Source organism: Amblyraja radiata, chromosome 24 (assembly GCF_010909765.2).
Source record: "Amblyraja radiata isolate CabotCenter1 chromosome 24, sAmbRad1.1.pri, whole genome shotgun sequence".
Taxonomy (NCBI): Eukaryota; Metazoa; Chordata; class Chondrichthyes; order Rajiformes; family Rajidae; genus Amblyraja; species Amblyraja radiata.
In genome coordinates, this window is record NC_045979.1 from 33,360,407 (window position 1) to 33,648,764 (window position 288,358).

General features: G+C 45.6%; 5 protein-coding genes across 5 annotated transcripts; all 5 read right to left on the bottom strand.

The window, feature by feature from the left end:
- Positions 1–17,252: 17,252 nt before the first annotated feature.
- Positions 17,253–46,146, bottom strand: LOC116986628 (polymeric immunoglobulin receptor-like). The gene is made up of 7 exons (XM_033042206.1): positions 46,064–46,146; positions 41,054–41,166; positions 39,416–39,736; positions 21,230–21,550; positions 18,940–19,260; positions 18,319–18,409; positions 17,253–17,661 (listed from the first exon to the last, which is right to left on the bottom strand). Exons 1-6 carry the CDS (start codon positions 46,144–46,146, stop codon positions 18,360–18,362), a joined length of 1,209 nt encoding a protein of 402 aa, XP_032898097.1. The 3' UTR covers positions 17,253–17,661; positions 18,319–18,359.
- Positions 46,147–48,753: 2,607 nt separating this feature from the next.
- Positions 48,754–74,131, bottom strand: LOC116986629 (polymeric immunoglobulin receptor-like). The gene is made up of 11 exons (XM_033042208.1): positions 74,065–74,131; positions 70,226–70,429; positions 68,295–68,615; positions 65,164–65,484; positions 60,768–61,088; positions 59,201–59,518; positions 56,541–56,861; positions 55,229–55,277; positions 51,807–51,895; positions 49,443–49,489; positions 48,754–49,020 (listed from the first exon to the last, which is right to left on the bottom strand). The coding sequence occupies exons 1-11, from the start codon at positions 74,129–74,131 to the stop codon at positions 48,754–48,756; spliced, it is 2,325 nt and encodes a 774-aa protein (XP_032898099.1).
- Positions 74,132–74,215: 84 nt separating this feature from the next.
- Positions 74,216–109,647, bottom strand: LOC116986630. Its single transcript, XM_033042209.1, is given in 14 exon segments — positions 74,216–74,367; positions 79,986–80,008; positions 83,649–83,710; positions 86,031–86,303; positions 86,736–86,782; positions 88,904–88,992; positions 91,465–91,513; positions 92,789–93,109; positions 97,266–97,583; positions 98,822–99,142; positions 102,708–103,028; positions 105,854–106,174; positions 107,761–107,852; positions 109,586–109,647. Coding segments are annotated over 14 exon segments (2,451 nt in total).
- A 1,896-nt stretch (positions 109,648–111,543) lies between these two features.
- Positions 111,544–225,873, bottom strand: LOC116986997. Its single transcript, XM_033042880.1, has 22 exons — positions 225,825–225,873; positions 223,215–223,535; positions 219,601–219,921; positions 196,070–196,390; positions 194,326–194,646; positions 192,652–192,969; positions 190,532–190,852; positions 172,437–172,757; positions 169,741–170,061; positions 168,060–168,377; positions 165,707–166,027; positions 147,347–147,667; positions 144,673–144,993; positions 142,993–143,310; positions 140,885–141,205; positions 121,915–122,235; positions 119,189–119,509; positions 117,521–117,838; positions 115,411–115,731; positions 114,068–114,116; positions 112,400–112,490; positions 111,544–111,755 (listed from the first exon to the last, which is right to left on the bottom strand). Exons 1-22 carry the CDS (start codon positions 225,871–225,873, stop codon positions 111,708–111,710), a joined length of 6,003 nt encoding a protein of 2,000 aa, XP_032898771.1. The 3' UTR covers positions 111,544–111,707.
- Positions 225,874–235,754: 9,881 nt separating this feature from the next.
- On the bottom strand, positions 235,755–286,592 carry LOC116986631 (polymeric immunoglobulin receptor-like). The gene is made up of 11 exons (XM_033042210.1): positions 286,526–286,592; positions 283,341–283,451; positions 281,424–281,744; positions 249,199–249,519; positions 246,514–246,834; positions 244,833–245,150; positions 241,429–241,749; positions 240,330–240,378; positions 239,357–239,445; positions 236,444–236,490; positions 235,755–236,021 (listed from the first exon to the last, which is right to left on the bottom strand). Exons 1-11 carry the CDS (start codon positions 286,590–286,592, stop codon positions 235,755–235,757), a joined length of 2,232 nt encoding a protein of 743 aa, XP_032898101.1.
- Between the last annotated feature and the right edge of the window lie 1,766 nt (positions 286,593–288,358).

A 288,358-nucleotide genomic window follows, 5' to 3' on the forward strand; every position in this document is an offset into this window, starting at 1 on the left:
GAGCTGCAAGGCTTATGAGCAAAACCAACTCAGCAGGATCATCGGTGCCCCACTCCCTTTCCTGTTGGAGATCTTTAAGAAGCGGAGCATCAGCAGAGCCATCTCCATTATCAAGGACCCCCATCATCCATCACACCACATCTTCTCTATTCTGCCATCTGGGAAGAGGTACAGGAGCATCAGCTGCAAAACCAACAGGATGCTCCACAGCTTCTTCCCACAGGCAATAAGACTGGTTAACGGACTGTGTCCCCTCCCCATACATCATACACCAACACATCTAACCTCGCCCATACTTTGACAGCTAGGCACCTGTCAAAGTAAAGCCACTGTTTGGTCTGAATGTCTGTTTTTATTTCAATTTTTAGGCCTATTTTTAGATATGGTAATTTTAATTTTTTTAAAGCTATATGTGTTTATTCTGTTTTTATTAACCGCACTGATGGTAACTGATCAAGAAACATTTTTTTCGATTCATCTGTGTATGTAAGTACTCAGTTAAAATGACATTAAAGTAAATACTGAAATACTGAAATCTAGTGCTATGCTATCCCACTTTCCCATCCACTATGGGCAATTTACAAAGGCCAGTTAACCTACAGCCCCACATTCTCTGCGATGTGGGAGGAAACCGGAGCATCTGGTGAAGACCCACGCAGTCACAGGGAGAAGGTGCAAATTCCCTACACAGACAGCATCCGAGGTCAGGATTGAATCTGGGTCTCCAGCATTGTGAGGCAGCAGCTGAACCGCGCTCACTCCTGTGCCGCCCTATAAAGGTAGAAATATCAGAACAACATAGAAAAAAACCCACACACGGTCACAGGGAGAACGTATAAACTCCGTACAGAGAGCACTCATGGTCAGGATCAAACCCAGGTCTCTGGTGTCTCCTATTTGATTATTTCTAAGAGATAAGGTTTTTTCGCTACCACACATAAATGGTTAGCTATTTAGGTAAGATTCATAACAATAGACTCGGTCATAACCTGATAAGAGTGTGTATTTTTCCATCCTGCAAAGACTGTTGATAGCTCATGTCAATATATTAATCTGATAAAGATAATAATAGCTCTGTCAAGCTATTGTTCAAATAAAGACACATTCTAGTTTGTCAGGAATACATTGGGCTAAAGAAAGGGTAGCAGATGAGTAAAGTCTAAGACTTTTCACAAATCGATACTGCTGAAGGAGACTCTCAATTTGCAAAACTAAATTGGACAAAGGAGATCCTGCCATGAAATGTCATGTTATTGGGTGAATTAGGAAAGGGGCCGGTCAAGGGGGAATTAGGAGAATTCACCAGTAAATTAGGAATTAGGAGATGGCACTAGTAAATGGGAAATTAGGAGATGGCAGCAGTCAATGGGGAATTAGGAGATTAAACCACACAAGGGGGAATTAGGAGAGGGCACTACTAAATGGGGAATTAGGAGCGGATCAGCCAATGGGAATTAGAACACTAGTAAATAGGGAATTTGAAGAGGGCACCGGTAAATGGAGATGGTCCAGTTATTGGGTTTTAGAGTCAGCTTTATTATTTGGGGAAAAGATTGCATGGTTAACAGGAACCAAGGAATCATTTTTTTGTTGTTGGCAAGATGTGATGTGCTAATGGGATCCATGCTGAGGACCCAGCTTTGTACAAATGTTTTGGGTATAAGCACCATACGGTTGCTAAATTTAATGTTACAGAAATATGTTAGGGAATTAAGTTGTGAAGAGGACACTCAAAAGCTATGAAGAGATATGGATAAGATGGTGAAGAGCAAATAGTGAATTATATGGCATATGATGTGAGAAAAAGTTATCAATTTTGGCCCAAAAAAATGTGATATAATTAATAATTGACCTCTGAGATGTAGAGGTATCTGGGTGTTTCAGTGTACGACTCACAAAAGGCAAGTGCATACATCGCCCTCCAGAGTGTTTGGGACAAAGACACATCATTTATTTATTTGCCCCTGTACTCCACAATTTGAGATTTGTAATAGAAATAAATTAACATGTGGTTAACGTGCACATTGTCAGATTTTATTAAAGGCAATTTTTATACATTTTACAGCTGTATTTATACATAATCCCCCCCCCCCCCCCCCCCCCCATCCCCCCATTTCAGGGCACCATAATGTGAGATACAAAATCAATCACAAACTCTTCAGAGACAAGGTCAAGAAACAAGTTTTCCTTTATCACTTGTTTCTCGTGTCTCTCTGTGTGGTCCTGGATACTACTGCTCAAACAGCTGGCGGCAAGCAAGGAGTCTGAGACTGCTGAACTAAGCAGGGTGCACCTTCCCTTCGTCCGTCTACTCCCGTCAGCTGGTTGGAGTAATTGATCCCGGAACCGAGCCCCCATTTGTGAGATACAAATTCAATCACAAACTCTTCAGAGACAAAATCAAAGAAACAAGTTTTCCTCAGTATCTCGTTCTATTACAGAATTAAAAACCAAGGGGCTGCTGGCACTGAGACCCCATCTCGACTTGCCAATCCATTCTGTGAAAGCAGAGAACTGGGATCTTGTAAAATCATGGAAGGAAGAAAAGCTGCAACCTAGGTGGACTGGACCCTACCTTGTGTTATTAATCACCGAGACAGCAGTACGAACAAAAGAAAAAGGGTGGACACACGCAAGCCGATTTAAGGGTCCTGTGGAGGCCCCACCAGACAATATCAGCCCGTGGACTGTGCGTGAAGGGAAGGAACCATTGACTTTGTGCCTATTCGGATGTTGTATCATTCCCTGCGCACGGGGGCTGGCTCAGCAATTGATAGAGACAGCCCTGACAAAGAACAGCACCGTCATGATGGCCTTCAGAACACAGTATGACTAGCGAGGGGAGGATAGGGAGGCGAAGAATCTGCTGCTAGCACTAGTAAAGGAAGATATTGTATAAATCAAAAGTTGCGTAGCAAAAAGAAAAATGGTGGATTGTGAGAAAAGGGTTAATAGGAATGGTTGATTTATACTAGAACTATGAAAAATATAACTTAGAAAGAAATGAGCTGTCAGCAGAAGCCAGACTGCTGGTAGAATAAAGTAACAATATACAGGACAGAGGGTAATTCTAGATAAAGAAAGTAACAAAGATAAAAACTCCAGCAGAAGCCTTTGACGTCAGGAGATGTTCCGAGACGCTCCCGGACATTCTCGTGGGAATCAGGACTTTATGTTATGATGGACGAAGCTCGATGGGGAGACATGAGGTAGTGACCATAGTGAAGAAAGGTATAAAAGATAGATACAATCTCTATTTTTGTGTGTCTCTAGAGGATGATAGAGGAGAGACACCCTTTTCTGCGCAGAAATGTAATAAAGGAAAACAAACACCAGGATTGTGGGACCAAAATGCAACCAGAACTTAATGAGCAGCCCCTTCAGATATTGGTGCAGGGACAGCAACCTCGTTAATGTTGGCAACGTCCCATTGTGATGTCATTGTGGCAGTCGGCAGCCAGCTTGAGAGCCCATTGTTACCATTGGCAATGTCCCATTGTGATGTCATGCTGGCAGTCGGCAGCCAGCTTGAGAGCCCATTGTGATTGGTGCACTGTGAGAGGCATTGTGACATCACTGTGAGAAGGCTGGAAGCTGTCTTTGAGAAGGCGGTTTTGGCTGTTTTTTCAAATTTCAACGATTAATAACTTCGGAAATATAGGTGGAAATGCGACGGGAAGATGTTTATCGCCTCCGTGGGAAAAATGTGAGTAGGATGTGTGAAAATGGGTAGGCTGCGGCCTAGCATTTGGAAGAAAATAAGAATTAACCAGACTGACACACACACAGACACAAACAAGATGAAGAGCCCATTGTGGACAGGACTAAGTGGGACCCGTTGGGTCCCAGCATCACAGGGGAGGGCTGGTCCACTAACGCAATATTCCACCTCTCCACCAATTCCAATATTGGTGGCCAGTGGGAGGGGGGCAGTGGTTTTCTAAAATCAATATACAGAACAACAGTAAGTGGTCAAGATCAGACTTTTAGTGATAAAGATATATATATATACACATAAAAAACAAACAAACAATAATAGTGCTATAATAACAATAATAGTCTATGCAGGTTGGTGTTTAATAGCCTAATGGCAGTGGGAAAGAAGCTGCTCCTGAACCTGGACGTTACAGTTTTCATGCTCCTGTACCTTCTTCCCGATGGCAGGAGTGAAATCGGAGCATAGCCAGGGTGGTGTGAGTCTCTGATAATGTTGGCTGTCTTTTTGAGGCAGCAACTCCGGTGAATCCTTTTTATGATGGGGACGTCAGAACCCATGACGGGCTGGTCAGTTTTCACAACTTTTCGCAGTCTTCTTCACTCCTGGGCATTCATGTTGCCAAACCAGGCCGTGATGCACCAGTCAATAAGCTCTCTATTGTACACCTGTAGAAGTGCACAAGAATCCTCTCGGACATACTGAATCTCTGCAATCTGCGCCGGAAGTAGAGGCATTGATGGGCTTTCTTTACATCAGTGTGCTGGGTCCAGGAAAGATCTTCAGAATATGCACGCCCAGGAATTCGAAGCTTTTGACTCTCTCCACGATCGTCCCATAGATATAGGCAGGTTTGTGGGTCCTCACCTTCCTCTTCCAAAGTTGTTTATTTACATTTTAGGAAGAGGTAAATAGATATTTGATTTTAAAAAATGAGCGAAAGGTTGCGACAAGAATGCTGAGTTGAATTTACAATCAGAGCAGCCATGACTTGAACACTGTTCCGTTATCACAGCTGAGGAATTTAAGTGCTTTGACATTGACACTTCTGCCCTAAATAAGTCACAATGGACATTAAGGAAGAAGATGATAGGTACATCTGGAGGTGTAATCTTGAAAAGAACATGACAAAATGGTGTTGAACTATCAGGCTTGAGATCTGCTACCACAGTGAAAGATAGACCATCCAGCCCACTGCCCGAGGTGGCAGCTGTGCAGTAAAATACTATGAAGTCTTGATGCCCGAGAAGAAAAATATGACTGGAAGACGAACAGATGCTCTTTATGTTAGGACTGGAGACACAAGAGACTGGAGATGCCAGAACCTGGAGCAAAAAACGAACAAGCTGCTGGAGGAACTTAGCGGGTCAGGCAGCATTTGTGGAGCTAAAAGGATAGATTGAAAAGACTAGGCTTGTATAATATGAGGAAAGATTGAAAAGACTAGGCTTGTATTCACTGGAGTTTAGAAGGATGAGGGGAGATCTTATAGAAACATATAAAATTATAAAAGGACTGGACAAGCTAGATGCAGGAAAAATGTTCCCAATGTTGGGCGAGTCCAGAACCAGGGGCCACAGTCTAAGAATAAAGGGGAGGTCATTTAAGACTGAGGTGAGAAAAAACCTTTTCACCCAGAGAGTTGTGAATTTATGGAATTCCCTGCCACAGAGGGCAGTGGAGGCCAAGTCACTGCATGGATTTAGGAGGGAGTTAGATAGAACTCTAGGGGCTAGTGGAGTCAAGGGATATGGGGAGAAGGCAGGCACGGGTTATTGATAGGGGACGATCAGCCATGATCACAATGAATGGCGGTGCTGGCTCGAAGGACTGAATAGCCTTCTCCTGCACCTAGTTTCTATGTTTCTTTGTTTCTATGATAGTGGTTTCAGCTAGAGATTCTGTATCAGGATATGGGTCAAGCTTTAGAAGTGTGAATGCAGATGAATAGAATGCAGAGACAAGGCTTATTCTTGTGATTTAGGGAACGTTTAGAAACTTTTTTGTGCTTTAGTGTCCAACAACTGATCATTCTGGTGCAGAGGCTGATAACTAACCCAAATTCCAAAGCCCTTGTGTATAACTAAAGATCAACATTAAAAATAACGCAGAATATTTTTTTCACTATTAAGCATACAATCTTGGTCAATGGTCTAAACTTCCAGATCACAATCAGAAGATCTCACTTCATTATTGATCTCCTTGACTACTTTCTGTACATGGAATTACATTCATCGATCTGTATAAGGCACCTTTTGAAGATTAATTGAAACTGTTGACTTGATTGTGTTGGTTGCTGTTACTTGAAGACCCATTTTTAGCTTGAATAGTCCTTATTTTACCTTGTGTTACAAATTTGTTAAGAATTATAAATGACATGAAAATTAAGGTTTCACTTGCTGGACTGTTAAAAGACGATCAGTTTGTGTCTTTGTTAGTGATGCTTTTGGTGTGCTATTACAATGAGATAGCATGGTTACAATCTAAAGTACATACTCCAACTAATTAAAGGTTACCAACTCTCTTGTGAAATTATATATAACAATATTTGTGTACCCAAGAACTAAGAATTCGCACTTGTGGTGACAGTTAGCTCTGACTCACCATGTCAGAGTGGGCTTAGGTGCCCAGGAAATAGTCCTTCGTGATTCTGCATTAATTTCCATATATAACTTCCTACCTCATGTGGCATGCCATTTTCAGTATTTTCTACCACCATTATTTATAACCACATATAATTTCATCAACCATCTGCTGTGATGAGTCAAAATTCTGCCCAGTTTTCAAAAGCAACAGATTTCAAAACATGGTCTGAACTGGCTCTGCCGCGCTGGTACACAACTCTGTCTCAACATGGTTTTCCTCCAGTTTCAGCAAGGAACATTTATTTTTAGGTTAGTTATTAATTTTGCAATTGATTGATCTTTTTAATTGACGACTTGATTTTAATGGAATGGAAATGTGGTCAAAATCAACCATGACCTCAGTAAATGGGCGTACCTCAATTCCTTACCCCTGTTCCTACCTTAGAGAAAACCACTTTATTTAGCTTTAGCTAGGTCACAGACTGAGTAAGCAAACTTGCAGTTTAACTCTAAAAAGTGTTCAATTCATGCCCTCCAAATGGGTGGCACAGTGGCACAACTGGTAGACCTGCACCTCACAATGCCAGAGATCTTGACATCTGGTGATGTCTGTGTGGAGTTTGCGCATTCTCCTTGTGACTGTGTAGGTTTCCTCTGGTTGACCCTGATCTCAGGTGCTGTCTGTGTGGAGTTATGTGCTGTCTGTGTGGAGTTTGCGTGTTCTCCCTGTGACTGCAGGTTTTCTCTGGCGGATCCCGATCTCAGGTGCCGTCTGTGTGGTGGCCATGTGGGTTTCCTCTGGCTGAATTCACATCATCTTTGCAAACTGGGTGCAACAGTGATTCCCAACACAAGCTTCAGTACTTCTCTCCTTCCTGAGATAACAAAATAGCAAATACTTCCATGCTCAGCTTTAAATCATTTCTGATCTATTCCATGTAGCTTTTATTTTCACTGTCTTTCATCTGGCACTTTGCCAAATCTCCTTGGCATTCTCAGTATATAACAAACACATTACCATCTTGCACTCAAGCTAAAGTTTGCACATTGAAAAGCACAAAGCATATTCACTGTTTGTGTGAAAAACTACATCTAATTATCTGAGGGTTTTTTTTAACATTGTCGTCGTACTTCTTTTATTTGACATGATGGAGATATCTACTCTCCATCTCCATCATGGAGATGCAGATGTCACTGGCCAGGGGAGTATTCAATACTGTCAATAATTGCTCATTAGAAATGGCGAGTCACCTGTAAGCAGTATTCTAAAAGGGATTTAGCCAAAGCACTTCAAAGACCAGTGCTGCAAGTACGATAGTCCTGGTGTTTCCAGGAATTTGCCCCATTGACAATGAAGGCAGTGACTTGAAAGGGAACATGGAGCTGATGCCTTAACCAGATGCCCACTGCCCTTAACTTTTAGCTCTAGTTTTAGTTTTAGAGATACAGTGCAGAAACATGCCCTTCGGCCCACCGAGTCTACGCCGACCAGCGATCCCCCGTACATTAACACTGTCCTACACACGCTAGGGTCAATTTATATTTTTACCAAGCCAATTAACCTACAAACCTGTGCGTCTTTGGAGTGTGGGAGGAAACCGAAGTTCTCGGAGAAAACCCAGGCAAGTCACGGGGAGAACGTACAGACTCTGTACAGACCGCACTCGTAGTCAGGATCAAATCCGGGTCTCCAGCGCTGCAAGCTCTGTAAGGCAGCAGCTCTACCGCTGCGCCACCATTGTCTTTGTCATCAGCACCTTGCCACCATTATCATTCTATAATCAGTAGAGGCAGCAGATTTAGAATCATAGTTACACAGCATGGAAACAAGTCCTTCAACCCAACTGACCAAGATGTCTATCTGAGCTAGTCCCATTTACCTGCGTTTAGCCTCTAAATCTTTTCTATTCATGTTCCTGTTCAAAAGTCTTTAAAAATTGTAATTGTAACAATCTTTACAGCTTCCTCTGGCTGTTCATTAATGTACCCACCATCCTCAGAGTGTAAAAGGTTGTCCCTCAGGTCCTTTCTAAATCTTTCCCCTCCCACCTTAAATATACAGTGGCTTGCAAAAGTATTCATACCCCTTGAACTTTTCCACATTTTGTCACGTTACAACCACAAACGTAAATGTACATTATTGGGATTTTATGTGATAGACCAACACAAAGTGGCGCATAATTGTGAAGTGGACGGAAAATGATACATGGTTTTCAATTTTTTTTACAAATAAAAAACTGAAAAGTGTGGCGTGCAAAAGTATTCAGCCCCCTTTACTCTGATACCCCTAAATAAAATCCAGTGCAACCAATTGCCTTCAGAAGTCACCAAATTAGTAAATAGAGTCCACTTGTGTGTAATCTAATCTCAATATAAATACAGCTGTTCTGTGAAGGCCTCAGAGGTTTGTTAGAGAACATTAGTGAACAAAGAGCATCATGAAGCACAAGGAACACACCAGACAGGTCAGGGATAAAGTTGTGGAGAAGTTTAAAGCAGGGTTAGGTTATAATAATAATAATAATAATAATAATAATAACTTTATTTATAAAGCACTTTAAACAACTGCAGTTGCCACAAAGTGCTGTACATGAGAACTCATGGACAAAAAGCTATTACAAACCATTAAAAACCGTAAAACGAAGGACTATAAAAAACACACTAAAAATTAAAAGACATTAAAAGCACTAAGAACAAGAGCAATGCCTCAGCCAGTGTCGAAAGCCAAAGAATAAAAATGTGTTTTTAGGGAGGATTTGAAGATGGACAGTGAGGGGGCCTGTCTGATGTGCAACGGCAAGGTGTTCCAGAGTGCCGGAGCAGCAACAGAAAAGGCTCTATCCCCTCTGAGCTTCCGCTTAGACCTTGGTACCTCAAGGAGCAGCTGATCAGCTGACCTGAGGCACCGGGCAGGAGCATATAGGTGGAGCAGCTCAGAAAGGTAAGGCGGGGCGAGCCCATTCAACGATTTAAAAACAAATAAAATAATTTTGAAATGAACTCGAAAGTGCACTGGGAGCCAGTGAAGGGAGGCCAAAATTGGCGTAATGTGCTCCCTCTTTCGAGTTCCGGTCAAAAGGCGAGCGGCAGCATTTTGAACAAGCTGGAGACGAGCCAATGAAGCTCGTGCGACTCCAGAGTAGAGTGCGTTACAGTAATCCAGCCTAGATGTAATAAAGGCATGGATTACTATTTCAAAATGCTGCCGCTCGAGAATGGGCTTCACCTTTGCCAGCTTCCTTAGGTGAAAGAAGCTGGACTTAACCACCGCGCCTATTTGTTTATCTAGTTTAAAATCACCGTCCATCCTAAAACCCAGGTTCAAAACGGTTGGCTTTACAGACAATGTCAGTGGACCCAAGTCAACAAAGGGAGGTTCACGACAGCCATTGGGGCCAAACAAAATCACCTCTGTCTTCTCTTCATTAAGTCCCAGAAAGTTTAAGGCCATCCAGGACTTAATGTCCTCAAGACAAGACAGAAGTGATTTTAGAGAATAGTCGTCTTCTTTCCTGAGTGGCATATATAACTGGCTATCATCTGCCATATTTATAAAAAAATATCCCAAGCTTTGAACATCTCACGGAGCACTGTTCAATCCATCATCCGAAAATGGAAAGAGTATGGCACAACTGCAAACCTACCAAGACATGGCCGTCCACCTAAACTGACAGGCCGGGCAAGGAGAGCATTGATCAGAGAAGCAGCCCATGGTAACTCTGGAGGAGCTGCAGAGATCCACAGCTCAGGTGGGAGAATCTGTCCACAGGACAACTATTAGTCGCGCACTCCACAAATCGGGCCTTTATGGAAGAGTGGCAAGAAAAAAGCCATTGTTGAATAATAGCTATAAGAAGTCCCGTTTGCAGTTTGCCACAAGCCATGTGGGGGACACAGCAAACATATGGAGGAAGGTGCTCTGGTCAGATGAGACCAAAATTGAAGTTTTTGGCCTAAATGCAAAACGCTATGTGTGGCGGAACACTAACACTGCACATCACCCTGAACACACCATCCCCACTGTGAAACATGGTGGTGGCAGCATCATGCTGTGGGGATGCTTTTCTTCAGCAGGGACAGGGAAGCTGGTCATAGTTGATGGGAAGATGGATGGAGCCAAATACAGGGCAATCTTGGAAGAAAACCTGTTAGAGTCTGCAAAAGACTTGAGACTGGGGCAGAGGTTCACCTTCCAGCAGGACAACGACCCTAAACATACAGCCAGAGCTACAATGGAATGGTTTAGATCAAAGCATATTCATGTGTTAGAATGGCCCAGTCAAAGTCCAGACCTAAATCCAATTGAGAATCTCTGGCAAGACTTGAAAATTGTTGTTCACAGACCCTCTCCATCCAATCTGACTGAGCTTGAGCTATTTTGCGAAGAAGAATGGGCAAATATGTCAGTCTCTAGATGTGCAAAGCTGGTAGAGACATACCCCAAAAGACTTGCAGCTGTAATTGCAGCGAAAGTTGGTTCTACAAAGTATTGACTCAGGGGGCTGAATACATTTGCACACCACACTTTTCAGTTTTTTATTTGTAAAAAAATTTGAAAACCATGTATCATTTTCCTTCCACTTCACAATTATGCACCACTTTGTGTTGGTCTATCACATAAAATCCCAATAAAATACATTTACGTTTGTGGTTGTAACGTGACAAAATATGGAAAAGTTCAAGGGGTATGAATAATTTTGCAAGCCACTGTATGTCCTCTACACTCCAATAACCTCACAAAACAGTATGATAAAATCACTTTAACTAGGCCCTTCATGTTTTGAAAGGAGGGACTGCCAAATATATATTTTGATTTACTGCAACGCCTTTTGTAGATAATGTATTCTATAGCGTTAGAGTATTGGCAATGGGGCGAATTAATGTCGAAAATAATATTTTCACTGATTTTGAAGTGGGTTGTTTTATCCTCAAGACTACCTGAATAGCAGAGTAGTTTTGCTTCTTGCAATTCTATGAAATTGTGTAGGATAAATGGCATAGACAATGCTAGTAAGCCCACCCGTCCATGCCAGCGTAACACACTATACTAATGAACCTGGACATGGCAGATGGTATACAGTGTGGAAAAAATTGAGGTCATACACCTTGGCAGGAAAAAGATTTGCTTTTTGTAATAGCGAGGGACAACAAGGTGTTTATTTCCAGAGGACTGGGTGATCCTCTACACAAATCATAAAGTTAATGTGCAGGTATAGGAAGCAATTAGGAAGGTAAATTGTACGTTGGTTTTTATCGAAAGAGAATATGGGTACAAGAGTAAAGTAGAGAGAATATGATAGAACAAGAGTAGATTGTTCAACTGCAAACATAGAGGGAGCCAGTGAAGCCGCTCTATAGTGCTATAGTGTAGAGGCTAAAAGGACACAAACTGCTGAGGAAACCTGAATGGAAACCTCTGGAGACTTTGCGCCCCACCCAAGGTTTCCACGCGGTTCCCGGAGGTTGCAGGTGGTTGCCGGAGGTTGCAGGGAGTGGAAGCAGGTAGGGAGACAGACAAAAAACCTCCGGGAACTGCACGGAAACCTTGGGTGGGGTGCAAAGTCTCCAGAGGTTTCCATTCAGCTTTCCTAAGTGAGACAGGGGCATAACTGATTTGGTGGGGGGGGGAAGCTGGAAGAGAGGAGGGCGGAACAAAGCCTGACAGGTTGTAGGTGTAACAGTGATTATAGGTTCAGCAAGTGTAAGCCCTGTGTGAAAACTCACTCCTTCATTGTAAGTTTTGTGTGGTGTGTGGTGGTTCATGTGGCTTGTAAAAATGCTGAGGCATTGTTAACAGTATCGTGGTGTACTTTACAGCCGGCAGTGGCATCTGCGGTCAGTGCATTTATATTTCCCTGGGCCTTGCAGCAATCAAAGAGTTCTTCTCTGTGTACAGAAAGTCAGTTTTTGATCGGATCACATAGCTTGAAGAAATATTACACCTTGTTGCTTATTAGTATAGATGGGATTTGTAATACAGATTATACAGACGTCTGTAATCTCCAAATACCTTCACTTTAGTGTCATGGTCACCTGGAAAATATTACTAAAGCAACATTGGCTTCGGAATTTTTTAATGTATATCACATTATTTTTACCTGTAATGTGTACGATGGAACTATTGTAAGGAGATAGCTGATCGCCGCATACTCATTGGGCTAAAGGACCTGTTTCCAGACTGTATCTCTAAGGTCTAAAGTCTTGAGAAGATTCCTAGATCGGAGGATACAGTAATAAGCAAAGATTCAGCGAGGTTTCAACCATTTGTCTGAAAGCAGCTGTGAATATTGTTTCTGATGGATTTGTTGCATAGACTGAGCAACTGGGTCATTTGGGCCATCTTTTTATTTTTATTGAAAATAAAATAAAATTAATGCATAACCAAGTTTGTTAACCAGGTATAAGTACAAATATAGGTGTTAGTTGATATTGTAATGAAGCTCAAGTGCATTAAACCAACCTAATTGCAAGCTTATAATCATTTATTGGTTGATTAACTCCATCTATTGAATGTAGTGAGGATTACATTCAAATACATTTCAAACTCAATGATTCTTCATCTTCCAGGTGCTTTTGAAAGATATTGAATATTTTTCTCTTTTGTTTAAATATTTGATTTAGATTAGATTCAGTGCAGGAGTAAAATATATCAGTGCGTGTCTGATTTTTCTCCATGGAACCTGTGTCCTTTCCAGTGTCTGGATTTCTGTCACCACCAACTCTCTCGTCTTGGGGATTCCATCATTGTCCTGTGAATCTATCCTCCCACTCTATATATATGCCATGAAAACACTCTCTCTAATTCAGTCTAGATTGGATCTAGTGAATACATAAGAGTTAATGTTTGATCCTTCTCTCTAGAAAACCTGTGTCCATCCCTGTGCCTGGATTTCTGTCATCACCAGATCTCTTATCTTCAATGTTCCATGACTCTTCTGGTGCTCTTGCCATTCTATATATATATATACAGTATATATATATATGGCAATAATTTCTGACAATGAATTAACATCATCAGTCATTCAAGCAACACGGCAATCAGCCTCAAATAAACTAGGACGTACATCAAGTGAAGTATGGGTGTGTCAATCTTCAACAGAGCAAGGAACTGTGGTTCTCTGGTACAATTCATCGGCTTTGGTAAGTTTTACTTCATAAGTTGATGATCATGTTGTAGGAGCAGGTTAGGCCATTCGACCCATCAAGTCTACTCTGCCATTCAATCATGGCTGATCTATCTTTCCCTCTCAACTCCATTCTCCTATGTTCTCCCCATAACCCCTGACACCCTTATGCCCCTGTCCCACTTAGGAAACCTGAACAGAAACCTCTGGAGACTTTGCGCCCCATCCAAGGTTTCCGTGCGTTTCCCGGAGGTCGCAGGTGGTTGCCGGAGGTTGCAGGTAGTGGAAGCAGGTAGGGAGACAGACAAAAACCTCCGGGAACTGCACGGAAACCTTGGGTGGGGCGCAAAGTCTCCAGAGGTTTCCGTTCAGGTTTCCTTAAAGTGGGACAGGGGCATTACTAATTAAGAACCTGTCAATCTATGCCTTTAAAATATCAATTCACCTGGCCTCCACAACCATATGTGGCAATTAATCCCACAGCTGCACCAACCTCTGACTAAAGAAATTCTTCTTCATATCCTTTCTAAAGGTACGTCCTTTTATTCTGAGGCTATGGCCTCTGGTCCGAGAATCTCCCACTAGTGGAAACATCCTCTCCATTATTCACGTTATCCAGGCCTTTCAATATTCGGTAAGTTTCATGGAGGAAATTTGATAAAAAATAATATGGTCCATATATTTTCGATACCATTCATCTCTTTTTGTGAACTTGCCTGGGCTGTGCAATAACCACTCCCGACTCATAGAAGGTGAGATGTAAAACTCATTTTAGGCTCACATAAAATGCTGGAGAAACTCAGCGGGTGAGACAGCAGCTATGGTTTAGTTTGTGGATGTTTAGTTTTAGGTTGTTAGTTCTGAGGAACAAAATTTGAGCAATTGACCAAAACTGAGCGGCCGACCTGGTCTCTGCTACGTAAACAATATGGATTCGGTTGCTTCTCATTTGTTCCCTGCCCGGTGAGTGAAAGCCGGACCTAGTCGTTCTGATAATCAGTTTGAGACTCGAATATTGTTTTCACAGCAGAAATTGTTAGATATGTGTGGATGCAAGGAACGGCAGATGCAGGGGTTTTCAAAAGAAAAACACAAAGTGCTGGAGTAACGAAAGAGGGTCAAGTAGCAGCTATGTACAATAGGGATATGTGACATTTTGGTTCGGGATGCTGCTACAATGCGTAGACGTGTAAAGGCAGAAAATCAAACTCAGGTGCATTATGGCGTAGACTTCTCATGTCTCCTTGATCTGCACCATTCTGCTAGATAAATAATCGCCAGTACGTCTGAGATTCCACCATAAATTATGGATATTTAAATAGGCTCCGAACTATACAGACTCGGGGGCGATATTTGTGACTTTGCAATATTATTGTTTGTTGATTTGTCTGTTTGTGTTTTTATAAATATACTGGACTTTTTGTTGTTGTTTATTATGGATTTTACAGAACACTGTGTTTTACAGCGTACTGTAAAAATATTAAGTAAGGATATAATTGTGAGGTTTCAAAACATATGACAATAAAATACTCTTGACTGTTGACTTGATTCATACGCCAGTGGCATAAATCCAAGGTGAAAACTGTCTTCCTAAAAAGGAGTTATTGCAATGTTCTCCAGGTTTCACTGAAGGCAGCGGTGGAACTAATCGCTCAAATATTTTTTTCTCTAGTTCTTAATTGTTTATGTTCTTTAAAATACAGTCGATGAAATGTTTTATGATCTTATTCCCTTCACCATCTTTGTCTCTAACTGTGAACTCTGGTCTAGGGTTCAAGTCCCTGTTCGGGCTTTCACTTTTACACAAGGTTTTGTTATAGACATGTTTTGATTAAGAATAGACAGCATGGTTTCCTACGTAGGATATCATGTCTGGAGTATCTCAGTGAGTCACGCAGCATCTCTGGAGGACATGGACAGGTGACTTTTCCGGCTGGGACCCTTCTTCAAACTGATGGTGAGGGGATGGATGCTGGAAGAGAGGGGGGGGGAGGGGGGGGGGGGGGGGCAAGACAAAGCCTGGCAAGTAATACGTGGATAGAGGTGAGGGGTGGGGGAAATGAATAAGTGGTGTGAATTAGAGATTTGGACAGGTAGCCACCCAGCCACGGCCGCCGGTCAACAAATTGCCGTCTGGAATTTGTCCCTTATTTTGACCTCTTGTCCCTTATTTGGGAGTGAGAAAGTTGGCAACCCTAGTTGCGCCGAAATATCCTATTGCTATAGGATCTTTGGTTGCGACTCTGTGGCGGTGTTGTACATCACCTGGTATGGGTGTGGCACACGGATGTGTCTGCCACTGATGTAATCTGAGCGTTGGCGATTCTCGGTAAAGGATCTTTGCTGAGATGCTATTTCCTATTTACTTGCTCTACGTTGCAGAGTGGAACCGATGGGCGCTGCAAAACAATTTATTTTCAGCATTTTGACCCATGATTTCGCGAAACACCATTCCAACGAGCTGCTCACAGGATGCGGTCCAGAGATACGAATGTAAGACATCCTCGTTTCAACAGCTCGATCAAAGTGTCAGCACTGCAGAACTATTCAGTGTAAAGAAAGAAATGACTGTTTGAACATATTAGATTAAAGTACATTCCAAGCCAGTACCCACCTCTAAAAACAACTTTGGTGTCTGAAGAATGGTCTCGACCCGAAACCTCACCCATTATTTCTCTCCAGGGTTACTGCCCGGTCCGCCGAGTTACTCCAGCGTTTTGTGTCTGTTTCTCTGTGGCATCTCAGACCGTTTATCTCTCACTATCTGTGAGGCACTGTGGGATGTCTTGCAGTGGGGAAAGGCTCTAATTCAAGATCATTCCTCCCATTAGATCATTAATAAGCTCGCGTTGAACAGGCCAGGCAGCATCAGTATGACCACAGACTCCGCAAGTATCTCTGGCTATTCAGCACCCCTCGGATATCCCTGACCTGGGAGTTTGTAAGTGCAAAGCAAAGATCCCATAGCAAACTGTGGACCCGCTATGGGATCGTTGGTTCAAAGCAGCCCCTGGTCTCATTTCCTCGTGTTCCCGCTTATTGTGTGAAGAACATTGGCCATTGTATGTGAGGCTTTTACCCGAAACTTTCTTTGACTCTTTCCTAACTTTATGGTCGTGACTCCATTTATTGACAGGTCACCATTTCCAAATTTTCAAATAACATCCTTCACAGTTCTTTCATGGGCGGGGTTACAGTCACAAGTCAGACTGAGGAAAGCAACACAATGTATTTGCAGTTTCACACCCCGCGCTTTGCAAGCTGCAACTTAACCATTTTGTTCTGCACAAGAAAAGACTTGCACTATTTATAGACCTTTAACTACTTTGCACGGTGGACAAATTGAATTTCAGCTCGTTTCAGCATTAAAATGTTTTTCAATATTACTGAACTCAAAGGACGCAAACGTGGGCATATATACAACTAGTGTGAAAGAGTTGATTGCTGGTTGATGTGGACTCGTTGGGCCGAATGGTCTGTATCCATGCTGCATATTTCAAGCACTCAATCAAAATAAAGTTACATTTCAGGAAATGAAATCTGCGGATGTTGGATGCGCTCAGCGTGTCAGGCAGTATCTGTGGATATTTAAATAACGCTAATATTCAGAAAAATGTTGTTGCCTCATTTTGTTCTCATGGGATAGCATGGTTTGAAAGATTAATTGATTGCCTTTCCTTAACGTCCCGAACCATTGGCTACAGGTGGAATATCAGCACTCTGAATGCAATCGGTTCCACATCACTAACGTTTCAGTCAAAATAAAACAAACGAGACAAACTTTCATTGACAGCAACAGTTTATTATGAAGCATTCATATCATCTGCATTATTATTCATTTCATTGATAAAAAGCTATTCCAGTAAATTGAATGCACAGAACAGAGTTTAACAGGGTTAGTTAACTAGAGCAGTTGGAAACTATGCTACGGTTAGATCATTGCACTAACTTGACGATAAAAACTTTGGCGGAGGTGAGGAAAAATAAGATCAGAGCGGGGACCTGGTTTTGGAAACAGACCTGGTCTTGACTTCTGGCAACCTTGCTTTGAAGTCACTTTCATGAAATCAATGGTTTATTGACAAAGAGACATATATTCTGATCAATTGATAGCAATTGACAACGCTGGGTGATATATATTTGATTGCTGTGCAGAATTCCTTCAATGTTGGTGCAAGCTAGGAGTCTCCATTGTAATTGGTGGGCCGTGTGGCGAGGTTCTGAATTCATCGCGTTTCTGCAAAAGACAATGTGAAGTCATCAGACTAATTGACGCTGGGAACCAAAGATCCACAGGGTCTTTGCTGGGAGCCACGGTTTGTTTCACCTGACCGCTCGCAACACAATGCTGCCTGGAAGATCGATCCCAGACAACCCACCTCAAGCACAGAAATCCACCCTGAAGGCATACAACCTGACAAAACCGTGTGATATAATCTGCAGAGAGCTTTGGTTTGACTTCAGGATATGAAAAGGAGCACTGTTTTTGTTTCTGTCATTGGACAGGGCAATTGAGATCATTAATTAATTAAACCGTTTTCCGATACATTCGGCGGCGAGGAGCAATCTCTTTGGTCAGAGTGTGGCGATTCTGTGGAATTCATTGCCACAGAAGGCCGAGGAGGCCAAGTCAATTATCTCCAGAAATGCTGCTTGTCCCCCTGAGTCACTCCAGCATTTTGTTTCTGTCCAAGTCAATGGATATTTTTAAGGCAGAGATTGAGATTCTTTTGATAAGTACGGGTGTCTGGGGTTATGAGGTAAGGGCAGGAGAACGGGATTGAGATGGAAAGGTAGATCAGCCGTGATTGAATGGCGCATTAGACTTGATGGGCTGAATGGCCTAATTCTGCTCCGATAATTTATGAACCCGAATATCTGACAATAAACCTACCTCAGTGCCGCCTGTGAACAACGCGATTGAGATCCTCCAGATCACAAGCAGGAGAAAGAACAGCCAGCGCCCCACTTCCCATGAGACGTAACTGGGCAAAGGGCAAGAAAAACAGAATGGCACTGTGAGGAAACGAGACGGTTTATCTTTGAAACATTGATCTAATTACTGCGGCATGGCTGCGGGACTGGGAATGACACATTACAGGGTTATATGGATTCAGAAAAACACAGAGAAACCATACACGAGGGCGTAGGCGTGAAACCAATGAATACAGTGTAATTCCTTGGGAGAAAGAAGGCGCAGCGGAAAGGAAGAGTATAATAAAATCCACATGGGTGGACATGAATATTAACGATGACTAATGGTGGAGGGGAGGCAAGGCAGGAAACATGCAAACAGATCAGGCCAATTAATAAAACGATTTAAACATAATAACGCTTGATCTCATATCACTCGATATTACTTGGATTAACGCGGTAGATGTGTGGATGGGGGAATCGAGTTCGGGTTGATGATGCTACGGCGCCCACACACATGAGGGAACCTCCAGTAACAGAGCTTCCAGCCGGTTGACCACCACAATGACCACCCTGAACTATCAAACCCTCCATCACCTACCTTTGCCATTGACCTGAATGACCATGGTGCAGGTCCCGTCACGGTTGGAGGTGACCACATTGACAACTTCACTCAATATATTTCCTTGTGTATTTGAGGCTGCGCAGTAATATTGATGGCGTTGCGGTTTCAAGGACAGGCAATGCAGATCCAATGTATTGGTATCTGACACATTTGAATCCACAGAAGAGGTCTTCTTAAACCACGTGTATACAATGGGAAGAGATCCCTCGTGGGACTCACAGGACACTGATGCTGAACCCGCAAAACAGGAGACGTTGTCCGATGACTGGAATCCAAGTACAGGAACAGACACGGGTTCTGTTGGAAAGAATTACACATTGAGTAGACATCTGAAAAACAATCCTTCTCCAAATTTGAAAACTTCTATATCTCAACCTGGATCCACCAGACTGGAACCTTACCAGCTTATCGACTGAAGAAGGGTCTCGACCCGAAAGGCCACCTATTCCTTTTTCTCCAGAGGTGGTGTCTACCCGCTGAGTCACTACAGTTATTAGTGTCTTTCATCTTATCTACCTCCCCGTGTCTCGGTATTGCCAAGATGCCTGAATTGGGCATTAGATACCATGTTATGGGAAAGATGTTGTCAAGTGGGTGAGGAGGGTGCGGAGAAGAGTTACGATGAGGTTGGCAGGACTCTGGTGTCTGAGCAATAGAGAGATTTTAAGGGGTAGGGGAAAGATTAATCGGAATTTTTGTAACTGGTAACTCTTTCAGATAAAGGGCGGTGAGTGTATGGAACGAGCTGCCAGACGAGGTAGTCGAAGCTGGGACTATCGCAATGTTTAAGAAACAATTAGACAGGTACGTGGGTAGAAACAAAATGCTGGATTAACTCAACGGGACAGGCAGCATCTCTAGATAGAAGTAACGGGTGACGTTCCGGGTCGTGGTCCTTCTTCAGACTGTGTCAGGGGAGAGGGAGGCACAGAGATAAGGAAGAGTAATGTGTGAAAACGAGACATCAAAGCAGAAGGGCTCAAGGAAATTGTAGAATAGATTATTGTTAGTATGGAGAAGGTGGTAAAGAAGTATGCAGAAAACATTTAATTGGGGACAGTCGGACTCTTGGAGATAGAGGGAGAGAGAGAGACCGCGGGGTGGCGATGGGGTGACTGACCCGTGAAGTGGGGATGGAGAGATTTAATAAGTTCATAGTTTCAAGGTGCAGAATTAGGCCATTCAGCCCATCATGTCAACCCCGCCATTCACAGTCATGGCTGATCTATTGTTCCCTCTTAACCCCATTCTCCTGCCTTCTCCACATAACCGCTTACACACTGGCCTGTTAACCTCCACCTTATAATATTCATTGGTTTGTGCTCCACAGCGGTCTGTGGGCAATGAATTCCTCAGATAGGTCACCTTCTGACTAAATAAATCCCTTCTGATCTTCTCTCTGAAGTACGTCCATTTATTCTCAGGCTATGGCCTCTGGCCCGAGTCTCTCGCACTAGTGGAAACATCATCTCCACGTCCACTCTATCCAGGCCTTTCACTATACGGTAAGTATCAACTCAAGCGAGTAACGGCCCAGCGCTGTCAAACGCTCATCATTTGTTAACCCAACTTATTCCTGGGATCATTCTTGTAAACCTCCTCTGGCCCCTCTCCAGACCTAACACATCCTTCCTCAGATATGGTGCCTGGAACTGGTCATAACACTCCAAATAGAAACATAGAAACATAGACACATAGGCGCAGGAGTAGGCCATTCGGCCCTTCAAGCCTGCACCGCCATTCAATATGGTCATGGCTGTTCATCCAACTCAGTATCATGTACCTGCCTTCTCTCCATACCCCCTGATCCCTTTAGCCACAAGGGCCACATCTAACTCCCTCTTAAATATAGCCAATGAACTGGCCTCAACTACTTTCTGTGGCAGAGAGTTCCAGAGATTCACCACTCTCTGTCGTCTGACCAGCGCCTTATAGAGCCTCAGCATTACATCCATGTTTTTACATTCTATAAATAAATGCTAGCATTGCATTCGCCTTCCTTACTGCCGATTGGACTTGCAAATTAACAGTTCAGAGACAGGGGAATGTGTTGAGCATCCCACTTGAAGTGGGTGGCCGCTCAGTGGGACAGAGCCCGCACTGGGTGAGAGCAATATGAGTGGGGTTTCCCGATCCCCGCTCGCTCCCAGCAGGTCTCTGCACTGCTGCGGAGCCTCGGGATATCGGTGCTGCCCTGACCCTTCCCGGAGAAAACATCGATCAGGCATTTCAGTGGAGACGTCAAGTCAATCGCTGAGAAACGTACCGTCAGATACTTGGAGTTGTACGTGAAATATTGGATGAACATCAGGTATAATAATTCCACATCTGTACCGTCCTGTATCTCCATCCTGAAGATCCTCCACAGTCACAGTAAACATTCCTCGTGCCGGGTTATCGGTGATTGACATTCTTCCACTCCGTCCGTGTTGCCCATTTGTTTCCACCACATCTGTACATTGGCGACTCTGCACACGGCACCAGTATTTTGTGTGTGAGCGGTACTCTGGTGCATAGTGACAATCCATTGTGATCGCTCTTCCCACAACTCCTCTTACATACGTCTCTCCCCACACTGCACCTGAAACTGAAGGAGGAAACTTTCAGAACTGAGAGGAACTGAACTGTTTCATGAAAGTTGATACATTTTGAAGATTACATGAAAGAAAACTTAAATGGTTCCATGACGTGTCATATTGCTTCACGGCCAATGTCTCCGGTCTGAAGTGCAGGCAGTGCTCTTATTGTACCAGTTGTGTCAGTGTTCTGTCCCCGGGTCAGTACAATTTGGGTTCACTTCCCACTGCAGATCCCTGAGCCGAAACTGGGCTGGGATCGCAGTGCGGTACTGAGGGAGCGCGGCAGTGTTGCAGGAGCTGCCTTTCAACAATCCCAGGCGGTGCCCGGCCTCTCATCCGACAGAAATACTCCACTTTGCTATTTCATTGGCGGTGCCGCCGGCTGCGCCGCCAACATTCATCTCTCAACCGACACTGGGCCGGACCCGTGTTTAGATATTCACCGCCGCCATTGCCTTCAGAACGGCGAAGAGGAAACACTTTTTCACACAGAGAGTTGTGAATCTGTGGAATTATATGCCTCAGAAGGTAGTGGAAGCCAATTATTTTGATGCTTTCAATGGAGAATTAGATAGAGATCTTAGATTGCGGAGTCGGGGGATATGGGGAGAAGGCAGGAACCGGTTACTGATTGTGGATGATCAGCCATGATCATAGTGATTGGCGGTGCTGCCTCGAAGTGCGGAATGGCCTACTCCTGCACCTATTGTCTATTGGCTGTTCCTGGTGATGTCTGAACCTCTGTCCTTTGGTACAGTTGTCTTGGAGTATATGCTCCAAATTTAGTCGCTATGTTATGCATATAAAGAATTCTTAGGGTTCAATTTGACAATGTTGCAACAGTGGTTAAATTACTAACTTGGAGTCTGGAAATTCAGATGTGATCTCAGTTCCTACCATGATACATAGCGAGTTCGGATCCGTTGTATTAAATATTTCTAAGACTAACCCGCTGAGTTTCTCCAGCATTCTTGTGTACCTTCAATAAATACTGGCCTTGGTGACCATGAAGCCAGGAAATTATCACCCAACCCCATCTACCAGTCCTGCCCAGACTTGTTTACAAGCGACTGCAGAGCCCCCGCAACGAGCTTGGCTCTGAAGCGTCTTTCTGCAATGGCCCAGAAAGGAAAAAAAAAAGTGAGATCAGGACAATAAATACTGGCTGTTTAAGAAGGAACTGCAGATGCTGGAAAATCGAAGGTACACAAAAATGCTGGAGAAACTCAGCGGGTGCAGCAGCATCTATGGAGCGATGGAAATAGGCAACGTTTCGGCCCGAAACGTTGCCTATTTCCTTCGCTCATAGATGCTGCTGCACCCGCTGAGTTTCTCCAGCATTCTTGTGTACCTTCAATAAATACTGGCCTTGTGAGCTACACGCGTCCGGTGAAAATCAGTAACAAAACAATTAAATCTATTTGAATTCTAGAGCAGAATCGTTGATGTGCCATGTGGGTGAAGCGTACATCTCTACACGGTCAGAGGCAAAGGGCGTGTAGGAAATGAATCTAAATTTTAAGAGTAAAGGCAGTCACGCCAGTCAGCTGTCGAGCAGAACCGTGACATGACCTGAGGATCACAACATGTTTTCCGACGGGATTTTATTGAACTGAAGCCGATGTGAACTCGAGAGAAAATATATCAGGGGCATTAGTTCCACAGAAGTCAATGTGAGCGGGAGAAATTGTATCTGCGACATTAATTCCACCATTTCTGCCTTTCTGAAAATGAGGTTAGCAAAGAACATAGAAACGTAGAAACATAGAAAATGGGTGCATGAGTAGGCCATTCGGTCCTTCGAGCCTGCACCGCCATTCAATATGATCATGGCTGATCATCCAAGTGACGTCTCTCCATACCCCCTGATCCCTTTAGCCACAAGGGCCACATCTAACTCCCTCTTAAATATAGCCAATGAACTGGCCTCAACTACCCTCTGTGGCAGAGAGTTCCAGAGATTCACCACTCTCTGTGTGGAAAATGTGTTTCTCAACTCGGTCATAAAGGATTTCCCCTTGATCCTTAAACTGTGACCCCTTGTCCTGGACTTCCACAACATCGGGAACAATCTTCCTGCATCTAGCCTGTCTAACCGCTAAAGAATTTTGTAAGTTTCTATAAGATCCCCCCTCAATCTTCTAAATACTAGCGAGTACAAGCCGAGTCTATCCAGTCTTTCTTCATATGAAAGTCCTGACATCCCAGGAATCAGACTGGCGAACCTTCTCTGTACTCCCTCTATGGCAAGAATGTCTTTCCTCAGATTTGGAGACCAAAACTGTACGCAATACTCCAGGCGTGGTCTCACCAAGACCCTGTACAAGCGCACTAGAACCTCCCTGCTCCTATACTCAAATCCTTTTGCCATGTTGCTCTTTCACGAAATAAAATGGTTTTCATTGCCCGGCCTTTGTAAGCCAAACTTCCTTTATATTGCCAAATCCATTATGGCGTATGAAAGATATGAAACAACAATATATTCTGATTGAAAGGCATATTGGATAACATACAATTCTGATCAAATAAATGACACGCCGACACCACAATGCACTGAGTTCCATTGCCCCCATTACATGCCTACACATACGTAATCATCTTTGCTGTGGAAAGAGTACACGGAACCCCAACTAACATTGATTATTGGGATATTTAATTCTGGCTATCACTCACCCGGCAGCGAGGAGATGAGAAGAATGGGAATCCACATTATTTTACCCATAGTGGCAAGGCCAGCACTTGTCTGTCTGTCGCTCAGCTCTGAGCTCTCAGATACAACCGCATCTCTCTAATAGCAACGAGGAAGATAGGATCAGGAAGTCTGATCGTGAACCACAGCGAGCCAGCAGCAGCGCGACACGTTACAGTGTGAAAGGCTCAGGGTTATATTTAACAAATGGTTGGGTCAGATTGTCACAGAGGCATATAGCGCGGAGACAGGCACTTCTCCCCAACGTGTTAGACCAAGATGCTTATCTAGGTTGGTCAAAATTGCCCACGTTTGACCCATATCTCCCCAAACCCTTACTATCTATGGGCCTGCCCAATTGTAATTCAGAGCTTATAAATTAGCAGAGTCGTGTTCATGAAATTATTATTTGCTGACCTTGTACATCTGTTTGTGATGATTAATTTAATGAATGTTTGCATGATAATATAACATGTCATCTGCTGCGGGCTACCGTTCTGGGTTTGTTACTTTCAGGGGAACAGTGCAGTTTATTCGGGTTGTGTACATCAGTGGCAATGTTGTGCATCACCAGGTATCGGTGTAACACAATGATGTGTCCGCCACTGATGTTAGTTGAGCGTTGGCGACCCTCAGTAAAGGATCTTTTGGTTCGGAGCTATTTCCCGTTTCCTCCCCAAAACGCTGCAGACAGGAACAGACGATGCAGCAAAACAATTTATTTTAATCCTCGTCCTGCTTTGACCCAAGATTTCTGCAAAACACTGCTCAGCAAACAGTGTTACATCGAGCTGCTCGCAAGACACGGTTCAGAGATACGAATCTACACACCCTTGTATCAGCAGCGCGAGCAAAGTGTCAGCACTGCAGAACAATTCAGTGTAAAGGAACAAATTAGTGTTTGAACATTTTAAATTAAAGTACATTCCAAGCCTGAACCCTCCTCTAAAAACAACGGTGCCCATCCCGCTGAGTTGCTCCAGTATTTTGTGTCTTTCTGTGGCATCTCAGACCGTTTACCTCTCACTATCTGTGAGGCACTTTGGGATGTCCTGCAGTGGGGAAAAGCTGTAATCCAAGATCATTTCTCCCATTAGACCATTAACAAGCTCCATTTGAACGGGCCAGGCAGCATCAGTGTGACCACAGAATCTGCAAGTATCTCTGGCTATTCAGCACCCCTCGGATATCCCTGACCTGGGGATTTGTGAGTTCAAAGCAGCCTCTGGTCAGCATATTAATGATCTGGATGAGGGAATTGAAGGCAATATCTCCAAGTTTGCGGATGACACTAAGCTGGGGGGCAGGGTTAGCTGTGAGGAGGATGCTAGGAGACTGCAAGGTGACTTGGATAGGCTGGGTGAGTGGGCAAATGTTTGGCTGATGCAGTATAATGTGGATAAATGTGAGGTTATCCATTTTGGTGGCAAAAACAGGAAAGCAGACTATTATCTAAATGGTGACCGACTAGGAAAAGGGGAGATGCAGCGAGACCTGGGTGTCATGGTACACCAGTCATTGAAAGTAGGCATGCAGGTGCAGCAGGCAGTGAAGAAAGCGAATGGTATGTTAGCTTTCATAGCAAAATGATTTGAGTATAGGAGCAGGGAGGTTCTACTGCAGTTGTACAGGGTCTTGGTGAGACCACATCTGGAGTATTGCGTACAGTTTTGGTCTCCAAATCTGAGGAAGGACATTATTGCCATAGAGGGAGTGCAGAGAAGGTTCACCAGACTGATTCCTGGGATGTCAGGACTGTCTTATGAAGAAAGACTGGATAGATATATGGTTTATACTCTCTAGAATTTAGGAGATTGAGAGGGGATCTTATAGAAACTTACAAAATTCTTAAGGGGTTGGACAGGCTAGATGCAGGAAGATTGCTCCCGATGCTGGGGAAGTCCAGGACAAGGGGTCACAGCTTAAGGATAAGGGGGAAATCCTTTAAAACCGAGATGAGAAGAACTTTTTTTCACACAGAGAGTGGTGAATCTCTGGAACTCTCTGCCACAGAGGGTAGTCGAGGCCAGTTCATTGGCTATATTTAAGAGGGAGTTAGATGTGGCCCTTGTGGCTAAGGGGATCAGAGGGTATGGAGAGAAGGCAGGTACGGGATACTGAGTTGGATGATCAGCCATGATCATATTGAATGGCGGTGCAGGCTCGAAGGGCCGAATGGCCTACTCCTGCACCTAATTTCTATGTTTCTATGGTCTCATTTCCTCGTCTCCCCACTTACTGTGTGGAGAATATTTATCTTTGTCAGTGGGACAATTTACCCAAAGCAATCCTTGAGTCTATCCGAACTTTATGGTGGTTACTCCGTTATTGCAGGTCACCATTTCTTATTTCCAAACAACATCCTTCACAGTTCTTTCATGGGCGGGGTTACAGTCACAAGTCAGACTGAGGAAAGCAACACAATGTATTTGCAGTTTCACACCCCGCGCTTTGCAAGCTGCAACTCAACCATTTTGTTCTGCACAAGAATAGACTTTCAACTAGTTTAGTTTAGTTTAGTTCAGTTTGAAGATACAGCGAGGAAACAGGCCCTTCGGCCCACCGAGTCCACACTGACCAGCAATCCCCGCACATTAACACTACCCTTCACACACTGGGCAAGCCAATTAACCTACATACCTGTACGTCTATGGAGAGTGGGAGGAAACGGAAGATATCGAAGAAAACCCTCGCGGTCACGGTCGAACGTACATACTCCGTACAGACAGCTCCCGTAGTCGGGATCGAACCCGGAACTCCGGTGCTGTAAGCGCTGTAAGGCAGCAACTCTACCGTTGCGCCACCGTGGCCATTATTTATAGTCCTTTAACTCCTTTGTACGGTGGACAAACTGAATAACTCGTTGCAGCATTAAAATATTTATCAATATTACTGTATCCTAAAGACGCGAAAGTGGGGTAATATAGAACCAGTGTGAAAGGGTTGATTGCTGGTTGACGTGGACTCAGTGGGCCGAATGGTCTGTATCCATGCTGTATCTTTCAATCACTTAATCAAAAAATCAAACATGCTGGATTATCTCAACGGGACAGGCAGCATCACTGGATGAAAGGAATGGGTGACGTTTCGGCTCGAGACCCTTCTTCAGACTGAAGTCAGGGGAGAGGGAGATAATTGGATAAGGAATTGTGAGGTGTGAAAATGGGGCCAAGGGTATGCAGATCAAACGAAAATGTAGAATAGATCATTGTTAGCTGGGAGATGGTAACAAGAAAGCGATTAGAGATAAAATGTAGTCGGAGACTGTCAGACTGATCGGAGCACTGGGAAGGAAGGAGGGGTGGATTGAGAGGGAAAGCAAGGGTTACTTGTTGAAACATAGAAACATAGAAAATAGGTGCAGGAGTAGGCCATTCGGCCCTTCGAGCATGCACCGCCATTCAATATGATCATGGCTGATCATCCAACTCGGTATCCCGTACCTGCCTTCTCTCCATATCCCCTGATCCCTTTAGCCACAAGGGCCACATCTAACTCCCTCTTAAATATAGCCAATGAAATGGCCTCAACTACCTTCTGCGGGAGAGAATTCCAGAGATTCACCACTCTCTGTGTAAAAAAAGTTTTCCTCATCTCGGTCCTAAAAGATTTCCCCCTTATCCTTAAACTGTGACCCCTTGTTCTGGACTTCCTCAACATCGGGAACAATCTTCCTGCATCTAGCCTGTCCAACCCCTTAAGAATTTTGCAAGTTTCTATAAGATCCCCCCTCAATCTTCTAAATTCTGGCGAGTACAAACCGAGTCTATCCAGTCTTTCTTCATATGAAAGTCCTGACATCCCAGGAATCAGTCTGGTGAACCTTCTCTGTACTCTCTCTATGGCAAGAATGTCTTTCCTCAGATTAGGAGACAAAAACTGTACGCAATACTCCAGGTGTGGTCTCACCAAGACCCCGTACAACTGCAGTAGAACCTCCCTGCTCCTATACTCAAATCCTTTTGCTATGAATGCTAACATACCATTCGTCTTCTTCACTGCCTGCTGCACCTGCATGCCTACTTTTAATGACTGGTGTACCATGACACCCAGGTCTCGTTGCATCTCCCCCTTTCCTAATCGGCCACCATATGAAAGTTAAATATAGCATTGAAGTCAATGTTCACACCGCTGGGGTGTAAGCTGCCCAAGCGAAATAGGAGGTGCTGTTCCTCCAAGTTGCGCTGGGAGTCCCTCTGACAATGGAGGATGCCCAGGACAGAAATGTCAGTGTGGGAATGGGAGGGGGAGTTAAAGTGTTTAGCGACCGGGATATCAGGTTGGTTTAGACGGACTGAGCGGAGGTGTTGAGCGAAACGATCTCCGAGAGGCGACAACAATCGCAGGCTCGGCGATCGTTTCGCTGAACACTGCAGCTCAGTCCGCCTAAACCTACCCGATCTATCCACAGATGCCACCTGTCACACTGAGTTACCCCAGCAATTTATGTCTAACTTCAGTTTAAACCAGCATCTGCAGTTCCTTCCTACCTAAAAATGTGTTGCATTTAGGAAATTAAATCTGCAGATGTTGGATTTGCTTAGCGCGTCAGTCGGCATCTGTGCAGAGAAACATAAGGATAATCGTCAAAACAATGTCGTTGCATAATTTTGTTCAGATAGGATAGCTTGGTGTGAAAGATTATTTGGCTGCTTTTCCTAAATGCCTTTAACGTTTGGCAACAGGAGGATTATCCAGCAGTCTGATTGCAGTCTGCTCTTCATCACTAAAGTTCCAGTCTAAACAAAAGAAAATTAGACAAACCATTTCTCGACATAAACAATTTATTATGAAGCATTCTGATGCATTATCATTTATTAATCATTGAAAAACATTTTTTCCATGAAGATGAATGCATAAAATATAGTTTAACAGAGTTTAAGATGCTGGAGCAATGGAAAGCATGCAAAGGTTAAACCAATTGTTCGAAGCTGCCGAAAGAAAACTTGGAAAAGGTGGCAAAAATTAAGATCATTGCGGGAAATGAGTTTTGGAAACAAATATGGTTTGGAAAGTTTGGAACATTGCTTTGAAGTCACTTTCATGAAATCACTGTGAACAAGTTAGGGCTTTATTCTTTGGAGCGCAGAAGGTTAAGGGGGGACTTGATAGAGGTTTTTAAAATGATGAGAGGAATAGACAGAGTTGACGTGGAAAAGCTTTTCCCACTGAGAGTAGGGAAGATTCAAACAAGGGGACATGACTTGAGAATTAAGGGACTGAAGTTTAGGGGTAACATGAGGGGGAACTTCTTTACTCAGAGAGTGGTAGCTGTGTGGAATGAGCTTCCAGTGAAGGTGGTGGAGGCAGGTTCGTTTTTATCATTTAAAAATAAATTGGATAGTTATATGGATGGGAAAGGAATGGAGGGTTATGGTCTGAGCGCAGGTATATGGGACTAGGGGAGATTATGTGTTCGGCACGGACTAGAAGGGTCGAGATGGCCTGTTTCCGTGCTGTAATTGTTATATGGTTATATGGGTATATGGTTATTAGTTGAATTGCAAGATACGTATATTCTATCCAGTTGATATCAGTTGACAAAGCAGGATGATGATTAAATATTTCATCGCGGTGCAGAATTCCCTCACTGTTGGTGCAAGCTAGGTGTCTTCATTCGTGGGTCGAGTGGCAAGGTTCAGACTCATCGCATGTCTGCAAAAGACAATAATAATAATAATAATACATTTTATTTAATGGGCGCCTTTCATACATCTCAAGGACACCTTACATAGTAATCGGAATAAAAACATATAATCGGAATAAAACAAGTAATTAAAGACATCACAGTGACACAAATTAAAAACAGAATTCAATCCAAAAACAGAAAATCAAAAACACAGTGTGAAAAGAGAGCAGCGGCAGCCAAAGCGCGCCAGCGTCCACTCTCTCTTCACGGCAGCCATCTTGGACACAGACCTACAGGACTACAATTAGACAAAAAAAATCATCCCCCCACAGTGGATAGCACTGTGGAGGAAGGCACAATGTCCAGTCCCCACCCCATGATCACCCCAAAGTCAGGCTTATTGAGGCCACCGCAATTGCCTGTACGGGGGCCCGATGTCCCTGGCCGTTCTCACCGGGTGGTCTTGCCCCGGCGTCGGGAGAGTCCTTTCGGCGGCTGGGCCACTTGGAACGGCCGCTTCTTGGTTGGAGCCCGCGGCTGCCGAAGCCGACAAGGCCGCGCCGGTTTGGCGCTCCCAGGCTCCAGATGAAAAAGTCGGCGCCCGCTCTCCGCACTGCCGCCTTGCCGCCTCTACGCACGCCGTCTCTCCGCACGCCGCCTCTCCGCTCCGCAAACCCGCAGCCCGGAGATGTTGCTCACGGCGGTCCAGCTCGCCAGAGCTCCAGCGCGGCGACCCAGGCAAGGCATCGCCCGCTCCGCTCCGCTCCGCTCCAGCGCTCCAATGCTGTGCCGCCACCCAGGCCGAGGTGCTGGGTGGTTCCCGCCAAGAAACGGCGCTCCAAGCCCGCTGGTAGGCCACGAGGACGGGTCGACGGGCAGCCCGGAAAAAAGGCTGCCACACCGACCAGGTAGGGACCTATAAATAAAGTAACACCTACCCCCCCACATTAAAAGACCATATCCCCTACAAACAAAAAAACAGGACTCACTAAAAACTATTAAAAAAAACGAATTTAAGACGGACGGCTGCTGGCTAGCAGCCGTTCACCAAGATGGCTCCTCCTCATGTGAAGTCATCAGACTCATTGACAGTGGGAACCACGCTTTATTTAACCCGACCACTCCCAACACATTGCTGTCTGGAAGATGGACTCTAACGAATCCACACCGGGCACAGAAATCCACCCTTCACACGTACAACCTGACAAAACCTCGTGATATCATCCACATAGAGGTTTGGTTTAACTTCAGGATATGAAAACGTGCACGGTTTTTGTTTCTATCAATGGGCAGGTTATTTGAAAGCATTAATGGAAACCGTTTGGAAACATTCGGCGAAGAGAAGTGATTGCTTAGGTCAGAGGGTGGTGAATCTATGGATGTCATTACCACAGGAGGCTGTGGAGGCCAAGTCAATTCACACCGGAGATGCTGCCTGTCCCGCTGAGCTACTTCCGCATTTTTGTATCTGTCCAAATCAATTGGTATTTTTAAGGCGGAGATTTTCATATTCTTGATAAATAAGAATGTCAAGAGTCATCGGGAGATGGCAGGAGAATGGGATTGAGAGGGAAGCCGTGATTGGGGGCGGATTAGATATGAGGGGCTGAATGGCCTAATTCTGCTCCTATAATTTATGAACACGATGACAATGAAACCTACCTTAGAGCCTCTTGTGAACACCGCGGTTGAGATACTCCAGATCACAAGCAGGAGAAAGAACATCCAGCGCCCCACTTCCCATGAGATGTAACTGGGCAAAGGGCAAGAGATACAGAATCAATGGGAGAAAACGAGACGGTTTAACTTCGAAACATTTATCTGTTATTTGCTTCATAATCTTGTTGAAGTGGAGCGGGGCGAAGCAGCAGAGTCAATGGAGATCAGCTTGGAGAAAGAACGGGTTTTGGACTGTGGGGGGGGGGGGGGGGGGGGGGGGGGTAGATATGCTCACCAATTACTGACGTCATTGCTGGAGCATGGCTACAAGGGAATGAGAGATTTCACGGTTAAATGGATTCGGAGAAGAGAGAGAAATAAGTCATGAGATGGAGCAGTGAATACAGTGAATACAGAGTAGATGCTGGTGAAACAGCGGGAGTGGCAGCATTTCTGGAGAGAAGGAATGCGTGGTTTCGGATACAGACCCTTCTTCAGACTGGGAGTCACGGGAGAGAGAAACTGGGGATGTGGAAAGAAACAAAGAACAGTGTAATATCCTGGAAAAAGAAATGCATCTGCAAGGAAGATTATAATAAAACCCATATCAGAATCAGAATCAGAATCATACTTTATTCGCCAAGTATGTTCTGCAACATACGATAAGAATAATAAACCAGATCAATTCTAATGGTGCAAGGGAGATGGGGCAACAAATATGGAAACAGATTAGGCCAATTAATAAAATAAATTGAAAATGATATTGCTTAATCTCACATCCTCGATATTACTTGGATTAACGTGGCAGGTGTGTGGATATAGGAATCGTGTTCGAAAATTCGGTGAAAGGTTCGCTCCTAACGGCGTGGCTTTTGTTAACGTTCTTATATCCTAAGCCCCTCTCCCACACACCCGCTCTCCACAGATCCAATCGCTCTCCTGTACACACGGGGCAATTTACAACTGGCACATCTTTGGGAGCTGGGAGGAAACTGGAGCACTTATATGAAATCAACACAATTAAAGGCAAAACATGCAGACCACATACAGACAGCACCTAATGGACCAGGGTCGTGGCGTTGTGAGGCTGTGATTCTATCGGCTGTGCCACTGTGCATTCAGATCAATACTCTCACGGCATTCAATGCCAGTGTAAGGAAGGCACACGTTTCCCCCAATTAAAGAATTCCCAATCAAAACACCAGCAATTTGTCCATTGTAACTTTCATTGGAAACAGAGCGGTTTACCTTGCAGAGTAATTGGATGTTATCAAATTTTCACAAGAATATTCATGACCTGGTGGAACAAGGAAATAAAGGTCAGTTTCACTGCTTTTCACTCCTCCCTGTGAACGTGTGGGTTTTCTCCAAGCGCTCCAGTTTCCCCGCATTCTGAAGTCGTGCAAGTTTGTTGGTTAATTGGCTTCTGTAAATTGTCCCCATGGAACTAGTGTACTGGTGATTACTGGACGTTGTGTACTCAGTGGGACGAAGAACCGGCTTCCACGATGTATCCACAAACTAATCAAAAGGGTCCAATTTCACTTGAGAGGAGTATTGCTTGGGATGAAACATTACAGTGATGGGCAGGGGTTGGATAGAGGGTTTTATGAAATTCCACGCAAAACAGGTGAGGAAGGGGGAACCTATTACAGGTGTGCAAAACTGTGAGCAGCGTAGATAGGGTATTTTTGGAACATTTTGCACGGCAGATATGTGTAAAAGTGGAGAACATATGGTTAAGTTAAGGCGCAGGATGTTTCAAAGGTATGAAATAATATTTTTAAACCTAGATGGAGGAACCTGAATTGCCACAATGGACGATGTGCTGGTAAATGGGATTAGTATCGATGGTACTGAATTGTCAACATTAACACAGTGGAACAAATCTGATACCGTCGTCAAGGAGTTAACGGTGGCCACAGTTACTGGTAATATTCATGCCCTTACCATATCTGAGCGTGGATTATGCGGAGATGATGGTAGGAAAGTGAAAGTGCTTGGACTGATGACACTGCAAATCTAGATAAAAGCTGTTTAAACATAAGAAGAAGTAATTGCCAGGAAGCTGGCCTACACCAGCACTGGGAGATCTATCTCTGGAGCCCAGGATCCGGCACCTCCCCCACTCCCACTTACACTTCTTCCCCTAAATCCTTCCGCTACTTACCAGTGTCATTGATTTCCACTAGAAAACTGCAGGGCACGCCACTGCTGGAGATGGACACGTTGACCATTTCACTGGATTTTGATCCACGTTTATTTGAGGCTGTGCAATAATATTGATGGTGCTGGTGTTTGAAGGATTGACAATGTAGATCCAGGGCATTGTTTTCTGAGATCTTGGCATCCGAAGATGGGGTATTTTCATACCAGGTGTAGCTAATGGGCAGTGATCCACTGACCGACTCACAGGACACTGACACGGAGTCCCCGAGACAGGAGACATTGGCTGGTGACAGAAATCCAAGCACAGGAACAGACACGGGTTCTGTGGGAAAGGAGCAAACAGTCAGACACCGAGTGAACATCTGAAAATCAAACACGCGCCAATTAGCAACATTTCTGTATCTTAGCCAGAGCCGCCAGTTTGGAATCGGACCCATCCATCTACATAGAGTCATAGAGTCATACAGCGTAGAAACAGGCCCTTCGGTCTAACTTGCCCGCGCTGCCCAACACAACCAATCTACACTAGTTCCACCTGCTCTTGCTTGGCCCTCAACCCTCTAAACTTATCCTATTGATGTACCTGTCCAAATTGTTCTTAAATGTTGCGATAGCACCTTGCATAACTACTCCGTCGCCAGTTCGTTTCATATACATGTACCTACCAACCTATGTGTAAAAACATAATTCCCCAAGTTCTTGTTAAATCATTTCCCCCTCATCTTTAAACTATGTAAGTAAGTACGTTTATTGGCCAAGTATTCACATACAAGGAATTTGCCTTGGTGCTCCGCCCACAAGTAACAACATGACATACAGTGACATTTGGAATGACTCAGAAAACACTAAACATTAATAATAATAAAACATTAATGATAAAACACCATTGATCAAGCATGTGAACCAACAAAATATCAGATCAAAGGGAGGCTACAGATTATTGGCAGTTGAGCACTCGTGGATAAAAACTATTTTTATGTCTGGCTGTGACAGATTTGACAATCCGGAGTCGCCTTCCAGAGGGAAGCGATTCAAAGAGTTGGTGGCCAGGGTGAGAGGGGTCAGATATGATCTTGCCCGCTCGCTTCCTGACCCTTGCAGTGTACAGTTCGTCAATGGTGGGAAGGTTGCAGCCAATAACCTTCTCAGCTGATCGGACGATTCGCTGCTGCCTCCAGGCGACGTGCTTGGTGGCTGAGCCAGACCAGACCTTGATGGAGAAGGTGAGACCAGACTCTACGATGACAGTGTAGATTTGGACCATCATTGTCTGTGGCAGATTGTGCTTCCTCAGCTACCGTAGGAAGTACATCTTCTGTTGTGACTTTTTGACTGTGGAGTCGATGGTCGCCCCCCCACTTAAGGTCCGTGGAGATGATGGTTCCCAGGATCTTAAAAGACTCCACAGATGTGACTGTGGTGTTGTTGATGGTGAGTGCGGTGAGGGGAGGGGGAGCTCTCCTAAAGTCCACAATCAATTCCAAAATTCCTAATCAAATTCCTGGTTCTCGATTCCCCTACTCTGGGGAAATGACTCGATCTTTTCCTCGCATGATTGTGTGCCTGCCAAAACATCATCCCTCATCATACTGCGCTCCAACAGATAAAGTCACAGCCTGCTCAACACAGTTGAGGTCAGTCCCTCAAGCCATCGCAACATTCTTGTACGTCTTCTCTGCACCCTATCCAACTTGACACGGTCTTTCCTACAACATGGTGATTAAATTGACTACAAATCAGACAATTCATCAGACAAATCTTGGTTTCGCTTTTTCATTTCAGGAATTTTCAGCTACAAAGGGGAGCATCGTTTATCCAATATTGTTGGATATTCAAAGCAACAAGTAAGATGCCCATTTGTCAAATCAAAATCAGGCAGTGTATACGGGAGTGCAATTATGAAGGAATCGGACAGGGACACTCTAGTACAGATGAGGACAATGTCAGCTGCTCAGATTCAACATTTCAAAGCGACAGCCAAATTGCCCGTCAGAAAGTTCCTTCTCCTCACAATCCATTTACCAGATTTGCACATCTCCGTGTCTCTCCATCCTCCCAGCTGCCAGAACTACCATGTCTGCCACTGTACCAGTGCACAGCAGCACCATCTCTCTTTGTTCCACATTTCCTGCATCTGCAGTTGTTTTAATCTTCCTTTAATCTGAAATTCTGCCACAATTCTACAATACCAACATTCAAGCACCTCATTAGTGCAATAGTCTCTTCGGAAAGTGGTGAAGATGGAAATATGTGGCTAGTTGTTCGACCCTGTTGTAGGTGGCGAAAATGTTGGAGGATTAAGTGCTGTGTGCACATAGTAGCGTAGGCCGAGGCAAACCGAGCGGAGTCGTTCAGTGAAACGATCGCCGAGTCTGCGCTTGATCTCGCCGATATATCGTTCACACATGGAACCGCGGATATGGTAGATGAGGTTGGAGGAGATGCAAGTGAACCTCTGCCTCACCCAAAAAGACTATTTGAGTCCTCGGACGGAGCAGAGGGAAGAGGTATAGAGACAGGTGTTGCATCTGCTGCAGTTGTATGGGAAGGTACCTAGGGAGGGGGTGGTTTGGGTGGGAAAGGACGAGTTGACCAGGGAGTTGCGGAGGGAACGGTCTCTTCGGAAAGCAGAAAGCGGTGGAGATGGAAAGATGTGGCTAGTTGTGGGATCCCTTTGTAGGTGTCGGAAAGTCGAAGGATTATATGTCGTGTGCGACGACTGATGGGGCGAAAGATGAGTTTACACTGCTTACCACCGGGGAAATGTGCGGGTGGAGAGGCTGGCTGGCTGCCGGGCGGTGGGTGGACAGTGGCTGCTGGGAGTGGGGGCGCATTGACGGGGCAGAGGGAGAGAGAGAGAGAACGCGCGGGGTGGGGAGGGAGTGATTGATCCCTGAGGTGGGGGCGGGGAGCGGGCTGGCCTGCCCCGGGAGGACCGAACGCAGTCTGTTGAGCTCTGGGGACTGATGCCATGTTTATGATTCACCGGGTATTCAGACCGCGACCAACACTTGTTTCTCACTGATCTGTCGGATTATGAGTTTGAGTGGGAATGCAAACCTCTGACAGGGTGACATTTCATACAGTTCAGAGGCAGGGGAATATGCTGAGCATCCCACTTGAAGTGGGTGGCCGCTCAGTGGGACAGAGCCCGCACTGGGTGAGAGCAACATGAGTGGGGTTTCCCGACCCCCGCCCGATCCCCGCAGTTCTCTGCACTGCTGCGGAGCCTCGGGATATCGGTGCTGCCCTGACCCTTCCCGGAGAAAACATGGACCAGGCATTTCAGTGGAGACGTCGTCAATCGCTGCGAAACGTACCGTCAGATACTTGGAGAAGTACGGAGAACATTGGATCACTGGCAGATGTTATAATTCCACAGCTGTACCATCCCGTATCTCCAGAGTGAAGATCCTCCACAGTCACAGTAAATATTCCTCGTGCCGGTATATCTGTGATTGATACTCTTCCACTCCGTCCCTGTTGCTCATTTGTTTTCACTAAAACTGTACTAAAGATACTCCACTCACGGCACCAGTATTTTGTGTTTGAGTGGTACCGTGCTCCATAGTGACAATCGATTGTGATCGCTCTTCCCACAACTCCTGTTACACACTCCTCTCCCAACACTGCACCTGAAACTGAGGGGAGAAACTTTCAGATGGAGAGCAAATGAACTGTTTAATGGAAATAGATACATTTCGAAGATTACATGAAAGAAAACTTAAATCGTTCCATGATGTGTCATATTGCGCCACCGCCAATGTCTCCGGTCTGAAGTGCAGGCAGTTGTGTCAGTTGTGTCAGTGTATTGTACTGCACAATTATCAGCACAATTTGGGTTCACTTCCCACTCCAGATCCTTGAGCAGAAACTGGGCTGGGATCGCAGTGCGGTACTGAGGGAACGCGGCTGTGTTGCAGGAGCTGCCTTTCAACAATCCCAGGCGGTGCCCGGCCTCTCACCCTACAGAAAGACCCCACTTTGCTATTTCATTGGCGGTGCCGCCGGCTGCGCTGCCAACATTCATCCCTCAACCGACACTGGGCCGGACCCTTGTTTAGACATTCACTGTCTTTACAACGCCCTGACTGAGGACAGAGGACGAGTTGCAATAAAGCGGGTCAAGAGATAAGAGACAATAGGAGCAGCAGTAGGCCATTCGGCCCTTCGAGCCAGCACCGACATTCGCTATGATCATGGCTGATCATCCACAATCAGTACCCGTGCCTACCTTCTCACCATATCCCCTAGCGCCGCTATCTTTTCTAAAGTTCCATCTAACTCTCTCTCCCTGACGGTTCGGGCCGAGACCCATCCTCACACCCGAAACTTCACCCATTCCTTCTCTCCAGAGATGCTGCCTGTCCCGCTGAGTTACTACAGCATTTTTTGTCTATCTTTAATTGTCTTTTATTTCCTTATCTCAACAGAAACTGAATCTATTCGCGAATCGTTAAGATCAGTAGGGTTCACTTCAAATACAACAGTAACACCTGAAAACAATCACCAGGAAACCACTGCGCCCAGTTTCTCTCACGGGTGTAATGGTCTCTTGCTCAAGTTTTGGAGACACAAGGAACTGTAGATACATACATAGATACATAGACAATAGGTGTAGGTGTGGGCCATTCATCCCTTCGAGCCATTCAATGTGATCATGGCTGATCATCCGCAATCAGTACCCCGTTCCTGCCTTTCCCCATATCCCTTATTTCCGCTAGACCAAAGAGCTCTATCTAACTCTCTTTTGAATGCATCCAGTGAATCGACCTCCACTGAGTTCTGAGGCAGAGAATTCCACAGATTCACAACTCTCTGGGTGAAAAAGGTTTTCCTCATCTCAGTTCTAAATGGCCTATCCAATATTCTTAAACTGTGGCCCCTGGTTCTGGACTCGCCAATATCGGGAATACGTTTCCTGCCTCTAGCGTGTCCAATCCCTTAATAATCTTATGTTTCAAAAAGATCCCACCTCATCCTTCTAAATTCCAGAGTATACAAGCGCAGCCGCTCCATTCAATCAACATATGACAGTCCCGCCTTCCCGGGAATTGTCCTTGTGAACCTACGCTGCACTCCCTCAATAGCAAGAAGGTCCTTCCTCAAATTTGGTTCAAAACTGCACACAATAATCTAGGCGTGGTCTCACTAGGGCCATGTACAACTTCAGAAGTACCTCTTTGCTCCTGTACTCAACTCCTCTTGTTATTAAGGTCAACATGCCACTAGCTGTCCTCACTGCCTGCTGTACCTGCATGCTTACTTCCAGTGAGTGATGAACAAGGACCCCCAGATCTATTTGTACTTCCCCTTTTCCCAACCTGACATCATTCAGATAATAATCAGCCTTCCTGCTTTTGCTACTAAAGTGGATAATCACCCATTTATCCACATTAAACTTCTTCTGTCATGCATCTAGCCACGCTCACTCACCACCCACCCGGAGAGCGTTACTAGCGTGAAAACGCACACCGCCAGATTCGGGGACAATTTCTTCACAGCTGTTATCAGGCATCTGAATCATCCTACCACATCCAGAGAGCAGTGCTGAACTCCTATCTACATATTTGATGACCATCGGACTACCCTTGATCGGACTTTGCTGGCTTTACCTTACACTAAACGTTATTTTCTTTTCATGTATCTATGCACTGTAAGAGGATCGATTGTAATCCTGTATTGTCTTTCTGCTGGAGAAGTCAAGTCATTCGCTGCGAAACGTACCGTCAGATACTTCGAGATAAACGTTAAATATTGGATGGTCGGCAGATGTTGTAATTCCACAGCTGTACCAGCCTGTATCTCCAGAGTGAAGATCCTCCACAGTCACAGAAAATATTCCTCGTGCCGGGATATCTGTGATTGACACTCTTCCACTCCGTCCGTGTTGCCCATTTGTTTCCACTAAAACTGTACATTGGAGACTCCTCCCACGGCACCAGTATTTTGTATGTGAGCGGTACTCTGCTGCATAGTGACAATCGATTGTGATCGATCTTCCCACAACTCCTCTTACATCCCACTTTGCCCACACTGCACCTGAAACTGAGCGGAGAAACTTTCAGATCGAGAGGAAATGAACTGTTTAATGGAAATAGACACATTTTGAAGATTACACGAAAGAAAACTTAAAAGTTCCATGATGTGTCATATTGCTCCTCTGCCAATGTCTCCAGTCTGTAGTGCAGGCAGTGCTGTTATTGTACCAGATGTACCTATTGTCTCAACCGACACTGGGCCGGACCCGTGTTTTTTTTTAAATTATCAAATAATGTATTCAATTATAAAAATAATATTTACAATACAATAAAACAAAACAGAACCCACCACCATATTACAAAACAAACAAATATACTAACCCCAGGCGGTGCCCAGATGTCCTGGGAATCCCCCAGGTGCCCGTGGACAGTGCCTGGTCATGGTCTAGTCCCACCCGGACGCGGAAATCCGACCCGTGTTGAGACATTCACCGCCGCCAATGCTTTTACAAAGCCCTGACTGAGGCCACAGAGGGTGGACGAGTTACAAAAAAGCGGGTCCATTACCGGAGAGCGTTAGTGGCGTGAAAACGCACACCGCCAGATTCGGGGAAAGTTTCTTCCCAACTGTTATCAGACATCGGAATCATCCTCCCATGACCAGAGAGCAGTGTTGAACTATCTACCTCTTTGGTGACCCTCGGACTACCCTTGATCGGACTTTGCTGGCCTTACACTAAAAGCTATTTCCCATTCATGTATCTATGCGCTGTAAGAGGATCGATTGTAATCATGTATCTGGCAGGTTAGCATGCAACAAAAAGCTTTTCTCTGTACCTCGGTACACGTGACAATAAACTGAACTTGGATTTCAGCACGACTGGGCGGCGGATCCGAGAGCGGATGGAGAGAGAGTTGGGAGTGGGTGGATAGAGCGAGGACAGTGGTACAGTCTCAGACTCCGAGGAATTGTTGGGTTTGCGACAGAGTTGAGTTGGACAAATGCAGGGGATACAATGAGACCACAATCCTGACTTCCACCTCAGTTGTAAACACATTTTGTTAGCGTAGAATTAACTTCCTGGTGATGTTAGAACCTCTGTTCTTCGGTCCAGGTGTCTTGGAGTATCTGCTCCAAATTAATTTGCTATTTTATGCCTATAAACTACCATCAGGATGCAATTAGACCACGTGTTAACGGTGGTTAAACTACGAACATTGTCTAGATATTCAAATGTGATTTCAGATCCATCACCACAATGCACTGAGTTCCATCTCCCCCATTACACGTCTACACACACTTAACCATCTGTGCTGTAGAAAGGGTGCACGGGACCCCAAATAACATTGACCATTGGAATATCAGGATCTGGCTTTCACTCACCCGGCAGCGAGGAGATGAGAAGAATGGGAATCCACTTTGTTTTATCCACAGTGACAAGGCCAGCACTTTCCTGTCTGTCGCTCAGCTCTGAGCTCTCAGATACAACCGCATTTCTCAAATAGCAATTACAAGAAGGGAACAGGACGTCAGATCCTGAACCACAGCGAGCCAGCAGCAGCTCGACACGATGTAGTGTGAAAGGCTCTGGGTTATATTTAACAAATGGTTTGGTCAGATTATCACGGAAACAGACCCTTCTCCCCAACGCGTGAGACCAATATGCTCATCTAAGTTAATCACAGTTGCCCACGCTCGATCCATATCTCCCCAAACCTTCCCTATCCATGGACCTGTCCAAGTGCCCACTACATGTTGTTATTGCAGCTGCTTCAACCACTTCGTCAAGTATGATGTATCCATAAGGATGGAGCGGCGGTTATCTCTGTACTCGGAGTCTGTTAACACTGAACATTGGTGGAAATATTGATAGACAAAAAAATGCAGGAGCAAATCTGCGGGCCAGGCAGCACATCTGGAGAAAGTGGATAGGTGACGTTTCGGGTCGGGACCTCTCGTGTAAACTATTAAACTATGGTTAAAATATGACATTAGAAGAGTATAAACGTCTAAGATGTGTACACTTCCGGATCATTCCCTCTTGATGATTCTTTCAGTGGACCGGCAGATCAAAAATATAATCATTGGAACTTTTTTTTCGCATATTGCTGTTAACAAGGGGCAAAACAGGAAGCTGGCGTTAGGATGTAGGGGCTTATCACCTGAAATCAGCTGAAGTTAATTGGCGTTTGACCCTCTCCTCTCTGCTTTAACTCTTCAATTCAAACTTTGAAACACTATTGTCATGATATTCATGTTTTGAAAATGACAATTAATGGTGTAGTGGAATGTGAAGAAGTTTGTCTAGAATTACCACAAGATGGAGATCAGCTGGGAAAGCGGGATGTGGAATGTAACTGACATGTGTAATGTAACTCAAACAAGGGCGAAGTGATACACTTAGTGAAGTTAAAGCAAGGTAGAATATGCACGGTGAATTACAATGGTGTGTAGATTCGTATCTCTGAACCGCATCTTGCGAGCAGCTCGGCGTAACACTGTTTGCTGAGAAGTGTTTGCAGAAGTCATGGGTCAAAGGCGAATGAAGACAGAGTTAAATTGTTTTGCTGCATCGTCGGGTCCTCTGCAGTGTTTTAGTTGGGCAAGTAAACAGGAAATAGCTCATAACAAAAGATCCTTTACTAAGGGACGTCAACGCCCATCCAACATCAGTGGCGGACACATCAGTGTGTTACACCGATACCACGTGATGCACAACATTGCCATTGATGTACACAACCCGAATAAACTGCACTGTTCCCCTGAAAGTAACACACCCAGAACGATAGCCGCAGCAGATATTAGGTTATATTATAATGCAACTGGTTGCCTACAAAATGAAATAGTTGCAAGCAGATGTACAAAGTCAGCCAATGGAATGTACATGAACACAACTCTGATAATTTAGTAGCTCTGAATGGCAACGTATACAAGTTAACAATTCAATTCACCGTGAATCTCTGGAATTCTCTGCCACAGAGGGTAGTTGAGGCCCGTTCATTGGCTATATTTAAGAGGGAGTTAAATGTGGCCCTTGCGGCTAAAGGGATCAGGGGGTATGGAGAGAAGGCAGCTACGGGATACTGAGTTGGATGATCAGCCATGATCATATTGAATGGCGGTGCAGGCTCAAAGGGCCTAATGGCCTACTCCTGCGGTATTATCAGTCCAAGCACTTTTACTTTCCCACCATCATCTCCGCAGGATGCGCACTCAGATACGGTAAGGGAATGAATATTAGCAGTAAATATGGCCACCGTTAACTCCCGGACGCCGGTATCAGATTTGGTCCAATGTGTTAATGTTGACCATTCAGTACAATCGATACTAATCTTATTTACCAGCACCTCGTCCATTGTGGCAATTCAGTTACCTCCATCTTCTAGGTTTAAACATATTTCTTGTTCACCTTGAAACATCCTGCTCCTTAACTTAACCAAATGTTCTCCACTTTTACACATATCTGCCGTGGAAAACGTTCCAAAAATACCCTATCTTTGCTGCTCAAAGTTTTGCACACCTGTAATGGGTTCCCTTTTCCTCACCTGTTCTGCATGGAATTTTATAAAATCCCTATCCAACCCCTCCCCATACCTTACGTTTCATCCCAAGCAATACTACTCTCAAGTGAAATTGCTCCCTTCAGACGGGCAGGAAGATTCACTTTAATTTTGAGAGATTACTGGAGTTCCTCCAGAGATTCACACAAATTAATACGTTTTTAATCCTGCCATGATCATGAAATTGTTTTAAATCCTGCCATGATCATGAAACCCATGCGGACACAAGCAGAACGTACAAACTCTACACAGACAGCACCCAAGGTCAGGATCGAACCCGGGACTCGGATGCTGTGAGGCAGCGGCTCCACCTGTTGTGCCAATGTGTGATTGTCTCAGATATCTTTCAACTTTCCTTGCAGGCAAGAACAAGGATTGAACCCTGGTTAGCAGCATAGGAGCTGCATGCTTGCAAACCGGCAAGCTAAATGCAGAGTTAAGTCTATGGTACTTCCTCCCCGACGGTTTTGCAAGCCGACTGTGAACACCCTTCCTTGTGTGTTGGTGGGAAGGGCTCCCCAGACAGATACATTTTTGCGTTGCCCTGTGTTGCACAACCACAGAGCTACACAAGGCAGCTGTGCTCTGGACAAAACGGTTATCCATCTACTTCTGCAGTGTGCAATTGGCAAGAAAACGTTATAGATACAACATGGAAACAGGCTCTTCGGCCCACCGAAACTGCGCCAACCAGTGTTCACCCCGGATACAATTTACTGTGCAATTTAACCTACAAAACTGTCTGTCTTTGGTGTGTGGGAGGAAACCGGAACACCGCGAGAAAACCCATGCGGACACAAGGAGAAGGTACAAACTCCATATAGACAGCACCCGAGATCAGCATTGAACCTGGGTCTCAGGCGCTGTTAGACAGCAACACTATTGCTGTGCCACTGTGTTCCACCTACTGACCTGCCAGGGTAATGTGTTCCTCCTGAGCTAACATTCTTATACCTTCGATTTTCCAGCATCTGCAGTTCCTTCTTAAACATTCTTATACTCTGCATGTTCTTGCTGAATTCTTGAGAACCAGAGGACATAGTTTGAGAACCAGAGACATAGGTTTAAGGTGAGGGGGAAAGATTTAATAGGAACCTGAGGGAATCTGGACAGGATAGGTTTACAGAGATATGGGCCAAATTTCTTTAGTCAGAGGGTGGTGAGTTTGTGGAATTTATTTCAACAGGCAACTGTGGAAGCCTATTCGATGGATATTTTTTAGGCAGAGATTGACAGATTCCTGATTCGTGTGGGAGTCAGGGTTTATGGGGAGAAGGCAGGTGAATGGAGTTGATAGGGGAATGTAGATCAGCCTTGATTGAATAGCCGAGTAGAGTTGATGCGCCGAACGTCCAGATTCTGCACTTAGAACTTATGAACCTATGAACATTGTGTTTAATAAGGAACTGCAGATGCTGGAAAATCGAAGGTACACAAACATGCTGGAGAAACTCAGCGGGTGCAGCAGCATCTATTGAGCGAAGAATGCTGCTGCACCCGCTGAGTTTCTCCAGCATTTTAGTGAAGCTATGAACATTGTTTGTTTGTGGGTTTCTGCTACATTCATATTCTGAGAAAAGTAACACCAGTTCGAAGTAGGTTCCTGACCTGAAATGTCACCTGTCCATTTCCTTTCAGAGATGATGTTTGACCCACTATAGTGTTTTTTGTTGTTGTTTTGCTCAACTACTCATATTAACAGGAAGCACGTTGACCACAGCAAGATGCTGCTCACACATTTGACTCAGACCACAATATTTCTTTCCATCATACTTTGATGTGTTTGTACATTGACTGGAAATGTGTTCAAAAAAAATAAATGTGTATTGTAGGGTGCACAAATTAATGTACAAATATGTCAGGCCCCATTCAGTCCTTCATAACTACACTATGCATTAAACTCATAGCTTATCCTTTATCATATCAATATCCAGTACTATTTATATTTCCATAAATCCCGTAATATCTAAGAAACAATTGTTCACAGGCCAGATTGCATTGGAGTCATACAACGTAGAAACAGGCCCTTCGGCCCTACTTAACCCTTCACACCGCGATTGGACAATTGAGACAAGGAAAACCTCATCCCTTCACCTGCACTCTCCTGCTCAGTAAGAACTTTGCATATTTCGAACAGAGTACCTCTAGAGTTGAGAAGAGGACCTGTAGCAATGCTGCTAAGATCAGAATTTCCAAATCGAACTTTCTTCTGCTACAGAAATTGTACTTTTTGGAAGGGTTTCTGTGGTCATGACAGTTGAATCTTCTTGGTTTAGGATCTTACCCAGAAATTTGCAGTTCAGGCAGTGATGTACTCTACCAGTTGGCACTGAGGTGCTCGTAGGTCACGTGCTCATGTACTGGGGAGGGACGTTGTAGACGGGAAAATTTCACGTGGACTCCGGGCTTGTTTTCAGAATTTTAAAAAAATTACGAATTGGCCAACTTTGTTTACACATGTCATGGGGAAGATGCCCTCAGATACAAAGCGTTCATTGCCTTTTACACAACCACATCTACATTATCTTCCTCTCCTAACTTTACCTTGCATTCTCAGTGAGTAGAAAAGATAAAGGAATTCATGTATATTACTCTGTTGTGCTGCTGCAAGTACATACTACATGACAATATAACACACTTGGCTCACTTTTTGCCTTCTAACAGGCTATAAAATATGTGAATATTTCTGCAGTTCCACGCTACATTACTCCCCTCCATCTCCCATTGGCTGCGCTGTATCTAGGGATGGGCTCACTTAGGATCATTTTATTTGCAACTGGTCACTGAGGCAGGAAAAATCCAGTCTAGACCATGTTTCAGTGAGACCACTTACCCAGGCTTGAGGATCATTTTACATCTTAGGCTTATCTGCCTTAGCCCATTATCCACTTGAACCCATGTTCTTGCTTGATCCATTGCCCCTTTACGGACTTGAACCCACAATATTTTGGCCCAGAGACAATGGGTTGTGGTGTGCTTGCAGACACTTGCAAGTGATTATGATGGGAATGTTTAATTATTATCTTAATTTACACAGACCCAACTCTTCTTCGTCTGAATGTTCAATTAACATATCCTTTGTCTATTATAACGATGTTTCTCTTACCTCTGACTCTTGTGGATCTCGGCAGGGAACCAGATAATCCTCAGTCGAGGGACCGGGGTTTCCTGGGAACTCGTTCGGGAGTTCAGACTTAATCTCCGATGGATATGGATATGGATCCGATAGTGCACTTTTCACTCCCCTCGAGGTCCGGAGCAGACAGCAGCCGCTTACTCAGTCATCGGAGGTGGTCCCAGTGAGATCCTGCCGACTACGGCAATGTTAAATTTCTATCCGCGCTATCAAACAACAAACCCCATTGGTCACTTTAAGAATGTAACAAGTCCTCTTTATTACGCATGCGGGAGTGGGAGAGCATCCACGAGTCTGGTTACATAATCGTTGCCCCTCGCGGTCCCACTCAATTATTCTTTGCACAGGCAGTATATTTATACATGAATAGTCACGGGTCTAGTTAATCACACAAGCAGCACATTCGTGCACCGGTTCTGATTGTTTAGAACAGATGTGTTTTCTCTGCAGCACAGCTTGGTATCAGGACTGTTCCCTTTTTAGTCACAATACCTTTTGCAGTTCTGCAAAACCATTCATTAGTTAGCAATTCTAAGTAAGTAAAGCAGACTCACCACGCGCAACAAGCAATCTGTTATGTACACATTGACTCTTAAACCCCCATCCATAGTTTAAGAACCAGAGGACATAGGTTTAAGGTGAGGGGGGCAGATTTAATAGGAACCTGAGGGAACCTGGACAGGATAGGTTTCCTTCGTCAGAGGGTGGTGAATCTGTGGAATTTATTTTAACAGACGGGTGTGGAAGCCAATCCAATGGATATTTCTGAGACAGAGATTGACAATTCCTGATCAGTGTGGGTGTCAGGGGTTAGAAGGAGAAGGAAGGAGAATAGGGAAGGGAGGGAAAGATAGATCATCCATGATTGAATCGTGGAGTAGACTTGAATGGCCGAAAGGTCTAATTCTGCACTAAGAACTTACTAACCTATGCACATTGTATGTTTGTGGGTTTCTGCGGCAGTCATATTCTGAGAAAAGTAACACCAGTCTGAAGTAGGGTCCTGACCTGAAATGTCATCTGCCCATTTCCATTCAGAGATGCTGCTAGACCCACTGAAGTTTTTTTGTGTTTTGCTCAACTGCTCATATTGACAGGAAGCACGTTGACCACAGCAAGATGCAGCTCACACATTTGACTCAGAGCACAATATTTATTTCCATCGCACGATGGCCTTTGATGTGTTTGTACATTGACTGGAAATGTGTTAAAAAAATGTGTACTGTAGGGTGAACAAATTAATGAACAAATATGTCAGCCCCCACCAGGTCCTTCATAACTACACTATGCATTAAAACCATACCTTATCCTTTATCATGTCAATATCCAGTACTAGTTATATTTCCATGGATCCTTCAATATCTAAGAAACAATTGTTCCCAGGCTAGGTTGTATTCGAGTCATAGATTCATACAACGAAGAAACAGGCCCTTCGGCCCTACTTACCACTCCTCACTACGTGCCATGGAAAACCTAATCCCTTCACCTGCACTCTCCTGCTCTGTAAGAACTTTGTATATTTCGAACAGAGTACCTCTAGAGTTGAGAAGAGGTCCTGTAGCAATGCTGCTAAGACCAGCATTTCCAATCGAACTTATTTCTGCTGCATCTTGGGCATCTCTGCCTTAGCCCACTATCCACTTGAACCAATTTTCTTGCTTGATCCATTGCCCCTTTATGGACTTGAACACACAATATTTTGGCCCAGAGACAATGGGGTGTGATGTGTTTAGGCTGACCCTTGCAAGGAATGATGATGGGAGGGTTGGGGAATTTGTGGGTGGAGGGAATGAGGGTGGGTATGACACGAATGGGAACCAATGCCATTTTATCATTTGTATGCATGATCTAGGCTCAGTCATTATACTGGCGGATGAAAGAGATCGTAGAAGTGAGTGTAATTCGTAAGGTCATTTGTGATATGAGCAGGCAATTTGACCCATCAAGGCTACTCCACCATTGAATCGTCGCTGATTTACCTCTCCCTCCTAACACCACTCTCCTGCCTTCTCCCCATCACCCCTTACACCTGATGAATTGAACGAAACCGCTCAGAAGGTGTTTGACAAAGTATAGCTATAAAAAGATGCCGGTTTATCCAAAGACGAACCAAAATGCTGGAGTAACTCAGATGGTCAAGAAATATCTCTGGTGAAAATTGATGGGTAACATTTTGGGTCAGGACCTTTCTACAGACCATCTGAACATGGGTCCCAACTTCAAACATCACCTGTCTATTTTCTCCAGAGATGCTGCCTGACCTGTTGAGTTAGTCCAGCATTTTGTGTTCATCTTTGAAAACGTATGGGACAGATTAATGCAATGTAATCTAAATAGTGTGGTAAAGCAAGTGTTGCCAAAAACTCACACCGAATTAAAAATCTCTCCTAAGAAACGACAGAGGCATAGATTGACTCAGTGTTCTCTGGAGTCCCAGTACAGTGGGGTTTCCGAATGCCCTTTGGGCAGTTGCGATGAAAATTGACATCTGCGTAGACGACAGCGTTTTCAGCCGCATGCTGCCTTGATCTCGACTTCCTTTGACAATTCACCACTGCATACGTGATTCCACCTTCATTGTTGTCCAAATGGTCACCTGCCCTGGTGTTTTCCAGATTTGAATCAACGTGCTTCCCTTCCAACGCTGCCATTTCCTGAAATATAACAAAATCCCATTTTACAACCTAATAGATTTGAAAGGTCCTCAACAGATGTCTATTACAAAGTAGGTCTCAAACTGTTCAGTGTACAGAACAAGCCATGGCTGTTGTTTACAACACAAAGATAGCGCAGCACGGTGGAGCAGCGGTAGAGTTGCTGCCTGACAGCGCCTACAACAGGTTTGTATTTTAGGTTAATTGGTTTGGTTTAATAGCAAATTGCTCCTAGTGTGTGTAGGATAGTTTTCGTGTGCGGGGTCACCAGTCGGCGTGGGCTCGGTGGGCCAAAGGGCGTGTTTCTGCTCTGGATCTCTTAACTGGAGTGGACTGGTGTTGCTAAACGGCCAGTGTAAACACAGATAATTCAATGTTGTATATTCTTCATCACTCAGAAAATGTATATTTCACATTGTTACCTGGGTTTCATTGTTGTCTTCACCGTGTGATGTATTGTACTTGGATTCTGGAAAATATGTTGTCGATAGAGCCATATCAGGAACAGGTTTAAACATCGTTCATTCATATATTTCATTCATGTGTTCCATGTACCTTCTATATCTCTCGTTTCCCTTTCCCCTGACTCTCAGTCTGAAGAAGGGTCTCGACTCGAAACGTCACCTGTTCCCTTTCAAGAGTCAAGGGAGTGTTATTGTCATATGTCCCAGATAGAACAATGACAATCTTACTTGCTGCAGCACAATAGAATATGTAAACATAGTACATAACGGGAGAGAAAAAAAAGGTCAGTGTGTATATATACACATACACACATATTCAACCTGTTTCTTTTATCCAGCTAAGCTGAGAACTACTATATTTGATGATTTTCTGTTGCGCTGCTGGCAAAATGTCGCTTCTGACCCGCTAATTGCTAGAGCATTTTGTGTTTATCTTCAGTGTAAACCGTCATCTGCAGTTCATTCCAACACACGAATGTTGTCACAACTTTATATTTAGGAGAACCCCAAAATAGTGCAGTATATTTGCACGAATATGCCCTCTTGATCTGGTTACTTTATGTACTCTCTGCCACAGAGGGTAGTCGAGGCCAGTTCATTGGCTATATTTGAGAGGGAGTTAGATGTGGCCCTTGTGGCTAAGGGGATCAGAGGGTATGGAGAGAAGGCAGGTACAGGATACTGAGTTGGATGATCAGCCATGATCATATTGAATGGCGGTGCAGGCTCGAAGGGCCGAATGGCCTACTCCTGCACCTAATTTATATGTAATGTTCAGTATGGAACATATTCCCTGTGCTCTACCCATCCCTCCCTAGCTGCCTAAACCTACCTGATCTCACGGTTGCTCAACACTTTAACACTCCCTCCCATTCCCACACTAAACTTTCTGTCCTGGGCCTCCGCCATTGTCAGAGTGAGACCCAACGCAAATTGAAGGAACAGCACCTCGTATTTCGCTTGGGCGGCTTACACCCCAGCTTGAGTTCCCTATCTTCAAGTAGCCCTTGCTTTACCTCTCCCTCCATTCCCCGCTCCTTCCCAGTTCTCTGACCAGTCTTACTGTCTCCGACTATATTTCATCTCTGTACTGCCATTCCCATGACATCAGTCTGAAAAAGGGTCTCAACCCGAAACATCACACATTCCTTCTCTCCAGAGATGCTGCTTATTTCAGTCAGTTACTCCAGCATTTTGTGTCTATCGTCCTAACCGTATCTGCTCCAACAGGTTTTCGTAAGTTCATAAGTGATAGGAGTAGAGTTAAGCTATTAGGCCCATCCATCTACTCCGCCATTCAATCATGGCGGATCTATCTCACCCTCCTAACCTCTTTCTCCTGCCTTCTCTCCATAATGCATGCCACCTGCAGTAATCAATAATCTGTCCATCTATGCCTTAAAAATATCTATTGACGCCCTTCACAGCCTTCTGCGGCAAAGATTTCCATAGATTTGCCACACTCTAAAGAAATTCTTCCTCGTCTCCATCTTAAAGGATTGTCCTTTAATTCTGAAATTATGTCCTCTGGTCCTAGATGGTCCCACTAGTGGAAACATCCACTCTACATCCATTCTATCCAGGCCTTTCACTATTTGATCTTTCAATGAGGTTTGCCCCTCTTTTTCATCTTTCCCTGTTGTATGATGGATCTTGGATCTGAAATGTTTACCTGTTTTACTTTCCACTAATGCTCTCTGACTGAGAAACAGCTCAGTGAACTTTCACATTTTCATCGGCGGTGGAGTTAGTTAGCAGCTTCACGTTCATGGGCGTTCACATCTTGGATTACCTGTCCAGGCTAGACCTGCCCTGCCTCAACTACCTCCTCTGGCAGCTCCTGTCATATATTCACCACCCTCTGTGTGGTGCAGGTATGTTGTACGCTGTCTATGCCCCTGTGAGGCTGCAGGCGTGATCTTCATTGTAACTGTACTTCACCGTGCTTGTGCATGTGACAATAAACACGACTTAACCTGATTTAAAATACAACAGCTAATCACACAAAGCATATTATAACAGCTGAGAGGATGAGAGTATCTATGTAAATCTTACTTCTACCTAGCCTCTTAGTTCTCACGCATCTCTGCCATTTCACACTCAGACATTTTCTGTACAGTAATGTTGAAATAACAGTTTTTGTCACCGAGTCACCATGATAGCATCAAACATGATAGCATTATTGATCTTTCATGCTTCCTCCTACATTTTAATACGTTAATGCAGGGCATTTGTTGATTAGAACAGAATTAAATCTCTTGACATTCTGCAAGGAACTCAGACATGTATTGTGAAATTATTTAAGGGAAATCAGAAACTCACCCTTGGTTTCACGCTTTCGGTACCAAAAGAAGGTAATGATGAGAATCAGGAGAAGCACAGTGACACCAGACGCAACTATGTAAATGAACCTGTCAGACAGAGAAAAGGGAAGGGTGAGACATGGCTCATCATTGATTCTTGGCCTTCAGTAAAGAACAAAAGTCAAACATGTATATGGCACCTTTCATAATTTTTATGAAGTGTGCAGCAAAGGAAATGAAGTGTAGAGTCTGTTTCAGTGGGTAATGCAGCAGCTAATCTGTTCACAGTAAGGTGACATTGACCAACGATCGTGAAACTGGTTGAAGAGCAATCGGGTCCAACCATTAAGGAACCCTACCTTCTCCTTCACTAAAAATGCATGGGAAATGTTACACTTTTATAGCAATGATTAGTTGAGTTGAGTTCAGCTGAGTTTGGTTTAGTTTAGTTTAAGTTAGTTTAATTAATTTTATTTTAGAGATACAACATGGAAACAGGACTTTCGGACCACCAAATCTGCGTCGACCAGCAATCACCATATATTATATTTACCCGAAACATTAGAGACAACTTACAGAAGCCAATTAACCTACAAACCTGCACGTCTTTGGAATGCGGGAAAAAACGGGAACATCAGGAGAACACCCACGTGGTCACTGAGAGAACGAACAAACTCTGTACAGACGGCAACCGTAGTCAGGATCGATCACAATCTCTGGGGCAGTGAGGCAGCAACTACATCGCTGTCCCACCATGCCACAGTCATTGGAGTTTTCATATCTTACAGCTAGCACGCTACCCTCCCTCAGTACTGCAAAGGTGTGGTACCCGATTTACCCTAATATTTGCAGCTATCCTTGAAACCACCACTTTGTGAACACGGTTCTACAACCCTGTTCCAACCTCGGCGGAGACAACACTATGCCAAAGAGAAAACAATGCACTTCTTTCAACAAATCTCACCCCAATGCCATTTACATCTCCATCTCCTCCAACATTGGTTTGGACAGTGACGCTCGTTTAGATTAGATTAGATTCGTTTATTGTCATTCAGACCTTTCGGTCTGAACGAAATTTTGTTTCCCTGCAGTCATACATATAATTTAAAAAATGACAAAAACACACAATCAACACAAATTTAACATCCACCACAGTGAGTTCACCAAACACCTCCTCACTGTGGTGGAAGGCAAAAATCTTAAAGTCTCTGTCTCTTCCCTCTTTGTTCTCCCTCTGCGCCGAGGCGACGGTTCAAACTCCGCGGGTGGTCGCTGCCTCCGCCACAGCTCCGAGGCCGAGTCGGGTCTCCGCTGCCGCTACCTCCGCCACAGCTTCGGGGCCGAGTCGGGTCACCGCTACCGCTGCCGCCGCCACCGCTCCAGGGCCGAGTCGGGTCTCCGCTGCCGCTGCCTCCGCCACAGCTTCGGGGCCGAGTCAGGTCTCCGCCGCCTCCGCCACAGCTTCGGGGCCGAGTCGGGTCTCCGCTACCGCTGCTGCTGCCGCCGCCACAGCTCCAGGACTGAGTCGGGTCTCCGCTGCTGCTGACGCCGCTACAGCTTCGGGGCCGAGTCGGGTCTCCGCTGTCGCTGCTGCCACCGCCACAGCTTCGGGGCCGAGTCGGGTCTCCGCTGCCGCTGCTGCTGCCGCCACAGCTTCGGTGCCGAGTCGGGTCTCCGCCGCTGCTGCCGGTGCTACAGCTCCGATGCCGCCAGCTCCGCCATTAGGCCTCGGCGCAGACGGAGACGGGGACTACGACCAAAGAAAAAATCGCATCCCCCGAAGGAAGAGACCAATGCATGTTTCTCCCACCCCACCCACACACATACACAACTTAATAAAACAAAATTAACTAAAACATGACAAGGAACAAAACGAAAGAAAAAAAACAGACGGACTGCAGGTGGGCCGCAGCTGTTAAGCCAGCGCCGCCATCTTGAAATTAGGGCTGTCTGGAATATGGAACATCTTCAACACATCTAGAAGGCGGCTCACCATGACCATCTCAAGGTCAGCAGTGTGACCTAACGTGCCTACCACACAGGGTCACGTTCTAGGTGGAGACACTTCCTGCTGTTGGAGTGACTGACATTGAGACTTTGACAAACTCCGCAAGTTGGTGTTTTAGCCCATATTTCACTATGCATTTTCCTTTCAGTACCACACCAGAGCAGGTCACAGCAAGGCAACGCAGCAATAGTTGTGTTTGGCAACTATACTCATCTCGCACCGTGGGATGAGGTTAGTGATGGAGAACTCATGGTGAATACCACAGGGAACGCCCTATAGAAACATGGAAAATAGGTGCAGGAGAATGCCATTCGGCCCTTTGAGTCAGCTCCGCCATACATTGTGATCATGGCTGATCGTCCCCATTCAATAACCCCTGCCAGCCATCTCCCCATATCCATTGAATCCACCAGCCCCTAGAGCTCTATCTAACAAGAGAGGGTTAGATACTTGACGCCGTACGTCACGCGCGAACTGCCCGCGGACTTCGCTCGAACTTCACGTCACTCACTCGACCTCCGCGCAGCCCCCGCTTCCAGTTTGGTCGCGCTTGCCGCATGTAGGTCGCATGCTGGTGGGACCGCCCCTCCACATCAGCAAGACAAGATGGTGACTGGACGATCGTTTCACTGAACACATACGCTCAGTCCGCCTGGGACTATATGTTCTCCCAGTTGCTAAACTATTTAACTCCCCCTCCCATTCCCACACTGACTGTTCTATTCTGGGCTTTCTCCATTGCCAGAGTGAGGCCAAATGGAACTTGGAGGAACAGCGCCACACATTTCGCTTGGGCATCTTACAGCCAAGCGGTATAAATATTGATTTCTATAACTTCAAATAACCCTTGCATCCCCTCTCTCTCCGTCCGTCCCCCACCCTAGTCGTTGTACGAATTTCACTGTTGTCTTGTAGTGTCTCATTGTCTGTACAACTCGGTTTCACCTAGCCCACAGCTAACAATGGATCGTTTCATTCATCATCGTTACTTTTGTTGCATATCTTTCATTCATTGTTATATATCTTTGTATATCACCGTCGATATCGCTCTCGTTTCCCTTTCCCCTGACTCTCACTCTGAAGAAGGGTCTCAACCCAAAACTTCACCTATCCCTTTTCTCCAGAGATGCTGTCTGACCCGACGAGTTACTCCAGTTGTTTGTGCCTATATTCCGTTTAAACCAGCATCTGCAGTTCCTTCCAACACAATGAAAGGCGAAATTTGCAGAACGCACATAACGGCACCTAAGTTCAGGGTCTTGGCGTTGTGAGGCTGTGGTTCCACTGGCTGTGTCTGTGCATTCAGATCAATAATCTCAAAGGCCTTTAATGCCAGTGAACGGAGGAACCAACTTTCTCCCAATTAAAGCAATCCCAATCAAAACACCAGCAATTAGTACATGGCACCTTTCATTGGAAACAGAGTATTTTACCTTGATAAATCATTGGATCCTTTCGAAGTTTCACAAGAATATTCAAGTTCTGTTGGAACAAGGAAATAAAAATCAGTTTCACTGATTTTCACTTGCAGTTGAAGAAGAGAGCATGCTTGTCCGATGTAAGGAGTTTATAGTGTTAATAGACAGGGCAATGTTTCTCCAGTGTAAATTGCAGCAAATGGGAGATGCTTGCACAACTCAGGTACAACTCAGTGGGCGGCACAGCGGTAGAGTTCCTGCCTTAAAGCGCCAGAGACCCGGGTTCAATCCTGACTACGGGTACTATCTGCACAGAGTTCGTATGTTCTCCCTGTGACCGCGTGGGGTTTATTCAAATGCTCCGGTTTTCTCCCACATTCTAAAGACGTGCGGGTTTTTAGGTTAATTGCCTTCTGTAAATTGTCCCTTGTTGAGTAGGATGGAATTGGTGCACCGGTGAAAGGCAGCTGCTTCCACCTGGTTTTCTAAACTAAACTAAAGGAGGTGATTTCATGCGAGGGATAGTGCCTGGGATAAAACATTACAGTTCGAAGGAGAAGGCTGGATAGATAGGGATTTTAATCCATACAGGAAAAGAAGGGGGACCCTATTACAGCTGTGCAAAGCTATGAGGAATATAGATAGGGTACTTTGTGGGAAATCAGCACAGCAGATGTGCGTAGAAATGGGGAACATAAGGTTGGGTTAAGGAGTAGAATATTTGGAGGGTATATGAGCAAGAAGTATTTTTAAACTTAGATAGTGGAGGCACATGAATTGTCAAGTCGGAGAAGACTGTGGATGAGGGGCTGTTAAAATGGATTAGTGTCGATGGTTCTGAATGGTCAACATTAACACAGTGGACCAAAGCTGATACCGTCCTCGAGGAGTTATCTGTGGCCACATTTACGGATAATTTCTGTTCCCTTCCCATATTCGAGCGTCGGTCATGTGGAGATGAAGGAAAATGTAAGTGCTTGTACTGATGTCACTGCAAACCTAGTTTAAAGCTGTGTAAACATAAGAGGAAGTTCTAGTCCGGAAGCTGGCCTACACCAGTACTGGGAAATCTATGTCTGAAGTACAGCAACCAAGTATTGACAAATGGACCATAATTCCATCATTTTAATCTTGATAAGTTAATTAAATAACGTGCATGGATTTCAGGGTGTCGGGGGGCTACGGGGAGAGGACAGGAGAATGGGGTGAAGAGGGGAAGATACATCAGCCATGATTGAATGGTCTATTGCTGCTTCTATCACTTGTGATCTTATGGACCACCCCGCCCCCACTTCCCCTTCGTCTCCTCATTCCCTCCACTACTTACCAGTGCCGTTGATTTTCACCAGGAAACTGCAGGACACGTCACTGCTGGAGATGGACACGTTGACCATTTCACTGGATTTTGATCCACGTTTATTTGAGGCTGTGCAATAATATTGATGGTGCTGGTGTTTGAAGGATTGACAATGTAGATCCAGGGCATTGTTGTCTGAGATCTTTGAATCCCCAGATGGGGTATTTTCATACCAGCTGTAGTTAATGGGAAGGGATCCCCGAACCGACTCACATGACCCTGTCACTGAGCCCCCGAGACAGGAGAAATAGGCTGGTGACAGAAATCCAAGCACAGGAACGGACACGGGTTCTGTTGGAAAGGAGCAGATAGTCAGACAATGGGTGAACATGAGAAAATCAAACACTCGCCAATATCCACCATCTCTGTATCTTCGCTAGAGCCGCCAGGTTGGAATCTGACCCATCCATCTACATAGAGTCATAGAAGCATATAGTGTAGAAGCAGGCCCTTCTGTCTAATTTGCCCCCGCTGACCAACATGCCCATCCACACTAGTTCCATCTGCCCTTGCTTAGCCCATAAGCCTCCAAACGCAAAAGACTGTGCATTTACTCGATCTATTCGTCGCATGATTTTGTAGCTGCCATAAGATCATCCCTCATCCTCCTGCTCTCCCAGAAATAATATCCCAGTCTGCTCAATCCCTCCCTGGAGTTCAGGCACGCAAGTCATGGCAGCATCCTTGTAAATCTTCTCTGCACCCAATCTTACTTGATTGCATCTTTCCTATAACATGGTGATGAATACTGACCACAGAGCAGACATATCATCAGACAAACTTCGATTCTCTTTTCCATTTCAGGAATTGCCAGCAGGAAAAAGGGAGCATTGTTTATATAACTGTCGGACCCATCCCATCTACATAGATTCGTGGAGTCATAGAGTAGAAACAGGCCCTTCGGCCTAACTTGCCCGCGCTGACCAACACGCCCAAACTACACTAGTTCCACCTGTCCTTTCTTGGCCCTTAACCCTCTAAACATATCCTATTGATGTAACTGTCCAATATTTTCTGAAATGTTACGATAGTACCTGCCATAACTACTTCCGTCGGCATTTCGTTTCATGGACCTACCAACCTTTGTGTAAACACGTTACTCGCCAGGTTCCTGTTAAATCATTCCCCCCTGATATTAAAACTATGTCCTCCGGTTCTCGATTCCCCTACACTGGGCAAAAGACTGTGTATTTACTCGATCTATTCCTCGCGTGATTTTTGTGATTTAAAATTTTTTTTAATAAATATTTTTATTAGAAGCAATGTGCAGTAGTATAAACCCTGTTTTACATATTACATTTCGTGTACAACTTCTTGTTTTTAATTTATTAATAGAAAAGTAACAGAAGCAAAAAAGAGAAGGAGAGAGAAAGTTAAGTAAAGTAAAGTTAGCGAAGGAATAGATAGAAAGAACCCGTAAAGATATAGAGCCGTAAAAAAAACGTGAACCCCCCCGAAAAATAAATAAATTGATTAATAAAAATAAATAAAAAATAAAGAATAAAATAAAATAATAAGAAAACAAAACAGAAAAAGAATAAAAGGGAGAAGGGATATGCCTGCTTCATGTCTTTCCACACCCCTCACCCAGTTCTGAAACAGTTAATTTCCAGGGTTAAGTTGCACCATATACTTGGAATGTCGATAAAAGGAGACCAAATCTTTAGGAATTGGTCTGCTTTACATGCTAGGACGAATCTTATATCTTCGAGGTGTAACATTTCAGACATGCTTGAAATCCACATTTTAAGCGTGGGGGTGGGTTCGTTGTTCCAGAATTTGAGTATACGTTTTTTTGCTGTTATCAAGCCATGGTTAAGGAGATAATTTTGGACCGAAATCAGCCGGCTTCCATTGTTCCAAAAATAATCAATTCTGTGTTGGGGTCCAATTTTATTTTAAACTCGCATGATTTGTTTACCTGTAATAAAATCACCCCTCATCCTCCTGCGCTCCAAAAAATAAAGCCCTAATCTGCTCAACCCTTCCCTGCATGTCAGGCCCTCAAGTCATCGCAACATCCTTGTAAGTCTTCTCTGCTCCTTCTCCTCACAATCCATTTACCAGATTTGAACATCTCTGTGTCTCTCCATCCTCCCAGCTGCCAGAACTACCATGTCTGCCACGGTACCAGTACACAGCAGCACCATCTCCCTTTGTTGTACAATTCCAGCATCTGCAGTTAATCTTCTTTTAATCTGAAACTCTGCCACAATTCTACAATACCAACATTCAAACAGCTCATTAGTGCAACAGTATCACTATCAACAACTTTTTAATTTCCTTGCATAAAATAGTTGATGGTGATACTGTTGCACTAATGAGGTGTGTGAATGGCGGTATTGTAGAATTGTGTGTAGGGAGCGAATGGGGACGTGGAATAATATAGAACAAGTGTGACCGGTGATCGCTAGTTGGTGAGGACTCGGTGGGCCGAAGGATCCGTTTCCATGTTGCATTTGTAAACTATTACTAAATATCCGGGTGAACATTTTTCTGTAAACTCTACAAACCTTTCACATCTTTTGTTTTATAAAGCGGCGACCAGAACTGTGCACCAGACTCCCATCTAACAAATATTTTTTCCGTTGCCAAAGTGGAGACATAAAGTCACTCATTGAGAAACCTACCTTCAGATACTTGGAGACGTACTTTAAATGTTGGTTCGCCAGGTGTAGTAATTCCACAGCTGTACCATCCTGTATCTCCAGAGTGAAGATCCTCCACAGTCACAGTAAATATTCCTCGTGCCGGGTTACCTGACATTGACACTCTTCCGCTCTGTCCATGTTCCCCATTTGTTTCCACTGCATGTGTACACTTGTGACTTGTCCCATTGCACCAGTATTTTGTGTGTGAGCGGTACACTGCTGCATAGTGACAATCAATTGTGATCGCTCTTCCCACAACACCGCGTACTTCGCTCTCCGCCCACAGTGCACCTGAAACTGCAGGAATCATCTTTCATAAATTGAAGAGAAAAATTAGCCTTTCACAAACATATACATTATAGTATACGTCAATGAGTACAGGGGAGTCCGCGCAATGATTGTCTTAACTCTTTTGAATTCCACCTAGATTGCGATGAGAGACAAATACTGTACACCGTCCCTCACCATCATGGTCGTTCCAAAGCGCTTCCCAGCCAATGTGGGTGTGAATGGTGAAGAATGATGCATTGAACATGGAGCCTGTTGCAATTGGAAGGCTCTGTCTCGGGAGTCTTGGTGAGTTGCTGCAGTGCATCGTGCAGATGGTGCAAACTGCTGCTGCTCTGCATCAGCGGTTGAGGATGGGGTGTCTACCAAGTGAGATTCCGGATCATGACAGACCAAGCACAAGTGTTCAGCGGAATTGTAGCCGAGGCCAGTGCTTCTTAAACTGGTGAATGATTCACCCAAGGGTGAATGAAATTATTTTGGGGTGAATTAGTTAATTTATGTGCTTTGCTCTTTCTTGTGACAAAATTAATTATATATAAAATTATGCACAAGGGAAAATAAGATGATAATAGCCAAAAAAACATAAGAACATTTAGTTGAGGGGGAATTACATCTTGTAATAAAGACTTAAGGGTGAATGACACTGAAATATTTTAAGAAGAACTGCCATTCTCTAAACTTGGTCACTCTGATTTACACTCTATTCTGGACTTCCAATCTGAACGTCTCCACACCTACTGGGAAGTTCTTTTCAAAATTCTCTTTGACAAAATTAAGGGTTATACTTGATGGAGTGACGGCCAAGTAGATTCCACTTTAATTTTGTGAGATTACTGGAATTTGACTCAAATTAACAGTTAACATCATGAACATAATCATGAAATTGTACACCCTTCATTGGAAATGATGGCGGATCCAAACAGAATGAATTTGGTGCGTTCTCCGACTCAAAGTGAGTGTGAGACCTTAAGTGGCAGCTAGAAAAAATATTTTTAAGTTGGAAGGCCGAAATTTGATGGAATGCACTAAACACGTTGTGATACGTGCATGTTTGTCTCTCCTTTGCTGAAATTGCTCAACACATCCCAGGTGGAAGCAACAGGCAATTATTTACCAGTCCCCCAAACAAACTCTCGCATTTTACACCACGAGCTCACGGTGGCTGAAATGATGCCGTCTGCAAATAACAAGAAATCCATGAACATCACCACAAGGCGAATAGCAGCAGGTTCAGGGACACGAGAAGAGCACTCACCTGCATTGTTGATTTCTGTCACATAACTGCACGTTCCTGCTCCTTTGAAGACTTTCACGTTGAGATTTTCACTGGATTTTGTCCCACGATTATTTGAGGCTGTGCAGTAATATTGACGGTGTTGACCTCCGAGGATTTCACAACTCAGATCCAGTTGATTGCCAGACACGGCAGTTGAAACCCAATGCTCGTTCTTCTCAAACCATGTGTAATGGATGGGAAGGGATCCACGGACAGACTCACACGACACTGACACTGAGCCTCCGAGACGTGAGGCATTTGCTGGTGACAGATATCTGAGCACAGGAGCAGACACGGGTTCTGTGGGAATGGAGCAAACATTCAGTTACCCGCATGAAAAGTTAAAAACCTTGCTAAATCTCAGCAGCCCTTTATCTCAGCCCGAACCGTCCGGTTGATATCTCACCGGCTCACCTACATCTCTGTGAGTGTGCGAAGCCCAGAAACCGAAGAAGGTTAGAGTTATAGAGAACCGAAGGATGCCCATCACAACAGCTCATTCATGCCGACCAACATGTCTTTCTGTGCCATAGCCATATGTCCGCGTTTCTCATTTATCACTCGCAATGATCCCAATCTACGCAAATATCCAAAATGTATTTTAAATGCTGTTATTCTAACTGCCTCAACAACTTCCTCTGGCAGCAGGTTCCATATACATGTAACCCAATGTGTGGACAATGTTGTCCCTCAGAACAGAAGTTGGGATGTTATGTTTCAGTTGTACATATGTTGTTGAGGTAGAACTTGTGCGAATTGTGTTCAGCTTCGGCCACTCACCTGTACAAAACATGCCATTACAGTAAGTGACACCTTGCTATCCACGCCCCCCCCCCTTTAAATAGTTCCCATTGCGTCCGTCCTCCACTTTTTGATTCCACACATCGTGGGAAAATGAACATGCTTCTCATGATTGATACATTTCTATAAGTTTCTCGCTCAATGTGCAGTGTCTACCATGTGGCCAGTGCTCTGTTTTTTGCTGTGGCCTGTTGGGGAGATGGCGCCCGCATAGCGGACAAAAACAGACTGGACAAGCTGATCAGGAAGGCCGGCTCAGTGGTCGGGGCTGAGCAACGAACGGTTCAGCAGGTGGCAGAGGCCAGAACTCTGAACAAACTGGGTTCAATAATGACCAACCCCACTCACCCACTCCATGCCCTGAAGGTGATCAAGAGCAGCATCTTCAGTCAGAGACTGATTGCACCAATGTGCAAAACTGAGAGAGATAGGAAGTCTTGTATACCAGCTGCTATAAGGTTATATAATGCGCATAAATAACTGCACTATTTTTTTCATTCATTGTATTTTAACTTGTATTTTAACTTGTATTTTAACTTGTTAAGTATGGAAGCTATTTGAGGAAATGTGTGGTGTTATGTCTGTCTTGAAGCTGTCGTGGCACTGTAATTTCCTGTAAAGGATTATTAAAGGTATAATCAATCAATCAATCAATCATTTCCACACCAAGGAATGATGTCTGAGTTTGCCCTGCGTCAATCACAACCTGTCCAGGCAGCGTCGGACCAGGGGGCTGACCTGTCCCGGGTGGACTGAACGCAGTCTGTTGAGCTCCGGGGACTGATTCCCTGTTTATTATTCTCCGGGTATTCAGACCGCGAGCAACACTTATTTCTCACTGATCTCTCGGATTATTAGTTTGAGTCGGAATGCAAACCTCTGACAGGGTGACATTTCATACAGTTCAGAGGCAGGGAAATGTGTTGAGCATCCCACTTGAAGTGGGTGGCCGCTCAATGGGACAGAGCCCGCACTGGGTGAGAGCAACATTAGTGGGGTTTCCCGACCCCCGCCAGCTCCCCGCAGGTCTCTGCACTGCTGCGGAGCCTCGGGATATCGGTGCTGCCCTGACCCTTCCCGGAGAAAACATGGATCAGGCATTTCAGTGGAGACGTCAAGTCAATCGCTGCGAAACGTACCGTCAGATACTTGGAGATGTACGGAAAACATTGGATGGGCGGCAGATGTTCTAATTCCACAGATGTACCTTCCTGTATCTTCAGAGTGAAGATCTTCCACAGTCACAGTAAATATTCTTAGTGCCGGTATATCTGTGATTGATACTCTTCCACTCCGTCCGTGTTGCCCATTTGTTTCCACCATATCTGTACATTGGCGACTCCACCCACGGCACCAGTATTTTGTGTGTGAGCGGTACTCTGTTGCATAGTGACAATCGATTGTGATCGCTCTTCCCACAACTCCTGTTACATTCTTCTCCCCCCAAACAGCAGCTGAAATGGAGGGGAAAAACTTTTAGATGGAGAGCAAATGAACTGTTTAATGGAAATAGATACATTTCGAAGATTACATGAAAGAAAACATAAACGTTCCATGATGTGTCATATTGCTTCACGGCCAATGTCTCCGGTCTGAAGTGCAGGCAGTGCTGTTATTGTACCAGTTGTGTCAGTGTTCTGTCCCCGGGTCAGTACAATTAGGGTTCACTTCCCACTCCAGATCCCAGAGCAGAAACTGGGCTGGAATCGCAATTCGGTACTGAGGGGGCGCGGCAGTGTTGCAGGAGCTACCTTTCAACAATCCCAGGCGGTGCCCGGCCTCTCACCCCACAGAAAGACCCACTTTGCTATTTCATTGGCGGTGCCGCCGGCTGCGCTGCTAACATGCTTCTCTCAACCGGCACTGGGCCGGACCCGTGTTTAGACATTCACCGCCGCCACTGCCTTTACAACGCCCTGACCGAGGACAGAGGACGGAGGGTAACAATAAATTGGGTCCGTTACCGGAGAGTGTTACAGTTTCTTCCCAGCTGTTATCAGGCATCTGAATCATCTATTTTATTCTATTCCCAATGACCCCGGATCGCCCTGGACAATTTAGCACGACTGGGCCGCGGATCCGAGAGAGGATGGCGAGAGAGTTGAGAGTGGGTGAATAGAGCGAGGACAGTGGTTCAGTCTCAGACTCAACACTTGTTTCTCACTATCGGATTATTAGTTTGACTCGGAATGCAAACCTCTGACAGGGTGACATTTCATGCAGTTCAGAGGAAGGGAAATGTGCTGAGCGTCCAACTTGAAGTGAAAGTGAAGTTAAATTCCACTTTTCAAGAAAGGAGCGAGAGAGAAAACGGGGAAATTACAGACCAGCTAGCCTGACTTCGGTGGTGGGAAAGATGCTGGAGTCAATTATTAAAGAGGTAATAATGAGGCATTTTGATAGCTATAAAAGGATTAGTCCACGTCAGATGGATTTATGAAAGGAAAATCATGCTTGACTAATCTTCTGGAATTTTTTGAGGATGTGACAAGTAAAATGGACGAAGGGGAGCGAGTGGATATAGTGTATCTAGACTTTCAGAAAGCCTTTGATAAGGTTCCGCACGGGAGACTGATGACTAAAATTAGACCACATGGTATTGGGGGTAGGGTGTTGACGTGGATGGAAAATTGGTTGGCAGACAGGAAGCAAAGAGTAGGAGTGTACGGGTCCTTTTCAGAATGGCAGGAAGTGGCCTGTGCAATGCCGCAAGGCTCGGTGTTGGGGCAGCAGCTGTTTATCATATATATTAATGATTTGGAAGAGGGAATTAGGAGCAACACTGGCAAGTTTGCGGATGACACAAAGCTGGGTGGCAGTGTGAACTGTGAAGAGAATGCTAGGAGGTTGCAGGGTGACCTGGACAGGTTGAGTGAGTGAGCAGATGCGTGGTAGATGCAGTCCAATATAGATAAATGTGAGGTTATCCACTTTGGTGGCAAAAACAAGCGGGCAGATTAATTTGAGGAAGGTCATCCTTCTGATTGAGGTAGTGCATCGCAGGTTCGCGAGACTGAACCCTGGGATGGCGGGACTGTCTTATGAGGAAAGATTGAAACGACTAGGCTTGTATTCACTAGAGTTTAGAAGGATAAGGGGGATTCTTTTTGAAACACATAAAATTATATAAGGACTGGGCAAGCTAGATGCAGGAAAAATGTTCCCAATGTTGGGCGAGTCCAGAACCAGGGGCCACAGTCGTAGAATAAAGGGGAGTCCATTTAAGACTGAGGTGAGACAAACGATTTCACCCAGAGAGTTGTGAATTTGTGGAATTCTCTGCCACAGAGGGCAGTGGAGGCCAAATCACTGGATGGTTTTAAGAGAGAGTCAGATAGAGCTCCAGTGGCTAGTGGAGTGAAGGGACATGGGGAGAAGGCAGGCACGGGTTATTGATTGGGGACCATCAGCCGTGAGTGCAACATGAGTGGGGTTTCCCGACCCCCGCCCGCTCCCCGCAGGTCTCTGCACTGCTGCGGAGCCTCGGGATATCGTTGCTGCCCTGACCCTTCCCGGAGAAAACTTGGATCAGGCATTTCAGTGGAGACGTCAAGTCCATCGCTGCGCAACGTACCGTCAGATACATGGAGTTCTACGTTAAACATTGGACGGCCGTTAGATGTTGTAATTCCACATCTGTACCATCCTGTATCTCCGAACTGAAGATCCTCCATAGTCACAGTAAATATTCCTCGTGCCGGGTTATCTGTGATTGACACTCTTCCACTCCGTCCGTGTTGCCCATTTGTTTCCACCAAATCTGTACATTGGCGACTCTGCACACGGCACCAGTATTTTGTGTGTGAGCTGTACTCTGCTGCATAGTGACAATCGATTGTGATCGCTCTTCCTACAACTCCTCTTACATACGTATCTCCCCACACTGCACCTGAAACTGAGGGGAGAAACTTTCAGATGGAGAGCAAATGAACTGGTTAATGGAAATAGATACATTTTGAAGATTACATGCAATAAAAATTAAATCGTTCCATGATGTGTTATATTGCTTCACGGCCAATGTCTCCGGTCTGAAGTGCAGGCAGTGCTGTTATTGTACTAGTTGTGTCAGTGTTCTGTCCCCGGGTCAGTACAATTAGGTTTGACTTCCCACTCCAGATCCCTGAGCAGAAACTGGGCTGGGATCGCAGTGCGTTACTGAGGGAACGCGGCAGTGTTGCAGGAGCTGCCTTTCAACAATCCCAGGCGGTGCCCGGCCTCTCACCCTACAGAAATACCTCACTTTGCTATTTCATTGGCGGTGCCGCCGGCTGCGCTGCCAACATTCATCTCTCAACCGACAATGGGCCGGACACGTGTTTAGACATTCACCGCCACTGAGGACAGAGGACGGACGGGTTACAATAAAGCGGGTCAAGTGATAAGAGACAATAGGGGCAGCAGTAGGCCATTCGGCCCTTCGAGCCAGCACCGACATTCACTATAATCATGGCTGATCATCCACAATCAGTACCCGTTCCTACCTTCTCACCATATCCCCTAGCGCCGCTATCTTTTAGAGTTCCATCTAACTCTCTCTCCCTGACGGTTCGAGTCGAGACCCATGCTCAGACCCGAAACTTCACCCATTCCTTCTATCCAGAGATGCTGACTGTTTCGATCAGTTAATCCAGCATTTTATGTCTATCTTTAATTGTCTTTTATTTCCTTATCTCAACAGAACCTAAATCTATTCGCGAGTCGTTAACATCAGAAGCGTTTACTTCAAATATAAAAGTAACACACGAAAACAGTCATCGGAAAACCCCAGCGCCCAGTTTCTCTCACGGGTGTAATGTTCTCTTGCTCAAGTTTTGATTGACCTTGCTTTTCCATATGAGGTGGAGACACAAGGAACTGTAGATCCATACATAGATACATGGGTAGATAGACAATAGATGCAGGAGTAGGCCATTCAGCCCTTCTAGCCAGCACCGCCATTCAATGAGATCATGGCTTATCATCCGCAATCAGTACCCCGTTCCTGCCTTTCCCCATATCCCCTGATTCAGCTAGCCCAAATAGCTCTATCTAACTCTCTATTGGATGCATCCAGTGAATCGGTCTCCACTGCCCTCTGAGGCAGAACATTCCACAGATTCACAACTCGCTGGGTGAATATGTTTTCCGTCATCTCCGATCAAAATGGCCTGTCCATTATTCTTAAACTGTGGCCCCTGATTCTGGACTCGCCAATATCGGGAAAATGTTTCCTGCCTCTAGCGTGTCCAATCCCTTAATAATCTTATATGTTTCAACAAGAACCCATCTCATACTTCTAAACTCAAGAGCGTACAAGCCCAGCCGCTCCATTCAATCAACATATGACAGTCCCGCCATCCCGGGAACTAACCTTGTGAACCTACGCTGCACTCCCTCAATAGCAAGAAGGTCCTTCCTCAAATTTGGAGTTCAAAACTGCACCCAATAATCCAGGTCTGGTCTCACTAGTGCCATGTACAACTGCAGAAGGACTTCTTTGCTCCTGTAAGCGAATGGTATGTTAGTTTTCATAGCAAAAGGATTTGAGTATAGGAACAGGGCGGTTCTACTGCAGTTGTACAGGGTATTGGTGAGACCACACCTGGAGTATTGCGTACAGTTTTGCTCTCCAAATCTGAGGAAGGACATTATTACCATAGAGGGAGTGCAGATAAGGTTCCTGGGATGTCAGGACTGTCATATGAAGAAAGACTGGATAGACTTGGTTTATACTCTCTAGAATGTAGGAGATTGAGAGGGGATCTTATAGAAACTTACAAAATTCTTAAGGGGTTGGACAGGCTAGATGCAGGAAGATTGTTCCAGATGTTGGGGAAGTCCAGGACAAGGGGTCACAGCTTAAGGATAAGGGGGGAACCCTTTAAAACCGAGATGAGAAAAACTTTTTTCATACAGAGAGTGGTGAATCTCTGGAACTCTCTGCCACAGAGGGTAGTTGAGGCCAGTTCATTGGCTATATTTAAGAGGGAGTTAGATGTGGCCATTGTGGCTAAAGGGATCAGAGGGTATGGAGAGAATGCAGGTACGGGATACTGAGTTGGGTGATCAGCCATGATCATATTGAATGGCGGTGCAGGCTCGAAGGGCCGAATGGCCTACTCCTTTACCTAATTTCTATGTTCCTATGTACTCAACTCCTCTTGTTATTAAGGTCAACATGCCACTAGCTTTCTTCATTGCCTACTGCACCTGCATGCTTTCAGGGAGTGATGAACAAGGACCCCCCAGATCTCTTTGTACTTCCCCGTTTCCCAACCTGACACCATTCAGATAATAATTTGCCTTCCTGCTGTTGCTACTAAAGTGGATAACCTCAAATGTATCCACATTAAACTTCATCTGCCATGCACCTGCCCACTCACCCACTCACCACTCACCCACTCACCACTCGCTCACTCACCACCCAACTCCAGGTCGCTTACCGGAGAGCGTTACGAGCGTGAAAACGCACACCGCCAGAATCGGGGACAATTTCTTCACAGCTGTGATCAGGCATCTGAATCATCCTACCACAACCAGAGATCTGTCCTGAATTCCCATCTACCTCTTTGATGTACCTCGGACTACCGTTGATCGGACTTTGCTGGCTTTACCTTACACTAAAGGTTATTTCATTTTCATGTATCTATGATCTGTAAGAGGATCGATTGTAATCCTGTATTGTCTTTCTGCTGGAGACGTCAAGTCAATCGCTGCGAAACGTACCGTCAGATACTTCGAGATAAACGTTAAATATTGGATGGTCGGCAGATGTTGTAATTCCACAGCTGTACCATCCTGTATCTCCAGAGTGAAGATCCTCCACAGTCACAGTAAACATTCCTCGTGCCGGGTTATCTGTGATTGACACTCTTCCACTCCGTCCGTGTTGCCCATTTGTTTCCACTAAAACTCTACACGGGCGACTCCTCCCACGGCACCAGTATTTTGTGTGTGAGCGGTACTCTGCTGCATAATGACAATCGATTGTGATCGTTCTTCCCACAACTCCTCTGTCATCCCACTTTGCCCACACTGCACCTGAAACTGAGCGGAGAAACTTTCAGATGGAGAGCAAATTAACTGTTTAATTGAAATAGATACACTTTGAAGGTTACATGAAAAAAAATTTAAAACGTTCCATGATGTGTCATATTGCTTCACGGCCAATGTCTCCGGTCTGAAGTGCAGGCAGTGCTGTTATTGTACCAGTCGTGTCAGTGTTCTGTCCCCGGGTCAGTACAATTAGGGTTCACTTCCCACTCCAGATCCCTGAGCAGAAACTGGGCTGGGATCGCAGTGCGGTACTGGGGGAGCGCGGCAGTGTTGCAGGAGCTGCCTTTCAACAACCCCAGGCGGTGCCCGGCTTCACACCCTACTGAAATACCCCACTTAGCTATTTCCTTGGCGGTGCCTCCGGTTGCGCTGCCAACATTCATCTCTCAACCGACACTGGGCCGGACACGTGTTTTTTTAAATTATCAAATAATGCATTCAATTATTAAAGATAACATTTACAATACAATAAAACAAGAACCCAGCACCACAATACAAGACAAACAAATATACTAAATAAACGACTATACAACTATGTTACAATACTTGTCAAGGATGTATTCAACCACAGGTGCTGCCCAGATGTCCTGGAAATCCCCCAGGTGCCCGTGGACAGCGCCTGGTCATTCTCATAGTCCCACCCGGACGCGGAAAGCCGACCCGTGTTTTGACATTCACCGCCGCCACTGCCTTTACAACGCCCTGACTGAGGACAGAGGGCGGACGAGTTACAAAAAAAGCGGGTCCCTTACCGGAGAGCGTTACTAGCGTGACAACGCACACCGCCAGATTCGGGGAAAGTTTTTTCACAGCTGTTATCAGACATCGGAATCATCCTCACATAACCAGAGAGCAGTGCTGAACTATCTACCTCTTTGGTGACCCTCGGACTACCCTTGATCGGACTTTGCTGGCTTTACCTTACACTAAACGTTATTTCCCATTCATGTGCACTGTGCACATCTATGCACTGTAAGATGATCGACTGTAATCGTGTATCTGGCAGGTTAGCACGCAACAAAAATATTTTCTCTGTATCTCGGTACACGTGACAATAAACTGAATTTGAATTTCAGCACGACTGGGCCGAGGATCCGAGAGCGGATGGAGGGAGAGAGAGGTGGGGGTGGGTGAACAGAACGAGGACAGTGGTACAGTCTCAGACTCCGAAGAATTGTTGGGTTTGCGACAGAGTTGAGTTGGACAAATGCAGGGAATATTTGAACTGACACAATGAGTCCACAATCCTGACTTCCACCGCAGTTGTAAACACATTTTGTTAGTGTAGAATTAACTTCCTGGTGATGTTGGAACCTCTGTTCTTCGGTTCAGGTGTCTTGGAGTATCTGCTCCAAATTAATTTGCTATTTTATGCCTATAAACTATCATCAGGATGCAATGATACCACGTGTTAACGGTGCTTAAACCACGAACATTGTCTAGATATTCAAATGTGATTTCAGATCCATCACCACAATGCACTGAGTTCCATCTCCCCCATTACATGTCTACACACACTTAACCATCTCTGCTGTAGAAAGGGTGCACGGGACCCCAAATAACATTGATCATTGGAATATCAGGATCTGGCTTTCACTCACCCGGCAGCGAGGAGATGAGAAGAATGGGAATCCACATTGTTTTATCCACAGTGACAAGGCCAGCACTTGCCTGTCTGTCGCTCAGCTCTGAGCTCTCAGATACAACCGCAACTCTCAAATAGCAATTACAAGAAGGGACCAGGACGTCAGATCCTGAACCACAGCGAGCCAGCAGCAGCTCGACACGTTGCAGTGTGAAAGGCTCTGGGTTAAATTTAACAAATTGTTGGGTCATATGATCACGGAAACAGGCCCTTCTCGCCATCGCGTGAGACCAATATGCTCATCTAAGTTAATCAAATTTGCCCACGCTCGACCCATATCTCCCCAAGCCTTCCCTATCCATGGACCTGTTCAAGTCCCCATTACATGTTGTTATTGCAGCTGCTTCAACCACTTCGTCAAGTGTGATGTATCCATAAGGATGGAACGGCGGTCATATCGGTACTCGGAGTCTGTTAGCACTGAACAATGGGGGAAATAATGATAGACACTAAATGCAGGAGCAACTCTGCGGGCCAGGCAGCACCTCTGGAGAAAGTGGATAGGTGACGTTTCGGGTCGGGACCTCTCGTGTAAACAATTAAACTATGGTTAAAGTATGACATTTAGAAGAATAGAAACGTCTAAGATGTGTACGCTTCCGGATCATTCCCTCTTGATGATTAAGTGGACCGGCAGATCAAAAATGTAATAATTGGAACTTTTTTTTCGCATATTGTTGTTGACAAGGGGCAAAACAGGAAGCTGGCGTTAGGAAGTAGGGGATTTTCGCCTGAAATCAGCTGAAGTTAATTGGAGTTTGACCCTCTTCTCATTGCTTCAACTATTCAATTCAAACTTTGAAACACTATTGGTATGATATTCATGTTTTGAAAATGACAATTAATGGTGTAGTGGACTGTGAAAAAGTTTGTCTGGCATGTGTAATGTAACTCAAACAAGGGCGAAGTGATACACTTAGTGAAGTTAGAGCAAGGATGAATATGCACGGTGAATTCAATTATTAACTTGTATACGTTGCCATTCAGATCTACTAAATTATCAGAGTTGTGCTCATGTACATTCCATTGGCTGACTTTGTACATCTGCTTGCAACGATTTCATTTTGTAGGCAACCAGTTGCATTATAATATAATATAATATCTGCTGCGGGCTATCGTTCTGGGTGTGTTACTTTCAGTGGAACAGTGCAGTTTATTCGAGTTGTGTACATCAATGGCAATGTTATGCATCACGTGGTATGGGTGTAACACACTGATGTGTCCGCCACTGATGTTAGCTGAGCGTTGACGACCCTTTGTAAAGGATCTTGTGTTAAGAGCTATTTCCTGTTTACTTGCCCAACTAAAACACTGCAGAGAGGAACCGACGATGCAGCAAAACAATTTAATTCTGTCTTCATTCGCCTTTGACCCATGACTTCTGCAAACACTTCTCAGCAAACAGTGTTACACCGAGGTGCTCGCAAGCTGCTGTTCAGAGATACGAATCTACACACCTGTGTTTCAGCAGCGCGAACAAAGTGTCAGCACTGCTGAACAATTCAGTGTAAAGAAAGAAATGATTGTTTGAACATATTAGATTAAAGTACATTCCAAGCAGGCGAATGGTATGTTAGCATTCATAGCAAAAGGATTTGAGTATAGGAGCAGGGAGGTTCTACTGCAGTTGTACAGGGTCTTGGTGAGACCACACCTGGAGTATTGCGTACGGTTTTGGTCTCCTAATCTGAGGAAATACATTCTTGCCATAGAGGGAGTACAGAGAAGGTTCACCAGACCGATTCCTGGGATGTCAGGACTTTCATATGAAGAAAGACTGGATAGACTCGGTTTGTACTCGCTAGAATTTAGAAGATTGAGGGGGGATCTTATAGAAACTTACAAAACTCTTAAGGGGTTGGGCAGGCAAGATACAGGAAGATTGTTCCCGATGTTGGGGAAGTCCAGAACAAGGGGTCACAGTTTAAGGATAAGGGGAAAATCTTTTAGGACCGAGATGAGGAAAACGTTTTTCACACAGAGAGTGGTGAATCTCTGGAATTCTCTCCCGCAGAAGGTAGTTGAGGCCAGTTAATTTCACTATATTTAAGAGGGAGTTAGATGTGGCCCTTGTGGCTAAAGGGATCAGGGGGTATGGAGAGAAGGCAGGTACAGGATACTGAGTTGGATGATCAGCCATTATCATATTGAATGGCGGTGCAGGCTCGAAGGGCCGAATGGCCTACTCCTGCACCTATTTTCTACGTTTCTATGTTTCCTCGTCTCCCCGCTTACTGCTCTTTCAAGCTGCAACCCAACCAGTTTGTTATGCACAAGAATGGACTTTCCACTAGTTTAGTTTAGAATACAGCGCGGAAACAGGCCCTTCGGCCCACCGAGTCCACACGATCCCGTTGCGCCAACATTGTGTAAACTAGTTTAGTTTAGTTTCGTCTAGTTCAGTGGACCGAAGTGCCTGTTTCCACGCTGCAGCCATAAACTAATCTGAAGGGAGCAATTTCACTTGAGAGGAGTATTGCTTGGGATGGAACATTACAGTGATGGGGAGCGGTTGGATAAGGGTTTTATAAAATTCCATGCAGAACAGGTGAGGAAAGGGGGTCCTATTACAGGTGTGCAAAACTTTGAGCAGCAAATATAGGGTATTTTTGGAACGTTTTGCACGGCAGATATGTGTAAAATTGGAGAACATTTGGTTAAGTTAAGGAGCAGGATGTTTCAAGGGTATCAAGAAATATTTTTAAACCTAGAAGATAGAGGTACCTGGATTGCCACAATGGACGAGGTGCTGGTAAATGAGATTAGTATCGATGGTACTGAATGGTCAACATTAACACAGTGGACCAAATCTGATACCGCCGTCCAGGAGTTAACTTTGGCCACATTTATAACCATATAACCATATAACACCATATAACAATTACAGCACGGAAACAGGCCATCTCGACCCCTCTAGTCCGTGCCGAACACATAATCTCCCCTAGTCCCATATACCTGCGCTCAGACCATAACCCTCCATTCCTTTCCCATCCATATAACTATCCAATTTATTTTTAAATGATAAAAACGAACCTGCCTCCACCACCTTCACTGGAAGCTCATTCCACACAGCTACCACTCTCTGAGTAAAGAAGTTCCCCCTCATGTTACCCCTAAACTTCAGTCCCTTAATTCTCAAGTCATGTCCCCTTGTTTGAATCTTCCCTACTCTCAGTGGGAAAAGCTTTTCCACGTCAACTCTGTCTATCCCTCTCATCATTTTAAAAACCTCTATCAAGTCCCCCCTTAACCTTCTGCGCTCCAAAGAATAAAGCCCTAACTTGTTCAACCTTTCTCTGTAACTTAGTTGCTGAAACCCAGGCAACATTCTAGTAAATCTCCTCTGTACTCTCTCTATTTTGTTGACATCCTTCCTATAATTAGGCGACCAAAATTGTACACCATACTCCAGAATTGGCCTCACCAATGCCTTGTACAATTTTAACATTACATCCCAACTTCTATACTCAATGCTCTGATTTATAAAGGCCAGCACACCAAAAGCTTTCTTTACCTTATAAAGGCCAGCACACCAAAAGCTTTCTTTACCAATATTACTGCTAATATTAATTCCCTTACCATATCTGAGTGCGCATCCCGCGGAGATGATGGTGGGAAAGTAAAAGTGCTTGGACTGATAATACTGCAAACCTAGTTTAAAGGTGTGTAAACAGAAGATGTTCTAGCCAGGAAGCTGGCCTGTATCTGCACTGGGAGATCTATTTCTGGAGCCCAGCAACCAGACCTCCCCCAACCTCACCTACACTTCTTCCCCCAAATCCCTCCACTACTTACCAGTGACGTTGATTTCCACCAGAAAACTGCAGGGCACGTCACTGCTGGAGATGCACACGTTGGCCATTTCACTGGATTTTTGTTCCATTATTATATGAGGTTGTGGAATAATATTGATGGTGCTGGTATTTGAAGGATTGACAATGTAGATTCAGGATATTGTTTTCTGAGATCTTGGAATCCACAGGTGGGTTATATTCATACCAGGTGTGGTTACTGGGAAGGGATCGCGGGCAGACTCACGGGATACTGTCACCGAGCCCCCTGGCGACAAAAATCCAAGCACAGGAACAGACAGGGGTTCTACGGGAAAGGAGCATACAGTCAGACACTGAGGGAACATCTGAAAATGAGACCTTCTACAATTTTCACCTCATCTGTATCTCAGCCAGAGCCACCAGGTTGAAATCTTCCATATGGTCACAGAGCCATACAGCGTAGAAACAGGCCCTTCCGCCCAAATTGCCCGCGCTGACCAACACACCCCATCTACACTAGTTCTACCAGCCCGTGCTTGGCCCTTAATGGCCAGTTCTCACGGTGCGACCTGAAGCAAGATGTCACCCGAGTGAAGTGGTCGTGGTCCAGCACGAGTTCCTCACGATATAACGGGGGGTAGATAAAGAGTTCCCACGGTACTCGGCATTTCTGTTATTCGTGCGAGTGACTTGTCCGTCTCCCGATCTTTCCCGTTAATCTTGAATGAACATCGTGGACTGTAGTGTTGTTAATCACGTGGTACAAATGATGTTACTTTTTTTCACACACTATATTGGTTTTTTTCACCCGAGCTCTTTAATGAGCTGAAGAATAATCTGTTTTTTTTTAGACAAATGTTGTTTGGTGCGATGCACCTTCTCTCAATATGTGCAAGACGTCGTCTTTTTATTTTGTCAAATAGGAATAAAGACTGTGTCTCACATTGACCGTGATGATTGTCTTATTTTATTATCTACTGAGAGGTGAAACTTTCAGTCTGAAGAAGGCTCTCGACCCGAAACGCCACCCGTTCCATCTCTCCAGAGATGCTGCCTGTCCCGCTGAGTTGCTCCAAGCAACTGGTGTCTATCTTCAAAGGACTGACCACCGGGCTGGATGTCGGGGCTGGCGTGTTGCGTTTCACAGACCGAACTGTCCAATTAATAGTAACAGACGGGCACTCCCTCTCAACCACATTCTCTTGCCTTCTCCCCATAACCTCCTGACTGCCGCACTAATCAGGAATGTATCTATCTCTGCCCCTATTCTTCACCCCTTTGACAGTAGTTTTGTTTTATTGGAGACGCGGGAGACAGCGGATGCTGGAATACTGAGCAAAACACGAAGTGCTGGAGGAACTCGGTGCATTTGTGTTTAAGAAGGAACTGCAGATACTGGAAAATCGAAGGTACACAATAATGCTGGAGAAACTCAGCGGGTGCAGCAGCATCTATGGAACGAAGGAAATAGGCAACGTTTCGGGCCGAAACGTTGCCTATTTCCTTCGTTCCATAGATGCTGCTGCACCCGCTGCGTTTCTCCAGCATTCGTGTGTGTGGGTGGGAGTTTGGGGGAGGGGGGGGGGGAGAGAGATAAGGCAGCCTAAAGAAATGGTCGCCTGTCCATTTCCCTCCGTAGTTGCTGCCTGGCCCGCGGAGTTCCTCCAGTCATGCCTGTGTGAGAGGGAGGGATGGAGAGAGAGAGAGAGAGAGAGAGAGAGAGAGAGAGAGAGAGAGGGGCACACGCAAGGTGGATGTGAAATCTCACCTGCCTGTTTCAGTGACAGACACCCACCGCCAGTAAATGAAGACACCCCCATCTGTCTCCCCCTCCTCTCCCTCGACTCCCCCACCTTTCCCTCCCAACTCCAGTCCCGTCCCGACCCCCTGGGAAACTGAAGGGAGTTGCCTGCCCGCTGTAATTAAAGAGTTCCCACGTTAGACTGTAAAACTGGGACCCTGGTTCTGGACTCCCCCAACATCGGGAACATTCTTCCTGCATCTAGCCTGTCCAATCCCGTAGATACGGATTAGACCGGTATCTAGTTATTTACTTTATTAATGATTTTAATAAAATATTGATAACATCAGGCCGCAAACGTTATTTCTTGAGTGTTAGTGCTGGACTTTGACTCGACCTTCCTAGTTAGCCGGCGCCTGAGACTGAGCCAAGCAATGTCCAGACCTGACATCAACACAAAGTGATGGAGGAACTCAAAGGGTCAGGCTCGTCCAACGCTCTGTGTTTTGCTCGTGATTCCTGCGTCTGCAGTTCCTCGTGTCTACAGACCAGAGTTGCTACTTGACTCCGAGATGACCATCACAGAGCATACGGAAGATAGACACGAAATGCTGGAGTAACACAGCGGGACAGGCAGCATCTCTGGAGAGAAGGAATGTGTGACGTTTCGGTTAGAGACCCTTCTTCAGAGTCTCGTCCCGAAACTTCACCCATTCCTTTTATCCAGATGCTGCCCGTCCATGATGTTATGTCTGTCTCCAGTATTACTGTGTCTATCATCGGCGCAAACCAACATCTACAGTTCTTTCCGACACATTATGATTAGAGGATACCGTCTCGCCATCACTCGGATTACCCGCTTCATTTCCAAAACGTTGCCACCTCTCTTTACTTTGCTTACTGAAGCCTGATCCTTGTCAGACCCAGTGCTCTATTGCCCAGCCTCTCATCTTTCAATCGGGTTCGGCCAGGAAGGAACTGCAGATGCTGGATTAAAACGAAGATAGGCACAACATGTAGCTCAGTGGGACAAGCAGCATATCAGAAGGGTCTCGACCGAAATGTCACCCATTCCTTCTCCCCAGAGATGCTGCCTGCCGTCGATTTACTCCAGCATTCTCTTTAAACCGGCATCTGCTGTTCCTTCCGACACATGCACAAGAAATAGGCAGCTTTTCGGGCCGAAAGGTTGCCTATTTCCTTCGTTCCATAGATGCTGCTGCACCCGCTGAGTTTCTCCAGCATTTGTGTGTGGGGGTGGGAGTTGGGGGGAGGGGGGGGGGGAGAGATAAGGCAGCCTGAAGAAAGGGTCGCCTGTCCATTTCCCTCCGTAGATGCTGCCTGGCCCGCGAAGTTCCTCCAGTTTTAGAAACTGCTTTAGACAAAAAGAGACACAAACTGCTGGAGTAAAATAGCTCAGCAAGTGAGGTACCTGAACACTCAAAAATGAAAAAGAATGAAAATGTGATTATTTCACCTCCCTTCAACTATTTTGTGTTTCAGCATGAGAGGGATTATAACATTAGAGACATTCATCTTGTAGTGATGTGTTAATGAAGAATTGTAGACATCAATCTGATAGTAAAAAATATATTTATTTAACAATGAGGTAAAACAAGCACTGACAATCAAACTGCTCAGTTACCGTTCGCAGGAGTTCCCACGGTACCCGCAAGAGTTATTACGGATATCGCACTGGCCACTATGTTCATACAATGTTGCAACGCTGCTCAAGTCACTCTTGGAGAAATTCAAAAATGTTTGAATTTTCTCCCGACCTTACCAAGTCACACGACTACCTGCCGTTAGCGCCACGGAGGTCCTCGGTGGTCCACGAATGCCGTACTGCTATCGCAGAAGGTTCCCACGATGTTAAATCTTGTTAAGTCTTGCTTCAGGTCGCACAGTGAGAAAGCCCTTTAACGGTCTAAACCTATCTTATTCGTGAACCTGTCCAAATGTTTCATAAACGTTGCGATCGTACCTGCCTCAACTACCTCCGTCAGTAGCTCATTTCATATACCAACCAACCTTTGTGTAAAAAAGTTACTCCCCAGGATCTTGTTATATCATTACCCCTTCAACTTAAAACAATGTCCTCTGGTTCTCGATTCGCCTACTCCGGGCAAATGGCTCTGTGCATTTACTTGATTTATTCCTCGTATGATTGTGTTCACTTCCATAAGATCACCCCTCATCCTCCTGCACTCCGAGGAATAAAGTCCTAGCCTGATCAACCTTTCCCTCTGGGCCAGGCCCTCAAGTCTTGGCAACATTCTTGTTAATATTCTCTGCACCCTTTCCAAAGTGACATCTTTCCTATAACATGTTGAATAAAACTGAACAGATATCAGACAAATCATCAGGCAAAAGATCTTTTCCTCGCATGATTGTGTGCCTGCCAAAACATCATCGCTCATCCTACTGCGCTCCAAGAAATAAAGCCACAGCCTGCTCATCACAGTTGAGGTCAGTCCCTCAAGCCATCGCAACATTCTTGTAAGTCTTTTCGGCACCGTATCCAAATTGACACCGTCATTCCTTTAACATGGTGATTAAAATTGACTACAAATCAGACAATTCATCAGACAAATCTTGGGTTCTCTTTAATATATTTCAGGAAGTGCCAGCAGGAAAAGGGAGCATCGTTTATGCAACACTGTCGGACATTCAAAGCAACAAGGAAGCTGCCCATTTGGCTAATCAAAATCAAACTGTATCTACCGGAGTGGAATTTCAAAGGAAATCGACAGGGGCTCACTCCAGTAAAGATGAGGACAATGTCACCCACTCAGATGTTACATTTCAAAGCCACAGTTAAATTACCCATCAGAAAACTACTTCTCCTAACAATCTATTTACTAGATTTTTTTCATCTCAGATTCTCTCCATCCTCCCAATTGCCAGAACTGCTGTCGTCGGGATGACGTCGGGAAGAAGAGGAAATACATTCTGCAGCTTGACCTCAGAGAACTCGGAAGAAATCTGAAAAGCAGGATCTCCAGGGTGGTTATCTCTGGTTTGCTTCCAGTTCCTCGTGCTGGTGAGGGCAGGAACAGGGAGATAGACAATCTCGCAGGGATTTAGATTCTTAGACCACTGCAACCTGTTTTGGGGGAAATGTGAATTATATAAAAACGGCGGGTTGCACCTTAACAGGAGGGGGATCAGCATGCTGGCAAGCAGGTTTGCAACTGCTATACATAGACACATAGAAAATAGGTGCAGAAGTAGGCCATTAGGCCCTTCGAGCCTGCACCGCCATTCAATATGATCATGGCTGATCATCCAACTCAGTATCCCGTAGCTGCCTTCTCTCCATACCCCCTGATCCCTTTAGCCACAAGGACCACATTTAACTCCCACTTAAATATAGCCAATGAACTGGCCTCAACTACCCTCTGTGGCAGAGAATTCCACAGATTCACCACTCTGTGTGAAAACTGTTTTTCTCATCTCGGTCCTAAAAGACTTGCCCCTTATCCTTAAACTGTGACCTCTTGTTCTGGACTTCCCCAAAATCGGGAACAATCTTCCTGCATCTAGCCTGTCCAACCCCTTAAGAATTTTGTAAGTTTCTATAAGATACGGGTGGGTTTAAACTAAATCGCATGCTTTCAAGAGAGAGTTAGATGGAGCTCTTAAAGATTACGGAGTCAGTGGATATGGGGAAAAGACAGGAACGGGGTACTGAATGTGAATGATCAGCCATGATCACGGTGAATGGCGGTGCGGGCTCGAAGGGCCGAATGGCCTACTCCTGCACCTATTGTCTATTGTCTATTGTCTATTTTCTTTCACATCTTTTGTTTTATAAAGCTGCGACCAGAACTGTGCACCAGACTACCATATGTTACCTAACAAATGTTTTGTGCGGGTGCCAAGATATCAAGTCACTCATTGAGAAACCCACCTTCAGATACTTGGAGATGTAATTGAAATGTTGGTTCGCCAGGTGTAGTAATTCCACATCTGTACCATCCTGTATCTCCAGAGTGAAGACCCTCCACAGTCACAGTAAATATTCCTCGTGCCGGGTTATCTGTGATTGACACTCTTCCGCTCTGTCCATGTTCCCCATTTGTTTCCACTACATGTGTACACTGGCGACTTGTCCCAGGGCACCAGTATTTTGTGTGTGAGCGGTACACTGCTGCACAGTGACAATCGATTGTGATCGCTCTTCCCAGAACCCCTCTTACTTCGCTCTCCGCCCACGGTGCACCTGAAACTGAAGGAAACACATTTCATAAATAGAAGAGCAAAATTAACCTTTCACAAACATATACATTATAGTATACATCAATGTGTACAGGGGAGTCCGCCCAATCATTTTCGTAACCTGTGTTGAATTCAACCTAGATTGCGATGAGAGACAGCTACTGTACACCGTCCCTTACCACAAGCACATGTCGTTCCAAAGCGCTTCCCATCCAATGTGGGTGTGAATGGTGAAGAATGATGCATTGATGCCTGTTGCAATTGGAAGGCGCTGTCTGGGGAGTCTTGGTGAGTTGCTGCAGTGCATCGTGCAGATGGTGCAAACTGCTGCTGCTCTGCATCAGCGGGGGAGGTTGAGGATGGGGTGTTTATCAAGCGCGATTCTGGGTCAAGACAGACGAAGCACAAGTGTTCAGCGAAACTGTGGCCTATGCTTTGCTTGGCCTCGCTGATGTAAACCATTCACACTCGCTTCTGGATTTCTCCTCTGTGCGCCTCCACACCCACTGGGAGCTACATTTCCAAACTCACTTTGACAAAAGTAAGGGTTATACTTTATCGAGTGACGGGCAGGAAGATTCACTTTAATTTTGATAGATTACTGGAGTTCCACCAGAGATTCACACAAATTAATACGTTTTTAATCCTGCCATGATCATGACATTGTTTTTAATCCTGCCATGATCATGAAACCCATGCGGACACAAGCAGACCGTACAAACTCCATACAGACAGCACCCAAGGTCAGGATCGAACCCGGGACTCGGATGCTGTGAGGCAGCGGCTCTACCTGTTGTGCCAATGTGTGATTGTCTCAGATATCTTTCAACTTTCCTTGCAAGCAAGAACAAGGATTGAACCATGGTTAGCAGCATGGGAGCTGCATGCTTGCAAACCGGCAAGCTAAGTGTAGATTTAAGTCTATGGTACTTCCTCCCCGATGGTTTTGCAAGCCGACTGTTGCATTGCGTTGCATTGTGTTGCACAACCACAGAGCTACTCAAGGCAGCTGTGCTCTGGACAAAACTGTTATCCATCTACTTCTGCAGTATGCAATTGGCAAGAAAACGTTATAGATACAGCATGGAAACAGGCTCTTCGGCCCACCGAATCTGCGCCAACCAGTGTTCACCCCGGATACAAATTACTGTGCAATTTAACCTACAGACCTGTATGTCTTTGGTGTGTGGGAGGAAACCGGAACACCGCGAGAAAACCCATGCGGACACAAGGAGAACGTACAAACTCCATACAGACAGCACCCGAGTCCAGCATCGAACCTGGGTCTCAGGCGCTGTTAGATAGCAGCTCTACTGCTGTGCCACTGTGTTCCACCTACTGACCTGCCAGGGCAATGTGTTCCCCCTGAGCTAACATTCTTATACCTTCGATTGTCCAGCATCTGCAGTTCCTCCTTAAACATTCTTATACTCTGCATGTTCTTGCTGAATTCTTGAGAACCAGAGGACATAGTTTGAGAACTAGAGACATAGGTTTAAGGTGAGGGGGAAAGATTTAATAGGAACATGAGGGAAGCTGGACAGGATAGGTTTACAGAGATATGGGCCAAATTTCTTTAGTCAGAGGGTTGTGAGTTTGTAGAATTTATTTCAACAAGCAACTGTGGAAGCCAATTCGATGGATATTTTTTAGGCAGAGATTGACAGATTCCTCATTAGTGTGGGAGTGAGGGGTTATGGGGAGAAGGCAGGTGAATGGAGTTGATAGGGGAATGTAGATCAGCCATGATTGAATGGCCGAGTGTAGTTGATGTGCCGAAAGGCCAAATTCTGCACTTAGAACTTATGAACCTATGAACATTGTGTTTAAGAAGGAACTGCAGATGCTGGAAAATCGTAGGTATTCAAAAATGCTGGAGAAACTCAGCGGGTGCAGCAGCATCTATGGAGCAAAGAAATTAGGCAACGTTTCGGGCCGAAATCCTTCTTCAGATCAGTCTGAAGAAGGGTTTAGGCTCGAAACGTTGCCTAGTTCCTTCGCTCCATAGATGCTGCTGCACCCGCTGAGTTTCTCCAGCATTTTTGTGAGGTTATGAACATTGTTTGTTTGTGGGTTTCTGCTACAGTCATATTCTGAGAAAAGTAACACCAGTCCGAAGTAGGTCCCTGACCTGAAATGTCACTTGCCCATTTCCTTTCAGAGATGATGTTTGACCCACTATAGTGTTTTTTTGTTTATTTTGCTCAACTGCTCATATTAACAGGAAGCACGTTGACCACAGAAAGATGCAGCTCACACATTTGACTCAGACCACAATATTTATTTCCATCGCACGTTGGCATTTGATGTGTTTGTACATTGACTGGAAATGTGTTCAAAAAAAATAAATATGTATTGTAGGGTCAACAAATTAATGAACAAATATGTCAGGCCCCATTCGGTCCTTCATAACTACACTATGCATTAAACTCATAGTTTATCATTTATCATATCAATATCCAGTGCTAGTTCTATTTCCATAAATCGCGTAATAATTAAGAAACAATTGTTCACAGGCTAGATTGCATTTGAGTCATAGTCATACAACGCAGAAACAGGCCCTTCGGCCCAACTTACCCCTTCACACTGCGATTGGACAATTGAGCCAAGGAAAACCTCATCCCTTCACTTGCACTCTCCTGCTCAGTAAGAACTTTGCATATTTTGAACAGAGTACCTCGAGAGTTGGGAAGAGGTCCTGTAGCAATGCTGCTAAGACCAGAATTTCCAAATGGAACTTTCTTCTGCTACAGAAAATGTGATTTTTGGAAGTGTTTCTGTGGTCATGACAGTTGAATCTTCTTGGTTTAGAATCTCACCCAGAAATTTGCAGTTCAGGCAGTGATGTACTCTACCAGTTGGCACTGTGGTGCTCGTGGGTCATGTGCTCATGAACTGAGGAGGGACGTTGTAGACGGGAAAATTTCACGTGGACTCTGGGCTTGTTTTCAGAAAAAAATGTTTTATTACGAATTGGCCAACTTTGGTTACACATGTCATGGGGAAGATGCCCTCAGATACAAAGCATTCAGAGCCTTTTACACAACCACGTCTACATTACCTTCCTCCCCGAGCTTTACCTTGCATTCGCAGTGAGTAGAAAAGATAAAGGAATTCATGTATATTACTCTGTTGTGCTGCTGCAAGTACATACTACATGACAATAAAACACACTTGACTCACTTTTTTCCTTCTAATAGGCTATAAAATCTGTGAATATTTCTGCAGTTCCACGCTACATTACTCCCCTCCATCTCCCCTTGGCTGCGCAGGATCCAGGGATGGGCTCACTAAGGATCATTTTATTTGCAACTGGTCACTGAGGCAGGTAAAATCCAGTCTAGACCAAGTTTCAGTGAGACCCCTTACCCAGGCTTGAGGATCATTTTACATCTTGGGCTTATCTGCCTTAGCCCATTATCCACTTGAACACATGTCCTTGCTTGATCCATTGCGCCTTTACGGACTTGAACCCACAATATTTTGGCGCAGAGACAATGAGTTGTGGTGTGCTTAGGCAGACACTTGCAAGTGATTATGATGGGAATGTTTAATTATTATCTTAATTTACACAGACCCAACACTTCTTCGTCTGAATGTTCAATTAACCAACCCTTTGTCTATTATAACGATGTATCTCTTACCTCTGACTCTTGTGGGTCTCGGCAGGGAACCAGATAATCCTCAGTCGAGGGACCGGGGTTTCCTGGGAATTCGTTCGGGAGGTCAGACTTAATGGATCCGATAGTGCACTTTTCACTCCCCTCGAGGTTCGGAGCAGACAGCAGCCGCTTACTCAGTCATCGGAGATGGTCCCAGTGAGATCCTGCCGACTACGGCAATGTTAAATTTCTATCCGCGCTATCAAACAACAAACCCCATTGGTCACTTTAAGAATGTAACAAGTCCTGTTTATTACGCATGCGGGAGTGGGAGAGCGTCCACGAGTCTGTTTACATAATCGTTGCCCCTCGCGGTCCCACTCAATTATTCTTTGCACAGGCAGCATATGTATACATGAGTAGCACGGGTCTAGCTAATCACACAATCAGCACATTCGTGCACCGGTTCTGGTTGTTTAGAACAGATGTGTTTTTCTCTGCAGCACAACTTGGTATCAGGACTGTTCCATTTTTAGTTACAATACCTTTTGCAGTTCTGCAAAACCATTCATTAGTTAGCAATTCTAAGTAAGTAAAGCAGACTCACCACGCGCAACAAGCAACCTGTTACGTACACATTGACTCTTAAACCCCCATCCATAGTTTAAGAACCAGAGGACATAGGTTTAAGGTGAGGGGGGCAGATTTAATAGGAGCCTGAGGGAACCTGGACAGGATAGGTTTCCTTCGTCAGAGGGTGGTGAATCTGTGGAATTTATTTTAACAGACGGTTGTGGAAGCCAATCCAATGGATATTTCTGAGACAGAGATTGACAATTCCTGATCAGTGTGGGTGTCAGGGGTTCGAAGGAGAAGGCAGGAGAATAGGGAAGGGAGGGACAGATAGATCAGCCATGATTGAATCGTGGAGTAGACTTGAATGGCCGAAAGGTCTAATTATGCACTAAACACTTACTAACCTATGCACATTGTATGTTTGTGGGTTTCTGCGGCAGTCATATTCTGAGAAAAGTAACATCAGTCTGAAGTAGGGTCCTGACCTGAAATGTCATCTGCCCATTTCCATTCAGAGATGCTGCTAGACCCACTGAAGTTTTTTGTGTGTTTTGCTCAACTGCTCATATTGACAGGAAGCACGTTGACCACAGCAAGATGCAGCTCACACATTTGACTCAGAACACAATATTTATTTCCATCGCACGATGGCCTTTGATGTGTTTGTACATTGACTGGAAATGTGTTAAAAAAATGTGTACTGTAGGGTGAACAAATTAATGAACACATATGTCAGCCACCACTAGGTCCTGCATAACTACACTATGCATTAAAACCATACCTTATCCTTTATCATGTCAATATCCAGTACTAGTTCTATTTCCTTGGATCCTTTAATATCTAAGAAACAATTATTCCCAGGCTAGGTTGTATTCGAGTCATAGATTCATACAACGAAGAAACAGGCCCTTCGGCCCTACTTACCACTCCTCACTACGTGCCATGGAAAACCTAATCCCTTCACCTGCACTCTCCTGCTCTGTAAGAACTTTGTATATTTCGAACAGAGTACCTCTAGAGTTGAGAAGAGGTCCTGTAGCAATGCTTCTAAGACCAGCATTGCCAATCGAACTTATTTCTGCTGCATCTTGGGCATCTCTGCCTGAGCCAACTATCCACTTGAACCAATTTTCTTGCTTGATCCATTGCCCCTTTATGGACTTGAACACACAACATTTTGGCCCAGAGACAATGGGATGTGATGTGTTTAGGCTGACCCTTGCAAGGAATGATGATGGGAGGGTTGGGGAATTTGTGGGTGGAGGGAATGAGGGTGGGTATGAACGAATGGGAACCAATGCCATTTTATCATTTGTATGCATGATCTAGGCTCATTCATTATACTGGCGGATGAAAGAGATCGTAGAAGTGAGTGTAATTCGTAAGGTCATTTGTGATAGGAGTAGGCAATTTGACCCATCAAGGCTACTCCACCATTGAATCGTCGCTGATTTACCTCTCCCTCCTAACACCACTCTCCTGCCTTCTCCCCGTCACCCCTTACACCTGATGAATTGAACGAAACCGCTCAGAAGGTGTTTGACAAAGTATAGCTATAAAAAGATGCCGGTTTATCCAAAGACGAACCCAAAATGCTGGAGTAACTCAGATGGTCAAGAAATATCTCTGGTGAAAATTGATGGGTAACATTTTGGGTCAGGACCTTTCTACAGACCATCTGAACATGGGTCCCAACTTCAAACATCACCTGTCTATTTTCTCCAGAGATGCTGCCTGACCTGTTGAGTTAGTCCAGCATTTTGTGTTCATCTTTGAAAACGTATAGGACAGATTAATGCAATGTAATCTAAATAGTGTGGTAAAGCAAGTGTTGCCAAAAACTCACACCGAATTAAAAAATCTCTCCTTAGAAACGACAGAGGCACAGATTGACTCAGTGTTCTCTGGAGTCCCAGTAGAGTGGGGTTTCCGAATGCCCTTTGGGCAGTTGCGATGAAAATTGACATCTGCGTAGACGACAGCGTTTTCAGCCGCATGCTGCCTTGATCTCGACTTCCTTTGACAATTCACCACTGCATACGTGATTCCACCTTCATTGTTATCCAAATGGTCACCTGCCCTGTTGTTTTCCAGATTTGAATCAATGTGGTTCCCTTCCAACTGCCATTTCCTGAAATATAACAAAATCCCATTTTACAACCTAATAGATTTGAAAGGTCCTCAACAGATGTCTATTACAAAGTAGGTCTCAAACTGTTCAGTGTACAGAACAAGCCACGGCTGCTGTTTACAACACAAAGATAGCGCAGCACGGTGGAGCAGCGGTAGTGTTGCTGCCTGACAGCGCCTACAACAGGTTTGTATTTTAGGTTAATTGGTTTGGTTTAATTGCAAATTGCTCCTAGTGTGTGTAGGATAGTGTTCGTGTGCGGGGTCACCAGTCGGCGTGGGCTCGGTGGGCCAAAGTGCGTGTTTCTGCGCTGGATGTCTTAACTGGAGTGGACTGGTGTTGCTAAACGGCCAGTGTAAACACAGATAATTCAATGTTGTATATTCTTCATCACTCAGAAAATGTATATTTCACATTGTTACCTGGGTTTCATTGTTGTCTTCACCGTGTGATGTATTGTACTTGGATTCTGGAAAATATGTTGTCGATAGGGCCATATCAGGAACAGGTTTAAACATCATTCATTCATATATTTCATTCATGTGTTCCATGTACCTTCTATATCTCTCATTTCCCTTTCCCCTGACTCTCAGTCTGAAGAAGGGTCTCGACTCGAAACGTCACCTGTTCCGTTTCTAGAGTCAAGGGAGTTTTATTGTCATATGTCCCAGATAGAACAATGACAATCTTACTTGCTGCAGCACAATTGGAAATGTAAACATAGTACATAACGGGAGAGAGAAAAAAGTTCAGTGTGTATATATCCACATACACAAATACACAATCTATTTTATCCAGCTAAGCTGAGAACTACTATATTTGATGATTTTCTGTTGCGCTGCTGGCAAAATGTCGCTTCTGACCCGCTAATTGCTACAGCATTTTACGTTTATCTTCAGTGTAAACCACCATCTACAGTTCCTTCCAACGCACGAATGTTGTCACAACTTTATATTTAGGAGAACCCCACAAGTACTGCAGTATATTTGCACGTACGGAGCAAGAATCTGCCCTCTTGTTCTGGTTACTTTATGTAATGTTCAGTATGGAACATATTCCCTGTGCTCTATCCATCCCTCCCTAAAGCTGCCTGAACCTACCTGATCTCCCGGTTGCTAAACACTTTAACACTCCCTCCCATTCCCACACTAAACTTTCTGTCCTGGGCCTCCGCCATTGTCAGAGTGAGACCCAACGCAAATTGAAGGAACAGCACCTCGTATTTCGCTTGGGCGGCTTACACCCCAGCTTGAGTTCCCTATCTTCAAGTAGCCCTTGCTTTACCTCTCCCTCCATTCCCCGCTCCTTCTCAGTTCTCTGACCAGTCTTACTGTCTCCGACTATATTTCATCTCTGTACTGCCATTCCCCTGACATCAGTCTGAAAAAGGGTCTCAACCCGAAACATCACACATTCCTTCTCTCCAGAGATGCGGCTTATTTCAGTCAGTTACTCCAGCATTTTGTGTCTATCGTCCTAACCGTATCTGCTCCAACAGGTTTTCGTAAGTTCATAAGTGATAGGAGTAGAATTAAGCTATTTGGCCCATTCATCTACTCCGCCATTCAATCATGGCGGATCTATCTCACCCTCCTAACCTCTTTCCCCTGCCTTCTCTCCACAATGCATGACACCTGTAGTAATCAAGAATCTGTCCATCTATGCCTTTAAAATATCTATTGACGCCCTTCACAGCCTTCTGCGGGAAAGATTTCCACAGATTTGCCACCCTCTAAAGAAATTCTTCCTCGTCTCCATCCTAAAGGATTGTCCTTTAATTCGGAAGTTATGACCTCTGGTCCTAGACGGTCCCACTAGTGGAAACATCCACTCTACATCCATTCTATCCAGGCCTTTCACTATTTGATCTTTCAATGAGGTTCGCCCCTCTTTTTCATCTTTCCCTGTTGTATGATGTATCTTGGATCTGAAATGTTTACCTGTTTTACTTTCCACTAATGCTCTCTGACTGAGAAACAGCTCAGTGAACTTTCACATTTTCATCGGCGGTGGAGATAGTTGGCAGCTTCAAGTTCATGGGCGTTCACATCTTGGATTACCTGGCCAGGCTAGACCTGCCCTGCCTCAACTACCTCCTCTGGCAGCTCCTGCCATATACTCACAACCCTCTGTGTGGTGCAGGTATGTTGTACGTTGTCTATGTCCCTGTGAGGCTGCAGGCGTGATATTCATTGTAACTGTACTTCACCGTGCTTGTGCACGTGACAATAAACACGACTTAACCTGATTTGAAATACAACAGCTAATCACACAAAGCATATTCTAACAGCTGAGAGGATGAGAGTATCTCTGTAAATCTTACTTCTACCTAGCCTCTTAGTTCTCACGCATCTCTGCCATTTCACACTCAGACATTTTCTGTACAATAATGTTGAAATAACAGTTTTTGTCACCGAGTCACCATGATAGCATCAAACATGATAGCATTATTGATCTTTCATGCTTCCTCCTACATTTTAATACTTTAATGCAGGGCATTTGTTGATTAGAACAGAATTAAATCTCTTGACATTCTGCAAGGAACTCAGACATGTATTGTGAAATTATTTAAGGGAAATCAGAAACTCACCCTTGGTTTTACGCTTTCGGTACCAAAAGAAGGTAATGATGAGAATGAGGAGAAGCACAGTGACACCAGGCACAACTATGTAAATTATGCTGTCAGACAGAGAAAAGGGAAGGGTGAGACATGGCTCATCATTGATTCTTGGCCTTCAGTAAAGAACAAAAGTCACACATTTATATGGCACCTTTCATGATTTTTATGAAGTGTGCAGCAAAGGAAATGAGGTGTAGAGTCTGTTTCAGTGGGTAATGCAGCAGCGAATCTGTTCACAGTAAGGTGACATTGACCAACGATCGTGAAACTGGTTGAAGAGCAATTGGGTCCAACCATTAAGGAACCCTCCCTTCTCCTTCACTAAAAATGCATGGGAAATGTTACACTTTTATAGCAATGATTAGTTGAGTTGAGTTCAGCTGAGTTTGGTTTAGTTTAGTTTAAGTTAGTTTAATGTATTTTATTTTAGAGATACAACATGGAAACAGGACTTTCGGACCACCAAATCTGCGTCGACCAGCAATCACCATATATTATATCTACCCGAAACATTAGAGACAATTTACAGAAGCCAATTAACCTACAAACCTGCACGTCTTTGGAAAGCGGGAAAAAACGGGAACATCTGGAGAACACCCACGTGGTCACTGAAGCAACGAACAAACTCTGTACAGACAGCAACCGTAGTCAGGATCGATCACAATCTCTGGGGCAGTGAGGCAGCAACTACATCGCTGTCCCACCATGCCACAGTCATTGGAGTTTTCATATCTTACAGCTAGCACGCTACCCTCCCTCAGTACTGCAAAGGTGTGGTACCCGATTTACCCTAATATTTGCAGCTATCCTTGAAACCACCACTTTGTGAACACGGTTCTATAACCCTGTTCCAACCTCGGCGGAGAGAACACTATGCTAAAGAGAAAACAATGCGCTTCTTTCAACAAATCTCACCCCAATGCCATTTACATCTCCATCTCCACCAACATTGGGTTGGACAGTGACTGCTCGTTTAGGGCTGTCTGGAATATGGAACATCTTCAACATATCTAGAAGGCGGCTCACCATGACCATCTCAGGGTCAGCAGTGTGACCTAACGTGCCTACCACACAGGGTCACGTTCTAGGTGGAGATACTTCCTGCTGTTGGAGTGACTGACATTGAGACTTTGACAAACTCCGCAAGTTGGTGTTTTAGCCCATACTTCACTATGCATTTTCCTATCAGTACCACACCAGAGCAGGTCACAGCAAGGCAAGGCAGCAATAGTTGTGTTTGGCAACTATACTCATCTCACACCAATGGATGAGGTTAGTGATGGAGAACTCATGGTGAATACCACAGGGAACGATCTATAGAAACATAGAAACATGGAAAATAGGTGCAGGAGGAGGCCATTCGGCCCTTTGTGTCAGCTCCGGCATACATTGTGATCATGGCTGATCGTCCCCAATCAATAACCCCTGCCAGCCTTCTCCCCATATCCCTTAATTCCACCAGCCCCTAGAGCTCTATCTAACAAGAGAGGGTTAGATACTTGACGCCGTACGTCACGCGCGAACTGCCCGCGGACTTCGCTCGAACTTCACGTCACTCACCCGACCTCCGCGCAGCCCCCGCTTCCAGTTTGGTCGCGCTTGCCGCATGTAGGTCGCATGCTGGTGGGACCGCCCCTCCACATCAGCAAGACAAAATGGTGACTGGACGATCGTTTCACTGAACACATACGCTCAGTCCGCCTGGGACTATATGATCTCACAGTTGCTAAACTATTTAACTCCCCCTCCCATTCCCACAATGACTGTTCTATTCTGGGCTTTCTCCATTGCCAGAGTGAGGCCAAATGGAACTTGGAGGAACAGCGCCACACATTTCGCTTGGGCATCTTACAGCCAAGCGGCATAAATATTGATTTCTATAACTTCAAATAACCCTTGCATCCCCTCTCTCTCCGTCCCTCCCCCACCCTAGTCGTTGTACGAATTTCACTGTTGTCTTGTAGTGTCTCATTGTCTATACAACTCGGTTTCACCAAGCCCACAGCTAACAATGGATCGTTTCATTCATCATCGTTACTTATTTAAAAAAAAAAAAAAAAAAAAAAAATTATTATTATTATTATTATTGTGTCGCATATCTTTCATTCATTGTTATATATCTTTCTATATCACCGTCGATATCGCTCTCGTTTCCCTTTCCCCTGACTCTCACTCTGAAGAAGGGTCTCAACCCAAAACTTCACCTATCCCTTTTCTCCAGAGATGCTGTCTGACCCGACGAGTTACTCCAGTTGTTTGTGCCTATATTCAGTTTAAACCAGCATCTGCAGTTCCTTCCAACACAATGAAAGGCGAAATTTGCAGAACCCACATAGACGACACCTAAGTTCAGGGTCTTGGCGTTGTGAGGCTGTGGTTCCACTGGCTGTGTCTGTGCATTCAGATCAATAACCTCAAAGGCCTTTAATGCCAGTGAATGGAGGAACCAACTTTCTCCCAATTAAAGCAATCCCAATCAAAACACCAGCAATTAGTACATGGCACGTTTCATTGGAAACAGAGTATTTTACCTTGATAAATCATTGGATCCTTTCGAAGTTTCACAAGAATATTCAAGTCCTGTTGGAACAAGGAAATAAAAATCAGTTTCACAGATTTTCACTTGCAGTTGAAGAAGAGAGCATGCTTGTCCGATGTAAGGAGTTTATAGTGTTAATAGACAGGGCAATGTTTCTCCAGTGTAAATTGCAGCAAATGGGAGAAGCTTGCACAACTCAGGTACAACTCAGGTCGCCAACATTAGGGCGGCACAGCGGTAGAGTTGCTGCGTTACAGCGCCAGAGACCCGGGTTCAATCCTGACTACGGGTACTATCTGCACAGAGTTCGTATGTTCTCCCTGTGACCGCGTGGGGGTTATTCAAATGCTCCGGTTTTCTCCCACATTCTAAAGACGTGCGGGTTTTTAGGTTAATTGCCTTCTGTAAATTGTCCCTTGTTGAGTAGGATGGACTTGGTGCACCGGTGAAAGGCTGCTGCTTCCACCTGGTTTTCTAAACTAAACTAAAGGAGGTGATTTCATGCGAGGGATAGTGCCTGGGATAAAACATTACAGTTCGAAGGAGAAGGCTGGATAGATAGGGATTTTAATCCATACAGGAAAAGAAGGGGGAACCTATTACAGCTGTGCAAAGCTATGAGGAACATAGATAGGGTACTTTGTGGGAAATCAGCACAGCAGATGTGCGTAGAAATGGGGAACATAAGGTTGGGTTAAGGAGTAGAATATTTGGAGGGTATATGAGGAAGAAGTATTTTTAAACTTAGATAGTGGAGGCACATGAATTGTCAAGTCTGAGAAGACTGTGGATGAGGGGCTGTTAAAATGGATTAGTGTCGATGGTTCTGAATGGTCAACATTAACACAGTGGACCAAAGCTGATACAGTCATCGAGGAGTTATCTGTGGCCACATTTACGGATAATTTCTGTTCCCTTCCCATATTCGAGCGTCGGTCATGTGGAGATGAAGGAAAATGTAAGTGCTTGTACTGATGTCACTGCAAACCTAGTTTAAAGCTGTGTAAACATAAGAGGAAGTTCTAGTCCGGAAGCTGGCCTACACCAGTACTGGGAAATCCATGTCTGAAGTACAGCAACCAAGTATTGACAAATGGACTATAATTCCATCATTTTAATCTTGATAAGTTAATTAAATAACGTGCATGGATTTCAGGGTGTCGGGGGGCTACGGGGAGAGGACAGGAGAATGGGGTGAAGAGGGGAAGATACATCAGCCATGATTAAATGGTCTATTGCTGCTTCTATCACTTGTGATCTTATGGCCCACCCCGCCCCCACTTCCCCTTCTTCTCCTCATTCCCTCCACTACTTACCAGTGCCGTTGATTTTCACCAGGAAACTGCAGGACACGTCACTGTTGGAGATGGACACGTTGACCATTTCACTGGATTTTGATCCACGTTTATTTGAGGCTGTGCAATAATATTGATGGTGCTGGTGTTTGAAGGATTGACAATGTAGATCCAGGGCATTGTTGTCTGAGATCTTTGAATCCCCAGATGGGGTATTTACATACCAGCTGTAGTTAATGGGAAGGGATCCCCGAAACGACTCACAGGACCTTGTCACTGAGCCCCCGAGACAGGAGAAATTGGCTGGTGACAGAAATCCAAGCACAGGAACGGACACGGGTTCTGTGGGAAAGGAGCAGATAGTCAGACAATGGGTGAACATGAGAAAATCAAACACTCGCCAATATCCACCATCTCTGTATCTTCGCTAGAGCCGCCAGGTTGGAATCTGACCCATCCATCTACATAGTCATAGAAGCATACAGTGTAGAAGCAGGCCCTTCTGTCTAATTTGCCCCCGCTGACCAACATGCCCATCCACACTAGTTCCATCTGCCCTTGCTTAGCCCATAAGCCTCCAAACGCAAGAGACTGTGCATTTACTCGATCTATTCGTCGCATGATTTTGTAGCTGCCATAAGATCATCCCTCATCCTCCTGCTCTCCCAGAAATAATGTCCTAGTCTGCTCAATCCCTCCCTGGAGTTCAGGCACTCAATTCATGGCAGCATCCTTGTAAATCTTCTCTGCACCCAATCTTACTTGATAGCATCTTTCCTATAACATGGTGATGAATACTGACCACAGAGCAGACATATCATCAGACAATCTTCGATTCTCTTTTCCATTTCAGGAATTGCCAGCAGGAAAAAGGGAGCATTGTTTATATAACTGTCGGACCCATCCCATCTACATAGATTCGTGGAGTCATAGAGTAGAAACAGGCCCTTCGGCCTACCTTGCCCGCGCTGACCAACACGCCCAATCTACACTAGTTCCACCTGTCCTTTCTTGGCCCTTAACCCTCTAAACATATCCTATTCATGTAACTGTCCAATATTTTCTGAAATGTTACGATAGTACCTGCCATAACTACTTCCGTCGGCATTTCGTTTCATGGACCTACCAACCTTTGTGTAAACACGTTACTCGTCAGGTTCCTGTTAAATCATTCCCCCCTGCTATTAAAACTATGTCCTCCGGTTCTCGATTCCCCTACACTGGGCAAAAGACTGTGTATTTACTCGATCTATTCCTCGCGTGATTTTTGTGATTTAAAAATTTTTTTAATAAATATTTTTATTAGAAGCAATGTGCAGTAGTATAAATACCTTGAAAATCCACAAACCCGGCTCTCCCGGCAGACCCATTGTCTCTGCGTGTTCGTGCCTCACCGAACTCATCTCCACATACCTTGACTCCATCCTATCCCCCTTGGTCAAATCCCTCCCCACCTATGTTCTAGACACCTCAGACACTCTCCTTCGCCTCCACGCATTCCACTCTCTGGGCCCTCACCCCCTCATCTTCACCATGGATGTCCGGTCACTCTACACCTCCATCCCCCACCAGGATGGCCTCGGAGCCCTCCGGTTCTTCCTCGACCAGAGGAGCAACCTATACCCAGCCACTGACACTCTCCTCCGCTTAGCGGAGTTAGTCCTCACCCTCAACAACTTTACATTTGACTCCTCCCATTTCCTCCAAACACAAGGCGTAGCTATGGGCACACGCATGGGCCCCAGCTACGCCTGCCTCTTTGTCGGGTACGTTGAGCAATCCATGTTCGAGACGTACCAGGGCCCCATCCCCGACCTCTACCTCCGTTACATTGACGACTGCTTTGGCGCCACCTCCTGCACCTACACACAACTGACTGACTTCATCCACTTGACCACCAACTTCCATCCGGCACTCCAATACACCTGGACGATTTCCGACACGTCCCTACCATTCCTTGACCTCACCATCTCCATCGCAGGGGACAGACTCCTGACCGACATACATTACAAACCCACTGACTCACATGGCTATCTGGACTACACGTCTTCCCACCCTGCCCCCTGTAAAGACTCCATCCCCTACTCCCATTTCCTCCGCCTACGCCGCATCTGTTCCCAGGATGAGACATTTCATACCAGGGCATCGGAAATGTCCTCGTTCTTCAGGGAACGGGGATTCCCCTCCGCCACCATAGATGAGGCTCACACCAGGGTCTCATCCATACCCCGTAACACTGCTCTCTCCCCCCATCCCCGCACACGCAACAAGGGCAGAGTCCCTCTGGTCCTCACCTTTCACCCCACCAGCCGGCAAATACAACACATAATCCTCCGCCATTTCCGCCACCTCCAACGTGACCCCACCACTCGCCACATCTTCCCATCTCCCCCCATGTCTGCCTTCCGCAAATACCGCTCCCTCCGCAACTCCCTCGTCAATTCTTCCCTTCCCTCCCGCACCACCCCCTCCCCGGGCACTTTCCGTTGCAACCGCAAGAAATGCAACACCTGTCCCTTCACCTCCCCCCTCGACTCCATCCAAGGTCCCAAGCAGTCGTTCCAGGTGCGACAAAGGTTCACCTGTATCTCCTCCAACCTCATCTACTGCATCCGCTGCTCTAGATGTCAGCTGATTTACATCGGTGAGACCAAGCGTAGGTTGGGCGATCGTTTCGCCGAACACCTCCGCTCAGTCCGCAATAACCTACCTGACCTCCCGGTGGCTCAGCACTTCAACTCCCCCTCCCATTCGCAATCCGACCTCTCTGTCCTGGGTCTCCTCCATTGCCAGAGTGAGCAACAGTGGAAATTGGAGGAACAGCACCTCATATTCCGTCTGGGGACCTTGCGTCCTTATAGCATTAACATAGAATTCTCCCAATTTGGCTAGCCCTTGCTGTCTCCTCCCCTTCCTTAACCCTCTAGCTGTCTCCTCCCACCCTCCCATCCGCCCGCCCTCGGGCTCCTCCTCCTCCTCCCCTTTTCCTTCTTTCTTTCCCCCACCCATCATCAGTCTGAAGAAGGGTTTCGGCCCGAAACGTCGCCTATTCCTTCGCTCCATAGATGCTGCTGCACCCGCTGAGTTTCCCCCGCAATTTTGTGTACCTGCAGTAGTATAAACCCTGTTTTACATTTTACATTTCGTGTACAACTTCTTGTTTTTAATTTATTAATAGAAAAGTAACAGAAAGCAAAAAAGAGAAGGAGAGAGAAAGTTAAGTAAAGTAAAGTTAGCGAAGGAATAGATAGAAAGAACCCGTAAAGATATAAAGCCGTAAAAAAAAAACGTGAACCCCCCCGAAAAATAAATAAATTGATTAATAAAAATAAATAAAAAATAAAGAATAAAATAAAATAATAAGAAAACAAAACAGAAAAAGAATAAAAGGGAGAAGGGATATGCCTGCTTCATGTCTTTCCACACCCCTCACCCAGTTCTGAAACAGTTAATTTCCAGGGTTAAGTTGCACCATATACTTGGAATGTCGATAAAAGGAGACCAAATCTTTAGGAATTGGTCTGCTTTACATGCTAGGACGAATCTTATAACTTCGAGGTGTAACATTTCAGACATGCTTGAAATCCACATTTTAAGCGTGGGAGTGGGTTCGTTGTTCCAGAATTTGAGTATACGTTTTTTTTGTTGCTGTCATCAAGCCATGGTTAAGGAGAGAATTTTGGACCGAAATAAGCTTAGAGCCGGCTTCCATTGTTCCAAAAAAATCAATTCTGTGTTGGGGTCCAATTTTATTTTAAACTCGCATGATTTTTGACCTGCAATAAAATCACCCCTCATCTTCCTGCGCTCCAAGAAATAAAGCCCTAATCTGCTCAACCCCTCCCTGTATGTCAGGCCCTCAAATCATCGCAACATCCTTGTAAACCTTCTCTGCTCCTTCTCCTCGCAATCCATTTACCAGATTTGAACATCTCTGTGTCTCTCCATCCTCCCAGCTGCCAGAACTACCATGTCTGCCACTGTACCAGTACCACTGCAGCACTATCTCTCTTTGTTTTACAATTCCAGCATCTGCAGTTATTCTTCTTTTAATCTGAAACTCTGCCACAATTCTACAAATTTTTTGTGTTAATCTGAACATTCAAACAGCTCATTAGTGCAACAGTATCACTATCAACAACTTTTTAATTTACTTGCATAAAATAGTTGATAGTGATACTGTTGCACTAATGAGGTTTGTGAATGGCGGTATTATAGAATTGTGTGTAGGGAGCGAATGGGAACGTGGAATAACATAGAACTAGTGTGACCGGTGATCGCTAGTTGGTGAGGACTCGGTGGGCCGAAGGATCCGTTTCCATGTTACATTTGTAAACTGCAACTAAACATCCGGTGACATTTTTCTGTAAACTCTACAAACCTTTCACATCTTTTGTTTTATAAAGCGGCGACCAGAACTGTGCACCAGACTCCCACCTAACAAATATTTTGTCCGTTGCCAAAGTGGAGACATCAAGTCACTCATTGAGAAACCTACCTTCAGATACTTGGAGATGTACTTTAAATGTTGGTTCGCCAGGTGTAGTAATTCCACACCTGTACCATCCTGTATCTCCAGAGTGAAGATCCTCCACAGTCACAGTAAATATTCCTCGTGCCGGGTTATCTGTGATTGACACTCTTCCGCTCTGTCCCTGTTCCCCATTTGTTTCCACTACATGTGTACACTGGCGACTTGTCCCAGGGCACCAGTATTTTGTGTGTGAGCGGTACACTGCTGCATAGTGACAATCGATTGTGATCGCTCTTCCCACAACCCCTCTTACTTCGCTCTCTGCCCACAGTGCACCTGAAACTGAAGGAATCATCTTTCATAAATTGAAGAGAAAAATTAGCCTTTCACAAACATATACATTATAGTATGCGTCAATGAGTACAGGGGAGTCCGCGCAATGATTTTCTTAACTCTGTTGAATTCCACCTAGATTGCGATGAGAGACAGATACTGTACACCGTCCCTCACCATCTGCACAGGTCGTTCCAAAGCGCTTCCCAGCCAATGTGGGTGTGAATGGTGAAGAATGATGCATTGAACACGGAGCCTGTTGCAATTGGAAGGCGCTGCCTAGAGAGTCTTGGTGAGTTGCTGCAGTGCATCGTGCAGATGGTGCAAACTGCTGCTGCTCTGCATCAGCGGTTGAGGATGGGGTGTCTATCAAGTGAGAATCCGGATCATGACAGACCAAGCACAAGTGTTCAGCGGAATTGTAGCCGAGGCCAGTGCTTCTTAAACTGGTGAATGGTTCACCCAAGGGTGAATGAAATTATTTTGGGGTGAATTAGTTAATTTATGTTTTTTGCTCTTGTGACTAAATTAATTATATATAAAATTATGCACAAGGGAAAATAAGATGATAATAACCAAAAAAACATAAGAACATTTAGTTGAGGGGGAATTACATCTTGTAATAAAGACTCAAGGGTGAATGACACTGAAATATTTTAAGAAGAACTGCCATTCTCTAAACTTGGTCACTCTGATTTACACTCTATTCTGGACTTCCAATCTGAACGTCTCCACACCTACTGGGAAGTTCTTTTCAAAATTCTCTTTGACAAAATTAAGGGTTATACTTGATGGAGTGACGGCCAAGTAGATTCCACTTTAATTTTGTGAGATTACTGGAGTTTGACTCAAATTAACAGTTAAAATCATGAACATAATCATGAAATTGTACACCCTTCAATGGAAATGATGGCGGATCCAAACAGAATGAATTTGGTGCGTTCTCCGACTCAAAGTGAGTGTGAGACCTTAAGTGGTAGCCAGAAAAAATATTTTTAAGTTGGAAGGCCGAAATTTGATGGAATGCACTAAACACGTTGTGATACGTGCATGTTTGTCTCTCCTTTGCTGAAATTGCTCAACACATCCCAGGTGGAAGCAACGGGTTATTATTTGCCAGCCCCCCAAACAAACTGTCGCATTTACACCACGAGCTGCAATGATGCCGTATGCAAATAACAAGAAATCCATGAACATCACCACAAGGCGAATAGCAGCAGGTTCAGGGACACGAGAAGAACACTCACCTGCATTGTTGATTTCTGTCACATAACTGCACGTTCCTGCTCCTTTGAAGAATTTAACGTTGAGACTTTCACTGGATTTTGTCCCACGATTATTTGAGGCTGTGTAGTAAAATTGACGGTGTTGACCTCCGAGGATATCACAACTCAGATCCAGTTGATTGCCAGACACGGTAGTTGAAACCCAATGCTCGTTCTTCTCAAACCATGTGTAACGGATGGGGAGGGATCCACGGACAGACTCACACGACACTGACGCTGAGCCTCCGAGACGTGAGGCATTTGCTGGTGACAGATATCTGAGCACAGGAGTAGACACGGGTTCTGTGGGAATGGAGCAAACATTCAATCACCTGTATGAAAAGTTAAAAACCTTGCTAAATCTCAACAGCCCTTTATCTCCGTCCGATTGATATCTCACCGGCTCATCTACATCTCTGTGAGTGTGCGAAACCCAGAAACTGAAGTAGGTTAGAGTTATAGAGAACCGAAAGATTCCCATCACAACAGCTCATTCATGCCGACCAACATGTCTTTCTGGGCCATTTCCATATGTCCGCGTTTCTCATTTATCACTCGCAATGATCCCAGTCTACGCAAATATCCAAAATGTATTTTAAATGCTGTTATTCCAACTGCCTCAACAACTTCCTCTGGCAGCAGGTTCCATATACATATCACCCAATGTGTGGACAATGTTGCCCCTCAGAACAGAAGTTGGGATGTTATGTTTCAGTTGTACATATGTTGTTGAGGTAGAACTTGTGCGAATTGTGTTCAGCTTCGGCCACTCACCTGTACAAAACATGCCATTACATTAAGTGACACCTTACTATCCCCACCCCCCCTCTTTAAATAGTTCCCATTGCGTCCGTCCTCCACTTTTTGATTCCACACATCGTGGGAAAATGAACATGCTTCTCATGATTGATACATTTCTATAGGTTCCTCGCTCAATCATTTCCAGACCAAGGAATGATGTCTGAGTTTGTCCGATCGCTCCCTGCGTCAATCACATCCTGTCCAGGCAGCGTCGGACCGGGGGGCTGACCTGCCCCGGGAGGACTGAACGCAGTCTGTTGAGCTCCGGGGACTGATTCCCTGTTTATTATTCTCCGGGTATTCAGACCGCGAGCAACACTTATTTCTCACTGATCCCTCGGATCATTAGTTTGAGTCGGAATGCAAACCTCTGACAGGGTGACATTTCATACAGTTCAGAGGCACGGAATTGTGCTGAGCATCCCACTTGAAGTCGGTGGCCGCTCAGTGGGACAGAGCCCGCACTGGGTGAGAGCAACATGAGTGGGGTTTCCCGCCCCCGCCCGCTCCCCGCAGGTCTCTGCACTGCTGCGGAGCCTCGGGATATCGGTGCTGCCCTGACCCTTCCCGGAGAAAACATGGATCAGGCATTTCAGTGGAGACGTCAAGTCAATCGCTGCGAAACGTACCGTCAGATACTTGGAGATGTACGGAACACATTGGATGGGCGGCAGATGTTCTAATTCCACAGATGTACCTTCCTGTATCTCCAGTGTGAAGATCTTCCACAGTCACAGTAAACATTCTTAGTGCCGGTATATCTGTGATTGATACTCTTCCACTCCGTCCGTGTTGCCCATTTGTTTCCACCATATCTGTACATTGGCGACTCCACCCATGGCACCAGTATTTTGTGTGTGGGCGGTACTCTGTTGCATAGTGACAATCGATTGTGATCGCTCTTCCCACATCTCCTGTTACATTCTTCTCCCCCCAAACTGCAGCTGAAATGGAGGGGAAAAACTTTTAGATAGAGAGCAAATGAACTGTTTAATGGAAATAGATACATTTCGAAGATTACATGAAAGAAAACATAAACGTTCCATGATGTGTCATATTGCTTCACGGCCAATGTCTCCGGTCTGAAGTGCAGGCAGTGTTGTTATTGTACCAGTTGTGTCAGTGTTCTGTCCCCGGGTCAGTACAATTAGGGTTGACTTCCCACTACAGATCCCAGAGCAGAAACTGGGCTGGAATCGCAATTCGGTACTGAGGGGGCGCGGCAGTGTTGCAGGAGCTGCCTTTCAACAATCCCAGGCGGTGCCCGGCCTCTCACCCCACAGAAAGACCCACTTTGCTATTTCATTGGCGGTGCCGCCGGCTGCGCTGCCAACATTCTTCTCTCAACAGGCACTGGGCCGGACCCGTGTTCAGACATTCACCGCCGCCACTGCCTTTACAACGCCCTGACCGAGGACAGAGGACGGAGGGTAACAATAAATTGGGTCCGTTACCGGAGAGCGTTACAGTTTCTGCCCAGCTGTTATCAGGCATCTGAATCATCTATTTTATTCTATTCCCAATGACCCCGGATCGCCCTGGACAATTCAGCACGACTGGGCCGCGGATCCGAGATAGGATGGCGAGAGAGTTGAGAGTGGGTGAATAGAGCGAGGACAGTGGTTCAGTCTCAGACTCAACACTTGTTTCTCACTATCGGATTATTAGTTTGACTCGGAATGCAAACATCTGACAGGGTGACATTTCATATAGTTCAGAGGAAGGGAAATGTGCTGAGCGTCCAACTTGAGGTGAAAGTGAAGTTAAATTCCACTTTTCAAGAAAGGAGACGAGAGAGAAAACGGGGGAAATTACAGACCAGTTAGCCTGACTTCGGTGGTGGGAAAGATGCTGGAGTCAATTATTAAAGAGGTAATAATGAGGCATTTGGATAGCTATAAAAGGATTAGTCCAAGTCAGATGGATTTATGAAAGGAAAATCATGCTTGACTAATCTTCTGGAATTATTTGAGGATGTGACAAGTAAAATGGACGAAGGGGAGCGAGTGGATGTAGTGTATCTAGACTTTCAGAAAGCCTTTGATAAGATCCTGCACGGGAGACTGGTGACTACAATTAGACCACATGGTATTGGGGGTAGGGTGTTGACGTGGATGGAAAATTGGTTGGCAGACATGAAGCAAAGAGTAGGAGTGTACGGGTCATTTTCAGAATGGCACGAAGTGGCCTGTGCAATGCCGCAAGGCTCGGTGTTGGGGCAGCAACTGTGTACCATATATATTAATGATTTGGAAGAGGGAATTAGGAGCAACACTGGCAAGTTTGCGGATGACACAAAGCTGGGTGGCAGTGTGAACTGTGAAGAGGATGTTAGGAGGTTGCAGGGTGATCTGGACAGGTTGAGTGAGTGAGCAGATGCGTGGCAGATGCAGTATAATATAGATAAATGTGAGGTTATCCACTTTGGTGGCAAAAACAAGGGGGCAGATTAATTTGAGGAAGGTCATCCTTGTGATTGAGGCAGTGCATCGCAGGTTCGCGAGACTGATCCCTGGGATGGCGGGACTGTCTTATGAGGAAAGATTGAAACGACTAGGCTTGTATTCACTGGAGTTTAGAAGGATGAGGGGGATTCTTTTTGAAACACATAACATTATATAAGGACTGGACAAGCTAGATGCAGGAAAAATGTTCCCAATGTTGGGCGAGTCCAGAACCAGGGGCCACAGTCGTAGAATAAAGGGGAGGCCATTTAAAACTGAGGTGAGAAAAACGATTTCACCCAGTGGGTTGTGAATTTATGGAATTCCCTGCCACAGAGGGCAGTGGAGGCCAAATCACCGGATGGTTTTAAGAGAGAGTCAGATAGAGCTCCAGGGGCTAGTGGAGTCAAGGGTTCATGGGGAGAAGGCAGGCACGGGTTATTGATTGGGGACCATCAGCCGTGAGTGCAACATGAGTGGGGTTTCCCGATCCCCGCCCGCTCCCCGCAGGTCTCTGCACTGCTGCGGAGCCTCGAGATATCGGTGCTGCCCTGACCCTTCCCGGAGAAAACATGGATCAGTCATTTCAGTGGAGACGTCAAGTCAATCGCTGCGCAACGTACCGTCAGATACATGGAGTTCTACGTTAAACATTGGACGGCCGTTAGATGTTGTAATTCCACATCTGTACCATCCTGTATTTCGAAACTGAAGATCCTCCACAGTCACAGTAAATATTCCTCGTGCCGGGTTATCTGTGATTGACACTCTTCCACTCCGTCCGTGTTGCCCATTTGTTACCACCATATCTGTACATTGGCGACTCTGCACACGGCATCAGTATTTTGTGTGTGAGCGGTACTCTGCTGCATAGTGACAATCGATTGTGATCGCTCTTCCTACAACTCCTCTTGCATATGTATCTCCCCACACTGCAGCTGAAACTGAGGGGAGAAACTTTCAGATGGAGAGCAAATGAACTGTTTAATGGAAATAGATATATTTTGAAGATTACATGCAATAAAAATTAAATCGTTCCATGACGTATCATTTTGCTTCACGGCCAATGTCTCCGGTCTGAAGTGCAGGCAGTGCTGTTATTGTACCAGTTGTGTCAGTGTTCTGTCCCCGGGTCAGTACAATTATGTTTGACTTCCCACTCCAGATCCCTGAGCAGAAACTGGGCTGGGATCGCAGTGCGGTACTGAGGGAGCGCGGCAGTGTTGCAGGAGCTGCCTTTCAACAATCCCAGGCGGTGCCCGGCCTCTCACCCTACAGAAATACCTCACTTTGCTATTTCATTGGCGGTGCCGCCGGCTGCGCTGTCAACATTCATCTCTCAACCGACAATGGGCCGGACCCGTGTTTAGACATTCACCGCCACTGAGGACAGAGGACGGACGGGTTACAATAAAGCGGGTCAAGAGATAAGAGACAATAGGAGCAGCAGTAGGCCATTCGGCCCTTCGATCCAGCACCGACATTCACTATAATCATGGCTGATCATCCACAATCAGTACCCCGTTCCTACCTTCTCACCATATCCCCTAGCGCCGCTATCTTTTGGAGTTCCATCTAACTCTCTCTCCCTGACGTTTCGGGTCGAGACCCATCCTCAGACACGAAATTTCACCCATTCCTTCTATCCAGCGATGCTGACTGTCTCGATCAGTTAATCCAGCATTTTATGTCTATCTTTAATTGTCTTTTATTTCCTTATCTCAACAGAACCTAAATCTATTCGTGAGTCGTTAACATCAGTAGCGTTTACTTCAAATATAAAAGTAACACACGAAAACAGTCATCGGGAAACCCCAGCGCCCAGTTTCTCTCACGGGTGTAATGTTCTCTTGCTCAAGTTTTGATTGACCTTGCTTTTCCATATGAGAGGTGGAGACACAAGGAACTGTAGATCCATACATAGATACGTGGATAGATAGACAATAGATGCAGGAGTAGGCCATTCAGCCCTTCTAGCCAGCACCGCCATTCAATGAGATTATGGCTGATCATCCACAATCAGTACCCCGTTCCTGCCTTTCCCCTTATCCCCTGATTCAGCTAGCCCAAAGAGCTCTATCTAACTCTCTATTGAATGCATCCAGTGAATCGGCCTCCACTGCCCTCTGAGGCAGAACATTCCACAGATTCACAACTCGCTGGGTGAATATGTTTTCCGTCATCTCCGATCAAAATGGCCTGTCCATTATTCTTAAACTGTGGCCCCTGATTCTGGACTCGCCAATATCGGGAAAATGTTTCCTGCCTCTAGCGTGTCCAATCCCTTAATAATCTTATATGTTTCAACAAGAACCCATCTCATACTTCTAAACTCCAGAGTGTACAAGCCCAGCCGCTCCATTCAATCAACATATGACAGTCCCGCCATCCCGGGAACTAACCTTGTGAACCTACGCTGCACTCCCTCAATAGCAAGAAGGTCCTTCCTCAAATTTGGTGTTCAAAACTGCACCCAGTATTCCAGGTGTGGTCTCACTAGGGCCATGTACAACTGCAGAAGGACTTCTTTGCTCCCGTAAGCGAATGGTATGTTAGCTTTCATAGCAAAAGGATTTGAGTATAGGAGCAGGGCGGTTCTACTGCACTTGTACAGGGTCTTGGTGAGACCACACCTGGAGTATTGCGTACAGTTTTGGTCTCCAAATCTGAGGAAGGACATTATTGCCATAGAGGGAGTGCAGAGAAGATTCACCAGACTGATTCCTGGGATGTCAGGACTGTCATATGAAGAAAGACTGGGTAGACTTGGTTTATACTCTCTAGAATTTATGAGATTGAGAGGGGATCTTATAGAAACTTACAAAATTATTAAGGGGTTGGACAGACTAGATGCAGGAAGATTGTTCCAGATGTTGGGCAAGTCCAGGACAAGGGGTCACAGGTTAAGGATAAGGGAGAAACCCTTTAAAACCGAGATGAGAAAAACATTTTTCATACAGAGAGTGGTGAATCTCAGGAACTCTCTGCCACAGAGGGTAGTTGAGGCCAGTTCATTGGCTATATTTAAGAGGGAGTTAGATGTGGCCCTTGTGGCTAAAGGGATCAGAGGGTATGGAGAGAAGGCAGGTATGGGATACTGAGTTGGATGATCAGCCATGATCAAATTGAATGGCGGTGCAGGCTCGAAGGGCCGAATGGCCTACTCCTGCACCTAATTTCTATGTTCCTATGTACTCAACTCCTCTTGTTATTAAGGTCAACATGCCACTAGCTTTCTTCACTGCCTGCTGCACCTGCATGTTTTCAGTGAGTGATGAACAAGGACCCCCAGATCTCGTTGTACCTCCCAGTTTCCCAACCTGACACCATTCAGATAATAATTTGCCTTCCTGCTTTTGCTACTAAAGTGGATAACCTCACATTTATCCACATTAAACTTCATCTGCCATGCATCTGCCCACTCACCCACTCACCACTCGCTCACTCACCACTCGCTCACTCACCACCCAACTCCAGGTCCCTTACCGGAGAGCGTTACGAGCGTGAAAACGCACATCGCCAGAATCGGGGACAATTTCTTCACAGCTGTTATCAGGCATCTAAATCATCCTACCACATCCAGAGATCTGTCCTGAACTCCCATCCACCTCTTTGATGACCCTCGGACTACCCTTGATCGGACTTTGCTGGCTTTACCTTACACTAAACGTTATTTCCTTTTCATGTATCTATGCATTGTAAGAGGATCGATGGTAATCCTGTATTGTCTTTCTGCTGGAGACGTCAAGTCAATCGCTGCGAAACGTACCGTCAGATACTTCGAGATAAACGTTAAATATTGGATGGTCGGCAGATGTTGTAATTCCACAGCTGTACCATCCTGTATCTCCAGAGTGAAGATCCTCCACAGTCACAGTAAATATTCCTCGTGCCGGGTTATCTGTGATTGACACTCTTCCACTCCGTCCGTGTTGCTCATTTGTTTCCACTAAAACTCTACACGGGCGACTCCTCCCACGGCACCAGTATTTTGTGTGTGAGCGGTACTCTGCTGCATAGTGACAATCGATTGTGATCGTTCTTCCCACAACTCCTCTGTCATCCCACTTTGCCCACAGTGCACCTGAAACTGAGGGGAAAAACTTTCAGATGGAGAGAAAATTAACTGTTTAATGGAAATAGATACATTTTGAAGATTACATGAAAGAAAACTTAAATATTTCCATGATGTGTCATATTGCTTCACGGCCAATGTCTCCGGTCTGAAGTGCAGGCAGTGCTGTTATGGTACCAGTTGTGTCAGTGTTCTGTCCCCGGGTCAGTACAATTCGGGTTCACTTCCCAATCCAGATCCCTGAGCAGAAACTGGGCTGGGATCGCAGTGCGGTACTGGGGGAGCGCGGCAGTGTTGCAGGAGCTGCCTTTCAACAATCCCAGGCGGTGCCCGCCCTCTCACCCTACAGAAATACCCCACTTTGCTATTTCATTGGCGGTGCCGCCGTCTGCGCTGCCAATATTCATCTCTCAACCGACACTGGGCCGGACACGTGTTTTTTTTAAATTATCAAATAATTTATTCAATTATTAAAAATAATATTTACAATACATTAGAACAAGAACCCAGCACCATAATACAATGCAAATACATATACTAAATAAACTACTATACAACTATGTTACAATACTTGTCAAGGATGTATTCAACCCCAGGCGGTGCCCAGATGTCCCGGAAATCCCCCAGGTGCCCGTGGACAGCGCCTGGTCCTTCTCGAGTCCCACCCGGACGCGGAAAGCCGACCCGTGTTGAGACATTCACCGCCGCCAATGCCTTGACAACGCCCTGACTGAGGACAGAGGGCGGACGAGTTACAATAAATCGGGTCCATTACCGGAGAGCGTTACTAGCGTGACAACGCACACCGCCAGATTCGGGGAAAGTTTCTTCAATACTGTTATAAGACATCGGAATCATCCTCCCATAACCAGAGAGCAGTGCTGAACTATCTACCTCTTTGGTGACCCTCGGACTACCCTTGATCGGACTTTGCTGGCTTTACCTTACACGAAACGTTATTTCCCATTCATGTATCTATGCACTGTAAGATGATCGACTGTAATCGTGTATCTGGCAGGTTAGCACGTAACAAAAAACTTTTCTCTGTAACTCGGTAACCGTGACAATAAACTGAATTTGAATTTCAGCACGACTGGGCCGCAGATCCGAGAGCGGATGGAGAGAGAGTTGGGGGTGGGTGGGTAGAGCGAGGACAGTGGTTCGGTCTCAGACTCCGGGGAATTGTTGGGTTTACGACAGAGTTGAGTTGGACAAATGCAGGCAATATTTGAACTGACACAATGAGTCCACAATCGTGACTTCCACCTCTAACACATTTTGTTAGTGTAGAATTAACTTCCTGGTGATGTTGGAACCTCTGTTCTTCGGTCCAGGTGTCTTGGAGTATCTGCTCCAAATACATTCGCTATTTTATGCCTATAAACTATCATCAGGATGCAATTAGACCGTGTTAACGGTGGTTGAACTACGAACATTGTCTAGATATTCAAATGTGATTTCAGATCCATCACCACAACGCACTGAGTTCCATATCTCCCATTACATGTCTACACACACTTAACCATATGTGCTGTAGAAAGGGTGCACGGGACGCCAACTAACATTGATCATTGGAATATCAGGATCTGGCTTTCACTCACCCGGCAGCGAGGAGATGAGAAGCATTGGAATCCACATTGTTTTATCCACAGTGACAAGGTCAGCACTTCTCTGTCTGTCGCTCAGCTCTGAGCTTTCAGAGACAACCGCGTCTCTCAAATAGCAATGACTTAGAAGGGAACAGGACGTCAGATCGAGAACCACAGCGAGCCAGCAGCAGCTCGACACGATGTAGTGTGAAAGGCTCAGGGTTATATTTAGCAAATGGTTGGGTCAGATCATCACAGAGTCATACGTCACGGAAACAGGCCCATCTCCCCAAATCGTTAGACCAATATGCCTATCTAAGTTAGTCAAATTTGCCCACGCTCGACCCATATCTCCCCAAACCTTCCCTATCCATGGACCTGTCCAAGGACCCGTTACATGTTTTTATTGCAGCTGCTTCAACCACTTCGTCAAGTGTGATGTATCCGTAAGGATGGAGCGGCGGCTATATCTGTACTCAGAGTCTGTTAACACTGAACAGTGGTGGAAATATTGACAGACAAAAAAATGCAGGAGCAACTATGCGGGCCCGGCAGCACCTCTGGAGAAAATGGATAGGTGACGTTTCGAGTCGGGACGCTTCATGTAAATAATGACACGTTGGATGAAATATGATATTTAGAAGAGTAAAAACGTTTAAGATGTGTACACTTCCGGATCATTCACTGTTGATGATTTTGTAAGTGGACCGGCAGATCAAAAACATGGAACTTTTGTTTTCACATATTGCTGAAGTGATACACTTAGTGAAGTTAAAGCAAGGTAGAATATGCACGGTGAATTGAATTGTTAACTTGTCTTCTTCACAAGTGCTAATAAATTATCAGAGTTGTGGTCATGTACATTCCATTGGTTGATTTTGTACATCTGCTTGCAACTATTTCATTCTGTAGGCAACTAATTGCATTATAATATAACCTAATATCTGCTGCGGGCTATCGTTCTGGGTGTGTGACTTTCAGGGGAACAGTACAGTTTATTCGGGTTGTGTACGTCAGTGGCATTGTTGTGTATCACGTGGTATGGGTGTAGCATACTGATGTGTCCGCCACTGATGTTAGCTGAGCGCTGGCGACCCTCAGTAAATGATCTTTTGTTCGGAGCTATTTCCTGTTTACTTGCCCAACTAAAAACACTGCAGAGAAGAACCGACGATGCAGCAGAACAATTTAATCCTGTCTTCATTCGCCATTGACCCATGACTTCTGCAAACACTGCTCAGCAATCAGTGTTACACTGAACTGCTCGCAAGATGCGGTTCAGAGGTACGAATCTACACACTCTTGTTTCAGCAGCGCGAGCAAAGTGTCAGCACTGCAGAACAATTCAGTGTGAAGGGAGAAGTGACTGTTTGATCATATTAGATTAAAGTACATTGCAAGTCAGCACCCACCGCTAAACACAACAGTGGCATCGACCCGAAATGTCACCCGTTCTTTCCCTCGAGTGATGCCGCCCTTCCCGCGGAGTTGCTCCAGTATTTTGTGTATATCTGTGGCATCTCAGACCATTTATCTCTCATTATCTGAGAGGCACTTTGGGATGTCCTGCAGTGGGGAAATGATCCAACTCAAGATCATTCCTCCCATTAGACCATTAACAAGCTCAATTTGAACGGGCCAGGCAGCATCAATGTGACCACAGAATCTGCAAGTATCTCTGGCTATTCAGCACCCCTCTGATATTCCTGACCTGGGAGTTTGTGAGTTCAAAGCAGCCTCTGGTCTCATTTCCGCGTCTCCCCGCTTACTGTGTGGAGAATATTTATCTTTGTCAGTGGGACATTTTACCCAAAGCAATCTTTGAATCTTTCCGTACTTTATGGCGATTACTCTGTTATAGCAGGTCACCATTTTGTATTCGCAAACAACATCCTTCATAGTTCTTTCATGGGCGGGGTTACAGTCACGAGTCAGACTGAGGAAAGCAACACAATGTATTTGCAGTTTCACACCCCGCACTTTGCAAGCTGCAACTCACCAATTTTGTTCTGCACAAGAATAGAATTTCCTCTAGTTTAGTTTAGTTTAGTTTAGTTTGGAGATACAGCGAGGAAACAGGCCCTTCGGCCCACCGAGTCCACACTGACCAGCAATCCCCGCACACTACACTACCCCACACACACTGGGGACGATTTACATTTATAGCAAACCAATTAACCAACCGACATGTACGTCCTTGGAGATCACGGAGAAAACACGATGTTATGGGGAGAACGTACAAACTCCGCACAGACAGCTCCCGCAGTCGGGATCGAACTCGGGTCTTCGGCGCTGCAAGCGCTGTAACATAGAAACATAGAAACATAGCAATTAGGTGCAGGAGTAGGCCATTCGGCCCTTCGAGCCTGCACCGCCATTCAATATGATCATGGCTGATCATCCAACTCAGTATCCCGTACCTGCCTTCTCTCCATACCCTCTGATCCCCTTAGCCACAAGGGCCACATCTAACTCCCTCTTAAATATAGCCAATGAACTGGCCTCGACTACCCTCTGTGGCAGCATCTCTACCGTTGCGCCACAGTGGCCATTATTTGTAGTCCTTTTAATCCTTTGCACGGTGGACAAATGAACAACTCGTTGCAGCATTAAAATGTTTATCAATATTACGGTACTCAAAAGACGCGAACGTGGGGTGATATAGAACTCGCGTGAAAGGGTTGATTACTGGTTGACGTGGACTCGGTGGGCCAAATGGTCTGTATCCATGCTGTATCTTTCAATCACTTAATCAAAATATAAATCTTGTAGAACATGCTGAGTAACTCAGCGGGACAGGTAGCATATCTGGATGAAAGGAATGGGTGACGTTTCGGGTCGAGACCGTTCTTCAGATTAAAGTCAGGGGAGAGGGATAAGGATTGGTAAGGTGTGAAAACGGGACAAAGGGTATACAGATCAAAGGAAAATGTTGAATAGGTCATTGTTAGCTGGGAGAAGGTAACAACAAAGTAATTAGAGATACAAGGTGTTCAAAAGGGAACTGCAGATGCTGGAATATCGAAGGTACACAAAATTAGAGATACAATGTAGTCGGAGACTGTTCGGATAACTGGGAAGGTGGTGGGGGAGGGGGGGGGGTGGATTGAGAGGGAATGCAAGGGTTACTTGAAGTTAGAGAAGTCAACGTTCACACCGCGGGGGTGTAACCAGCCCAAGCGAAATATGAGGTGCAGTTAATCCAATTTGTGCGGCAACTTACTCTGACAATGGAGGATGCCCAGGAGAGAAATGTCAGTGTGGGAATGGGAGGGGGGAGTTAACGTGGTTAGCATCAGGTAGGGGGCGGACTCAACGGAGGTGTTGAGCGAAACCGAGAAGCGAGAACAAGCGCAGGCTCAGCAATCGTTTCGCTGAACGCCGCCGCTCAACCCGCCTAAACCTACCTGGTCTATCTACTGATGCCGCCTGTCACGCTGAGTTACCCCAGCAATTTATGTGTATCTTCAGTTTAAACCGGCATATGCAGTCCCTTCCTCCCTAAAAATTAGTTGCAGATCGGAAATGGAATCTGTAGATGTTGGATGTGCTTAGCGCCTCAGTCAGCGTCTGTGCAGAGAAAAATTAGGCTAATAGTTAGAACAATGCCGTTGCATAATTTTGGTCTGATGGGATAGCATAGTCTGAAAGATTAAATGAATGCCTTCGCTAAACGCCTTTAAAGTTTGGCAACAAGAGGATTATCCAGCAGTGTAATCAAAACAAATTAGACAAACCGTTTATTGACAACAACCATTTATTAAGAAGCATTCTTTTGCATTATTATTCATTAATCTATGAAACAAATTCCAGGAAATTGTATGCATATAATATAGTTTAACAGAGTATAAAACTCTGAAGCAGCAGAAACCACGCAAAGGTTAAAACAATAGTTCGAAGCTGACGAAAGAAACCTTGGAAGAGGTGGCAAAAATTAAGATGGTGCAAGCTAGGAGTCTTCATTGTAATTCGTTGGTCGAGTGGCGAGGTTCTGTGTCATCGCGTCTCTGCAAAAGACAATGTGAAGTCATCAGACAGACTGACAGTGGGAACCACGCTTTATTTGTCCCGACCACTCCCAACACATTGCTGTCTGCAAGATGCTAATCCACGAATTAGTTAATCCACTGCCAACGAACCCACACCGGGCACAGAAATCCACGCTGCACGCGTACAACCTGACAGAACCCCGTGATATCATCTACAGAGAGCTTTGGTTTAATTTCAGGATATGAAAACGTGCACGATTTTTGTTTCTATCGATGGACAGGATATATGAAAGCATTAATGGAAACCGTTTGGAAACACTCGGCGAAGAGAAGGGATTGCTTTGGGCGAATCCCTTCTGGTGAATCTATGGATTTCATTGCCACAGGAGGCTGTGGAGGCCAAGTTAATTCACACCGGAGATGCTGCCTGTCCCGCTGAGCTACTCCAGCATTTTTGTATCTGTCCAAATCAATTGATATTTTGAAGGCGGAGATTTTCATTTTCTTGATAAATAAGGATGTCAATGGTTATGGGGAGAAGGCTGGTGAATGGGATCGAGTGAAGGATAGATCAGCCGTGATTGAGGGCCGATTAGATATGATGAGCTGAATGGCCTAATTCTGCTCCAATAATTTATGAACATGATGACAATAAAACCTACCTTAGAGCCTCTTGTGAACACCGCGGTTGAGATACTCCAGATCACAAGCAGGAGAAAAAACATCCAGCGCCCCACTTTCCATGAGATGTAACTGGGCAAAGGGCAAGAAATACGGAGTCAATGGGAGGAAACGAGACGGTTAATCTTTGAAGCATTTACCTGTTATTTGCTTCATAATCTTGGTGAAGTGGAGCGGGGCGAAGCGGCAGCGTCAGTGGAGACCATTTTTGTAAAAGAACGGGTGTTGGACTGGGGGGAGGTGTGGGGGGACAACATATGATCACCAATTGTTGACGTCATTGTTGGGGCATGGCTACAAGAATGAGAGACTACGCAGTTAAATGGATTCAGAGAAGACAGATAAATAAGTCATGAGATGGGGCAGTGAATACAAAACAGATGGACACAAAATGTTGGAGAAACACGGCGGGAGAGGCAGCATCTCTCTGGAGAGAAGGAATGCGTGAAGTTCCGGGTCAAATGGAGGAATTTCCGCAAAGACCGCTCCCTCCGCAACTCCCTTGTCAATTCTTCCCTTCCCTCCCGTACCACCCCCTCCCCGGGCACTTTCCGTTGCAACCGCAAGAAATGCAACACCTGTCCCTTTACCTCCCCCCTCGATTCCATTCAAGGACCCAAGCAGTCGTTCCAGGTGCGACAAAGGTTCACCTCTATCTCCTCCAACCGCATCTACTGCATCCGCTGCTCTAGATGCCAGCTGATTTACATCGGTGAGACTAAGCGAGGTTGGGCGATCGTTTCCCCGAACACCTCCGCTCAGTCCGCAAGAATCTACCTGAAACACCGGTGGCTCAGCACTTCAACTCCCCCTCCCATTCCCAATCCGACCTCTCTGTCCTGGGTCTCCTCCATTGCCAGAGTGAGCAACACCGGAAATTGGAGGAACAGCGCCTCATATTCCGCCTGGGTAGCCTGCGTCTGGCGGGCATGAACATTGAACTCTCCCAATTTTGCTAGCTCTTGCTGTCTCCTCCCCTTCCTTAACCCTCGAGCTGTCTCCTCCCATCCCCCCGCCGTCGTGCTCCTCCTCCTCCCTTTCTCCTTCCTTCTTCCCCCCCACCCCCTATCAGTCTGAAGAAGGGTTTCGGCCCGAAACGTCACCTATGGAGAGAAGGCAGGTACGGGATACTGAGTTGGATGATCAGCCATGATCATATTGAATGGCGGTGCAGGCTCGATGGGCCGAATGGCCTACTCCTGCACCTAATTTCTATGTTTCTATGTTTCTATGTTTCTATCTCCTTCGCTCCATAGATGCTGCTGCACCCGCTGAGTTTCTCCAGCATTTTTGTGTACCTTCGATTTTCCAGCATCTGCAGTTCCTTCTTGAACACAAATGGAGGAACTTGTTCTCATCATCCAAGCATGTACACAACACAATGAGATGTAAACCCAGCGTGATTTTCCTTCTGATGAGTTAACTAATAACTGGTTTGCAAGTTATATTTATTTCATTAAAGAATATTTCATAGATACATTTATATTTGGTGTCAGGCTTGAAACATGTGCAACAATTGATTATGCTTCTCACTCTCACGCATTTAATGCCAGTGAAAGGAAGGCACAACCTTCTCCCAATTAAAACATTCCCAATCAAAACACCAGCAATTAGTACACTGTAACTTCACTGGAAACAGAGCGGTTTACCTTGCAGAGTAATTGGATGTTATCGATTTTCCACAAGAATATTCATGACCTGTTGGAACAAGGAAATACAGGTCAGTTTCACTGCTTTTCACTTGCAGTTGAACGAGGGATTATGGTTATCCGAAGTAAGGAGATGATAGGCTTAACCGACAGGGTAATGCTTCGTCAGTGTGATTTGCAGCAAATGGGAGATGTTGCCATGCCAAGCAGGCGTGCTGGTAACAACTCTGGCTCCAGGTGTAGACGGCACAGTGGCGCAGCGGTAGAGCTGCTGCCTTACAGCCAGAGGCACGGGTTCGATCCTGACCACGGATGCTGTCTGTACGGAATGTGTACCTCCTCCCTGTGACCGCGTGGGTTTTCTCCAAGCGCTCCAGTTTCCCCACAGTCTGAATTCTTGCAAGTTAGTTGGTTAATTGGCTTCTGTACATTGTCCCCATGGAACTAGTGTACTGGTTATTACTGGACGTTGTGTACTCAGTGGGCCGAAGAGCCTGTTTCCACGATGTATCCACAAACTAATCAAAAGGGTTCAATTTCACTTGAGAGGAGTATTGCTTGGGATGAAACATTACATTGATGGTGAGGGGCTGGATAGAGGTTTTATAAAATTCCATGCAGAACAGGTGAGGAAGGGGGAGCCTATTACAGGTGTGCAAAACTGTGAGCAGCATAAACAGTGTATTTTTGGGAACATTTTGCATGACAGATATGTGTAAAAGTGGTGAACATATGGTTAAGTTAAGGAGCAGGATGTTTCAAGGGTATCAATAAATGTTTTTAAACCGAGAAGATAGAGGTACCTGAATTGCCACAATGGACGAAGTGCTGGTAAATGGGATTAGTATTGATAGTACTGAATGGTCAACATTAACACTGTGGACCAAATCTGATACCGTCGTCAAGGAGTTATCTGTGGCCACATTTTACTGGTAATTTCTGATCCCTTCCCATATTTGAGTGTCGGTCATATGGAGATGATGGAAAGTGAAAATGCTTGGACTGATGACACTGCAAACCTAGTTTAAAGCTGTGTAAACATAAGAGGCAGTTCTAGTCGGGAAGCTGGCCTACACGAGCGCTGGGAAGTCTATTTCTGGAGCCCAGCAACCAAGTATTGACAAATGGGCCATAATTCCACCATATTAATCTTGATAAGTTAATTAAATAACGTGCATGGATTTCAGGGTGTCGGGGGTTATGGGGAGAAGGCAGGAGAATGGGGTGAAGAGGAGAAGATAGATCAGTCATGATTGAATGGTCTATTTCTGCTTCTATCACTTAATCTTATGAACCACCCCACCGCACTTCCCCTTCTTCTCCTCATGCCCTTCACTACTTACCAGTGCCGTTGATTTTCACTGGGAAACTGCAGGGCACGTCACTGCTAGAGATGGACACGTTGACCATTTCACTGGATTTTGCTCCCCGTTTATTTGAGGCTGTGCAATAATATTGACGGTGCTGGTGTTTGAAGGATTGACAATGTAGATCCAGGGCATTGTTGTCTGAGATCTTGGAATTCGCAGATGGGGTCTTTTCATACCAGATGTAGTTAATGGGAAGGGATCCCCGGACCGACTCACATGACACTGACACGGAGTCCCCGAAACAGGAGACATTGGCTGGTGACAGAAATACAAGCACAGGAACAGACACGGGTTCTGTGGGAAAGGAGCAAACAGTCAGACACTGAGTGAACATCTGAAAATCAAACACTCGCCAATATCCAACATCTCTGTATCTTAGCCAGAGCCGACAGGTTGGAATCTGACCCATCCATCTACATAGAGTCATAGAGTCATACAGAGTAGAAACAGGCCCTTCGGTCTAACTAGCCCGCACTGGCCAACACGACCAATCTACACCAGTTCCACCTGCCCATGCTTGGCCCTTAAACCTCTAAACTTATCTTATTCATGTACCTGTTCAAATTTGTTTTAAATGTTGCGATAGTACATGCGATAACTACTTCCGTCGGCTGGTCGTTTCATATACCTACCAACATTTGTGTGAAAACGTTACTCCCCTGCTTCTTGTTAAATCATTCTTGCCCCCCCCCCCCCTCATCTTAAAACCATGACCACTGGTTCTCGATTCCCCTACTCTGGGCAAAAGACTCTGTGCATTTACTCGATCTATTCTTCGCATGATTTTGTACCTGCCAGAAGATCATCCCTCATCCTCCTGCGCTCCAAGAAATAAAGTCCTAGACTGCTCAGCCCCTCCCTGTAGGTCTGGCCCTCAACTCACCACAACATCCTTGTAAGTCTTCTCTGCACCCTATCCAACTTGACAGGATATTTCCTTTAACATGGTGATTAGAACTGACCACGAATCAGACAAATCATCAGACCCATCTTGGATTCTCTTTTACATTTTAGGAATTGCCAGCAGGAAAGGGGAGCATCGTTTATGCAGCACCGCCAGATATTCAAAGCAACAAGGAAGCTACCCATTTGTCTAATCAAAATTAAACTGTGTATGCAGGAGTGCAATTATGAAGGAAATGGACAGGGACACTCCAGTACAGATGAGGACAATGTCAGCTACTCAGATGTTGCATTTCCAAGCGACAGCCAAATTGCCTGTCAAAAAGCTCCCTCTCCTCACAATCCATTTACCAGAATTACACTTCTCTCCATCCTCCCAGCTGCCAGAACTACCATGTCTGGCAGAGAGTGGTGAATTTCTGGGTGAATTTTACACAGAGAGTGGCGTATCTCTGGAACTCTCTGCCACAGAAGGTATTTGAGGCCAGTTCTTTGGCTATATTTAAGAGGGAATTAGATGTGGCCCTTGTGGCTAAAGGGGTATGGAGAAAAGGCAGGTACAGGATACTGAGTTGAATGATCAACCATGATCATATTGAATGGCGGTGCAGGCTTAAAGGGCCAAATGGCCTACTCCTGCACCTATTTTCTATGTTTCTATGTCTATGTCTGCCACTGTACCAGTACACAGCAGCACTATCTCTCTTTGTTTTACAATTCCAGCATCTGCAGTTAATTTTCTTTTAATCTGAATCTCTGCCACAATTCTACAATACCAACATTCAAACACCTCATTAGCGCAACAGTATCACGATTAACAACTTTTTAACTTCCTTGTAAAAAATAGTTGATGGTGATACTGTTGCACTAATGAGGTGTGTGAATGGCGGTATTGTAGAATTGTGTGTAGGGAGCGAATGGGAAAGTGGAATAACATAGAACTAGTGTGACCTGTGGTCGCTAGTCGGTGTGGACTCGGTGGGCCGAAGGATCCGTTTCAATGTTGCATTTGTAAACTACAACTAAACATCCCGGTGAACCTTTTCTGTAACCTCTCCAAACCTTTCACATCTTTTGTTTTATGAAGCGGCGACCAGAACTGTGCACCAGACTCCCACCTAACAAATGTTTTATGCAGATGCCAAAGTGGAGACATAAAGTCACTCATTGGGAAACCTACCTTCAGATACTTGGAGGTGTACTTGAAATGTTGGTTCGCCAGGTGCAGTAATTCCAAATCTGTACCATCCTGTATCTCCAGAGTGAAGATCCTCCACAGTCACAGTAAATATTCCTCGTGCCGGGTTATCTGTGATTGACACGCTTCCGTTCTGTCCATATTTCCCATTTGTTTCCACTACATGTGTACACTGGCGACTTGTCCCAGGGCACCAGTATTTTGTGTGTGAGCGGTACACTGCTGCATAGTGACAATCGATTGTGATCGCTCTTCCCACAACCCCTCTTACTTCGCTCTCAGCCCAAAGTGCACCTGAAACTGGAAACATATTTCGTAAATTGAAGAGCAAAATTAGCCTTTCACAAACATACACATTATAGTATTCATCAATGTGTACAGGGGAGTCCGCACAATCATTTTCCTAACTGTGTTGAATTCGACCTAGATTGCGACGAGAGACAGATTCTGTACACCGTCCCTCACCACTTGCACAGGTCGTTCCAAAGCGCTTCCCAGCCTGTTGCAATTGGAAGGCGCTGTCTAGGGAGTCTTGGTGAGTTGCTGTAGTGCATCGTGCAGATGGTGCAAACTGCTGCTGCTCTGCATCAGCGGGGGACGTTGAGGATGGGGTGTCTATCAAGCGCGATTCTGGGTCATGACAGACGAAGCACAAGTGTTCAGCAGAAGCCTAGGCCACTGCTTCTTAAACTGGTGAATGGTTCACCCAAGGGTGAATGAGATTATTTTGGGGTGAATTAGCTAATTCATGTTTTTTTTTTTGCTCATGTGACAAAATAAATAATTTATAAAATTATACACAAGGGAGAATAAGATGAATATTACCAAAAAAACATAAGAAAATTTAGTAGAGGTTGAAGGAAATTTTGTGATAAAGACTCAAGGGTGAATGACACTGAAATAGTTTAAGATGCACTGGCCTTGGCTGCGCTTGTTCTCACTGATGTAAACCTTCCACACTCTCTTCTGGACTTCCAATCTGACCGTCTCCACACCTACCGGGAGTTTCATTCCAAAATTATCTTTGACAAAAGTAAGGGTTATATGTGATGGAGTGACGGCCAAGTAGATTCCAAATTAATTTTGTGAGAGTTCCAGTGATTCTCACAAATTAACAGAGTTAAAATCATGAACATGATCATGAAATTGCACATTAGACATGTCTAAAGAAGAGTTTCGGCCCGAAACGTGGCCTTCGCTCCATAGATGCTTCTGCACCCGCTGAGTTTCTCCAGCACTTTTGTCTACCATGAAATTGTACATCCCTATTTATAAATGATGATGGATCAATTATAATTAATTTGGTTGCATTCTCTGTCTCAAAGTAACTGTGAGATCTTAAACGGCCGCCAGAAAATCATTTTTAAGGCTGAAGGCAGAAATTTGATAGAATGCTCTCAACCCGTTGTGATAAGTGCAGGTCTTTCGCTCTTTTCGAAGCTCAACACCTCCCAGGTGAAAGCAACAAGCAATTATTTGCCAGTCCCCCAATCAAATTCTCGCTTTTACGCCATGAGCTCACGGTGGCTGCAATGATGCCGCCTTCAAATACCTAGAAACCCACGAACATCACCACAAGGTGAAAAGCAGCAGCTCCAAGAACACGAGAGGAATTGTGAAACTGTATTCCCACGGGAAAATAACACTCACCTGTATAGTTCATTTCTGTCACATAACTGCACGTTGCTGCTCCTTTGAAGACTTTCACGTTGAGTATTTCACTGGGGTTTGTCCCATGAGTATTTGCGGCCGTGCAGTAATATTGACGGTGTTGACCTCCGAGGATTTCACAACTCAGATCCAGTTGATTGTCATACAAGATCGTTGACCACCCATGCTCGTTCTTCTCAAACCATGTGTAATGGATGGGAAGGGATCCACGGACAGACTCACACGACACTGACACTGAGCCTCCGAGACGTGAGGCATTTGCTGGTGACAGATATCTGAGCACAGGAGCAGACACGTGTTCTGTGGGAATGGAGCAAACATTCAGTCACCTGTATGAACAGTTAAACACCAAACACATGCTAAATCTCAGCAGCCCTTTATCTCAGCCCGAACCGTCCGTTTGATATCTCACCGGCTCATCTACATCTCTGTGAGTGTGCGAAGCCCAGAAACTGAAGAAGGTTAGAGTTATAGAGAACCGAAAGATGCCCATCACAACAGCTCATTCATGCCGACCAACATGTCTTTCTAGGCCATTTCCATATGTCCACGTTTCTGCTTTATCACTTGCAATGATCCCAATCTACTCAACTGTCCAAAATGTATTTTAAATGCTATTATTCTAACTGCCTCAACAACTTCCTCTGGCATCAGGTTCCATATAAATATCACCCAATGTGTGGACAATGTTGTCCCTCAAAACAGAAGTTGGGATGTTATGTTTCAGTTGTACATATGTTGTTGAGGTCGAACGTGGGCGAATTGTGTTCAGCTTCGGCCACTCATCTGTACAAAACGTGCCACTACGGCCAATGGCACCCTCTTTCAATAGTTCCCATTACCTCTGTCCTCCACTTTCTCATCCCACACATCGTGGGAAAATGAACATGCTTCTCGTGATTGGTACATTTCTATAAGTTCGTCGCTCAATCATTTCCACACCAAGGAATGAAGTCTGAGTTTGTCCAATCGCTCCCTGCGTCAATCCCATCCTGTCCAGGCAGCGTCGCCCTAAAACCTTTCTGCACGCTGTCCACGTCAACGGCGCTTTTCTTGGAGCTGAGGGACTAAAGCTGAACACAATTCCCAAAGTGTGGACTCAACATCTGCACGTCTGATGCAGATTATTTCAAATTATTTTCTGAATGTCCTCACTGATGAAGACCAGCGTGCCAAAAACCCTATTCAATGCCTTGGAATTGAAAGGCGAAAATTAATTACGATCCCTTTAAGATAGACACAAAATGCTGGAGTATCTCAGCGGAGCAGGCAGCATCTCTCGAGAGAAGTAATGGGTGACGTTTCGAGCCGCGACCCTTCTTCAGCCTGAGGGTCATGAGAAAGGGAGACAGAAGAGAAAAGAAAGGATAAGGTGTGAAAACAACTGATCAAAAGAAAATGTAGAATCGATAATTGTCAGCTGAAGGGAAGGTGACAACAAGGCATACAATTAGTAAAATATAATCAAGATGTCATTGAAGCTAATGGGGGGGGGGGGGGGGTGGGTAAAAGAAAGGGTGACGAAGTTAGAGAAGTCAATATTCAAACCAATGGGTTGTAAGCTGCCCAAGCGAAATATGACGCGCTGTTCCTCCAATTTGCGTTCGGCCTCACTCTGACAGTGGAGGAGGTCCAGGACAGAAAGATCAGTTTGGGAATGGGAGGGGGAATTAAAGTGTTTAGCAATCGGGAAGTAGCGTAGGCCAAGGCAGACTGAGCGGAGTTGTTCAGCGAAACGATCGCCGAGTCTGCGCTTGGTCTCCCATCTACTGTATCCGCTTGTTCACACCTGGAGCAGCGGATATAGTAGATGAGGTTAGTGGAGATGCATGTGAACCTCTGCCTCACCCGAAAAGACTGTTGGAGTCCTTGGACGGAGTAGAGGGGGGAGGTGTATGGACAGGTGTTGCATCCGCTGCAGTTGCTGGGGAAGGGGTGGTTTGGGTGGGAAAGGACGAGTTGACCAGGGAGTTGCGGAGGGAACTGTCACTTCGGAGAGCAGAAAGCGGTGGAGATGTAAATATGTGGCTAGTTGTGGGATCCCGTTGTAGGTGGCGAAAATGTCGGATGATTATATGCGACCGAGGATTATATGCTGTGTGCGACGGCTGATGGGGTGAAAGATTAGTTTATTCTGCTTACCACCTGGGAAATGTCGGGGTGGAGAGGCTGGGTGGCTGCCGGGCGGTGGGTGGACAGTGGCTGCTGGGGGTGGGGGCGCATTGACGGGGCAGAGGGGGAGAGAGGGCGCGGGGTAGGGAGGGAGTGACTGATCCCTGAGGTGGGGTCGGGGAGCAGGATGACCTGCCCCGGGCGGAATAAATACTGTCTGTTGAGCTCTGGGGACTGATTCCCTGTTTATTATTCTCCGGGTATTCAGACCGCGAGCAACACTTGATTCTCACTGATCTGTCAGATTATTAGTTTGAGTCGGAATGCAAACCTCTGACAGGGTGACATTTCATACAGTTCAGAGGTAGGGGAATGTTCTGAGCATCCCACTTGAAGTGGTGGCGGCTCAGTGGGACAGAGCCCGCACTGGGTGCGAGCAACATGAGTGTGGTTTCCCGACCCCCCGCCCGCTCCCCGCAGGTCTCTGCACTGCTGCGGAGCCTCTGGATATCGGTGCTGCCCTGACCCTTCCCGGAGAAAACATGGATCAGGCATTTCAGTGGTGACGTCCAGTCAATCGCTGCGAAACGTACCGTCAGATACTTGGAGTTGTACGATAAACGTTGGAAGGGCGGCAGATGTTGTAATTCCACATCTGTACCATCCTGTATCTCCAGAGTGAAGATCCTCCACAGTCACAGTAAATGTTCCTCGTGCCGGGTTATCTGTGATTGACACTCTTCCACTCCGTCCGTGTAGCCCATTTGTTTTCACTAATACTGTACATTGGCGACTCCTCCCACGGCACCAGTATTTTGTGTGTGAGCGGTTCTCTGCTGCATAGTGACAATCGATTGTGATCGCTCTTCCCACAACTCCTCTTATATCCCCCTGTCCCCACACTTCACCTGAAACTGAGGGGAGAAACTTTCAGATGGAGAGCAAATTAACTGTTTAATGGAAATAGATACATTTTGAAGATTACATGAAAGAAAACTTAAATCGTTCCATGATGTGTCATATTGCTTCACGGCCAATGTCTCCGGTCTGAAGTGCAGGCAGTGCTGTTATTGTACCAGTTGTGTCAGTTGTGTCCCCGGGTCAGTACAATTAGGGTTCACTTCCCACTCCAGATCCCTGAGCAGAAACTGGGCTGGGATCGCAGTGCGGTACTGAGGGAGCGCGGCAGTGTTGCAGGAGCTGCCTTTCAATAATCCCAGGCGGTGCCCGGCCTCTCATCCTACAGAAAGACCCCACTTTGCTATTTGATTGGCGCTGCCGCCGGCTGCGCTGCCAACATTCATCTCTCAACCGACACTGGGCCGGACCCGTGTTTAGACCTTCACCGCCTTTACAACGCCCTGACTGAGGACAGAGGACAGACGGGTTACAATCCCTGAGGAGGCGCTGTCCTGAACGGCTGCCTGTCCTGCAGCTGTCCGGTTTTTTCACTTCTTTTTTATTATTTTTAGTATGTTAAAGTGTGTAGTCGGGGGGTCTAATATTTTTATGTGTGGGGGGTGGTGGGGGGCGGGGGGGAGGGGGAAACTGCTTTTTCAATTCCCTACCTGGTCGGAGAGGCTGCCTTCCTCCGAGCAGCACCTTCGACCTGTCCTCGCGGCCTACCAGCGGGTCCTGGAGCGACGTTTCCCTGAGGGGACCTGGCCAGAACCTCGGCTTTGGCGGCGGCACAACGCCGGAGCGCTGTCGCGGAGCGGGCGATGCCTTTCCTGGGTCGCCGCGCTGGAACTCCAGTATGCTGGGACCGCCGATGAAAACATTGTGGAGCCGCGGTTCTGTGGAGCGGCCAGCTGCGGTGCTGAACTTTACATCCCGGAGCCTGGGATCTCTCGCCGAGATCGCCAGTGTGTGGAGCTCCGTTCAACGCGGTCTGTTGGCTTGGAAGCCGCGGTCTCCCGGTAGGAACGCGGCCATTCCTGGCACCCCAAGCCGCTGAGGGTTCTCCCGACGCACCATCACCCGGCGAGAACATCGGGCGCCGTGGGGGCGACTGTGGAGGCCTCAATAGGCCCGACTCTGGGTGGACAAGAGGATGGGGTCTGGACTTTGTGCCCTGTTTTTGTGTTTGGTGTTGAACTTCTTGATTGCTATGTTGTATTTTTATTAGTGTGCTGCAAGGACATCTGAACTTCCCCTGAATAAAGGGATTTATAAAGTAAATCTAATCTAATCTAATCTACTCTACTCTAATCTAATCTAATAAAGCGGGTCCCTTCCCGGAGAGCGTTACGAACGTGAAAACGCACGCCGCCAGATTCTTCCCAGCTGTTATCAGGCATCTGAAACATCCTGCCACATCCAGAGAGCAATGCCGATCTTCCGTCTACCTCTTTGATGACCCTCGGTCTACCCTTGATCGGAATTTGCTGGCTTTAACTTTCCTTTTCATGTATCTATGCACTGTATGAGGATCGATTGTAATCATGTATTGTCTTTCTGCTGGCTGGTTAGCACGCAAGAAAAAAGCTTTTCACTGTATCTCGGTCCATGTGACAATAAACTAAACTGAATTGGGAGCCAAATGTCCTGCTGCTCATCGGGGACAGTTTATATTCTCAATGTAACTGCCGTTCAATGTAAACTATCATCGTGATGCAGTTAGACCACGGGTAGTGGATAAACTACGAACATAGTCTCGATATTCAAATGTGATTTCAGATCCATCACCACAATGCACTGAATTTCATTTCCCCCATTACATGTCTGCACACACTTAACCATCTCTGCTGTGGAAAGGGTGCACGGGACCCCAACTAACATTGAACATTGGAATAGCAACATCTGGCTTTCACTCACCGGGCAGCGAGGCGATGAGAAGTATGGGAATCCACATTGTTTTATCCATAGTGACAAGGCCAGCACTTTTCTGCCTGTCGTTCAGCTCTGAGCTCTCAGATACAACCGCATCTCTCAAATAGCAATGAGGAAGAAGGGAACAGGAAGTCACATCGTGAACCATAGCGAGCCAGCAGCAGCTCGACACGTTGGGTCAGATGATCACATAGTCATACGTCACGGAAACAGGCCCTTCTCTCCAACGCCTGAGACCAATGTGCTCATCTAAGTTAGTCAAATTTGCCCACGTTCGACCCATATCTCCCCAAAACTTCCCTATCCATGGACCTGTCCAAGTGTCTGTTACATGTTGTTATTGCAGCTGCTTCAGCCACTTCGTCAAGTATGATGTATCCGTAAGGATGGAGCGGCGGTTATCTCTGTACTCAGAGTCTGTTAACACTGAACAGTGGTGGAAATATTGATAGGCAAAAAATGCAGGAGCAACTCTGCGGGCCAGGCAGCACCTGTGGAGAAAATTGATAGGTGACGTTTCGGGTCGGGACCCTTCATGTAAACAATAATACGTTGGTTAAAATATGACATTGAGAAATTAGAAACGTCTAACTGGATTATTCCCTCTTGTTGAATTTGTAAGTGGACCGGCAGATCAAAAATATAATCATTGGAACTTTTGTTGTGACATATTACTGTTGACAAGGGGCAAAACAGGAAGTTGGCGTCAGGAAGTAGGGGGTTTTCACCTGAAATCAGCTGAGGTTAATTGGAGTTTGACCCTCTCCTCTCTCCTTCAACTCTTCAATTCAACTTTGAAACACTATTGTCATGAGATCCATGTTTTGAAAATGAAAAATTCTAGTGGACTGTGACGAGGTTTGTCTACAATTACCTCAGGCTGGAGATCAGCTGGGAAAGCGGGATGTGGAATGTAAATGACATGTGTAATGTAACTCAAACAAGGGCGAAGTGATACACTTAGTGAAGTTAAAGCAAGGTAAAATATGCACAGTGAATTGAATTGTTAACTTGTCTTCTTCGCAATACAGAGCTAATAAATAATCAGAGTTGTGTTCATGTACATTCTATTGGCTCATTGTGTACATCTACTTGCAAATATTTCGTTCTGTAGGCAACTATTTGCATTATAATATAACCTAATATCTGCTGCGGGCTATCGTTCTGGGTGTGTTACTTACAGGGGAACAGTGCAGTTTATTCGGGTTGTGTACATCAATGGCAATGTTGTGCATCACGTGGTATGGGTGTAACACACTGATGTGTCCGCCACTGATGTTAGCTGAGCGTTGGCGACCCTCAGTAAATGATCTTTTGTTAGGAGCTATTTCCTGTTTACTTGCTCAACTAAAACACTGCAGCATAACGATGCAGCATAACAATTACATTCCGTCTTCATTCACCTTTCAGATTCAGATTCAGATTCAATTTTAATTGTCATTGTCAGTGTACAGTACAGAGACAACGAAATGAATTTAGCATCTCCCTGGAAGAGCGACATAGCAAATGATTTAAATAAATAATAATAAGTGATAATAAGTGTCCGGGGGGTGGGGGGTGATTGGCAGTCACCAAGGTACGTTGTTGAGTAGAGTGACAGCCGCCGGGAAGAAGCTGTTCCTGGACCTGCTGGTTTGGCAACGGAGAGACCTGTAGCGCCTCCCGGATGGTAGGAGGGTAAACAGTCCATGGTTGGGGTGAGAACAGTCCTTGGCGATGCTGAGCGCCCTCCGCAGACAACGCTTGCTTTGGACAGACTCAATGGAGGGGAGCGAGGAACCGGTGATGCGTTGGGCAATTTTCACCACCCTCTGCAATGTCTTCCGGTCGGAGACAGAGCAGTTGCCATACCATACTGTGATGCAGTTGGTAAGGATGCTCTCGATGGTGCAGCGGTAGAAGTTCACCAGGATCTGAGGAGACAGATGGACCTTCTTCAGTCTCCTCAGGAAGAAGAGACGCTGGTGAGCCTTCTTGATCAGAGTTGAGGTATTGTGGGTCCAAGAGAGGTCATCGGAGATGTTGACTCCCAGGTACCTGAAGCTAGAAACACGATCCACCTCCGTCCACACGTCCCACCACCTTTGACCCATGACTTCTGCAAACACTTCTCAACAAAGTGTTTGGAAGGGTAAGGTGTGAAAACAAGTGATCAAAGGTGACAATGCTAAAGGAAAATGTAGAATGGACCATTGCCAGTCGAAGGGAAAATGCCAACGAGGCACACAATCAGTGAAATATCATCAGGAAAACAGTGCAACTAATTGGAGAACTAGGACGGGGTGGGATGGAGACAGGAGTAAAGCAAGGTTTACTTCAAGTTGGAGAAGTCAATATTCAAACGGCTGGGTTGTAAGCTGCCCAAGCGAAATAGGAGGCGCTGTTCCTCCAATTTGCGTTGGCCTCTCATTGTCATTATAGGAGGTTCAGGACAGAAAGATCAGTTTGGGAATGAGAGGGGGAGTCAAACTGTTTAGCAATCGGGAAGTAGCGTAGGCCCAGGCAGATTGAGCGGAGTTGTTCAGCGAAACGATCGCCGAGTCTGCGCAAGGTCTCCCCGATACATAGTAGTTCACACATGGAACAGCGGTATAGTAGATGAGGTTGGAGGAGATGCAAGTGCACTTCTGACACGCGAAAAGACTGTTGGGATACTTGTGCGGAGTAGAGGGGGATGGTGTAGTGACAGATGTTGCATCTCCTGCAATTACAGTGGAAGGTTCCTGGGGAAGGGGTGGTTTGTTTGGGAAAGGCCAGGGAGTTGACCAGGGAGTTACGGAGGGAACTGTCTTTTCGGAAAGCAGAAAGCAGTGGAGATTGAAAGACGTGGCTAGTGGTGGGATCCCGTTAGAGGTGGCGAACATGTCGGAGGATTATGTGCTGTGTGCGACGGCTGATGGGGCGAAAGATGAGTTTATTCTCCTTACCACCAGGGAAGTGTCCAAGTGGAGAGGCTGGCTGGCTGCCTGACGGAGGGTGGACAGCGACTGCTTGGGGTGGGGGCGCTTGACGGGGCAGAGGGAGAGAGAGAGAGAGAGAGAGAGCGAGTAGTGTGGGGGAGGGAGTGACTGATCCCTGAAGTGGGGGTTGGAAGCGGGCTGCCCTGGCCCGGGTGGACTGACCGCAGTCTGTTGAGCTCTGGGGACTGATTCCCTGTTAATGTATCTGGGTATTCAGAGCGTGAGCAACACTTTTTTCTCATGTATAATTAGTTTGACTGCGAATGCAAACCTCTGAGAGGGTGACCTTTCATGCTGCTCAGAAGGCCTGTGATAACGATGACCATCCTTCTAGTATTCAAAACAATCTCCCATGCATTAGTCTTTCATCACACCGTCGCATCCCATCTGTTTCTGAAATGCATTTCCAGTGTGTTGGCTATTCCAAAGGTCTCTCGTGTAAATTATCATCTTCCTCCCATCAACAGTTTAAGATCATCCAAATATTAGATTAGATTAGATTAGATTCGTTTTATTGTCATTCAGACCTTTCGGTCTGAACGAAATTTTGTTTCCCTGCAGTCATACATATAATTTTTTTAAATGGCAAAAACACACAATCAACACAAATTTAACATCCACCACAGTGAGTTCACCAAACACCTCCTCACTGTGGTGGAAGGCAAAATCTTAAAGTCTCTGTCTCAAATATCACAACGCACACTAAACTGCACTCGGTAAACTAATTTACAGAGTGATACAGCATGGTCTTTCGGATCACCCAGTCCACGGCGACCACTTTCGCATCCACTCCCTACACACGAGGGTGAATTAACAGAGGGCCAATTAACCTACAAACCCACACGTCTTTGGGATGTGGGGGGAAATCCGCACACCCGGAAGAAACGATCATGGTCACAGGGAGAACGTGCTAACTCCACACAGACAACACTCGAGGTCAGGATCGAACCCAGGACTCGGATGCTGTGAGGCAGCGGCACCACTTGCTGTGCCAATGTGTGATTGTCTGACATATCCTTCAATTTACCTTGCAGGCAAGCACAAGGATTGAACCCTGTTTAGCAGTATGGGAGCTGCATGCTTGCAAACTAGCAAGCAAACCGCAGAGTTAAGTCTATGGCACTTCCTCCCCGATGGGTTTGCAGGCCGACTGTGAACATCCTTCCTTGTGTGTTGGTGGGAAGGGCTCCCCAGTCAGATCCTTTTTGCGTTGCATTGTGTTGCACAACCACAGAGCTACACAAGGCAGCTGTGCTCTGGACAAAACTGTTATCCATCTACTTCTGGATTGTGTAATTGGCAAGAAAACTTTATTGACACAGCATTGAAACGGGCTCTTCGGCCCATCGAGACCGTGACAACCAGTGTTCACCCCATATACAATTTACTGTGCAAACGAACCTACAAACCTGTATGTCTTTGGATTGTGGGAGGAAACCGGAGCACCCAGAGAAAACCCATGCGGATTCAAGGAGAACGTACAAACTCCATACAGACAGCAGCAGAGGTCACCAGCGAACCTGGGTCTCATGCGCTGTAAGACAGCAACTCTACCGCTGTGCCACTGTGTTCTACCTGAAACCCACTGACCTGCCAGGGCAAGGTGCTCTCGAAATGCAACACCTGTCCCTTTACCTCCCCCCTCGACTCCATTCAAGGACCCAAGCAGTCGTTCCAGGTGCGACAGAGGTTCACCTGTATGTCCTCCAACCTCATCCACTGCATCCGCTGCTCTAGATGTCAGCTGATCTACATCGGTGAGACCAAGCGGAGGTTGGGCGACCGTTTCGACGAAAACCTCCGCGCGGTCCGCAAGAACCTACCTGAACTCCCGGTGGCTCAGCACTTCAATTCCCCCTCCCATTCCCAATCCGACCTCTCTGTCCTGGGTCTCCTCCATTGCCAGAGTGAGCAACACCGGAAATTGGAGGAACAGCACCTCATATTCCGCGTGGGGAGCCTGCATCCGACGGGCATGAACATTGAATTCTCCCAATTTTGTTAGCCCTTGCTGTCTCCTCCCCTTCCTCAGCCCTCGGGCTCCTCCTCCTCCTTTGTTTCCTTCCTTCTCCCTGCCACCCCCTATCAGTCTGAAGAAGGGTTTCGGCCCGAAACGTTACCTATTTCCTTCGCTGCATAGATGCTGCTGCACCCGCTGAGTTTCTCCAGAATTTTTGTGTACATTCTTATACTCTACATGTTCTTACTGAATATTTGAGAACCAGAGGACATAGTTTGAGAACCAGAGACGTTGGTTTAGGGTGAGGGGGAAAGATTTAATAGGTACCGAATGGAAGCTGGACTGGATAGGTTTAGAGTGAAATAGGCCAAATGTCTTCAGACAGAGGGTGGTGAGTTTGTGGAATTTACTTCAACAGACAACTGCGGAAGCCAATTCGAAGGATATTTTTTAGGCAGAGATTGACAGATTCCTGATTAGTGTGGGAGTCGGGGGTTATGGAGTGAGGGCAGGTGAATGGAGTTGATAGGGGAAGATAGATCAACCACGATTGAATGCCGAGTAGAGTTGATGTGCCGAAAGGCCTAATTCTGCACTTAGAACTTATGAATCTATGAACATTGTTTGTTTGTGGGTTTCTGCTGCAGTCATATCTTGAGAAAAGTAACACCAGTCTGAAGTAGGGTCCTGGCCTGAAATGTCACTTGCACATCTCCTTTCAGAGATGCTGCTTGACCCACTTAAGTGTTTTTTTTGTTTTGCTCAACTGCTCATATTAACAGGAAGCACGTTGACCACAGCAAGATGTAGCTCACACATTTGACTCAGAACACAATATTTATTTCCATTGCTCATTGGCCTTTGATGTTCTTGGTTCTTGGTTTCTTGGTCCTCCAAAATATTCCAACTGGAATTTAAACTTCAGGTGGTGAAGGGAGGGATTAAGCCAGAAAGGGTTATTGGGAAGAAAGTGCTACTTTAAATTTAGTTGCATCTGGTCGGGTAACTATAGTTTGGTGGAGATTATTACATGCTTTAATTGTGCGTGGGAAGAACAAATTGCTGTATACATCTTTATTTGTAGCTGGGATCACAAATTGGATCGAATGCCCTCGTCTGCTCCTAATTGGTTTGGGTTTGGTGTAGGTCCTAATCTATGTCTAGCTGACCATTTAACATTTTGTAAAAACAGGTCAAACGGTGAGCTTCACGTCTGTCTTGGAGAGGGTTCCACCCCAGAGAATTCAGAAGTTTTGTGACACTCGCTTCTTTCTCATAGGTGTTAGTAACAAATCGAGCTGCCTGTCTTTGGACACGTTCGATGGAAGAAATGTTTTTATTTGTGTATGGGTCCCATGCTGCAACTGCGTTGTCCAAATGAGGTCTAACGAGGGTGAAATACAGCTTCTCCTTGACAGAAGTTGAACAATGATAAAAGTTGCGCCTCAGGAAGTTTAGGACACCTGTTGCTTTCACTGTTGCATGATGAGTCTGACCATTCCAACGCAGATCATTCTGCAATTTGATGCCAAGATATTTGGTTTGTGTGGATTTATCAAGGGTGGCACCAAGTATATTGTAAGATGTTTCGCCTGGATTCCTCTTTCTGGTGACACACAGTTTCACATTTGGAAGGGTTGAACTGCATGCCCCATTGTTGTGACCACGCAACCATAATATCGAGATCCTTTTGGAGAGCACCTTCATCATCCGCTGACTTAATTGGACGGTACAGCAAACAATCATCAGCGAATAGTCTGGTCGTACTTGCGACTTTTTCATGGATGTCATTTATGTAAAGCAAAAATAGGTGTGGGCCAAGTACTGTGCCCTGAGGTGTACCACTCAACAATGGATGCCAATTGGAGCCCTTTCCGTTCACACACACACGCTGAAGACGTTTTGTCAGGAAACTGGAAATCCATCGTTTCGTGTTGGAACGAATACCATAGAAGTCAAGCTTCCGAAGCAGTCTCTGGTGTGGGATTACATCAAATGCTTTAGAAAAGTCTAGAACAACTAAATCCACGATGACGTTATTATCAAGGTGCTTGGCCAGGTCATTTGTCGTCAGGGTAAGCTGAGACTCGCATGATCTATGCCTCCTAAATGCATGTTGGTTGTCGGCAAGAATATTATGTTTGCTCACGTGTCGCATCAGGTTACTATCAATAATGTGCTCCAGCAATTTGCAGCAAGTACTTGTTAGTGAAACAGGACGACAATTCGCTGGGTTGGTGGTTGAACCCTTCTTAAAGAGAGGAGTGATGTTAGCCTTCCTCCAATCCAGCGGAACATCGCCCGAGTCAAGCGATTGTTGAAAAATGAACTGCAAAACTGGAGCCAGTTCTTCGGCTGCGATCTTGAGGGCTTGATTCTGTATCTGATCTGGTCCGACGTGTTTGTACATTGACTGGAAATGTGTTCAAAACATATAAATGTGTATTGTAGGGTGAACAAATGAATGAACAAATATGTCAGGCTGCAGTAGGTCCCTCATAACTACACTATGCATTAAACTCATAGCTTATCCTTCATCATGTCAATATCCAGTACTAGTTCTATTTCCATAGATCCCGTAATATCTAAGAAACATTTATTCCCAGGCTAGATTGTATTTGAGTCATAGAGTCATACAACACACAAACAGGCCCTTCGGCCCAACTTACCCCTCCTCACTGTGTCTGGACAATTGAGCCAAGGAAAACCTCATCCCTTCACCTGCACTCTCCTGCTCTGTAAGAACTTTGTATATTTCGAAGAGAGTACCTCTAGAGTTGAGACGAGGTCCTGTAGCAATGCTGCTAAGACCGGAATTTCCAATCGATCTTTCTTCTGCTACAGAAATTGCCTTTTTTTGTGGGGGATTTCTGTGGTCATGACAGTTGAATTTTCTTGGTTTCGGATCTCACCCAGAAATGTACAGTTCAGGCAGTGATGTACTCTACCAGTTGGCACTGAGGTGCTCGTAGGTCGTGTGCTCATGTACTGGGGAGGGACGTTGTAGACGGGAAGATTTCACGTGGACTCTGGGCTTGTTTTCAGAATTTTTTTTAAATTACGAATTGGCCAACTTTGGTTACAGATGTCCTGGGGAAGATGCCCTCAGATACAAAGCATTCAGTGCCTTTTACACAACCACATCTACATTACCTTCCTCCCCTAACTTTACCTTGCATTCTCAGTGAGTAGAAACGATAAAGGAATTCATGTATATTACTCTGTTGTGCTGCTGCAAGTACAAACTACATGACAATAAAACACACTTGACTCATTTTTGCCTTCTAATAGGCTATAACATCTGTGAATATTTCTGCAGTTCCACGCTACATTACTCCATCTCCCCTTGGCTGTGCAGTACCTAGGGATGGGCTCACTTAGGATCATTTTATTTGCAACTGGTCACTGAGGCAGGTAAAATCCAGTCTAGACCAAGTTTCAGTGAGACCCCTTACCGAGGCTTGAGGATCATTTTACATCTTGGGCTTATTTGCCTTAGCCCACTATCCACTTGAACACATGTCCTTGCTTGATCCATTGCCCCTTTACGGACTTGTACCCACAATATTTTGGACCAGAGACAATGAGTTGTGGTGTGCTTAGACAGACCCTTGCAAGTAATTATGATGGGAATGTTTAATTATTATCTTAATTTACGCAGACCCCACTCTTCTTCGTCTGAATGTTCAATTAACCTACCCTTTGTCTATTATAACGATGTTTCTCTTACCTCTGGCTCTTGTGGATCTCGGCAGGAAACCAGATAATCCTCAATCGAGGGACCGGGTTTCATGGGAACTCGTTCGGGAGTTCAGACTTAATGGATCCGATAGTGCACTTTTCACTCCCCTCGAGGTCCGGAGCAGACAGCAGCCGCTTACTCAGTCATCGGAGATGGTCCCAGTGAGATCCTGCCGACTACGGCAATGTTACATTTCTATCCGCGCTATCAAACAACAAACCCCATTGGTCACTTTAAGAATGTAACAAGTCCTCTTTATTACGCATGCGGGAGTGGGAGAGCGTCCACTAGTCTGGTTACATTATCGTTGCCCCTCGCGGTCCCACTCAATTATTCTTTGCACAGGCAGCATATTTATACATGAATAGTCACAGGTCTAGTTAATCACACAATCAGCACATTCGTGCACCGGTTCTGATTGTTTAGAACAGATGTGTTTTTCTCTGCAGTACAACTCCGTATCGGGACTCTTCCCTTTTTAGTCACAATACCTTTTGCAGTTCTGCAAAACCATTCATTAGTTAGCAATTCTTAGTAAGTAAAGCAGGCTCACCACGCGCAACAAGCAATCTGTAATGTACACATTAACTCTTAAACCCCCATCCATAGTTTAAGAACCAGAGGATATAGGTTTAAGGTGAGGGGGGCAGATTTAATAGGAACCTGAGGGAACCTGGACAGGATAGGTTAACAGCCGTATTTCTTTCCTCAGAGGGTGGTGAATCTGTGGAATTTATTTTAACAGACGGTTGTGGGAGCCAATCCAATGGATATTTCTGACATAGATTGACAATTCCTGATCAATGGGGGTGTCAGGGGTTAGAAAGAGAAGGAAGGAGAATGGGGAAGGGAGGGAAAGATAGATCAGCCATGATTGAATCATGGAGTAGACTTGAAATGCCGAAAGGTCTAATTCTGCACTAAAAACTTTCTAACCTATGCACATTGTATGGTTGTGGGTTTCTGTGGCAGTCATATTCTGAGAAAAGTAACACCAGTCTGAAGTAGGGTCCTGACCTGAAATGTCATCTGCCCATTTCCATTCAGAGATGCTGCTAGACCCACTGAAGTTTTTTTGTGTTTTGCTCAACTGCTCATATTGACAGGAAGCACGTTGACCACAGCAAGATGCAGCTCACACATTTGACTCAGAGCACAATATTTATTTCCATCGCACGATGGCCTTTGATGTGTTTGTACATTGACTGGAAATGTGTTAAAAAAATGTGTACTGTAGGGTGAACAAATTAATGAACAAATATGTCAGCCCCCACTAGGTCCTTCATAACTACACTATGCATTAAAACCATACCTTATCCTTTATCATGTCAATATCCAGTACTAGTTATATTTCCATGGATCCTTCAATATCTAAGAAACAATTGTTCCCAGGCTAGGTTGTATTCGAGTCATAGATTCATACAACGAAGAAACAGGCCCTTCGGCCCTACTTACCACTCCTCACTACGTGCCATGGAAACCCTAATCCCTTCACCTGCACTCTCCTGCTCTGTAAGAACTTTGTATATTTCGAACAGAGTACCTCTAGAGTTGAGAAGAGGTCATGTAGCAATGCTGCTAAGACCAGCATTTCCAATCGAACTTATTTCTGCTGCATCTTGGGCATCTCTGCCTTAGCCCACTATCCACTTGAACCAATTTTCTTGCTTGATCCATTGCCCCTTTATGGACTTGAACACATTGTATTTTGGCCCAGAGACAATGGGGTGTGATGTGTTTAGGCTGACCCTTGCAAGGAATGATGATGGGAGGGTTGGAGAATTTGTGGGTGGAGGGAATGAGGGTGGGTATGACACGAATGGGAACCAATGCCATTTTATCATTTGTATGCATGATCTAGGCTCAGTCATTATACTGGCGGATGAAAGAGATCGTAGAAGTAAGTGTAATTCGTAAGGTCATTTGTGATATGAGCAGGCAATTTGACCCATCAAGGCTACTCCACCATTGAATCGTCGCTGATTTACCTCTCCCTCCTAACACCACTCTCCTGCCTTCTCCCCATCACCCCTTACACCTGATGAATTGAACGAAACCGCTCAGAAGGTGTTTGACAAAGTATAGCTATAAAAAGATGCCGGTTTATCCAAAGACGAGCCCAAAATGCTGGAGTAACGCAGATGGTCAAGAAATATCTCTGGTGAAAATTGATGGGTAACATTTTTGGTCAGGACCTTTCTACAGACCATCTGAACATGGGTCCCAACTTCAAACATCACCTGTCTATTTTCTCCAGAGATGCTGCCTGACCTGTTGAGTTAGTCCAGCATTTTGTGTTCATCTTTGAAAACGTATAGGACAGATTAATGCAATGTAATCTAAATAGTGTGTAAAGCAAGTGTTGCCAAAAACTCACACCGAATTAAAAATCTCTCCTAAGAAACGACAGAGGCATAGATTGACTCAGTGTTCTCTGGAGTCCCAGTACAGTGGGGTTTCCGAATGCCCTTTGGGCAGTTGCGATGAAAATTGACATCTGCGTAGCCGACAGCGTTTTCAGCCGCATGCTGCCTTGATCTCGACTTCCTTTGACAATTCACCACTGCATACGTGATTCCACCTTCATTGTTGTCCAAATGGCCACCTGCCCTGGTGTTTTCCAGATTTGAATCAACGTGGTTCCCTTCCAACACTGCCATTTCCTGAAATATAACAAAATCCCATTTTACAACCTAATAGATTTGAAAGGTCCTCAACAGATGTCTATTACAAAGTAGGTCTCAAACTGTTCAGTGTACAGAACAAGCCATGGCTGTTGTTTACAACACAAAGATAGCGCAGCACGGTGCAGCAGCGGTAGTGTTGCTGCCTGACAGCGCCTACAACAGGTTTGTATTTTAGGTTAATTGGTTTGGTTTAATTGCAAATTGCTCCTAGTGTGTGTAGGATAGTGTTCGTGTGCGGGGTCACCAGTCGGCGTGGGCTCGGTGGGCCAAAGGGCGTGTTTCTGCGCTGGATGTCTTAACTGGAGTGGACTGGTGTTGCTAAACGGCATGTGTAAACACAGATAATTCAATATTATATATTCTTCTTCACTCAGAAAATGTATATTTCACATTGTTACCTGTGTGTCATTGTTGTCTTCACCGTGTGATGTATTGTACTTGGATTCTGGAAAATATGTTGTCGATAGAGCCATATCAGGAACAGGTTTAAACATCATTCATTCATATATTTCATTCATGTGTTCCATGTACCTTCTATATCTCTCGTTTCCCTTTCCCCTGACTCTCAGTCTGAAGAAGGGGCTCGACTCGAAACGTCACCTGTTCCGTTTCAATAGTCAAGGGAGTTTTATTGTCATATGTCCCAGATAGAACAATGACAATCTTACTTGCTGCAGCACAATAGAATATGTAAACATAGTACATAACGGGTGAGAGAAAAACGTTCAGTGTGTATATATACACATTCACACATACTCAATCTGTTTATTTTATCCAGCTAAGCTGAGAACTACTATATTTGAAGATTTTCTGTTGCGCTGCTGGCAACATGTCGCTTCTGACCCGCTAATTGCTAGTGCATTTTATGTTTATCTTCAGTGTAAACCACCATCTGCAGTTCCTTCCAACACACGAATGTTGTCACAACTTTATATTTAGGGGAACCCCAAAAGTACTGCAGTATATTTGCACTACGGAGCAAGAATCTGCCCTCTTGTTCTGGTTACTTTACGTAATGTTCAGTATGGAACATAGAAACATAGAAACATAGAAATTAGGTGCAGGAGTAGGCCATCCGGCCCTTCGAGCCTGCACCGCCATTCAATATGATCATGGCTGATCATCCAACTCAGTATCCCGTACCTGCCTTCTCTCCATACCCTCTGATCCCCTTAGCCACAAGGGCCACATCTAACTCCCTCTTAAATATAGCCAATGAACTGGCCTCGACTACCCTCTGTGGCAGAGAGTTCCAGAGATTCACCACTCTCTGTGTGAAAAAAGTTATTCTCATCTCGGTTTTAAAGGATTTCCCCCTTATCCTTAAGCTGTGACCCCTTGTCCTGGACATCCCCAACATCGGGAGCAATCTTCCTGCATCTAGCCTGTCCAACCCCTTAAGAATTTTATAAGTTTCTATAAGATCCCCTCTCAATCTCCTAAATTCTAGAGAGTATAAACCAAGTCTATCCAGTCTTTCTTCATAAGACAGTCCTGACAACCCATAAATCAGTCTGGTGAACCTTCTCTGCACTCCCTCTATGGCAATAATATCCTTCCTCAGATTTGGAGTCCAAAACTGTACGCAATACTCCAGGTGTGGTCTCACCAAGACCCCGTACAACTGCAGTAGAACCTCCCTGCTCCTATACTCAAATCCTTTTGCTATGAAAGCTAACATACCATTCGATTTCTTCACTGCCTGCTGCACCTGCATGCCTACTTTCAATGACTGGTGTACCATGACACCCAGGTCTCGCTGCATCGCCCCTTTTCCTAGTCGGCCACCATTTAGATATTCCCTGTGCTCTACCCATCCCTCCCTAAAGCTGCCTAACCATACCTGATCTCCCGGTTGCTAAACACTTTAACACTCCCTCCCATTCCCACACTAAACTTTCAGTCCTGGGCCACCGCCATTGTCAGAGTGAGGCCCAGCGCAAATTGAAGGAACAGTACCTCATATTTCGCTTGGGCAGCTTACACCCCAGCTTGAGTTCCCTAACTTCAAGTAGTCCTTGCTTTACCTCTCCCTCCATTCCCCGCTCCTTCCCAGTTATCTGACCAGTCTTATTGTCTCCGACTATATTTCATCTCTGTACTGCCATTCTCCTGACATCAGTCTGAAAAAGGGTCTCAAACCGAAACATTACACATTCGTTCTCTCCAGACATGCTGCTTATTTCGCTCAGTTACTCCAGCATTTTGTGTCTATCGCCCTAACCTTATCTGCGCCAACAGGTTTTCAAAAGTGCATGTGATAGTAGAATTAAGCTATTTGGCCCATCCATCTACTGCGTCATGCAATAATGACCGATCTATCTCTTCCTCCTAACCTCTTTCTCCTGCCTTCTCTCCATAATGCATGGCACCTGTAGTAATCAAGAATCTATCTATCAATGCCTTAAAAATATATATTGATAGCCTCCACAGCCTAATGCGGCAAATATTTACTCATTCACTACCGTCTGACTAAATAAATACTTCCCCATCTCCATCCTAAAGGAATTTCCTTTAATTCTGAGGTTATGACCTCTTGTCCTAGGCTCTCTCACTAGTGGAAACATCCACTCTACATCCATTCTATACAGGACGTTCACTAATTGATCTTTCAATGATCTCCCCCCACCTCTTTTCCCTCTTTTCCTTTTGTATGATGGGTCTTGGATCTGAAATGTTAACTGTTTTACTTTCCACTGATTCAGTGAACTTTCAGGTTTTCATCGGCGGTGGAGATAGTTGGCAGCTTCAAGTTCATGGGTGTTCACATCTTGGACTACCTGTCCAGGCTAGACCTGCCATGCCTCAACTACCTCCTCTGGCAGCTCCTGCCATATACCCACCGCCCTCTGTGTGAGGGAGGTATGTTGTACGTTGTCTATGTCCCTGTGAGGCTGCAGGCGTAATCTTCATTGTAACTGTACTTCACCGTGCTTGTGCATGTGACAATAAACTCGAAATAACCTGATTTGAAATACAACAGCTAATCACACAAAGCATATTTTAACAGCTGAGAGGATGAGAGTATCTCTGTAAATCTTACTTCTACCTAGCCTCTTAGTTCTAACGCATCTCTGCCATTTCACACTCAGACAGTTTCTGTACAATAATGTTAAAATAACAGTTTTTGTCACCGAGTCACCATGATAGCATCAAACATGATAACATTATTGATCATTCATGCTTCCTCCTACATTTTAATACTTTAATGCAGGGCATTTGTTGATTAGAACAGAATTAAATCTCTAGACATTCTGCAAGGGACTGAGACATGTATTGTGAAATTATTTAAGGGAAATCAGAAACTCACCCTTGGTTTTATGCTTTCGGTACCAAAGGAAGGCAATGATGAGAATCAGGAGAAGCACAGTGACACCAGACACAACTATGTAATTGATCCTGTCGGACAGAGAATAGGGAAGAGTGAGGTATGGCTCATCATTGATTCTTGGCCTTCAGTAAAGAACAAAAGTCAAGCATTTATTTGGCACATTTCATGATTTTTTTTCAGTGTGCAGCAAAGGAAATGAAGTGTAGAGTCAGGGTTGGTGGGTAATGCAGCAGCTAATCTGCTCACAGTAAAGTGACATTAACCAATGACCATGAAACTGGTTGAAGAACAATTGCGTCCAACCATTAAGGAACAATGCATGGGAACTGTTACACTTTTATAGCAATTGTTAGTTTAGTTTAGTTCAGCTGAGTTTGGTTTAGTTTAGTTTAGTTTAGTTTAGATTAAGTTAGTTTAGTTTAGAGATACAGCATGGAAACAGGCCTATCAGCGCACTAAATCTGCGTTGACCAGCAATCCCCAAACATTAGATCTACCCTATACATACCCTGAGACAATTTACAAACCTTCATGTTTTTGAAATGCTGGGAGAAAACTGGAACACATGGAGAAAACAGGAGAAAACTGGAGAAAACCCACGTGATCACTGAGAGAATGAACAAACTCCATACAGACAGCAACCGTAGTCAGGATTGAACACAAGTCTCTGGGGCAGTACGGCAGCAACTCTACCGCTGTGGTACCATGAACAATAAGTGAATGGATGAATGAATAAATGAATGTGTTTTTTGGCCAAGTATTCACTTTTTAGGGCCTTGGCGTTGTGAGGCTGTGGTTCCACTGGCTGTGTCAATGTGTATTCAGATTATTACTCCAACAGGCCTTTAATGCCAATGAACGGAAAACACAACTTTCTCCCAATTGGAGCAATCCCAATCAAAACACCAGCAATTAGTACATGGCACGTTTCATTGAAAACAGAGTAGTTTACCATGAAGTATACTTGGATCTTTTTGAAGTTTCACAAGAATATTCAAGTCCTGTTGGAACAAGGGAATAAAAATCAGTTTCACTGCTTTTCACTTGCAGTTAAACAAGAGAGCATGCTTGTCAGATGTAAGGAGTTTATAGGTTTAATAGACAGGGCAATGTTTTTTCAGTGTAATTTGCAGCAAATGGGAGATGTTGTCATGAAACCCTGCGTGGGGTTTCTACGAGATCTTCGGTTTCCTCCCACACTCCAAAAACCTACAGGTTTGTAGGTTATTTCTCTAAACTAAAGACGTGCAGGTTTGTAGGTTAATTGGCTTCAGTAAATTGCCCCTTAATTTAGAATTGTCCCTAAATTGTAGAATTAGTGTAGCACGCTGGTTCTCCGGAGCTATTATAGGTGTGCAAAGCTATGAGGGACATATATAGGGTACTTTGTGGGAAATCAGCACAGCAGATGTGCATAGAAGTGGAAAACATAGGGTTGGGTTCAGGAGTAGACTATTTGGAGGGTATCTGAGCAAGAAATATTTTTAAACCAAGATGGTGGTGGCACTTAAATTGCCAAGTCTAAGAAGACTATCGATGAGGGGCTGGTAAATGGGATTAGTATCGATGGTACGTAATGATAACACAGTGGATCAAAGCTGATAGTGTTGTCTAGGAGTTAACTGTGGCCACATTTACTAATAATTTCTGTTCCCTTCCCATGTTCGCGCGTCGGTCATGTGGAGATGATGGAAAGTGAAAGTGCTTGGACTGATGTCACTACAAACCTAGTTTAAAGCTGTGTAAACATAAGAGGACGTTCTAGCCGGGAAGCTGGTCTACACCAGCACTGGGGAATCTGTTTCTGGAGCCCAGCAACCAAGTATTGACAAATGGGCCATAATTCCACCATATTAATCTTGATAAATTAATTAAATAACGTGCATGGATTTCAGGGTGTCGGGGTTTATGGGGAGAAAGCAGGAGAATGGGGTGAAGAGGAGAAGATAGATCAGTCATGATTGAATGGTCTATTACTGCTTCTATCACTTAATCTTATGAACCACCCCACCGCACTTCCCCTTCTTCTCCTCATCCCCTCCACTACTTACCAGTGCCGTTGATTTTCACTGGGAAACTGCAGGGCACGTCAATGCTGGAGATGGACACGTTGACCATTTCACTGGATTTTGATCCCCGTTTATTTGAGGCTGTGCAAGAATATTGATGGTGCTGGTGTTTGAAGGATTGACAATGTAGATCCAGGGCATTGTTGTCTGAGATCTTGGAATTCCCAGATGGGGTCTTTTCATACCAGGTGTAGGTAATGGGAAGGGATCCCCGGACCGACTCACATGACACTGACACTGAGCCCCCGAAACAGGAGACATTGGCTGGTGACAGAAATACAAGCACAGGAACAGACACGGGTTCTGTGGGAAAGGAGCAAACAGTCAGACACTGAGTGAACATCTGAAAATCAATCACACGCCAATATCCAACATCTCTGTATCTTAGCCAGAGCCGACAGGTTGGAATCTGACCCATCCATCTACATAGAGTCATAGAGTCATACAGCGTAGAAACAGGCCCTTCGGTCTAACTAGCCCGCACTGGCCAACACGACCAATCTACACTAGTTCCACCTGCCCATGATTGGCCCTTAAACCTCTAAATTTATCTTATTCATGTACCTGTTCAAATTTGTTTTAAATGTTGCGATAGTACATGCCATAACTACTTCCGTCGGCTGGTCGTTTCATATACCTACCAACATTTGTGTGAAAACGTTACTCCCCTGCTTCTTGTTAAATCATTCTCCCCCCCCCCCCCCCCCCTCATCTTAAAACAATGTTCACTGGTTCTCGATTCCCCTACTCTGGGCAAAAGACTGTGCATTTACTCGATCTATTCCTCGCATGATTTTGTACCTGCCAGAAGATCATCCCTCATCCCCCTGCGCTCCAAGAAATAAAGTCCTAGACTGCTCAACCACTCCCTGTAGGTCTGGCCCTCAACTCACCACAACATCCTTGTAAGTCTTCTCTGCACCCTATCCAACTTGACAGGATATTTCCTTTAACATGGTGATTAGAACTGACCACGAATCAGACAAATCATCAGACCCATCTTGGATTCTCTTTTACATTTTAGGACTTGCCAGCAGGAAAGGGGAGCATCGTTTATGCAGCACCGTCAGATATTCAAAGCAACAAGGAAGCTACCCATTTGTCTAATCAAAATCAAACTGTGTATGCAGGAGTGCAATTATGAAGGAAATGGACAGGGACACTCCAGTACAGATGAGGACAATGTCAGCTACTCAGATGTTGCATTTCCAAGCGACAGCCAAATTGCCCGTTAGAATGCTCCCTCTCCTCACAATCCATTTACCAGATTTACACTTCTCTGTGTCTCTCCATCCTCCCAGCTGCCAGAACTACCATGTCTGGCAGAGAGTGGTGAATTTCTGGGTGAATTTTACGCAGAGAGTGGTGAATCTCTGGAACTCTCTGCCACAGAAGGTAGCTGAAGCCAGTTCATTGGCTATATTTAAGAGGGAATTAGATGTGGCCCTTGTGGCTAAAGGGGTATGGAGAAAAGGCAGGTACAGGATACTGAGTTGAATGATCAGCCATGATCATATTGAATGGCGGTGCAGGCTTAAAGGGCCGAATGGCCTACTCCTGCACCTATGTTCTATGTTTCTATGTCTATGTCTGCCACTGTGCCAGTACATAGCAGCACCAGCTCTCTTTGTTTTACAATTCCAGCATCTGCAGTTAATTTTCTTTTAACATGAATCTCTGCCACAATTCTACAATACCAACATTCAAACACCTCATTAGTGCAACAGTATCACGATTAACAATTTTTTAACTTCCTTGTGTAAAATAGTTGATGGTGATAATGAGGTGTGTGAATTGCGGTATTGTAGAATTGTGTGTAGGGAGCGAATGGGAAAATGGAATAACATAGAACTAGTGTGACCTGTGATCGCTAGTCGGTGTGGGCTCGGTGGGCCGAAGGATCCGTTTCCATGTTGCATTTGTAAACTACAACTAAACATCCCGGTGAACCTTTTCTGTAACCTCTACAAACCTTTCACATCTTTTGTTTTATGAAGCGGCGACCAGAACTGTGCACCAGCCTCCCACCTAACAAGTGTTTTATGCAGATGCCAAAGTGGAGACATAAAGTCACTCATTGGGAAACCTACCTTCAGATACTTGGAGATGTACTTGAAATGTTGGTTCGCCAGTTGCAGTAATTCCACATCTGTACCATCCTGTATCTCCAGAGTGAAGATCCTCCACAGTCACAGTAAATATTCCTCGTGCCGGGTTATCTGTGATTGACACTCTTCCGTTCTGTCCATATTTCTCATTTGTTTCCACTACATGTGTACACTGGCGACTTATCCCAGGGCACCAGTATTTTGTGTGTGAGCGGTACACTGCTGCATAGTGACAATCGATTGTGATCGCTCTTCCCACAACCCCTCTTACTTCGCTCTCAGCCCACAGTGCACCTGAAACTGGAAACATATTTCGTAAATTGAAGAGCAAAATTAGCCTTTCACAAACATACACATTATAGTATTCATCAATGTGTACAGGGGAGTCCGCCCAATCATTTTCCTAACTGTGTTGAATTCGACCTAGATTGCGACGAGAGACAGATTCTGTACACCGTCCCTCACCACTTGCACAGGTCGTTCCAAAGCGCTTCCCAGCCTGTTGCAATTGGAAGGCGCTGTCTAGGGAGTCTTGGTGAGTTGCTGTAGTGCATCGTGCAGATGGTGCAAACTGCTGCTGCTCTGCATCAGCGGGGGACGTTGAGGATGGGGTGTCTATCAAGCGCGATTCTGGGTCATGACAGACGAAGCACAAGTGTTCAGCAAAACTGTGGCCTAGGCCACTGCTTCTTAAACTGGTGATTGGTTCACCCAAGGGTGAATGAGATTATTTTGGGGTGAATTAGCTAATTCATGTTTTTTTTTTGCTCATGTGACAAAATAAATAATCTATAAAATTATACACAAGGGAGAATAAGATGAATATTACCAAAAAAACATAAGAACATTTAGTAGAGGTTGAAGGAAATTTTGTGATAAAGACTCAAGTGTGAATGACACTGAAATAGTTTAAGATGCACTGGCCTTGGCTGCGCTTGTTCTCACTGATGTAAACCTTCCACACTCTCTTCTGGACTTCCAATCTGACCGTCTCCACACCTACCGGGAGTTTCATTCCAAAATTATCTTTGACAAAAGTAAGGGTTATATGTGATGGAGTGACGGCCAAGTAGATTCCAAATTAATTTTGTGAGATTACTGGAGTTCCAGTGATTCTCACAAATTAACAGAGTTAAAATCATGAACATGATCATGAAATTGCACATTAGACAGGTCTAAAGAAGAGTTTCGGCCCGAAACGTGGCCGTCGCTCCATAGATGCTTCTGCACCCGCTGAGTTTCTCCAGCACTTTTGTCTACCATGAAATTGTACATCCCTATTTATAAATGATGATGGATCAATTATAATTAATTTGGTTGCATTCTCTGTCTCAAAGTAACTGTGAGATCTTAAACGGCCGCCAGAAAATCATTTTTAAGGCTGAAGGCAGAAATTTGATAGAATGCTCTCAACCCGTTGTGATAAGTGCAGGTCTTTCGCTCTTTTCGAAGCTCAACACCTCCCAGGTGAAAGCAACAAGCAATTATTTGCCAGTCCCTCAATCAAATTCTCGCTTTTACGCCATGAGCTCACGGTGGCTGCAATGATGCCGCCTTCAAATACCTAGAAACCCACGAACATCACCACAAGGTGAAAAGCAGCAGCTCCAAGAACACGAGAGGAATTGTGAAACAGTATTCCCACGGGAAAATAACACTCACCTGTATTGTTCATTTCTGTCACATAACTGCACGTTGCTGCTCCTTTGAAGACTTTCACGTTGAGTATTTCACTGGGTTTTGTCCCACGAGTATTTGCGGCCGTGCAGTAATATTGACGGTGTTGACCTCCGAGGATTTCACAACTCAGATCCAGTTGATTTTCATACAAGATCGTTGACCACCCATGTTCGTTCTTCTCAAACCATGTGTAATGGATGGGAAGGGATCCACGGACAGACTCACACGACACTGACACTGAGCCTCCGAGACGTGAGGCATTTGCTGGTGACAGATATCTGAGCGCAGGAGCAGACACGTGTTCTGTGGGAATGGAGCAAACATTCAGTCACCTGTATGAACAGTTAAACACTAAACACATGCTAAATCTCAGCAGCCCTTTATCTCAGCCCGAACCGTCCGGTTGATATCTCACCGGCTCATCTACATCTCTGTAAGTGTGCGAAGCCCAAAAACTGAAGAAGGTTAGAGTTATAGAGAACCGAAAGATGCCCATCACAACAGCTCATTCATGCCGACCAACATGTCTTTCTAGGCCATTTCCATATGTCCACGTTTCTCCTTTATCACTTGCAATGATCCCAATCTACTCAACTGTCCAAAATGTATTTTAAATGCTATTATTCTAACTGCCTCAACAACTTCCTCTGGCATCAGGTTCCATATAAATATCATCCAATGTGTGGACAATGTTGTCCCTCAAAACAGAAGTTGGGATGTTATGTTTCAGTTGTACATATGTTGTTGAGGTCGAACGTGGGCGAATTGTGTTCATCTGTACAAAACGTGCCACTACGGCCAATGGCACCCTCTTTCAATAGTTCCCATTACCTCTGTCCTCCACTTTCTCATCCCACACATCGTGGGAAAATGAACATGCTTCTCGTGATTGATACATTTCTATAAGTTCCTCGCTCAATAATTTCCACACCAAGGAATGAAGTCTGTGTTTGTCCAATCGCTCCCTGCGTCAATCCCATCCTGTCCAGGCAGCGTCGCCCTAAAACCTTTCTGCACGCTGTCCACGTCAACGGCGCTTTTCTTGGAGCTGAGGGACTAAAGCTGAACACAATTCCCAAAGTGTGGACTCAACATCTGCACGTCTGATGCAGATTATTTCAAATTATTTTCTGAATGTCCTCACTGATGAAGACCAGCGTGCCAAAAACCCTATTCAATGCCTTGGAATTGAAAGGCGAAAATTAATTACGATCTTTAAGATAGACACAAAATGCTGGAGTATCTCAACGGAGCAGGCAGCATCTCTCGAGAGAAGTAATGGGTGACGTTTCGAGCCGCGACCCTTCTTCAGCCTGAGGGTCATGAGAAAGGGAGACAGAAGAGAAAAGAAAGGATAAGGTGTGAAAACAACTGATCAAAAGAAAATGTAGAATCGATAATTGTCAGCTGAAGGGAAGCTGACAACGAGGCATACAATTAGTAAAATATAATCAAGATGTCATTGAAGCTAATGGGGGGGGGGGGGGGGGAGGAGTAAAGCAAGTGTGACGAAGTTAGAGAAGTCAATATTCAAACCAATGGGTTGTAAGCTGCCCAAGCGAAATATGACGCGCTGTTCCTCCAATTTGCGTTCGGCCTCACTCTGACAGTGGAGGAGGTCCAGGACAGAAAGATCAGTCTGGGAATGGGAGGGGGAATTAAAGTGTTTAGCAATCGGGAAGTAGCGTAGGCCGAGGCAGACTGAGCGGAGTTGTTCAGCGAAACGATCGCCGAGTCTGCGCTTGGTCTCCCATCTACAGTATCCGCTTGTTCACACCTGGAGTGAATCTCTGCCTCACCCGAAAAGACTGTTGGAGTCCTTGGACGGAGTAGAGGGGGGAGGTGTATGGACAGGTGTTGCATCCGATGCAGTTGCTGGGGAAGGGGTGGTTTGGGTGGGAAAGGACGAGTTGACCAGGGAGTTGCGAGGGGAACTGTCACTTCGGAGAGCAGAAAGCGGTGGATATGTAAATATGTGGCTAGTTGTGGGATCCCGTTGTAGGTGGCGAAAATGTCGGATGATTATATGCGACCGAGGATTATATGTTGTGTGCGACGGCTGATGGCGTGAAAGATTAGTTTATTCTGCTTACCACCTGGGAAATGTCGGGGTGGAGAGGCTGGCTGGCTGCCGGGCGGTGGGTGGACAGTGGCTGCTGGGGGTGGGGGCGCATTGACGGGGCAGAGGGGGAGAGAGGGCGCGGGGTAGAGAGGGAGTGACTGATCCCTGAGGTGGGGTCGGGGAGCCGGATGACCTGCCCCGGGAGGAATAAATACTGTCTGTTGAGCTCTGGGGACTGATTCCCTGTTTATTATTCTCCGGGTATTCAGACCGCGAGCAACACTTGATTCTCACTGATCTGTCAGATTATTAGTTTGAGTCGGAATGCAAACCTCTGACAGGGTGACATTTCATACAGTTCAGAGGTAGGGGAATGTTCTGAGCATCCCACTTGAAGTGGTGGCCGCTCAGTGGGACAGAGCCCGCACTGGGTGAGAGCAACATGAGTGTGGTTTCCCGACCCCCCGCCCGCTCCCCGCAGGTCTCTGCACTGCTGCGGAGCCTCTGGATATCGGTGCTGCCCTGACCCTTCCCGGAGAAAACATGGATCAGGCATTTCAGTGGAGACGTCAAGTCAATCGCTGCGAAACGTACCGTCAGATACTTGGAGTTGTACGATAAACGTTGGATGGGTGGCAGATGTTGTAATTCCACATCTGTACCATCCTGTATCTCCAGAGTGAAGATCCTCCACAGTCACAGTAAATGTTCCTCGTGCCGGGTTATCTGTGATTGACACTCTTCCACTCCGTCCGTGTAGCCCATTTGTTTTCACTAATACTGTACATTGGCGACTCCTCCCACGGCACCAGTATTTTGCGTGTGAGCGGTTCTCTGCTGCATAGTGACAATCGATTGTGATCGCTCTTCCCACAACTCCTCTTATATCCCCCTGTCCCCACACTTCACCTGAAACTGAGGGGAGAAACTTTCAGATGGAGAGCAAATTAACTGTTTAATGGAAATAGATACATTTTGAAGATTACATGAAAGAAAACTTAAATCGTTCCATGATGTGTCATATTGCTTCACGGCCAATGTCTCCGGTCTGAAGTGCAGGCAGTGCTGTTATTGTACCAGTTGTGTCCCCGGGTCAGTACAATTAGGGTTCACTTCCCACTCCAGATCCCTGAGCAGAAACTGGGCTGGGATCGCAGTGCGGTACTGAGGGAGCGCGGCAGTGTTGCAGGAGCTGCCTTTCAATAATCCCAGGCGGTGCCCGGCCTCTCATCCTACAGAAATACCCCACTTTGCTATTTGATTGGCGCTGCCGCCGGCTGCGCTGCCAACATTCATCTCTCAACCGACACTGGGCCGGACCCGTGTTTAGACCTTCACCGCCTTTACAACGCCCTGACTGAGGACAGAGGACAGACGGGTTACAATCCCTGAGGAGGCGCTGTCCTGAACGGCTGCCTGTCCTGCAGCTGTCCGGTTTTTTCACTTCTTTTTTATTATTTTTAGCACGTTAAAGTGTGTAGTCGGGGGGTCTAATCTTTTTATGTGTGGGGGGTGGTGGGGGGGGGGGGGGGGGACTGCTTTTTCAAGTCCCTACCTGGTCGGAGAGGCTGCCTTCCTCCGAGCAGCACCTTCGAACGGTCCTCGTGGCCTACCAGCGGGTTCTGGAGCGACGTTTCCCTGAGGGGACCTGGCCAGAACCTCGGCTTTGGCGGCGGCACAGCGCCGGAGCGCTGTGGCCGAGCGGGCGATGCCTTTCCTGGGTCGCCGCGCTGGAACTCCAGTATGCTGGGACCGCCGATGAAAACATTGTGGAGCCGCGGTTCTGTGGAGCGGCCAGCTGCGGTGCTGAACTTTACATCCCGGAGCCTGGGATCTCTCGCCGAGATCGCCAGTGTGTGGAGCACCGTTCAACGCGGTCTGTTGGCTTGGAAGCCGCGGTCTCCCGGTGGGAAGGCGGCCATTCCTGGCACCCCAAGCCGCTGAGGGTTCTCCCGACGCCGGAGCACCATCACCCGGCGAGAACATCGGGCGCCGTGGGGGCGACTGTGGAGGCCTCAATAGGCCCGACTCTGGGTGGACAAGAGGATGGGGTCTGGACTTTGTGCCCTCCCCCACAGTGGGAACCACTGTGGGGGGATGTTTTTGTGTTTGGTGTTGAACTTCTTGATTGCTATGTTGTATTTTTATTAGTGTGCTGCAAGGACATCTGAATTTCCCCTGAATAAAGGGATTAATAAAGTAAATCTAATCTAATCTAATCTACTCTAATCTAATCTAATCTAATAAAGCGGGTCCCTTCCCAGAGAGCGTTACGAACGTGAAAACGCACGCCGCCAGATTCTTCCCAGCTGTTATCAGGCATCTGAAACATCCTGCCACATCCAGAGAGCAATGCCGAACTCCCGTCTACCTCTTTGATGACCCTCGGTCTACCCTTGATCGGAATTTGCTGGCTTTAACTTTCCTTTTCATGTATCTATGCACTGTATGAGGATCGATTGTAATCATGTATTGTCTTTCTGCAAGCTGGTTAGCACGCAAGAAAAAAGCTTTTCACTGTATCTCGGTCCATGTGACAATAAACTAAACTGAATTGGGAGCCAAATGTCCTGCTGCTCATCGGGGACAGTTTATATTCTCAATGTAACTGCCGTTCAATGTAAACTATCATCGTGATGCAGTTAGACCACGGGTAGTGGATAAACTACGAACATAGTCTCGATATTCAAATGTGATTTCAGATCCATCACCACAATGCACTGAATTTCATTTCCCCCATTACATGTCTGCACACACTTAACCATCTCTGCTGTGGAAAGGGTGCACGGGACCCCAACTAACATTGAACATTGGAATAGCAACATCTGGCTTTCACTCACCGGGCAGCGAGGCGATGAGAAGTATGGGAATCCACATTGTTTTATCCATAGTGACAAGGCCAGCACTTTTCTGCCTGTCGTTCAGCTCTGAGCTCACAGATACAACCGCATCTCTCAAATAGCAATGAGGAAGAAGGGAACAGGAAGTCACATCGTGAACCACAGCGAGCCAGCAGCAGCTCGACACGTTGGGTCAGATGATCACAGAGTCATACGTCACGGAAACAGGCCCTTCTCTCCAACGCCTGAGACCAATGTGCTCATCTAAGTTAGTCAAATTTGCCCACGTTCGACCCATATCTCCCCAAAACTTCCCTATCCATGGACCTGTCTAAGTGTCTGTTACATGTTGTTATTGCAGCTGCTTCAGCCACTTCGTCAAGTATGATGTATCCGTAAGGATGGAGCGGCGGTTATCTCTGTACTCAGAGTCTGTTAACACTGAACAGTGGTGGAAATATTGATAGACAAAAAATGCAGGAGCAACTCTGCGGGCCAGACAGCACCTGTGGAGAAAATTGATAGGTGACGTTTCGGGTCGGGACCCTTCATGTAAACAATAATACGTTGGTTAAAATATGACATTGAGAAAGTAGAAACATCTAACGTGTGTACACTTCCGGATTATTCCCTCTTGTTGAATTTGTAAGTGGACCGGCAGATCAAAAATATAATCATTGGAACTTTTGTTGTGACATATTACTGTTGGCAAGGGGCAAAACAGGAAGTTGGCGTCAGGAAGTAGGGAGGTTTCACCTGAAATCAGCTGAGGTTAATTGGAGTTTGACCCTCTCCTCTCTCCTTCAACTCTTCAATTCAACTTTGAAACACTATTGTCATGATATCCATGTTTTGAAAATGAAACATTCTAGTGGACTGTGACGAGGTTTGTCTACAATTACCTCCGGATGGAGATCAGTTGGGAAAGCGGGACGTGGAATGTAACTGACATGTGTAATGTAACTCAAACAAGGGCGAAGTGATACACTTAGTCATGTTAAAGCAAGGTAGATTATGCACGGTGAATTGAATTGTTAACTTGTCTTCTTCGCAATACAGAGCTAATAAATTATCCGAGTTGTGTTCATGTACATTCCATTCTCTCATTTTGTACATCTGCTTGCAAAGATTTCATTCTGTAGGCAACTAGTTGCATTATAACATAACCTAATATCTGCTGCGGGCTATCGTTCTGGGTGTGTTACTTACAGGGGAACAGTGCAGTTTATTCGGGTTGTGTACATCAACGGCAATGTTGTGCATCACGTGGTATCGGTGTAACACACTGATGTGTCCGCCACTGATGTTAGCTGAGCGTTGGCGACCCTCAGTAAAGGATCTTTTGTTGGGAGATATTTCCTGTTTACTTGCCCAACTAAAAACACTGCAGAGAGGAACCGACGATGCAGCATAACAATTTAATTCTGTCTTCATTCACCTTTGACGCATGACTTCTGCAAACACTTCTCAACAATGTATTCGGAAGGGTAAGGTGTGAAAACAAGTGATCAAAGGTGACAATGAGAAAGGAAAATGTAGAATGGACCATTGCCAGTCGAAGGGAAAGTGCCAACGAGGCTCACAATCAGTGAAATGTCATCAGGAAGACAGTGAAACTAATTGGAGAACTAGGACGGGGCGGGTTGGAGACAGGAGTAAAGCAAGGTTTACTTCAAGTTGGAGAAGTCAATATTCAAACCGCTGGGTTGTAAGCTGCCCAATCGAAATATGAGGCGCTGTTCCTCCAATTTGCGTTGGCCTCTCATTGACATTATAGGAGGTTCAGGACAGAAAGATCAGTTTGGGAATGAGAGGGGGAGTCAAACTGTTTAGCAATCGGGAAGTAGCGTAGGCCCAGGCAGATTGAGCGGAGTTGTTCAGCGAAACGATCGCCGAGTCTGCGCAAGGTCTCCCCGATATATAGTAGTTCACACATGGAACAGCGGATATAGTAGATGAGGTTGGAGGAGATGCAAGTGCACTTCTGACTCACGCGAAAAGACTGTTGGGATACTTGTGCGGAGTAGAGGGGGATGGTGTAGGGACAGGTGTTGCATCTCATGCAATTACAGTGGAAGGTTCCTGGGGAAGGGGTGGTTTGTTTGGGAAAGGCCAGGGAGTTGACCAGGGAGTTACGGAGGGAACTGTCTTTTCGGAAAGCAGAAAGCAGTGGAGATGGAAAGATGTGGCTAGTGGTGGGATCCCGTTAGAGGTGGCGAACATGTCGGAGGATTATGTGCTGTGTGCGACGGCTGATGGGGCGAAAGATGAGTTTATTCTCCTTACCACCAGGGAAATGTCCAAGTGGAGAGGCTGGCTGGCTGCCAGACGGAGGGTGGACAGCGACTGCTTGGGGTGGGGGCGCTTGACGGGGCAGAGGGAGAGAGAGAGAGAGAGAGAGAGCGAGTAGTGTGGGGGAGGGAGTGACTGATCCCTGAAGTGGGGGTTGGAAGCGGGCTGCCCTGGCCCGGGTGGACTGACCGCAGTCTGTTGAGCTCTGGGGACTGATTCCCTGTTAATGTATCTGGGTATTCAGAGCGTGAGCAACACTTTTTTCTCATGTATAATTAGTTTGACTGCGAATGCAAACCTCTGAGAGGGTGACCTTTCATGCTGCTCAGAAGGCCTGTGATAACGATGACCATCCTTCTAGTATTCAAAACAATCTCCCATGCATTAGTCTTTCATCACACCGTCGCATCCCATCTGTTTCTGAAATGCATTTCCAGTGTGTTGGCTATTCCAAAGGTCTCTCGTGTAAATTATCATCTTCCTCCCATCAACAGTTTAAGATCATCCAAATATTAGATTAGATTAGATTAGATTCGTTTTATTGTCATTCAGACCTTTCGGTCTGAACGAAATTTTGTTTCCCTGCAGTCATACATATAATTTTTTAAAATGGCAAAAACACACAATCAACACAAATTTAACATCCACCACAGTGAGTTCACCAAACACCTCCTCACTGTGGTGGAAGGCAAAATCTTAAAGTCTCTGTCTCAAATATCACAACGCACACTAAACTGCACTCGGTAAACTAATTTACAGAGTGATACAGCATGGTCTTTCGGATCACCCAGTCCACGGCGACCACTTTCGCATCCACTCCCTACACACGAGGGTGAATTAACAGAGGGCCAATTAACCTACAAACCCACACGTCTTTGGGATGTGGGGGGAAATCCGCACACCCGGAAGAAACGATCATGGTCACAGGGAGAACGTGCTAACTCCACACAGACAACACTCGAGGTCAGGATCGAACCCAGGACTCGGATGCTGTGAGGCAGCGGCACCACTTGCTGTGCCAATGTGTGATTGTCTGACATATCCTTCAATTTACCTTGCAGGCAAGCACAAGGATTGAACCCTGTTTAGCAGTATGGGAGCTGCATGCTTGCAAACTAGCAAGCAAACCGCAGAGTTAAGTCTATGGCACTTCCTCCCCGATGGGTTTGCAGGCCGACTGTGAACATCCTTCCTTGTGTGTTGGTGGGAAGGGCTCCCCAGTCAGATCCTTTTTGCGTTGCATTGTGTTGCACAACCACAGAGCTACACAAGGCAGCTGTGCTCTGGACAAAACTGTTATCCATCTACTTCTGGATTGTGTAATTGGCAAGAAAACTTTATTGACACAGCATTGAAACGGGCTCTTCGGCCCATCGAGACCGTGACAACCAGTGTTCACCCCATATACAATTTACTGTGCAAATGAACCTACAAACCTGTATGTCTTTGGATTGTGGGAGGAAACCGGAGCACCCAGAGAAAACCCATGCGGATTCAAGGAGAACGTACAAACTCCATACAGACAGCAGCAGAGGTCACCAGCGAACCTGGGTCTCATGCGCTGTAAGACAGCAACTCTACCGCTGTGCCACTGTGTTCTACCTGAAACCCACTGACCTGCCAGGGCAAGGTGCTCTCGAAATGCAACACCTGTCCCTTTACCTCCCCCCTCGACTCCATTCAAGGACCCAAGCAGTCGTTCCAGGTGCGACAGAGGTTCACCTGTATGTCCTCCAACCTCATCCACTGCATCCGCTGCTCTAGATGTCAGCTGATCTACATCGGTGAGACCAAGCGGAGGTTGGGCGACCGTTTCGACGAAAACCTCCGCTCGGTCCGCAAGAACCTACCTGAACTCCCGGTGGCTCAGCACTTCAATTCCCCCTCCCATTCCCAATCCGACCTCTCTGTCCTGGGTCTCCTCCATTGCCAGAGTGAGCAACACCGGAAATTGGAGGAACAGCACCTCATATTCCGCGTGGGGAGCCTGCATCCGACGGGCATGAACATTGAATTCTCCCAATTTTGTTAGCCCTTGCTGTCTCCTCCCCTTCCTTAGCCCTCGAGCTGTGTCCTTCCATCCCTCAGCCCTCGGGCTCCTCCTCCTCCTTTGTTTCCTTCCTTCTCCCTGCCACCCCCTATCAGTCTGAAGAAGGGTTTCGGCCCGAAACGTTACCTATTTCCTTCGCTGCATAGATGCTGCTGCACCCGCTGAGTTTCTCCAGAATTTTTGTGTACATTCTTATACTCTACATGTTCTTACTGAATATTTGAGAACCAGAGGACATAGTTTGAGAACCAGAGACGTTGGTTTAGGGTGAGGGGGAAAGATTTAATAGGTACCGAATGGAAGCTGGACTGGATAGGTTTAGAGTGAAATGGGCCAAATGTCTTCAGACAGAGGGTGGTGAGTTTGTGGAATTTACTTCAACAGACAACTGCTGAAGCCAATTCGAAGGATATTTTTTAGGCAGAGATTGACAGATTCCTGATTAGTGTGGGAGTCGGGGGTTATGGAGTGAGGGCAGGTGAATGGAGTTGATAGGGGAAGATAGACCAACCACGATTGAATGCCGAGTAGAGTTGATGTACCGAAAGGCCTAATTCTGCACTTAGAACTTATGAATCTATGAACATTGTTTGTTTGTGGGTTTCTGCTGCAGTCATATCTTGAGAAAAGTAACACCAGTCTGAAGTAGGGTCCTGGCCTGAAATGTCACGCCCATCTCCTTTCAGAGATGCTGCTTGACCCACTTAAGTGTTTTTTTTGTTTTGCTCAACTGCTCATATTAACAGGAAGCACGTTGACCACAGCAAGATGTAGCTCACACATTTGACTCAGAACACAATATTTATTTCCATTGCTCATTGGCCTTTGATGTTCTTGGTTCTTGGTTTCTTGGTCCTCCAAAATATTCCAACTGGAATTTAAACTGGAGGTGGTGAAGGGAGGGATTAAGCCAGAAAGGGTTATTGGGAAGAAAGTGCTACTTTAAATTTAGTTGCATCTGGTCAGGTAACTATAGTTTGGTGGAGATTATTACATGCTTTAATTGTGCGTGGGAAGAACAAATTGCTGTATACATCTTTATTTGTAGCTGGGATCACAAATTGGATCGAATGCCCTCGTCTGCTCCTAATTGGTTTGGGTTTGGTGTAGGTCCTAATCTATGTCTAGCTGACCATTTAACATTTTGTAAAAACAGGTCAAACGGTGAGCTTCACGTCTGTCTTGGAGAGGGTTCCACCCCAGAGAATTCAGAAGTTTTGTGACACTCGCTTCTTTCTCATAGGTGTTAGTAACAAATCGAGCTGCCTGTCTTTGGACACGTTCGATGGAAGAAATGTTTTTATTTGTGTATGGGTCCCATGCTGCAACTGCGTTGTCCAAATGAGGTCTAACGAGGGTGAAATACAGCTTCTCCTTGACAGAAGTTGAACAATGATAAAAGTTGCGCCTCAGGAAGTTTAGGACACCTGTTGCTTTCACTGTTGCATGATGAGTCTGACCATTCCAACGCAGATCATTCTGCAATTTGATGCCAAGATATTTGGTTTGTGTGGATTTATCAAGGGTGGCACCAAGTATATTGTAAGATGTTTCGCCTGGATTCCTCTTTCTGGTGACACACAGTTTCACATTTGGAAGGGTTGAACTGCATGCCCCATTGTTGTGACCACGCAACCATAATATCGAGATCCTTTTGGAGAGCACCTTCATCATCCGCTGACTTAATTGGACGGTACAGCAAACAATCATCAGCGAATAGTCTGGTCGTACTTGCGACTTTTTCATGGATGTCATTTATGTAAAGCAAAAATAGGTGTGGGCCAAGTACTGTGCCCTGAGGTGTACCACTCAACAATGGATGCCAATTGGAGCCCTTTCCGTTCACACACACACGCTGAAGACGTTTTGTCAGGAAACTGGAAATCCATCGTTTCGTGTTGGAACGAATACCATAGAAGTCAAGCTTCCGAAGCAGTCTCTGGTGTGGGATTACATCAAATGCTTTAGAAAAGTCTAGAACAACTAAATCCACGATGACGTTATTATCAAGGTGCTTGGCCAGGTCATTTGTCGTCAGGGTAAGCTGAGACTCGCATGATCTATGCCTCCTAAATGCATGTTGGTTGTCGGCAAGAATATTATGTTTGCTCACGTGTCGCATCAGGTTACTATCAATAATGTGCTCCAGCAATTTGCAGCAAGTACTTGTTAGTGAAACAGGACGACAATTCGCTGGGTTGGTGGTTGAACCCTTCTTAAAGAGAGGAGTGATGTTAGCCTTCCTCCAATCCAGCGGAACATCGCCCGAGTCAAGCGATTGTTGAAAAATGAACTGCAAAACTGGAGCCAGTTCTTCGGCTGCGATCTTGAGGGCTTGATTCTGTATCTGATCTGGTCCGACGTGTTTGTACATTGACTGGAAATGTGTTCAAAACATATAAATGTGTATTGTAGGGTGAACAAATGAATGAACAAATATGTCAGGCTGCAGTAGGTCCCTCATAACTACACTATGCATTAAACTCATAGCTTATCCTTCATCATGTCAATATCCAGTACTAGTTCTATTTCCATAGATCCCGTAATATCTAAGAAACATTTATTCCCAGGCTAGATTGTATTTGAGTCATAGAGTCATACAACACACAAACAGGCCCTTCGGCCCAACTTACCCCTCCTCACTGTGTCTGGACAATTGAGCCAAGGAAAACCTCATCCCTTCACCTGCACTCTCCTGCTCTGTAAGAACTTTGTATATTTCGAAGAGAGTACCTCTAGAGTTGAGACGAGGTCCTGTAGCAATGCTGCTAAGACCGGAATTTCCAATCGATCTTTCTTCTGCTACAGAAATTGCCTTTTTTTGTGGGGGATTTCTGTGGTCATGACAGTTGAATTTTCTTGGTTTCGGATCTCACCCAGAAATGTACAGTTCAGGCAGTGATGTACTCTACCAGTTGGCACTGAGGTGCTCGTAGGTCGTGTGCTCATGTACTGGGGAGGGACGTTGTAGACGGGAAGATTTCACGTGGACTCTGGGCTTGTTTTCAGAATTTTTTTTAAATTACGAATTGGCCAACTTTGGTTACAGATGTCCTGGGGAAGATGCCCTCAGATACAAAGCATTCAGTGCCTTTTACACAACCACATCTACATTACCTTCCTCCCCTAACTTTACCTTGCATTCTCAGTGAGTAGAAACGATAAAGGAATTCATGTATATTACTCTGTTGTGCTGCTGCAAGTACAAACTACATGACAATAAAACACACTTGACTCATTTTTTGCCTTCTAATAGGCTATAACATCTGTGAATATTTCTGCAGTTCCACGCTACATTACTCCATCTCCCCTTGGCTGTGCAGTACCTAGGGATGGGCTCACTTAGGATCATTTTATTTGCAACTGGTCACTGAGGCAGGTAAAATCCAGTCTAGACCAAGTTTCAGTGAGACCCCTTACCGAGGCTTGAGGATCATTTTAGATCTTGGGCTTATTTGCCTTAGCCCACTATCCACTTGAACACATGTCCTTGCTTGATCCATTGCCCCTTTACGGACTTGTACCCACAATATTTTGGACCAGAGACAATGAGTTGTGGTGTGCTTAGACAGACCCTTGCAAGTAATTATGATGGGAATGTTTAATTATTATCTTAATTTACGCAGACCCCACTCTTCTTCGTCTGAATGTTCAATTAACCTACCCTTTGTCTATTATAACGATGTTTCTCTTACCTCTGGCTCTTGTGGATCTCGGCAGGAAACCAGATAATCCTCAATCGAGGGACCGGGTTTCATGGGAACTCGTTCGGGAGTTCAGACTTAATGGATCCGATAGTGCACTTTTCACTCCCCTCGAGGTCCGGAGCAGACAGCAGCCGCTTACTCAGTCATCGGAGATGGTCCCAGTGAGATCCTGCCGACTACGGCAATGTTACATTTCTATCCGCGCTATCAAACAACAAACCCCATTGGTCACTTTAAGAATGTAACAAGTCCTCTTTATTACGCATGCGGGAGTGGGAGAGCGTCCACTAGTCTGGTTACATTATCGTTGCCCCTCGCGGTCCCACTCAATTATTCTTTGCACAGGCAGCATATTTATACATGAATAGTCACAGGTCTAGTTAATCACACAATCAGCACATTCGTGCACCGGTTCTGATTGTTTAGAACAGATGTGTTTTTCTCTGCAGTACAACTCCGTATCGGGACTCTTCCCTTTTTAGTCACAATACCTTTTGCAGTTCTGCAAAACCATTCATTAGTTAGCAATTCTTAGTAAGTAAAGCAGGCTCACCACGCGCAACAAGCAATCTGTAATGTACACATTAACTCTTAAACCCCCATCCATAGTTTAAGAACCAGAGGATATAGGTTTAAGGTGAGGGGGGCAGATTTAATAGGAACCTGAGGGAACCTGGACAGGATAGGTTAACAGCCGTATTTCTTTCCTCAGAGGGTGGTGAATCTGTGGAATTTATTTTAACAGACGGTTGTGGGAGCCAATCCAATGGATATTTCTGACATAGATTGACAATTCCTGATCAATGGGGGTGTCAGGGGTTAGAAAGAGAAGGAAGGAGAATGGGGAAGGGAGGGAAAGATAGATCAGCCATGATTGAATCATGGAGTAGACTTGAAATGCCGAAAGGTCTAATTCTGCACTAAAAACTTTCTAACCTATGCACATTGTATGGTTGTGGGTTTCTGTGGCAGTCATATTCTGAGAAAAGTAACACCAGTCTGAAGTAGGGTCCTGACCTGAAATGTCATCTGCCCATTTCCATTCAGAGATGCTGCTAGACCCACTGAAGTTTTTTTGTGTTTTGCTCAACTGCTCATATTGACAGGAAGCACGTTGACCACAGCAAGATGCAGCTCACACATTTGACTCAGAGCACAATATTTATTTCCATCGCACGATGGCCTTTGATGTGTTTGTACATTGACTGGAAATGTGTTAAAAAAATGTGTACTGTAGGGTGAACAAATTAATGAACAAATATGTCAGCCCCCACTAGGTCCTTCATAACTACACTATGCATTAAAACCATACCTTATCCTTTATCATGTCAATATCCAGTACTAGTTCTATTTCCATGGATCCTTCAATATCTAAGAAACAATTGTTCCCAGGCTAGGTTGTATTCGAGTCATAGATTCATACAACGAAGAAACAGGCCCTTCGGCCCTACTTACCACTCCTCACTACGTGCCATGGAAAACCTAATCCCTTCACCTGCACTCTCCTGCTCTGTAAGAACTTTGTATATTTCGAACAGAGTACCTCTAGAGTTGAGAAGAGGTCATGTAGCAATGCTGCTAAGACCAGCATTTCCAATCGAACTTATTTCTGCTGCATCTTGGGCATCTCTGCCTTAGCCCACTATCCACTTGAACCAATTTTCTTGCTTGATCCATTGCCCCTTTATGGACTTGAACACATTGTATTTTGGCCCAGAGACAATGGGGTGTGATGTGTTTAGGCTGACCCTTGCAAGGAATGATGATGGGAGGGTTGGAGAATTTGTGGGTGGAGGGAATGAGGGTGGGTATGACACGAATGGGAACCAATGCCATTTTATCATTTGTATGCATGATCTAGGCTCAGTCATTATACTGGCGGATGAAAGAGATCGTAGAAGTAAGTGTAATTCGTAAGGTCATTTGTGATATGAGCAGGCAATTTGACCCATCAAGGCTACTCCACCATTGAATCGTCGCTGATTTACCTCTCCCTCCTAACACCACTCTCCTGCCTTCTCCCCATCACCCCTTACACCTGATGAATTGAACGAAACCGCTCAGAAGGTGTTTGACAAAGTATAGCTATAAAAAGATGCCGGTTTATCCAAAGACGAGCCCAAAATGCTGGAGTAACGCAGATGGTCAAGAAATATCTCTGGTGAAAATTGATGGGTAACATTTTTGGTCAGGACCTTTCTACAGACCATCTGAACATGGGTCCCAACTTCAAACATCACCTGTCTATTTTCTCCAGAGATGCTGCCTGACCTGTTGAGTTAGTCCAGCATTTTGTGTTCATCTTTGAAAACGTATAGGACAGATTAATGCAATGTAATCTAAATAGTGTGTAAAGCAAGTGTTGCCAAAAACTCACACCGAATTAAAAATCTCTCCTAAGAAACGACAGAGGCATAGATTGACTCAGTGTTCTCTGGAGTCCCAGTACAGTGGGGTTTCCGAATGCCCTTTGGGCAGTTGCGATGAAAATTGACATCTGCGTAGCCGACAGCGTTTTCAGCCGCATGCTGCCTTGATCTCGACTTCCTTTGACAATTCACCACTGCATACGTGATTCCACCTTCATTGTTGTCCAAATGGCCACCTGCCCTGGTGTTTTCCAGATTTGAATCAACGTGGTTCCCTTCCAACACTGCCATTTCCTGAAATATAACAAAATCCCATTTTACAACCTAATAGATTTGAAAGGTCCTCAACAGATGTCTATTACAAAGTAGGTCTCAAACTGTTCAGTGTACAGAACAAGCCATGGCTGTTGTTTACAACACAAAGATAGCGCAGCACGGTGCAGCAGCGGTAGTGTTGCTGCCTGACAGCGCCTACAACAGGTTTGTATTTTAGGTTAATTGGTTTGGTTTAATTGCAAATTGCTCCTAGTGTGTGTAGGATAGTGTTCGTGTGCGGGGTCACCAGTCGGCGTGGGCTCGGTGGGCCAAAGGGCGTGTTTCTGCGCTGGATGTCTTAACTGGAGTGGACTGGTGTTGCTAAACGGCATGTGTAAACACAGATAATTCAATATTATATATTCTTCTTCACTCAGAAAATGTATATTTCACATTGTTACCTGTGTGTCATTGTTGTCTTCACCGTGTGATGTATTGTACTTGGATTCTGGAAAATATGTTGTCGATAGAGCCATATCAGGAACAGGTTTAAACATCATTCATTCATATATTTCATTCATGTGTTCCATGTACCTTCTATATCTCTCGTTTCCCTTTCCCCTGACTCTCAGTCTGAAGAAGGGGCTCGACTCGAAACGTCACCTGTTCCGTTTCAATAGTCAAGGGAGTTTTATTGTCATATGTCCCAGATAGAACAATGACAATCTTACTTGCTGCAGCACAATAGAATATGTAAACATAGTACATAACGGGTGAGAGAAAAACGTTCAGTGTGTATATATACACATTCACACATACTCAATCTGTTTATTTTATCCAGCTAAGCTGAGAACTACTATATTTGAAGATTTTCTGTTGCGCTGCTGGCAACATGTCGCTTCTGACCCGCTAATTGCTAGTGCATTTTATGTTTATCTTCAGTGTAAACCACCATCTGCAGTTCCTTCCAACACACGAATGTTGTCACAACTTTATATTTAGGGGAACCCCAAAAGTACTGCAGTATATTTGCACTACGGAGCAAGAATCTGCCCTCTTGTTCTGGTTACTTTACGTAATGTTCAGTATGGAACATAGAAACATAGAAACATAGAAATTAGGTGCAGGAGTAGGCCATCCGGCCCTTCGAGCCTGCACCGCCATTCAATATGATCATGGCTGATCATCCAACTCAGTATCCCGTACCTGCCTTCTCTCCATACCCTCTGATCCCCTTAGCCACAAGGGCCACATCTAACTCCCTCTTAAATATAGCCAATGAACTGGCCTCGACTACCCTCTGTGGCAGAGAGTTCCAGAGATTCACCACTCTCTGTGTGAAAAAAGTTATTCTCATCTCGGTTTTAAAGGATTTCCCCCTTATCCTTAAGCTGTGACCCCTTGTCCTGGACATCCCCAACATCGGGAGCAATCTTCCTGCATCTAGCCTGTCCAACCCCTTAAGAATTTTATAAGTTTCTATAAGATCCCCTCTCAATCTCCTAAATTCTAGAGAGTATAAACCAAGTCTATCCAGTCTTTCTTCATAAGACAGTCCTGACAACCCATAAATCAGTCTGGTGAACCTTCTCTGCACTCCCTCTATGGCAATAATATCCTTCCTCAGATTTGGAGTCCAAAACTGTACGCAATACTCCAGGTGTGGTCTCACCAAGACCCCGTACAACTGCAGTAGAACCTCCCTGCTCCTATACTCAAATCCTTTTGCTATGAAAGCTAACATACCATTCGATTTCTTCACTGCCTGCTGCACCTGCATGCCTACTTTCAATGACTGGTGTACCATGACACCCAGGTCTCGCTGCATCGCCCCTTTTCCTAGTCGGCCACCATTTAGATATTCCCTGTGCTCTACCCATCCCTCCCTAAAGCTGCCTAACCCTACCTGATCTCCCGGTTGCTCAACACTTTAACACTCCCTCCCATTCCCACACTAAACTTTCAGTCCTGGGCCACCGCCATTGTCAGAGTGAGGCCCAGCGCAAATTGAAGGAACAGTACCTCATATTTCGCTTGGGCAGCTTACACCCCAGCTTGAGTTCCCTAACTTCAAGTAGTCCTTGCTTTACCTCTCCCTCCATTCCCCGCTCCTTCCCAGTTATCTGACCAGTCTTATTGTCTCCGACTATATTTCATCTCTGTACTGCCATTCTCCTGACATCAGTCTGAAAAAGGGTCTCAAACCGAAACATTACACATTCGTTCTCTCCAGACATGCTGCTTATTTCGCTCAGTTACTCCAGCATTTTTGTGTCTATCGCCCTAACGTTATCTGCGCCAACAGGTTTTCAAAAGTGCATGTGATAGTGGAATTAAGCTATTTGGCCCATCCATCTACTGCGTCATGCAATAATGACCGATCTATCTCTTCCTCCTAACCTCTTTCTCCTGCCTTCTCTCCATAATGCATGGCACCTGTAGTAATCAAGAATCTATCTATCAATGCCTTAAAAATATATATTGATAGCCTCCACAGCCTAATGCGGCAAAGATTTACTCATTCACTACCGTCTGACTAAATAAATACTTCCCCATCTCCATCCTAAAGGAATTTCCTTTAATTCTGAGGTTATGACCTCTTGTCCTAGGCTCTCCCACTAGTGGAAACATCCACTCTACATCCATTCTATACAGGACGTTCACTAATTGATCTTTCAATGATCTCCCCCCACCTCTTTTCCCTCTTTTCCTTTTGTATGATGGGTCTTGGATCTGAAATGTTAACTGTTTTACTTTCCACTGATTCAGTGAACTTTCAGGTTTTCATCGGCGGTGGAGATAGTTGGCAGCTTCAAGTTCATGGGTGTTCACATCTTGGATTACCTGTCCAGGCTAGACCTGCCATGCCTCAACTACCTCCTCTGGCAGCTCCTGCCATATACCCACCGCCCTCTGTGTGAGGCAGGTATGTTGTACGTTGTCTATGTCCCTGTGAGGCTGCAGGCGTGAACTTCATTGTAACTGTACTTCACCGTGCTTGTGCATGTGACAATAAACTCGAAATAACCTGATTTGAAATACAACAGCTAATCACACAAAGCCTATTCTAACAGCTGAGAGGATGAGAGCATCTATGTAAATCTTACTTCTACCTAGCCTCTTAGTTCTAACGCATCTCTGCCATTTCACACTCAGACAGTTTCTGTACAATAATGTTAAAAGAACAGTTTTTGTCACCGAGTCACCATGATAGCATCAAACATGATAACATTATTGATCATTCATGCTTCCTCCTACATTTTAATACTTTAATGCAGGGCATTTGTTGATTAGAACAGAATTAAATCTCTAGACATTCTACAAGGGACTGAGACATGTATTGTGAAATTATTGAAGGGAAATCAGAAACTCACCCTTGGTTTTATGCTTTCGGTACCAAAGGAAGGCAATGATGAGAATCAGGAGAAGCACAGTGACACCAGACACAACTATGTAATTGATCCTGTCGGACAGAGAATAGGGAAGAGTGAGGTATGGCTCATCATTGATTCTTGGCCTTCAGTAAAGAACAAAAGTCAAGCATTTATTTGGCACATTTCATGATTTTTTTTCAGTGTGCAGCAAAGGAAATGAAGTGTAGAGTCAGGTTTGGTGGGTAATGCAGCAGCTAATCTGCTCACAGTAAAGTGACATTAACCAATGACCATGAAACTGGTTGAAGAACAATTGCGTCCAACCATTAAGGAACAATGCATGGGAACTGTTACACTTTTATAGCAATTGTTAGTTTAGTTTAGTTCAGCTGAGTTTGGTTTAGTTTAGTTTAGTTTAGATTAAGTTAGTTTAGTTTAGAGATACAGCATGGAAACAGGCCTATCGGCGCACTAAATCTGCGTTGACCAGCAATCCCCAAACATTAGATCTACCCTATACATACCCTGAGACAATTTACAAACCTTCATGTCTTTGAAATGCTGGGAGAAAACTGGAACACATGGAGAAAACAGGAGAAAACTGGAGAAAACCCACGTGATCACTGAGAGAATGAACAAACTCCATACAGACAGCAACCGTAGTCAGGATTGAACACAAGTCTCTGGGGCAGTACGGCAGCAACTCTACCGCTGTGGTACCATGAACAATAAGTGAATGGATGAATGAATAAATGAATGTGTTTTTTGGCCAAGTATTCACTTTTTAGGGCCTTGGCGTTGTGAGGCTGTGGTTCCACTGGCTGTGTCAATGTGTATTCAGATTATTACTCCAACAGGCCTTTAATGCCAATGAACGGAAAACACAACTTTCTCCCAATTGGAGCAATCCCAATCAAAACACCAGCAATTAGTACATGGCACGTTTCATTGAAAACAGAGTAGTTTACCATGAAGTATACTTGGATCTTTTTGAAGTTTCACAAGAATATTCAAGTCCTGTTGGAACAAGGGAATAAAAATCAGTTTCACTGCTTTTCACTTGCAGTTAAACAAGAGAGCATGCTTGTCAGATGTAAGGAGTTTATAGGTTTAATAGACAGAGCAATGTTTTTTCAGTGTAATTTGCAGCAAATGGGAGATGTTGTCATGAAACCCTGCGTGGGGTTTCTACGAGATCTTCGGTTTCCTCCCACACTCCAAAAACCTATAGGTTTGTAGGTTATTTCTCTAAACTAAAGACGTGCAGGTTTGTAGGTTAATTGGCTTCAGTAAATTGCCCCTTAATTTAGAATTGTCCCTAAATTGTAGAATTAGTGTAGCACGCTGGTTCTCCGGAGCTATTATAGGTGTGCAAAGCTATGAGGGACATATATAGGGTACTTTGTGGGAAATCAGCACAGCAGATGTGCATAGAAGTGGAAAACATAGGGTTGGGTTCAGGAGCAGACTATTTGGAGGGTATCTGAGCAAGAAATATTTTTAAACCAAGATGGTGGTGGCACTTAAATTGCCAAGTCTAAGAAGACTATCGATGAGGGGCTGGTAAATGGGATTAGTATCGATGGTACGTAATGATAACACAGTGGATCAAAGCTGATAGTGTTGTCTAGGAGTTAACTGTGGCCACATTTACTAATAATTTCTGTTCCCTTCCCATGTTCGCGCGTCGGTCATGTGGAGATGATGGAAAGTGAAAGTGCTTGGACTGATGTCACTACAAACCTAGTTTAAAGCTGTGTAAACATAAGAGGACGTTCTAGCCGGGAAGCTGGTCTACACCAGCACTGGGGAATCTGTTTCTGGAGCCCAGCAACCAAGTATTGACAAATGGGCCATAATTCCACCATATTAATCTTGATAAATTAATTAAATAACGTGCATGGATTTCAGGGTGTCGGGGTTTATGGGGAGAAAGCACGAGAATGGGGTGAAGAGGAGAAGATAGATCAGTCATGATTGAATGGTCTATTACTGCTTCTATCACTTAATCTTATGAACCACCCCACCGCACTTCCCCTTCTTCTCCTCATCCCCTCCACTACTTACCAGTGCCGTTGATTTTCACGGGGAAACTGCAGGGCACGTCAATGCTGGAGATGGACACGTTGACCATTTCACTGGATTTTGATCCCCGTTTATTTGAGGCTGTGCAAGAATATTGATGGTGCTGGTGTTTGAAGGATTGACAATGTAGATCCAGGGCATTGTTGTCTGAGATCTTGGAATTCCCAGATGGGGTCTTTTCATACCAGGTGTAGGTAATGGGAAGGGATCCCCGGACCGACTCACATGACACTGACACTGAGCCCCCGAAACAGGAGACATTGGCTGGTGACAGAAATACAAGCACAGGAACAGACACGGGTTCTGTGGGAAAGGAGCAAACAGTCAGACACTGAGTGAACATCTGAAAATCAATCACACGCCAATATCCAACATCTCTGTATCTTAGCCAGAGCCGACAGGTTGGAATCTGACCCATCCATCTACATAGAGTCATAGAGCCATACAGCGTAGAAACAGGCCCTTCGGTCTAACTAGCCCGCACTGGCCAACACGACCAACCTACACTAGTTCCACCTGCCCATGCTTGGCCCTTAAACCTCTAAACTTATCTTATTCATGTACCTGTTCAAATTTGTTTTAAATGTTGCGATAGTACATGCCATAACTACTTCCGTCGGCTGGTCGTTTCATATACCTACCAACATTTGTGTGAAAACGTTACTCCCCTGCTTCTTGTTAAATAATTCTCCCCCCCCCCCCCCCTCATCTTAAAACAATGTTCACTGGTTCTCGATTCCCCTACTCTGGGCAAAAGACTGTGCATTTACTCGATCTATTCCTCGCATGATTTTGTACCTGCCAGAAGATCATCCCTCATCCCCCTGCGCTCCAAGAAATAAAGTCCTAGACTGCTCAACCCCTCCCTGTAGGTCTGGCCCTCAACTCACCACAACAAGATGGCTGCCGTGAAGAGAGAGTGGACGCTGGCACGATTTGGTTGCCGCTGCTCCCTCTTCACACTGTGTTTTTGATTTTCTGTTTTTGGATTGAATCCTGTTTTTAATTTGTGTCTCTGTGATGTCTTTATTACTAGTTATATTCCGATTATATGTTATTCCGATATACTATGTAAGGTGTCCTTGAGATGTTTGAAAGGCGCCCATTAAATAAAATTTATTATTATTATTAACATCCTTGTAAGTCTTCTCTGCACCCTATCCAACTTGACAGGATATTTCCTTTAACATGATGATTAGAACTGACCACGAATCAGACAAATCATCAGACCCATCTTGGATTCTCTTTTACATTTTAGGAATTGCCAGCAGGAAAGGGGAGCATCGTTTATGCAGCACCGTCAGATATTCAAAGCAACAAGGAAGCTACCCATTTGTCTAATCAAAATCAAACTGTGTATGCAGGAGTGCAATTATGAAGGAAATGGACAGGGACACTCCGGTACAGATGAGGACAATGTCAGCTACTCAGATGTTGCATTTCCAAGCGACAGCCAAATTTCCCGTCAGAAAGCTCCTTCTCCTCATAATCCATTTACCAGATTTACACTTCTCTGTGTCTCTCCATCCTCCCAGCTGCCAGAACTCCCATGTCTGGCAGAGAGTGGTGAATTTCTGGGTGAATTTTACGCAGAGAGTGGTGAATCTCTGGAACTCTCTGCCACAGAAGGTAGTTGAAGCCAGTTCATTGGCTATATTTAAGAGGGAATTAGATGTGGCCCTTGTGGCTAAAGGGGTATGGAGAAAAGGCAGGTACAGGATACTGAGTTGAATGATCAGCCATGATCATATTGAATGGCGGTGCAGGCTTAAAGGGCCGAATGGCCTACTCCTGCACCTATTTTCTATGTTTCTATGTCTATGTCTGCCACTGTGCCAGTACACAGCAGCACCAGCTCTCTTTGTTTTACAATTCCAGCATCTGCCGTTAATTTTCTTTTAATCTGAATCTCTGCCACAATTCTACAATACCAACATTCAAACACCTCATTAATGCAACAGTATCACGATTAACAACTTTTTAACTTCCTTGTAAAAAATAGTTGATGGTGATACTGTTGCACTAATGAGGTGTGTGAATGGCGGTATTGTAGAATTGTGTGTAGGGAGCGAATGGGAAAGTGGAATAACATAGAACTAGTGTGACCTGTGATCGCTAGTCGGTGTGGGCTCGGTGGGCCGAAGGATCCGTTTCCATGTTGCATTTGTAAACTACAACTAAACATCCCGGTGAACCTTTTCTGTAACCTCTACAAACCTTTCACATCTTTTGTTTTATGAAGCGGCGACCAGAACTGTGCACCAGCCTCCCACCTAACAAGTGTTTTATGCAGATGCCAAAGTGGAGACATAAAGTCACTCATTGGGAAACCTACCTTCAGATACTTGGAGATGTACTTGAAATGTTGGTTCGCCAGGTGCAGTAATTCCACATCTGTACCATCCTGTATCTCCAGAGTGAAGATCCTCCACAGTCACAGTAAATATTCCTCGTGCCGGGTTATCTGTGATTGACACTCTTCCGTTCTGTCCATATTTCTCATTTGTTTCCACTACATGTGTACACTGGCGACGTATCCCAGGGCACCAGTATTTTGTGTGTGAGCGGTACATTGCTGCATAGTGACAATCGATTGTGATCGCTCTTCCCACAACCCCTCTTACTTCGCTCTCAGCCCACAGTGCACCTGAAACTGGAAACATATTTCGTAAATTGAAGAGCAAAATTAGCCTTTCACAAACATACACATTATAGTATTCATCAATGTGTACAGGGGAGTCCGCCCAATCATTTTCCTAACTGTGTTGAATTCGACCTAGATTGCGACGAGAGACAGATTCTGTACACCGTCCCTCACCACTTGCACAGGTCGTTCCAAAGCGCTTCCCAGCCTGTTGCAATTGGAAGGCGCTATCTAGGGAGTCTTGGTGAGTTGCTGTAGTGCATCGTGCAGATGGTGCAAACTGCTGCTGCTCTGCATCAGCGGGGGACGTTGAGGATGGGGTGTCTATCAAGCGCTATTCTGGGTCATGACAGACGAAGCACAAGTGTTCAGCAAAACTGTGGCCTAGGCCACTGCTTCTTAAACTGGTGAATGGTTCACCCAAGGGTGAATGAGATTATTTTGGGGTGAATTAGCTAATTCATGTTTTTTTTTTTGCTCATGTGACAAAATAAATAATCTATAAAATTATACACAAGGGAGAATAAGATGAATATTACCAAAAAAACATAAGAAAATTTAGTAGAGGTTGAAGGAAACTTTGTGATAAAGACTCAAGGGTGAATGACACTGAAATAGTTTAAGATGCACTGGCCTTGGCTGCGCTTGTTCTCACTGATGTAAACCTTCCACACTCTCTTCTGGACTTCCAATCTGACCGGCTCCACACCTACCGGGAGTTTCATTCCAAAATTATCTTTGACAAAAGTAAGGGTTATATGTGATGGAGTGACGGCCAAGTAGATTCCAAATTAATTTTGTGAGATTACTGGAGTTCCAGTGATTCTCACAAATTAACAGAGTTAAAATCATGAACATGATCATGAAATTGCACATTAGACAGGTCTAAAGAAGAGTTTCGGCCCGAAACGTGGCCTTCTCTCCATAGATGCTTCTGCACCCGCTGAGTTTCTCCAGCACTTTTGTCTACCATGAAATTGTACATCCCTATTTATAAAGGATGATGGATCAATTATAATTAATTTGGTTGCATTCTCTGTCTCAAAGTAACTGTGAGATCTTAAACGGCCGCCAGAAAATCATTTTTAAGGCTGAAGGCAGAAATTTGATAGAATGCTCTCAACCCGTTGTGATAAGTGCAGGTCTTTCGCTCTTTTCGAATCACAACACCTCCCAGGTGAAAGCAACAAGCAATTATTTGCCAGTCCCCCAATCAAATTCTCGCTTTTACGCCATGAGCTCACGGTGGCTGCAATGATGCCGCCTTCAAATACCTAGAAACCCACGAACATCACCACAAGGTGAAAAGCAGCAGCTCCAAGAACACGAGAGGAATTGTGAAACAGTATTCCCACGGGAAAATAACACTCACCAGCATTGTTCATTTCTGTCACATAACTGCACGTTGCTGCTCCTTTGAAGACTTTCACGTTGAGTATTTCACTGGGGTTTGTCCCACGAGTATTTGCGGCCGTGCAGTAATATTGACGGTGTTGACCTCCGAGGATTTCACAACTCAGATCCAGTTGATTGTCATACAAGATCGTTGACCACCCATGCTCGTTCTTCTCAAACCATGTGTAATGAATGGGAAGGGATCCACGGACAGACTCACACGACACTGACACTGAGCCTCCGGGACGTGAGGCATTAGCTGGTGACAGATATCTGAGCACAGGAGCAGACACGGGTTCTGTGGGAATGGAGCAAACATTCAGTCACCTGTATGAACAGTTAAACACCAAACACATGCTAAATCTCAGCAGCCCTTTATCTCAGCCCGAACCGTCCGGTTGATATCTCACCGGCTCATCTACATCTCTGTAAGTGTGCGAAGCCCAGAAACTGAAGAAGGTTAGAGTTATAGAGAACCGAAAGATGCCCATCACAACAGCTCATTCATGCCGACCAACATGTCTTTCTAGGCCATTTCCATATGTCCACGTTTCTCCTTTATCACTTGCAATGATCCCAATCTACTCAACTGTCCAAAATGTATTTTAAATGCTATTATTCTAACTGCCTCAACAACTTCCTCTGGCATCAGGTTCCATATAAATATCACCCAATGTGTGGACAATGTTGTCCCTCAAAACAGAAGTTGGGATGTTATGTTTCAGTTGTACATACGTTGTTGAGGTCGAACGTGGGCGAATTGTGTTCAGCTTCGGCCACTCATCTGTACAAAACGTGCCACTACGGCCAATGGCACCCTCTTTCAATAGTTCCCATTACCTCTGTCCTCCACTTTCTCATCCCACACATCGTGGGAAAATGAACATGCTTCTCGTGATTGATACATTTCTATAAGTTCCTCGCTCAATCATTTCCACACCAAGGAATGAAGTCTGTGTTTGTCCAATCGCTCCCTGCGTCAATCCCATCCTGTCCAGGCAGCGTCGCCCTAAAACCTTTCTGCACGCTGTCCACGTCAACGGCGCTTTTCTTGGAGCTGAGGGACTAAAGCTGAACACAATTCCCAAAGTGTGGACTCAACATCTGCACGTCTGATGCAGATTATTTCAAATTATTTTCTGAATGTCCTCACTGATGAAGACCAGCGTGCCAAAAACCCTATTCAATGCCTTGGAATTGAAAGGCGAAAATTAATTACGATCCCTTTAAGATAGACACAAAATGCTGGAGTATCTCAACGGAGCAGGCAGCATCTCTCGAGAGAAGTAATGGGTGACGTTTCGAGCCGCGACCCTTCTTCAGCCTGAGGGTCATGAGAAAGGGAGACAGAAGAGAAAAGAAAGGATAAGGTGTGAAAACAACTGATCAAAAGAAAATGTAGAATTGATAATTGTCAGCTGAAGGGAAGGTGACAACGAGGCATACAATTAGTAAAATATAATCAAGATGTCATTGAAGCTAATGGGGGGGGGGGGGGGGGTGGGGGAGGAGTAAAGCAAGGGTGACGAAGTTAGAGAAGTCAATATTCAAACCAATGGGTTGTAAGCTGCCCAAGCGAAATATGACGCGCTGTTCCTCCAATTTGCGTTCGGCCTCACTCTGACAGTGGAGGAGGTCTAGGACAGAAAGATCAGTTTGGGAATGGGAGGGGGAATTAAAGTGTTTAGCAATCGGGAAGTAGCGTAGGCCGAGGCAGACTGAGCGGAGTTGTTCAGCGAAACGATCGCCGAGTCTGCGCTTGGTCTCCCATCTACAGTATCCGCTTGTTCACACCTGGAGTGAATCTCTGCCTCACCCGAAAAGACTGTTGGAGTCCTTGGACGGAGTAGAGGGGGGAGGTGTATGGACAGGTGTTGCATCCGCTGCAGTTGCTGGGGAAGGGGTGGTTTGGGTGGGAAAGGACGAGTTGACCAGGGAGTTGCGGAGGGAACTGTCACTTCGGAGAGCAGAAAGCGGTGGAGATGTAAATATGTGGCTAGTTGTGGGATCCCGTTGTAGGTGGCGAAAATGTCGGATGATTATATGCGACCGAGGATTATATGCTGTGTGCGACGGCTGATGGCGTGAAAGATTAGTTTATTCTGCTTACCACCTGGGAAATGTCGGGGTGGAGAGGCTGGCTGGCTGCCGGGCGGTGGGTGGACAGTGGCTGCTGGGGGTGGGGGCGCATTGACGGGGCAGAGGGGGAGAGAGGGCGCGGGGTAGGGAGGGAGTGACTGATCCCTGAGGTGGGGTCGGGGAGCCGGATGACCTGCCCCGGGAGGAATAAATACTGTCTGTTGAGCTCTGGGGACTGATTCCCTGTTTATTATTCTCCGGGTATTCAGACCGCGAGCAACACTTGATTCTCACTGATCTGTCAGATTATTAGTTTGAGTCGGAATGCAAACCTCTGACAGGGTGACATTTCATACAGTTCAGAGGTAGGGGAATGTTCTGAGCATCCCACTTGAAGTGGTGGCCGCTCAGTGGGGCAGAGCCCGCACTGGGTGAGAGCAACATGAGTGTGGTTTCCCGACCCCCCGCCCGCTCCCCGCAGGTCTCTGCACTGCTGCGGAGCCTCTGGATATCGGTGCTGCCCTGACCCTTCCCGGAGAAAACATGGATCAGGCATTTCAGTGGAGACGTCAAGTCAATCGCTGCGAAACGTACCGTCAGATACTTGGAGTTGTACGATAAACGTTGGATGGGCGGCAGATGTTGTAATTCCACATCTGTACCATCCTGTATCTCCAGAGTGAAGATCCTCCACAGTCACAGTAAATGTTCCTCGTGCCGGGTTATCTGTGATTGACACTCTTCCACTCCGTCCGTGTAGCCCATTTGTTTTCACTAATACTGTACATTGGCGACTCCTCCCACGGCACCAGTATTTTGTGTGTGTGAGGTTCTCTGCTGCATAGTGACAATCGATTGTGATCGCTCTTCCCACAACTCCTCTTATATCCCCCTGTCCCCACAGTTCACCTGAAACTGAGGGGAGAAACTTTCAGATGGAGAGCAAATTAACTGTTTAATGGAAATAGATACATTTTGAAGATTACATGAAAGAAAACTTAAATCGTTCCATGATGTGTCATATTGCTTCACGGCCAATGTCTCCGGTCTGAAGTGCAGGCAGTGCTGTTATTGTACCAGTTGTGTCAGTTGTGTCCCCGGGTCAGTACAATTAGGGTTCACTTCCCACTCCAGATCCCTGAGCAGAAACTGGGCTGGGATCGCAGTGCGGTACTGAGGGAGCGCGGCAGTGTTGCAGGAGCTGCCTTTCAATAATCCCAGGCGGTGCCCGGCCTCTCATCCTACAGAAAGACCCCACTTTTGCTGCCAACATTCATCTCTCAACCGACACTGGGCCGGACCCGTGTTTAGACCTTCACCGCCTTTACAACGCCCTGACTGAGGACAGAGGACAGACGGGTTACAATCCCTGAGGAGGCGCTGTCCTGAACGGCTGCCTGTCCTGCAGCTGTCCGGTTTTTTCACTTCTTTTTTATTATTTTTAGCACGTTAAAGTGTGTAGTCGGGGGTCTAATCTTTATATGTGTGGGGGGGGGGGGGGGGGGGGGGGGGGGGGGGGGGGAAACTGCTTTTTCAAGTCCCTACCTGGTCGGAGAGGCTGCCTTCCTCCGAGCAGCACCTTCGAACTGTCCTCGCGGCCTACCAGCGGGTCCTGGAGCGACGTTTCCCTGAGGGGACCTGGCCAGAACCTCGGCTTTGGCGGCGGCACAGCGCCAGAGCGCTGTGGCCGAGCGGGCGACGCCTTTCCTGGGTCGCCGCGCTGGAACTCCAGTATGCTGGGACCGCCGATGAAAACATTGTGGAGCCGCGGTTCTGTGGAGCGGCCAGCTGCGGTGCTGAACTTTACATCCCGGAGCCTGGGATCTCTCGCCGAGATCGCCAGTGTGTGGAGCTCCGTTCAACGCGGTCTGTTGGCTTGGAAGCCGCGGTCTCCCGGTAGGAAGGCGGCCATTCCTGGCACCCCAAGCCGCTGAGGGTTCTCCCGACGCCGGAGCACCATCACCCGGCGAGAACATCGGGCGCCGTGGGGGCGACTGTGGAGGCCTCAATAGGCCCGACTCTGGGTGGACAAGAGGATGGGGTCTGGACTTTGTGCCCTCCCCCACAGTGGGAACCACTGTGGGGGGATGTTTTTGTGTTTGGTGTTGAACTTCTTGATTGCTATGTTGTATTTTTATTAGTGTGCTGCAAGGACATCTGAATTTCCCCTGAATAAAGGGATTAATAAAGTAAATCTAATCTAATCTAATCTACTCTAATCTAATCTAATCTAATAAAGCGGGTCCCTTCCCAGAGAGCGTTACGAACGTGAAAACGCACGCACGCCGCCAGATTCTTCCCAGCTGTTATACTCTCTAGAATTTAGGAGATTGAGAGGGGATCTTATAGAAACTTACAAAATTCTTAAGGGGTTGGACAGGCTAGATGCAGGAAGATTGTTCCCGATGTTGGGGAAGTCCAGGACAAGGGGTCACAGCTTAAGGATAAGGGGGAAATCCTTTAAAACCGAGATGAGGAGAACTTTTTTCACACAGAGAGTGGTGAATCTCTGGAACTCCCTGCCACAGAAGGTAGTCGAGGCCAGTTCATTGGCTATATTTAAGAGGGAGTTAGATGTGGCCCTTGTGGCTAAGGGGATCAGAGGGTATGGAGAGAAGGCAGGTACGGGATACTGAGTTGGATGATCAGCCATGATCATATTGAATGGCGGTGCAGGCTCGAAGGGCCGAATGGCCTACTCCTGCACTTAATTTCTATGTTTCTATGTTTCTATGTCTATGTTATCAGGCATCTGAAACATCCTGCCACATCCAGAGAGCAATGCCGAACTCCCGTCTACCTCTTTGATGACCCTCGGTCTACCCTTGATCGGAATTTGCTGGCTTTAACTTTCCTTTTCATGTATCTATGCACTGTATGAGGATCGATTGTAATCATGTATTGTCTTTCTGCTGGCTGGTTAGCACGCAAGAAAAAAGCTTTTCACTGTATCTCGGTCCATGTGACAATAAACTAAACTGAATTGGGAGCCAAATGTCCTGCTGCTCATCGGGGACAGTTTATATTCTCAATGTAACTGCCGTTCAATGTAAACTATCATCGTGATGCAGTTAGACCACGGGTAGTGGATAAACTACGAACATAGTCTCGATATTCAAATGTGATTTCAGATCCATCACCACAATGCACTGAATTTCATTTCCCCCATTACATGTCTGCACACACTTAACCATCTCTGCTGTGGAAAGGGTGCACGGGACCCCAACTAACATTGAACATTGGAATAGCAACATCTGGCTTTCACTCACCGGGCAGCGAGGCGATGAGAAGTATGGGAATCCACATTGTTTTATCCATAGTGACAAGGCCAGCACTTTTCTGCCTGTCGTTCAGCTCTGAGCTCTCAGATACAACCGCATCTCTCAAATAGCAATGAGGAAGAAGGGAACAGGAAGTCACATCGTGAACCACAGCGAGCCAGCAGCAGCTCGACACGTTGGGTCAGATGATCACAGAGTCATACGTCACGGAAACAGGCCCTACTCTCCAACGCCTGAGACCAATGTGCTCATCTAAGTTAGTCAAATTTGCCCACGTTCGACCCATATCTCCCCAAAACTTCCCTATCCATGGACCTGTCCAAGTGTCTGTTACATGTTGTTATTGCAGCTGCTTCAGCCACTTCGTCAAGTATGATGTATCCGTAAGGATGGAGCGGCGGTTATCTCTGTACTCAGAGTCTGTTAACACTGAACAGTGGTGGAAATATTGATAGACAAAAAATGCAGGAGCAACTCTGCGGGCCAGTGGAGTAGAAACTCTGCGGGCCAGGCAGCACCTCTGGAGAAAATGGATAGGTGACGTTTCGGGTCGGGACCCTTCATGTAAACAATAATACGTTGGTTAAAATATGTCATTGAGAAAGTAGAAACGTCTAACCGGATTATTCCCTCTTGTTGAATTTGTAAGTGGACCGGCAGATCAAAAATATAATCATTGGAACTTTTGTTGTGACATATTACTGTTGACAAGGGGCAAAACAGGAAGTTGGCGTCAGGAAGTAGGGGGTTTTCACCTGAAATCAGCTGAGGTTAATTGGAGTTTGACCCTCTCCTCTCTCCTTCAACTCTTCAATTCAACTTTGAAACACTATTGTCATGAGATCCATGTTTTGAAAATGAAAAATTCTAGTGGACTGTGACGAGGTTTGTCTACAATTACCTCAGGATGGAAATCAGCTGGGAAAGCGGGATGTGGAATGTAACTGACATGTGTAACGTAACTCAAACAAGGGCGAAGTGATACACTTAGTGAAGTTAAAGCAAGGTAAAATATGCACAGTGAATTGAATTGTTAACTTGTCTTCTTCGCAATACAGAGCTAATAAATAATCAGAGTTGTGTTCATGTACATTCCATTGGCTCATTTTGTACATCTGCTTACAAAGATTTCGTTCTGTAGGCAACTATTTGCATTATAATATAACCTAATATCTGCTGCGGGCTATCGTTCTGGGTGTGTTACTTACAGGGGAACAGTGCAGTTTATCCGGGTTGTGTACATCAATGGCAATGTTGTGCATCACGTGGTATGGGTGTAACACACTGACGTGTCCGCCACTGATGTTAGCTGAGCGTTGGCGACCCTCAGTAAATGATCATTTGTTAGGAGCTATTTCCTGTTTACTTGCTCAACTAAAACACTGCAGTGAGGAACCGACGATGCAGAATAACAATTACATTCCGTCTTCATTCACCTTTGACCCATGACTTCTGCAAACACTTCTCAACAAAGTGTTTGGAAGGGTACGGTGTGAAAACAAGTGATCAAAGGTGACAATGCTAAAGGAAAATGTAGAATGGACCATTGCCAGTCGAAGGGAAAATGCCAACGAGGCACACATTCAGTGAAATATCATCAGGAAAACAGTGAAACCTATTGGAGAACTAGGACGGGGTGGGATGGAGGCATGAGTAAAGCAAGGTTTACTTCAAGTTGGAGAAGTCAATATTCAAACCGCTGGGTTGCAAGCTGCCCAAGCGAAATATGAGGCGCTGTTCCTCCAATTTGCGTTGGCCTCTCATTGACATTATAGGAGGTTCAGGACAGAAAGATCAGTTTGGGAATGAGAGGGGGAGTCAAACTGTTTAGCAATCGGGAAGTAGCGTAGGCCCAGGCAGATTGAGCGGAGTTGTTCAGCGAAACGATCGCCGAGTCTGCGCAAGGTCTCCCCGATATATAGTAGTTCACACATGGAACAGCGGATATAGTAGATAGGGTTGGAGGGGATGCAAGTGCACTTCTGACACGCGAAAAGACTGTTGGGATACTTGTGCGGAGTAGAGGGGGATGGTGTAGGGACAGGTGTTGCATCTCCTGCAATTACAGTGGAAGGTTCCTGGGGAAGGGGTGGTTTGTTTGGGAAAGGCCAGGGAGTTGACCAGGGAGTTACGGAGGGAACTGTCTTTTCGGAAAGCAGAAAGCAGTGGAGACGGAAAGATGTGGCTAGTGGTGGGATCCCGTTAGAGGTGGCGAACATGTCGGAGGATTATGTGCTGTGTGCGACGGCTGATAGGACGAAATATGAGTTTATTCTCCTTACCACCAGGGAAATGTCCAAGTGGAGAGGCTGGCTGGCTGCCAGACGGAGGGTGGACAGCGACTGCTTGGGGTGGGGGCGCTTGACGGGGCAGAGGGAGAGAGAGAGAAAGAGAGCGAGTAGTGTGGGGGAGGGAGCGATTGATCCCTGAAGTAGGGGTGGGAAGCGGGCTGCCCTGGCCCGGGAGGACTGACCGCAGTCTGTTGAGCTCTGGGGACTGATTCCCTGTTAATGTATTTCTGGGTATTCAGAGCGTGAGCAACACTTGTTTCTCATGGATAATTAGTTTGACTGCGAATGCAAACCTCTGAGAGGGTGACCTTTCATGCTGCTCAGAAGGCCTGTGATAACGATAACCATCCTTCTATTATTCAAAACAATCTCCCATGCATTAGTCATTCATCACACCGTCGCATCCCATCTGTTTCTGAAATGCATTTCCAGTGTGTTGGCTATTCCAAAGGTCTCTCGTGTAAATTATCATCTTCTTCCCATCAACAGTTTAAGATCATCCAAATATCACAACGCACACTAAACTGCACTCGGTAAACTCATTTACAGAGTGATACAGCATGGAAAAGGTCCTTCGGATCACCGAGTCCACGGCGACCACTTTCGCATCCACTCCCTACACACGAGGGTGAATTTGCAGAGGGCCAATTAACCTACAAACCCACACGTCTTTGGGATGTGGGGGGAAATCCGCACACCCGGAAGAAACGATCATGGTCACAGGGAGAACGTGCTAACTCCACACAGACAGCACTCGAGGTCAGGATCGAACCCAGGACTCGGATGCTGTGAGGCAACGGCACCACTTGCTGTGCCAATGTGTGATTGTCTGACATATTCTTCAATTTACCTTGCAGGCAAGAACAAGGATTGAACCCTGGTTAGCAGTATGGGAGCTGCATGCTTGCAAACTAGCAAGCAAACCGCAGAGTTAAGTCTATGGTGCTTCCTCCCCGATGGGTTTGCAGGCCGACTGTGAACATCCTTCCTTGTGTGTTGGTGGGAAGGGCTCCCCAGCCAGATCCTTTTTGCGTTGCGTTGTGTTGCACAACCACAGAGCTACACAAGGCAGATGTGCTCTGGACAAAACTGTTATCCATCTACTTCTGGAATGTGCAATTGGCAAGAAAACTTTATTGACACAGCATTGAAACGGGCTCTTCGGCCCATCGAGACCGTGACAACCAGTGTTCACCCCATATACAATTTACTGTGCAAATGAACCTACACACCTGTATGTCTTTGGAGTGTGGGAGGAAACCGGAGCACCCAGAGAAAACCCATGCGGATACAATGAGAAGTACAAACTCCTTACAGACAGCAGCCGAGGTCACCAACGAACCTGGGTCTCAAGCGCTGTAAGACAGCAACTCTACCGCTGTGCCACTGTGTTCTACCTGAAACCCACTGACCTGCCAGAGCAAGGTGCTCTCGAAATGCAACACCTGTCCCTTTACCTCCCCTCTCGACTCCATTCAAGGACCCAAGCAGTCGTTCCAGGTGCGACAGAGGTTCACCTGTATCTCATCCAACCTCATCCACTGCATCCGCTGCTCTAGATAGGCGGCGCGACCGACGTCGCAGCGGCCTCTGCAGTCTGTCTGTGTATTTTTTATTTGTTTGTCCTGTTGAGGGTTTAGTTTGTAGTGGGTTTTTAAATGTGTATGTGTGGGAGGTGGGGGGTGGGTGGGGGGAACTTTTAAATCTCTTCCCTGCATGGAGACCCGACCTTTTCCCTGTCGGGTCTCCGTTGCCGTTGGGGCCTAGCGCCGTGGAGCGGCCTCGAACCGGAGCGACCTGGGGGCTGAAGTCACGGAGCCTGTGGGGCAGGGGAGCTGTGGGCCTACGGACCTACCTCCGTGGAGCTAGCCAGCTTCGGAGCGTGGAGAGCTGCGACGGCGAGCTGCTGCGACCCGACTTGGGTGGATGGTGACACCGGGAGCTCGCGGGTCCCCGGTGGGAGACCGCTTTGCGGGGCACCGGCAACGGCGACTTCTCCCGCCCGAATTGCGGGGTTGAGAGTGACCTGGAGCAGGGCCTTACAACGCCCGGCGCGGCTGTAAATTGCCGCGGACTTGCTAGCGCCCGCCGGGGCTCCAACATCAAGACCCGGGGCAGGGCCCTACATCGCCCGGCGTGGCTTTGAGTGGCCGCGGACTTGCTAGCGCCCGCCAGGGGCTTTGACCTCGACTTCGGGAGAGGAATGGAGAGCAGGGGAGAGACAAGTTTTGCCTTTCATCACAGTGAGGAGGACTCACTGTGATGGATGTTTATGTGAATTGAATTGTGTTGGTGTGTGTCTTGGTTATTTTTTTGTATGGCTGCAGAAACCAAATTTCGTTTGAACCTCATGTGAGGTTCAAATGACAAATAAAAGGTATTGTATTGTATTGTATTGTATTGTATTGTATTGTATAGATGTCAGCTGATCTACATCGGCGAGACCAAGCGGAGGTTGGGCGATCGTTCCGCCGAACACCTCCGCTCGGTCCGCAAGAACCTACCTGAACTCCCGGTGGCTCAGCACTTCAATTCCCCCTCCCATTCCCAATCCGACCTCTCTGTCCTGGGTCTCCTCCATTGCCAGAGTGAGCAACACCGGAAATTGGAGGAACAGCACCTCATATTCCGCGTGGGAAGCCTGCATCCGACGGGGATGAACATTGAAGTCTCCCAATTTTGTTAGCCCTTGCTGTCTCCTCCCCTTCCTTAGCCATCGAGCTGTGTCCTCCCATCCCTCAGCCCTCGGGCTCCTCCTCTTCCTTTGTTTCCTTCCTTCTCCCTGCCACCCCCTATCAGTCTGAAGAAGGTTTTCGGCCCGAGACGTTACCTATTTCCTTCGCTGCATAGATGCTGCTGCACCCGCTGAGTTTCTCCAGAATTTTTGTGTACATTCTTATACTCTACATGTTCTTACTGAATATTTGAGAACCAGAGGACATAGTTTGAGAACCAGAGACGTTGGTTTAGGGTGAGGGGGAAAGATTTAATAGGTACCGAATGGAAGCTGGACTGGATAGGTTTAGAGTGAAATGGGCCAAATGTCTTCAGACAGAGGGTGGTGAGTTTGTGGAATTTACTTCAACAGACAACTGTGGAAGCCAATTCGAAGGATATTTTTTAGGCAGAGATTGACAGATTCCTGATTAGTGTGGGAGTCGGGGGTTATGGAGTGAGGGCAGGTGAATGGAGTTGATAGGGGAAGATAGATCAACCACGATTGAATGCCGAGTAGAGTTGATGTGCCGAAAGGCCTAATTCTGCACTTAGAACTTATGAATCTATGAACATTGTTTGTTTGTGGGTTTCTGCTGCAGTCATATCTTGAGAAAAGTAACACCAGTCTGAAGTAGGGTCCTGGCCTGAAATGTCACTTGCACATCTCCTTTCAGAGATGCTGCTTGACAAGATGTAGCTCACACATTTGACTCAGAACAAACTATTTATTTCCATTGCTCATTGGCCTTTGATGTTCTTGGTTCTTGGTTTCTTGGTCCTCCAAAATATTCCAACTGGAATTTAAACTGGAGGTGGTGAAGGGAGGGATTAAGCCAGAAAGGGTTATTGGGAAGAAAGTGCTACTTTAAATTTAGTTGCATCTGGTCGGGTAACTATAGTTTGGTGGAGATTATTACATGCTTTAATTGTGCGTGGGAAGAACAAATTGCTGTATACATCTTTATTTGTAGCTGGGATCACAAATTGGATCGAATGCCCTCGTCTGCTCCTAATTGGTTTGGGTTTGGTGTAGGTCCTAATCTATGTCTAGCTGACCATTTAACATTTTGTAAAAACAGGTCAAACGGTGAGCTTCACGTCTGTCTTGGAGAGGGTTCCACCCCAGAGAATTCAGAAGTTTTGTGACACTCGCTTCTTTCTCATAGGTTTTAGTAACAAATCGAGCTGCCTGTCTTTGGACACGTTCGATGGAAGAAATGTTTTTATTTGTGTATGGGTCCCATGCTGCAACTGCGTTGTCCAAATGAGGTCTAACGAGGGTGAAATACAGCTTCTCCTTGACAGAAGTTGAACAATGATAAAAGTTGCGCCTCAGGAAGTTTAGGACACCTGTTGCTTTCACTGTTGCATGATGAGTCTGACCATTCCAACGCAGATCATTCTGCAATTTGATCCCAAGATATTTGGTTTGTGTGGATTTTTCAAGGGTGGCACCAAGTATATTGTGAGATGTTTCGCCTGGATTCCTCTTTCTGGTGACACACAGTTTCACATTTGGAAGGGTTGAACTGCATGCCCCATTGTTGTGACCACTCAACCATAATATCGAGATCCTTTTGGAGAGCACCTTCATCATCCGCTGACTTAATTGGACGGTACAGCAAACAATCATCAGCGAATAGTCTGGTCGTACTTGCGACTTTTTCATGGATGTCATTTATGTAAAGCAAAAATAGGTGTGGGCCAAGTACTGTGCCCTGTGGGGTACCACTCAACACTGGATGCCAATTGGAGCCCTTTCCGTTCACACACACACGCTGAAGACGTTTTGTCAGGAAACTGGAAATCCATCGTTTCGTGTTGGAACGAATACCATAGAAGTCAAGCTTCCGAAGCAGTCTCTGGTGTGGGATTACATCAAATGCTTTAGAAAAGTCTAGAACAACTAAATCCATGATGACGTTATTATCAAGGTCATTTGTCGTCAGGATAAGCTGAGACTCGAATGATCTATGCCTCCTAAATGCATGTTGGTTGTCGGCAAGAATATTATGTTTGCTCACGTGTCGCATCAGGTTACTATCAATAATGTGCTCCAGCAATTTGCAGCAAGTACTTGTTAGTGAAACAGGACGACAATTCGCTGGGTTGGTGGTTGAACCCTTCTTAAAGAGAGGAGTGATGTTGGCCTTCCTCCAATCCAGCGGAACATCGCCCGAGTCAAGCGATTGTTGAAAAATGAACTGCAAAACTGGAGCCAGTTCTTCGGCTGCGATCTTGAGGGCTTGATTCTGTATCTGATCTGGTCCGACGTGTTTGTACATTGACTGGAAATGTGTTCAAAACATATAAATGTGTATTGTAGGGTGAACAAATGAATGAACACATATGTCAGGCTCCATTAGGTCCCTCATAACTACACTATGCATTAAACTCATAGCTTATATTTCATCATGTCAATATCCAGTGCTAGTTCTATTTCCATAGATCCCGTAATATCTAAGAAACATTTATTCCCAGGCTAGATTGTATTTGAGTCATAGAGTCATACAACACACAAACAGGCCCTTCGGCCCAACTTACCCCTCCTCACTGTGTCTGGACAATTGAGCCAAGGAAAACCTCATCCCTTCACCTGCACTCTCCTGCTCAGTAAGAACTTTGTATATTTCGAAGAGAGTACCTCTAGAGTTGAGACGAGGTCCTGTAGCAATGCTGCTAAGACCGGGATTTCCAATCGATCTTTCTTCTGCTACAGAAATTGCCTTTTTTTTGTGGGGGATTTCTGTGGTCATGACAGTTGAATTTTCTTGGTTTCGGATCTCACCCAGAATGTACAGTTCAGGCAGTGATGTACTCTACCAGTTGGCACTGAGGTGCTCGTAGGTCGTGTGCTCATGTACTGGGGAGGGACGTTGTAGACGGGAAGATTTCACGTGGACTCTGGGCTTGTTTTCAGAATTTTTTTTAAATTACGAATTGGCCAACTTTGGTTACTGGGGAAGATGCCCTCGGATACAAAGCATGCAGTGCCTTTTACACAACCACATCTACATTACCTTCCTCCCCTAACTTTACCTTGCATTCTCAGTGAGTAGAAAAGATAAAGGAATTCATGTATATTACTCAGTTGTGCTGCTGCAAGTGCATACTACATGACAATAAAACACACTCGACTCACCTTTTGCCTTCTAATAGGCTATAAAATCTGTGAATATTTCTGCAGTTCCACGCTACATTACTCCCCTCCATCTCCCCTTGGCTGTGCAGTATCTAGGGATGGGCTCACTTAGGATCATTTTATTTGCAACTTGTCACTGAGGCAGGTAAAATCCAGTCTAGACCAAGTTTCAGTGAGACCCCTTACCGAGGCTTGAGGATCATTTTACATCTTGGGCTTATTTGCCTTAGCCCATTATCCACTTGAACCCATGTCCTTGCTTGATCCATTGCCCCTTTACGGACTTGAACCCACAATATTTTGTACCAGAGACAATGGGTTGTGGTGTGCTTAGACAGACCCTTGCAAGCAATTATGATGGGAATGTTTAATTGTTATCTTAAATTACGCAGACCCCACTCTTCTTCGTCTGAATGTTCAATTAACCTACCCTTTGTCTATTATAACGATGTTTCTCTTACCTCTGGCTTTTGTGGATCTCGGCAGGGAACCAGATAATCCCCAGTCGAGGGACCGGGGTTTCCTGGGAACTCGTTCGGCAGTTCAGACTTAATGGATCCGATAGTGCACTTTTCACTCCACTCGAGGTCCCGGCCAGACAGCAGCCGCATACTTAGTCATCGGAGATGGTCCCAGTGAGATCCTGCCGACTACGCCAATGTTAAATTTCTATCCGCGCTATCAAACAACAAACCCCATTGGTCACTTTAAGAATGTAACAATTCCTCTTTATTGCGCATGCGGGAGTGGGAGAGCGTCCACGAGTCTGGTTTCATTATAGTTGCCCGTCGCGGTCCCACTCAATTATTCTTTGCACAGGCAGTATATGTATACATGAGTAGTCACAGGTCTAGCTAATCACACAATCAGCACATTCGTGCACCGGTTCTGATTGTTTAGAACAGATGTGTTTTTCTCTGCAGTACAACTTCGTATCGGGACTCTTCCCTTTTAGTCACAATACCTTTTGCAGTTCTGCAAAACCATTCATTAGTTAGCAATTCTAAGTAAGTAAAGCAGGTTCACCACGCGCAACAAGCAATCTGTAATGTACACATTAACTCTTAAACCCCCATCCATAGTTTAAGAACCAGAGGATATAGGTTTAAGGTGAGGGGGGCAGATTTAATAGGAACCTGAGGGAACCTGGACAGGATAGGTTTCCTTCGTCAGAGGGTGGTGAATCTGTGGAATTTATTTTAACAGACGGTTGTGGAAGCCAATCCAATGGATATTTCTGTGACAGAGATTGACAATTCCTGATCAGTGTGGGTGTCAGGGGTTAGAAGGAGAAGGCAGGATAATGGGGATGGGAGGGAAAGATGGATCAGCCATGATTGAATCGTGGAGTAGACTTGAATGGCCGAAAGGTCTAATTCTGCACTAAAAACTTACTAACCTATGCACATTGTATGTTTGTGGGTTTCTGCGGCAGTCATATTCTGAAAAAAGTAACACCAGTCTGAAGTAGGGTCCTGACCTGAAATGTCATCTGCCCATTTCCATTCAGAGATGCTGCTAGACCCACTGAAGTTTTTTTGTGTTTTGCTCAACTGCTCATATTGACAGGAAGCACGTTGACCACAGCAAGATGCAGCTCACACATTTGACTCAGACAACAATATTTATTTCCATCGCATGTTGGCCTTTGATGTGTTTGTACATTGACTGGAAATGTGTTAAAAAAAATGTGTACTGTAGGGTGAACAAATAAATGAACAAATATGTCAGGCCCCACTAGGTCCTTCATAACTACACTATGCATTAAAATCATACCTTATCCTTTATCATGTCAATATCCAGTATGAGTTCTATTTCCATAGATCCTTTAATATCTAAGAAACAATTGTTCCCAGGCTAGGTTGTATTCGAGTCATAGATTCATACAACGAAGAAACATGCCCTTCGGCCCTACTTACCACTCCTCACTACGTGCCATAGAAAACCCAATCCCTTCACCTGCACTCTCCTGCTCTGTAAGAACTTTGTATATTTCGAACAGAGTACCTCTAGAAAATTGACGGGTAACATTTTGGGTCAGGACCTTTCTACAGACCATCTGAATATGGATCCCAACTTCAAACGTTTCCTGTCCATTTTCTCCAGAGATGCTGCCTGACTTGGTGAGTTACCCCAGCATTTTGTGTCCATCTTTGACAAAGTATAAAGCAGATTAACACAGTGCAAACTGAATAGTGGTAAAGCAAGTATTGCCAAAAACTCACACTGAATTAAAAATCTCTCCTAAGAAATAACAGGCATAAATTGTTTCAGAGTTCTCTGGATTCACAGTAGAGTGAGGTTTCCGATAGCCTTTTGGGCAGTTGCGATGAAAATTGACATCTGCGTAGACGACAGCATTGTCAGTCACATGGTGCCTTGATCTCGACTTCCTTTGACATTTCACCACTGCATACATGATTTCACCTTCATTGTTATCCAAATGGCCACCTGGCCTGTTGTTTCCAAGTTGCTGCTGATTTGCATCAATGTGGTTCCCTTCCAACACTGCCATTTCCTAAAATATAACAACATCTAATTTTACAACCTAATAGATCTGAAAGGTCTTCAAACGATGTCTATTCCAAAGTAGGTCTCAAACTGTTCAGTATACAGACAAGCCATTGCTGCTGTTTACAACACAAAGATAGTGCAGCACGGTGGAGCAGCGGTAGAGTTGCTGCCCGACAGTGCCTGCAACAGGTTTGTAGGTGAAATGGTTTGGTATAATTGCAAATTGCACGTAGTGTGTGTAGGATAGCATTAGTGTGCGGGGGTCACCGGTCAGTGTGGACTCGGTGGGCCAAAGAGCCTGTTTCTGTGCTGGATCTCTTAACTGGAGTGGACTGATGTTGCTAAACGGCCTGTGTAAACACTGATAATTCAATGCTATATATTCTTCATCACTCAGAGAATTTATATTTCAAATTTTTACCTCGATTTCATTGTTGTCTTCACCGTGTGATGTATTGTACTTGGATTCTGGAAAATATGTGGTCGATAGAGCCATATCAGGAACAGGTTTAAACATCATTCATTCATATATTTCATTCATTTGTTCCATGTACCTTCTATATCTCATGTTTCCCTTTCCCCTGACTCTCAGTCTGAAGAAGGGTCTCAACTCGAAACATCACTTGTTTCTTTTCAAGAGTCAAGAGTGTTTTATTGTCATATGTCCCAGATAGAACAATGGCAATCTTACTTGCTGCAGCACAACAGAATATGTGGACATAGTACATAACGGGAGAGAAAAAAAAGTTCAGTGTATATACACATACACACATACTCAATCTGTTTCTTTTATCCAGCTAAGCTGAGAACTACTATATTTGATGATTTTCTGTATCGCTTCTGTATCGCTTCTGACCCGCTAATTGCTGGAGCATTTTATGTTTATCTTCAGTGTAAACCACCATCTGCAGTTCCTTCCAACACACGAATGTTGTCACAACTTTATATTTAGGAGAACCCCAAAAGTACTGCAGTATATTTGCACGTACGGAGCAAGAATCTGCCCTTTTGTTCTGGTTACTTTATGTAATGTTCAGTATGGACCATATTCCCTGTGCTCTACCCATCCCTCCCTACAGCTGCCTAAACCTACCTGATCTCCCGGTTGCTCAACACTTTAACACTCCCTCCCATTCCCACACTAACATTTCTGTCCTGGGCCACCGCCATTGTCAGAGTGAGGCCCAGCGCAAATTGAAGAAACAGTACCTCATATTTCGCTTGGGCAGCTTACACCCCAGCTTGAGTTCCCTAACTTCAAGTAGTCCTTGCTTTACCTCTCCCTCCATTCCCCGCTCCTTCCCAGTTCTCTGACCAGTCTTATTGTCTCCGACTATATTTCATCTCTGTACTGCCATTCTCCTGACATCAGTCTGAAAAAGGGTCTCAAACCGAAACATTACACATTCGTTCTCTCCAGATATGCTGCTTATTTCGCTCAGTTACTCCAGCATTTTGTGTCTATCGCCCTAACCTTATCTGCGCCAACAGGTTTTCAAAAGTGCATGTGATAGTAGAATTAAGCTATTTGGCCCATCCATCTACTGCGTCATGCAATAATGACCGATCTATCTCTTCCTCCTAACCTCTTTCTCCTGCCTTCTCTCCATAATGCATGGCATCTGTAGTAATCAAGAATCTATCTATCAATGCCTTAAAAATATATATTGATAGCCTCCACAGCCTAATGCGGCAAAGATTTACTCATTCACTACCGTCTGACTAAATAAATACTTCCCCATCTCCATCCTAAAGGAATTTCCTTTAATTCTGAGGTTATGACCTCTTGTCCTAGGCTCTCCCACTAGTGGAAACATCCACTCTACATCCATTCTATCCAGGACTTTCACTAATTGATCTTTCAATGATCTCCCCCCACCTCTTTTCCCTCTTTTCCTTTTGTATGATGGGTCTTGGATCTGAAATGTTAACTGTTTTACTTTCCACTGATTCAGTGAACTTTCAGGTTTTCATCGGCGGTGGAGATAGTTGGCAGCTTCAAGTTCATGGGTGTTCACATCTTGGATTACCTGTCCAGGCTAGACCTGCCCTGCCTCAACTACCTCCTCTGGCAGCTCCTGCCATATACCCACCGCCCTCTGTGTGAGGCAGGTATGTTGTACGTTGTCTATGTCCCTGTGAGGCTGCAGGCGTGATCTTCATTGTAACTGTACTTCACCGTGCTTGTGCACGTGACAATAAACTCGAAATAACCTGATTTGAAATACAACAGCTAATCACACAAAGCATATTTTAACAGCTGAGAGGATGAGAGTATCTCTGTAAATCTTACTTCTACCTAGCCTCTTAGTTCTAACGATTCTCTGCCATTTCACACTCAGACAGTTTCTGTACAATAATGTTAAAATAACAGTTTTTGTCACCGAGTCACCATGATAGCATCAAACATGATAACATTATTGATCATTCATGCTTCCTCCTACATTTTAATACTTTAATGCAGGGCATTTGTTGATTAGAACAGAATTAAATCTCTAGACATTCTGCATGGGACTGAGACATGTATTGTGAAATTATTTAAGGGAAATCAGAAACTCACCCTTAGTTTTATGCTTTCGGTACCAAAGGAAGGCAATGATGAGAATCAGGAGAAGCACAGTGACACCAGACACAACTATGTAATTGATCCTGTCGGACAGTGAATAGGGAAGAGTGAGGTATGGCTCATCATTGATTCTTGGCCTTCAGTAAAGAACAAAAGTCAAGCATTTATTTGGCACCTTTCATGATTTTTTTGCAGTGTGCAGCAAAGGAAATGAAGTGTGGAGTCAGGTTTGGTGGGTAATGCAGCAGCTAATCTGCTCACAGTAAAGTGACATTAACCAATGACCATGAAACTGGTTGAAGAACAATTGCGTTCAATCATTAAGGAACAATGCATGGGAACTGTTACACTTTTATAGCAATGATTAGTTTAGTTTAGTTCTGCTGAGTTTGGTTTAGTTTAGTTTAGTTTAGATTAGATTAAGTTAGTTTAGTTTAGAGATACAGCATGGAAACAGGCCTATCGGCGCACTAAATCTGCGTCGACCAGCAATCCCCAAACATTAGATCTACCCTATACATACACCGAGACAATTTACAAACCTTCATGTCTTTGAAATGCTGGGAGAAAACTGGAACACATGGAGAAAACAGGAGAAAACTGGAGAAAACCCACGTGATCACTGAGAGAATGAACAAACTCCATACAGACAGCAACCGTAGTCAGGATTGAACACAAGTCTCTGGGGCAGTACGGCAGCAACTCTACCGCTGTGGTACCATGAACACCAGGCCAAAGAGAAAACAATGCACTTGGTTCACAATAAGTGAATGAATGAATGAATGAATGAATGAATGAATGAATGAATGAATGAATGAATGTATGAATGAATGAATGATTGAATGAATGAATGAATGAATGTATGAATGTGTTTTTTGGCCAAGTATTCACTTTTTAGGGCCTTGGCGTTGTGAGGCTGTGGTTCCACTGGCTGTGTCAATGTGTATTCAGATTATTACTCCAACAGGCCTTTAATGCCAGTGAACGGAAAACACAACTTTCTCCCAATTGGAGCAATCCCAATCAAAACACCAGCAATTAGTACATGGCACCTTTCATTGAAAATAGAGTAGTTTACCATGAAGTATACTTGGATCTTTTCGAAGTTTCACAAGAATATTCAAGTCCTGTTGGAACAAAGGAATAAAAATCAGTTTCACTGCTTTTCACTTGCAGTTAAACAAGAGTGCATGCTTGTCATATGTAAGGAGTTTATAGGTTTAATAGACAGGGCAATGTTTTTTCAGTGTAATTTGCAGCAAATGGGAGATGTTGTCATGAAACCCTGCGTGGGCTTTCTACGAGATCTTCGGTTTCCTCCCACACTCCAAAAACCTACAGGTTTGTAGGTTATTTCTCTAAACTAAAGACGTGCAGGTTTGTAGGTTAATTGGCTTCAGTAAATTGCCCCTTAATTTAGAATTGTCCCTAAATTGTAGAATTAGTGAAGCACGCTGGTTCTCTGGAGCTATTACAGGTGTGCAAAGCTATGAGGGACATATATAGGGTACTTTGTGGGAAATCAGCACAGCAGATTTGCATAGAAGTGGAAAACATAGGGTTGGGTTAAGGAGTAGACTATTTGGAGGGTATCTGAGCAAGAAATATTTTTAAACCAAGATGGTGGTGGCACTTAAATTGCCAAGTCTAAGAAGACTATCGATGAGGGGCTGGTAAATGGGATTAGTATCGATGGTACGTAATGATAACACAGTGGATCAAAGCTGATGGTGTCGTCTAGGAGTTAACTGTGGCCACATTTACCTATAATTTCTGTTCCCTTCCCATGTTTGAGTGTCGGTCATGTGGAGATGATGGAAAGTGAAAGTGCTTGGACTGATCTCACTACAGACCTAGTTTAAAGCTGTGTAAACATAAGAGGACGTTCTAGCCGGGAAGCTGGTCTACACCAGCACTGGGGAATCTGTTTCTGGAGCCCAGCAACCAAGTATTGACAAATGGGCCATAATTCCACCATATTAATCTTGATAAATTAATTAAATAACGTGCATGGATTTCAGGGTGCCGGGGGTTATGGGGAGAAGGCAGGAGAATGGGGTGAAGAGGAGAAGATAGATCAGTCATGATTGAATGGTCTATTTCTGCTTCTATCACTTATTCTTATGAACCACCCCACCGCACTTCCCCTTCTTCTCCTCATCCCCTCCACTACTTACCAGTGCCGTTGATTTTCACTGGGAAACTACAGGGCACGTCACTGCTGGAGATGGTCACGTTGACAATTTCACTGGATTTTGATCCCCGTTTATTTGAGGCTGTGCAAGAATATTGATGGTGCTGGTGTTTGAAGGATTGACAATGTAGATCCAGGTCATTGTTGTCTAAGATCTTGGAATTCCCAGTTGGGGTCTTTTCATACCAGGTGTAGGTAATGGGTAGGGATCCCCGGACCGACTCACATGACACTGACACTGATCCTCCGAAACAGGAGACATTGGCTGGTGAAAGAAATACAAGCACAGGAACAGACACGGGTTCTGTGGGAAAGGAGCAAACAGTCAGACACTGAGTGAACATCTGAAAATCAAACACTCGCCAATATCCAACATCTCTGTATCTTAGCCAGAGCCGACAGGTTGGAATCTGACCCAACCATCTACATAGAGTCATAGAGTCATACAGCGTAGAAACAGGCCCTTCGGTCTAACTAGCCCGCACTGGCCAACACGACCAATCTACACTAGTTCCACCTGCCCATGCTTGGCCCTTAAACCTCTAAACTTATCTTATTCATGTACCTGTTCAAATGTTTCTTAAATGTTGCGATAGTACCTGCAATAACTACTTCCGTCGGCTGGTCGTTTCATATACCTACCAACATTTGTGTGAAAACGTTACTCCCCTGCTTCTTGTTAAATCATTCTCCCCCCCCCCCCCCCCCCTCATCTTAAAACAATGTCCACTGGTTCTCGATGCCCCTACTCTGGGCAAAAGACTCTGTGCATTTACTCGATCTATTCCTCGCATGATTTTGTACGTGCCAGAAGATCATCCCTCATCCTCCTGCGCTCCAAGAAATAAAGTCCTAGACTGCTCAGTCCCTCCCTGTAGGTCTGGCCCTCAACTCACCACAACATCCTTGTAAGTCTTCTCTGCACCCTGTCCAACTTGACAGGATATTTCCTTTAACATGGTGATTAAAACTGACCACGAATCAGACAAATCATCAGACCCATCTTGGATTCTCTTTTACGTTTTAGGAATTGCCAGCAGGAAAGGGGAGCATCGTTTACGCAGCACCGCCAGATATTCAAAGCAACAAGGAAGCTACCCATTTGTCTAATCAAAATTAAACTGTGTATGCAGGAGTGCAATTATGAAGGAAATGGACAGGGACACTCCAGTACAGATGAGGACAATGTCAGCTACTCAGATGTTGCATTTCCAAGCGACAGCCAAATTGCCCGTCAGAAAGCTCCTTCTCCTCATAATCCATTTACCAGATTTACACTTCTCTGTGTCTCTCCATCCTCCCAGCTGCCAGAACTACCATGTCTGGCAGAGAGTGGTGAATTTCTGGGTGAATTTTACGCAGAGAGTGGTGAATCTCTGGAACTCTCTGCCACAGAAGGTAGTTGAAGCTAGTTCATTGGCTATATTTAAGAGGGAATTAGATGTGGCCCTTGTGGCTAAAGGGGTATGGAGAAAAGGCAGGTACAGGATACTGAGTTGAATGATCAGCCATGATCATATTGAATGGCGGTGCAGGCTTAAAGGGCCGAATGGCCTACTCCTGCACCTATTTTCTATGTTTCTATGTCTATGTCTGCCACTGTGCCAGAACACAACAGCACCAGCTCTCTTTGTTTTACAATTCCAGCATCTGCAGTTAATTTTCTTTTAATCTGAATCTCTGCCACAATTCTACAATACCAACATTCAAACACCTCATTAGTGCAACAGTATCACGATTAACAACTTTTTAACTTCCTTGTATAGAATAGTTGATGGTGATACTGTTGCACTAATGAGGTGTGTGAATTGCGGTATTGTAGAATTGTGTGTAGGGAGCGAATGGGAAAATGGAATAACATAGAACTAGTGTGACCGATGATCGCTAGTCGGTGTGGACTCGGTGGGCCGAAGGATCCGTTTCCATGTTGCATTTGTAAACTACAACTAAATATCCCGGTGAACATTTTCTGTAACCTCTCCAAACTTTTCACATCTTTTGTTTTATGAAGCGGCGACCAGAACTGTGCACCAGACTCCCACCTAACAAATGTTTGTGCGGATGCCAAAGTGGGGACATTAAGTCACTCACTGAGAAACCTACCTTCAGATACTTGGAGATGTACTTTAAATGTTGGTTCGCCAGGTGTAGTAATTCCACATCTGTACCATCCTGTATCTCCAGATTGAAGATCCTCCACAGTCACTGTAAATATTCCTCGTGCCGGGTTATCTGTGAATGACACTCTTCCGTTCTGTCCATGTTTCCCATTTGTTTCCACTACATGTGTACACTGGCGACTTATCTCTCGGCACCAGTATTTTGTTTGTGAGCGGTACACTGCTGCATAGTGACAATCGATTGTGATCGCTCTTCCCACAACCCCTCTTACTTCGCTCTCAGCCCACAGTGCACCTGAAACTGAAGGAAACACATTTAGTAAATTGAAGAGCAAAATTAGCCTTTCACAAACATATACATTATAGTATACATCAATGTGTACAGAGGAGTCCGCCCAATCATTTTCCTAACTCTGTTGAATTTTATCTTGATTGCGATGAGAGACAGATACTGTACACCGTCCCTCACCACCTGCACAGGTCGTTCCAAAGCGCTTCCCAGCCTGTTGCAATTGGAAGGCGCTGTCTAGGGAGTCTTGGTGAGTTGGTGCAGTGCATCGTGCAGATGGTGTAAACTGCTGCTGCTGTGCATCAACGGGGGAGGTTGAGGATGGGGTGTCTATCAAGCGCGATTCTGGGTCATGACAGACCAAGCACAAGTGTTCAGCAAAACTGTGGCCTAGGCCACTGCTTCTTAAACTGATGAATGGTTCACCCAAGGGTGAATGAGATTATTTTGGGGTGAATGAGTTAATTCATGTTTTTTTTTGCTCATGTGACAAAATAATTTATCTATAAAATTATACACAAGGGAGAATAAGATGAATATTACCCAAAAAACATAGGAAAATTTAGTAGAGGTTGAAGGAAATGTTGTGATAAAGACTCAAGTGTGAATGACACTGAAATAGTTTAAGATGCACTGGCCTTGGCTGCGCTTGTTCTCACTGATGTAAACCATCCACACTCTCTTCTGGACTTCCAATCTGACCGTCTCCACACCTACCGGGAGTTTCATTCCAAAATTATCTTTGACAAAAGTAAGGGTTATACTTGATGGAGTGACGGCCAAGTAGATTCCAAATTAATTTTGTGAGATTACTGGAGTTCCAGTGATTCTCACAAATTAACAGAGTTAAAATCATGAACATGATCATGAAATTGTACATAAGACAGGGCTAAAGAAGGGTTTCGGCCCGAAACGTGGCCTTCGCTCCATAGATGCTTCTGCACCCGCTGAGTTTCTCCAGCACTTTTGTCTACCATGAAATTGTACATCCCTATTTATAAATGATGATGGATCAAATATAATTAATTTGGTTGCATTCTCTGTCTCAAAGTGACTGTGAGATCTTAAACGGCCGCCAGAAAATCATTTTTAAGGCAGACGGCAGAAATTTGATGGAATGCTCTCAACCCGTTGTGATAAGTGCAGGTCTTTCTCTCCTTTCGAAGCTCAAAACTTCCCAGGTGAAAGCAACAGGCAATTATTTTCCAGTCCCCCAAACACTCCCGCATTTTACACCATGAGTGGCTGCAATGAACCCGTCTGCAAATACCTAGAAAGCCACGAACATCACCACAAGGTGAAAAGCAGCAGCTACAAGAACACGAGAGGAATTGTGAAACAGTATTCCTACGGGGAAATAACACTCACCTGTATTGTTCATTTCTGTCACATAACTGCACGTTCCTGCTCCTTTGAAGACTTTCACGTTGAGTATTTCACTGGATTTTGTCCCACGATTATTTGAGGCTGTGCAGTAATATTGACGGTGTTGACCTCCGAGGATTTCACAACTCAGATCCAGTTGATTGCCAGACAAGATCGTTGAACACCCATGCTCTTTCTTCTCACACCATGTGTAATGGATGGGAAGGGATCCACGGACAGACTCACACGACACTGACACCGAGCCTCCGAGACGTGAGGCATTTGCTGGTGACAGATATCTGAGCGCAGGAGCAGACACAGGTTCTGTGGGAACGGAGCAAACATTCAGTCACCTGTATGAACAGTTAAAAAACAAACACTTGCTAAATCTCAGCAGCCCTTTATCTCAGCCCGAACCGTCCGGTTGATATCTCACCGGCTCATCCACATCTCTGTGAGTGTGCGAAGCCCAGAAACTGAAGAAGGTTAGAGTTATAGAGAACCGAAAGATGCCCATCACAACAGCTCATTCATGCCGACCAACATGTCTTTCTAGGCCATTTCCATATGCCCACGTTTCTCCTTTATCACTCGCAATGATCCCAATCTACGCAAATGTCCAAAATGTATTTTAACTGCTATTATTCTAACTGCCTCAACAACTTCCTCTGGCATCAGGTTCCATATACCTATCACCCAATGTGTGGACAATGTTGTCCCTCAGAACAGAAGTTGGGATGTTACGTTTCTGTTGTACATATGTTGTGGAGGTCGAACGTGGGCGAATTGTGTTCAGCTTCGGCCACTCACCTGTACAAAACATGCCATTACAGTAAACGACACCTTACTATTCCCCCCTCTTGAAATAGTTCCCATTACCTCTGTCCTCCACTTTCTCATCCCACACATCGTGGGAAAATGAACATGCTTCTCGTGATTGATACATTTCTGTAAGTTCCTCGCTCAATCATTTCCACACCAAGGAATGAAGTCTGAGTTTGTCCAATCGCTCCCTGCGTCAATCACATCCTGTCCAGGCAGCGTCGCCCTAAAATCTTTCTGCACGCTGTCCACCTCAACGGCACTTTTCTTGGAGCTGAGGGACTAAAGCTGAACACAATTCGAAAAGTGTGGACTCAACATCTGCACGTCTGAAGCATATTATCTCAAATTATGTTCTGAATGTCCTCACTGATGAAGACCAGCGTGCCAAAATCCCTGGTGTTTAGCAATCGGGAAGTAGCGTAGGCCGAGGCAGGCTTAGCATTGACGGGGCAGAGGGAGAGAGAGGGCGCGGGGTAGGGAGGGAGTGACTGATCCCTGAGGTGGGGTCGGGGAGCGGGCTGACCTGCACCGGGAGGACTGAATGCTGTCTGTTGAGCTATGGGGACTGATTTCCTGTTTATGATTCTCCGGGTATTCAGACCGCGAGCAACACTTGTTTCTCACTGATCTGTTGGATTATCAGTTTGAGTCGGGATGCAAACCTCTGACAGGGTGACATTTCATACAGTTCAGAGGCAGGGGATTGTTCTGAGCATCCCACTTGAAGTGTGTGGCCGCTCAGTGGGACCGAGCCCGCACTGGGTGAGAGCAACATGAGTGGGGTTTCCCGACCCCCGCCCGCTCCCCGCAGGTCTCTACACTGCTGCGGAGTCTCGGGATATCGGTGCAGCCCTGACCCTTCACGGAGAAAACATGAATCAGGCATTTCAGTGGAGACGTCGTCAATCGCTGCGAAACGTACCGTCAGATACTCGGAGATGTACGATAAACATTGGATGGGCGGCAGATGTTGTAATTCCACATCTGTACCATCCTGTATCTCCAGTGTGAAGATCCTCCACAGTCACAGTAAATGTTCCTCGTGCCGGGTTATCTGTGATTGACACTCTTCCACTCCGTCCGTGTTGCCCATTTGTTTCCACTAATACTGTACATTGGAGACTCCTCCCACGGCACCAGTATTTTGTCTGTGAGCGGTACTCTGCTGCATAGTGACAATCGATTGTGATCGCTCTTCCCACAACGCCTCTTATATCCCCCTCTCCCCACACTGCATCTGAAACTGAGGGGAAACATTCAGATGGAGAGCAAATTAACTGTTTAATGGAAATAGATACATTTCGAAGATTACATGAAAGAAAACTTAAATAGTTCCATGATGTGTCATATTGCTTCACGGCCAATGTCTCCGGTCTGAAGTGCAGGCAGTGCTGTTATTGTACCAGTTGTGTCAGTGTTCTGTCCCCGGGTCAGTACAATTAGGGTTCACTTCCCACTCCAGATCCTTGAGCAGAAACTGGGCTGGGATCGCAGTGCGGTACTGAGGGAGCGCGGCAGTTTTGCAGGAGCAGCCTTTCAATAATCCCAGGCGGTGCCCGGCCTAGCACCCCACAGAAAGACCCCACTTTGCTATTTCATTGGCGGTGCCGCCGGCTGCGCTGCCAACATTCATCTCTCAACCGACACTGGGCCGGACCCGTGTTTAGACATTCACCGCCTTTACAACGCCCTGACTGAGGACAGAGGACGGACGGGTTACAATAAAGCAGGTCCCTTACTGGAGAGCGTTACGAACGTGAACACGTACACCGCCAGATTCTTCCCAGCTGTTATCAGGCATCTGAAACATCCTATCACATCCAGAGAGCAATGCTGAACTCCCGTCTAACTCTTTGATGACCCTCGGTCTACCCTTGATCGGAAATTGCTGGCTTTAACTTTCATTTTCATGTATCTATGCACTGTAGAGGATCGATTGTAATCATGTATTGTCTTTCAGCTGGATGGTGAGCATGCAAGAAAAAAGCTTTTCACTGTATCTCGGTCCATGTGACAATAAGCTAAACTGAATTGGGAGCCAAATGTCCCGCTGCTCATCGGGGACAGGTTCTATTCTCAATGTAAACTACCATCATGATGCAATTAGACCACGTGTCAACAGTGGTTGAACACGAACATAGTCTCGATATTCCAATGTGATTTCAGATCCATCACCATAATGCACTGAGTTTCATTTCCCCCATTACATGTCTGCACACACTTAACCATCTCTGCTGTGGAAAGGGTGCACGGGACCCCAACTAACATTGAACATTGGAATATCAACATCTGGCTTTCACTCACCGGGCAGCGAGGAGATGAGAAGAATGGGAATCCACATTGTTTTATCCATAGTGACAAGGCCAGCACTTTTCTGCCTGTCGCTCAGCTCTGAGCTCACAGATACAACCGCATCTCTCAAATAGCAATGAGGAAGAAGGGAACAGGAAGTCACATCGTGAACCACAGCGAGCCAGCAGCAGCTCGACACGTTGGGTCAGATGATCACAGAGTCATACGTCACGGAAACAGACCCTTCTCCCCAACGCATGAGACCAATGTGCTCATCTAAGTTAGTCAAATTTGCCCACATTCGACCCATATCTCTCCAAACCTTCCCTATCCATGGACCTGTCCAAGTGTTTGTTACATGTTGTTATTGCAGCTGCTTCAACCTCTTCGTCAAGCGCGATGTATCCGTAAGGATGGAGCGGTTATCTCTGTACTCAGTGTCTGTTAACACTGAACAGTGGTGAAAATATTGATAGACAAAACAATGCAGGAGCAACTCTGCGGGCCAGGCAGCACCTCTGGAGAAAAAGGATAGGTGATGTATCGGGTCGGGACCCCTCATGTAAACAATGAGACGTTGGTTAAAATATGACATTTAGAAGAATAGAAACGTCTAACGTGTGTACACTTCCGGATTATTTACTCTTGTTGATTTTGTAAGTGGACCGGCAGATCAAAAATATAATCATTGGAACTTTTGTTGTGGCATATTACTGTTGACATGGGGCAAAACAGGAAGTTGGCGTTAGGAAGTAGGTGCTTTTCACCTGAAATCAGCTGAGGTTAATTGGAGTTTGACTCTCTCCTCTCTCCTTCAACTCTTCAATTCAACTTTGAAACACTATTGTCATGAGATCCATGTTTTGAAAATGAAACATTCTAGTGGACTGTGACGAGGTTTGTCTACAATTACCTCAGGATGGAGATCAGCTGGGAAAGCGGGATGTGGAATGTAACTGACATGTGTAATGTAACTCAAACAAGGGCGAAGTGATACACTTAGTGAAGTTAAAGCAAGGTAGAATATGCACGGTGAATAGAATTGTTAACTTGTCTTCTTCGCAATACAGAGCTAATAAATTATCCGAGTTGTGTTCATGTACATTCCATGGGCTCATTTTGTACATCTGCTTGCAAAGATTTCATTCTGTAGGCAACTAGTTGCATTATAATATGACCTAATATCTGGGCTATCGTTCTGGGTGTGTTACTTTCAGGGGAACAGTGCAGTTTATTCGGGTTGTGTACATCAATAGCATTGTTGTGCATCACGTGGTATGGGTGTAACACACTGATGTGTCCGCCACTGATGTTAGCTGAGCGTTGGCGACCATCAGTAAAATATCTTTTATAATGAGCTATTTCCTGTTTACTTGCCCAACTAAAAACACTGCAGAGAGGAACCGACGATGCAGCAAAACAATTTAATTCTGTCTTCATTCGCCTTTGACCCACGACTTCTGCAAACACTTCTCAACAAAGTGTTTGGAAGGGTAAGGTGTGAAAACAAGTGATCAAAGGTGACAATGCTAAAGGAAAATGTAGAATGGACCATTGCCAGTCGAAGGCAAGGTGCCAACGAGGCACACAATCAGTGAAATGTCATCAGGAAGACAGTGAAACTAATTGGAGAACTAGGACGGGGTGGGATGGAGACAGGGGTAAAGCAAGGTTTACTTCAAGTTTGAGAAGTCAATATTCAAACCGTTGGGTTGTAAGCTGCCCAAGCGAAATATGAGGCGCTGTTCCTCCAATTTGCGTTGGCCTCTCATTGACATTGTAGGAGGTTCAGGACAGAAAGATCAGTGTGGGTATGAGAGGGGGAGTCAAAGTGTTTAGCAATCATTAAGTAGCGTAGGCCCAGGCAGATTGAGCGGAGTTGTTCAGCGAAACGATCGCCGAGTCTGCGCAAGGTTTCCCCGATATATAGTAGTTCACACATGGAACAGCGGATATAGTAGATGAGGTTGGAGGAGATGCAAGTGGACTTCTGACTCCCGCGAAAAGACTGTTGGGATACTTGTGCGGAGTAGAGAGGGATGGTGTAGGGACAGGCGTTGCATCTCCTGCAATTGCAGTGGAAGGTTCCTGGGGAAGGGGTGGTTTGTTTGGGAAAGGCCAGGGAGTTGACCAGGCAGTTACGGAGGGAACGGTCTCTTCGGAAAGCAGAAAGCAGTGGAGATGGAAAGATGTGGCTAGTGGTGGGATTCCGTTAGAGGTGGCGAACATGTCGGGGGATTATGTGCTGTGTGCGACGGCTGATGGGGCGAAAGATGAGTTTATTCTCCTTACCACCAGGGAAATGTCCAAGTGGAGAAGCTGGCTGGCTGCCGGACGGAGGGTGGACAGCGACTGCTTGGGGTGGGGGCGCTTGTCGGGGCAGAGGGAGAGAGAGAGAGAGAGAGTAGGGTGGGGAGTGAGTGACTGATCCCTGAAGTAGGGGTGGGAAGCGGGTTGCCCTGCCCCGGGTGGACTGACCGCAGTCTGTTGAGCTCTGGGGACGGATTCCCTGTTTATGTATCTCTGGGTATTCAGAGCGTGAGCACTACTTGTTTCTCATAGATAATTAGTTTGACTGCGAATGCAAACCTCTGAGAGGGTGACCTTTCATGCTGCTCAGAAGGCCTGTGATAACCATCCTTCTATTATTCAAAACAATCTCCCATGCATTAGTCTTTCATCACACCGTCTCATCCCATCTGTTTCTGAAATGCATTTCCAGTGTGTTGGCTGTTCCAAAGGTCTCTCGTGTAAATTATCATCTTCCTCCCATCAACAGTTTAAGACCATCCAAATATCAGAATGCACACTAAACTGCACTCTGTAAACTCATTTATAGAGCGATACAGCATGGAAAAGGCCGTTCGGACCACCGAGACCACACTGACTACTTTCGCATCCACTCCCTACACACGAGGGTAAATTTACAGAGGGCCAATTAACCTACAAACCCACACGTCTTTGGGATGTGGGGGGAAATCCGCGCTGCCGGAAGAAACGATCATGGTCACAGGGAGAACGTGCTAACTCCACGCAGACAGCACTCGATGTCAGGATCGAACCCAGGACTCGGATGCTGTGAGGCAGCGCCTCTACCTGCTGTGCCGATGTGTGATTGTCTGACATATCCTTCAATTTACCTTGCAGGCAAGAACAAGCATTGAACCCTGGTAAGCAGCATGGGAGCTGCATGCTTGCAACCTGGCAAGCAAACTGCAGAGTTAAGTCTATGGTACTTCCTCCCCGATGGGTTTGCAAGCCGACTGTGAACATTCTTCTTTGTGTGTTGGTGGGAAGGGATCCCCAGTCAGATCCGATTTGCGTTGCGTTGTGTTGCACAACCACAGAGCTACACAGGGCAGCTGTGCTATGGACAAAACTGTAATCCATCTATTTCTGGAGTGTGCAATTGGCAAGAAAACATTATTGACACAGCATGGAAACAGGCACTTCGGCCCATCGAGACCGTACCAACCACTGTTCACCCCGTATACAATTTACTGTGCAAATGAACCTACAAACCTGTGCGGCTTTGGAGTATGGGAGGAAACCGGAGCACCCAGAGAAACCCCATGCGGATACAAGGAGAACGTACAAACTCCATATAGACAGCAGCCGAGGTCACCAACGAACCTGGGTCTCAAGCGCTGTAAGACAGCAACTCTACCGCTGTGCCACTGTGTTCTACCTGAAACCCACTGACCTGCCAGGGCAAGGTGCTCTCCCTGAGCTAACATTCTTATACTCTACATGTTCTTACTGAATACTTGAGAACCAGTCGACATAGCTTGAGAACCAGAGGAAATTGGATTAGGGTGAGGGAGAAAGATTTAATAGGTACCGAATGGAAGCTGGACTGGATAGGCTTGGAGTGAAATGGGCCAAATGTCTTTAGTCAGAGGGTGGTGAGTTTGTGGAATTTATTTCAACAGACAACTGTGGAAGCCAATTCGATGGATATTTTTTAGGCAGAGATTGACAGATTCATGATTAGTGTGGGGGTCAGGGGTTATGGGATGAGGGCAGGTGAATGGGAGTTGTTAGGGGAAGATAGATCAGCCACGATTTAATGGCCGAGTAGAGTTGATGTGCCGAAAGGCCTAATTCTGCACTTAGAACTTATGAACCTATGAACATTGTTTGTTTGTGGGGTTCTGCTGCAGTCATATTCTGAGAAAAGTAAGACCAGTCTGAAGTAGATTCCTGGCCTGAAATGTCACGCCCATCTCCTTTCAGAGATGCTGCTTGACCCACTGAAGTGTTTTTTTTGTTTTGCTCCACTGCTCATATTAACAGGAAGCAAGTTGCCCACAGCAAGATGCAGCTCACACATTTGACTCAGACCACAACATTTATTTCCATAGCTCATTGGCCTTTGATGTTTTTGTACATTGACTGGAAATGTGTTCAAAACATATAAATGTGTATTGTAGAGTGAACAAATTAATGAACAAATATCTCAGGCTCCATTAGGTCCCTCATAACTACACAATGCATTAAACTCATAGCTTATCCTTTATCATGTCAGTATCCAGTACTAGTTCTATTTCCATAGATCCCGTAATATCTAAGAAACATTTATTCCCAGGCTAGATTGTATTTGAGTCATAGAGTCATACAACAGACAAACAGGCCCTTCGGCCCAACTTACCCCTCCTCACTGTGTCTGGACAATTGAGCCAAGGAAAACCTCATCCCTTCACCTGCACTCTCCTGCTCTGTAAGAACTTTGTATATTCCGAAGAGAGTACCTCCAGAGTTGAGACGAGGTCCTGTAGCAATGCTGCTAAGACCAGAATTTCCAATCGAACTTTCTTCTGCTACAGAAATTGCCTTTTTTTTGTGGGGGGTTTCTGTGGACATGTCAGTTGAATTTTCTTGGTTTCGTATCTCACCCAGAAATGTACAGTTCAGGCAGTGATGTATTCTACCCGTTGGCACTGAGGTGCTCGTAGGTCACGTGCTCATGTACTGGTGAGGAACGTTGTAGGCGGGAACATTTCGCCTGGACTCCAACAGACGGAGAACAAATTTCAGAACAAATTAATTTTATTACAAATTGGCCAACTTTGGTTACACATGTCCTTGGGCAGATGCCCTCAGATATAAAGCATTCAGTGCCTTTTACACAACCACATGTACATTACCTTCCTCCCCTACTGTAGATGACATATGCATGTGACCCTTAATATAGTTACCTCATCACTACTAACCACTCCCCATATCACAAGTATAATTACAACCTCCCCACCCACATATCGCTCTCTAGTTTCCGTGACAGACCACGTACAGCTAGTGCTCTCTGTAATGCCACAGTATGAATGTAATAAAGAAGGAAAGTCACAGTGTGTCGATAACACTTCTTTACATGGTGTCAAAACTCTTACCCCTTGCGCCTCATGTTTATCGGTTTTTTTAAATTTAATTTTGCCCCAGTTTTCTGTTACCCCCTCCTTGTTTCCTTGTTATGGCCAATTCTTGCCGCAAACCCGATGTGCTCGTTTTCGATGCAGACATTGCCCATCGATGGGATGTCTTTAAACGTGACTTCGACCACTATGTCACAATCGCTCATCCTGCCGTTACTCCAGCCGTCCAAGCTTCTCTACTCCTTAACCTGGCTGGTCCCGATGCCCTCGCTCGGTCAGACTTCTTCGTCTACGATGTGGGTGAATCTGTTCGGGACCCGGTATGTTTATTGGCTAAGTTTACCGCGATTTGCGACATTCCAACTAATTGCATTTTAGGACGTTTCAAACTGTTCGGGCGGCGTCAGCGCCCTGGTGAATCTGCTGAGAACTATGTTGCTGCGCTGCGACACCTGGCCAGACGGTGCCGCCTTGAGACGCTGACCCCCGAGGAGCTGACCAGGGACATTCTGGTTTACGGTCTCCGCGATGAAAAGCTAAGGACTGAACTTTTGCGCAAGCCCGACCCGTCTTTCAACGAGGCTATGCATGCCTGCCGTTTAGCCGAAGCCGTCACTACGGCAGTGTCACCGGCTGATCAGGACATTAACTTTGCCAGCGTTACCCGCCCTCGACAGAACCCTACCCCGCCACGACCCCCGAGGTCCGGCACTGCTCCCGGGGGACGTTCCCAGCAAAGGTGCCCCAATTGTAACTTTGCCACTCATCAGTACAATGTATGCCCTGCTTTGGGCAAAACGTGCAATTACTGCAAGAAACTCAACCATTTTTCTGCTGCCTGCCGTTCCCGTGGGAAGCCACATGCTGCTCCAAGGCGTATGTTAAACAACTTGGAGCAAACTGATAGCGAGCTGGGTTCCCAGTACCAACTCGACGACTTCCCTGTATCTGAATCTGGGTCCTCTCAGGGGGAGACCAGCATTTTTTCTGTGTTGGATGCACCTGCAGTGATAACAGACCCTTCAGTTCATGTAACTGTGAATAACTCGACCTTCACCGCTAAGTTAGATACCGGAGCTGTTGCGAATGTTGTCAACAGGCCTCTTCAAAAAGATTAGGACTAATGAGCAAGTTACTGCTGATCGCTCCACTTTGCATGCATACGGGGGAGGGGTGCTTGTTCCTGTGGGAAAGGCAACTCTGCGCTGCAAGATACTGGACACCTCTCGGCCCCTCACTTTCTATCTTCTCGATTCCAACTGCATTACCCTGTTGGGCAACCAAGCATGCCAGGACCTGGGCCTGATCTCTTTCCACCGTAACATCCACAAGGTGCAAGCCCTAATGGACCCGTTGGCTGAATATCCTGACCGCTTTGATGGCGAGCTGGACAAGCTGCCCTGCAACTACAAGATTGTCGTCGACCGCAAGGTCGTGCTAGTGGTCCGTGCGCCACACCGTGTCTCCTTCGCCATGAGGGACAAAGTAGAATCGACGCTGCACAGCATGGTAAAAATGGGCATCCTAAAGGCGGTCAGCGAACCCATCAAGTGCGTCTCCACCATGGTTGTTGCCGCGAAAAAGGACAAAAGCGAAATACGCATTTGCATCAACCCCAAAGACCTAAACCATGCCATCAAACGCCCGCATTACCCCATGAGAACAGTAGAGGACGTCGCTGCACAGGTTGGTCCGGCCACAATCTTTTCTGTCCTCGATGCCAAGAGCTCCTTCTGGCAGATACCGCTTGACGAGCATTCCTCCAACCTGACAACTTTCAGCACCCCCTTCGGCAGATTTAAGTTCCTCCGAATGCCATTCGGAATCAACTCTGCCAGCGAGGTGTTCCAACGGACAATGGAGCAACTGTTTGCCGGTCTACCGTGTGCCATCATCGTTGACGACATCCTGGTCTACGGTAAGGATGCCGCTGAGCACGATTTCAACCTCCGCCAAGTCCTAGACCGGGCCCGGAAGAGCAACTTGAAACTCAACCCCAAGAAATGCCGATTCCGCGTCCACGAGGTCACATATGTTGGACATGTATTCACAGCCTCGGGGCTGAAACCCGACACACAGAAAACGACTACCATCTCCGAGATGTCATCACCCACTGATGTGCCCAGCCTGCAACGTTTCCTGGGCATGGTAAACTACCTGGGGAAGTTCATCCCCGACCCCAGCGAGCTGAGTGCACCCCTGAGGGATTTGATAAAGAAGGACACGGCCTGGGCTTGGTTCCCTCAACACCAAAAATCTTTTGACATCCTTAGGTCCAAGCTGATCAGTACCCCCACACTTAAATGTTTTGACCTGCAACGTCCCATTATTATCACCTGCGACGCCTCTCAGTTCGGGTTCGGTGCCGCTTGCCTGCAGCTCCATGACGGCCTGCAACTGCCAGTCTCCTACTCGTCCCGTACCATGACCCCTGCCGAACAGCACTACGCACAGGTCGAGAAGGAGCTACTGGCCGTGGTGTTTGCCTGCTCCAAATTCGAGGACTATATACTCTGCAACACTTTCACCATTGAGACAGATCACCAGCCGCTTGTCACCATCCTCAACAAGTCGATCCATGTTGTCTCATCCCGCCTGCAACGCATGATGCTGCAGCTCCAGCGTTTCACTTTCAAAGTCGTTTTCCGGAAAGGCAAAGACATGTTCGTGGCCGAAACGCTATCCCGCGCCCCGTTAACATCCACCGATCGCCACCCCCTATGAAATGTCTGACCTGATGGTGCTCAATGTCAATATTGTCCCTTCACAGCAGATGAAGTCCCTGGTCAATCACACTGCCGATGATCCTGCCCTGCAACAGCTTGCTGCCATCATCCAGCAGGGCTGGCCCGACCGTCGTTCCGCTCTGCCGGCTGGCGCCGTGCCCTACTTCCTGGTCCGTGATGAGCTCGTACTCCACGACGGCGTGGTTGTGAAAGGACACAAGGTTGTTGTGCCTGCTGCTCTGCACGACCACTATTTTCAGGCCACTCATAACGGTCATCCTGGGGCCGAAGCCACCTTGTCTCACGCCCAGAGCCAGTTCTACTGGCCTGGTATGGCTCAATACATCCGGGAGAGGGTCTCTTCATGTTCCACCTGCAACAGCCTCGCCCCCCACCAGCAACGACAGCCGCTTCTGCAGCAGGCTGCACCCGAACTGCCCTGGATGGCGGTTGCCACTGACATTTTCGAGTGGCGAGGCAAACACTTCCTGGTACTAGTCGACTCCTACTCCAACTGGTTCGAGGTTGACCAGCTGCATTCCCTCACCTCTTCGGCCGTTGTCGAAAAGCTGCGCCGCCATTTCTCTACCTTTGGCACCCCGGCCAGCCTGCAGTCGGACAACGGCAGCCAATTCACGAGCTCCGAGTTTCGGGCTTTCGCAACCAGCTGGAACTTCCGCGACTACATCAGCAGCCCTGAGTACCCGCAAAGCAACGGTCTGGCCGAGCGCGCCGTTCGCAGTGCAAAGAACTTACTGGAACAATGTCGTTTGTTTAACTCTGATTTCTTTCCAACCCTGCTCAACCTTCGCAACATATCCCGTGACCCTGCCATGGGCTCCCCTGCTCAGCGGCTCATGTCTCGCACTACCAGACCACCGATCCCGGTAGCCCAGCGCTCACTCGTCCCCTCTGTCCCCAAGCCTGCTGCTGTTCAGGAGCGCATTGCCCTTAAGCGCGATGTGCAGAAACGCTCCCATGACAAGTCCTGCCGCCTCCTGCTGCGCCTTTTCCCCGGTCAAGTTGTCCGCATGCAGACCCCCACCGGTCACTCCCGGCTCGCTACCGTAGTCGCCACTGCTGGGTCGCCTCGGTCCTATCTTGTCGACCATGCAGGAACCATCTACCGCCGGTCCCGCTAACATCTGCGGCTTGTCAACGAGCCGCGACCACCACCCGCAGATCCCTTTGCTCCCCCGCTGAAATTTCAGCCTCCAGGCGATGCTCGGCCCATCGCTCCTCGCATGCCACGGTCTCTACCCTCACAGCTCTATCCGTCCGATCCTCCTCCGGTTCACCCTCCCTCAACTGCCCGCGCGCAGTCCTCTGCGAGTCCCGCATCCCCTCATGCCCTTCTGCCATTGTCTTCTCCGTCCCCGCCCGGCTCACCTGTTCCAGTGCAGCCGTCTGCACCTGTCGCCGTACTGCCCCCACTTGTTCCTGCAGGGAGGGGAGATGGCGAGATGCGAAACCGGTCGGGACGTGTTGTCAAGCCGCCTGTCCGCTATGGCGATTTTGCTTAACCAATTCTACTCATTTGATTGTCAGCGCATGAGACGTGGTCGCCCTGTCACTACTTTGTTTGTCTTTCGTTTCCAAGGGGAAGGATGTAGATGACATATGCATGTGACCCTTAATATAGTTACCTCATCACTACTAATCACTCCCCATATCACAAGTATAATTACAACCTCCCCACCCACATATCGCTCTCTAGTTTCCGTGACAGACCACGTACAGCTAGTGCTCTCTGTAATGCCACAGTATGAATGTAATAAAGAAGTAAAGTCACAGTGTGTCGATAACACTTCTTTACACCTACCTTAACCTTGCATTCTCAGTGAGTACAAAAGATGGAGGAATTCGTGTACATTACTCTGTTGTGCTGCTGCAAGTATATACTGTATGACAATAAAACTCTCTTGACTCAATTCTTGCACTCTAATAGGCTATACAAGCTATGAATAGTTCTGCAGTTCCACGCTACATTACTCCCCTCCCTCTCCCCATTTCACCTTGGCTGTGCAGTATCTAGGGATGGTCTCATGTAAAATCATTTTATTTGCAACTGGTCATTGTGGCAGATAAAATCCAGTCTTGACCATGTTTCATTGAGGCCACTTATCCGGGCTCGAGGATCATTTTACGTCTTGAGCTTATGTGCCTTAGCCCACTATCCACTTAAACCCATTTTCGTGCTTGATCCATTCCCCTTTTACGGACTTGACCCCACAATATTTTGGCACTGAGACAATGGATTGTGGTGTTCTGAGGCTGACCCTTGCAAGGAATGATGATGGGAGGGTTGGGGAACTTGTGGGTGGGTATTATAGGAATGGGAAGCAGTGCCATTTTATCATTTGTATGCATGATCTAGGCTCATTCATTATACTAGCGGATGAAAGAGAATGGCGATGGGAGTGGAATTCATAAGGTCATTCGTAATAGGAGCAGACAATTTGGCCCATCAAGGCTACTCCACCATTCAATCATCGCTGATCTACCTCTCCCTCCTAACACCACTCTCCTGCCTTCTCCCCATCACCCCCGACACCTGATGAATTGAACACAGCCGCTCAGAAAGAGCTGCACAAAGTATAGCAATAAAAAGATGCTGGTTTATACCAAAGACGAACCCAAAATGCTGGAGGATCTCAGATGGTCAAGAAACATCTCTGGCGAAAATGGATTGGTATCATTTTGGGTCAGGACCTTTCTACAGACCATCCGAAGATGGCTCCCAACCTCAAAGGCCACCAGTCCATTTTCTCCAGAGATGCTGCCTGACCTGCTGAGTTACCCCAGCAAAGTAGAAAGCAGATTAAAGCAGTGTCCTCTGAACAGAGTGGTAAAGCAATTACAGCCCAAAACTCACACCGAATTAAAAATCTCTCCTAAGAATCAACAGATGCATAGATCGACTAAGGGTTCTCTGGAGTCACAGTAGAGTGGGGTTTCCGAATGCCCTTTGGGCAGTTGCGATGAAAATTGTCATTTTCGTAGACGACAGCGATTTCAGCCGCATGGTGCCTTGATCTCGACTTCCTTTGACAATTCACCACTGCATGCGTGATTCCACTCTCATTGGTTTCCAAATGCTCAGCTGCCCTGATGTTTCCAAGTTGCTGCAGATTTGCATAAATGTGGTTCCCTTCCAACACTGCCATTTCCTAAAATGTAACAAAATCCAATTTTATAACCTAATAGATTTGAAAGGTCCTCAACAGATGTCTATTACAAAATAGGTCTCAAACTGTTCAGTATACAGACAAGCCATTGCGGCTGTTTACAACACAAAGCTGGCGCAGCACGGTGGAGTTGCTGCCTGACAGCGCCTACAACAGGTTTGTAGGTTAAATGGTTTGGCATAATTGCAAATTTCCCCTAGTGTGTGTAGGATAGTGTTAGTGTGCAGGGTTCTCCGGTCGGCGTGGACTCAGTGGGCCGTAGGGCCTGTTTCTGCACTGGATCTCTTATCTGGAGAGGACTGGTGTTGCTAAATGGCCTGTGTAACACAGACAATTCAATGTTATATATTCTTCATCACTCAGAGAATTTATATTTCACATTTTTACCTGGGTTTCATTGTTGGCTTCACCGTGTGATGTATTGCACTTGGATTCTGGAAAATATGTTGTCGATAGAGCCATATCAGGAACAGGTTTAACCATCATTCATTCATATATTTCATATTTTTGTTCTATGTACCTTCTAGATCTCTTGTTTCCACTTCCCCTGACTCTCAGTCTGAAGAAGGGTCGCGACTCGAAACGTTACCCATTCCTTTTCTGCAGAGATGCACCCGGATCCGCTGAATTGCTTGAACATTTTGTGTTGATCTTCAGTGTAAACCAGCATCTGCAGTTCCTTCCAACACACTGAAACATCTACGTGTTATGTGCAAGACCTTATATTTTAGAGTACCCCAAAAGTACTGCAGTATATTTGCACGAACGGAGTAAGTGTCTGCCCTGTTGTTCAGGTTGCTGTACGTAATGTTCCGAATGGATCATATTCCCTGTGCTCTACCCATCCCTCCTAACAGATGCCTAAACCTACATGATCTCCCGGTTGCTCAATACTTTATCTACCCCTCCCATTCCCACACTAACCTTTCGATCCTGGGCCTCCTCCGTTGTCAGAGTGAAGCCCAGCACAAATTGGAGGAACAGCACCTCATATTTCGCTTGAGCAGCTTACACCTCAGCGGTATGAACATTGACTTCTCTAACTTCAAGTAGCCATAGCTTTCCATTTCTCTCCATCCCCTCCCCATTCCCAGTTCTTTGACTAGTCTTACTGTCTCCGACTACATTTTATCTGTGTACCGCCCACTCCCCTGACATCAGTCTGAAAAAGAGGCTTGACCCGAAACATCACACATTCTTTCTCTCCAGAGATGCTGCATGTTCCGCTGGGTTACACCAGCATTTTGTGTCTATCGTCCTAACCTTACCTGCTCCAGCAGGTTTTCATGTTCATAAGTGATAGGAGCAGAATTATGCTATTAGGCCCATCCATCTACTCCGCCATTCAATCATGGCTGGTCTATCTCTCCCTCCTAACCTCTTTCTCCTGCCTTCTCTCCACAATCCAGGACACCTGGTCTAATCTAGAACATATCTTTCCATCTATGCCTGAAAAATATTTTTTGATGGCCTCCATGACATTCTGTGGCAATCATTCCACAGATTCATAACTCTCTGACTAAAGAAATTCTTCCTCATCTCCATCCTAAAGGAATGCCCTTTAATTCTGAGGTTATGACCTCTGGTCCTAGGCTCTCCCACTAGTGCAATCATCCACTCTACATCCACTACATCCAGGCCTTTCGCTATTTGATGTTTCAATGAGATTCCTCCCTCTTTTCCCTCTTTCCCTGTTGTATGATGGGTCTTGGATCTGAAATGTTTAACTGTTTACTTTCCACTGATGCTCTCTGACTGAGAAACAGCTCAGTGAACTTTCAAGTTTTCATCGGCGGTGGAGATAGTTGGCAGCTTCAAGTTCATGGGCGTTCGCATCTTGGATTACCTGTCCAAGCTAGACCTGCCCTGCCTCAACTACCTCCTTTGGCAGCTCCTGCCATATACCCACCGCCCTCTGTGTGAGGCAGGTATGTTGTACGTTGTCTATGTCCCTGTGAGGCTGCAGGTGTGATCTTCATTTTAACAGTACTTCAACGTGCTTGTGCATGTGACAATAAACACGACTTTTAACCCGATTTGAAATACAACAGCTAATCACACAAAGCATATTCTAACAGCTGAGAGGATGAGAGTATGTATGTAAATATTACTTCTACCTAGCCTCTTAGTTCTCACGCATCTCTGCCATTTCACACCCAGACAGTTTCTGTACAATGATGTTCAAAGAACAGTTTTTGTCACCGAGTCACCATGATAGCATCAAACATGATAACATTATTGATCATTCATGCTTCCTCCTACATTTTATTACTTTAATGCAGGGCATTTGTTGATTAGAACAGAATTAAATCTCTTGACATTCTGCAAGGAACTGAGACATGTATTGTGAAATTATTTAAGATAAATCAGAAACTCACCCTTGGTTTTACGCTTTTGGTAACAAATGAAGGTAATGATGAGAATCAGGAGAAGCACAGTGACACCAGAAGCAACTATATAAGTGATCCTGTTGGACAGAGAAAAGGGAAGGGTGAGACATGGCTCATCATTGATTCTTGGACTTCAGTAAAGAACAAAAGTCAAGCATTTACATGGCACCTTTCATGATGTTTTATGAATTGTGCAGCAAAGGAAATGAAGTGTAGAGTCTGTTTCGTTGGGTAATGCAGCAGCTAATCTGCTCACAGTAAGGTGACATTGACCAACGATCGTGAAACTGGTTGAAGAGTAATTGGGTCCAACCATTAACGATCCCTCCCTCCTCCTTCACAAACAATGCATGGGAACTGTTACACTTTAATAGCAGTGATTAGTTTAGGTTAATTCAGCTGAGTTTGGTTTAGTTTAGTTCAGTTTAGATTAATTTAGTTTAGTTTAGAGATACAGCATGGAAACAGGCCTTTCGGACCACCAAATCTGCGTCAACCTGCAATCTCATTACACTAGATCTACCCGAAACATTAGAGTCAATTTACAGAGGCCAATTAACCTACAAACCTGCACGTCTTTGGAACGTGGGAGAAAACTAGAACACATGGAGAAAACTGGAGAAAACCCACGTGGTCACTGAGAGAACGAACAAACTCTGTACAGGCAGCAACCGTGGTCAGGATCGAACACAAGTCTCTGGGTCAGTAAGGCAGCAACTCTACCGCTGTGCTACCATGCCACTGTTATTGAAGTTTTCCATATCTGACAGCCAGCATGCTGCCCCCCCCCCCACCCCCCATCCCCCCACTTTTCCCTCAGTACTGCAGTGGTGTGGTATCTGAGTGATTTATCCAAATATTTGCAGCTATCCTTGAAACCACCACTTTGTGAACATGGTTCTGCAACCCTGTTCCAATCTCGGTGGAGAAAACACTATGCCAAAGAGAAAACAATGCACTTGGTTCACAACAAATGAATGAATGAATGAATAGGTTGTTTGGTCAAGTATTCACATACAAGGAATCTGCCTTGGTGCTCTGCCCGCAAGTGACAACATGACATACAGTGAAGTTAAGAATGATACATAAAACATTAAACATTAATAATAAAACATTAATCTCACCCCAATGCCATTTACAACTCCATCTCCACCTCCCCCAACATTGGGTTTGGACAGTGACTGTTCGCTTAGAGCTGTCTGGAATATGGAACATCTTCAACATATCCAGAAGGCGGCTCACCATGACCATCTCAAGGTCAGCAGTGTGACCTAACGTGTCTACCACCCAGGGTCTCGTCTTATGTGGAAACACTTCCTGCTGTTGGAGTGACTGACATAGAGACTTTGACTAACTCTACAATGTGTTGCCATATGTGATGTCAAAGGTGGTGTTTTTTGTAATCTTTTTATTTGAATTTCACAGCAATTTGCATACATACAATGATAACAGACAGTGACAGTCAAGGCATAATTGTGCAACAGTATGTAAGCGACCTTCAAAGCCCTTACCCTTACCCACCTTCAACCCACCCGAATCAGGTCGGAACCAAACGGGGGCATACAACACTCACATACGTACACATCCACACTAATATGGTAAGATAAACGAAACAAAAAGTACTAAAGATTTTTTAAAAAAAATAAATAAATAAATAAATAAATTATGGGTTTTTTAGCCCATAATTCACTAGGCATTTTCCTATCAGTACCACACCAGAGGAGGTCACAGCAAGGCAAAGCAACAATACTTGGGGTTGGCAACTATACTCATCTCACACAATGGGATGAGGTTAGTAATGGAGAAGTCATGGTGAATTCCGCAGGGAACGCCCTCTGAAGGGTAACATAGAAACATAGAAACATAGAAAATAGGTGCAGGAGTAGGCCATTCGGCCCTTCGAGCCTGCACCGCCATTCAATATGATCATGGATGATCATCCAACTCAGTATCCTGTACCTGCCTTCTCTCCATAACCCCTGATACCTTTAGCCACAAGGGCCACATCTAACTCCCTCTTAAATATAGCCAATGAACTGGCCTCAACTACCTCTGTGGCAGAGAATTCCAGAGATTCACCACTCTCTGTGTGAAAAATGTTTTTCTCATCTCGGTCCTAAAAGATTTCCCCCTTATCCTTTAACTATGACCCCTTGTTCTGGACTTCCCCAACATCGGGAACAATCTTCCTGCATCTAGCCTGCCCAATCCCTTAAGAATTTTGTAAGTTTCTATATGATACCCCCTCAATCTTCTAAATTCTAGCGAGTACAAGCCGAGTCTATCCAGTCTTTCTTCATATGAAAGTCCTGACATCCCAGGAATCAGTCTGGTGAACCTTCTCTGTACTCTCTCTATGGCAAGAATGTCTTTCCTCAGATTAGGAGACCAAAACTGTACGCAATACTCCAGGTGTGGTCTCACCAAGACCCTGTACAACTGCAGTAGAACCTCCCTGCTCCTATACTCAAATCGTTTTGCAATGAATGCTAACATACCATTCCCTTTCTTCACTGCCTGCTGCACCTGCATGCCTACTTTCAATGACTGATGTACCATGGCACCCAGGTCTCGTTGCATCTCCCCTTTTCCTAATCGGCCACCATTCAGATAACAGTCTACTTTCCTGTTTTTGCCACCAAAGTGGATAACCTCACATGTATCCACATTTTACTGCATCTGCCATGCATCTGCCCACTCACCCAGCCTATCCAAGGCACCTTGCAGCCTCCTAGCATCCTCCTCACAGCTAACACTACCCCCCAGCTTCATGTCATCCGCAAACTTGGAGATGTTGCATTCAATTCCCTTGTCCAAAACATTAATATATATTGTAAATAGCTGGGGTCCCAGCACTGAGCCTTGCGGTACCCCACTAGGTACTGCCTGCCATTCTGAAAAGGACCCGTTTACTCCTACTCTTTGCTTCCTGTCTGCCAGTCAGTTCTCTATCTACATCAATACTTAACCCCCAATACTGTGTGCTTTAAGTTTGTATACTAATCTGTTATGTGGGGCCTTGTCGAAAGCCTTCTGAAAGTCAAGATATAACACATCCACTGGTGCTCCCTTATCCACTCTACCAGTTGCATCCTCGAAAAATTATTTAAGATTCGTCAGACATGATTTAACTTTCATAAATCCATGCTGACTTTGTCCAATGATTTCACCACTTTCCAAATGTGCTGCTATCCCATCTTTAATAAATGACTCTAGCAGTTTCCCCACTACCGACGTTAGACTAACTGGTCTGTAATTCCCCGCTTTCTCTCTCCCTCCCTTTTTAAAAGGTGGGGTTACATTAGCTACCCTCCAATCCTCAGGAACTACTCCAGAATCTAAAGAGTTTTGAAAAATTATCACTAATGCATCCACTATTTCTGGGGCTACTTCCTTAAGTACTCTGGAATGCAGCCTATCTGGCCCTGGGGATTTATCGGCCTTTAATCCATTCAATTTACCTAACGCCACTTCCCAGCTATCCTGGATTTCACTCAATTCCTCCATCTTATTTGACCCCCGGTCCCCTGCTATTTCCGTCAGATTATTTAAGTCTTCCTTAGTGAAGACAGAACCAAAGTAGTTATTCAATTGATCTGCCACGTCTTTGTTCCCCATGATCAATTCACCTGTTTCTGACTGCAAGGGACCTACGTTTGTTTTAACTCATCTTTTTCTCTTCACATATCTATAAAAACCTTTGCAGTCAGTTTTTATGTTCCCTGCCAGTTTTCTTTCATAATCTATTTCCCCTTTCCTAATTAAGCCCTTTGTCCTCCTCTGCTGGACTCTGAATTTCTCCCAGTCCTCTGCTAGGCTGCTTTTTCTGGCTAATTTGTATGCTTCATCTTTTGTTTTGATACTATCCCTGATTTCCCTTTTAATCAACGGATGCACTACCTTCCCTGATGTATTCTTTTGCCAAACTGGGATGAACAAATGTTGTAGTTCATCCATGCAGCCTTTAAATGCCTTCCATTGCATATCCACCGTCAACCCTTTAAGAATCAATTACCAATCAATCTTGACCAATTCACGTCTCATACACTCAAAGTTACTTTTCATTAAGTTCAGAACCCTTGTTTCTGAATTAATTATGTCTCTCTCCATTCTAATGAAGAACTCAACCATATTATGGCCATTCTTGCCCTAGGGGCCACGCACAACAAGACTGCTAACTAACCCTTCCTCATTACTCAATACCCTGTCTAGAATAGCCTGCTCTCTCGTTGGTTCCTCTACATGTTAAATTGGATAGTTATATGGACGGGAAAGGAATGGAGGGTTATGGTCTGAGCGCAGGTATATGGGACTAGGGGAGAATACGTGTTCGGCACGGACTAGAAGGGTCGAGATGGCCTGTTTCCGTGCTGTTATTGTTATTATGGTTATATGGTTATATGTTGGTTTGGAAAACTATCCCGCATACATTCCAAGAAATCCTCTTCCTCAGCACCCCTGCCAATTTGATTCGCCCAATCTATATGTAGATTGAAGTCACCCATTATAACTGTTTTACCTTAGTTGCACGCATTTCTAATTTCCTGTTTGTTGCCATCCCCATCTCCACTACTACTGTTAAGTGGCCTATACACAAGACCCACTAGCGTTTTCTACCCCTTAATGTTCCGTAGCTCTACCCATATCGACTCCACATCCTCCAAGCTAAAGTCCTTCCTTTCTATTGCGTTAATCTCATCTCTAACCTGCAATGCTACCTCGCCTCCTTTTCGTTTCTGTTTATCCCTCCTGAATATTGAATATCCCTGGATGTTCAGCTCCCAGCCTTGGTCACCCTGGAGCCATGTCTCCGTGATCCCAACTATATCATAGTCATTAATAGCTATCTGCACATTCAACATCCACTTTATTACGAATGCTCCTTATATTGAGACACAAAGCCTTCAGGCTTGTTTTTACAACATTCTTACCCCTTATACTATTATGCTGAAAAGTGGTCCTTTTTGATTTTTGCCCTGGATTTGTCTGCCTGCCACTTTTACTTTTCACCTTGCTACCGATTGCTTCTACCCTCATTTTACACCCCTCTGTCTCTCTGCTCACACATTTAAGAAACCCGCCACCTCTTATTCTCTGTTTATTATATTTTTCTTCTTTCCCCTCCACATGTTGGGTCTGAGTGCTTCCCTTCTCTGCCTCCTGCCCCACACACTGTCTACTAGCTTTCTCTATTTGAGTCCCTCCCCCCAACCGTTCTAGTTTAAAGTCTACCCAGTAGCCTTTGCAAATCTCCCCGCCAGGTTATTGGTCCCCCTCGGGTTCAAGTGCAACCCGTCCTTTTTTACAGGTCACACCTTCCCCAAAAGATGTCCCAATGGTCCACAAACTTGAATCCCTGCCAAGTGCACCAGTCCTCCAACAGGCCTTTAATGCCAGTGATCGGAAGACACAATTTTCTCCCAATTGAAGCAATCTCAATCAAAACACCAGCAATAAGCTCATGGCACCTTTCAATGGAAACAGAGTAGTTTACCTTGAAGAATTATTTGATTTTTTCGAAGTTGCACACGAATATTCAAGTCCTGTTGGAACAAGGAAATAAAAATCAATTTCACTGCTTTTCACTTGCAGTTGAACAAGAGAACATGTTTGTCTGATATAAGGGGTTTATAGGCTTAATAGACAGGCAATGTTTCTTCATTGTAATTTGCAGCAGATGGCAGTTGTTGGCATGACAAGCTGGAGCACTGGTTACAACTCAGATCGCCAACAGTAAGGCGGTGCAGTGGCGCAGCGGTCGAATTGCTGCCTCACAGCGTCAGAGACCCGGGTTCAATGCTGACCACGGGTACTATCTGCACGGAGTTTGTATGTTCTCCCTGTCACCGCGTGGGTTTTATTCAAGTGCTCCGGTTTTCAAGATTTGCAGGTTTGTAGGTTAATTGGCTTCTGTAAATTGTCCCTAGTGTCGGCCTTAGGTGTTGGGGGGCCCAATCGGGAACACTTTTGGTGAGCCCCAGGTCGCCAGCCAAGGTATGTAGAATCATAGACATATAATTAAAGTCTATAATAGACTTTATATCTCAATGGTAGAATGCAAAGTAATCAAAATGTGCGCTTAAAATGTGCACGCGACTTAATGCACCAAACAGATCTAAGCTACATTTTAATATAAATGTGCATACATGTAAGCCTACAAGTAACAAACAAAATGTGTAGATCACCTCAGAAAAGTACATAGTTACAATATCACTTGTTTTATTGAGTGAAATTTAAAAAAAAGTAATTTAATTAAATAGATCCTGGAAAACCAATACCCATTGGTGAAAAACCAATCCAGGCATTAAATTTTGGGCTTCAGCCCCATCCTACCCTTTGGTCTTTACTCCATCCTAACTTAGTTGTGTGCGTGATGTGTGTGTGTGTGTTAGTTCTCTGTGTGTTATGTGTGTGCGGGAGGGAATGAGAGAAGGGAGGGAGGGAGGGAAGGAGAGAAGGGAAAAGAGAGAGGAAGGAGGGAGGGAATGAGAGAAGGGAGAGAGACCGGCGGCGGGAGCGGATGCTGGGGTCCGGGCGGACGGGTGTGAGCTGAGGCCGAGGTTTGTAAACGTTGCTCCAACCCCCGGCCCGGCCCTCCCTGTATTGTTCACCGCGTCTTCCCGGGAAGAGAGAGGGGTGGAGCCGGGGATGTGTGCTTGAAGCACGGCGACTGGAGGGGCGGGGGCACAGATCCTATAGCGAGCAGATTTATAGCTCCGCGGGAGCGCTCCCCGGGACCGTTAGGGAACGACCCACCTCCCCCTCTCCCCCTTCTACATCCCCCCTCCCCGTCTACCTCTTTCTTCCCCCTCCACCCCACTACTCTCTCTCCACCCGGGGTAGATCTACCCGAGCCGAGAGTAAATTACTCTGGCGCGGGCCCCCCTTACTCGCGGGGCCCAGTTGGGAGCAATCGGTCCATTCGGATTAAGGCCGGCCCTGGCTGGATCACTAAAATAAAGCAGGTGATTTCACGAGAGGGCTAGTGCCTGGCATGAAGCATTACAGTTCGGAGGAGATGCTGGGTTGATGGGGTTTTATTCCATACAGGAGAGGAAGGATGAACCTATTACAGGTGTGCAAAGCTACGAGGAACAAGATGGCGGGGCACGTACGTGCAGCGACTCAACACTTCAGGAGCCGATGTTCCTTAATTAGTATTATTTCAGTTTATTTATTATTGGGTGCCACGTATGCATAGGTGAACATGTCACACGATGGCGCAGCGGTAGAGTTGCTGCCTTTTACAGCGAATGCAACACCCGAGCACCGGAGAACCGGGTTCGATTCCGACGACGGGTGCTGTCTTTCCCTAGTTTGTACGTTCTCCCCGTGACCTGCGTGAATTTTCTCCAGGTTCTTCAGATTTACCCCACACTCCAAAGACGACAGGTTTATAGGTTAATTGGCTTAGTAAATGTAATTTACCCGGTGGGCCGAAGGGCCTGTTTCCGCGCTGTAGCTCTATCCCAAATCATAAACAACCAAACATCGGTTCGAGGCACAATGGATATTCTGGGTGCATACGTAGGCATAATGTGTATGCGTGTGTAAATCTGTGTGTATGTGTCACAGTATGTGTACGTCAGTGCATGAATAATTTTTATTATTGCCCATTTGTCAATACTTGGTTGCTGGGCTCCAGAAATACATTTCCCAGTGCTGGTGTAGGCCAGCTTTAAACTAGATTTGCAGCGACATCAGTCCAAGCATTTCCACTTTCCGGCATCTCCACATGACAGACACTCAAATATGGGAAGGGAACAGAAATTATCCGTAAATGTGGCGACAGTTAACTCCCAGAGGACTGTATCAGCTTTGGTCCACTGTAGTAATGTTGACCATTAAGTACTTTTTTTGCTGTTATTTTATTGTTATTTTTATCTTGTACATTTGTGCTGTGCGCCTGAATTTCATTGTATGCACCACTTCTATGACAATAAAGTAATAAAGATAAAGAAAGTAAGATAAAGGAGATGGGGTACTTCGTGGGAAATCAGCACAGCAGGTGTGCGAAGAAATGGAGAACATAGGGTTGGGTTAAGGAGTAGAATATTTGGAGGGTATCTGAGCAAGATGTATTTTTAAACTTAGATTGTGGAGGCACTTGAATTGTCAAGTCTGGGAAGACTAGGGATGAGGGGCTGGTAAAATGAATTAGTATCGATGGTACTGAATGGTCAACATTAACACATTGGCCAAAGCTGATACAGTCATCTAGGAGTTAACTGTGGCCACATTTACGGATAATTTCTGTTCCCTTCCCATATTTGAGTGCCTGTCATGTGGAGATGATGGACGGACTGATATCAATGCAAACCTAGTTTAAAGTTGTGTAATCATAAGAGGAAGTTCTAGCCAGGAAGAGCGGAAGCTAGATCAGCCATGATTGAATAGTCTATTTCTGCTTCTATCACTTATGATCTTATGAACCCCCACCCCCCCACCCCCACTTCCCCTTCTTCTCCTCATTCCCTCCACTACTTACCAGTGCCGTTGATTTTCACTACGAAACTACAGGGCACGTCACTGCTGGAGATGGACACGTTGACCATTTCACTGGAGTTTGATCCACGTCTATTTGAGGCTGTGCAATAATATTGATGGTGCTGGTGTTTGAAGGATTGACAATGTAGATCCAGGGTATTGTTGTCTGAGATCTTTGAATCCCCAGATGGGGTCTTTTCATACCAGCTGTAGCTAATGGGAAGGGATCCCTGGACCGAATCACAGGACACTGACACTGAGCCCCCGAGACAGGAGACATTAGCTGGTGACAGAAATCCAAGCACAGGAACAGACACGGGTTCTGTGGGAAAGGAGCAAACAGTCAGACACTGAGTGAACATCTGAAAATCAAACACTCGCCAATATCCAACATTTCTGTAACTTAGCCAGAGCCGCCAGGTTGGAATCTGACCCATCCATCTCCATAGAGTCATAGAGTCATACAGCATAAAACAGGCCCTTCGGTCTAACTTGCCCGCGCTGACCAACACGACCAGGCTACACTAGTTCCACCTGCCCTTGCTTGGCCCTTAACCCTCTCAACATATCCTATTCGTGTAGCTGTCCAAATGTTTCTTAAATGTTGCTATAGTACCTACCATAACTACTTCCGTTGGCAGTTTGTTTCATGCAGCCACCAACCGGTCTAATCAAACTCAAACTGTGTGTGGACTGCAATTATGAAGTAAATCGACTGTGACACCCCAGTACAGATGAGGACAATGTCAGCTACTCAGATGTTACATTACAAAGTGACAGCCAAATTGCCCGTCAGAAAGCCCCTTCTTCTCACAATCCATTTACCAGATTAATTCATCTCTGTGTCTCTCCGTCCTCCCAGCTGCCAGAACTACCACGTCTGCCACTGTACCAGTACACAGCAGCACCATCTCTCTTTGTTTTATAATACAGTACACAGCAGCACCATCTCTCTTTGTTTTATAATACCAGTACCGCAGTTAAAAAAAAAATCTTGCTTTAATCTGAAACTGCCACAAATCTACGATACCAACATTCAAACCCATGATTAGTGCATTAGTCTCTTCGGCAAGCAGAAAGTGGCGGAGATAGAAAGATATGGCTAGTTGTGGCATCCCGTTGTAGGTGGGGAAAATGTGGGAGGATTATATGCTGTGTGCGACGGCTGATGGGGCGAAAGATAAGCTTATTCTGCTTACCACCGGGGAAATACCCGGGTGGAGAGGCTGGCTGGCTGCCGGGCGGTGGGTGGACAGTGGCTGCTTGGTGGTGGCGCATTGACGGGGCAGAGCATCGTTTTAAAACATGGGGTGCGGGGGGGGGGGGGGGGGGGCACAATGAGGCCTGACAGCTAGTACAGGGGTCGGCAACCTGCAGCCCATGACCCGAAATCATCCGGCCCACAGTCGTATATTTTTTTCGCGACCTTTGAACTACAGCCAGTTCTTGGGCAAGCAGGCGGCCTGGGTGCTACAACCAGACCTGCCAGTCAACCTGGGAGCTACAGCCAGTCCCGATGCAGGCGAGCCGACCTGTGCGCGCATGCGATCTGGTAACTGCAGGTCCTCTGGACCACCGTGTCCGCTCCGACCAGCAATCACCCTGTGCACTAGCATCATCCGACACACTAGGGATAATTCTCAATTTACCGAACCACTTAAGGGCCTGTCCCACTTACGTGTCCTTGGCACGCAAATTACGCGACCTCATGGTCGCGTTGAGGCGCACGGGCGTTGTACGGCCGCGCTGGGCCAGTCCCACTGAGAAGCGCGGAGGGGTATGTAGTTGTGCGCGACATCGCGCGCCGCTCCGAATTTTTTGTAGCGAACGAAATCTTCGCGCGTCAATAACCTGTCGCGTAACTGACGGCCAAAGTGGGACAGGCCCAAGACCCTGGCGTGACGCAACGTTTCACCTCCATCAGCAGCAGAAGCAGGCAAAGGATCGCCGAACTGGACCTGAGGCTCACGGCCGTTGTGGTCCGGATCCGCCCCCCACTTCTACTCCCAGAGCGGGGCCAAGAAAATTAAAGATGGCCACAAAATGCAGGAGTAACTCAGCGGGACCGGCAGCATCTCTGGAGAGAAGCAAAGGGTGACGTTTCCGGTCAAGACCCTTCTTTACTGACTGAAGAAGAGTCTCGACACGAAACGTCACGCATTACTTCTCTCCAGAGACGCTGCCGGTCCCGCGGAGTTTCTCCGCGGAGTTTCTCAAGCAGTGAGCCAATCTTCAAATTACGTCGATTAGGTGGCCGATTAGGAAACGGGGAGATGCAACGAGACCTGGGTGTCATGGTACACCAGTCATTGAAAGTAGGGATGCAGGTGCAGCAGGCAGTGAAGAAAGCGAATGGTATGTTAGCATTCATAGCAAAAGGATTTGAGTATAGGAGCATGGAGGTTCTACTGCAGTTGTACAGGGTCTTGGTGAGACCACACCTGGAGTATTGCGTACAGATTTGGTCTCCAAATCTGAGGAAGGACATTCTTGCCATGGAGGGAGTGCAGAGAAGGTTCACCAGACTGATTCCTGGGATGTCAGGACTTTCATATGAAGAAAGACTGGATAGACTCGGCTTATACTCGCTAGAATTTAGGAGATTGAGGGGGGATCTTATAGAAACTTACAAAATTCTTAAGGTGTTGGACAGGCTAGATGCAGGAAGATTGTTCCCGATGTTGGGGAAGTCCAGAACAAGGGGTCACAGCTTAAGGATAGAGGGGAAATCCTTTAAGACCGAGATGAGAAAAACATTTTCACACAGAGAGTGGTGAATCTCTGGAACTCTCTGCCACAGAAGGTAGTTGAGGCCAGTTCATTGGCTATATTTAAGAGGGAGTTCAATGTGGCCCTTGTGGCTAAAGGGATCAGGGGGTATGGAGAGAAGGCAGGTACGGGATACTGAGTTGGATGATCAGCCATGATCATATTGAATGGCGGTGCAGGCTCGAAGGGCCGAATGGCCTACTCCTGCACCTATTTTCTATGAATCTATGTATCTATGTCACGAGCTCCAGACGACTATGCGTACGCATGAAATCGCATGCGACCACGAGGTCGCGTAATTTGCGTGCCAAGGACACGTAAGTGGGACAGGCCCTTTTACCAACAAACCTGCGCGTCTTTGGCGTGTGGGGCAGGTGAGCCGTGCTGGGCGCTACAGCCAGTCCTGGGGCTCGCAGGCGACCTGGGCGGGACAGCCAGTCCTGGGGCAAGCGAACCGACATGGGACTGGCTGTAGCTCCCACGGCACAAAACATGGAGGGGGGGGGGGGGGGGGGGGGGGGGGGGGGGGGGTTCTCACTGATCTGTTCCAGTCGTATTATTAATTTGTGTCGGAATGCAAACCTCTGACAGGGTGATATTTTGTTTTACAGTTCAGAGGCAGGGAAATGTGCTGCGTATCCCAGTTGAAGTGGGTGGCCGTTCAGTGGGACAGAGCCCGCACTGGGCGAGAGCAACATGAGTGGGGGTTCCCGAACCCCGCCCCTACCCCGCAGGTCTCTGCACTGCTTCGGAGCCTCGGGATATCGGTGCTGCCCTGACCTTCCCGGAGAAAACATGGATCTGGCATTTCAGTGGAGACGTCAAGTCAATCGCTGAGAAACGTACCGTCAGATACTTCTAGATGTACGGAAAACATACGACGGCCAGCAGATGTTGTCATTCCACAGCTGTACCATCCTGTATCTCCAGAGTGAAGATCCTCCACAGCCACAGTAAATATTCCTCGTGCCGGGTGATCGGTGATTGACACTCTTCCACTCCGTCCGGGTTGCCCATTTGTTTCCGCTACAATTGTAGACAGGCGACACGACTCACGGCACCAGTATTTTGTGTGTGAGCGGTACTCTGGTGCATAGTGGCAATCGGTTGTGATCGCTCTTCCCACGACTCCTCTTACATACTCCTCTCCCCACACTGCACCTGAAACTGAGGGGTGAAACTTTCAGATGGAGAGCAAATGACGGCGGCGCGGCTCTGGCTGCAGCGGCTCTCCGGCAGTCCTGTTTGTTTTGTGTTTTTTGGGTTGTTTATTTTCGTTTTGGTTAGTCTAGTTTTGGTTTTTAGTTAGTGTTTTTGGGGGGGGGGGGGGGGGTTGAAACGGGGCTTGCTGTCTCTCCCTGCGGGGGAATGCGACTTTTTTTGTCGTATTCCCCTTCTCTGCCTCCGTCTGCGCTGAGGCCTAATGGCGGAGCTGGCGACCTCGAGGCTCAGGAGGCAGAGCCCGCCGGGACTCGCACTGAGCTCGCTCCCGTGAGGACGGCCCGGCTCGGGGCTGGAACAGGGCTTTCGTGAGGGGCTGTGACGGCCGGCCCGAGGAAGGAAGGTGCTCCCGTCGGAGTAGCCGAGCTCGGGGAGGTACGGCGTTCCCGGCCCGAGGGAGGAGCGGCGCCCAGTCGGGGCGGCCTGGCGCGAGGGAGGAGCGGCGGCCTGGCGCGAGGCTGAGACGGTGGCAGTACTCACGTGAGGGCGATCCGGCTCGGGGCTGGAACGATGCTCCGGGGGCTGGGACGGCAGTTCTGGCGGCGGTGGCCTGAGACCGGGGGTTCGGCCGCGGGCCAGCGGCTGCGTCAGCAGGTCTGGTGAGCGGCAGCTTCGACTACCCCGGGCCGCGGTGTTTGAGCCGCAGGACAGGTTTTAACATCGCCCGGGGGGTATCGCCTCAGCGCAGAAGGAGAAGAGGAGGGAAGAGACTGCAGCCCTAAGACTTTTGCCTCCATCACAGTGAGGAGATGTTGGGTGGACTCACTGTGGTGGATGTTAATATGTGTTTATTGTTGTTTTTTATTGTATTGTATTGTATGTATGACTGCTTAAATTTCGTTCAGACTTCGGTCTGGATGACAATAAAAGGCTATTCTATTCTATTCTATTCTATTCTATTCTAAATGAACTGTTTAATGGAAATAGATACATTTTGAAGATTACATGAAAGAAAACTTAAATAGTTCCATGATGTGTCATATTGCTTCACGGCCAATGTCTCCGGTCTGAAGTGCAGGCAGTGCTGTTATTGTACCAGTTGTGTCAGTGTTCTGTCCCCGGGTCAGTGCATATTGGGTTCACTTCCCACTCCAGATCCCTGAGCAGAAACTGGGCTGGGATCGCAGTCCGGTACTGAGGGAGCGCGGCAGTGTTGCAGGAGCTGCCTTTCAACAATCCCAGGCGGTGCCCGGCCTCTCACCCTACAGAAAGACCCTACTTTGCTGTTTCATTGTCGGTGCCGCCGGCTGCGCTGCCAACATTCATCTCTCAACCGACACTGGGCCGGACCCTTGTTTAGTCATTCACAGCCTTTACAACGCCCTGACTGAGGACAGAGGTCGGACGAGTTGCAATAAACCGGGTCCCTTACTGGAGAGCGTTACTAGCGTGAAAACGCACACCGCCAGATTCACGGACAGTTTCATCCCAGCTGTTATCAGGCATCTGAATCATCCTACCACAAACAGAGAGCGGTGCTGAACTCCCATCTACCACTCTGATGACCCTCGGAATACCCTTGATCGGACTTTGCTGGCTTTACCTTACACTAAACGTTATTTCCTTTTCATGTATCTATGCGCTGTAAGAGGATCGATAACAATCATGGATTGTCTTTCTGCTGGCGAGTTAGCTCGCAACAAAAACACTCTACCTCGGTACACGTGACAATAAACTAAACTGAATTTGAAACCCGCTGGTCATCTGGGACAGGTTCTATTCCCAACGACCCCGGCTCGCCTTGGACCTTTCAGGACGACTGGGACGCGGATTGGAGAGAGGATGGAGAGAGATTTGGGAGTGGGTGGATAGAGCGAGGACAGTGGTTCAGTCTCATGTACCGGGGAATTTTTGGGTTTACGACAGATTTGAGTTGGACAAATGCAGGGAATATTTAAACTGACACAATGAGTCCACAATCGTGACTTCCACCTCAGTTGTAAACATATTTTGTTAGTGTAGAATTAACTTCCTGTTGATGTTGGAACCTCTGTTCTTCGGTCCAGGTGTCTTGGAGTATCTGCTCCAAATTTATTCGCTATTTTATGCCTTTCAACTATACCCGAACAGAGTCTATATATTCAAATGTGATTTCAGATCCATCACCACAATGCACTGAGTTCCATTTCTCCCATTACATGTCTACACACACTTAACCATCTCTGCTGTGGAAAGGGTGCACGGGACCCCAACTAATATTGATCATTGGAATATGAAGATCTGGCTTTCACTTACCGGGCAGCGAGGAGATGAGAAGAATGGGAATCCACATTGTTTCATCCATAGTGACAAGGCCAGCATTTGTCTGTCTGTCGCTCAGCTCTGAGCTCTCAGATGCAACCGCACCTCTCAAATAGCAATGAGGAAGAAGGGAACAGGAAGTCACACCGTGAACTACAGCGAGCCAGTAGCAGCTCGACACGATGTAGTGTGAAATGCTCAGGGGTATATTTAGCAAATGGTTGGGTCAGTTGTTCACAGAGTCATACAGCAGGAAACAGGCCCTTTTCCCCAAGCGTTAAACCAATATGCTCATCTAAGTTAGTCAAATTTGCCAAAAACCTTCCCTACCAAGGACCATGTCCACGGGCCCATTACATATTGTTATTGCAGCTGCTTCAACCACTTCGTCAGGTATGATGTATCCGTAAGGATGGAGCGGCGGTTATCTCTGTACTCAGAGTCTGTTAACACTGAACAGTGATGGAAATAATGACAGACAAAAAAATGCAGGAGCAACTCTGCGGGCCCGGCAGCACCTCTGGAGAGAATGGATAGGTGACATTTCGGGTCCGGACCCTTCATGTAAACAATGATACGTTGCAGAAAATATGACATTTAGAAGAGTAGAAACGTCTAAGATGTGTACACTTTCTGATCATTCCCTCTTGATGATTTTGTAAGTGGAGCGGCAGATCAAAATATAATCATTGGAACTTTTGTTGTGTCATATCGCTGTTGACAAGGGGCAAAACAGGAAGCTGGCGTTAGGGAGTAGGGCCTTTTCACCTGAAACCAGCTGAGGTTAATTGGAGTTTGACCCTCTCCTCTCTGCTTCAACTGTTTAAATCAAACTTTGAAACAATATTGTCATGAAATTCACTTTTTGAAAATGAAAACTTAATGGTGTAGTGGACTGTGAAGAAGTTTGTCTAGAAGTTTGTCTAGCGTTTTAATCCGCAATTTGAGAAGGAGAACGTTAAATGGGAAGTGTCACTAATGCAGTTAAACAAAGGGGACTATGAAGGCATGAGAGGGGAGCTGGCCAAAGTAGACTGGAAAGGGACCCTAGCAGGAATGACGGTGAAACCGCAATGGCAGGAATTTCTGGGCATAATCCGGAAGATGCAGGATCATTTCATTCCAAAAAGGAAGAAAGATTATAAGGGGAGGTGGAGGCAATCGTGGCTGACAAGAGAAGTTACGGATAGAATAAAACTAAAAGAAAAGAAGTATAACACAGCAAAGAGTAGCCGTAAGCCAGAGGATAGGAACACTTTCATAGGATAACAGAAGGAAACAAAACGGGCAATACGGGCTGAAAGGATGAAGTACGAGGGGGTGCTGGCCAGTAAAATAAAGAAGGGCAGCAAAAGCTTATTTAGATATGTTAAGGGAAAAAGAGTAGCAAAGTCAAATGTGGGTCCCATGAAGGCAGACACGGGTGAAATTTTTATGGGCAACAAGGAAATGACAGAAGAGTTGATCAGGTACTTCGGATCTGTCTACACTAAGGAAGACACAAACAATCTCCCAGATGTACTGGAGGACAGATGATCTAAGGGGTTAGAGGAACTGAAAGAAATTTTAATTAGGCGAGAAATAGTATTGGGTAGGCTCATGGGACTGAAGGATGATAAATCCCCTGGGCCTGATGGTCTGCATCCCAGGGTCCTCCGGGAGGTGACTCTATGAATAGTGGACGCATTGGTGATCATTTTCCAATGTTCAATAGATTCAGGATTAGTTCCTGTGGACTGGAGGATAACTAATGCTATCCCACTTTTCAAGAAAGGAGCGAGAGAGAAAACCGGGAATTACAGACCAGTTAGCCTGACTTCGGTGGTGGGAAAGATGCTGGAGTCAATTATTAAAGAGGTAATAATGGTGCATTTGGATAGCTATAAACGGATTAGTCCAAGTGAACATGGATTTATGAAAGGGAAATCTTGCTTGACTAATCTTCTGGAATTTTTTGAGGATGTGACGATTAAAATGGACGAAGGGGTGCCAGTGGATGTGGTGTATCTAGACTTTCAGAAAGCCTTTGATAATGTCCCGCACGGGAGACTGGTGACTAAAATTAGAGAAGGCAGGGATGGGATACTGAGTTGGATGATCAGCCATGATCATATCAAATGGCGGTGCAGGCTAGAAGGGCCGAATGGCCTACTCCTTCACCTATTTTCTATGTTTCTATGTTTTTTATGAAACGTTAGTTATGGGGAGGGGTTGGATAGGAGTTTTATAAAATTCCATGCAGAACAGGTGAGGAAAGGGAAACCTATTACAGGTGTGCAAAACTTTGAGCAGCAAAGATAGGGTATTTTTGGAACGTTTTCCACGGCTGATATGTGTAAAAGTGGAGAACATTTGGTTAAGTTAAGGAGCAGGATGTTTCAAGGGTATCAAGAAATATATGTTTAAACCTAGAAGATGGAGGTAACTGAATTGCCACAATGGACGAGGTGCTGGTAAATTAGATTAGTATCGATTGTACTGAATGGTCAACATTAACACAGTGGAACAAATCTGATACCGGCGTCCAAGAGTTAACGGAGGCCACATGTACTGCTAATATTCATTCCCTTACCATATCTGAGTGCGCATCCTGCGGAGATGATGGTGGGAAAGTAAAAGTGCTTGGACCGATAATGCTGCAGGAGTAGGCCATTAGGCACTTCGAGCCTGCACTGCCATTCAATATGATCATGGCTGATCATCCAACTCAGTATCCCGTAGCTGCCTTCTCTCCATACCCCTGTGGCAGAGAATTCCAGAGATTCACCACTCTCTGTGTGAAAAATGTTTTTCTCATCTCGGTCCTAAAAGACTTCTCCCTTATCCTTAAACTGTGACACCTTGTTCTGGACTTCCCCAACATCGGGAACAATCTTCTTGCATCTAGCCTGTCCAACCCCTTAAGAATGTTATAAGTTTCTATAAGATACGAGTGGGTTTGAACTAAATCGTGTGCTTTCAAGAGCGAGTTAGATAGAGCTCTTAAAGATAGCGGAGTCTGTGGATATGGGGAAAAGACAGGAACGGGGTACTGAATGTGAATGATCAGCCATGATCACGGTGAAAGGGGGTGCTGGCTCGAAGGGTAGAGTGGCCTACTCCTGCACATATTGTCTATAGTCTATTGCCTATTTTCTTTCACATATTTTGTTTTATAAAGCTGCGATCAGAACTGTGCACCAGACTGCTATATGCATCACATATGCTACCTAACAAATGTTTTGTGCCAAAACATCAAGTCACTCGCTGATAAACCTACCTTCCGATACTTGGAGATGTACTTTAAATGTTGGTTCGCCAGGTGTAGTAATTCCACACCTGTAACACCCTGTATCTCCAGAGTGAAGTTCCCCCACAGTCACAGTAAATATTCCTCGTGCCGGGTTATCTGTGATTGACACTCTTCCGCTCTGTCCAAGTTTCCCATTTGTTTCCACTACATGTGCACACTGGCGACTTGTCCCAGGGCACCAGTGTTTTGTGTGTGAGCGGTACACTGCTGCATAGTGACAATCGATTGTGATCGCTCTTCCCACAACCCCTCTTACTTCGTTCTCTGCCCAAAGTGCACCTGAAACTGAAGGAAACATATTTCATAAATTGAAGAGAACCATTAACCTTTCACAAACATATACATTATAGTATACATCAATGTTTACAGGGGTGTCCGCCCAATCATTTTCGTAATTTGTGTTGAATTCCACCTAGATTGCGATGAGAGACAGATATTGTACACCGTCCCTCACCATCTGCGTTCCAAAGCGTTTCCCAGCCAATGTGGGTGTGAATGGTGAAGAATGATGCATTGAACACGGAGCCTGTTGCAATTGGAAGGCGCTGTCTAGGGAGTCTTGGTGAGTTGCTGCAGTGCATCGTGCAGATGGTGCAAACTGCTGCTGCTCTGCATCAGCGGGGGAGGTTGAGGATGGGGTGTCTATCTAGCGCAATTCTGGGTCATGACAGACCAAGCACAAGTGTTCAGCCAAACTGTGGCCTATGCTTTCCTTGGTCTCGCTGATGTAAACCATTCACACTCGCTTCTGGACTTCCCCTCTGAGCGTCTCCACACCCACTGGGAGCTACATTTAAAAATTCACTTTGACAAAAGTAAGGGTTATACTTTATCGAGTGACGGGCAGGCAGATTCACTTTAATTTTGAGAGATTACTGGAGTTCCTCCAGAGATTCACACAAATTAATACAACTTTAATCCTGCCATGATCATGAAATTGTTTTTAATCCTGCCATGGTCATGAACCCCATGCGGACACAAGCAGAAGTTACAAACTCCATACAGACAGCACCCAAGGTCAGGATCGAACCCGGGACTCGGATGCTATGAGGCAGCGGCTCTACCTGTTGTGCCAATGTGTGATTGTCTCAGCTATCTTTCAACTTTCCTTGCAGGCAAGAACAAGGATTGTACCCTGGTTAGCAGCATGGGAGCCGCATGCTTGCAAACCGGCAAGCTAAGTGCAGAGTTCAGTCTATGGTACTTCCTCCCCGATGGTTTTGCAAGGCGACTGTTGCGTTGCATTGCATTGTGTTGCACAACCACAGAGCTACACAAGGCAGCTGTGCTCTGGACAAAACTAATATCCATCTACTTCTGCAGTATGCAATTGGCAAGAAAACTTTATAGATACAGCATGGAAACAGGCTCTTCGGCCCACCGAATCTGCGCCAACCAGTGTTCACTCCGGATACAAATTACTGTGCAATTTAACCTACAGACCTGTATGTCTTTGGTGTGTGGGAGGAAACCGGAACACCGCGAGAAAACCCATGCGGACACAAGGAGAACGTACAAACTCCATTCAGACAGCACCCGAGGTCAGCATCGAACCTGGGTCTCAGGCGCTGTTAGATAGCAACTCTACTGCTGTGCCACTGTGTTCCACCTACTGACCTGCCAGGGCAATGTGTTCCCCCTGAGCTAACATTCTTATACCTTCGATTGTCCAGCATCTGCAGTTCCTCCTTAAACATTCTTATACTCTGCATGTTCTTGCTGAATTCTTGAGAACCAGAGGACATAGTTTGAGAACTAGAGACATTGGTTTAAGGTGAGGGGGAAAGATTTAATAGGAACCTGAGGGAAGCTGAACAGGATAGGTTTACAGAGATATGGGCCAAATTTCTTTAGTCAGAGGGTGGTGAGTTTGTGGAATTTATTTCAACAAGCAACTGTGGAAGCCAAATCGATGGATATTTTTTAGGCAGAGATTGACATATTCCTGATTAGTGTGGGAGTCAGGGGTTATGGGGAGAAGGCAGGTGAATGGAGTTGATAGGTGAATGTAGATCAGCCATGATTGAATGGCCGAGTGTAGTTGATGTGCCGAAAGGCCAAATTCTGCACTTAGAACTTATGAACCTATGAACATTGTGTTTAAGAAGGAACTGCAGATGCTGGAAAATCGAAGGTGCTCAAAAATGCTGGAGAAACTCAGCGGTTGCAGCAGCATCTATGGAGCAAAAAAAAATAGGCAACGTTTCGGGCCGAAACCCTTCTTCAGATCAGTCTGAAGAAGGGTTTAGGCCCGAAACGTTGCCTATTTCCTTCGCTCCATATATGCTGCTGCACCCGCTGAGTTTGTCCAGCATTTTTGTGAGGTTATGAACATTGTTTGTTTGTGGGTTTCTGCTACAGTCATATTCTGAGAAAAGTAACACCAGTCCGAAATAGGTTCCTGACCTGAAATGTCACCTGGCCATTTCCTTTCAGAGATGATGTTTGACCCACTATAGTGTTTTTTTGTTTGTTTTGCTCAACTGCTCATATTAACAGGAAGCACGTTGACCACAGCAAGATGCAGCTCACACATTTGACTCAGACCACAATATTTATTTCCATCGCACGTTGGCATTTGATGTGTTTGTACATTGACTGGAAATGTGTTCAAAAAAAATAAATATGTATTGTAGGGTCAACAAATTAATGAACAAATATGTCAGGCCCCATTCGGTCCTTCATAACTACACTATGCATTAAACTCATAGTTTATCATTTATCATATCAATATCCAGTGCTAGTTCTATTTCCATAAATCGCGTAATAATTAAGAAACAATTGTTCCCAGGCTAGATTGCATTGGAGTCATAGTCATACAACGTTGAAACAGGCCCTTCGGCCCAACTTACCCCTTCACACTGCGATTGGACAATTGAGCCAAGGAAAACCTCATCCCTTCACTTGCACTCTCCTGCGCAGTAAGAACTTTGCATATTTCGAACAGAGTACCTCTAGAGTTGAGAAGAGGTCCTGTAGCAATGCTGCTAAGACCAGAATTTCCAAATCGAACTTTCTTCTGCTACAGAAAATGTGATTTTTGGAAGTGTTTCTGTGGTCATGACAGTTGAATCTTCTTGGTTTAGGATCTCACCCAGAAATTTGCAGTTCAGGCAGTGATGTACTCTACCAGTTGGCACTGTGGTGCTCGTAGGTCATGTGCTCATGTACTGAGGAGGAACATTGTAGACGGGAACATTTTACGTGGACTCCGGGCTTGTTTTCAGAAAAAAATGTTTTATTACGAATTGGCCAACTTTGGTTACACATGTCATGGTGAATATGCCCGCAGATACAAAGCATTCAGTGCCTTTTACACAACCACAACTACATTACCTTCCTCCCCTAACGTTACCTTGCATTCTCAGTGAGTAGTAAAGAAAAAGGAATTCATGTATATTACTCTATTGTGCTGCTGCAAGTACATACTACATGACAATAAAACACACTTGACTCACTTTTTGCCTTCTAATAGGCTATATAATCCGTGAATATTAGGGAAGATTCAAACAAGAGGACATGACTTCAGAATTAAGGGACAGAAGTTTAGGGGTAACATGAGGGGGAACTTCTTTACTCAGAGAGTGGTAGCGGTGTGGAATGAGCTTCCAGTGGAAGTGGTGGCGGCAGGTTCGTTGGTATAATTGAAGAATAAATTGGATAGCCATATGGATGAGAAGGGAATGGAGGGTTATGGTATGAGTGCAGGCAGGTGGGACTAAGGGAAACAAATTGTTCGGCGCTGACTTGTAGGGCCGAGATGGCCTGTTTCCGTGCTGTAATTGTTATATGGTTATATGGTTAATATTTCTGCAGTTCCACGACACATTACTCCCCTCCATCTCCCCTTGGCTGCGCAGTATCTAGGGATGGGCTCACTTAGGATCATTTTATTTGCAACTGGTCACTGAGGCAGGAAAAATCCAGTCTAGACCAAGTTTCAGTGAGACCACTTACCCAGGCTTGAGGGTCATTTTACATCTTGGGCTTATTTGCCTTAGCCCATTATCCACTCGAACCCATGTTCTTGCTTGATCCATTGCCCCTTTACGGACTTGAACCCACAATATTTTGGCCCAGAGACAATGGGTTGTGGTGTGCTTAGGCAGACACTTGCAAGTGATTATGATGGGAATGTTTAATTATTATCTTAATTTACACAGACCCAACTCTTCTTCGTCTGAATGTTCAATTAACCTATCCTTTGTCTATTATAACGATGTTTCTCTTACCTCTGACTCTTGTGGATCTGGGCAGGGAACCAGATAATCCTCAGTCGAGGGACCGGGGTTTCCTGGGAACTCGTTCGGGAGTTCAGACTTAATGGATCCGATAGTGCACTTTTCACTCCCCTCGAGGTCCGGAGCAGACAGCAGCCGCTTACTCAGTCATCGGGGATGGTCCGAGTGATATCCTGCCGACTACGGCAATGTTAAATTTCTATCCGCGCTATCAAACAACAAACCCCATTGGTCACATTAAGAATGTAACAAGTCCTCTTTATTACGCATGCGGGAGTGGGAGAGCGTCCACGAGTCTGGTTACATAATCGTTGCCCCTCGCGGTCCCACTCAATTATTCTTTGCACAGGCAACATATTTATACATGAGTAGCACTGGTCTAGCTAATCACACAATCAGCACATTCGTGCACCGGTTCTGATTGTTTAGAACAGATGTGTTTTTCTCTGCAGCACAACTTGGTATCAGGACTGTTCCCTTTTTAGTTACAATACCTTTTGCAGTTCTGCAAAACCATTCATTAGTTAGCAATTCTAAGTAAGTAAAGCAGACTCACCACGCGCAACAAGCAATCTGTTATGTACACATTAACTCTTAAATCCCCATCCATAGTTTAAGAACCAGAGGATATAGGTTTAAGGTGAGGGGGGGCAGATTTAATAGGAACCTGAGGGAACCTGGACAGGATATGTTTCCTTCGTCAGAGGGTGGTGAATCTGTGGAATTTATTTTAACAGACGGTTGTGGAAGCCAATCCAATGGATATTTCTGAGACAGAGATTGACAATTCCTGATCAGTGTGGGTGTCAGGGGTTCGAAGGAGAAGGCAGGAGAATAGGGAAGGGAGGGACAGATAGATCAGCCATGATTGAATCGTGGAGTAGAATTGAATGGCCGAAAGGTCTAATTCTGCACTAAAAACTTACTAACCTATGCACATTGTATGTTTGTGGGTTTCTGCGGCAGTCATATTCTGAGAAAAGTAACACCAGTCTGAAGTAGTGTCCTGACCTGAAATGTCATCTGCCCATTTCCATTCAGAGATTCTGCTAGACCCACTGAAGTTTTTTTGAGTTTTGCTCAACTGCTCATATTGACAGGAAGCACGTTGACCACAGCAAGATGCAGCTCACACATTTGACTCAGAAAACAATATTTATTTCCATCGCACGATGGCCTTTGATGTGTTTGTACATTGACTGGAAATGTGTTAAAAAAAATGTGTACTGTAGGGTGAACAAATTAATGAATACATATGTCAGCCCCCACTAGGTCCTTCATAACTACACTATGCATTAAAACCATACCTTATCCATTATCATGTCAATATCCAGTACTAGTTCTATTTCCTTGGATCCTTTAATATCTAAGAAACAATTATTCCCAGGCTAGGTTGTATTCGAGTCATAGATTCATACAACGAAGAAACATGCCCTTCGGCCCTACTTACCACTCCTCACTACGTGCCATGGAAAACCTCATCCCTTCACCTGCACTCTCCTGCTCTGTAAGAACTTTGTATATTTCGAACAGAGTACCTCTAGAGTTGAGAAGAGGTCCTGTAGCAATGCTTGTAAGACCAGCATTTCCAATCGAACTTATTTCTGCTGCATCTTGGGCATCTCTGCCTAAGCGCACTATCCACTTGAACCAATTTTCTTGCTTGATCCATTGCCCCTTTATGGACTTGAACACACAATATTTTGACCCAGAGACAATGGGGTGTGATGTGTTTAGGCTGACCCTTGCAAGGAATAATGATGGGAGGGTTGGGGAATTTGTGGGTGGAGGGAATGAGGGTGGGTATGACACGAATGGGAACCAATGCCATTTTATCATTTGTATGCAAGATCTAGGCTCATTCATTATACTGGCGGATGAAAGAGATCGTAGAAGTGAGTGTAATTCGTAAGGTCATTTGTGATAGGAGCAGGCAATTTGACCCATCAAGGCTACTCCACCATTGAATCGTCGCTGATTTACCTCTCCCTCCTAACACCACTCTCCTGCCTTCTCCCCGTCACCCCTTACTCTGATGAATTGAACGAAACCGCTCAGAAGGTGTTTGACAAAGTATAGCTATAAAAAGATGCCGGTTTATCCAAAGACGAACCCAAAATGCTGGAGTAACTCAGATGGTCAAGAAATATCTCTGGTGAAAATTGATGGGTGACATTTTGGGTCAGGACCTTTCTACAGACCATCTGAACATGGGTCCCAACTTCAAACATCACCTGTCTATTTTCTCCAGAGATGCTGCCTGACCTGTTGAGTTAGTCCAGCATTTTGTGTTCATCTTTGTAAACGTATAGGACAGATTAATGCAATGTAATCTAAATAGTGTGGTAAAGCAAGTGTTGCCAAAAACTCACACCGAATTAAAAATCTCTCCTAAGAAACGACAGAGGCATAGATTGACTCAGTGTTCTCTGGAGTCCCAGTACAGTGGGGTTTCCGAATGCCCTTTGGGCAGTTGCGATGAAAATTGACATCTGCGTAGACGACAGCGTTTTCAGCCGCATGCTGCCTTGATCTCGACTTCCTTTGACAATTCACCACTGCATACGTGATTCCACCTTCATTGTTGTCCAAATGGCCACCTGCCCTGGTGTTTTCCAGATTTGAATCAACGTGGTTCCCTTCCAACACTGCCATTTCCTGAAATATAACAAAATCCCATTTTACAACCTAATAGATTTGAAAGGTCCTCAACAGATGTCTATTACAAAGTAGGTCTCAAACTGTTCAGTGTACAGAACAAGCCATGGCTGCTGTTTACAACACAAAGATAGCGCAGCACGGTGGAGCAGCAGTAGTGTTTCTGCCTGACAGCGCCTACAACAGGTTTGTATTTTAGGTTAATTGGTTTGGTTTAATTGCAAATTGCTCCTAGTGTGTGTAGGATAGTGTTCGTGTGCGGGGTCACCAGTCGGCGTGGGCTCGGTGGGCCAAAGGGCGTGTTTCTGCGCTGGATGTCTTAACTGGAGTGGACTGGTGTTGCTAAACGGCCTGTGTAAACACAGATAATTCAATATTATATATTATTCTTCACTCAGAAAATGTATATTTCACATTGTTACCTGGGTGTCATTGTTGTCTTCACCGTGTGATGTATTATACTTGGATTCTGGAAAATATGTTGTCGATAGAGCCATATCAGGAACAGGTTTAAACATCATTCATTCATATATTTCATTCATGTGTTCCATGTACCTTCTATATCTCTCGTTTCCCTTTCCCCTGACTCTCAGTCTGAAGAAGGGGCTCGACTCGAAACGTCACCTGTTCCGTTTCAATAGTCAAGGGAGTTTTATTGTCATAGGTCCCAGATAGAACAATGACAATCTTACTTGCTGCAGCACAATAGAATATGTAAACATAGTACATAACGGGTGAGAGAAAAAAGTTCAGTGTGTATATATACACATTCACACATACTCAATCTGTTTATTTTATCCAGCTAAGCTGAGAACTACTATATTTGAAGATTTTCTGTTGCGCTGCTGGCAACATGTCGCTTCTGACCCGCTAATTGCTAGTGCATTTTATGTTTATCTTCAGTGTAAACCACCATCTGCAGTTCCTTCCAACACACGAATGTTGTCACAACTTTATATTTAGGGGAACCCCAAAAGTACTGCAGTATATTTGCACGTACGGAGCAAGAATCTGCCCTCTTGTTCTGGTTACTTTATGTAATGTTCAGTATGGAACATAGAAACATAGAAACATAGAAATTAGGTGCAGGAGTAGGCCATTCGGCCCTTCGAGCCTGCACCGCCATTCAATATGATCATGGCTGATCATCCAACTCAGTATCCCGTACCTGCCTTCTCTCCATACCCTCTGATCCCCTTAGCCACAAGGGCCACATCTAACTCCCTCTTAAATATAGCCAATGAACTGGCCTCGACTACCCTCTGTGGCAGAGAGTTCCAGAGATTCACCACTCTCTGTGTGAAAAAAGTTCTTCTCATCTCGATTTTAAAGGATTTCCCCCTTATCCTTAAGCTGTGACCCCTTGTCCTGGACATCCCCAACATCGGGAGCAATCTTCCTCCATCTAGCCTGTCCAACCCCTTAAGAATTTTATAAGTTTCTATAAGATCCCCTCTCAATCTCCTAAATTCTAGAGAGTATAAACCAAGTCTATCCAGTCTTTCTTCATAAGACAGTCCTGACAACCCATATATCAGTCTGGTGAACCTTCTCTGCACTCCCTCTATGGCAATAATGTCCTTCCTCAGATTTGGAGTCCAAAACTGTACGCAATACTCCAGGTGTGGTCTCACCAAGACCCCGTACAACTGCAGTAGAACCTCCCTGCTCCTATACTCAAATCCTTTTGCTATGAAAGCTAACATACCATTCGCTTTCTTCACTGCCTGCTGCACCTGCATGCCTACTTTCAATGACTGGTGTACCATGACACCCAGGTCTCGCTGCATCGCCCCTTTTCCTAGTCGGCCACCATTTAGATATTCCCTGTGCTCAACCCATCCCTCCCTAAAGCTGCCTAACCCTACCTGATCTCCCGGTTGCTAAACACTTTAACACTCCCTCCCATTCCCACACTAAACTTTCAGTCCTGGGCCACCGCCATTGTTAGAGTGAGGCCCAGCGCAAATTGAAGGAACAGTACCTCATATTTCGCTTGGGCAGCTTACACCCCAGCTTGAGTTCCCTAACTTCAAGTAGTCCTTGCTTTACCTCTCCCTCCATTCCCCGCTCCTTCCCAGTTATCTGACCAGTCTTATTGTCTCCGACTATATTTCATCTCTGTACTGCCATTCTCCTGACATCAGTCTGAAAAAGGGTCTCAAACCGAAACATTACACATTCGTTCTCTCCAGACATGCTGCTTATTTCGCTCAGTTACTCCAGCATTTTGTGTCTATCGCCCTAACGTTATCTGCGCCAACAGGTTTTCAAAAGTGCATGTGATAGTAGAATTAAGCTATTTGGCCCATCCATCTACTGCGTCATGCAATAATGACCGATCTATCTCTTCCTCCTAACCTCTTTCTCCTGCCTTCTCTCCATAATGCATGGCACCTGTAGTAATCAAGAATCTATCTATCAATGCCTTAAAAATATATATTGATAGCCTCCACAGCCTAATGCGGCAAAGATTTACTCATTCACTACCGTCTGACTAAATAAATACTTCCCCATCTCCATCCTAAAGGAATTTCCTTTAATTCTGAGGTTATGACCTCTTGTCCTAGGCTCTCCCACTAGTGGAAACATCCACTCTACATCCATTCTATACAGGACGTTCACTAATTGATCTTTCAATGATCTCCCCCCACCACTTTTCCCTCTTTTCCTTTTGTATGATGGGTCTTGGATCTGAAATGTTAACTGTTTTACTTTCCACTGATTCAGTGAACTTTCAGGTTTTCATCGGCGGTGGAGATAGTTGGCAGCTTCAAGTTCATGGGTGTTCACATCTTGGATTACCTGTCCAGGCTAGACCTGCCATGCCTCAACTACCTCCTCTGGCAGCTCCTGCCATATACCCACCGCCCTCTGTGTGAGGCAGGTATGTTGTACGTTGTCTATGTCCCTGTGAGGCTGCAGGCGTGATCTTCATTGTAACTGTACTTCACCGTGCTTGTGCATGTGACAATAAACTCGAAATAACCTGATTTGAAATACAACAGCTAATCACACAAAGCATATTTTAACAGCTGAAAGGATGAGAGTATCTCTGTAAATCTTACTTCTACCTAGCCTCTTAGTTCTAACGCATCTCTGCCATTTCACACTCAGACAGTTTATGTACAATAATGTTAAAAGAACAGTTTTTGTCACCGAGTCACCATGATAGCATCAAACATGATAACATTATTGATCATTCATGCTTCCTCCTACATTTTAATACTTTAATGCAGGGCATTTGTTGATTAGAACAGAATTAAATCTCTAGACATTCTGCAAGGGACTGAGACATGTATTGTGAAATTATTTAAGGGAAATCAGAAACTCACCCTTGGTTTTATGCTTTCGGTACCAAAGGAAGGCAATGATGAGAATCAGGAGAAGCACAGTGACACCAGACACAACTATGTAATTGATCCTGTTGGACAGAGAATAGGGAAGAGTGAGGTATGGCTCATCATTGATTCTTGGCCTTCAGTAAAGAACAAAAGTCAAGCATTTATTTGGCACATTTCATGATTTTTTTTCAGTGTGCAGCAAAGGAAATGAAGTGTAGAGTCAGGTTTGGTGGGTAATGCAGCAGCTAATCTGCTCACAGTAAAGTGACATTAACCAATGACCATGAAACTGGTTGAAGAACAATTGCGTCCAACCATTAAGGAACAATGCATGGGAACTGTTACACTTTTATAGCAATTGTTAGTTTAGTTTAGTTCAGCTGAGTTTGGTTTAGTTTAGTTTAGTTTAGTTTAGATTAAGTTAGTTTAGTTTAGAGATACAGCATGGAAACAGGCCTATCGGCGCACTAAATCTGCGTTGACCAGCAATCCCCAAACATTAGATCTACCCTATACATACCCTGAGACAATTTACAAACCTTCATGTTTTTGAAATGCTGGGAGAAAACTGGAACACATGGAGAAAACAGGAGAAAACTGGAGAAAACCCACGTGATCACTGAGAGAATGAACAAACTCCATACAGACAGCAACCGTAGTCAGGATTGAACACAAGTCTCTGGGGCAGTACGGCAGCAACTCTACCGCTGTGGTACCATGAACAATAAGTGAATGGATGAATGAATAAATGAATGTGTTTTTTGGCCAAGTATTCACTTTTTAGGGCCTTGGCGTTGTGAGGCTGTGGTTCCACTGGCTGTGTCAATGTGTATTCAGATTATTACTCCAACAGGCCTTTAATGCCAATGAACGGAAAACACAACTTTCTCCCAATTGGAGCAATCCCAATCAAAACACCAGCAATTAGTACATGGCACGTTTCATTGAAAACAGAGTAGTTTACCATGAAGTATACTTGGATCTTTTTGAAGTTTCACAAGAATATTCAAGTCCTGTTGGAACAAGGGAATAAAAATCAGTTTCACTGCTTTTCACTTGCAGTTAAACAAGAGAGCATGCTGGTCAGATGTAAGGAGTTTATATGTTTAATAGACAGGGCAATGTTTTTTCAGTGTAATTTGCAGCAAATGGGAGATGTTGTCATGAAACCCTGCGTGGGGTTTCTACGAGATCTTCGGTTTCCTCCCACACTCCAAAAACCTACAGGTTTGTAGGTTATTTCTCTAAACTAAAGACGTGCAGGTTTGTAGGTTAATTGGCTTCAGTAAATTGCCCCTTAATTTAGAATTGTCCCTAAATTGTAGAATTAGTGTAGCACGCTGGTTCTCCGGAGCTATTATAGGTGTGCAAAGCTATGAGGGACATATATAGGGTACTTTGTGGGAAATCAGCACAGCAGATGTGCACAGAAGTGGAAAACATAGGGTTGGGTTAAGGAGTAGAATATTTGGAGGGTATCTGAGCAAGAAATATTTTTAAACCAAGATGGTGGTGGCACTTAAATTGCCAAGTCTAAGAAGACTATCGATGAGGGGCTGGTAAATGGGATTAGTATCGATGGTACGTAATGATAACACAGTGGATCAAAGCTGATAGTGTTGTCTAGGAGTTAACTGTGGCCACATTTACTAATAATTTCTGTTCCCTTCCCATGTTCGCGCGACGGTCATGTGGAGATGATGGAAAGTGAAAGTGCTTGGACTGATGTCACTACAAACCTAGTTTAAAGCTGTGTAAACATAAGAGGACGTTCTAGCCGGGAAGCTGGTCTACACCAGCACTGGGGAATCTGTTTCTGGAGCCCAGCAACCAAGTATTGACAAATGGGCCATAATTCCACCATATTAATCTTGATAAATTAATTAAATAACGTGCATGGATTTCAGGGTGTCGGGGTTTATGGGGAGAAAGCACGAGAATGGGGTGAAGAGGAGAAGATAGATCAGTCATGATTGAATGGTCTATTACTGCTTCTATCACTTAATCTTATGAACCACCCCACCGCACTTCCCCTTCTTCTCCTCATCCCCTCCACTACTTACGAGTGCCGTTGATTTTCACGGGGAAACTGCAGGGCACGTCAATGCTGGAGATGGACACGTTGACCATTTCACTGGATTTTGATCCCCGTTTATTTGAGGCTGTGCAAGAATATTGATGGTGCTGGTGTTTGAAGGATTGACAATGTAGATCCAGGGCATTGTTGTCTGAGATCTTGGAATTCCCAGATGGGGTCTTTTCATACCAGGTGTAGGTAATGGGAAGGGATCCCCGGACCGACTCACATGACACTGACACTGAGCCCCCGAAACAGGAGACATTGGCTGGTGACAGAAATACAAGCACAGGAACAGACACGGGTTCTGTGGGAAAGGAGCAAACAGTCAGACACTGAGTGAACATCTGAAAATCAATCACACGCCAATATCCAACATCTCTGTATCTTAGCCAGAGCCGACAGGTTGGAATCTGACCCATCCATCTACATAGAGTCATAGAGCCATACAGCGTAGAAACAGGCCCTTCGGTCTAACTAGCCCGCACTGGCCAACACGACCAACCTACACTAGTTCCACCTGCCCATGCTTGGCCCTTAAACCTCTAAACTTATCTTATTCATGTACCTGTTCAAATTTGTTTTAAATGTTGCGATAGTACATGCCATAACTACTTCCGTCGGCTGGTCGTTTCATATACCTACCAACATTTGTGTGAAAACGTTACTCCCCTGCTTCTTGTTAAATAATTCCCCCCCCCCCCCCCCCCCCCCCCCCCCCTCATCTTAAAACAATGTTCACTGGTTCTCGATTCCCCTACTCTGGGCAAAAGACTGTGCATTTACTCGATCTATTCCTCGCATGATTTTGTACCTGCCAGAAGATCATCCCTCATCCCCCTGCGCTCCAAGAAATAAAGTCCTAGACTGCTCAACCCCTCCCTGTAGGTCTGGCCCTCAACTCACCACAACAAGATGGCTGCCGTGAAGAGAGAGTGGACGCTGGCACGATTTGGTTGCCGCTGCTCCCTCTTCACACTGTGTTTTTGATTTTCTGTTTTTGGATTGAATCCTGTTTTTAATTTGTGTCTCTGTGATGTCTTTATTACTAGTTATATTCCGATTATATGTTATTCCGATATACTATGTAAGGTGTCCTTGAGATGTTTGAAAGGCGCCCATTAAATAAAATTTATTATTATTATTAACATCATTGTAAGTCTTCTCTGCACCCTATCCAACTTGACAGGATATTTCCTTTAACATGATGATTAGAACTGACCACGAATCAGACAAATCATCAGACCCATCTTGGATTCTCTTTTACATTTTAGGAATTGCCAGCAGGAAAGGGGAGCATCGTTTATGCAGCACCGTCAGATATTCAAAGCAACAAGGAAGCTACCCATTTGTCTAATCAAAATCAAACTGTGTATGCAGGAGTGCAATTATGAAGGAAATGGACAGGGACACTCCGGTACAGATGAGGACAATGTCAGCTACTCAGATGTTGCATTTCCAAGCGACAGCCAAATTTCCCGTCAGAAAGCTCCTTCTCCTCATAATCCATTTACCAGATTTACACTTCTCTGTGTCTCTCCATCCTCCCAGCTGCCAGAACTCCCATGTCTGGCAGAGAGTGGTGAATTTCTGGGTGAATTTTACGCAGAGAGTGGTGAATCTCTGGAACTCTCTGCCACAGAAGGTAGTTGAAGCCAGTTCATTGGCTATATTTAAGAGGGAATTAGATGTGGCCCTTGTGGCTAAAGGGGTATGGAGAAAAGGCAGGTACAGGATACTGAGTTGAATGATCAGCCATGATCATATTGAATGGCGGTGCAGGCTTAAAGGGCCGAATGGTCTACTCCTGCACCTATTTTCTATGGTTCTATGTCTATGTCTGCCACTGTGCCAGTACACAGCAGCACCAGCTCTCTTTGTTTTACAATTCCAGCATCTGCCGTTAATTTTCTTTTAATCTGAATCTCTGCCACAATTCTACAATACCAACATTCAAACACCTCATTAATGCAACAGTATCACGATTAACAACTTTTTAACTTCCTTGTAAAAAATAGTTGATGGTGATCAGAGGAGGAGGAGCCATCTTGGTGAACGGCTGCTAGCAGCAGCCGTCCGTCTTAAATTCGTTTTTTTTTTAGTTTTTAGTGAGTCCTGTTTTTTTGTTTGTAGGGGATATGGTCTTTTAATGTGGGGGGGTAGGTGTTACTTTATTTATAGGTCCCTACCTGGTCGGTGTGGCAGCCTTTTTTCCGGGCTGCCCGTCGACCCGTCGTCGTGGCCTACCAGCGGGCTTGGAGCGCCGTTTCTTGGCGGGAACCACCCAGCACCTCGGCCTGCGTGGCGGCACTGCATTGGAGCGCTGCGGAGCGCTGCGGAGCGGAGCGGAGCGGAGCGGAGCGGAGCGGGCGATGCCTTGCCTGGGTCGCCGCGCTGGAGCTCTGGCGAGCTGGACCGCCGTGAGCAACATCTCCGGGCTGCGGGTTTGCGGAGCGGAGAGGCGGCGTGCGTAGAGGCGGCAAGGCGGCAGTGACGACAGCGGGGCGCCGACTTTTTCATCTGGAGCCTGGGAGCTCCAAACAGGCGCGGCCTTGTCGGCTTCGGCAGCCGCGGGATCCAACCAAGAAGCGGCCGTTCCAAGTGGCCCAGCCGCCGAAAGGACTCTCCCGACGCCGGGGCAAGACCACCCGGTGAGAACGGCCAGGGACATCGGGCCTCCGTAGAGGCAATTGCGGTGGCCCCAATAGGCCTGACTTTGGGGTGAACATGGGGTGGGGACTGGACATTGTGCCTTCCTCCACAGTGCTATCCACTGTGGGGGGATGATTTTTTTTTGTCTAACTAGTCTTGTAGGTCTGTGTCCAAGATGGCTGCCGTGAAGGGAGAGTGGACGCTGGCACGAATTGGTTGCCGCTGCTCTCTCTTCACACTGTGTTTTTGATTTTCTGTTTTTGGATTGAATTCTGTTTTTAATTTGTGTCATTGTGATGTCTTTAATTACTTGTTTTACTCCGATTATATGTCTTTACTATGTAAGGTGTCCTTGAGATTTTGTATGAAAGGCGCCCATTAAATATAAAATTTATTATTATTATTATTATTATTATACTGTTGCACTAATGAGGTGTGTGAATGGCGGTATTGTAGAATTGTGTGTAGGGAGCGAATGGGAAAGTGGAATAACATAGAACTAGTGTGACCTGTGATCGCTAGTCGGTGTGGGCTCGGTGGGCCGATGGATCCGTTTCCATGTTGCATTTGTAAACTACAACTAAACATCCCGGTGAACCTTTTCTGTAACCTCTACAAACCTTTCACATCTTTTGTTTTATGAAGCGGCGACCAGAACTGTGCACCAGCCTCCCACCTAACAAGTGTTTTATGCAGATGCCAAAGTGGAGACATAAAGTCACTCATTGGGAAACCTACCTTCAGATACTTGGAGATGTACTTGAAATGTTGGTTCGCCAGGTGCAGTAATTCCACATCTGTACCATCCTGTATCTCCAGAGTGAAGATCCTCCACAGTCACAGTAAATATTCCCCGTGCCGGGTTATCTGTGATTGACACTCTTCCGTTCTGTCCATATTTCTCATTTGTTTCCACTACATGTGTACACTGGCGACGTATCCCAGGGCACCAGTATTTTGTGTGTGAGCGGTACACTGCTGCATAGTGACAATCGATTGTGATCGCTCTTCCCACAACCCCTCTTACTTCGCTCTCAGCCCACAGTGCACCTGAAACTGGAAACATATTTCGTAAATTGAAGAGCAAAATTAGCCTTTCACAAACATACACATTATAGTATTCATCAATGTGTACAGGGGAGTCCGCCCAATCATTTTCCTAACTGTGTTGAATTCGACCTAGATTGCGACGAGAGACAGATTCTGTACACCGTCCCTCACCACTTGCACAGGTCGTTCCAAAGCGCTTCCCAGCCTGTTGCAATTGGAAGGCGCTATCTAGGGAGTCTTGGTGAGTTGCTGTAGTGCATCGTGCAGATGGTGCAAACTGCTGCTACTCTGCATCAGCGGGGGACGTTGAGGATGGGGTGTCTATCAAGCGCTATTCTGGGTCATGACAGACGAAGCACAAGTGTTCAGCAAAACTGTGGCCTAGGCCACTGCTTCTTAAACTGGTGAATGGTTCACCCAAGGGTGAATGAGATTATTTTGGGGTGAATTAGCTAATTCATGTTTTTTTTTTTGCTCATGTGACAAAATAAATAATCTATAAAATTATACGCAAGGGAGAATAAGATGAATATTACCAAAAAAACATAAGAAAATTTAGTAGAGGTTGAAGGAAAATTTGTGATAAAGACTCAAGGGTGAATGACACTGAAATAGTTTAAGATGCACTGGCCTTGGCTGCGCTTGTTCTCACTGATGTAAACCTTCCACACTCTCTTCTGGCCTTCCAATCTGACCGTCTCCACACCTACCGGGAGTTTCATTCCAAAATTATCTTTGTCAAAAGTAAGGGTTATATGTGATGGAGTGACGGGCAAGTAGATTCCAAATTAATTTTGTGAGATTACTGGAGTTCCAGTGATTCTCACAAATTAACAGAGTTAAAATCATGAACATGATCATGAAATTGCACATTAGACAGGTCTAAAGAAGAGTTTCGGCCCGAAACGTGGCCTTCGCTCCATAGATGCTTCTGCACCCGCTGAGTTTCTCCAGCACTTTTGTCTACCATGAAATTGTACATCCCTATTTATAAATGATGATGGATCAATTATAATTAATTTGGTTGCATTCTCTGTCTCAAAGTAACTGTGAGATCTTAAACGGCCGCCAGAAAATCATTTTTAAGGCTGAAGGCAGAAATTTGATAGAATGCTCTCAACCCGTTGTGATAAGTGCAGGTCTTTCGCTCTTTTCGAAGCTCAACACCTCCCAGGTGAAAGCAACAAGCAATTATTTGCCAGTCCCTCAATCAAATTCTCGCTTTTACGCCATGAGCTCACGGTGGCTGCAATGATGCCGCCTTCAAATACCTAGAAACCCACGAACATCACCACAAGGTGAAAAGCAGCAGCTCCAAGAACACGAGAGGAATTGTGAAACAGTATTCCCACGGGAAAATAACACTCACCTGTATAGTTCATTTCTGTCACATAACTGCACGTTGCTGCTCCTTTGAAGACTTTCACGTTGAGTATTTCACTGGGTTTTGTCCCACGAGTATTTGCGGCCGTGCAGTAATATTGACGGTGTTGACCTCCGAGGATTTCACAACTCAGATCCAGTTGATTGTCATACAAGATCGTTGACCACCCATGCTCGTTCTTCTCACACCATGTGTAATGGATGGGAAGGGATCCACGGACAGACTCACACGACACTGACACTGAGCCTCCGAGACGTGAGGCATTTGCTGGTGACAGATATCTGAGCACAGGAGCAGACACGTGTTCTGTGGGAATGGAGCAAACATTCAGTCACCTGTATGAACAGTTAAACACCAAACACATGCTAAATCTAAGCAGCCCTTTATCTCAGCCCGAACCGTCCGGTTGATATGTCACCGGCTCATCTACATCTCTGTAAGTGTGCGAAGCCCAGAAACTGAAGAAGGTTAGAGTTATAGAGAACCGAAATATGCCCATCACAACAGCTCATTCATGCCGACCAACATGTCTTTCTAGGCCATTTCCATATGTCCACGTTTCTCCTTTATCACTTGCAATGATCCCAATCTACTCAACTGTCCAAAATGTATTTTAAATGCTATTATTCTAACTGCCTCAACAACTTCCTCTGGCATCAGGTTCCATATAAATATCACCCAATGTGTGGACAATGTTGTCCCTCAAAACAGAAGTTGGGATGTTATGTTTCAGTTGTACATATGTTGTTGAGGTCGAACGTGGGCGAATTGTGTTCAGCTTCGGCCACTCATCTGTACAAAACGTGCCACTACGGCCAATGGCACCCTCTTTCAATAGTTCCCATTACCTCTGTCCTCCACTTTCTCATCCCACACATCGTGGGAAAATGAACATGCTTCTCGTGATTGATACATTTCTATAAGTTCCTCGCTCAATCATTTCCACACCAAGGAATGAAGTCTGAGTTTGTCCAATCGCTCCCTGCGTCAATCCCATCCTGTCCAGGCAGCGTCGCCCTAAAACCTTTCTGCACGCTGTCCACGTCAACGGCGCTTTTCTTGGAGCTGAGGGACTAAAGCTGAACACAATTCCCAAAGTGTGGACTCAACATCTGCACGTCTGATGCAGATTATTTCAAATTATTTTCTGAATGTCCTCACTGATGAAGACCAGCGTGCCAAAAACCCTATTCAATGCCTTGGAATTGAAAGGCGAAAATTAATTACGATCCCTTTAAGATAGACACAAAAGGCTGGAGTATCTCAGCGGAGCAGGCAGCATCTCTCGAGAGAAGTAATGGGTGACGTTTCGAGCCGCGACCCTTCTTCAGCCTGAGGGTCATGAGAAAGGGAGACAGAAGAGAAAAGAAAGGATAAGGTGTGAAAACAACTGATCAAAAGAAAATGTAGAATCGATAATTGTCAGCTGAAGGGAAGGTGACAACGAGGCATACAATTAGTAAAATATAATCAAGATGTCATTGAAGCTAATGGGGGGGGGGGGGGGAGGAGTAAAGCAAGGGTGACGAAGTTAGAGAAGTCAATATTCAAACCAATGGGTTGTAAGCTGCCCAAGCGAAATATGACGCGCTGTTTCTCCAATTTGCGTTCGGCCTCACTCTGACAGTGGAGGAGGTCCAGGACAGAAAGATCAGTTTGGGAATGGGAGGGGGAATTAAAGTGTTTAGCAATCGGGAAGTAGCGTAGGCCGAGGCAGACTGAGCGGAGTTGTTCAGCGAAACGATTGCCGAGTCTGCGCTTGGTCTCCCATCTACAGTATCCGCTTGTTCACACCTGGAGTGAATCTCTGCCTCACCCGAAAAGACTGTTGGAGTCCTTGGACGGAGTAGAGGGGGGAGGTGTATGGACATGTGTTGCATCCGCTGCAGTTGCTGGGGGAGGGGTGGTGTGGGTGGGAAAGGACGAGTTGACCAGGGAGTTGCGGAGGGAACTGTCACTTCGGAGAGCAGAAAGCGGTGGAGATGTAAATATGTGGCTAGTTGTGGGATAGTGTAGGTGGCGAAAATGTCGGATGATTATATGCGACCGAGGATTATATGCTGTGTGCGACGGCTGATGGGGTGAAAGATTAATTTATTCTGCTTACCACCTGGGAAATGTCGGGGTGGAGAGGCTGGCTGGCTGCCGGGCGGTGGGTGGACAGTGGCTGCCAGGGGTGGGGGCGCATTGACGGGGCAGAGGGGGAGAGAGGGCGCGGGGTAGGGAGGGAGTGACTGATCCCTGAGGTGGGGTCAGGGAGCAGGATGACCTGCCCCGGGAGGAATAAATACTGTCTGTTGAGCTCTGGGGACTGATTCCCTGTTTATTATTCTCCGGGTATTCAGACCGCGAGCAACACTTGATTCTCACTGATCTGTCAGATTATTAGTTTGAGTCGGAATGCAAACCTCTGACAGGGTGACATTTCACACAGTTCAGAGGTAGGGGAATGTTCTGAGCATCCCACTTGAAGTGGTGGCCGCTCAGTGGGACAGAGCCCGCACTGGGTGAGAGCAACATGAGTGTGGGTTCCCGACCCCCCGCCCGCTCCCCGCAGGTCTCTGCACTGCTGCGGAGCCTCTGGATATCGGTGCTGCCCTGACCCTTCCCGGAGAAAACATGGATCAGGCATTTCAGTGGAGACGTCAAGTCAATCGCTGCGAAACGTACCGTCAGATACTTGGAGTTTTACGGTAAACGTTGGATGGGCGGCAGATGTTGTAATTCCACATCTGTACCATCCTGTATCTCCAGAGTGAAGATCCTCCACAGTCACAGTAAATGTTCCTCGTGCCGGGTTATCTGTGATTGACACTCTTCCACTCCGTCCGTGTAGCCCATTTGTTTTCACTAATACTGTACATTGGCGACTCCTCCCACGGCACCAGTATTTTGTGTGTGAGCGGTTCTCTGCTGCATAGTGACAATCGATTGTGATCGCTCTTCCCACAACTCCTCTTATATCCCCCTGTCCCCACACTTCACCTGAAACTGAGGGGAGAAACTTTTAGATGGAGAGCAAATTAACTGTTTAATGGAAATAGATACATTTTGAAGATTACATGAAAGAAAACTTAAATCGTTCCATGATGTGTCATATTGCTTCACGGCCAATGTCTCCGGTCTGAAGTGCAGGCAGTGCTGTTATTGTACCAGTTGTGTCAGTTGTGTCCCCGGGTCAGTACAATTAGGGTTCACTTCCCACTCCAGATCCCTGAGCAGAAACTGGGCTGGGATCGCAGTGCGGTACTGAGGGAGCGCGGCAGTGTTGCAGGAGCTGCCTTTCAATAATCCCAGGCGGTGCCCGGCCTCTCATCCTACAGAAAGACCCCACTTTGCTATTTGATTGGCGCTGCCGCCGGCTGCGCTGCCAACATTCATCTCTCAACCGACACTGGGCCGGACCCGTGTTTAGACCTTCACCGCCTTTACAACGCCCTGACTGAGGACAGAGGACAGACGGGTTACAATCCCTGAGGAGGCGCTGTCCTGAACGGCTGCCTGTCCTGCAGCTGTCCGGTTTTTTCACTTCTTTTTTATTATTTTTAGTACGTTAAAGTGTGTAGTCGGGGGGTCTAATCTTTTTATGTGTGCGGGGTGGTGGGGGGTGGGGAACTGCTTTTTCAAGTCCCTACCTGGTCGGCGAGGCTGCCTTCCTCCGAGCAGCACCTTCGACCTGTCCTCGCGGTCTACCAGCGGGTCCTGGAGCGACGTTTCCCTGAGGGGACTTGGCCAGAACCTCGGCTTTGGCGGCGGCACAGCGCCGGAGCGCTGTCGCGGAGCGGGCGATGCCTTTCCTGGGTCGCCGCGCTGGAACTCCAGTATGCTGGGACCGCCGATGAAAACATTGTGGAGCCGCGGTTCTGTGGAGCGGCCAGCTGCGGTGCTGAACTTTACATCCCGGAGCCTGGGATCTCTCGCCGAGATCGCCAGTGTGTGGAGCTCCGTTCAACGCGGTCTGTTGGCTTGGAAGCCGCGGTCTCCCGGTAGGAAGGCGGCCATTCCTGGCACCCCAAGCCGCTGAGGGTTCTCCCGATGCCGGAGCACCAACACCCGGCGAGAACATCGGGCGCCGTGGGGGCGACTGTGGAGGCCTCAATAGACCCGACTCTGGGTGGACAAGAGGATGGGGTCTGGACTTTGTGCCCTCCCCCACAGTGGTTCCCACGGATGTTTTTGGGGGGATGTTTTTGTGTTTGGTGTTGAACTTCTTGATTGCTATGTTGTATTTTTATTAGTGTGCTGCAAGGACATCTGAATTTCCCCTGAATAAAGGGATTAATAAAGTAAATCTAATCTAATCTAATCTACTCTAATCTAATCTAATCTAATAAAGCGGGTCCCTTCCCGGAGTGCGTTACGAACGTGAAAACGCACGCCGCCAGATTCTTCCCAGCTGTTATCAGGCATCTGAAACATCCTGCCACATCCAGAGAGCAATGCCGAACTCCCGTCTACCTCTTTGATGACCCTCGGTCTACCCTTGATCGGAATTTGCTGGCTTTAACTTTCCTTTTCATGTATCTATGCACTGTATGAGGATCGATTGTAATCATGTATTGTCTTTCTGCTGGCTGGTTAGCACGCAAGAAAAAAGCTTTTCACTGTATCTCGGTCCATGTGACAATAAACTAAACTGAATTGGGAGCCAAATGTCCTGCTGCTCATCGGGGACAGTTTATATTCTCAATGTAACTGCCGTTCAATGTAAACTATCATCGTGATGCAGTTAGACCACGGGTAGTGGATAAACTACGAACATAGTCTCGATATTCAAATGTGATTTCAGATCCATCACCACAATGCACTGAATTTCATTTCCCCCATTACATGTCTGCACACACTTAACCATCTCTGCTGTGGAAAGGGTGCACGGGACCCCAACTAACATTGAACATTGGAATAGCAACATCTGGCTTTCACTCACCGGGCAGCGAGGCGATGAGAAGTATGGGAATCCACATTGTTTTATCCATAGTGACAAGGCCAGCACTTTTCTGCCTGTCGTTCAGCTCTGAGCTCTCAGATACAACCGCATCTCTCAAATAGCAATGAGGAAGAAGGGAACAGGAAGTCACATCGTGAACCACAGCGAGCCAGCAGCAGCTCGACACGTTGGGTCAGATGATCACAGAGTCATACGTCACGGAAACAGGCCCTTCTCTCCAACGCCTGAGACCAATGTGCTCATCTAAGTTAGTCAAATTTGCCCACGTTCGACCCATATCTCCCCAAAACGTCCCTATCCATGGACCTGTCCAAGTGTCTGTTACATGTTGTTATTGCAGCTGCTTCAGCCACTTCGTCAAGTATGATGTATCCGTAAGGATGGAGCGGCGGTTATCTCTGTACTCAGAGTCTGTTAACACTGAACAGTGGTGGAAATATTGATAGGCAAAAAATGCAGGAGCAACTCTGCGGGCCAGGCAGCACCTCTGGAGAAAATGGATAGGTGACGTTTCGGGTCGGGACCCTTCATGTAAACAATAATACGTTGGTTAAAATATGGCATTGAGAAAGTAGAAACGTCTAACTGGATTATTCCCTCTTGTTGAATTTGTAAGTGGACCGGCAGATCAAAAATATAATCATTGGAACTTTTGTTGTGACATATTACTGTTGACAAGGGGCAAAACAGGAAGTTGGCGTCAGGAAGTAGGGGGTTTTCACCTGAAATCAGCTGAGGTTAATTGGAGTTTGACCCTCTCCTCTCTCCTTCAACTCTTCAATTCAACTTTGAAACACTATTGTCATGAGATCCATGTTTTGAAAATGAAAAATTCTAGTGGACTGTGACGAGGTTTGTCTACAATTACCTCAGGATGGAGATCAGCTGGGAAAGCGGGATGTGGAATGTAAATGACATGTGTAATGTAACTCAAACAAGGGCGAAGTGATACACTTAGTGAAGTTAAAGCAAGGTAAAATATGCACAGTGAATTGAATTGTTAACTTGTCTTCTTCGCAATACAGAACTAATAAATAATCAGAGTTGTGTTCATGTACATTCTATTGGCTCATTGTGTACATCTACTTGCAAATATTTCGTTCTGTAGGCAACTATTTGCATTATAATATAACCTAATATCTGCTGCGGGCTATCGTTCTGGGTGTGTTACTTACAGGGGAACAGTGCAGTTTATTCGGGTTGTGTACATCAATGGCAATGTTGTGCATCACGTGGTATGGGTGTAACACACTGATGTGTCCGCCACTGATGTTAGCTGAGCGTTGGCGACCCTCAGTAAATGATCTTTTGTTAGGAGCTATTTCCTGTTTACTTGCTCAACTAAAACACTGCAGTGAGGAACCGACGATGCAGCATAACAATTACATTCCGTCTTCATTCACCTTTGACCCATGACTTCTGCAAACACTTCTCAACAAAGTGTTTGGAAGGGTAAGGTGTGAAAAGAAGTGATCAAAGGTGACAATGCTAAAGGAAAATGTAGAATGGACCATTGCCAGTCGAAGGGAAAATGCCAACGAGGCACACAATCAGTGAAATATCATCAGGAAAACAGTGAAACTAATTGGAGAACTAGGACGGGGTGGGATGGAGACAGGAGTAAAGCAAGGTTTACTTCAAGTTGGAGAAGTCAATATTCAAACGGCTGGGTTGTAAGCTGCCCAAGCGAAATAGGAGGCGCTGTTCCTCCAATTTGCGTTGGCCTCTCATTGTCATTATAGGAGGTTCAGGACAGAAAGATCAGTTTGGGAATGAGAGGGGGAGTCAAACTGTTTAGCAATCGGGAAGTAGCGTAGGCCCAGGCAGATTGAGCGGAGTTGTTCAGCGAAACGATCGCCGAGTCTGCGCAAGGTCTCCCCGATACATAGTAGTTCACACATGGAACAGCGGATATAGTAGATGAGGTTGGAGGAGATGCAAGTGCACTTCTGACACGCGAAAAGACTGTTGGGATACTTGTGCGGAGTAGAGGGGGATGGTGTAGGGACAGGTGTTGCATCTCCTGCAATTACAGTGGAAGGTTCCTGGGGAAGGGGTGGTTTGTTTGGGAAAGGCCAGGGAGTTGACCAGGGAGTTACGGAGGGAACTGTCTTTTCGGAAAGCAGAAAGCAGTGGAGATGGAAAGATGTGGCTAGTGGTGGGATCCCGTTAGAGGTGGCGAACATGTCGGAGGATTATGTGCTGTGTGCGACGGCTGATGGGGCGAAGGATGAGTTTATTCTCCTTACCACCAGGGAAATGTCCAAGTGGAGAGGCTGGCTGGCTGCCAGACGGAGGGTGGACAGCGACTGCTTGGGGTGGGGGCGCTTGACGGGGCAGAGGGAGAGAGAGAGAGAGAGAGAGAGAGAGCGAGTAGTGTGGGGGAGGGAGTGACTGATCCCTGAAGTAGGGGTGGGAAGCGGGCTGCCCTGGCTCGGGAGGACTGGCCGAAGTCTGTTGAGCTCTGGGGACTGATTCCCTGTTAATGTATCTCTGGGTATTCAGAGCGTGAGCAACACTTGTTTCTGATGGATAATTAGTTTGACTGCGAATGCAAACTTCTGAGAGGGTGACCTTTCATGCTGCTCAGAAGGCCTGTGATAACGATAACCATCCTTCTATTATTCAAAACAATCTCCCATGCATTAGTCTTTCATCACACCGTCGCATCCCATCTGTTTCTGAAATGCATTTCCAGTGTGTTGGCTATTCCAAAGGTCTCTCGTGTAAATTATCATCTTCTTCCCATCAACAGTTTAAGATCATCCAAATATCACAACGCACACTAAACTGCACTCGGTAAACTCATTTACAGAGTGATACAGCATGGAAAAGGTCCTTCGGATCACCGAGTCCACGGCGACCACTTTCGCATCCACTCCCTACACACGAGGGTGAATTTGCAGAGGGCCAATTAACCTACAAACCCATACGTCTTTGGGATGTGGGGGGAAATCCGCACACCCGGAAGAAACGATCATGGTCACAGGAAGAACGTGCTAACTCCACACAGACAGCACTCGAGGTCAGGATCGAACCCAGGACTCGGATGCTGTGAGGCAGCGGCACCACTTGCTGTGCCAATGTGTGATTGTCTGACATATTCTTCAATTTACCTTGCAGGCAAGAACAAGGATTGAACCCTGGTTGGCAGTATGGGAGCTGCATGCTTGCAAACTAGCAAGCAAACCGCAGAGTTAAGTCTATGGTACTTCATCCCCGATGGGTTTGCAAGCCGACTGTGAACATCCTTCCTTGTGTGTTGGTGGGAAGGGCTCCCCAGTCAGATCCTTTTTGCGTTGCGTTGTGTTGCACAACCACAGAGCTACACAGGGCAGCTGTGCTCTGGACAAAACTGTTATCCATCTACTTCTGGAATGTGCAATTGGCAAGAAAACTTTATTGACACAGCATTGAAACGGGCTCTTCGGCCCATCGAGACCGTGACAACCAGTGTTCACCCCATATACAATTTACTGAGCAAATGAACCTAGAAACCTGTATGTCTTTGGAGTGTGGGAGGAAACCGGAGCACCCAGAGAAAACCCATGCGGATACAAGGAGAATGTACAAACTCCATACAGACAGCGGCCGAGGTCACCAACGAACCTGGGTCTCAAGCGCTGTAAGACAGCAACTCTACCGCTGTGCCACTGTGTTCTACCTGAAACCCACTGACCTGCCAGAGCAAGGTGCTCTCGAAATGCAACACCTGTCCCTTTACTTCCCCCCTCGACTCCATTCAAGGACCCAAGCAGTCGTTCCAGGTGCGACAGAGGTTCACCTGTATCTCCTCCAACCTCATCCACTGCACCCGCTGCTCTAGATTTCAGCTGATCTACATCGGTGAGACCAAGCGGAGGTTGGGCGATCGTTTCGCCGAACACCTCCGCTCGGTCCGCTAGAACCTACCTGAACTCCCGGTAGCTCAGCACTTCAATTCCCCCTCCCATTCCCAATCCGACCTCTCTGTCCTGGGTCTCCTCCATTGCCAGTGAGCAACACCGGAAATTGGAGGAACAGCACCTCATATTCCGCTTGGGGAGCCTGCATCCGACGGGCATGAACATTGAATTCTCCCAATTTTGTTAGCCCTTGCTGTCTCCTCCCCTTCCTTAGCCCTCGAGCTGTGTCCTACCATCCCTCAGCCCTCGGGCTCCTCCCCCTCCTTTGTTTCCTTCCTTCTCCCTGCCACCCCCTATCAGTCTGAAGAAGGTTTTCGGCCCGAAACGTTACCTATTTCCTTCGCTCCATAGATGCTGCTGCACCCGCTGAGTTTCTCAAGCATTTTTGTGCACATTCTTATACTCTACATGTTCTTACTGAATATTTGAGAACCAGAAGACATAGTTTGAGAACCAGAGACATTGGTTTAGGGTGAGGGGGAAATATTTAATAGGTACCGAATGGAAGCTGGACTGGATATGTTTAGAGTGAAATGGGCCAAATGTCTTTAGACAGAGGGTGGTGAGTTTGTGGAATTTACTTCAACAGACAACTGTGGAAGCCAATTCGATGGATATTTTTTAGGCAGAGATTGACAGATTCCTGATTAGTGTGGGAGTCGGGGGTTATGGAGTGAGGGCAGGTGAATGGAGTTGATAGGGGAAGATAGATCAGCCACGATTGAATGGCCGAGTAGAGTTGATGTGCCGAAAGGCCTAATTCTGCACTTAGAACTTATGAATCTATGAACATTGTTTGTTTGTGGGTTTCTGATGCAGTCATATCCTGAGAAAAGTAACATCAGTCTGAAATAGGGTCCTGGCCTGAAATGTCACTTGCCCGTTTCCTTTCAGAGGTGCTGCCTGATCCACTTAAGTGTTTTTTTTGTTTTGCTCAACTGCTCATATTAACAAGAAGCACGTTGACCACAGCTCACACATTTGACTCAGAACACAATATTTATTTCCATTGCTCATTGGCCTTTGATGTTCTTGGTTCTTGGTTTCTTGGTCCTCCAAAATATTTCAACTGGAATTTAAACTGGAGGTGGTGAAGGGAGGGATTAAGCCAGAAAGGGTTATTGGGAAGAAAGTGCTACTTTAAATTTAGTTGCATCTGGTCGGGTAACTATAGTTTGGTGGAGATTATTCCATGCTTTAATTGTGCGTGGGAAGAACAAATTGCTGTTTACATCTGTCTTTGTAGTTGGGATCACAAATTGGATCGAATGCCCTCGTCTGCTCCTAATTGGTTTGGGTTTGGTGTATGTCCTAATCTATGTCTGGCTGACCATTTAACATTTTGTAAAAACAGGTCAAACGGTGAGCTTCACGTCTGTCTTGGAGAGGGTTCCACCCCAGAGAATTCAGAAGTTTTGTGACACTCGCTTCTTTCTCATAGGTGTTAGTAGCACATCGAGCTGCCTGTCTTTGGACACGTTCGATGGAAGAAATGTTTTTATTTGTGTATGGGTCCCATGCTGCAACTGCGTTGTCCAAATTAGGTCTAACGAGGGTGAAATACAGCTTCTCCTTGACAGAAGTTGAACAATGATAGAGGTTGCGCCTCAGGAAGTTTAGGACACCTGTTGCTTTCACTGTCGCATGATGAGTCTGACTATTCCAACGCAGATCATTCTGCAATTTGATGCCAAGATATTTGGTTTGTTTGGATTTTTCAAGGGTGGCACCAAGTATATTGTAAGATGTTTCGCCTGGATTCCTCTTTCTGGTGACACACAGTTTCACATTTGGAAGGGTTGAACTGCATGCCCCATTGTTGTGACCACTCAACCATAATAATATCGAGATCCTTTTGGAGAGCACCTTCATCATCCGCGGACTTAATTGGACGGTACAGCAAACAATCATCAGCGAATAGTCTGGTCGTACTTGCGACTTTTTCATGGATGTCATTTATGTAAAGCAAAAATAGGTGTGGGCCAAGTACTGTGCCCTGTGGTGTACCACTCAACATTGGATGCCAATTGGAGCCCTTTCCATTCACACACACACACGCTGAAGACGTTTTGTCAGGAAACTGGAAATCCATCGTTTCGTGTTGGAACGAATACCATAGAAGTCAAGCTTCCGAAGCAGTCTCTGGTGTGGGATGACATCAAATGCTTTAGAAAAGTCTAGCACAACTAAATCCATGATGACGTTATTATCAAGGTGCTTGGTCAGGTCATTTGTCGTCAGGATAAGCTGAGACTCGCATGATCTAAGCCTCCTAAATGCATGTTGGTTGTCAGCAAGAATATTATGTTTGCTCACGTGTCGCATCAGGTTTCTATCAATAATGTGCTCCAGCAATTTGCAGCAAGTACTTGTTAGTGAAACAGGACGACAATTCGCTGGGTTGGTGGTTGAACCCTTCTTAAAGAGAGGAGTGATGTTGGCCTTCCTCCAATCCAGCGGAACATCGCCCGAGTCAAGCGACTGTTCGAAAATGAACTGCAAAACTGGAGCCAGTTCTTCGGCTGCGATCTTGAGGGCTTGATTCTGTATCTGATCTGGTCCGATGTGTTTGTACATTGACTGGAAATGTGTTCAAAACATATAAATGTGTATTGTAGGGTGAACAAACGAATGAACACATATGTCAGGCTCCATTATGTCCCTCATAACTACACTATGCATTAAACTCATAGCTTATCCTTCATCATGTCAATATCCAGTACTAGTTCTATTTCCATAGATCCCGAAATATCTAAGAAACATTTATTCCCAGGCTAGATTGTTTTTGAGTCATAGAGTCATACAACACACAAACAGGCCCTTCGGCCCAACTTACCCCTCCTCACTGTGTCTGGACAATTGAGCCAATGAAAACCTCATCCCTTCACCTGCACTCTCCTGCTCTGTAAGAACTTTGTATATTTCGAAGAGAGTACCTCTAGAGTTGAGACGAGGTCCTGTAGCAATGCTGCTAAGACCAGAATTTCCAATCGAACTTTCTTCTTCTACAGAAATTGCCTTTTTTTTGTGGGGGATTTCTGTGGTCATGACAGTTGAATTTTCTTGGTTTCGGATCTCACCCAGAAATGTACAGTTCAGGCAGTGATGTACTCTACCAGTTGGCACTGAGGTGCTCGTAGGTCGTGTGCTCATGTACTGGGGAGGGACGTTGTAGACGGCAAGATTTCACGTGGACTCTGGGCTTGTTTTCAGAATTTTTTTAAAATTACGAATTGGCCAACATTGGTTACAGATGTCCTGGGAAAGATGCCCTCAGATACAAAGCATTCAGTGCCTTTTACACAACCACATCTACATTACCTTCCTCCCCTAACTTTACCTTGCATTCTCAGTGAGTAGAAAAGATAAAGGAATTCATGTATATTACTCTGTTGTGCTGCTGCAAGTACAAACTACATGACAATAAAACACACTTGACTCATTTTTTGCCTTCTAATAGGCTATAACATCTGTGAATATTTCTGCAGTTCCACGATACATTACTCCCCTCCATTTCCCCTTGGCTGTGCAGTATCTAGGGATGGGCTCACTTAGGATCATTTTATTTGCAACTGGTCACTGAGGCAGGTAAAATCCAGTCTAGACCATGTTTCAGTGAGACCCCTTACCGAGGCTTGAGGATCATTTTACATCTTGGGCTTATCTGCCTTAGCCCACTATCCACTTGAACACATGTCCTTGCTTGATCCATTGCCCCTTTACGGACTTGTACCTACAATATTTTGGACCAGAGACAATGAGTTGTGGTGTGCTTAGACAGACCCTTGCAAGTAATTATGATGGGAATGTTTAATTATTATCTTAATTTACGCAGACCCCACTCTTCTTCGTCTGAATGTTCAATTAACCTACCCTTTGTCTATTATAACGATGGTTCTCTTACCTCTGGCTCTTGTGGATCTCGGCAGGGAACCAGATAATCCTCAGTCGAGGGACCGGGGTTTCCTGGGAACTCGTTCGGCAGTTCAGACTTAATGGATCCGATAGTGCACTTTTCACTCCACTCGAGGTCCCGGCCAGACAGCAGCCGCATACTTAGTCATCGGAGATGGTCCCAGTGAGATCCTGCCAACTACGCCAATGTTAAATTTCTATCCGCGCTATCAAACAACAAACCCCATTGGTCACTTTAAGAATGTAACAAGTCCTCTTTATTACGCATGCGGGAGTGGGAGAGCGTCCACTAGTCTGGTTACATTATCGTTGCCCCCTCGCGGTCCCACTCAATTATTCTTTGCACAGGCAGTATATTTATACATGAATAGTCACGGGTCTAGTTAATCACACAATCAGCACATTCGTGCACCGGTTCTGATTGTTTAGAACAGATCTGTTTTTCTGTGCAGTACAACTCCGTATCGGGACTCTTCCCTTTTTAGTCACAATACCTTTTGCAGTTCTGTAAAACCATTCATTAGTTAGCAATTCTTAGTAAGTAAAGCAGGCTCACCACGCGCAACAAGCAATCTGTAATGTACACATTAACTCTTAAACCCCCATCCATAGTTTAAGAACCAGAGGATATAGGTTTAAGGTGAGGGGGGCAGATTTAATAGGAACCTGAGGGAACCTGGACAGGATAGGTTAACAGCCGTATTTCTTTCCTCAGAGGGTGGTGAAACTGTGGAATTTATTTTAACAGACGGTTGTGGAAGCCAATCCAATGGATATTTCTGAGACAGAGATTGACAATTCCTGATCAGTGGGGGTGTCAGGGGTTAGAAGGTGAAGGAAGGAGAATGGGGATGGGAGGGACAGATGGATCAGCCATGATTGAATCATGGAGTAGACTTGATTGGCCGAAAGGTCTAATTCTGCACTAAAAACTTACTAACCTATGCACATTGTATGTTTGTGGGTTTCTGCGGCAGTCATATTCTGAGAAAAGTAACACCAGTCTGAAGTAGGGTCCTGACCTGAAATGTCATCTGCCCATTTCCATTCAGAGATGCTGCTAGACCCACTGAAGTTTTTTTGTGTTTTGCTCAACTGCTCATATTGACGGGAAGCACGTTGACCACAGCAAGATGCAGCTCACACATTTGACTCAGAACACAATATTTATTTCCATCGCACGATGGCCTTTGATGTGTTTGTACATTGACTGGAAATGTGTTAAAAAAAATGTGTACTGTAGGGTGAACAAATTAATGCACAAATATGTCAGCCCCCACTAGGTCTTTCATAACTACACTATGCATTAAAACCATACCTTATCCTTTATCATGTCAATATCCAGTACTAGTTCTATTTCCATGGATCCTTTAATATCTAAGAAACAATTGTTCCCAGGCTAGGTTGATTTCGAGTCATAGATTCATACAACGAAGAAACAGGCCCTTCGGCCCTACTTACCATTCCTCACTACGTGCCATGGAAAACCTAATCCCTTCACCTGCACTCTCCTGCTCTGTAAGAACTTTGTATATTTCGAACAGAGTACCTCTAGAGTTGAGAAGAGGTCCTGTAGCAATGCTGCTAAGACCAGCATTTCCAATCGAACTTATTTCTGCTGCATCTTGGGCATCTCTGCCTTAGCCCACTATCCACTTGAACCAATTTTCTTGCTTGATCCATTGCCCCTTTATGGACTTGAACACACAATATATTGGCCCAGAGACAATGGGATGTGGTGTGCCTAGGCTGACCCTTGCAAGGAATGATGATGGGAGGGTTGGGGAATTTGTGGGTGGAGGGAATGAGGGTGGGTATGACACGAATGGGAACCAATGCCATGTTATCATTTGTATGCATGATCTAGGCTCATTCATTATACTGGCGGATGAAAGAGATCGTAGAAGTGAGTGTAATTCGTAAGGTCATTTGTGATATGAGCAGGCAATTTGACCCATCAAGGCTACTCCACCATTGAATCGTCGCTGAGTTACCTCTCCCTCCTAACACCACTCTCCTGCCTTCTCCCCATCACCCCTTACACCTGATGAATTGAACGAAACCGCTCAGAAGGTGTTTGACAAAGTATAGCTATAAAAAGATGCCGGTTTATCCAAAGACGAACCCAAAATGCTGGAGTAACTCAGATGGTCAAGAAATATCTCTGGTGAAAATTGATGGGTAACATTTTGGGTCAGGACCTTTCTACAGACCATCTGAACATGGGTCCCAACTTCAAACATCACCTGTCTATTTTCTCCAGAGATGCTGCCTGACCTGTTGAGTTAGTCCAGCATTTTGTGTTCATCTTTGAAAACGTATAGGACAGATTAATGCAATGTAATCTAAATAGTGTGGTAAAGCAAGTGTTGCCAAAAACTCACACCGAATTAAAAATCTCTCCTAAGAAACGACAGAGGCATAGATTGACTCAGTGTTCTCTGGAGTCCCAGTAGAGTGGGGTTTCCGAATGCCCTTTGGGCAGTTGCGATGAAAATTGACATCTGCGTAGACGACAGCGTTTTCAGCCGCATGCTGCCTTGATCTCGACTTCCTTTGACAATTCACCACTGCACACGCGATTCCACCTTCATTGTTGTCCAAATGGTCACCTGCCCTGGTGTTTTCCAGATTTGAATCAACGTGGTTCCCTTCCAACACTGCCATTTCCTGAAATATAACAAAATCCCATTTTACAACCTAATAGATTTGAAAGGTCCTCAACAGATGTCTATTACAAAGTAGGTCTCAAACTGTTCAGTGTACAGAACAAGCCATGGCTGCTGTTTACAACACAAAGATAGCGCAGCACGGTGGAGCAGCGGTAGAGTTGCTGCCTGACAGCGCCTACAACAGGTTTGTATTTTAGGTTAATTGGTTTGGTTTAATTGCAAATTGCTCCTAGTGTGTGTAGGATAGTGTTCGTGTGCGGGGTCACCAAGCGGCGTGGGCTCAGTGGGCCAAAGGGCGTGTTTCTGCGCTGGATGTCTTAACTGGAGTGGACTGGTGTTGCTAAACGGCCTGTGTAAACACAGATAATTCAATATTATATATTCTTCTTCACTCAGAAAATGTATATTTCACATTGTTACCTGGGTTTCATTGTTGTCTTCACCGTGTGATGTATTGTACTTGGATTCTGGAAAATATGTTGTCGATAGAGCCATATCAGGAACAGGTTTAAACATCATTCATTCATATATTTCATTCATGTGTTCCATGTACCTTCTATACCTCTCGTTTCCCTTTCCCCTGACTCTCAGTCTGAAGAAGGGGCTCGACTCGAAACGTCACCTGTTCCGTTTCAATAGTCAAGGGAGTTTTATTGTCATATGTCCCAGATAGAACAATGACAATCTTACTTGCTGCAGCACAATAGAATATGTAAACATAGTACATAACGGGTGAGAGAAAAAAGTTCAGTGTGTATATATACACATTCACACATACTCAATCTGTTTATTTTATCCAGCTAAGCTGAGAACTACTATATTTGAAGATTTTCTGTTGCGCTGCTGGAAAAATGTCGCTTCTGACCCGCTAATTGTTAGTGCATTTTATGTTTATCTTCAGTGTAAACCACCATCTGCAGTTCCTTCCAACACACGAATGTTGTCACAACTTTATATTTAGGGAATCCCCAAAAGTACTGTAGTATATTTGCACGTACGGAGCAAGAATCTGCCCTCTTGTTCTGGTTACTTTATGTAATGTTCAGTATGGAACATAGAAACATAGAAACATAGAAATTAGGTGCAGGAGTAGGCCATTCGGCCCTTCGAGCCTGCACCGCCATTCAATATGATCATGGCTGATCATCCAACTCAGTATCCCGTACCTGCCTTCTCTCCATACCCTCTGATCCCCTTAGCCACAAGGGCCACATCTAACTCCCTCTTAAATATAGCCAATGAACTGGCCTCGACTACCCTCTGTGGCAGAGAGTTCCAGAGATTCACCACTCTCTGTGTGAAAAAAGTTCTTCTCATCTCGGTTTTAAAGGATTTCCCCCTTATCCTTAAGATGTGACCCCTTGTCCTGGACATCCCCAACATCGGGAGCAATCTTCCTGCAGCTAGCCTGTCCAACCCCTTAAGAATTTTATAAGTTTCTATAAGATCCCCGCTCAATCTCCTAAATTCTAGAGAGTATAAACCAAGTCTATCCAGTCTTTCTTCATAAGACAGTCCTGACAACCCAGAAATCAGTCTGGTGAACCTTCTCTGCACTCCCTCTATGGCAATAATGTCCTTCCTCAGATTTGGAGTCCAAAACTGTACGCAATACTCCAGGTGTGGTCTCACCAAGACCCCGTACAACTGCAGTAGAACCTCCCTGCTCCTATACGCAAATCCTTTTGCTATGAAAGCTAACATACCATTCGCTTTCTTCACTGCCTGCTGCACCTGCATGCCTACTTTCAATGACTGGTGTACCATGACACCCAGGTCTCGCTGCATCGCCCCTTTTCCTAGTCGGCCACCATTTAGATATTCCCTGTGCTCTACCCATCCCTCCCTAAAGCTGCCTGAACCTACCTGATCTCCCGGTTGCTAAACACTTTAACACTCCCTCCCATTCCCACACTAAACTTTCAGTCCTGGGCCTCCGCCATTGTCACAGTGAGACCCAAAGCAAATTGAAGGAACAGCACCTCATATTTCGCTTGGGCGGCTTACACCCCAGCTTGAGTTACCTATCTTCAAGTAGCCCTTGCTTTATCTCTCCCTCCATTCCCCGCTCCTTCCCAGTTCTCTGACCAGTCTTACTGTCTCTGACTATATTTCATCTCTGTACTGCCATTCCCCTGACATCAGTCTGAAAAAGGGTCTCAACCCGAAACATCACACATTCCTTCTCTCCAGAGATGCTGCTTATTTCAGTCAGTTACTCCAGCATTTTGTGTCTATCGTCCTAACCGTATCTGCTCCAACAGGTTTTCGTAAGTTCATAAGTGATAGGAGTAGAATTAAGCTATTTGGCCCATTCATCTACTCCGCCATTCAATCATGGCGGATCTATCTCACCCTCCTAACCTCTTTCTCCTGCCTTCTCTCCATAATGCATGACACCTGTAGTAATCAAGAATCTGTCCATCTATGCCTTAAACATATCTATTGTCGCCCTTCACAGCCTTCTGCGGCAAAGATTTCCACAGATTTGCCACCATCTAAAGAAATTCTTCCTCGTCTCCATCCTAAAGGATTATCCTTTAATTCTGAAGTTAGGACCTCTGGTCCTAGACGGTCCCACTAGTGGAAACATCCACTCTACAGCCATTCTATCCAGGCCTTTCACTATTTGATCTTTCAATGAGGTTCGCCCTTCTTTTTCATCTTTCCCTGTTGTATAATGGATCTTGGATCTGAAATGTTTACCTGTTTTACTTTCCACTAATGCTCTCTGACTGCGAAGCAGCTCAGTGAACTTTCACATTTTCATCGGCGGTTGAGATAGTTGGCAGCTTCAAGTTCATGGGCGTTCACATCTTGGATTACCTGTCCAGGCTAGACCTGCCCTGCCTCAACTACCTCCTCTGGCAGCTCCTGTCATATACTCACCACCCTCTGTGTGGTGCAGGTATGTTGTACGGTGTCTATGTCCCTGTGAGGCTGCAGGCGTGATATTCATTGTAACTGTACTTCACCGTGCTTGTGCATGTGACAATAAACACGACTTAACCTGATTTGAAATACAACAGCTAATCACACAAAGCATATTCTAACAGCTGAGAGGATGAGAGTATCTCTGTAAATCTTACTTCTACCTAGCATCTTAGTTCTCACGCATCTCTGCCATTTCACACTCAGACATTTTCTGTACAATAATGTTGAAATAACAGTTTTTGTCACCGAGTCACCATGATAGCATCAAACATGATAGCATTATTGATCATCCATGCTTCCTCCTACATTTTAATATTTTAATGCAGCGCATTTGTTGATTAGAACATAATTAAATCTCTTGACATCCTGCAAGGAACTCAGACATGTATTGTGAAATTATTTAAGGGAAATCAGAAACTCACCCTTGGTTTCACGCTTTCGGTACCAAAAGAAGGTAATGATGAGAATCAGGAGAAGCACAGTGACACCAGAAACAACTATGTAAATGATCCTGTCAGACAGAGAAAAGGGAAGGGTGAGACATGGCTCATCATTGATTCTTGGCCTTCAGTAAAGAACAAAAGTCAAACATTTATATGGCACCTTTCATGATTTTTATGAAGTGTGCAGCAAAGGAAATGAGGTGTAGAGTCTGTTTCAGTGGGTAATGCAGCAGCTAATCTGTTCACAGTAAGGTGACATTGACCAACGATCGTGAAACTGGTTGAAGAGCAATTGGGTCCAACCATTAAGGAACCCTCCATTCTCCTTCACTAAAAATGCATGGGAAATGTTATACTTTTATAGCAATGATTAGTTGAGTTGAGTTCAGCTGAGTTTGGTTTAGTTTAGTTTAAGTTAGTTTAATTTATTTTATTTTAGAGATACAACATGGAAACAGGACTTTCGGACCACCAAATCTGCGTCGACCAGCAATCACCATATATTATATCTACCCGAAACATTAGAGACAATTTACAGAAGCCAATTAACCTACAAACCTGCACGTCTTTGGAATGCGGGCAAAAAACGGGAACATCTGGAGAACACCCACGTGGTCACTGAAGCAACGAACAAAATCTGTACAGACAGCAACCGTAGTCAGGATCGATCACAATCTCTGGGGCAGTGAGGCAGCAACTACTTCGCTGTCCCATCATGCCACAGTCATTGGAGTTTTCATATCTTACAGCTAGCACGCTACCCTCCCTCAGTACTGCAAAGGTGTGGTACCCGATTTACCCTAATATTTGCAGCTATCCTTGAAACCATCACTTTGTGAACACGGTTCTACAACCCTGTTCCAACATCGGCGGAGAGAACACTATGGCAAAGAGAAAACAATGCACTTCTTTCAACAAATCTCACCCCAATGCCATTTACATTTCCATCTCCACCAACATTGGGTTTGGACATTGACTGCTCGTTTAGGGCTGTCTGGAATATGGAACATCTTCAACATATCCAGAAGGCGGCTCACCATGACCATCTCAGGGTCAGCAGTGTGCCCTAACGTGCCTACCACACAGGGTCACGTTCTAGGTGGAGATACTTCCTGCTATTGGAGTGACTGACATTGAGACTTTGACAAACTCCGCAAGTTGGTGTTTTAGCCCATACTTCACTATGCATTTTCCTATCAGTACCACACCAGAGCAGGTCACTGCAAGGCAACGCAGCAATAGTTGTGTTTGGCAACTATACTCATCTCACACCATGGGATGAGGTTAGTGATGGAGAACTCATGGTGAATACCACAGGGAACGATCTATAGAAACATAGAAACATGGAAAATAGGTGCAGGAGGAGGCCATTCGGCCCTTTGTGTCAGCTCCGCCATACATTGTGATCATGGCTGATCGTCCCCAATCAATAACCCCTGCCAGCCTTCTCCCCATATCCCTTATTTCCACCAGCCCCTAGAGCTCTATCTAACAAGAGAGGGTTGGATACTTGACGCCGTACGTCACACGCGAACTGCCCGCGGACTTCGCTCGAACTTCACGTCACTCAACCGACCTCCGCGCAGCCCCCGCTTCCAGTTTGGTCGCGCTTGCCGCATGTAGGTCGCATGCTGGTGGGACCGCCCCTCCACATCAGCAGGACAAAATGGTGACTGGACGATCGTTTCTCTGAACATATACGCTCAGTCCGCCTGGGACTGTATGATCTCCCAGTTGCTAAACTATTTAACTCCCCCTCCCATTCCCACACCGACTGTTCTATTCTGGGCTTTCTCCATTGCCAGAATGAGGCCAAATGGAACTTGGAGGAACAGCGCCACACATTTCGCTTGGGCATCTTACAGCCAAGCGGCATAAATATTGATTTCTATAACTTCAAATAACCCTTGCATCCCCTCTCTCTCCGTCCCTCCCCCACCCTAGTCGTTGTACGAATTTCACTGTTGTCTTGTAGTGTCTCATTGTCTGTACAACTCATTTTCACCTAGCCTACAGCTAACAATGGATCGTTTCATTCATCATCGTTACTTGTGTCTTTCATTCATTGTTATATATCTTTCTATATCACCGTCGATATCGCTCTCGTTTCCCTTTCCCCTGACTCTCACTCTGAAGAAGGGTCTCAACCCAAAACGTCACCTATCCCTTTTCTCCAGAGATGCTGTCTGACCCGACGAGTTACTCCAGTTGTTTGTGCCTATATTCAGTTTAAACCAGCATCTGCAGTTCCTTCCAACACAATGAAAGGCGAAATTTGCAGAACGCACATAGACGGCATCTAAATTCAGGGTCTTGGCGTTGTGAGGCTGTGGTTCCACTGGCTGTGTCTGTGCATTCAGATCAATAATCTCAAAGGCCTTTAATGCCAGTGAACGGAGGAACCAACTTTCTCCCAATTAAAGCAATCCCAATCAAAACACCAGCAATTAGTACATGGCACCTTTCATTGGAAACAGAGTATTTTACCTTGATAAATCATTGGATCCTTTCGAAGTTTCACAAGAATATTCAAGTCCTGTTGGAACAAGGAAATAAAAATCAGTTTCACTGATTTTCACTTGCAGTTGAAGAAGAGAGCATGCTTGTCCGATGTAAGGAGTTTATAGTGTTAATAGACAGGGCAATGTTTCTCCAGTGTAAATTGCAGCAAATGGGAGATGCTTGCACAACTCAGGTACAACTCAGGTCGCCAACATTTGGGCGGCACAGCGGTAGAGTTGCTGCCTTACAGCGCCAGAGACCCGGGATCAATCCTGACAACGGGTACTATCTGCACAGAGTTCGTATGTTCTCCCTGTGACCGCGTGGGGTTTATTCAAATGCTCCGGGTTTCTCCCACATTCTAAAGACGTGCGGGTTTTTAGGTTAATTGCCTTCTGTAAATTGTCCCTTGTTGAGTAGGATGGAATTGGTGCACCGGTGAAAGGCAGCTGCTTCCACCTGGTTTTCTAAACTAAAGTAAAGGAGGTGATTTCATGCGAGGGATAGTGCCTGGGATAAAACATTACAGTTCGAAGGAGAAGGCTGGATAGATAGGGATTTTAATCCATACAGGAAAAGAAGGGGGAACCTATTACAGCTGTGCAAAGCTATGAGGAACATAGATAGGGTACTTTGTGGGAAATCAGCACAGCAGATGTGCGTAGAAATGGGGAACATAAGGTTGGGTTAAGGAGTAGAATATTTGGAGGGTATATGAGCAAGAAGTATTTTTAAACTTAGATAGTGGAGGCACATGAATTGTCAAGTCTGAGAAGACTGTGGATGAGGGGCTGTTAAAATGGATTAGTGTCGATGGTTCTGAATGGTCAACATTAACACAGTGGACCAAAGCTGATACAGTCCTCGAGGAGTTATCTGTGGCCACATTTACGGATAATTTCTGTTCCCTTCCCATATTCGAGCGTCGGTCATGTGGAGATGAAGGAAAATGTAAGTGCTTGTACTGATGTCACTGCAAACCGTGTTGCTCATTTGTTTCCACTAAAACTCTACACGGGCGACTCCTCCCACGGCACCAGTATTTTGTGTGTGAGCGGTACTCTGCTGCATAGTGACAATCGATTGTGATCATTCTTCCCACAACTCCTCTGTCATCCCACTTTGCCCACAGTGCACCTGAAACTGAGGGGAAAAACTTTCAGATGGAGGGGAAATTAACTGTTTAATGGAAATAGATACATTTTGAGGATTACATGAAAGAAAACTTAAATAGTTCCATGGTGTGTCATATTGCTTCACGGCCAATGTCTCCGGTCTGAAGTGCAGGCAGTGCTGTTATTGTACCAGTTGTGTCAGAGTTCTGTCCCCGTGTCAGTACAATTCGGGTTCACTTCCCACTCCAGATCCCAGAGCAGAAACTGGGCTGGGATCGCAGTGCGGTACTGAGGGAGCGCGGCAGTGTTGCAGGAGCTGCCTTTCAACAATCCCAGGCGGTGCCCGGCCTCTCACCCTACAGAAATACCCCACTTTGCTATTTCATTGGCGGTGCCGCCGTCTGCGCTGCCACTATTCATCTCTCAACCGACACTGGGCCGGACACGTCTTTTTTCTTTTTTAATTATCAAATTTCGAATGTCCTCCCACTGCAGATGACATGCTCAGTAGTATGACGTTTCCCCGAATTGACGATGAAGCCACGAGAGACTTGGGTGGTCCCATAACTGTTGCTGAGGTCCAAGCAGCCATCACATCGCTGCAAAGCGGAAAGTCACCCGGCCCTGACGCCTTCACTGTAGAATATTACAAAGCTTTCTCTGCTCTCCTCGCACCAGTCCTGAGAGATATGTACAATGAGGCGTTTTTACATCGTCGCCTACCGCCCACCTTGTCGTGGGCTACTATCTCCCTAATTCTTAAAAAGGAGAAAGATCCCCTGCTTTGTAGTAGCTATAGACCAATTTCACTCCTGAATGTGGACCTCAAAATCCTCTCTAAAGCGCGTGCTTCAACGAGTGATGCCTTCTATTATCTCGTTAGACCATACCAGGGTTCATACCAGTCCCACAATACTAGGCGTCTCCTTAACATCATCCATTCACCGAGTAGTGAGACCCCGGAGATAGTGGTCTCCCTCGACGCCGAAAAAGCTTTCGACAGGGTCGAGTGGAGGTACCTATATGAGGCGATGGACAGGTTTGGCCTCAGTAACAGTTTTATTCTTTGGGTCAGTCTATTATACTCGTCCCCGGTGGCCTCAGTACAAACAAACGGCACACTGTCGCCCCACTTCCCCCTTCAGAGAGGTACCAGACAGGGTTGCCCGTTATCACCACTCCTGTTTGCTGTCGCGATAGAACCCTTGGCGGTCTGGTTACGCTCAGAGAAGGGTTTACAAGCATTACACGGTTCGACACAACTCATAAAGTCTCATTGTATGCGGTTGACCTACTCCTGTACACCTCGAACCCAGTCAGCTCTCTCCCTGTGATTACGAATATTTTAGAACGGTTTGGTGCGTATTCTGGTTATAAACTTAACTACCAAAAGAGTGAGCTATTACCGATTAACTCATTGGCTAAGCAGCTCCCTCGCTCTTTAACCTCATTGAAATGGGCAGAGGACGGGGTTCGCTACCTCGGCGTCTTTATCACAACACCCTTATCTGATATGTTCCGCACAAACTTTCTGCCTCTGGTTGAGAAAGCTGAAAGAGATTTTGACCGTTGGTCAGTTTTACCGCTATCCCTCGTGGGCCGGATAAATCTGGTCAAGATGGTCGTCCTACCCAAATTCCTGTATCTTTTCCAGCACGTCCCTATACTTATCACTAAATCTTTTTTTGATAAATTAGAAAGGACAATATCTAAATTTTTATGGGGTAGCAAACCGGCTAGAATCCGAAAGGCGATACTGCAGTCTCCTAAGAGTGACGGCGGTTTGGCATTTCCTGACTTTAGGCGATGCTATTGGGCAGCTAACTTGCAAAAACTCCTGTATTGGATGAATGATGATTGCGACCACCTACCGACTTGGGTACACATGGAAAAGGCGAGTTCACATCTCCCGTTGCGGTCTGTCCTATGCTCCCAACTCCCCATTCCTATAACATCTGTGGGTGCAGGCCCAATTGCGTCCCTCTCGCTCAAGATATGGAGTCAACTCAGGAACAACCGGTTTACAAGGCCCTTCCATCTTGACCCCACTGCTTAAAAACCACATATTTAAACCTTCAAGTACAGACCACGCATTCAAAACCTGGCATAACAACGGTATCAGTAGTATCAAAAACCTATACAAGGATGGCATCTTTTCGTCTTTTGCGGAGCTCTCGTCCAACTATAGCCTCCCAAACTCCCACCTTTTTCGTTTTTTCCAGATTAGGGATTTTGTGAAGAAGACATTCCCCCATTTCCCAAATCGCCCCCCTGAAACCCTGACCGATATCATCTTAGCTTTAGATCCCAATCGGAAGAAATGCATCTCTGTTTTGTATAACTTGTTAGGGTCGGTTATATTGAAACCTCATACCTCATTAACAGCTGCGTGGGAGGGTGAGCTGAATACGAAACTAACAGACCTGCAATGGAACTCTGCCTTGGATTTGATCCATTCTTCCTCCATGTGTGCCCGTCATGGCCTAATCCAATGCAAAGTCCTTCACAAAGTTCACTACACAAATGCAAGATTATCTACAATTTACCCCGCTGTTAGGGACACCTGCAACAGATGTAATCAATCTCCTGCCATCCATGGCCATATGTTTTGGTCTTGCCCTCAGCTAGCAGCCTTTTGGAAGAGTGCTTTCGACTTGATAAGCAGAGCCTACGGCCAGACTATTCCTCCAAACCCACTGTCAGCCATTTACGGTACCCCTCCCCACACCAACCTCTCTGTTGCGGTGAAACGGGTCCTAGCTTTTACAACCTTGTTAGCCCGGAGCCTGATTTTGCTTAACTGGAGGCTCACCTGTCCCCCGACACACGCCCGCTGGATTAAGGAGGTGCTTTACAATTTAATGTTTGAAAAACTTAGGCTCTCCCTCAAAGGCTCTACAAAGACATTCCTAGATATATGGAACCCTTTCTTGGAACTTGTTAACTCTCTTAACTTGACCCCGGACTCGGAAGAGGACTGGGTGTTCTCCACCATTGTGCTGCTCTACTGCAGCTGCTCTCCCCTTAACCCCCCCCCCCTCCCCACACTTATTTATTTAATTACTTACTTATTTACTGTTATTAGTGACCCCTTTTTAAAAAAATTCTTTATTCTCATCTTTTATTTATTTATTTATCTATTTATTTTATATTTATTTATTTATTTATTTATATATTTTCAAATATATTTTTTTTCTTTTTCTTTTTTAGTACTTTTTGTTTCGTTTATCTTACCATATTTGGGTGTATGTGTATGTATGTGAGTGTTGTTTGTCCCCGTTTGGTTCTGACCTGATTCGGGTGGGTTGAAGGTGGGTAAGGGTAAGGGCTTTGAGGGTCGCTTACATACTGTTGCACAATTATGCCTTGACTGTCACTGTCTGTTATCATTGTATGTATGCAAATTGCTGTGAAATTCAAATAAAAAGATTTAAATCAAATAATGTATTCAATTATTAAAAATAATATTCACAATACATTAAAACAAGAACCCAGCACCATAATACAAGACAAACAAATATACTAAATAATCTACTATACAACTATGTTACAATACTTGTCAAGGATGTATTCAACCCCAGGTGGTGCCCAGATGTCCCGGAAATCCCCCAGGTGCCCGTGGACAACGCCTGGTCATTCTCTAATCCCACCCGGACGCGGAAAGCCGACCCGTGTTTAGACATTCACCGCCGCCAATGCCTTTACAACGCCCTGACTGAGGACAGAGGGCGGACGAGTTACAATAAAGCGGGTCCATTACCGGAGAGCGTTACTAGCGTGACAACGCACACCGCCAGATTCGGGGAAAGTTTCTTCCCAGCTATTATAAGACATCGGAATCATCCTCCCATAACCAGAGAGCAGTGTTGAACTATCTACCTCTTTGGTGACCCTCGGGCTACCCTTGATCGGACTTTGCTGACCTTACCTTACACTAAACGCTATTTCCCATTCATGTATCTATGCGCTGTAAGAGGGTCGATTGTAATCATGTATCTGGCAGGTTAGCACGCAACAAAAAGCTTTTCTCTGTAACTCGGTACACGTGACAATAAACTGAATTTGGATTTCAGCACGACTGGGCCGCAGATCCGAGAGCGGATGGAGAGAGAGTTGGGGGTGTGTGGATAGAGCGAGGACAGTGGTTCAGTCTCAGACTCCGGGGAATTGTTGGGTTTACGACAGAGTTGAGTTGGACAAATGCAGGGAATATTTGAACTGACACAATGAGTCCACAATCGTGACTTCCACCTCAGTTGAAAACACATTTTGTTTGGTAGAATTAACTTCCTGGTGATGTTGGTACCTCTATCCTTCGGTCCAGGTGTCCAGGAGTATCTGCTCCAAATTAATTTGCTATTTTATGCCTATAAACTATCATCATGATGCAATTAGACCACGTGTTAACGGTGGTTAAACTACGAAAATTGTCTAGATATTCAAATGTGATTTCAGATCCATCACCACAATGCACTGAGTTCCATCTCCCCCATTACATGTCTACACACACTTAACCATCTGTGCTGTAGAAAGGGTGCACGGGACCCCAATTAACATTGATCATTGGAATATCAGGATCTGGCTTTCACTCACCCGGCAGCGAGGAGATGAGAAGAATTGGAATCCACATTGTTTTATCCACAGTGACAAGGGCAGCACTTTTCTGTCTGTCGCTCAGCTCTGAGCTCTCAGATACAACCGCATCTCTCAAATAGCAATGACTTAGAAGGGAACAGGACGTCAGATCGTGAACCACAGCGAGCCAGCAGCAGCTCGACACGATGTAGTGTGAAAGGCTCAGGGTTATATTTAGCAAATGGTTGGGTCAGATGATCACAGAGTCATACGTCACGGAAACAGGCCCATCTCCCCAACGCCTGAGACCAATGTGCTCCTCTAAGTTAGTCAAATTTGCCCACGCTCGACCCATATGTCCCCAAACCTTCCCTATCCATGGACCCGTCCAAGTACCCGTTACATGTTGTTATTGCAGCTGCTTCAGCCACTTCGTCAAGTATGATGTAACCGCGAGGATGGAGCGGCGGTTATTTCTGTACTCAGAGTCTGTTAACACTGAACAGTGGTGGAAATATTGACAGACAAAAAAATGCAGGAGCAACTCTGCGGGCCAGGCAGCACCTCTGGAGAAAATGGATAGATGACGTTTCGGGTCGGGACCCTTCATGTAAACAATGATACGTTGCATAAAATATGACATTTAGAAGAGTAAACACGTCTAAGATGTATACACTTCCGGATCATTCCCTCTTGATGATTTTGTAAATGGACCGGCAGATCAAAAATATAATAATTGGAACTTTTGTTTTCACATATTGCTGAAGTGATACACTTGGTGAAGTTAAAGCAAGGTAGAATATGCACGGTGAATTGAATTGTTAACTTGTCTTCTTCACAAGTGCTAATAAATTATCAGAGTTGTGGTCATGTACATTCCATTGGTTGATTTTGTACATCTGCTTGCAACGATTTCATTCTGCAGGAAACTAGTTGCATTATAATATAACCTAATATCTGCTGCGGGCTATCGTTCTGGTTGTGTTACTTTCAGGGGAACAGTACAGTTTATTCGAGTTGTGTACGTCAGTGGCATTGTTGTGTATCACGTGGCATCGGTGTACCACACTGATGTGTCCGCCACTGATGTTAGCTGAGCGCTGGCGACCCTCAGTAAATTATCTTCTGTTCGGAGCTATTTCCTGTTTACTTGCCCAACTAAAAACACTGCAGAGGGGAACCGACGATGCAGCAAAACAATTTAATCCTGTCTTCATTCGCCATTGACCCATGACTTCTGCAAACACTGCTCAGCAAACAGTGTTACACTGAACTGCTCGCAAGATGCGGTTCAGAGGTACGAATCTACACACTATTGTTTCAGCAGCGCGAGCAAAGTGTCAGCACTGCAGAACAATTCAGTGTAAAGGGAGAAGTGACTGTTTGATCATATTAGATTAAAGTACATTGCAAGTCAGCACCCACCGCTAAACACAACAGTGGCATCGACCCGAAATGTCACCCGTTCTTTCCCTCGAGTGATGCCGCCCTTCCCGCGGAGTTGCTCCAGTATTTTGTGTCTATCTGTGGCATCTCAGACCATTTATCTTTCGTTACCTGAGAGGCATTTTGGGATGTCCTGCAGTGGGGAAATGATCCAACTCAAGATCATTCCTCCCATTAGACCATTAACAAGCTTAATTTGAACGGGCCAGGCAGCATCAATGTGACCACAGAATCTGCAAGTATCTCTGGCTATTCAGCACCCCTCTGATATCTCTGACCTGGGGGTTTGTGAGTTCAAAGCAGTCTCTGGTCTCATTTCCGCGTCTCCCCGCTTACTGTGTGGAGAATATTTATCTTTGTCAGTGGGACATTTCAGCAATCCTTGAGTCTTTCCGAACTTTATGGCGGTTACTCTGTTATTGCAGGTCACCATTTTTTATTCGCAAACAACATCCTTCACAGTTCTTTCATGGGCGGGGTTACAGTCACGAGTCAGACTGAGGAAAGCAACACAATGTATGTGCAGTTTCACACCCCCGCGCTTTGCAAGCTGCAACTCACCAATTATGTTCTGCACAAGAATAGACTTTCATCTAGTTTAGTTTAGTTTGGAGATACAGCGAGGAAAAAGGCCCTTCGGCCAACCGCGTCCACACTGACCAGCAATCCCCGCACATTACACTACCCCCACACACTGGGGACGATTTACATTCATAGCAAGCCACTTAACCAACCGACATGTACGTCCTTGGAGATCTCGGAGAAAACACGATGTTATGGGGAGAACGTACAAACTCCGCACAGACAGCTCCGCAGTCGGGATCGAACCCGGGTCTTCGGCGCTGCAAGCGTTGTAAGGCAGCATGTCTACCGTTGCGCCACAGTGGCCATTATTTGCAGTCCTTTTAATCCTTTGCACGGTGGCAAAATGAACAACTCGTTGCAGCATTAAAATGTTTATCAATATTACGGTACTCAAAAGACGCGAACGTGAGGTGATATAGAACTCGTGTGAAAGGGTTGATTATTGGGTGACGTGGACTCGGTGGGCCAAATGGTCTGTATCCATGATGTATCTTTCAATCACTTAATCGAAAAAAAAATGTTGTACAGCATGCTGCGTAACTCAGCGGGACAGGTAGCATATCTGGATGAAAGGTATGGGTGACGTTTCGGGTCGAGACCCTTCTTCAGATTAAAGTCAGGGGAGAGAGATAAGGAATGGTAAGGTGTGAAAACGGGACAAAGGGTTTGCAGATCAAAGGAAAATGTAGAATAGGTCATTGTTAGCTGGGAGAAGGTAACAACAAAGTAATTAGAGATAAAATGTAGTCGGAGACAGTCAGACAGATCGGATAACTGGGAAAGGGGGGGGGGGGGTGGATTGAGAGGGAATGCAAGGGTTACTTGAAGTTAGAGAACTCAACGTTCACACAGCTGGGGGTATAACCAGCCCAAGCGAAATATGAGATGCAGTTCCTCCAATTTTAGCGGCAATTTACTCTGACAATGGAGGATGCCCAGGACAGAAATGTCAGCGTGGGAATGGGAGGGGGGCGTTAACGTGGTTAGCGACCGGGATATCAGGTAGGGGGCGGACTCAACGGAGGTGTTCAGCGAAACGATCGCCGAGAAACGAGAACAGGCGCTGGTTTCAGAAATCGTTTCGCTGAACACTGCAGCTCAGTCCGCCAAAACCTACCTGATCTATCTACAGATGCCGCCTACCACGCGAAGTTACACCAGCAATTTATGTCTATCTTCAGTGTTAACCAGCATCTGCAATTCCTTCCTACCTAAAAATTAGTTGCATATCGGCAATGAAATCTGCAGATGTTGGATGTGCTTAGCGCGTCAGTCAGCGTCTGTGCAGAGAAAAATAAGGCTAATAGTCAGAACAATGTCGTTGCATAATTTTGGTCTGATGGAATAGCATAGTCTGAAAGATTAATTGAATGCCTTCCCTAAACGCCTTTACTGTTTGGCAACAAGAGGAATATCCAGCAGTCTAATCAAAACAAATTAGACAAAGCGTGTATTGCCAACAACTATTTATTAAGAAGCATTCTGTTGCATTATTATTTATTAATCTGTGAAAAAAAATTCCAAGAAATTGTATGCATATAATATAGTTTAACAGTATAAAACTCTGAAGCAGCAGAAACCACGCAAAGGTTAAAACAATAGTTCGAAGCTGACGAAAGAAACCTTGGAAGAGGTGTCAAAAATTAAGCTGGTGCAAGCTAGGAACCTTCATTGTAATTCGTGGGTCGAGTGGCGAGGTTCTGAGTCATCGCGTCTCTGCAAAAGACAATGTGAAGTCATCAGACAGACTGACAGTGGGAACCACGCTTTATTTCGGACAGGATATTCCCTAGGACATTGAGGGACGTTAGTGTAGAAATAGCAGGGGCTATGACAGAAATATTTCAAATGTCATTAGAAACGGGAATAGTGCCGGAGGATTGGCGTGCTGCACATGTTGTTCCATTGTTTAAAAAGGGGTCTAAGAGTAATTATAGACCTGTTAGTTTGACGTCAGTGGTGGGCAAATTAATGGAAAGGATACTTAGAGATAATATATATAAGCATCTGGATAAACAGGGTCTGATTAGGAACAGTCAACATGGATTTGTGCCTGGAAGGTCATGTTTGACTAATCTTCTTGAATTTTTTGAAGAGGTTACTCGGGAAATTGATGAGGGTAAAGCAGTGGATGTTGTATATATGGACTTCAGTAAGGCCTTTGACAAGGTTCCTCATGGAAGGTTGGTTAAGAAGGTTCAATGGTTGGGTATTAATGGTGGAGTAGCAAGATGGATTCAACAGTCGCTGAATGGGAGATGCCAGAGAGTAATGGTGGATGGTTGTTTGTCAGGTTGGAGGCCAGTGACAAGTGGGGTGCCACAGGGATCTGTGTTGGGTCCACTGTTGTTTGTCATGTACATCAATGATCTGGATGATGGTGTGGTAAATTGGATTAGTAAGTATGCAGATGCTACTAAGATAGGTGGGGTTGTGGATAATGAAGTAGATTTTCAAAGTCTACAGAGAGATTTATGCCAGTTGGAAGAGTGGACTGAAAGATGGCAGATGGAGTTTAATGCTGATAAGTGTGAGGTGCTACATCTTGGCAGGACAAATCAAAATAGGACGTACATGGTAAATGGTAGGGAATTGAAGAATGCAGGTGAACAGAGGGATCTGGGAATAGCTGTGCACAGTTCCCTGAAAGTGGAATCTCATGTAGATAGGGTGGTAAAGAAAGCTTTTGGTGTGCTGGCCTTTATAAATCAGAGCATTGAGTATAGAAGTTGGGATGTAATGTTAAAATTGTACAAGGCATTGGTGAGGCCAATTCTGGAGTATGGGGTACAGTTTTGGTCGCCTAATTATAGGAAGGATGTCAACAAAATAGAGAGAGTACAGAGGAGATTTACTAGAATGTTGCCTGGGTTTCAGCAACTAAGTTACAGAGAAAGGTTGAACAAGTTAGGGCTTTATTCTTTGGAGCGCAGAAGGTTAAGGGGGGACTTGATAGAGGTCTTTAAAATGATGAGAGGGATAGACAGAGTTGACGTGGATAAGTTTTTCCCACTGAGAGTAGGGAAGATTCAAACAAGGGGACATGACTTGAGAATTAAGGGACAGGAGTTTAGGGGTAACATGAGGGGGAACTTCTTTACTCAGAGAGTGGTGGCTGTGTGGAATGAGCTTCCAGGGAAGGTGGTGGAGGCAGGTTCGATTTTATCATTTAAAAATAAATTGGATAGTTATATGGACGGGAAAGGAATGGAGGGTTATGGTCTGAGCGCAGTTATATGGGACTAGGGGAGAATACGTGTTCGGCACGGAATAGAAGGGTCGAGATGGCCTGTTTCCGTGCTGTAATTGTTATATGGTTATATGGTTATATGGTTATTTGTCCCGACCACTCCCAACACATTGCTGTCTGCAAGATGCTAATCCACGAATTAGCTAATCCACTGCCAACGAACCCACACCGGGCACAGAAATTCACCATGCACGTGTACAACCTGACAGAACCTCGTGATATCATCTACATAGAGATTTGGTTTAACTTCGGGATATGAAAACGTGCACGGTTTTTATTTCTGTCGATGGACAGCATATATGAAAGCATTAATGGAAACCGTTTGGAAACACTCGGCGAAGATAAGGGATTGCTTTGGACGAATCCCTTCTGGTGAATCTATGGATTTCATTGCCACAGGAGGCTGTGGAGGCCAAGTTAATTCACACCGGAGATGCTGCCTGTCCCGCTGAGCTACTCCAGCATTTTTGTATCTGTCCAAATCAATTGATATTTTTAAGGTGGAGATTTTCATTTTCTTGATAAATAAGGATGTCAATGGTTATGGGGAGAAGGCAGGTGGATGGGATCGAGTGAAGGATAGATCAGCCGTGATTGGGGGCGGATTAGATATGATGGGCTGAATGGCCTAATTCTGCTCCTATAATTTATGAACATGCTGACAATAAAACCTACCTTAGAGCCTCTTGTGAACACCGCGGTTGCGATACTCCAGATCACAAGCAGGAGAAAGAGCATCCAGCGCCCCACTTCCCATGAGATGTAACTGGGCAAAGGGCAAGAAATACGGAGTCAATGGGAGGAAACGAGACGGTTTATCTTTGAAGCATTTACCTGTTATTTGCTTCATAATATTGGTGAAGTGGAGCGGGGCGAAGCGGCAGCGTCAGTGGAGACCATCTTTGTAAAAGAACGGGTGTTGGACTGGGGGGAGGTGGGGGGGGGGGGGGGGGGGGGGGGGGGGGGGGGGACGACAACATATGATCACCAATTGTTGACGTCATTGTTTGGGCATGGCTACAAGAATGAGAGACTACGCGGTTAAATGGATTCAGAGAAGACAGATAAATAAGTCATGAGATGGGACAGTGAATACAAAACAGATGGGCACAAAATGTTGGAGAAACAGCGGGAGAGGCAGCGTTTCTCTGGAGAGAAGGAATGCGTGAAGTTCCGGGTCGAGACCCTTCTTCAGACTGAGAGTCACGGGAGAGGGAAATTGGGGATGTGGAAGGATACAAAGAACAGTGTGATACCCTGGAAGAAAGAAAATGCAGCTGCAAGGAATATTATTAAAAAAATCCATTTAGATAGACAGGAATAATAAAAACGGATCAATTCCAATGGTGGAAGGGAGATGGGGCAATACAAATGGAAACAGATGAGGCCAATTCATAAAATAAATTTTAAAATAATTATGCTTAATCTCACACCCTGGATACTTCGTGGATCAACGCGGTAGGTGTGTGGATGGAGGAATTGTGTTCGAAAAATCGGTTAAAGGTTCGCTCATAACGGCATGGCTTTCATGAACATTTGCTAACGCAAGTATAACACAAGAGTGTGATAGAAAGTCAGATATATTTCAATTGTGATAAGATAAACAAAAAAATGTTCCCACTTTCATGACTATATTATGATTGAATATTTAATGGTTTCAAGTATCAACGAGTAAGAGAGAGTCAGTTAACTCATTTTGCTGTATTCGGATGAGGTGAGTGATGGAGCAGTCATGTTGAATACTGCAGGGAGCGCTCTCTGAAAAGCATCAAATGGAGGAACTTGTTTCATACAGAGAGTGGTGAATCTCTGGAACTCTCTGCCACAGAGGGTAGTTGAGGCCAGTTCATTGGCTATATTTAAGAGGGAGTTAGATGTGGCCATTGTGGCTAAAGGGATCAGAGGGTATGGAGAGAATGCAGGTACGGGATACTGAGTTGGGTGATCAGCCATGATCATATTGAATGGCGGTGCAGGCTCGAAGGGCCGAATGGCCTACTCCTTTACCTAATTTCTATGTTCCTATGTACTCAACTCCTCTTGTTATTAAGGTCAACATGCCACTAGCTTTCTTCACTGCCTACTGCACCTGCATGCTTTCAGGGAGTGATGAACAAGGACCCCCCAGATCTCTTTGTACTTCCCCGTTTCCCAACCTGACACCATTCAGATAATAATTTGCCTTCCTGCTTTTGCTACTAAAGTGGATAACCTCAAATGTATCCACATTAAACTTCATCTGCCATGCACCTGCCCACTCACCCACTCACCACTCACCCACTCACCACTCGCTCACTCACCACCCAACTCCAGGTCGCTTACCGGAGAGCGTTACGAGCGTGAAAACGCACACCGCCAGAATCGGGGACAATTTCTTCACAGCTGTGATCAGGCATCTGAATCATCCTACCACAACCAGAGATCTGTCCTGAATTCCCATCTACCTCTTTGATGTACCTCGGACTACCGTTGATCGGACTTTGCTGGCTTTACCTTACACTAAACGTTATTTCATTTTCATGTATCTATGCTCTGTAAGAGGATCGATTGTAATCCTGTATTGTCTTTCTGCTGGAGACGTCAAGTCAATCGCTGCGAAACGTACCGTCAGATACTTCGAGATAAACGTTAAATATTGGATGGTCGGCAGATGTTGTAATTCCACAGCTGTACCATCCTGTATCTCCAGAGTGAAGATCCTCCACAGTCACAGTAAATATTCCTCGTGCCGGGTTATCTGTGATTGACACTCTTCCACTCCGTCCGTGTTGCCCATTTGTTTCCACTAAAACTCTACACGGGCGACTCCTCCCACGGCACCAGTATTTTGTGTGTGAGCGGTACTCTGCTGCATAATGACAATCGATTGTGATCGTTCTTCCCACAACTCCTCTGTCATCCCACTTTGCCCACAGTGCACCTGAAACTGAGCGGAGAAACTTTCAGATGGAGAGCAAATTAACTGTTTAATGGAAATAGATACACTTTGAAGGTTACATGAAAGAAAACTTAAAACGTTCCATGATGTGTCATATTGCTTCACGGCCAATGTCTCCGGTCTTAAGTGCAGGCAGTGCTGTGATTGTACCAGTCGTGTCAGTGTTCTGTCCCCGGGTCAGTACAATTAGGGTTCACTTCCCACTCCAGATCCCTGAGCAGAAACTGCGCTGGGATCGCAGTGCGGTACTGAGGGAGCGCGGCAGTGTTGCAGGAGCTGCCTTTCAACAATCCCAGTCGGTGCCCGGCCTCTCACCCTACAGAAATACCCCACTTAGCTATTTCCTTGGCGGTGCCTCCGGTTGCGCTGCCAACATTCATCTCTCAACCGACACTGGGCCGGACCCGTGTTTTTTTAAATTATCAAATAATGCATTCAATTATTAAAGATAATATTTACAATACAATAAAAGAAGAACCCAGCACCACAATACAAGACAAACAAATATACTAAATAAACGACTATACAACTATGTTACAATACTAGTCAAGGATGTATTCAACCACAGGTGCTGCCCAGATGTCCTGGAAATCCCCCAGGTGCCCGTGGACAGCGCCTGGTCATTCTCATAGTCCCACCCGGACGCGGAAGCCGACCCGTGTTTTGACATTCACCGCCGCCACTGCCTTTACAACGCCCTGACTGAGGACAGAGGGCGGACGAGTTACAAAAAAAGCGGGTCCCTTACCGGAGAGCGTTACTAGCGTGACAACGCACACCGCCAGATTCGGGGAAAGTTTTTTCACAGCTGTTATCAGACATCGGAATCATCCTCCCATAACCAGAGAGCAGTGCTGAACTGTCTACCTCTTTGGTGACCCTCGGACTACCCTTAATCGGACTTTGCTGGCTTTACCTTACACTAAACGTTATTTCCCATTCATGTATCTATGCACTGTAAGATGATCGACTGTAATCGTGTATCTGGCAGTTTAGCACGCAACAAAAATATTTTCTCTTTATCTCGGTACACGTGACAATAAACTGAATTTGAATTTCAGCACGACTGGGCCGAGGATGCGAGAGCGGATTGAGAGAGAGAGTTGGGGGTTGGTGAACAGAACGAGGACAGTGGTACAGTCTCAGACTCCGAAGAATTGTTGGGTTTGCGACAGAGTTGAGTTGGACAAATGCAGGGAATATTTGAACTGACACAATGAGTCCACAATCCTGACTTCCACCGCAGTTGTAAACACATTTTGTTAGTGTAGAATTAACTTCCTGGTGATGTTGGAACCTCTGTTCTTCGGTCCGGGTGTCTTGGAGTATCTGCTCCAAATTAATTTGCTATTTTATGCCTATAAACTATCATCAGGATGCAATGATACCACGTGTTAACGGTGCTTAAACCACGAACATTGTCTAGATATTCAAATGTGATTTCAGATCCATCACCACAATGCACTGAGTTCCATCTCCCCCATTACATGTCTACACACACTTAACCATCTCTGCCGTAGAAAGGGTGCACGGGACCCCAAATAACATTGATCATTGGAATATCAGGATCTGGCTTTCACTCACCCGGCAGCGAGGAGATGAGAAGAATGGGAATCCACATTGTTTTATCCACAGTGACAAGGCCAGCACTTGCCTGCCTGTTGCTCAGCTCTGAGCTCTCAGATACAACCGCAACTCTCAAATAGCAATTACAAGAAGGGACCAGGACGTCAGATCCTGAACCACAGCGAGCCAGCAGCAGCTCGACACGTTGCAGTGTGAAAGGCTCTGGGTTATATTTAACAAATTGTTGGGTCATATGATCACGGAAACAGGCCCTTCTCGCCATCGCGTGAGACCAATATGCTCATCTAAGTTAATCAAATTTGCCCACGCTCGACCCATATCTCCCCAAGCCTTCCCTATCCATGGACCTGTCCAAGTCCCCATTACATGTTGTTATTGCAGCTGCTTCAACCACTTCGTCAAGTGTGATGTATCCAGAAGGATGGAGCGGCGGTCATCTCTGTACTCGGAGTCTGTTAGCACTGAACAATGGGGGAAATAATGATAGACACAAAATGCAGGAGCAACTCTGCGGGCCAGGCAGCACCTCTGGAGAAAGTGGATAGGTGACGTTTCGGGTCGGGACCTCTCGTGTAAACAATTAAACTATGGTTAAAGTATGACATTTAGAAGCGTAGAAACGTCTAAGATGTGTACGCTTCCGGATCATTCCCTCTTGATGATTATGTGGACCGGCAGATCAAAAATGTAATCATTGGAACTTTTTTTTCGCATATTGTTGTTGACAAGGGGCAAAACAGGAAGCTGGCGTTAGGAAGTAGGGGATTTTCGCCTGAAATCAGCTGAAGTTAATTGGAGTTTGACCCTCTTCTCATTGCTTCAACTATTCAATTCAAACTTTGAAACACTATTGGTATGATATTCATGTTTTGAAAATGACAATTAATGGTGTAGTGGACTGTGAAAAAGTTTGTCTAGAATTACCACAGGATGGAGATCAGCTGGGAAAGCGGGATGTGGAATGTAACTGGCATGTGTAATGTAACTCAAACAAGGGCGAAGTGATACACTTAGTGAAGTTAAAGCAAGGATGAATCTGCACGGTGAATTCAATTATTAACTTGTATACGTTGCCATTCAGATCTACTAAATTATCAGAGTTATGCTCATGTACATTCCATTGGCTGACTTTGTACATCTGCTTGCAACGATTTCATTTTGTAGGCAACCAGTTGCATTATAATATAATCTAATATCTGCTGCGGGCTATCGTTCTGGGTGTGTTACTTTCAGGGGAACAGTGCAGTTTATTCGAGTTGTGTACATCAATGGCAATGTTGTGCATCACGTGGTATGGGTGTAACACACTGATGTGTCCGCCACTGATGTTAGCTGAGCGTTGACGACCCTTTGTAAAGGATCTTGTGTTAAGAGCTATTTCCTGTTTACTTGCCCAACTAAAACACTGCAGAGGGGAACCGACGATGTAGCAAAACAATTTAATTCTGTCTTCATTCGCCTTTGACCCATGACTTCTGCAAACACTTCTCAGCAAACAGTGTTACACCGAGGTGCTCGCAAGCTGCTGTTCAGAGATACGAATCTACACACCTGTGTTTCAGCAGCGCGAACAAAGTGTCAGCACTGCTGAACAATTCAGTGTAAAGAAATAAATGATTGTTTGAAAATATTAGATTAAAGTACATTCCAAGCAGGCGAATGGTATGTTAGCATTCATAGCAAAAGGATTTGAGTATAGGAGCAGGGAGGTTCTACTGCAGTTGTACAGGGTCTTGGAGAGACCACACCTGGAGTATTGCGTACGGTTTTGGTCTCCTAATCTGAGGAAATACATTCTTGCCATAGAGGGAGTACAGAGAAGGTTCACCAGACTGATTCCTGGGATGTCAGGACTTTCATATGAAGAAAGACTGGATAGACTCGGTTTGTACTCGCTAGAATTTAGAAGATTGAGGGGGGATCTTATAGAAACTTACAAAATTCTTAAGGGGTTGGACAGGCAAGATACAGGAAGATTGTTCCAGATGTTGGGGAAGTCCAGAACAAGGGGTCACAGTTTAAGGATAAGGGGGAAATCTTTTAGGACCGAGATGAGCAAAACGTTTTTCACACAGAGAGTGGTGAATCTCTGGAATTCTCTCCCGCAGAAGGTAGTTGAGGCCAGTTAATTTCACTGTATTTAAGAGGGAGTTAGATGTGGCCCTTGTGGCTAAAGGGATCAGGGGGTATGGAGAGAAGGCAGGTACAGGATACTGAGTTGGATGATCAGCCATGATCATATTGAATGGCGGTGCAGGCTCGAAGGGCCGAATGGCCTACCCCTGCACCTATTTGCTATGTTTCTATGTTTCCTCGTCTCCCCGCTTACTGCTCTTTCAAGCTGCAACCCAACCAGTTTGTTCTGCACAAGAATGGACTTTTCACTAGTTTAGTTTAGAATACAGCGCGGAAACAGGCCCTTCGGCCCACCGAGTCCACACGATCCCGTTGCGCAACCGTGGGTATTATGTAAACTAGTTTAGTTTAGTTTAGTTTAGTTCAGTGTGCCGAAGTGCCTGTTTCCACGCTGCAGCCATAAACTAATCTGAAGGGAGCAATTTCACTTGAGAGGAGTATTGCTTGGGATGAAACATTACAGTGATGGGGAGGGGTTGGATAAGGGTTTTATAAAATTCCATGCAGAACAGGTGAGGAAAGGGGGACCTATTACAGGTGTGCAAAACTTTGAGCAGCAAATATAGGGTATTTTTGGAACGTTTTGCACGGCAGATATGTGTAAAATTGGAGAACATTTGGTTAAGTTAAGGAGCAGGATGTTTCAAGGGTATCAAGAAATATCTTTAAACCTAGAAGATAGAGGTACCTGGATTGCCACAATGGTCGAGGTGCTGGTAAATGAGATTAGTATCGATGGTACTGAATGGTCAACATTAACACAGTGGACCAAATCTGATACCGCCGTCCAGGAGTTAACTGTGGCCACATTTACTACTAATATATTCCCTTACCATATCTGAGTGCGCTCCCGCGGAGATGATGGTGGAAAGTAAAAGTGCTTGGACTGATAATACTGCAAACCTAGTTTAAAGGTGTGTAAACAGAAGATGTTCTAGCCAGGAAGCTGGCCTGTATCTGCACTGGGAGATCTATTTCTGGAGCCCAGCAACCAGACCTCCCCAACCTCACCTACACTTCTTCCCCCAAATCCCTCCACTACTTACCAGTGACGTTGATTTCCACCAGAAAACTGCAGGGCACGTCACTGCTGGAGATGCACACGTTGGCCATTTCACTGGATTTTTGTTCCATTATTATATGAGGTTGTGGAATAATATTGATGGTGCTGGTATTTGAAGGATTGACAATGTAGATTCAGGATATTGTTTTCTGAGATCTTGGAATCCACAGGTGGGTTATATTCATACCAGGTGTGGTTACTGGGAAGGGATCGCGGGCAGACTCACGGGATACTGTCACCGAGCCCCCTGGCGACAAAAATCCAAGCACAGGAACAGACAGGGGTTCTACGGGAAAGGAGCATACAGTCAGACACTGAGGGAACATCTGAAAATGAGACCTTCTACAATTTTCACCTCATCTGTATCTCAGCCAGAGCCACCAGGTTGAAATCTTCCATATGGTCCAGAGCCATACAGCGTAGAAACAGGCCCTTCCGCCCAAATTGCCCGCGCTGACCAACACACCCCATCTACACTAGTTCTACCAGCCCGTGCTTGGCCCTTAACGGTCTAAACCTATCTTATTCGTGAACCTGCCCAAATGTTTCATAAACGTTGCGATCGTACCTGCCTCAACTACCTCCGTCAGTAGCTCATTTCATATACCAACCAACCTTTGTGTAAAAAAGTTACTCCCCAGGATCTTGTTATATCATTACCCCTTCAACTTAAAACAATGTCCTCTGGTTCTCGATTCGCCTACTCCGGGCAAATGGCTCTGTGCATTTACTTGATTTATTCCTCGTATGATTGTGTTCACTTCCATAAGATCACCCCTCATCCTCCTGCACTCCGAGGAATAAAGTCCTAGCCTGATCAACCTTTCCCTCTGGGCCAGGCCCTCAAGTCTTGGCAACATTCTTGTTAATATTCTCTGCACCCTTTCCAAAGTGACATCTTTCCTATAACATGTTGAATAAAACTGAACAGATATCAGACAAATCATCAGGCAAAAGATCTTTTCCTCGCATGATTGTGTGCCTGCCAAACATCATCGCTCATCCTACTGCGCTCCAAGAAATAAAGCCACAGCCTGCTCATCACAGTTGAGGTCAGTCCCTCAAGCCATCGCAACATTCTTGTAAGTCTTTTCGGCACCGTATCCAAATTGACACCGTCATTCCTTTAACATGGTGATTAAAATTGACTACAAATCAGACAATTCATCAGACAAATCTTGGGTCTCTTTAATATATTTCAGGAAGTGCCAGCAGGAAAAGGGAGCATCGTTTATGCAACACTGTCGGACATTCAAAGCAACAAGGAAGCTGCCCATTTGGCTAATCAAAATCAAACTGTATCTACCGGAGTGGAATTTCAAAGGAAATCGACAGGGGCTCACTCCAGTAAAGATGAGGACAATGTCACCCACTCAGATGTTACATTTCAAAGCCACAGTTAAATTACCCATCAGAAAACTACTTCTCCTAACAATCTATTTACTAGATTTTTTTTCATCTCAGATTCTCTCCATCCTCCCAATTGCCAGAACTGCTGTCGTCGGGATGACGTCGGGAAGAAAAGGAAATACATTCTGCAGCTTGACCTCAGAGAACTCGGAAGAAATCTGAAAAGCAGGATCTCCAGGGTGGTTATCTCTGGTTTGCTTCCAGTTCCTCGTGCTGGTGAGGGCAGGAACAGGGAGATAGACAATCTCGCAGGGATTTAGATTCTTAGACCACTGCAACCTGTTTTGGGGGAAATGTGAATTATATAAAAACGGCGGGTTGCACCTTAACAGGAGGGGGATCAGCATGCTGGCAAGCAGGTTTGCAACTGCTATACATAGACACATAGAAAATAGGTGCAGAAGTA

What these genes read in the sequence shown, in the direction of transcription:
- LOC116986628 (XM_033042206.1), bottom strand. Translation starts at nt 46,146, where the DNA reads ATGGATCAAGCAAGAACATGGGTTCAAGTGGATAATGGGCTAAGGCAG. An exon ending in TTATCTCGAAGTATCTGACG is followed by an intron (nt 21,551 to 39,415) that starts GTACGTTTCGCA and finishes TTCCTCCTTCAG; the next exon opens with TTTCAGGTGCAGTGTGGGGA. An exon ending in ACAACTCCAAGTATCTGACG is followed by an intron (nt 19,261 to 21,229) that starts GTACGTTTCTCA and finishes TCTTTCCAACAG; the next exon opens with AACCCGTGTCTGTTCCTGTA.
- LOC116986629 (XM_033042208.1), bottom strand. Translation starts at nt 74,131, where the DNA reads ATGGCCAACGTGTGCATCTCCAGCAGTGACGTGCCCTGCAGTTTTCTG. An exon ending in TTATCTCGAAGTATCTGACG is followed by an intron (nt 65,485 to 68,294) that starts GTACGTTTCGCA and finishes TTCTCCCCTCAG; the next exon opens with TTTCAGGTGCAGTGTGGGGA. An exon ending in GACAGAAATCAACAATGCAG is followed by an intron (nt 59,519 to 60,767) that starts GTGAGTGCTCTT and finishes TGATTCCTGCAG; the next exon opens with TTTCAGGTGCACTGTGGGCG.
- LOC116986997 (XM_033042880.1), bottom strand. Translation starts at nt 225,873, where the DNA reads ATGGATGAAACAATGTGGATTCCCATTCTTCTCATCTCCTCGCTGCCC. An exon ending in ACATCTCCAAGTATCTGAAG is followed by an intron (nt 166,028 to 168,059) that starts GTAGGTTTCCCA and finishes CCTTTCCCACAG; the next exon opens with AACCCGTGTCTGTTCCTGTG. An exon ending in TGTTCACAAGAGGCTCTAAG is followed by an intron (nt 111,756 to 112,399) that starts GTAGGTTTTATT and finishes TGTCTTTTGCAG; the next exon opens with AGACGCGATGACACAGAACC.
- LOC116986631 (XM_033042210.1), bottom strand. Translation starts at nt 286,592, where the DNA reads ATGGCCAACGTGTGCATCTCCAGCAGTGACGTGCCCTGCAGTTTTCTG. An exon ending in ACATCTCCAAGTATCTGAAG is followed by an intron (nt 241,750 to 244,832) that starts GTAGGTTTCCCA and finishes CCTTTCCCACAG; the next exon opens with AACCCGTGTCTGTTCCTGTG. An exon ending in CGTGAAAATCAACGGCACTC is followed by an intron (nt 240,379 to 241,428) that starts GTAAGTAGTGGA and finishes TTGTTCCAACAG; the next exon opens with GACTTGAATATTCTTGTGAA.